At 39.8% G+C, this 288,358-nt stretch overlaps 3 protein-coding genes across 4 annotated transcripts; 1 reads left to right on the top strand and 2 right to left on the bottom strand.

Annotated features, from left to right (window-relative positions):
- Positions 1-57,369: 57,369 nt before the first annotated feature.
- Positions 57,370-71,436, bottom strand: LOC127640788 (STING ER exit protein). The gene is made up of 7 exons (XM_052123492.1): positions 71,206-71,436; positions 63,546-63,663; positions 63,408-63,449; positions 62,894-63,038; positions 61,852-61,941; positions 61,668-61,760; positions 57,370-58,607 (listed from the first exon to the last, which is right to left on the bottom strand). Exons 1-7 carry the CDS (start codon positions 71,327-71,329, stop codon positions 58,545-58,547), a joined length of 675 nt encoding a protein of 224 aa, XP_051979452.1. The 5' UTR covers positions 71,330-71,436; the 3' UTR covers positions 57,370-58,544.
- A 3,132-nt stretch (positions 71,437-74,568) lies between these two features.
- LOC127640548 (relaxin receptor 2-like) lies at positions 74,569-163,000 on the top strand. Its single transcript, XM_052123173.1, has 18 exons — positions 74,569-74,665; positions 84,711-84,839; positions 85,086-85,157; positions 118,003-118,108; positions 118,472-118,543; positions 130,350-130,421; positions 132,289-132,360; positions 132,726-132,797; positions 133,025-133,099; positions 133,344-133,415; positions 139,482-139,553; positions 141,300-141,371; positions 141,632-141,703; positions 148,534-148,605; positions 155,333-155,562; positions 158,823-159,233; positions 159,999-160,211; positions 162,253-163,000. The coding sequence occupies exons 1-18, from the start codon at positions 74,608-74,610 to the stop codon at positions 162,390-162,392; spliced, it is 2,082 nt and encodes a 693-aa protein (XP_051979133.1). The 5' UTR covers positions 74,569-74,607; the 3' UTR covers positions 162,393-163,000.
- A 2,791-nt stretch (positions 163,001-165,791) lies between these two features.
- Positions 165,792-250,073, bottom strand: LOC127640443 (stAR-related lipid transfer protein 13-like). 2 transcript variants are annotated; one of them, XM_052123028.1, is made up of 14 exons: positions 249,831-250,073; positions 204,337-204,408; positions 191,109-191,190; positions 182,335-182,398; positions 180,737-182,016; positions 176,962-177,135; positions 174,284-174,443; positions 173,960-174,158; positions 173,639-173,849; positions 173,302-173,413; positions 172,915-173,136; positions 168,257-168,474; positions 167,834-168,010; positions 165,792-167,176 (listed from the first exon to the last, which is right to left on the bottom strand). In XM_052123028.1, the coding sequence occupies exons 1-14, from the start codon at positions 249,970-249,972 to the stop codon at positions 167,059-167,061; spliced, it is 3,231 nt and encodes a 1,076-aa protein (XP_051978988.1). In that variant the 5' UTR covers positions 249,973-250,073; the 3' UTR covers positions 165,792-167,058. The 2 variants fall into 2 exon arrangements, with proteins under 2 accessions (XP_051978988.1, XP_051978996.1); XM_052123036.1 differs by lacking the exon at positions 249,831-250,073 and adding an exon at positions 237,224-237,472.
- Between the last annotated feature and the right edge of the window lie 38,285 nt (positions 250,074-288,358).

Genomic DNA, 288,358 nt, shown 5'->3' with positions numbered 1-288,358 from the left:
AATCATGATATCATCTTGGTAAAAGCTATAGTGGCATTTTGAAACATAAATTGTAATACTATATTTGAAAATATTAGTTTGTGGCACATGGTTAGTAATCATGATGTTTCTGACCAACTCTTCTGTTCTTTATCATTTCACATCAGCCATCACTTGTCTGTCTAATGAGAAGTCAAATAAAAAATGCCAGAATTGAACATTCATTTTTTATGAAAATACAACAACAACTACCGGTACACAGTAAAATAACAGTATAGCACTGCGAATACTGTGGGTTATAATGGTGAAATGCCCATAGCCTTTGTGCTTGTATAATTATGTATATTTTGGCAATGCATTAGGGCTACAAAAATTTAAAGAAAAACAAAATAAGCAATAATAAAAAAAACAGGTACAAAGGTTTTTATTCAGATTTAATAGAAGTATTAGTTTAATTAGTGTTGTTGTTTTGTTATCAGTAGTTGTGTTTTGTTTGAAGTCACCATTATGGTGATTAGTGTTCTCTTGAGCTGGCATCTTGGACCTTGGACCTTTATAATTATATAATGTTCTTCCAGCCAGTCAATTTATGTTTAAGTAAAACACAAGTTGTTGCACTGTGCTATTTGGTAGGTTGAGCTTTGGAAGGTCAGACTGAATGTCTGATTCTACCTTGTAAATGCCACTATATGTTGCAATAGTAATGCATTCCACAAAAAAAAACATAAAAGCAAAAACAGTTCAAGTTATTCTAACAAAATCATATCAGCAAACTGAGTTTTTGATGAATTTACAGCATAACTCGAGTTGTTATAAAGACACACAACAAAATCAACTCTCAGCATACAAAACGCAACAGTGATGACAATTAAAAAACATAATTTTACGTAAAAAAGTAAAAGCTGAACATTAAAAATGTCAAAATAAACCAGTAAATAGTAAAACTTCTAAGTAATTTCTTCATGTTGCAGTGCATGCTGGGAACATAGCTGTTAATTTCAACATCACAACTGTCGATAGTATGTAATTTGACAGCTATATGCTGCAAAATTACAGTTGTATACTGTAGCTGTAAAAACAGTATCTAGCTGTTCATTTCAGTAACAGCAAGACACCATTAATTTTATAGTAACATGTTGGCAACCCTGCTGAAAAGTCTTTAACAGTGAACATACACTCCTTCAGACTCAAAGTTACGGGAACATCCAAAAACTTTCACATAAAACTTTGAGCCACACAAAAATGGACATTGAAATAAATCCTTGATAGGCTTATGCATCAACATTAACAAATTCGGCTTTTACAATAAAGTATTAAGTGTTAAGAAATAAGTATTACTATTAAACTCAACTAATTTCCATTTTCTTTTTCTCTTTTCTTCTGTGACACTGCAAATGTGTTACTATTTACTATTTATGCTACTAATATACACATTTTGTTTAAAATCTCTTAAAAATTTTAAAGTTATAAAAAATTTGTAGTAAAGTTGTGTCTCAGAACAGTAATCCGTGGGCAATTATTTCAAAACCTGATCTCATGTTCATGTCCTACCACAATTTCTGCATGCTTTTATTAATCAGTTTATGTTTAAGCAAGTAGGCTACCAAGATAACAAATCAGTGATAAATTCTTATCTTACAATGTTGGTTTAGTGATACCTTTTGGTTTGCGTTTGCAGTGATGGTTCAGTGTTAGCTTGTTAGTTAAGTCAGTTGCAAACAATGCGTTGTTGTCTGATTTTAAGGTTCAGTCAGGTTTTGTGAAGCTATTTCTGCTCATTGAAACCTGAATGAATCATTAATGTGTTTCATCTACTTTTGACATAGAACAAGGGTAGGACAATCTGTCATTAACTAGTCAGACGAGTCGAGGGAGTTTGTATGCTTGCATGGTGAGATAACCTCAAGATACATAAACACTGGATTATCTGGAGATCATCAAGAGACCCCCATTAAACTGTATCTAATTTAATCCAAATGCAATGAATGCTAAGTCAGAGTTTGGAAAATGTTGTCTGTGCTCGGAGGCCATGTCTGTGTTTCCAAAGCATAAAACTCTTTATTTCTTTTCATTGATATTCTATTCAAAGACATTTTCTTACTAATATGGCTTGCAAACAACAACAAAAACAACATTAGCAGCATATGCAAAATAAAATGTAAAGAATATTCATTAAAGTTAAATGTTTCTGATATTTCACAATTCCAACAGTTGACAATTACCGATCAAGTAGTAAAGGATACAAATAATGTACGAAGACTAAACCACAAATGCCAGTTGAAACGCTTATGGTAAACAGGGTTGATACACCAACTCACTTGTCAGATGATTTTCAACCAATGCTGAAGTGACTTACAGTGTGATAAATGCAAAGACTGTCCTGTACAAGGGCATGGTTTTGATCTCAGAAACTCTGAGGTTCATGTGTGACATGAGATTAAACCTCCTCCCTTTGTGTTAATACACCAGATCCTGAACCATTAGAACAAGGTCTGAGCGGAGCCTGAGAGTAACTTTGAGGAGGGGAGTACCTGGGCAATCTGCTGGAGGACTGAAAACACTGGAGAAAATGTGATGTATCTAATCTTTTATGGTGATCAGTCAGTCTGGTGGAAAGCACATAGTCAAACTGTTTAGGTTGGTACAGTTTTTCACCCAAGATTTGTTGATTCTTCTCTTTTAGCCTCTCATTTAAGCCTCTGAGAAAATGTGTGGCCTTGGTGTTATTGAAACCAAGTGAATTATAAAGCATACATGAAAACAAACATGAGGTTGCCATTTGTGAGAAGATCCGCTTTCATGTTTTCACATGAAAGTATGCTTATATATTATTAGGGCTTTGATATATGGTCCAGCTACTTTGCCAGCTTTATTGTTAACACAACTACAATTTGCACATATCAAATATGTCAAGGTTTTCTTAAAAAGTATAATGTGCCAGACATTAAATATTGAAGTTAAGAACACATTAACCACATTAATGGTAAAAAAAAAATTGGAAGCATTAACCCAAATATTTTCTGAAGTTGTCTGAATACAAATTAATCTGTAAATTATTTTAAGGTATTAACTGGATGTATTATCAGGTTATACATTTAAAGTCACCGTGAAGTACCTTCACGAGTGCAGTTCTCTTTGGTGTTTTGACGCACTTCCTACTGAAACAGGAAGTGGGGGCAGGACATGCTGAATGACTCATCCAATAGGCTTTAGTTTACTACCACACATCCCTTTCTTTTCTGCTTTTCTACTGACTTTCTACAGAATGAGAACTGATCTAACTGACCATTTTATGCACAACCAGCCCACAAACATACTCAGCACATTGTGGTCTTTACTAACAATGAGGCTGGTGCCGTTGTGCAAGTCCAATGCAGATAAATGAGGTAAAAGTGAATAAAAGATCACAACGTTTCAATATTTTAAAATTGTATTACACTAAATATAAAGAAGAACACTTACTCATGCTGCACATCCCAAAATACCTCAGAAAAAGCCTATTTAGAAAGAGAGAGACAGAAATTATATTCAAATGTGAGCATACAAACATCTCACTGTGAGAAGATGTGCCAATATGGATCAGCTGAAACTTAATCTGAACTGCATGTATTGAATTACTAGAGATCAAAGAGACATCTTTAGTTACCCCAACAGCAAAATACTCACACACAGAAATGCACAAAATAGTCAATTCACTAGTCAATACACTAGCACTGTCTGTGCTGCTAAGCCTGCATTTATTGTACACTACACTTAGGATTGAATACTGAAAACTGGTACTCATTCAGAACCAGTTTCATTTTTCATTTTACCCCATTGCTATTCAGCGTCTCTGCAACAATACATTCAGCACAAAACATACAGCATAACCAATGTAGCCCAAGTCATCAGACATGAAATCGGAAACGATAGGTTGAACTTTAGCTTAAATCAGTCTTTGCTTAAGGAATTTGATACACTGCCCCCAGTGACTAAAGTGGAGGTGTTTTTGGGCATTTGGCCATGTATGAGCTTTATTTCACCAGTGTAATGTCCAAAGATGGGTGCCATAAGCGGGATCCAAACCCAGGTCTTCCACGCTGTTGATGCATGCGCTTCCAGTCACGCAACAAGGGAAGGTAAACATGCTGGAGCCTGCAAAAATGCCTAATAGGAGATGTCAGTGAGTACGCATAATGTGGCCGAACATAGGGTACTGGAATTCTTGGAAACAACATGCCGACTTCCCGTGTGATCATGCTGGAATCATATATACCAGGGTTTTTCAAAGTGTGGGGCACGCCTCCCCAGCGTGGTGCTAGAGCATGTCAGGGTGGTGGTAAATGTATTGAGTTTAACTATTATATTATAGTTAAAACATTATTTATACAGTTCTTAAAATAATATATATATATATATATATTTATCAAGAATCTTTGTGAAGATTCTCTGATATTTTTCAAGCCCGCCAATAAAGCAGACGTGACATATTAGTCTGTAATTACAATGGAGTGGTTTCTGAGACCACCAAATTCTAATTCAGGGTTCAAACCCAAAAGATGATGATATGATGAGCAGTATTTAAGTTTAGGATTTACATGGACAGGATCAGTTGATGCACCACGACTTTTATGTGTCGTTTGTCAAGATATTTTAACTAATGAGAGCATGCAACCTGCTAAACTCCGCAAACACTTGACACCAAGCTGAGGTAGAGGAAAAACATCCTGAGTTTTTCCAAAGAAAACTTCAAGCCTTTCAAGGTCAGAAAAAAGTTAAATGTAAAGGCCACTGAAGCTTCATATCACGTTGCGCTGCGTAATGCCAAGGCGGGCAAAGCACATAACATCGGAGAGACATTGATTCTGCCGGCAGCCAAAGATATGTGTTCCTTGATGTTAGGAGAGGCAGCGGCTTCTAAGCTTAATTCTATTCCACTCTCTGACTACACAGTGGGTTGGCTCATCTCTGACATGGCACATAATGTGAAGGAGCAAGTGTTAGACAGCATCAGGCACAGCCCGTGTTTTACCCTCCTTTTTGTCAATTCCACTGATGTGCCCAGCCGTGCACAGCTGTTAACATATGTGAGGTACGTGAAAAACATGGACATTCAAGAAGAGTTTCTATTCAGTAGTCCTTTGTCCGCCCACACACACACACTTCTCTCTGTTACAGATCTTCTGACTGTTTTGACTGAGATGGACAATTGTTGGAATTTCAAATTATGTTTTTTTTTTGCTAGGACCACCATTGTAAAATTTTGCTCCACCATTGTAAAATGCATATAATATAAAAAGTCATAATCAGTTAATAATTCTGCACTTTTCTTGTTAAACAATAAATTATAAAAACAATTGAACAATGTCAAATAATTGTCCGTCAATCTGTTCAGATGTCTTTGTGTGGGTGTTTTGGGGGCTGGGGTGGGTGTACGTTGTGTCACAAGGGAGGCACACTGTATTTGACTTTGAAAACCCCTGATTTAGGCCATTTCAATTATGTAAATAATAACAAAGGAATTAGAACGCTAATGGCCTTGGAGCACTTCCGGTATCATTACCGGATCCTTTAAATAAGGCTCTGAGTTAACATATTTTCTCAACCAAAATCAAACATTTGACTGAAGTGATTTTTCCAGATGTTCTGTTGATACTGAGCATTTACACGAGAGAGTATCGTAGTTTAAATGTTCACAATTATTTCCTAAGCAGGGAGATCAGGAACATTGGATCTCTCCTTTTTTAATCAATGAAGCCATTCAATGAAGTCGTTTTGGATGAAATTGTCTAAATGTAATAGTAAATGACTTGTAAAGCTTCATTCATTATATTGGGACTGATCTGTATTCACTTTTAGAGCTCAAACTCAGCCCCAACTAGCATAAATTTTGTTCACGTACCAGAGATAAGATGTGTGCTACAGCTGTTAGTTCTGCAAGTATCCAGCCGTCTCGCTTCATTGCAGTGGTTCATGCGTCCATTTTTGGTTGCTTTTTCTGAGATCTAAACACTTATTTTCCACCAGTTCCAGGCATCCAGAGAGTATCCAGCCACCGAACAACATGTTCCACATTTTAATTATGACATTTTATGACAATCGTGTTAATGTTAGAAATGTTAATCTGGTTAAAGTCACAATGAATGAAGCGCCTCCCGGTGTTGTTTTTAATGAGTTACAACTAGTAGGAAATGTTCACGGAACAAAAACATCACTTCCTTAAACTGACGAACAGTCCTTGAAATGGTCTATAAGCCAGTTCTTTTCAAACTACAGCATAAAAAATTCAACAGTACCTCCCAAACAAATGTCTCTTATTCAGTGAATCATAAACTTAATGAATGTGAAGTCATTCCACAGCAACAAGTAATTTTGCCATGTGAACTTTTGAGACTTAAATCAGAGTAATAGCCGTCTGGATGTTCATAATGTGTAGTTTAATATATATATATATATAAAAAATATGAACTGAATAAAATATCTGAATTAAAAAGTCAGTGATATCACCTTCTGGTAACAGACTGCTGAGGGCAATAGGCCCTAAATACAGCCAGAACTGTTTCCAAACATTCCATAAAAGTACTAAAATAAATGTAAATGCAATTGTTCATAAACCAGAATCGTTAATAGGAATTGGAATCTGAATTATTAAATTCCTTGCTATTCCTGTCCATAATTACACTTCTAAAAAATAATTATGATAATTCATGTTACATTCCTCTGAGGACTGTGTTCTCATTTTTTAGTATATTTATATGTTTTGTATTTGAGAAATTAATGCCCTGTGTGGGTCTGAGGGAGAGAGAGAGAGAGAGAGAGAGAGAGAGAGAGAGAGAGAGAGAGAGAGAGAGAGAATGGGGTCTTGAAGAAATTAAAGGGCAAAGAGCTGCAGGACAAAACATGTCAGACTACATCTTAATATGTCAAACATATGTTGTACACACACATGCAGCCACACACACACACACACACACACACACACACACACACACACACACACACACATGTTGTGTTTCCATGTTTTATGGGGACTTTCCATAGACATAATGGTTTTTATACTGTACAAACTTTATATTCTATCCCCTAAACCTAACCCTACCCCTAAACCTAACCCTCACAGAAAACTTTCTGCATTTTTACATTTTCAAAAAACATCATTTAGTATGATTTATAAGCTGTTTTCCTCATGGGGACCGACAAAATGTCCCCACAAGGTCAAACATTTCTTGTTTTACTATCCTTATGGGGACATTTGGTCCCCACAAAGTGATAAATACACGCACACACACACACACACACACACACACACACACACACACACATGCATAGGTGCACCTTTTGAGCTTCAGCAAGGTTTTAAAATCATTTAAATTCCACTGAAAACACACACTCAAATGCACGTTACAATTTTTCCACATATACATACATATATATATTATATTGACTAAAAGAGTGCACAAAGGGAGAAAGGAATGTGTTAAAAAAGCAGTAATAGTGGTGGCAGGTTGTGCTCTCCTGTGTATGCTCTAATACTGCACCATTTTTGCATGTTTCACATATTTTAACACTGAAAATTGATCACTGGGAATAACAATACAATGTACAGAACTGCCCTGCATAGGCAAAATGCAGTAACTACACATTTTGTAAAGATTACATCATAAACAAAATCAGATCTGTTAGGCTATGATCTGTTCTGTGACATACGGGTTTGGATCAACTATGCTCAGATTCAAAGAAAACAGTAAAATATTTTATAATCCACATTTGGTTGGGCAATCAAAAAAAAAAATTGCCATTTGTTTCTCAGTTTAACTAATAATGTTTTTAATAATAGGTTTTATTAAAATATATATTTTCTGATTTATTATTAAATAAATTACTTTTATTTGAAAGACCCCAAAGTCAATTTTTTAAATCACAACTTTGAGCTTTGACTTTTACTTTGAAATACATTTTGGTTAAATAAATCTGTTAAATAAACATAAAATTTACTGCATAGTTTGAACCCTGTTGTTATTTTTTTTAACATTAATACATTCATAGTGTACTAAGGTTGAAGGCTCCCTGTATAATTTACAGTATTAGCTGAAAATGAATTTCCTACAGCAAAATTAACATTATAACTGATATTTACCCAAATGAATCTGAATCAATTCAAATGGGGAAATGTATATCAATACCCAGCCCTAGTTAGCGTGGTTACTGTGTTTTGACTCTGTGATGCACAAATACTGTATTTAAAAAAAAACTTTGAATATGTCATATCAAATAGTATGCAGTTGTACTGAAGTTACCTCATGATATTCATACAGATCACAAAAATAACAGAAACCAGCTGAAAGAATACAATTATTATTATTATTATTATTATTATTATTTTAAGTTTTAGGTCACATAGTAAAGTTTTGATTTAAATTTTTGTTTGTGAAAGAACATGTAAATGAAAATTATATATAAAAAAAACTATAGCTAACTTTTATAGCTAGAGTTTACAAAAGACAGGAGAGGAATGATTCTCTAGCTAAGGTCCTCACAATGATGACAACGTAGCTGTGGAAATAAGATTCTGAAATAATGTGTTTTGCCGCGACCCTGTACACAGGATAAGCGGTTGACGATGGATGGATGGATGGATGGATGGAATAATGTGTTTTGAGTTTTGAGAGATAAATACTTTGGAAATTAAATTAGTTTTAAATTATAATCTGGATACTTTTGTGAGAAACTAGCAAACAATAAACCAAAAAATGTACATCATTTATTTACAGATGAAGGACTCACTAAACAGCCCTCTGTGTTTTTGTGCACAGGACTTTGTAGATGAGTGCATATTGTCCCTTTAAGAGCACAACTAGGTCGGCGGTCGCTGTGGCGTCGGCTGTGTGTGCAAGGCTAGTGATCTGATTGGTTGTGATGTGTGGGAGAGCTGATCTGATTGGCAGTGATGAGGTCTGTTTCACTGGGCTTGGCTCATGTGGGCCAGGTGTCAGAAAGCATCGTTTCCACGCCAGTGCATTACAATGAGACTGGAACAAAAGGGCTGATGGCACAACCTAAAGAGAGAAGGGAGTCTGGGGCGTTCGAGGCAGAGAATGGAGTTTAACTCCAGACTTTCCTGACATAATGCAAAAGTGCAGATTAACCTCCACTTTTAAAAAGAGGAGCAGAACCACAGGAGTTCAAACCTCACCATCGGAACTAGCCAAAAGAGCCAGCAGAAATGTCAGGAATTACTTATACACCTCACATTAAAATGCATATTCTTTGCATTACACACACACTCATGGACAAACAGCAGGGCCAAAAACCCATATAAATACATAAAACACCCACTTGTTTCAAACATCACACTCACTGCTCTCTCTTTTTTCTCATCATGAGTTCACATTGAATTGCACTTTGATCACAACCATCACTCAGTATTATGATATCTTGAGCTCACTGTTCACTCTAAAAACATTAAAAACATTTACATAAAGCACTAAGATACCAGATAAATCTTAACCATGAGAACCATTTCAGCCCATTTTCATATTGAAACATTCTTGCACTGCCACCTAATGGTTCATTCCCATGCTGAAGGGCACGTCACCCCTCTGTTAGCAGGGTTGCAAGGGTTACAATTTGTATTCCACTACAAATTACAGAATACATGCTGTAAAATGTCATTTGTAAGGTATTCTGTTAGATTACTCAAGGTTAGTAATGTAACCTAAATACTTTGGATTACTTCAGCACTGGTAGATTTCTTCACTTATTTTGACTATAAACAAGTTAATTACAAGTGAAAAAAAATCTGCCAGTACATTAAAATACAAAAGCCTATATGTCTTATGCAGCGTTGCTTCTAGAACAAGATAAAGCAAAGGCTTTTTAGATATTTTTTACAGAAAAACAATACAAAAATTATCTTCAAGAAAAGGATTTTTGCACTAATATCAAATGTCTTACTAGAGAGAAAAAAATTATGATCTAAAGCCTAGTCCACACTAATATGTTTTCGTTTGAAAACGCATCATTTTCTCTCCGTTTTGGCCTTCCGTCCACTCTGAGACGCCGTTTTTTTTTTTTTTTTGCCGAAAACTGAGCATTTTGAAAACGCACTCCAAAGTGGATAAATTTGAAAATGTCGTTTTCATGTTGTAGTGTGGACTGTGAAAACGATGACGCATTTTTAGTCATGTGATCCATCCAACCAAAATAATCAAGATGGTGGCCTGTGTTATAGTGGCGCTGTTGTGCCTGATACTCACTTTGATATCGTTGTTAAAAAATAAATGTCACTGTGTACAACCTTCACATTGCATTCCTTCAAAGGCGAAGGGAAGTTTACTCGGAAATGGTGTCTGACAACGGAACACGAGGACAATTGCGTTTCAGACTGTACATGCAGCAGGGATTTTCTGCATGTGCAGTAACATGGTTTAAGCATTTTCATATGTTTCAGTGTGGACGAGCAACTTTTGGAAAACGCTTCAAAGCGTTAGTGTGGACGGAGAGCGTTTTGAAATGAAAATGCCATTTTCAAATGTATCTGTATTAATGTAGACGTAACCTAACATGGATTTTCTTGATAGAAAAAATATGATCGTGCCTGGTAACAGGTGCATGTAAAATGGTTAGAAATAGCATTTTAGCTTAGCATTAAGCAAAATGTTCAATGACAATTTACACAAGGTTTATTTCTATTTCTGCTGCTCCAACGTACTTCTCTGTCTGCACATATGAATGTAACACTTCTTAAGAAAGTGTTTCATCGCTGTTTAAATGCTCTTTGGATCACATAATTTATATGTATAAATGTTTTCTATCTGAAAGGACTAAATATTAAATGAAACAAATGACAAAAAAATGCAAAGTAATCTCTTATACAAAATACATTTTGAATGTAACTATACTCTGATTATCAAAAATGTAAATTGTAACTGTAGTGGGAAACATTTACTCATATTTTGTATTTTAAATATGTAATCCTGTTACGTGCATTCCTATACTTTCCATTTCTGTCTATAACAGATGGGAAAGCAATCCTTGAGATATCTTTTAGATATCTAAAGGAGTGGGAGAGTCAGCTCAGTGTGTAAGTGTGTGTGTGTGTGTGTGTGTGTGTGTGTGTGTGTGTGTGTGTGTGTGTGTGTGTGTGTGTGTGTGTGTGTGTGTGTGTGAGAGCGTGTATTTATCACTTTGTGGGGACCAAATGTCCCCATAAGGATAGTAAAACCCGAAATTTTTGACCTTGTGGGGACATTTTGTCGGTCCCCATGAGGAAAACAGCTTATAAATCATACTAAATTATGTTTTATTGAAAATGTAAAAATGCAGAAAGTTTTCTGTGATGATTAGGTTTAGGGGTTGTGTTAGGTTTAGAGGATATAATCTATAGTTTGTACAGTATAAAAACCATTATGTCTATGGAAAGTCCTCATAATGATAGGTAGACCAACAGTGTGTGTGTGTGTGTGTGTGTGTGTGTGTGTGTGTGTGTGTGTGTGTGTGTGTGTGTGTGTGTGTGTGTGTGTGTGTGTGTTCAGTGTCCAGTGAGATAGCTTGAGAGAAATAAAAATTGAGAAGGAGAAGTTTATTATTGCATATAGTGTTGCGGAAGATCAATATGTGGGCGGGTGGGTGTGCTTTTATAAAGCAAGGGGATGGTACAATTATCTGTTTCTGTTGAATGAGCACACCTCCACAGCATAGCGGTTGAAGGAGCGAGATAAGTGGGTGGCTCAGTGAATGTCAGATTCTCCTTTTTTCTGGAATTTTGTAAATCGCATTGAATATTTTCTCAGGTCAATTCGTAGTTCTTAACTTGCACAGCAGTAACACAAACACAATTACAAAGGCAAACACTGACATCAGTAACAGAAACAAACAATAACACAAACACTGACAAATATGCCAACCTAAAATCAACAAAAGTACTGTTAATAGATGGTTGATTCTCACAAAACCTGTCAAGAAAATAACCAAATCAATCAAATAATAATAAATATAATAAATATAATTTGTCATTAAGAAAATAAAGTCTACATTTAGGATCATTAAGATATTTTGCATTGTGACATTTTCAGTACACTTAAGCACATTTTACCCCTCAATTCTCATCACTGTGACACATCTGATGTTTTACTTTTAATATACCCATTGTTTTAAATGATGATTCATTTCACTCATTAACGTAACACTGTATTACAGTAAAATCTGCAGTTGTACTTTTTTATTTTTTTTAATCAGCATACTGTAATTGAAGGGCAATACTAAGAGATTAATATGATTATGTACGTTACAATAAAGTAATAATAACAATTTAAATAATAGCGGAATATACTGTATATATATTTAAAAAAAAATTACATTGCAGTAAAATGTGCATAACTGTCAAGAAAATAATGTCACCAAAGTGAACAAAAAAAAATACATAAATATAGCCCTAAAAATAGGCTTCATTTTATATTTACAAAATAGAATTTCTTATTAGTTTCTTGCTTTTTTAAATAGGAATAGGAGTAAAATAGGACCAGGATATTTTCTTGACAGATTACATGAGTATACCAATAAACAACAATATTAACAGCAACAAACACTGATACAACACTAACGGTACCACTAACACAAATACTGACTTAAAACTAAAACTACCACTGTAACATAAATATCACCCAAACCCCCACTATGTTTTCCCCTTAACCTATCATTGTTCAATAATATCAGCGTAATGTGTTCAGATCAATTACTGGAAATTTGACACCCAATCCTGCATTGATTTGCTCATATCTGTATTGATTTTCTCTGTTCTACTCAATTCTCAACTCAAAAGCAAGGGAACAGAAACTCAATGCATGTGATCAACATATAGTGAGCTGGTAGACTTCCCATCTCCCAGAACAGCACTCATAATGAATTGAAACATTCACAGAAAGTTACTGAATAAAACACCTAAATATGTGTGTTTCTTCTTTGAAACAGTTTTATTTTTTCATTTTCTCATCTTTTCTCAGGAGAACTTATATTTGAAATATAAAACGAACAGCCTAATAACTAGATCATCCACACATACACACACACACACGCACGCACGCACGCACACGCACGCACACACACACACACACACACACACACATATTGGTGCGGCTATCATTTTGAGGACTCTCCATAGACATAATGATTTTTATAATGTACAAACTATATATTCTATCCCCTAAACCTAACACAACCCCTAAATCTCACAAAAAACTTTCTGCATTTTTACATTTTCAATAAAATATTGTTTAGTATGTTTTTTAAGTGATTTGAATTATGGGGACACTAGAAATGTCCTCATAAACCATTTTTATAGCATAATACCCTTGTGATTGCCACAAGAGTATTATGTCGAAGTCAAAGTAAACCACTTAAACCTGCACACACACACACACACACACACAAACACACACACACACACACACACACACACACACGCACACACTATCCAACATATGCTAGGGACCAGTTCTCAAAAACTGGGCTGTTTGATAATGAACCTACTACACCTCAGATAGACAATAAATTCATAAGCATTCATCAAAACCAGTGCCATTCAGGAATACGTGGAGAAAACCATATATTGTCTTTTATTTTAGCCTGACATTAATCTTTATGAAAATGGTTTCATTTTTTGGCAACTACGAAACATCACTGGGTGAGTAAATGAAAAAACCAACCCTTATGCCAGTGGCTGTTTTCCTTTATAAGAAGCATGCAAACAGTCATGAAACAACCAGCTTTTCCAGCATGCAGAGATGAGAATGAAAAGTTTATTATTCACGGATGCTTAACCACCAAATATTAACAGACACTGCAACAACAGTATTGGGCTGTCTTTGTTACTGTTTTGTTACAAATAATAATACAAAAAGAGCCTTGAGAATACAAAAATTTTACTTGAGATGTTTTGATATTTTGCACTTTCATTAATATTTACATTTCTGCCTTGTTTTTTTTTTATGTGTATCCACCCTGAGGTAAAACAACTCTAATGACCTCTCAGTGCATCTCTCATCAGATCATTACCACAACAATGTGTGTGCGCTGATTTGGACAGTGGCCTTATTGTTGAATCCGGAGGATATAACAGGGGAGGGGAAAACCAATGATTATTCAATTAAATGCGGTGTGTGTGTGTGTGTGTGTGTGTGTGTGTGTGTGTGTGTGTGTGTGTGTGTGTGTGTGTTTGTATGTGTTTGTGGAATGGGAACCAGTAGCAGAGTGGGTATGTGTGTGTAAATAATCATATCATGGTTGAATGCCTGTTCACTCATTGTGCAGCCAATGATGAACTCATTAACAAGGGTTTTAATTATTCACCAAAACAAGGTGCCCTTTCACACACACTCATAAGCAACAGTAGTAGACAGACGGTGGCATCCTGTGGCGCCACAGTTCTCTGCAGGCACTGCAATGTTTATTCTGCCCACCATCTTCTGTCTGAATTGATCAAATCACCGCAAGCAAAACAAGAATGCACGCCATCATACACATAAACACACATATGCAGGCAAACCGAATAAAGTCCTAAGTAAATGAATATCTAACTAGATCACTTGGGTGAATTTCTTGGTGAAACTTATTGATAACCCTCTGATGCATGAACATTTCAATCATAAAGTAATTATGTATACTGTGTATATATATATATATATATATATATATATATATATATATATATATACACACACACACTGATCAGCAACAACATTAAAACTACCTGTCTATTGTTGTGTAGGTCCCCCTCGTGCCACCAAAACAGTGCCAACCTGCATCTCAGAATAGCATTCTGAGATGATATTCTTCTCACCACACATTTTACAGAGCTGTTAACATGTATCTCAGTTCAAACAAGTCTGGCCATTCTCTGTTGACCTCTCTCATCAACATATGTATAGTCTACATATATATATATATATATATGTAGACTACCATTCAAAAGTTTAGGGTTGAATAAGTTTAATATATTTTAACTTCAAAGTGTCCACACTTTGCCTAGATTTTGCAGAAATGTACTCTTGACATTTTCTCAACCAATTTCTTGAGGTCTCACCCTGAGATGCTTTTTAAACAGTATTGAAGAAGTTCCCATTTATATGCTGGGCACTTAGTGGCTACTTTTCTTAGTTATTTGGTCCAAGTCATCCATTTCAAAAACTGTTAGTTTTGTAATTAAATTAATTAATATTTTGGCACAATTATATTTTTGTCTACAAAATTAATTTAAAACATTTAAGCATACGTCTTCTAATAAAAAAAATAAATAAATTAAGATCATGAGAAACATTTCAGGCAAGTGAGAAGAATTTTCTTCTTTATTTTTTTTTTTACTTCTAAACAAGAATATTATCATTATCAATTGTTTATCTTTCAAAACAATGACTTTTTCCCATGGAACACAACAGATGATGTTATAAATAATGACAAACTGAATAGTTAAAATGTTTTTTGAAGATCTGTCTTCAATCGTGAATACTATGCACCAAAGGGTTAAGTGAGTTGAGATGGCCTTCTCTATAAATAGTACAGCAAAAATTATTTTTGTATAACTAAATGAACATGAAGGCAGCTGAACAACTTAGTCCGTTCACTCCCATCTGGAGTGTGTTCAAGATGGACTGGAGCAAATTTATCTGTGAGAGGAAAAAAATGAAATGAGCTTTGCTGAACGCTCTACTGCACATCATGACACTAAAGAGGATGAAATCATGATATATTGCAGACATCAGCCGACAGATGTTTGAGTACAATAGTGCATAGAGAGCAAATGGTCAGGAATTATTCTTGGAGTGATGGGTTTTACTGAGCTCATTTGATATAAAAGCTGTACAAGTTAAATGTCTGAGGATCTTCCAAAGAGTTAAGTGAAGCTTTGTGCTGCCCGCTGCATTTTTTGCTACAACGCAATACGAATGACTGAAATATAGACATACTGTATGCATAGCAGATATCAGCAGCTTTTGCAACCCATGTCTGAACCTGTGTGAATGACTGTTAATGCTGAATGACAGTTCAGTTGATGAATAGATTCAGCCAGATATAATGGGAGCACCTGTGAGTGATGAATGGGTATATGGTATCGAATAGTGCCAAATGAATGTGGAATTAAAAACACAATGGGTGGGTTACACCAATAAGGATTAAGGTTAAATTAAGGTTTATTTAATAATTCTGTAGCACCCAACTTTAAGCCTTGTTTAAATAATCAAGGTTATGTTTAAAACATCATTTTGATTCTGGTTTAAATCTTAAAGTAAACCTGGATCAACTTTCATTCTGTTGCTTTGTTTTTTAAACTCATATTTCAATCTCAGTTAGGGGTTGTTGTATTATACATGCAGAAGAATATGCCATATGATTTGAATCTAGGGTTTACCCAGTCTTAATCCTGGAATTCCACAACATCATAAATTGAAAGACTTCATGCCAGTGTGTCTCATATCTGGCCAACAAAGAGACTTGTCTATATCCCATATGACTTGAAAACTTCTCTGCAAAGATGCCCTAAGTTCAAAGGTCAAAGCAAAAAAATTCTGTCCTCCGATATAAACCAGTTTGCTACACTCAGACTCATCAGATCACGTGACATCGTGATCATTGTTCAGCAAACAGCATCTTAAAAAGGACATTCCTTAATCCAGAAACATCTCACTCAGTCATAGTACTTTGCTGAATCAATCCTATAAAATATACAAGACAGCATGGACCCACATACAAGACCTAGTCTTGCTAGGTAATTCTGACAATTGCTTTGAACTGTGGTGACTTGTATAACTGACAAATTAATGATTATATCCTGATATACCTTTTTAAAATTTGTGTAATGTTTTATCTATGTTGTATAACCAATTAATTAACCAGTATGATTTGTAACCAGGGATTTTCATGTTTTGTTACCTACATGTATAATATCCATGAAAAAATGTCATGCTTTGTCACATAAAGGAAGCTGATGACAACGAATATCATGTCTCTTGTACCATGTGCAAGATATAAAGTTAATGATTAAACATGCACTATTTTGAGCTGGAATTTTGTAAAATAATTGGAAACAAAGGACCATAAAATCAACTGTCAGAAAAGACAGCCCAGTTGACCATGTGACTTTGAAAAGTCACTTCTGATTGACACCTTTGAGGATGTGGCCAATTTCAGTAAAAAAAATTCCAAACAGGAAGAACACACTCTCTTCTCTTTCTTGTCATCTTCCTTCTCTGCTTGTCACTCCTGCACTTCTGACTGCTCAGACTTCACTCTGACTCTTCCCTCATGGTCTTCTCTGGATCTCATTGAAACCTGATCCATGCCTAGTGTCGCTTCTCCGACACAACGTGTCGTTCCCTCCCTCGGGGAACGGAGGTTACATACGTAACCAAACATTCCCCTTCTGTCGCTCTCTCCACGTTGTGTCAGAGAAGCGACACTAGGGGACCCATTCCAATCTTGCCATGTGCTGAACCGTGTACATGAACTGCCGATACAGAGGCGGGCAGGGATTCATCCAGTGCCACGCATCGTCTGTACCCGGCTGCACGTACCCTTCCCCAGTGCCCCATACGAACATCGGAATCCTTCTAGTTACCCTAGGAGGGGAACAAGGCGATGTTTGCCAACATGGGCCTCTTTTCTCTCTATGTTTCTCGCATAGAGCAATCACGGCCGGGGCCCTTACACGCATATAGGGAAGGGGGGCTTACCCAGACCCTGCGGAAACCACACCTGCCCTTTTTCTTGGGGAGGAAAAGTGGTAGACATGTCACAGGGCCATCTTAGGGCTCGTGTGGAAAGTAGCGGTGGTAGATCCCAGCCTCGAAGGGGGGAGTTGCTACAGCACGGCGACCGGGGCAGCTGTAACTGCCTAAGGGAGACACGGGGGTCCGCTCGTAAGGGGACAGAACCGTGTGGAACACACACAGGGGGCGTCCGCGCAGGAGACCTTCTATTCTACCTGTGGAGCACCTATACAAGTACAGGGTAGCCATCAGGATACCCGCAGTGGCTTGGGTCGGCGAGTTCCTCCGCTGAACCGCGGACCCGGAGGGCTGGGGAGGAAACGACCAGGGGCCCGACTCGGAGTGGGGCACCCTGGGAAGAAGGCGCACTACTTTACCTTGACATCAGGAAAAGGGCGCTGGGCGCAGCGATCCACCCGGCCGGTCGGTCTCACGTGTTACCGAGTTCTCACGGGCTCGGACCTGAGAAAACACGAGACGCAACCGACTCAACGCGGAGGTTGTAAAACCTCACGAAGGTGTTGGGTGTTGCCCAACCCGCGGCTCTACAGATGTCTGCTAGGGAGGTGCCCTTGGCCAGTGCCCACGAGGACGCAACACCCCTTGTTGAGTGAGCTCGGACCCATAAGGGTAGGGGCACGGCCTGGGTGTGATAAGCCAGTGTGATGGTGTCGACAACCCAGTGGGCGAGCCTCTGTTTGGAGATGGCATTCCCTTTCTGCCGTCCCCCAAAGCAGACAAAGAGCTGCTCAGAGCGTCTGGTGCTCTGTGTGTGGTCCAGGTAAATGTGCAGGGCACGCACTGGACACGGCAACGAAAGGGCTGGGTCTGCCTCCTCCCGGGGCAGCGCTTGCAGGTTCACTACCTGATCTCGGAATGGTGTGGTAGGAACCTTGGGCACATAGCCCGGTCGCGGTCTTAGGATCACAGACGTATCTGCGGACCGAACTCCAGGCAAGTGTCGCTGACAGAGAACGCTTGCAGGTCCCCGACCCTCTTGATAGAGGCGAGCGCGATCAGCAGGGCCGTCTTAAGAGAGAGGGCCCTGAGTACAATTGATTCAAGCGGCTCGAAGGGGGGTCTCTGGAGTCCTGCCAAGACTACCGAGAGATCCCAGGCCTGGCCAGGAGGGATTTAACCTCCGGGCGCCTTTCAGGAACCTGAGGATCAGGTACGTGCTTGCCCAAAGACTTGCCGTCTACAGGATCTTGGTGGGCGGCAATGGCGGCAACATACACCTTGAGGGTGGATGGGGACAGCCTCCTGTCCAGCCTCTCCTGTAGGAATAGGAGCACAGACTTGATAGCGCACCTCTGCGGGTCTTCAGTTCGGGAAGAACACCAATCTGCGAACAAGCGCCACTTTAGGGCGTAAAGGTGCCTGGTAGAAGGGGCTCTGGCTTGGTTGATTGTATTCACAATGGTCTCCGGTAAGCCGGCTAGCTCTTCCGCGTCCCATCCAAGGAACAGACGTGGGGGTTCCAGAGGTCTGGGCGCGGGTGCCAGAGCGTGCCCCGTCCCTGAGAGAGGAGGTCCTTTCTCAGGGGAATTCGCCAGGGAGGAGCTGTCGCGAGGAGCCTGAGTTCCGAGAACCAAGTCCGAGTGGGCCAGTAGGGGGCCACTAACATGACTTGCTCCTCGTCCTCCCTGACCTTGCACAGCACCAGTGCAAGAAGGCTCACTGGGGGAAATGCGTACTTGCGCAACCCCGGGGGCCAGCTGTGTGCCAGCGCGTCTGTCCCGAGGGGAGCCTCTGTTAGGGCGTACCAGAGCGGGCAGTGGGAGGTTTCCTGGGCGGCGAACAGGTCTACCTGGGCCTTGCCGAACCGTTCCCAAATCAGCTGGACCGACTGGGGGTGAAGCCTCCACTCTCCGCCGGGCAGGCGTTGTCGTGATAGCGCGTCCGCTATGACGTTGAGCTTGCCGGGGATGTGAGTGGCACGCAGCGACTTGAGTCGCTGCTGGCTCCATAGGAGGAGACGGCAGGCGAGTTGTGACATGTGGCGGGAGCGTACGCCGCCTTGGCGATTTATGTATGCCACCACCGTGGTGCTGTCCGATCTCACGAGGACATGTTTGTCCCAAACTAACGGGAGGAACTTCCTGAGAGCAAAAAGGATGGTCAACAACTCTAGGCAATTGATGTGCCAACGCAGCGGGGCCCCTTTCCAACGGCCCGCTGCTGCGTGCCCACTGCGCACGGCACCCCACCCGGACCGGGAGGCGTCGGTTGTGACCAGAACGCGTCGGGACACCTGCTGCAGGGGCACTCCTGCCCGTAGAAAGCAGAGGTCTGTCCAGGGTTGGAGTGTTTTGAGGCAGGCGGGGGTGATCCTTACCCGATGTGTGCCGTGGTGCCATGCTTGTCTCGGGACTCGAGTCTGGAGCCAGTGCTGGAGTGTCTCATATGCATCAACCCCAGCGGCGCGACCACTGCAGAGGATGCCATATGCCCCAGGAGCCTCTGGAAAAGTTTTAGAGGGACCACTGTGCCTGGCTTGAAGGAAGCGAGGCAGTCCAGCACCGACTGAGCACGCTCGCTCGTGAGACGTGCTGTCATTGAGACTGAGTCTAACTCCAACCCGAGAAAAGAGATGCTCTGAACCGGAGTGAGCTTGCTCTTTTCCCAGTTGACCTGAAGCCCCAAACGGCTGAGGTGCCGGAGCACCTGGTCTCTGTGGGTGCCGGCTACTCGTAGCGGGGCAAGGGCCGCCTCTGCGACCTTCGTGAAGACGTGAGGGGACAGAGACAGTGGAAGTACGCGTCCTTCAGGTCTACCACTGCGAACCAATCTAGATGCTGAATGCCAGCCAGAATATTTCTCTGCGTGAGCATTTTGAACGGGAGTTTTAACAAGGCCCGATTGAAAACTCGCCGGTCCGGGATTGGTCGAAAGCCGCCGCCTTTCTTGGGGACAATGAAGTAAGGGCTGTAGAAACCCTTCACCATTTCGGTTGGAGGGACGGGCTCTACCGCGACCTTGGCTAAGAGGGGTGGGAGCCGGGCAAACTGAATTGCGTAACCGAGTCGAATGGTCCGGCGCAGCCAGCGTGATGCATTGGGGAGCGAAAGCCACGCTTCCCAGCTCTGCGCTAGGGGCACCAAAGGGACGAGTATTTTGGATGTACCCGGCGGGGCCTCGCAGCGGGGTGGAACAGGTAATGCAGCCCGTCATTGACCCCAGATCGTTTTCATCGCCCGCGGCACCTGCCTCAATCCCGTGGGAAGGAGGCGAGGCGCGGGGGGCAGCTGAAGTGGCTCTCTCTCACTACAAGAGAAAGCCTACGACCGCAATGCTGTCATGGCTATGTTCTCGTACTGAAAACATAGACCATTCATAAAAATGCTGCCTGCGTGTTTCGCAACCCAGGTACGCCAGGCGGTTTTTTATGACCGTCAGAGGTGGGGAGAAATCACCGCCTCCAAAAACTACACAGGGGCGGAAAGGCATCTTCAGAAAGACGCGTCCTGAAAAGGACGTTCAACGCCGCTGTGTTTGCTCTTTTAGAGGAATTTACTCTTTTAAGGAAAATAACTCTTTTAATATGGAGTGGTGGTGGCGTAGTAGGCTAAAGCACAGGGCTGTTAATCAGAAGGTCTCTGGTTCGAACCCCACAGCCACCATCATTGTGTCCTTGAGCAAGACACTTAACTCCAGGTTGCTCCGGGGGGATTGTCCCTGTAATAATTGCACTGTAAGTCGCTTTGGATAAAAGCGTCTGCCAAATGCATAAATGTAAATGTAAATATACACAGTGTGTATGTGTGTCTGCGCTGTCGAAGCGCTCAGGGGCAACAATGCACGCCATGCAAAGTGAAGGAGAAAGCCGCTGTTGTGCGCCGTCAAGATCCAACAGCATGCAGCTCGTCAGAGGAAACAGGAACGTTTTATAGTGGTGTGTAAACTCGCAGCAACTGCAGACAGACCATCGGCTCCGAAGAAATTTTCTGAATGAACTCCCGTATTTGCCCTGCTTAAATACCCGTATGTCCGGGGGCGGGGTATGCAAATACTGACTGCCAACTTCTCATTGGCCCTTTTCAATAGGTCAGAGGTGAATATCGGCGCTCAAGAGAGACCCCTAGTGTCGCTTCTCCGACACAACATGGAGAGAGCGACAGAAGGGGAACCAAGCAACACAAAGAATGCAAGGAAACACCACTACACACAAGTACATCTCCAGTATTGTGCTCAAAGTGCTGGTGTATTAGTTAAATACTTTGGGTAATCCGATAGCAAATCGATGTAGACTCAAAGAAGGATAAATTGTTCTTAAGGTATTGTCAACAGACTCCATAAATACATTTCACTGTATTGATGATTTATTTCACATTCTGTCACTCTTTTCACCAACCTGTCTCATGTATATACACTCACCTAAAGGATTATTAGGAACACCATACTATTACTGTGTTTGACCCCCTTTCGCCTTCAGAACTGCCTTAATTCTATGTGGCATTGATTCAACAAGGTGCTGAAAGCATTCTTTAGAAATGTTGGCCCATATTGATAGGATAGCATCTTGCAGTTGATGGAGATTTGTGGGATGCACATCCAGGGCACGAAGCTCCCGTTCCACCACATCCCAAAGATGCTCTATTGGGTTGAGATCTGGTGACTGTGGGGGCCATTTTAGTACAGTGAACTCATTGTCATGTTCAAGAAACCAATTTGAAATGATTCGAGCTTTGTGACATGGTGCATTATCCTGCTGGAAGTAGCCATCAGAGGATGGGTACATGGTGGCCATAAAGGGATGGACATGGTCAGAAACAATGCTCAGGTAGGCCGTGGCATTTAAACGATGCCCAACTGGCACTAAGGGGCCTAAAGTGTGCCAAGAAAACATCCCCCACACCATTACACCACCACCACCAGCCTGCACAGTGGTAACAAGGCATGATGGATTTATGTTCTCATTATGTTTACGCCAAATTCTGACTCTACCATCTGAATGTCTCAACAGAAATTGAGACTCATCAGACCAGGCAACATTTTTCCAGTCTTCAACTGTCCAATTTTGGTGAGCTCTTGCAAATTGTAGCTCTTTTTCCTATTTGTAGTGGAGATGAGTGGTACCTGGTGGGGTCTTCTGCTGTTGTAGCCCATCTGCCTCAAGGTTGTGCGTGTTGTGGCTTCACAAATGCTTTGCTGCATACCTCGGTTGTAACGAGTGGTTATTTCAGGCAAAGTTGCTCTTCTATCAGCTTGAATCAGTCGGCCCATTCTCCTCTGACCTCTAGCATCAACAAGGCATTTTCGCCCACAGGACTGCCGCATACTGGATGTTTTTCCCTTTTCACACCATTCTTTGTAAACCCTAGAAATGGTTGTGAGTGAAATTCCCAGTAACTGAGCAGATTGTGAAATACTCAGACCGGCCCGTCTGGCACCAACAACCATGCCATGCTCAAAATTGCTTAAATCACCTTTCTTTCCCATTCTGACATTCAGTTTGGAGTTCAGGAGATTGTCTTGACCAGGACCACACCCCTAAATGCATTGAAGTAACTGCCATGTGATTGGTTTATTAGATAATTGCATTAATGAGAAATTGAACAGGTGTTCCTAATAATCCTTTAGGTGAGTGTATGTGTTAGATTAGATTCATGTTTAGAATAGCAATGAAGTTTGGCAGTGTTCAAAGACAACGTGACTGTGGAATATCTTGATAAATAATCTCATACCTGTTTCTAAAAGATTTAGCTTCAAAGCTGTACCTAAATATGTGTGATATTATTTTCAATAAGCCATGAGAATAATATCAATGAACTTATTAAATTTATAAACTTATTAAAGCTAATTCCTTACAGTAGAAATTGTGAGCGGATACTACGAGACATTGTATTACGATTTTAATGGTGGTGAATAATCTAGTTATTTGTCATTTATTTAATTAATAATGGTTTTCGAACTTGACTAATACCATTATACATTTCATTACCTAATAATGTAGAATAAGGACAGTTTCATTTAGTTCATGGCTCACTAAATTCCCTTACATATATTGGTGTTAGAAGACGGGCACATCAACGGTTCCCATCTAAATTCATCAGTACCAAATATCCTTCAGGTTCAAAATAATGGACCAACAATAAAATGTGTGGTGGGGTGAGTGAAAACATACATACAATGAGGCATCAGGCCAGAAGGAGGAATTTATTTTCAATAAAAATGAACAAACTATATTATATAACACTCAAAACAGGTGAAGATTTTAATCACATGTAAAAATTTAAATAACTAATTTGTTAAAATGTGCTTAAAATGAAGTGGTCAAACACAACTCAAATTAAAATAAAACCTGGATCAACAAGCCCCGGAATACCTCCAATTAAAATCGTATTAATACAATGCACGCAATGTCTTTTTTAAATTAAATTAAATTAATTTAATTAATATTTTTTTGTATTTAATTCCTGGAATTCTCTGTGTGTTTGCAATTGGAAATGTTAAAACTGCTAAACTCAAAAAAGTTATTACATTTTTTAAGTGTGGTTTAACAAAGAGCCAATGGGGGAAACCTAATTCATTAAGAAATAATATGTGAAACATTTTAGTGGAACCTTTTTTGGTTATTAATTACTTTACAAAGTTCTTTGCTAGGTGTATTGGAAGGAAAGCATTAGTTTGTAATTCTTCTAGCATTTATAGGTGCTGACAGAAAAAGAGGGACAGAGGGGAGAGAAACAAATAAGACAGTTGCAAAACACAGAGATTATAAAGAGAAAATATCTATTCAAAAATATCCAATGGTTGCATGTTTCCCATGAAAATTTGGAGTAAACTGATATTGAACACCAGACCAATTCTGTGATTGGTTGGGGTGGGCCAAGAGTGGGCAAAGCTCATTGGGTGCGACCACCCTGCCCCTTGCCCCATGTCCCAGATTGAATTCTAATGGATGGTATTGTTGTCTAAAATGTGGAGGTCAAAATAGATGGGCTGGGGCAGAGTACCCAGGCATGTCTAGTGTCATGACTACTCACCCCATGAAAGAAGACTGGAGGAACACAGAATGGGGCAACTTCATCTGAATGCTACTTGCTCCCTAACTCAAGTTCCTGATCTTATAGCGACAGTGAAAGAGAGTCTATAGATGGCACCCCATAGATTAGTCAAGACATTTCAACAAACACTAAAACAGATGTTGGGGATTGCCTAAAGGTGGCCCATGCCCCATGTCAGGACATTGTAATGTCTATTTTTGGAACTCAAGTCAGTGAATTAAATACTTTATAAATGAGAAAACTACTACCTCTTTATTTGGAACAAGACAAACAATGTATAAGTAACTAAATAAATAAAAATCAACTTGTTTTTAAATTCAACCTTACCAAAATGCAAAATTTAACAGTGTGCCAGTGTAGTTTACTGAGTTCCCCTTCTGTCGATCTCTCCACTTTGTGTCGGAGAAGCGACACTAGGGGTCTCTCTTGAGCGCCTAAATATGCCTCTGACTTATGGAAAAAGGCCAATGAGGAGTTGGCAGATAGTATTTGCATACCCTGCTCCCGGACATACGGGTATTTAAGCGGGGCAAATACGGGAGTTCATTCAGAAAATTTCTTCTGAGCCGATGGTCGCGCATGCAGTCTGCTGCGAGTCAAACACCAAGTTCCTGTTATTCCTCTGACGCTCTGCATGCTGTTGGATTCGACGGTGCACAACATCCTTCTTTGCACGGCTGTGCATTGTTGCCCCTAGGCGCTTCGCAAAGCGGCGTTGAATGTCCTTTTCAGGACGCGTCTTTTTCAAGATGCCTTTCCGCCCCGTGTTGTTCCTGGATGTGGTAGAGTGCTCTCCGCTTCAGACAGCCACAGGCGTTGTCTCGTGTGTCTGGGCAGCGATCACACCGAGGCTGCGTTTGTGGATGGTTCATGCTCTCACTGCGATGGTTCATGCTCTCACCTCCATCAAGAGTTTCGGGGACTTGCAAGCATTCTCTGTCAGCGACACTTGCCTGGAGTTCGGTCCTAAGACTGCGACCGGGCTATGTGCCCAAGGTTCCTACTACCCCCTTCAGAGATCAGGTAGTGAACTTGCAAGCGCTGCCCCAGGAGGAGGCAGACCCAGCCCTTACGTTGCTGTGTCCGGTACGTGCTTTGCGTATCTATTTGGAACTCGTTAACACGCTGACGAACTGGCCGGGTGAATCGCTTGCACCTATTGCCCTTTCCCTCAGATGAGGTAAAATAGTGCGCCTTCTTTCCCAGGAGATCCCACCTCTCGGATCCCTGGTTGATTCCTCCCTAGCCCTCATGAAGATCTCAGAAAAATCCTGAATTAACTCCGTTATTTGCCCAGCTTAAATACCCGTATGTCCGTGGGCAGGTTATGCAAATACTGTCTGCCAACTCCTCATTGGCCTTTTTTCATAAGTCAGAAGCATCTTTCGGCGCTCAAGAGAGACCCCTAGTGTCGCTTCTCCGACACAACGTCTCGTTCGCTCCATCGGGGAACAGAGGTTACATACGTAACCTAGACGTTTTGTGACTATTCCAACAAACTTTATGTTGATTTAAGTGAAAAGGTTTTTTTTCTTGGGTATTTCTGTTGATCTGTTTAAATTATCTTTATTAAGAGAATGGGAAGAACATGCATATGCAGTTGTTTAAAAATAATATTTTTGTATCTAATAAAAAGAGGAGTGACGTCATTCCACTTATGTGTTGGTTCACCAATCGGATCTCACTCTAGTTCAGAACAGCTTTGGACTTGAGTGACGCAGGTATGTTGTAACTGAGCTCTGTGATTAAGTATTAAAATATAAGAGATTGGGTTTGTTTTCTTGTTAATACTTGTACATGATGTGTTGTAAGAGGGGATTGAGTCACTGAAAGTATTTTATTGTCATTAGCTTTAGTTATATTCTAATTTTGCATTAATGAGCTCTTAATGAGTTCGGTTATATTCCCGCCCGCGGGCCATTTTATATGCGGGTTTCTTTGTTAATGGGTTTCAAAAGATAACATAAAATTGTGGATAACATTCATAAAACATCATGCAGTTGACTTTTGTATGGGTATTTGTTGTTTTGTGCCAAATGTATGTATTTGTAACCGTATGTATATTTGAGATGTCGAGTTTATGCAGTTAAAAGTTTTAATGTGGGTAGGGGTTCATTTTTCTCTTCTCACACTCCTCACAGAATGATTGCAGAACTGAGGGTGTGTGTGTGTGTGTGTGTGTGTGTGTGTAATTCCTGTCCTCTGTTACATAAACTGCAGGTATGTAATATACAGCAACCAAGATGTTACCACTATACGATCACATGATATAAGAAGAATTTGAATCAGAATGTAATAATTTTATTTTCAGCAAATTATATTTTATTTTATATTAAACATTTCATTATATTGAGATTATTTTATTGAATATTGACTTTCTGGAATGTATGCATTTGTGTTTGACATGTCAAGAAAATTGAGAAGTCATTTTTAAAGAATTAATTTGTTGATGTTAGTTCAGAACAGCTTTGGACTTGAGTGAGGCAGAAAGATTGCAGAACTGAGGGTGTGTGTGTGTGTGAGCAAACTTAAGATCTTCTCAAAGCAATGCGACAAAGAAAATAAAACATAAGTAAAAAAATGTTCAACACAATTAAATATCCCTTCTTGCAATAAATAAATAAAAAATGTTAATACAATTTACATTTACATTTATTCATTTGGCAGACGCTTTTATCCAAAGCGACTTACAAAAGAGGAAAACATAAGCGAATCATCAACAGTGGTACGAAAAGTGCCATACTACAAAGTTTCACTATCATCAGAATAGTATACAAAACAGATTTAAGTGCAACAAGAATAGTGAATAATTTGTTATTTTTTTAGTGACTGGTTAAGTGCTTTTGGAAAAGATGTGTTTTTAGCCGTTTTTTGAAGATAGAGAGTGAGTCAGCTTCACGTATTGAGTTGGGAAGGTCATTCCACCAGCGTGGTATGATGAAACTGAAAGTCCGGGAAAGTGTTTTGGTGAAATAAATGACCGAAATGAATGCAGAATACATCTTTTAGCTTGCTTAATATTCTTTTGTGTGCTTCATTTTAAGGTGCTAAATCAGATTGCTTTTATTTTGAGTGATTATTGTAGTGCGATACAGTTTGCAGATTAAATTTTTTTGCTCTGTGCTAGCTTTTGTAAACCCACACAAAGATGTCGCCCCTGTTTTAATAGCACAGTCCTCTTCATTTTCTTGACCTGTTTGGGAGTCATCACATTCTGTCACAGGCAGAAATTGCGGGGGGTTGTCCCCCCGCAATTTCTGAGGGTTGTCCCCCCCTAAAATATCATTAAAATATGTGTATTGTAAATAATATAATGATATATTCTTAAAATAATTGTTTAAGAAATAAAATTATACAAATGCAAACGGGGCAACAACAAAAAACCCCTTGGTGTCCCCTTCAAAAATTGCTCTTGAGAATTGTTATGTTTATTGTCCCCCCCAACATTTTGATGAAATTTTCGCCCCTGCATTCTGTGAAGATTTCTTTCTCAATTTGGGGTTTTCCTGGGTCAAAAATGTTAGCATGAGTGATCCTGCTCTGTGCTCTCCTGTCTCTGGGGCACAAATATCGGAAAGACTCCTGGACTCGCTCGCACTTTGGAGCTCCAGAGACAGCAAATGCCACAGTCAATTGAAACATTTGCATGTCAGATGAGAAAAATATTTTGTGCTTTTGAAGTGCCAATAGCAAGATGAAGGTCAATAAGTGTTCTTGGGTGGCAGAAAATTTTTCAATGCTGGAAAATCCATACTTATATGTTTTTTCTTTTCTTTTTGGAGCTTGACACTGATCACCTTTCTACATCAGTTAAATAGTAAACAGCAGGGTTATGCGGTTTACTTTTAAATTTTGTTTAAATTTTGTATTCCAAAACAGATTATAAAATTGGGGTGTGCAACGACGCCTTTATCTGTTTTTGTATCTGTTTATATGAAAAACAAAATTCTGTATCTGTCTCTGTATTTCAGATAAAACCGGGTGTGAGTGCATCAAAACTAAATGAAACGCCCACTTTTAAGTGTTACTCTTACATTTCATACAAATATTTTTATATTATTCGGATGAATCCGTTATTCTTTTGAAGTCATTATTCGTGCCTTTCTGAATAAGGTTTTCAGCTTTGGGCACATCACAATTACAGAATATTATATTTACTATGCTATTCTAAATACTTTGTATTTCTTTGTTTTTCATGCTATTACAAAGAATGGGGACTGAAACTTTCAAGCTTCAAATTGGATGCAAAAGCTCCCCTTTTTCACCACGTTCCAAAGAAATCATAATGGTTTCGAATGACAGAAGGGTGAATAAATTATGACAGAATTTTCATTTGTAGGTGGACTATCCCTTTAAGTGTTTTTTTTTTTCACTCAGACTTTAAAAAGCCATATCGGTTATTGATGGAACTCTGTGCATGGGTGGACAACACAAGAGTCGGTTAAGCAGGCTAACTGCCGCAATCCCTGAACTAATGGCATTGCACTGCATTATTTATAAAGCAGTGTAGTGTGCCAAACTGAGTGAGAAAATAAAGGACAAAATGGACACTCAATTCTTCAGAGCCTTGGTGAAGGAAATGTGAGCAGGAGATCAGAACCTTCTGCTGCATAGGAATATGTGCTGGCTTAAAGGCTGAATGTTGGAGAACATTTGAATATGTGTGAACACAGAGCCAACCTTTTAAGGCAGCCTACTGAGTAAACCACATAACTATTTCTCACTTTTCTGAATGAATGCATGGAAGTGGCCTACAATGTATGATATTATGTTTCACCATAATCAGTTTATTTAGCAAATGTCAGGCAAGAACGAGACCATTGCTGACATGTATAAAGCTGCTGAAAGTGGCCCTTCAGAATCAGATCCAGACAGTAGATATAGCAACAAAACACGGGATGCTGTAAACCAGGAGGTGGTACACAGACCACTCCATCCCCTGGTGGAGGGCCGGAAGAAGAATAATTTGTTCCCTTTTTCTACTATTTCGCCGCATGCCCAAGGGGCACCTGCACATTCATTTGTCATTGTCACAACAGCCGTACATCGAACACTCGCAGCAGGGGTGCTGCGGACACAAGTCCTCTTCCATCGCAGACCGATCCTATAGTGGGTATGCGGAGCGAGGTAAGTGATCTAACATCTCTCTCAACACAGCCACTGGGTTCGGGACACGAGGTCTCTTTAAGTGGAAGCTCCTGCTCCTGCTCCGCCCTGCTGTGAGGCCCCATCCGCATGTTTGTCAAAGACGATTGACCCCTTGGTACCACTTGCATGGAGTCTGGAGGCGTGGTTAGCGCTCTCCAACCCTTTGTGCTGGCTCGTCATGTAGATCCGACTCAGCTATGCAATTCCGTTCACCAGGCGCCTGCCCAGGTACAATGGTGTCCTCAGTTTTACCTCAGTAGCAGGCAAGGACGCCACTGTTCTGTCTGCAGAAATTACAGTCCCTCTAGAGAAGGGCCCGATAGAGCCTGTCCCTCCAGCCGAGATGAAGAAGGGGTTTAACAGCCCCTGCTTCATCATACCGAAAAAAGGCTGTGGGTTGCAGCCAATCTTTGATCTGCAAGCTTTGAATCGGGCCCTGCATAAGATCCCATTCAAAATGTTGATGCAGAAGCGCATTTTGACATGCATCCGACATCAAGATTGGTTTGCGGCAGTAGACCTGAAGGACGTGTACTTTAATGTATCGACTTTACCTCAACACAGACTGTTCCTTCGGTTCCTTCGGTTTGCTTTTGAGGGTCGGGCATACCAGTACAGTTCCTCCCCTTTGGTCTGTCCCTTTTGTGAAAGTCGCAGAGGCAGCCCTTTCCCCATTAAGGGAAGTTGGCATCCGCATCCTCAATTACCTCGACGACTGGCTGATTCTAGCTCACTCTCAAGATTTATTGTGTGTGCACAGGGACCACCTCTCGGGTTGATGCATATGAGACCGCTTCAGCACTGTCTTCACACTCGAGTCCCTAGATGGGCATGGTGCCATGGTACACTTCGCGTGACTATCACGCCAATCTGTCGCCACACGTTCAGCCCTTGGACGGACCTTGCATTTCTATGGGCAGGTGTTCCCCTAGAACAAGTATCCAGGCTTGTCGTTGTCACAACAGACGCATCCAAGTCAGGGTGGGACGCCATTTGCCATGGTCACACAACCTTGGGCTCCTGGACAGGACATCGACTGTGTTGGCATATCAACTGCCTCGAGTTGCTGGTGGTATTGCTGGCTCTGTGGAGATTTTGGCCGTTGATCCAAGGCAAACACATGTTAGTCTGAATGGACAACATGGCGATGGTAGCATACTGCATATAAATCGCCAAGGCAGTTTACGCTCACGTCGCATGTCGCAACGCACCCGCCATCTCCTCCTTTGGAGTCAGCATTGACTGAAGTCCTTGAGGGCCACTCACATCCCAGGCGAACTCAATCATGCAGTGGATGTGCTGTCGTGACAGGTGACGCTCAGAGGAGAGTGGAGACTCCACCCCCAGGGCTGTCCAGCTGATTTGGAGTCGATTCGGCGAACATGTTAACTTCCCAGAAATCCTCCCACTGCCCGCTATGATACTCTCTGACTGAGGCCCCGCTCGACACAGATGCGTTGGCACACAGCTGGCCCCGGGGCCTGCGCAAATATGCATTTTCTGCAGTGAGCCTGCATGCACAGACTCTGTGCAAAGTCAGGGAGTGCGAAGAACAAGTCGTGTTGGTGGCACCATACTAGCCCACACAGACTTTGTTCTTAGAGCTCACGCTCCTCGCTACAGCCCCTCCCTGGCAAATTCTCCTGAGGAAGGGCATGTTTCTCATGGACGGGCATGATTTGGCATCCACACCAAGACCTCTGGAACCTCCATGTCTGGCCCTTGGACAGGATGCGGTAGACCTAAGTGGGCTACCACTGGCAATGGTAGACACTATCACACAGGCCAAAGCTCCCTCTACGAAGCATGCTTTGAAGTGCCGTCTGTTCGCAAATTGGTGTTCTTCCCGAGGTGAAGACCTCTGAGCAGTCAGATCGGTGCTTTCTTTCCTGCACGAGAGTTTGGTGGGACGGCTGTACCCCTCTACCTTAAAAGTGTATATGGCCGCCATAGTGGCACACCACAATATGGTAGACGGTAAGTCCTTGGGGAAGCATAACCTGATCATCAGGTTTCTTAGAAGTGCTAGGAGGTTGAATCCTCCTAGGCCACACCTCATTCCCTCGTGGAACCTCTCTGTAGGCCCAGCAAGACTACAGAGAGCCCCGTTTAAGCCCCTGGAGCCAGCTGAACTAAAAGCCCTCTCACTGAAATCAGCCCTCCTGACTGCGCTCACCTCAACCAAAAATGAGTGACTATGTGACTTATGTGGGGCGTTAGGAAGGTTACAATGTCGAGTGAGTGACAGATAGGGAACGTCTTGGTAAATGTTGTAACCTCCGTTCCCCGATGGAGGGCACGAGACATTGTGTCCCTCCTGCCACAACACTGAACTACCCATTGAAATGGCCGGGACTCTGTCTCGTCTCATCAGCACAAACCTGAATGAGTGGATGCAAGCCATCTCCTTTTATACCCGTATGTCCGGTGGAGTGGCATGCAATTTTCACTCGCCAATTCTCATTCATTCATTCTTCTGTTTATTTGACAGGGACAGCGCACAATTTAAACAATTGTACCAGAGTTAGCTAACAGCTAATTTGCATCTGTTGTCCCTGGACAGGTAGACAAAACCATAACATAAGACACAAAGCAACCACTAAACAACAAATACACTACATACATTTACAAAATACATATTATCCCTCAATTCAAATTTGATAAAAAACGGTTTGATGTATACACCAAATACATTATACAGAAAATACAATACAATCATTAATGGTGACACTCTTGCGCTGATTTTAGCCAAACTTTAAGGCTGGCTTTAAATACTGTGAAACCTGAGTTTCTAATGTTTGTGGGTATTGAATTCCACTTTCCCACTACTTTAACAGAGAATGCGGATTGACCAAAGGTTGTCTTTCTAAAATGCGGTACCAAATCACCCCTAGTTGATGCTCTAGTTCTACTGGCACTGCCACTGCCAGAGAATACTATGCATCCTCTAAGAGGAGGAGGTGCAAGATCATGAATAACTTTAAACATTAGACATGCATCCGAATAAAATAAGAAATTATCAAAATTTAGAAGATTATATTTTTTCAGGATGTTACAATGATGATAATCCTTAGGTTTTTTGTCTAGTTCTTTTAAAATTTGTTTGTAAAGTGAATAAATAGGCCTGAGCGTAGTCACTCCTGCCTGTGACCAGGTTGTTATACAGTAAGAGAAATGGGGAAAAATCATTGTGTGTACAAAAAGTTTTGCTGCAGACAATGACAAATTATGTCTGATACTCTTAAAAATGTTTAGATTAAATTTAACAGTCTTGATGACCTTACTAACTTGTTTTTTGAAGGTCAAATTTGTGTCAATTATGATGCCTAAATATTTAACATGTGTCACAGATGTAATGACTTCACCGTTAATTAAAATATCAGGATTAACTGAATTAATATTCCTCGCTGTAAAATACATGCAAACTGTTTTACTTAGATTAAGTGTCAAACATGAATTTGCCAGCCAATCCGACACCTTACTCATCGAAGCTGTCAGTTTGGCTGCAGCGTGTTCTTTAGATCTTGCGTGGGTAAAAATCACAGTGTCATCAGCATACATTTGGATGTTAACATCTGGACATGCTTCTGGGAGATTATTTATATATATACAAAATAAAAGAGGTCCTAAAATAGACCCTTGAGGGACCCCTGAAATACAGTTTGCAAATGAGGAACACTTATCACCCACTCTTGTACACTGTTTTCTGTTTTTCAAATAGGATTCCATCCAGGTCATGGTATTAATGGATAAATTAAATTTAGAAAGTTTCGATAGTAAAACGTTGTGATTAACGGTATCAAATGCCTTCTTAAAATCTAAAAACACAGCTCGTGACGACACCGCCTTTATCAATTAGACTTTTGATTTGTTCCACAAAAAAACAATTTGCTGTTTCTGTCGAGTGATGCTTTCGGAAGCCAAACTGCATCGGGTGTAAAGTAAATTCACCTTCATTTAGATGAGAGACTAGCTGATCACAAACAACCTTTTCTGTAATTTTACAAATGATTGGAAGTATACTAATGGGTCTATAATTTTATTTGATTGTTCTATTTCAAATATTTTTTAAAATTGGGGTCACTACTGCAGCCTAAGAATTTTGCATCAAAATCAAAAACATCCTTAGACTTGGACCCTTTCAAACAATCAAGTGTTTTCATTACTGTGTATTCTGAGACATTTCTGATTGTGAAAACAGGGAAGTCATCATTTGCCGATTCAAGTACTTTTGGTCTTAGACCAAAATTCTTGGCCATACACTGTACTGAATCTACAAAGAATGAATTAAAGATCGTAGCTATTTTTCCTTTATCTTCTATCAATTTTGATTGTTCGTTTATTACCCAATTTTGAAATAATTTACGCTCCTTCTTTATAATGTTATTAATATTTTCCCAAATTAATTCACTATTTCCCTTAGAGTCATTGATTAATTTAATAAAGTAATCAGCTTTAGCCTGCCTTAGTTCTTTTACCACTTTATTTCGCAATTCTTGGAATTTTCTCCTGTCATGTGGTAGTCCGGATTTATGAGTTGCCTTCAGTGCTAAGTCTCTTTGCTTCATTAACTTCCAAAGATTCTCATTTAACCATGGCAGATTATATTTTTTACGTGAATGTAAGACTTTTTTGAAAAACTCATTTTTAGTCTCACTAACGCTGGCCATCATAATATTAGATGCCTTTTCTGTATCATCAGACTGCAGAACATCATTCCAGTCTAGGTGTTTTAATTTATCCTCAAATGGACCGACTAAGGTTTTTGGTATAACATTAAAATAACTTTTTCCCTCTTGTCTGTATAAGAATCTTTGTTTTGTCAATTTTCTAACGATTAAGGTCAGATTATGATCTGACATGCCAGTTATCAAATTGAAATATTTTGTAATTCTCTCAGGCTTATTACTAAAAATAAGATCTATTTGTGTTTGTGATGATTGAGTAACCCTAGTTGGGCCTTGAATCATTTGGGCGAGATTAAACTGATCTGATATACTTTTTAGTTTTTTCCTGCTTACTTTCTCAGCCCAGTTTATATTAAAATCACCTAATACTATTAGTTCTGTCTTAGTACCAATTTCCTTTAATAAGGATTTTAATTTGTCATAAAAAATATTATTAGAATTTGGGGGTCGGTATATACCTGTAATAGTAAAAGACATATGAGGGGACAATACAATAGAGACAGTAATGCTTTCAAGTTCTTGTGAGGAATTAAGATGTACTTCTACACTTTTTAAGTGATTTCGAACATACAAAAGAACTCCTCCTCCTCTACCTAATTTTCTGTCTTTCCTAAAAACTTGATACCCAGATATAGCAAAAACAGTCCTTGGTGATGATTCAGTTAACCACGACTCTGAAATAAAAAGAAAGTCTAAATTGGAGTCTATCAGCAAACCTTCAAGTTGCTCAGTTTTTGACACAATTCTTCTAATATTCAAATGTCCGCCAAGCAGTCCTTTAGGTTTGAGTCGTTTGTCCCACAAGGCTTTAGTCTGATTTACTGGTTGAAAGAGTTCAAACTTCCTTTTAACCGCCATTCTATTTAAATGTTCTTTATGTGTACAGTCACTCGGATTAAATATTGTGTTTTGCAGGGATGCGTGTGAACTTACAGATAAATTGTTGCTTCCTTGATGTAATTCAGCAACGTTTGCAAACTCGGGTATATCCGACAACAGCGGCTTTCCTTCGATGTTGCAAACAGGTCCCGGATTAGAATGGACATCACCTGCCAGTAGAAGCGTAATCATCATGTAGCCGATCAGCCTGTGGTATGGACGGTAAGATCTCAATGTTGAACGCGCCCGAGCAAGAGTTGGTATATTGGCCTCTCCGTTGTTCAGTATTTTGGAATATACTGCTTGATGACTCCATTGAATGAACGTAAGACTTGTCAACTTGCAACAAGTTGACTGACGGTGCCCGGCAGTCAACTTGCTGCCGGGCACCGTCAGTTTGGCAGGACCAGCAGCAACGCAACGAGATCAGCAAGAGAGCAAATGCGTAAGTGAACAAACAGCCTCTGTACGCCACGTCGCCAATATATTTCCTTAATCTGGCACCAGGTATGGGGCTAGTTTTGTAACAAAAAAAGTTCTTATTAAAGTAAGTCTTGTACTTGTATTTGACTTTAGCTGTGCAAACAGCTGCAGCACCTGCCTTGTTGCTCGTCCGAGATGCCATTTTCTCTATTCGTATTAGAGCCGATACCGATCCACTTCATTGGCCTTTTCTCAAATATCAGAGGTGATTGGGGCTCCCAAGTTCGACTCCTAGTGTCACTACATCAACACAATGTCTCGTTCCCTCCATCAGGGAACAGAGGTTACATCAGTAACCAAGATGTTTTGTGTGGACAACTGGCACTGAGAGGGGTTTCACAGTTCTTGAAGAATCATATATATATATACATATACACTCAGCATCGGCACTTACCTCACCAAAATTCTCACAAAATCCTCAGTCTTCTAAAAGTGCACAGGGTAAGTGTAATGTGATGCAAATGTCCTTTATCCTAATGTCTGAGAGACAGGGATAAAAAAGAGAGAGGGGGAAAGAAAGATAACTTTACACTTCTGATGGTTTGAAAGACCATTAAAGCTCTGCTCTGCTCTGCTCTGCTCTGATCATCATCATTTGTGTCCTCATACTGCAAAGACAATGTTATCTTCTTTTCATGGTTCACAAAAACACACAGACCCAGCCTCCATCATCCATATTTAGAATCTCTCCTTTATTGTATTTCAGAAGAATTGATTTGCTGTGTCAGCAGAGACTCACATTTCATTTTCTCAAATGGGTAAAATATGATCAAAGGGAGAGGGAATATAATACGTGCATAGAAGGTAATCTACTGAGCAGACAACAAAATCAACTGCAGTCAGACTGTGATTAAAACTGAGTTCTGGAGAAGTCAAAAAGTGACGAGAAGATTGAAAAGTTGATTACTTTTCATTTAGTAGTCGCTTTCTATCTTAAGTCATTTACAATTCCCCAATTGTAAGGACAGGCTCCAGGGGCAACACTGGGTTAAGTGTGTTGCTATAATGCACAATGGTGTCATCCAAACCTGGGATCAATCTTGTGAACTTTGTGTTTCCAGTTCAGATCCTTAATATCAATGGTAAAACCACAACCCAGACAGCAGAAAACTTTTTAGAAGTCTCCCTGAAACAAGGAAAGCATTGATTTATTGAATGATTATACAATCAAGTATTTTGTTAAGATGAATGTGTGAATCATATAAACATTAATTAAGGATTCGCAAAGTAAATACAGGTATAACATATGTTTCAAAGCTCAAGTAAATAGTCTCAGTCTGAAGAGTTGATCATCTCAAATATCTGATCTGCAAAGAAGCTGAAAATGTCATTCCAGGTTTCAAAATTGAGTTTATCTTTTTTATTTACATTGTAACGAATTAATTCTATTGAACTCCTATTGAATGGAGAGAGGGAGAGAGAGAGAGAGGGAGAGAAAGAGAGAGATAGAGAGATGGAAAAAAGGACTGAGCGATGGAAAATTATCCTTATTAAACTGAGACAGATGAGAAATGTGATCTAACAGGCCTTCAGTGGGTGTTCAGAATGCACACTACACCAAAAGGACGAGATGTTTAAAAAATAATTTAAAAAGTTTAATAACAAAAAAAACGCAACTGGTCCATTACATTTCTTTTGATTGTCTTTTGAAAACAACATTTTTGTCGTACTGTAACTGACCTTAGCGCATTCACGTTGTAGATCAGTGGCAGATTTAGGCATGGGTGACATGGGCAGTCGCCCAGGGCTGCATCTTGCGGGGGCCATATATATATATATATATACACACACACACACACACACACACACTCACACACTACCGGTCAAAAGTTTTGAAACACTTGACTGAAATGTTTCTCATGATCTTAAAAAGCTTTTGATATGAAGGCGTACGCTTAAATGTTTGGAATTTGTTTTGTAGACAAAAATATAATTGTGCCAACATTTACATTTATTTCATTATAAAACTAAAATTTAATAAAAAAAAAAAGTTTTTGAAATTGAGGACTTGGACCAAATAATAAAGAAAAGCAGCCAATAAGTGCACAATATAGATGGGAACTCCTTCATAACTGTTTAAAAAGCATCCCAGTGTGAGACCTAAAAATCTAGGCAAAATGTGGCCACTTTGAAGGTACTAAAATCTTACACAGTTTTGATTTATTTTGGATTTTGTTTTGTCACAACATAATTCCCATTATTCCATTTATGTTATTCCATAGTTTTGATGACTTTACTATTATTCTAAAATGTGAAGAAGAAGAAAATACAATAAATATTGAGGCATTGTGTGTTTATATATATATATATATGTGTGTGTATATATACCACAGCCATATATGTGTGTGTGTGTGTGTGTGTGTGTGTGTGTGTGTGTGTGTGTGTGTGTGTGTGTGTGTGTGTGTGTGTGTGTGTGTGTGTGTGCACGTGTATTAAATCTCAGTATGGGTATTGTGTGTCAATGGACAGCAAAAACACAAGTTCAATCCAAGTACATGTGTGTGCGTGGGTGTTTACTTGAAAGAGAGAGAACAAAATAGAGAAAGAGGATGATGATAATGAGAAGAGATGTATTTCCAGAAAAGGGGAGAGGGGAGTGGAGTTTAAGAGATGAGTGTGGGGAGATGAAAGGTCACCATCACTGCAAATGTCAGACCAAGAACAAATATTTTAGAGGAGAGATTCAGATGGACAGACACCGAAACAGAGACTATGATGCATCCATGGTATATTTCAATGTCGCTGGTGCCAGTTTCAGCAATGATGTTTAGCGATTTGATGGAACAGGACACTGTATAGGTCATTACCTGTAATCTGAATACGGTGGCATTTATCTGAGCGAGATCAGTTTGAATACAAAATCTTGATTGTCTTCCCTTTTTATGAATATAGGGCAGCAGCAATCAGATGATTTTCTTTCTCTCTCATTTGACTCATGTAATCAAGTCCAGTTAAGAGAGAGACTGAAACTGAGAAATGAAAGAAGCAATGGTTATGACTTTCATCTATCACACACACAAGCTTTGAGAGATGTACACTGTCTAATTTTAGAAGCTTCACTTCAGAAGAGAGACAGCGAGAGTGGAGACCATGAAACAATCTTGATTGCTTCCACAATTGTAGTGTGTTCCCTCTCATACTTTAGATCAATTTACTGTCCCATATTCTCTCTCATTCTGTGTCACCTCAATTAATGTCATCTGCTTTAATCTCTGCCATAACATAGAAACAAACATGCATTTAGACTGCTCAACACACAAAACACTCTCTTCTTTTGGAATATTCTAAAATAGATTAAACTTAATCACAACGGTCCGTGCACCCTCGGATAATTCGTTTTTCATCTAGCATTAAATTATAAAAATTGGGAAAACACTTTTGTGGCAGGGCGAAGGGCGGGGCAGGGTCGTGATCTTACACACCCGGTCCTGTATTAGGCTAATCAAGCCTCTGAGGTATAAAGGTCGACTGCAGAGAATCGTGCGGGAGAGAGAGATCGTTAACGGACATGTCCGTCATATGTGTTTGTCTTTGTTTGAGTTTAAAATTAAACTATTATTTGTATTGTCAAGCCGGTTCTCACCTCCTCCTTTCCATTGATCCCTTTACAACTTTATTTTGTATCTTTACGCTTCATATAAGAACTAGAAAAACATGATTTCTCGTTTTCATTCAAGCACTTACAATAAGTGTACAATCTAATTATTTGATTTAAACAAGTGGATGAACGTGACACCCATTTCTACTGACTGGTTAAATCTGCAATGTCATCTGCTCTTCCTCATTCCTCATATTTTTTTTTACAGTCAATGCGGTGCTTGCAATGCGGTTTGAGGTGTGCACATTGAAATGGCTACAGTCATTAAGGACCTTATTTTGCGAGACATGTATTTCTGTATACCTTTTTAAAAGTTAAATATCTGTGGGGTGTAAATTTGTGTCCATGTATAGTATGCTATGTGTTAAACAGAACAGAACAGAATGAACCTTACATTTTGAATGGCTAAATAGTTTAAATTGTATTTTTAGGATACAGCAACTAACCATGAACTGATTGAATAAAATTACACACTTATCTATTATGCAGTTGTCTCTTTTTAACATCTGTACTATATGATCTGCAAACAGCTAAGATGTTAGCCAACCTTCACTATATGCGTTAAACCATTACGCAATAAAATATTATTTATGGACAGTGAATGTTTAAAACTTAATGAATTAAGTAAAACAATTGTTTTACATAATCTACTTAAGGCTCTTCTAGCCACAACTTGATTATGGTTTTTAATATTATTACCCCATTATAATAGCCTTATTAATATTAGGCCTATACTCAATTTGAGTTCCTTGGATTGCTTGATGTAGCCTACCAGCACTGTGATTCTCTAAGACCAGGTTGAATTAACAGGCATCACTTTTGGTGTACGCCTATTTCATTTACCTTTTTGATACAAAAAAGTTTAATAAAACAGATGATGAATTTCTCAATAATATGATCAATAATATAATTACAATAGGAATTCATGCTTTGAGTGTGAGGGGGCCGTTTTCAGGGTCAGATAAATATGTCTAATGAATCAAGCAAAATGCAAATGTGTGTTACTGAAAGTAAATTAGGAACAGGGTGCGTTTGGTTGTATTTTGTTTCATCAATTCAATGGAATGGCAAGCAGGCCTCAGATGGGCAGTAAGTGAAGAAATGCGTGTGACACGTGCCCCGACAATGCTGAATAAAGATTGGAAAACAAAAGGTGTAACTAAAAATGTAAAAAAAAAAAATATGGAAAGACAGAATTCAATATATTATAATATAAAAAAGTAATAGTATTTACTTACTGCACATACAGGGTGAAGTCCAGACAGCAGGATACTCATGTATTACAGGACTCAGGTGATGATATTGTCATGCTGCAATTTTTCTGATAAATTACAATTTTACAATCTATTTTGCAGGAGATAAATGTGTTGCAAGCTCAATCTAGCTTTATAGTTGTTAGTTTACATACATAATTTCCATATCTAAATGCTATAACCTACATTTAATGTTTTAGTAATAACGAACAACTGATCCTATTGACAGATTAAATGTATTGTTTTGTGTAGGAAATAATGATGTATTAGCAGACACACAATAAACTGTACCGTACAAAAAGAACTATATGCAATACAAATAAGCATATTTATTTGGACATACACTATAAAAGTTGCACACAAAAGTTAAATGTTCTCTGTACAGCAATTATACAACAGTATGTATTATTAAAAGTGCTGTACAAATACATTTTATTCATATTGAATTAATGTCCACACTGTTTTCCAAATAACCTTTTAACCTTAAGGGAAGACATGCACATTCTGCAATGACACCCAAAAGAAAGTGAATTGCAGGTACAAGAATAGTATATTCTGAATATCTTAGAATAGTTCATTTCAAACATGATAAAACATCTCACTACTGTACATTATGGTAATAATTATGGTATTTCACTGTATAAATGTATCCATTTAGCATCACAACATGAAAACAGTTGAATATCACTAGTCACAAACAGTTTAGGGAAAATACAGTTCCTTTTTATACTCAGTAATAATGCCATTTTAAAACACTTGAAGCATTCACAAAAAAATTATAATATGCTAAATAGAAATTAACAAACTCTCAAAATGTCTAATGAACTTTCAGCCCATGTACACACACCTGTTAGCACAATAATGCTATCGTTTATGTAATATCGCTCCGGTTCTGGACGTCTATCGTAACGGTGGACAATATAAGTATCCCCCGTTGTTGACTTCTTGCCAATAAAGAGAAAAGAGCACACAAACAAATAATGCCAAGCTTTTTTCTAACAGGTGTTTCTAAGTCAATCCTTCTGTAGGCAGCCGCTGGAGGAAGCAGCATCTGGGACTCGAGCGCATTTCTTTGCAAGTGGTGTCTGATCATAACATTGAAAACTTTAGTTTTGCTTGAGTAATAAGGTAACCCTTAATTGCACACGATGTCCGGGAAATTTTTTAAGACATCTTCCATCATTAAAAAGGCAAGAATCTAACCGCATGACACGCAAGCATTGACCGGTGTTAAAATTAGTGGTGTCGACTCCAAAAGAGTCGATTCCTCGACTCTGACTCGTCCTAGAAAGGGAGGCGTCTCTGATACAGGTATCGATTATTTTGTTCGACTCAGGACGTAGTGATTAGCTCAACATAATGAATTGCCGTTTTTAAGAATCAATCACATCCTCTACAAACACCTGTTGGGTGTACACCTCATTCATCATGTGTGTTTGAGTGAGAGATAATGTGCGTGTGTGCAAAAAATAGAGAGGGTGTGACAGATTTTAAAACTTTCAGAAGTTTGTGTAGTATTAAATCTGTGCAAGGGACAGTGGTTGAAGAGGTTGATTCTCCCAATTTGTCTAGTTTCTATTTGACAATTATATTATTTCCGACATAGCCTGTTTCTTGTTATTTTCCCTCTTATAATTGGATATGAGCAGCTTTATAATGGCGTCGTTACCAGTCATTTTAAGGTAAAGTTATGCAGTGTCTCTAATTATAATAGCAGGAGTTTATGTCTTCATATCACACATTTTAAAAACTATTAAGAGAAAATAAAAACTGAATTTAGTGTGCGATTAAAATCTGCAATCTTCACAGAGCCATTGCCAGAACATATGGAATAGGAAACACTACTTTCAGGTAAACTAGTGATATTTTATCAAAGCAATAACCACAGCAATATATCTTAATTAAATCCACTGCTATTTAAACAATTATGATCGAGACTTTTGAGTTTAAAAAGCTACCGTTTTAAAAATTTCAACATAGGCCTCCGTTTCACAAAAAAGCGATTTCACGCACCATATTGTTCTATTTAAAACAATGGTCCGAATTATTATTATTTTTATTTATTGTTTTAGGTCTCCATAACATCCATATTCATATTGAAGTGAATCAGGCAAGAAAATGTGTGCGATATGTTTTTCCATCGGCATGGAAGCCATAGACTAAGCTTCTCTTGTAACAGTTTTACATTTTGATAATTTGTCAAAAATGCTTTTGATTACTCTGTGCGCTTTGCATTTTTGCACAACTGATTGCAACCACTTTAGCATACAGGGACATGTTGCACCAGCTATGAGGCCTACGTAATTTACAACTTAGCCTAGTTGTGGCACTAAGTCACAATTTGCGCACTACTAAATATTTGAGCGTTGCTCCATTAAACTTACGTAACCCTACGTATAAATTAAATATTTCCAGGAGTAACGGTTGGAATAAAAAAGCAGAATAATATATTTTACTCCTGTTTTGCGTGACGGGCTTCAGTTATTTCGAAATACAGTATGATGTTGACATTAACACTCGTTTACATAAATAAACTTACTTTTAACTGATCTTCAGCATGAAACCGTTTAATCGGTGCAGTTCTCAGGATGCGTCGCCCGGTGTCAAGTTTCAACAAATTCAAAACATATATAGGATATTAGAATGAATACATCTCTACATGTTTACAGCCTGTTGTATTAGTATTTATTTATCACCCCTTATTATTTTAAATACAGTTCCTATATAGGCCTATTGTTATTTACACAGGGCAAATATACTATCAAATGTACTTTTATTGTGTATCATGTTTTAATGGGGACATAATTTATTACAACTTACAACTGTTATGTGAGCAGACAAGGTTTGGATATCAACCGTAACAAGATCAGATTTAAGTTCACGGTTTTAAAACTTCTGTGTACAAATTCAAGTTTCAAGGTTATGTATATTGGTCACATAACCATACGACATGGAATGACATTCTTGGTAGGACTTTTCTCCCCACAGTTTATGATCAAATTATATGGATGGATGGATGGATGGATAGCTAGCTAGCTTATTGATATAATTATTGTGGGTCACTTATCAATATATGCCATAACATAATGTTGCAACATAAAATTTGTATTTATGCTTTGTTCTTGAGGCACGTTTATTATTTTGGCAGGGTTATGGTTAGTTTGTGATGCACTTGATTCTAAAGAACACAACAGATTTGTGTTAAGTATTTTGGTACAAATATCATTCCACAGAAGAAACTGTGAGTGGACATTTTAGTGTGTTCATATGAAAACTAATTTGTAATTTCAGTTTGCTTTACAAAATTCAAACATGTATTAACCTGACATGATCTTGTCAGAATAAATTCATACTCATGTGATGTAAACGTCATTATCTCTTTCAGACTGGATGTGAGAGCTGCAGTGGCTGGCACCACTGGCAATATGTTATCCAGGCAAATATGGAGGCTGTTTCATTTGTCCAGTGTGCCAAGGCCATGTTTTAATAAACTATTTTCTGGGGCACTCGCTTATCTTGTGTTTAATTTCATATAATGATTTTGAAGCTTTCATTATCTTATCAAGAAGAGCCATGCTCATTGTGACTGCTTCCTCAAATGATTAGGCTTTGGTAACATTGTTTCATGTGACCAATATTTGCATAACTTATAATACAGAAGGCCAGAATTGTACATTGAGCAGGCTAAACTTGAAAATAAGAAATTAGAAGAACACCTGTGAATGAGACTTGAGTATTGATCTGGATCATGTATTTAATCATTTATTTAATGCTTTATTGCTTGCTATTCACTATAAATTATTTACATATCATGCAGTGTTTTAAATGATTGCCAGCAAACATTCAGTTATTCAGTAAAGTGCAGTGCTTAAATTACTATCACAGCTAGACTACTGAAGCCATTCTTTCTGTGACCACATGTAGACAGCATTGTCTGTAAGTGTTTCTGCTAATTGCTGTATTTATTGTTTATATAGCTATGTGTAATTAAAAATTTAAACAATTTAAAAAACAAAACTCATATGGGAGCAGTGGTGTTAGAGAATCAAATAGATGTATATTATTTTAATACATTGAATATTCACCCACAAGCCTATGTGTGGAGTAGTTTACCTATTTGTCTAACTGAGGAAAAGGACCGCAAATTAAGGACAGAATCAGTATATTAAACACAAGTCAGAACAGGGTAAAGTATCTCATCACCATGGATCACTAAAAGTTTGAAGCTACCATCAAACAACACACACACACACACACACACACACACACACACACACACACACACACACACACACATATACTGATGAAGACATTTTTAAATGAAATGACTTGAAGAGGTTGTGTATAATGTCCACAGTGCAACACATGGTCAAAGAATAGACATAGGGTCTATTTCATATTCATATGTGGTAGGCCTACACAGCTATTAGTCCTATAGTCATAGCCTGTTTACATAATGAACAAGAAATATAGTGACACAGAATAATCACACCAAGGTAGGTTACGAAAATGTTATAAAATCGCAGATACTTCTGCAGGTTTATTTTAATCGTTGTTGTTGTTAATGATAACAACTAATAGAAATAGGAAATTATAGATATAAAAAAAACAACACCCGATAACTGTACATGCTCATTCAAGACAAAGTATCCAGATGCGATTTTGGGACTTCAGCGAGACTTCTGCTTGTGTGCTTAGCACAACGTTCCCTCTCCTTTTCAGTGGTGTAATAATGCTGCCACCTAGTGGTCAGTCAAATCCATAACACCTCTGATATTCAGTGAACAAAACGTCTCGTTTATGTACATAACCTCCATTCCTTGAGACAAAGGGAACGAGACATTGTGTTCTGCTAATGCATATGGGGAACATAGTCCCATCCCGCCACACTACACAACACAGCCTTCCCAGAGAGGAAACATGATGCTGCAGTCTCGTGGATTGGTGACTGACATGAGAATGCCACAAGTGAAGGACCATCATGGTCAGCCATGAGGGGAACACTCACATCGTATATTTGTATACAACTGTACGGTACAGGAAACAACATGTTTTGCCCCTTTTTAACCTAATATTCGGTAGAGTGCCGAGGTTACCAGTTGACCTCATGTTCCAAAGTGTCGCTTATGTCAAAACACTAGTCAGCAACCTCCAGTCTGCCATGGTGTTAGCTCAAAAGAATTATTCTGTGGAACAACAACACCAGTCCAGTCAGTACAACAAAAGAGACAAGGGTTTGCCTCTTGCCACTGGTGACCAAATTCTTATGACTAACAAGAGTTGTAGAGGGAAGCGAAAACTTGCCAATAAATGGGAGCTAGTTGTGTACACTTTTGTTGCCTCAAAGACTTCCGTGCACATCTATAAGATCTGTGACTGGGTTGGTAATGAGCGAATAGTACATTGAAGTCTTCTACAACTGAACTTTCTCCCTTTGCCTGGGACTGTGTATGATTTTTCATGTGTTATGGGAATTTTCTGTAATTCTAGGGGGGTGAGTTTAACAGGTATGGAAAGTATATTTATCATATATTTCATATGTAGAATTACACAAAATGTTCAAATGTAGACTGATGTGCCTGTCTGTATACTGTATGTGTGCATCTTCACCTTTAATTTTCTGACTGCAATGTGTCAATCTGAATAATTTCCTACCTTGGCTCCTCCTCTTCCCTTTTGGCATTGTGTCTGTATGGGAGAGGTAGGTTCATACTAATCTCTAATTAATCTATTTTCATCTTTGCTTAAAAAATCAATTATACATATATACAGCACCACCAGCAGCCTCATGAACCTTGTCATGCAGTTCAGAAAGGTTTGTAACCATCCAGACCTGTTTGAGCGTCAGGAGATACGCTCGTCTTTCCACATGTCCCTGAAGCCCTTCATCATGTCCAAGTTTCTGTTTCGACACGGCCTTCTCTACACTTCAGACGAAATGACCATGTAGTTGGACGAAATGAAAATGTAGTTTATTTTTGGTCTTTACTGGTTTTCATGTGGTAAATACATTTTGTAATATCTGAAGTGCTTTAGAATCTATAGAGAATAGAGCAGTCAGGTTCTGGAAGTAAAAATCCCATTCATTTTATATTTCTTTACAGATACATTTATTTTTAACTTACAAGCTTAAACCTTTAAATAAATACCTACAATGTAACAATGAAAAGATATTCAAAGCACCTTCCTTGTGTATTTCAATTTTTTGTCATGGTCATCTGGTCACCCAACACACGCACACACCCACACACAGTACAAATCAGTTCTGTTTGTTTATGTGTGTGATTTTGAGGTTTTGGTTATGTTTGCTTCTTTGTGAATGAGAAAGGGATAGTTTGTGTTTGATTTATTTGTTGAATTTTTTTTTTACCACATCATATTGCTTCTGAAGACATGGATTAAACTACTGGAGTCGTATGGATTACTTTGATGCTGCCTTTATGTGACCTTCAAATGTATGGCCACCATTAACTTTCAATAAATGGGACAACAAAACTGAGATATTCTTTTAAAAATCTTTGTTAGTGTTCTGCAGAAGAAAGAAAGTCATATACATCTTGGATAGCATGAGGGTGAGTAAAATTTTTGGATGAACAATCCCTTTAATATCTATCTTGATGGAGGAGAACTTGTCAGTGACGTATAAAGGAATCAGCAGGAAATGAACAAATTCTTGAGTCTGATCTGCTCTAAAACATATTAATTGCCTGCAAAACCACAGATATTCCTGTCTAAGACCATTGTTGTATCTGTCAGTGCTGAAAATTATTATAATGCTTAAAATCTCTACATTACTGTTATGGACCAGTCTACTACTGTTACCTCTGTTTTGCTTTTCCCTTAGAGGACCACCTGTGCCCTGGACTCTGAGCAGGTGAGGGGAGGAAAGGAACTGATAGGAGCTTCTGGAACAAATACAGTGTGCTGTAGACCCAGAGCTGTCCTTGAATTAATAATATTCTTGTTCTTCTGTCTGTTTCCCACAATATACAAAATACCCAACTGCTGTTTCTTTTCTACCATAATTCTAATCACGTTTGTATGTGGGTTGTCTGTGTGTAGAGAGTCTCATGGAATATTCTGTGATTAGACTGTTGCAAAATGAAACCGTTATCTCCAATAGATTTGCATCTCATCTTCAGGTGTCTCATGGATATAAAGCATGTGTTCAGAACTAATCACTGAAGTACAGCTAGTTCCTCAATTGGAAACGTGTTAAATATATTTTTGTACTTTTTTTTTATCATGATCGCCACTAGAGGGCGTGTAGAGCTCATAACTTCTGTTATGATAAACCACAGATTGGTTCAAACATCAAAGAATATCATAAAATCTGAAAGCATAATATTCAGCTTTGCATTAACTCTCTCAGAGGTGTGCTTCACTGTGTGCTTGAAATGTCCTGCTGCTGCAGGACTTCAAACATCAACGATTTCAGGTACACCATCAACCGTTTTTCATCCTTACATGCAAATATAATGCAATTTTCCACTTACTGGAACGCACAAACATCAGTCAATCTTGTTGCCAACAAAGTCAACAAAGTGTCTTAATAATTGTCGTATAAGGTTGGAAGTGATTGAAGCCAAATGCGTTTGTTATTACCGTATATGGCATGTCACTTTCAATGTGCTGAAAAGAGAATTTCAGAGCTGCAACAGAAAGGAGAATTTTCAGTCTTTAAGGACTACAATTTCAGTCTGTACCTCACACAAAGCAACAATGTGGCTTCACAAGACTTGGACAATAGCACACAAGTTGGTATGGACTGCTTTTTGGTACTTTTTTATGTTCTTTTTTTGCAAATGGACAGCTATGGTCACTATAAACTGTTGCTGTATGGAAAGAGTAGCACAGACATTCTTAAAACCTTCTCCATTGGTGTTTCATGGAGATAAAAATATGTTTTTTGGCTGAACTACACAAACCTTGAAAGGAACTCATTTTACCCTGCCCGTTATGTCCGTGTCACATCCTTCAGATCTGACTGTGCTTACTTTCACACACATTCACACATGCAAGCACCTGAACACAGATTGCTGTCAGAAATGTCTGAGGGAACATGCTTATTGAAATCAGCATGGACATATGGCAGGTAGAAGCAGAAAAAAGAACCCCATTAACTACTGGTAATTCATCTTACTCTTCTCTTGTTTAAGTGTATCAACATTCTGAAAATAATAATAATAACAATAAAAAACTTTTTTTTTTTAATTAAGCATGGTATTAAAGCAATGCAGTGATATGTATACAAGAGCATACGAATACATCTTACCCATCCTTTCAACCCACACAGTTTTGATCCCAAAGAATCACTTCTCACCCTGTCAGCACTCACACAGTCTCGCAGCAATATACTTTCACCTGCACTAACACCTAACTCCACCACACAACACATGCATCATTTTCAGTGTGAACTTGGGGACTTCACTAAAAACTTTTAAAAACCTAGGAAATTCAGGAAGTTCATCAACCCACATACGTTTGTAAATCTAATGCCCTCACACATACTCACACTTTGATGTCTCATCGGCTTTCAGAACATAGGGACTATAACAACTCATATCAAGATAATTTTTAATTAAAAGCTAACTGTGCAAAGACAATATGACACTATGAGTGAAGGAGTTATGAGACCGCAGGAGTGAGTGTGTATTAATCACTTATGTAAATGCCTCAGGATTGTGAAGTTATCTCAAACTCCTGCAGTCTCTGTCTGGGATCCGTGCTCTGCAGTGTGATGCGGAGCTCATCAAAGTGTTTGAGTGTGACTTGAGGAGCCATATGTTGGACTCATTAAACAAATGAGGGGCAGAAAATGAGATGCCAGGCCTTCAAAATCTGCAACAGTCTGTCCAACATTTTATCAAAGTGACCAGAAACAGAGTTGCAAACAAATACACATAAAGCTTCTGGTATTTTCGTGCAGTTTCAATTTTTTTACTGGATTTTTCTAGGCACCTTATGAGCTGATTACAATTATCACACATGAACCTTTACCCAGAAATGCTCACCAGTAGTACCCTCCAACAGGTGGGGTATTTTATAGTCATATTGCATGCCCCACTGTGTTACTGCTTAGAAATGTTTATATATTTATTGCTGACTTCAGGAGGACAAGCATGCAAATACTCTCAAATTGAGAGCTTTACACAGAGATTATAAAAATGAAAGTAAAGCAAAGCATAGTTAAAAAAATCCATGAGCAATTACATCCAGGGGGAGAGCCAGAGGGGTGTCCGGGGTGGCACTGGTCACCCCAGACACCAGCTTGGCCACTCCGGATGCCATTCCAAAATGTAATATGCTACTGGCAGTTTGATGCTGATTGATTTGTCATTTCACCTCTTGTTGAAAGAAGCATTTATTTTGAAATTCGGCGGCGTAATGGGCACATTTTTCAAATCAAGGACGAGAGAGAGAGAGAATATAAACTTTGGTTGCAGTTTGACAGGCTCTTTTTATGACTGCCGAATAGATCATATTTTAAGTAAGTTTGAAGTAAGTTTTATAAGGTTTAGCATCGGGTTTAGGTTTCCTGAACCACATTTACGAAAGTTGAGTCACTGTGTAAGTTAACTTTAGACCTTTGACTCTATTAACAGACAGTTAATCAGATTTTTAGCCAATTTAGATAACATATATTATGTTTACATCTGTGCTAGTAATACACTTACATGCATATACAGTGCGGTCTCGTAAGTTACAGTACTGTATACAATTGTGTAGCTAAAGTGGGGTAACTAGTACAGCTGTCAGTGTTCAGCAAGTTAACATTTAGCAATTTGTAATCCATCAAATCCATTAGATTTTCATACTTGAACTCAAAGCAAATTATTGTTATTATCAATCTGTTAACATTACTCAAAAGATTACAACTATTTCTGATAGCCTGTTTGCTATCTTAAAGGTGTAAGAAATTATAGCTTGCGAAGTTAATTACTGCAGAGTAGGGCTAGCCATGATCTTACTAGTAACTTAGGCTGGTAGTTGATTTTAAGGTACAGTTTTGATAATGGGGATTTGTAACTTAGATTAAGATTGGACTAAAATGTGGGTAATTTGATGCTTAGATGTAACCATAGACTGCCTTACTTTTGCATAGGTTTAATTAAACATTAAAAGAAAGTGAGAGATACCAGACTTCTTTTTTAAGAAGCAAAAACAGACAGATCAGGTGCTCCCTAGCTGAGGCTAGCCAGTGTCAATGTGGTCAGACATCACAAGGACCCAGTCTACCACCACCAGGTCAGAGCATCTACCAGGCAGTCAGTAAGATGCTCAGTTCAGAATTCAAGTTTAGCTTCAGCTTGTAATAGATTATTTTGTCAGATTCATTAATTAATCAGATCAATTAAATAATCACTTTAAAATGCTGGTTGATGATTTATGTGTGTTCTTGTTTTGATGGCTGTGGCATTTTTAGTGTGATTATACACTAATGGTTCTTGTGTTATTTTAAAGTAATAGATGTATCGAGGGATGACAAAGAGACCTCTGGCTCTGAGCAAGACAGTGAGTCAGAGCTGTCAGGAGATGTAATCGAGCCCCTCCCAACTGCATCAAGCACCAGATATGGTGTTCCAAATGGACCCAATAGTAGGCCAGGTATATTCTTTAAACTACACATTTGAGTTAGCAGCTTTTATTATCTAACATTGTGGCTCCCTTAATTATACATTTCCATAGAGATATGTCACATTATTTAACATGTATTTCAGACATTTCAAGATCCAGTGAAGAGGGTCCTGTACAGCCATGTTTGAAAACATTTCCCAGAACTCATCACGGTACTAAGAAAATGGCTTTAAACATCACCTGGTATAAGATTATATATTCATGAAAACAGAGTGACCCAAGTCTCTCCAGTATGTAAGTACAGTGTGTGTGTGTGTTTGTGTGTGTGTGTGTGTGTGAGTGTATGTGTATGTGTGTGAGAGAGAGAAATACATTTAGTTGCAGTTCCGAGGCAGAGACACTGATTCATTGTATGTTAAATAATTCTAGTGAAGTAATGTTTTTGGACCACACTCTCTGCCACAAGAACTCTGGGTTGAGTGAATTATCACTTCTACTAGTGATGGGTCATTCATGAACAATTAGTTCATTTTAAATCAATCTTTGATATGACTAGGAAGAACGAGTTGTCTCAGAGAGTGATTTGTTCATTTTGTCTCAGCCACGTATGTGCAAAATCTTTACTCGTGTTTCGTTCATTTGGCGCAGGGACAGCTCTGTACAGGAAACAGAACTGATTAGTTCACCTCCTGATTCGGTCTTCGAAGTAGTTCACTGACAGTTGCAAAATATCTGTATTGCAAACAGAAGTTACTAAATACTTCTTAATGCTCCCAACAAGCAGTTTGAGCGGTGGCACGAGGCGGCGGTACTTCTGATTCTCGATGAGAAGAAATTTGGGCACTGTCTTGCGGCACTTTTCCACTGCACGTTATGGATCAACTCGACTCGACTCTACTCGCTTTTATTTTTCTGAGCTTGCTTTTCCACTGCTGTTTAGTGCCACCTCAACATGGGTGATCATCATAGTTGCGCTGCCTCTACTGCCATAACATCATCTTAAACGCTACACAAAACAATAAACAATAACACGACCGCTAGATGTTAGCTACTAGCTCAGTGTGCTGCATAAAGCAGTTTTTGCATGGTGATTTTACACAAGTGTAACAGTTAAATTGGCCTGGTTGTTTTAAAAGCAAGCTTTCCAGTAGCTGGTCAACTGAATAAAGTGAAGATTTCAAGCAGAATATAGAGTTAACATAACAAAACATACCATCCTCCACCGGTTTGTATCGAGGCACAGATCTGAGGAAGGGTACATAAAAATGTATGCAGCATTGAAGGTCCTAATGAGCACAGTGGCCTCCATCATCCATAAATGGAAGAAGTTTGGAACCACCAGGACTCTTGCTAGAGCTGGCCACCCGGCCAAACTGAGAAATTGGTGAGAAGGGCCTTAGTCAGGGAGGTGACAAGAACCCGATGGTCACAATGACAGAACTCCAGCATTTCTCTGTGGAGAGAAGAGAACCTTCCAGAAAAACAACCATCTTGCCAGCACTCCACCAATCAGGCCTGTATGGTAGAGTGGCCAGATGGAAGCAACTCCTCAGTAAAAGGCACATGACAGCCCTCCTGGAGTTTGCCAAAATGCACCTGAAGGACTCTCAGACCATGAGAAACAAAATTCTCTGGTCTGATGAAACAAAGATTGAACTCTTTGGCCTGAATGGCAAGTGTCATGTCTGGAGGAAACCAGGCACTGCTCATCACCTGGCCAATACCATCCCTACAGTGAAGCTTGGTGGTGGCAGCATCATGCTGTGGGGATGTTTTTCAGCAGCAGGAACTGGGAGACAAGTCAGGATCGAGGGAAAGATGAATGCAGCAATGTACAGAGACATCCTTGATGAAAACCTGCTCCAAAGTGCTCTGGTCCTCAGACTGGGGAAAAGGTTTATCTTCCAACAACCCTAAGCACACAGCCAAGATAACAAAGGAGTGGCTAAGGGACAACTCTGTGAATGTCTTTGAGTGGCCAAGCCAGAGCACAGACTTGAACCCGATTGAACATCTCTGTCCTGCAATTAAGAATGGGAGAAACTGCCCAAAAATAGGTGTGCCAAGCTTGCAGCAAAATACACAAAAAGACTTGAGGCTCTAATTAGTGCCAAAGGTGCCTCAACAAAGTATTGAACAAAGGCTGTGAATACTTATGTACATGTGATTTTGTTTTTTCATTTTTTATTTTTAATAAATTTGCAAAGATTTCAAACAAACTTCTTTCACATTGTCATTATGGGGTATTGTTTGTAGAATTTTGAGGAAAATAATACATTTTATCAATTTTGCAATAAGGCTGTAACATAACAAAATGTGGAAAAAGTGAAGCGCTGTGAATACTTTCCTGATGCACTTAACACTCTTTATAACTGAAGAGTAACACAGTATCTTTGAGTGGTTGCAAAAGTTCAGATGGGAATTTGTTTGTACATTTGAGATTGAACAAACATCTTCCTCTGCACTTTTTATTTGGAGTTTGCTGTCATTGATGTGGATGCTTCTTTGAGGGACATGTAAATATTTGCATGTACTGTATGGCAAGATGCTACCAGATACCTTGGTTGTTAAATACTGGATGCAGCAAACTCTTTCATGGTGGTGAAGGGAGATAGAAGATGGAATGTCTGGTGGATAAAAACTCTCCAGTGTAAGTAATATCACAGATAATTTTATGTCAGTTATCAGCTTAAAATAGATGTTTGATATCAGTGTTGCATGTGGAATAGTAGGTTAGAAATACAATGTAAAGAACAGGGGGATGTGAAAGGCAGAGGGGCACATCATTGTTCTATCACTTGGGCATTTTAACATTTTCATATTGCTGAAAAGTTTTTGAATAGTTTACCCAAAAAGGAAAATTATATCTTTAACTCACCATAGTGCAAACCAAAGTTAAAGTATTTGAAATAAATAGTTCAATATATTCCAAGTTTATGTAGTGATATGATCACTTTGATGAACAGAACATAATTTAAATAGTTAATTACTATCAAATTAAAGCAGTAAAGCACTGGAAACACCACTGACTCTCATTGCATCCTGTGAACAAACTTGGAATATATTTTAAGTAGCATTGATTACTTTTACTGTGATTTATTTTTTGAGCTTTTTTTTAAAAGTCACAATCCACTTACATCATGGCCAATAAACACTATGATTTCAAACATTTCCACAGAAGAAAAAGATATACAGGTTTGGACATATTTTTCATTTTTGGGTGAGCTATTTCTAAAAGACTTGTGTGACCACTTTAATGACAAGTTAATGTGAATGATTAATGTTCCATTTCAATCAATTATTTTTCAGTTATGTGATGAAATTGACCGATTCCATTCATCTGTCTATTGTGCATGAGACTGCACCAAGAAAAATCCTTTTGGCTAAAATATAAATTAAGCAAGAGAGGAGATGCTTGCAAAAGATCTTCCAGGTATTTACTGTGGCATTAAATATTGTCAAACAAATGTTTTTCTTTCATCTGAATGATTTCATACTGTAAGTTCTGTCATAGCAAATTTAGTAAAGCTTGGAAAGTTGTTTTTGTAGATGTGTTTTTAATACTGTTTTAACATTTTGTTTTCCTCTAACAGTGTGTGGCTGATACATCATATGAAAATGGCTTTCATAAGGGTGGTTCAAGTCCTGATCAAATGGATGGTGTGCAGAGGAATAAGAATAAAGGAGGGGTAACTGCGGCCTTCAGTGCATACTTTCTTTTTTAACATGACTTTTTTCACACTATATGAAAAATATGCTCACTTCCTGCAACGATATGAGTAAAGAATCATTCAAAGTCGTCCTGTGTTCCAGAAGAGACTATTACAAATTGTCATATTTTACTCATCGTCATGATGTTTCAAATGGTATGACTTTCTTTTCTTATGCAGAGTTAGAAAAACAGATATTTTTAATGAATATCACAGCCTGCACTTTCAATTCAATGGCAGTGGATATAGCCTCAATTCAAACCTTAGAGGACCGAAAAGATGTCATAAAAGTAGTCCATGAGACTTGTGCATCTAATTTCAATGTGAAATGTGAAATTATTTAATGTTTCATGTTTTTAAATAAATGTGATTAAACATCAAGTTGGCAGTCCTTCTATCCAATTTGATTGTGCATGGCATCTTGTATTTAGGCAGAGAGATGAAGACAGATCTACAACGCAAAAATCTGCCGTGTAGAAGTTTTATTTAAGTAGCGCTTTTCCCAAGCTCAAGGTCGCTTTACAATAAGCTACACAATATATAGAACAAAGTAGGCCTACACACACAACAAAGGAAAAAAAAATTATAATCTAAGAGGATTATTCATAATAATCATTCATATTATCATTCATTATTATTATTATTCATAAAGAAAAGAGACGCTGAGACTTTTGAAAGTGGATTAATAGGAGATATTATGAAGACTAAGATGTAGTGAGTTCCATAGTTTAGGAACCACAACACAGAATGACCAACCACCTACGGTAGATAATCAAAATCTCGGCACTGACAAAGTCCAAGTTCACAGGATCAAAGGGACAGAGTGGGGAGATAAGGATGCAGTAGATATGAAACCTGCAAGACCATTTAATGCCTTAAATGTTAGGAGTAATTTGAATTTTATTTGGGATGTAACAGACAGCCAGTGAAGATCATGCAGAAGAAATGTGATCTGGGCAGAGTGCTTAGTGAAGGTGAGAACTCTTGCTGCTGCATTATGAACATATTGTAATCTTGCAACGTCTTTTTTTTTTTTTGATAAACCAAGAGGGCATTGAAATAATCAAGACGTGAGGTGAAAAAGCATGTACCAAGGTAAACATACTGATACTCAGTCTGAATGGGAGAAAAACCGAAGCGATGTTCTAACATGAAGCTGTCATTGCAGCAAATGGAGATCCAACCCACTTTTAATGTTCATGGTTTTTAAATATAATATTCAACAAGTACTTATGGATTTGTGTGGTTGTCACATTTGGATCTTGTAATCTATATGGAGCATAATTCTAGCTAATGTTATTATATTATTGTAACACTGAATAAATACGGAGAAAGAGAATGCATGTATGAATTAACTCGTGCTAATGAACAAACAGCATTTCAGTTTTTGGTCATTTGATATTGAAAAAAGGCACAAACATCATCATCCAGTCAAATGTCAGTAGCAGAGGAGTCCTCCATTGGTCCATTAAAGATGGTCCGGTATAATGCCTGAACTGCATGAGGGGTGATTAACTGCACCTGTGCAGTTACAATGCCAAACTGGGGTTTGTGCAGGTGTGACAAAATGCTTGTGTACTGTTCAATTATCCTGAATCTTTTCATTAATCACGTACTTCTGCACATGACTGAGAAACACTGGCCCAACACAAGTCTCTTTGCTGGTGCCCAACATCACTCTTCTGAGGTCTCCACATGATCACATTCTAATGACACATTGATTTGCTTGATCAGACTTTCCCACAAAACTGGACATGACTGCATGTGTATATGAGCAAGACACATGCTGGTTGAAAAAAAGGATGCCCACAAACACTGTTGCAAACATGGACAGTTGCATGCAATCAATGGGCCTCATTCATGAAACATGAGCATAGCAAGTTTTGTGTAATTAGACAACAACTTTGTGTCCATTTAAATAGAAGTGAAATGAAAAAAGGAATGAAAATTTTTACAAAAAATTGAATGAGTGAAATTAACCTTAATAAATAACAAATTAGTTAAAAGGTTTGTTGTTTCCAAATACCTCAATGCTTGCATTTATTCCAATAAAGTATATTTTATTCCCAACTCTGCTTCGTGCTTTTTATATAGCTTTTTTCTAGCTGAAAAGGTCATGGTACGATGCAGCATGTTTGATTTTCTAAACAAAATGAATGCCTTCTAACATGATTGTTTCGAACGTTTCATCATTTGATATGAGCTCTGTAATTTAGACTTCGTAATTCAGTATAGGCATCGAATAATCATGTTTAGTTGATAACATAAGGTTAATGCTAATGCTGTTAAACCCATAAATAGACACATCGCAAGCAAGTGTGAACAAAATACTTATGCAAAATAGTAAAAACAAAACAAACAACAAAAAAGCAAAAGCATACACACTGTTGCAGCTTGCAAATCTTTTAGTTTACAACATTTCGGTCCAAGAACAGAACCAGAGAAGGTTAATGGTGGTGGACATCCTCCTGCCAGTGAGAAGTGATTTTTTTTTTTAACTAAAACTTCATGTCAAACCGTTTTTATTGATTAAAAAAAAAGAGCCTCTGATAACAGCAAAAACATGCGAAGACAAGAGGTTTCTCACTTTCCTTGAGATGCTATATGTGTGCATTGTATGCATTATGATGTGAAAGCATTTCATTACTGTTCCACATAGATGTTAAAAGCATTTACTAGCAACTAGCAACATTTACAAGTACCTTCCTTATAAGGTGATTTCATGGCCATGGATTATGATAATTTATAAATGTTTGGAATTCACTAACATACACACATATAACTAACAAATCTGGGGTGTACACAGCATTTGTGAATCCAGAAGAAAAGCTTTCAGTAAGGTCCATTTTATGGGTAAATTTAACAATTTACTGTTTTAGCCTACAAAATATAATGCACGCAAACGCAATATTTGATTTTTAATGGGAATAAAAACGAGGCTGTGAAGGATATACTTACCATATCTTCAATGGCACAAATAGTATAAAGCTGTATAAAGCTCCTAGATCGATCACTTCTGATTTTCCACAACTCTTTGTATACTAAATGTTCATGGACAAATATTTTATAAATTTTGTCTGCGGAACGATCCAAAAAAACATTCAACTGCAGTACAGCCCATTGAAGAGACTGTAAGTCTCTCCTCAGAGCCTCATTGTAATTCCCATTAAAAAATCAAAGATAGCGCTAGCGTGAATAAGGTCCAAAATCTCAACAACTCACTGTGAGGAGAGAGAGAACCAAGGGCATCTGCATCTATGCCATAACGCAAAAACTTCTGATAGAAGAAAAAATGCCATTCAGCTGACTTTAATTTAATGAAGTATAGTATGAAAAACAGTTTTTTTCAAGAAAATTTCAATTTCAAGACAATGTAATTTATTTATTTTTTTTATTCCACCCATTCACACAAGCTATTGTGCAAATATACACACATTCTCTCTGAAGCACAACATACTCATACTCCCATACACACAATCTTCATTTGAACTGGTTGTCAATGAGAGTTCCCTTCATCTTGGCTTTCTTAGCTTCAAGTTCCGCCTGTAAACAGAGATGCAGTGTACCGATCACAATCAAAATCAGACATAATATAAACATTGTTTAATTCCTGTTTAGTCTCTGATCCCACATCCTTTTAACTGTTCATTTACATACTTCTGTTTCATTGTATTAAACTGTCATTCATTACTCACTTTTTACAAAAGAGTCTTATTCATTTACAAACCACATTAGCAGTGTGCATGTTTTGCTTTGCTGCCATGTCCTGTGTGTGCTCAGGTTTGTTGTCTTGGTGTGTGCAAATGCTAAAACTAACTCCTTAAAAACAAACTCAGCATTTCCAGCAGCTTTACAATTGCATAGATATGCAGAATTCTCTTTCTTCTTACTCAGCTGACGTTTTAGTGCTTTACTGTACATGGTTGAGCTGTCTAACATTAGGCCCTGTTTACACCTGGTATTAAAGCCAAAGTGTGTTACTTTTTCTCCTACTACAGCATAACACACACAGAGACAACTATAAGTAGACAATTCTAGGTACATTTTCACATAAAATGAGAACACTTTGTCTTTGTGGAGCTATGAAAATTACCAATTTTATATCCCCAATACAAAAACACTGACTCAACTAATGGTGTGAGTTGGGGGCAGGACTGTCTGTTTGTTCGATATACTGCAGATGGAGGGCATCTTCAAAAGGATGTTTATTTTTGCAATTCCGCTCAGTGGCGCTAATGGCATAGAAATTACACAGTTCATCTTAAACATCCATCTTGGGTAATCTGATCCCAAGTAGACAGTACTAAATACCAGTGAAGTCTAATGCATCTAGGAATCAAATTGTGATCCGATCGTTCTAACCTCATGCAGAGATGGTCATGGATGCATGTACACACTAGTACCACCACATCCTCACACGGTTCTACACCAGCACTGTAGAGAGCATCCTGACTGGCTGCATTACTGCCTGGAACGGCAACAGTACCACCCTCAACCGCAAAGTCCTATAAAGGGTGGCGCGAACAGCCAGGCACATTTTTCGGAGATGAGCTTCCCTCAGTCCAGGATATCTACAGCAGGCAGTGTGTGAAAAAAGCTTGGAGAATCATCAGAGATTCCAGCCACCCTAATCATGGGCTGCTCTCACTGCTACCTTCAGGCTGGCACTATCGCAGCATCAGGACCAGCACCAGCCGACTTCATGACAGCTTCTTCCCCCAAGCAATCAGACTTCTGATCACTCATGATACATTTATCAGCACTTTATTAGCCTGAGACTGGACTTACATTTTAGTCTTCTTTTAATAATACACTGGCAACTGACTATCAACTGATGGCTGAATGTCAACACAACACTTCATATACATTTCCACTGATTACATTGGGGGGTTGAGATCTGGGCTCTTCGCTGGCCATAGCAGAACACTGACATTCCTGTCTTGTAGGAAATGATGCATTGAACGAGCAGTATGGCTGGTGGCATTGTCATGCTGGAAGGTCATGTCAGGATGAGCCTGCAGGAAGGGTACCACATGATGGAGGAGGATGTCTTATCTGTAATGCACAGCGTTGAGATTGCCTGTAATGACAAGAAGTTCAGTCCGACGATGCGGTGACAAACCGCCCCAGACCATGACAGACCCTCCACCACCAAATCGATCCCGCTCCAGAGTACAGGCCTCAGTTTAACGCTCATTCCTTTGACGACAAACGTGAGTCCGTCCATCACCCCTGGTGAGACAAAACTGACTCGTCAGTGAAGATCACTTTTTTGCCAGTCCTGTCTGGTCCAGCTAAAGTGGGTTTGTGCCCATAAGCAACATTGTTGCCGGTGATTTCTGGTAAGGACCTGCCTTACAACAAGCCTACAAGCCCTCAGTCCAGCATCTCTCAGCCTATTTCAGACAGTCAGAGCACTGATGGAGGGATTGTGCGTTCCTGATGTATCTCGGGCAGTTGTTGTTGCCATACTGTACCTGTCCGGCAGGTGTGATATTCGGATGTACCAATCCTGTGCAGGTGTTGTTACACATTGTCTGCCACAGCAAGGACAATCAGCTGTCATTCCTATCTCCCTGTAGCGCTGTCTTAGGCGTCTCACAGTAAGGACGTTGCGATTTATTGCCCTATCTGCAGTCCTCATGCCTCCATGCAGCATGCCTAAAGCACGTTGACGCAGATGAGCAGGGAACCTGGGCATCTTTCTTTTGGTGTTTTTCAGAGTCAGTAGAAAGGTCTCTTTAGTGACCTAAGTTTTTATAACTGTGACCTTAATTGCCTACCATCTGTAATCTGTCAGTGTCTTAATGACCGTTTCACAGGTGCATGTTCATTAATGGTTTATGGTTCATTGAACAAGCATGGAAAACATTGTTTAAGCCCTTTACAATAAAGATCTGTAATGTTATTTGGATTATTTTTTAATTATCTTTAAAATACAGTGTCCTGAAAAAGGGTGATCAGATCACTAAACATTTTAGACCCCATTTAGACCTGTATTTAGCACTGACCACATGTGATCCATCACCCAAAACATCTTCATACCAGGTGGAAATGGGGTCAATGAGATCCAATCACAAGTGGTCACAGGAGACACATGTTAATACCAGGTGTGAACGGCAATCTGTCTTGGCTGACAACTTCTGATCAGATCACCCAAAACGGGGGTTAATACCAGGAGAAAACAAGGCCCAAATCTATGTACCAGTCCTGGCTGATTCTTGTGTATGTGTGTGCAAATTGTCCTAAATGTGTGTGTGTGTGTGTGTGTGTGTGTATGTGTGTATACAGTGACTCCACACACGGTTCTTCACTCTTCTTTGATAAATTAATCCAATACAAGTTTTCAGCTGCTTAACTAGCCCACTTCAATGAGCTGCCAAAGTAAATAAGATTAGGTGTGTGTGTGTGTGTGTGTGTGTGTGTGTGTGTGTGTGTGTGTGTATGTGTGATAGAGGGATCTCTGTTATCTTTAATTCTAGGGTGTATTTTCTCATTACAGTCATCTTTGCAGTTTATTTAAGTTTCAATCCGCCTCAAGCATGAATGCACATCTCCCTTCCTTTCATCTCACTGTGGGTGTGTGTGTGTGTGTGTTCTTACTAGTTCCTGTAGTCTCCTCTTGCTCATTCCTTTCCTCTCCAGCTGCTTCTCAATCACTTTGGCATTCTGGGCATAGGAGTCTGCCACCTCCCGCTATAGGATAAACCAATCACAATCAACAAAAGCTCTTCAACAACGATAGATGATGCAAGTACTGATGAGCAGCTGATGAGCATAAACTCACCGCTTCAATCTCCTCCTCTTCTTCATCGATCGTTGAGACAGTAACAGAGCTGAACTTGCCCATGTCTTTGGTGCGCTTTGTCATCATAACCTACAACACACATACATGCCTATTACATACATGCCTATTAACCAGTGTCAGAAATTATCTTTTCCATTAAGGGGCAAAATCTCCTTGGATTTGATTTTCAGGTGAATTTTTTGTACCTTTATGAGGCTGTATTTTCTTCTAACCATATAAAAATGATACAGTTTGTTAGCCTATTATTTCAAAGACTTCAATTTAATCAATTCATAAATTCTCAATCTGAATAATTAGATCAAAATCAGCATCAACTTGCAACACTTCTTCAAATAAGCCTAGAATAATAAAGTATTACGAACTATATATCACAAATAAAATACAGAGGAATAAATTACAGGGTATGGCTGCACCATTAATCAAATAAATTATCAAGATTACAATTCCTACTGCCACAATTAACTAATCGTGAAAAGAATAAATTATAGCAGTCCATGTAGGTCTACTCATGCTGCGTCAAAATGTTCTATTTAACATGCGTTTTTGCATTGGTTGGGCACTGAAAACAATCACATACAGGTGTGTCCCTCACTATCTATAACTGAAACAAAATTTTAATAACAAGCTTGTTTTAAATGCTATTAAGAATGCCAATGTGATGTTGACCGTTTAGGCAAGTAGTCTTGATATACTGATGTTTAAAACAGCAATAATGTAATTCAAGAACACGACATTCAACAGAAAACGGCATGTAATTGATCCACCCAAAATAAATATTTTCATGTCAATGCTATTAATCGTGATTACAACATCAAGGGAAATAAACATGAATTATTAATGTCATAATCGTGCAGCTCTACAACAGACATATTTTGCAAATAATTTAGTGGGCATTTTTGTCAATTTTGGTGTCTTTTCTTTCCCTGAGCCCCCATTCATTTCTTACCCTGCTGTTGACATTATATGTTGCAATTTTCACTTACATTTTCAACCAAAACAAGCATATAGATATTTGTCTTACCCTGACTTTCTTAGGCGGCTCTTGTTTCTGACTGTACACACTTGTGTTCCCAATTCCCTGTCCAAACTTAACCAAAGCTCCATCCACAATGAACGTTGCTGGAGTGCTCTTCATCTGATGCTGATAGAACAAGAGCACACCACACCTACACAAATCACACACATAACAGTGTTAAAAAACTTCAGCTTATAAATAAAACATGTTTGCTACAGTTTTCCCAAACCTGGGCCACTCTCAATGCTGACGCAAGAAAATAGTCAAATAAAGATGACAAGCTCCACATAATTAACACATTCTAAAATTAGAGAACCCCCCTTCTCTAAGCCTTGACGTCAACCTCCTGGGCCACAGCATGGCAGAGTTATCATGGCGATAGAGGAAGCTCAGCACTGTGGCCCAACAGGACAAATGACTGGTTCATATGTGAATTCACATTTATGGAAATTTTTCATTTATAATTTTAAAAAGGCCAAGGTTTTCATGACTGTTTCAAAAATTTGTTGTGCTCACTTACTTTCCACATTTTTTTCGAAACTGCCTTTCAATGCCCTCTGACCTGCACATACAGCAAGAGACATGCAGCAGATATGAATCTTCAACAACACTACAATAACAAACTCCAACACAAACCTTTATAGAGACACGCACACACCTTTTTAAGTACACAGTCTCATCTTCCTCCACGTTGCAGAACTTGTGGGCATGTTTTGCTGCATCAATCACTCGAGCGCTGTCCCGTGGTCTCATAGGTAATTTCTCTATCTGACACTCTAAAAGGAACACAGGAGTTTAATTATCTCTCTCTCTCTCTCTCTCTCTCTCTCTCTCTCTCTCACTTTCCTTTTCCTTCATACAGAACACACACAATGCAGACCCAATATACAAGACAAAAAGCAGAAAGGTGATATCCTATCGACAAGCCTGATCTCAATGACCTTTTTCCATAGCTAATAACAACAGCCAAGGCATTCAGGTGTCTGCAATGATAAGCCCTCTATATACTTCCAGAGAAGTTCTTCTTCTTTTTTCTTCAGGGGTAAAAAGAAGTTCTAAAAAGCCGAGCAACTGTATACTGTTTCCGAACATTCAGACACCAGCCACACTGATGTGGGACAGCGTTTAGAAGTAAATTTAAATATGAGAATGCTCAGTAAAACCTTAAAATGTGTTATCAATGACTTTATGCCTCATTCTATGAGTAGAATTCATATGAGGCTAGTTAAAGAAGTTGATTTAACCAATTGATGATGATTTAAAGTAATATACAGTGCATCCGGAAAGTATTCACAGCGCTTAACTTTTTCCACATTTTGTTATGTTACAGCCTTATTCCAAAATGGATTAAATTAATCATTTTCCTCAGAATTCTACAAATAATACCCCATAATGACAACATGAAAGAAGGTTTTTTGAAATCTTTGTAAATGTATACAAAGATTATAAAAAAATAAAAATAAATTATACAAAAATCACATGTACATAAGTATTCACAGCCTTTGCTCAATACTTTATTGAAGCACCTTTGGCACCAATTACAGTCTAATGTATTTTTGTGTATGATGCTACAAGCTTGGCACAACTATTTTTGGGCAGTTTCTCCCATTCTTCTTTGCAGGACCTCTCAAGCTCCATCAGGTTGGATGGGGAGCGTTGGTGCACAGCCATTTTCAGATCTCTCCAGAGATGTTCACTCGGGTTCAAGTCTGGGCTCTGGCTGGGCCACTCAAAGACATTCACAGAGTTCACAGAGAACCACATTCACAGAGAAAGATGAACCCAGTCTGAGGTCCAGAGTGCTCTGGAGCAGGTTTTCATCAAGGACGTCTCCGTACATTGAAAGATCGAGGATCTTTCCCTCGATTCTGACTAGTCTCCCAGTTCCTGCCACTGAAAAAAATCCCCACAGCATGATGCTGCCACCACCATGCTTCACTGTAGGGATGGTATTGGCCAGGTGATGAGCAGTGTCTGATTTCCTCCAGACATGAAGCTTGCCATTCAGGCCAAAGAGTTCATATTTAGTTTCTCATGGTCTGAGAGTCCTTCAGGTGCCTTTTGGCAAACTCCAGGCTGTCATGTGCCTTTTACTGAGGAGTGGCTTCCGTCTTGCCCCTCTACCATACAGGCCTGATTGGAGTGCTGGAGAGATGGTTGTTCTTCTGGAAGGTTCTCTTCTCTCCACAGAGAAATGCTGGAGCTTTGTCAGAGTGAACATTGGGTTCTTGGTCACCTCACTGACTAAGGCCCTTCTCCCCCGATCACTCAGTTTGGCCAGGCGGCCAGCTCTAGGAAGAGTCCTGGTGGTTCCAAACTGCTTCCATTTAAAGATGATGGAGGCCACTGTGCTCATTGGGACCTTCGATGCTGCAGAAATGTTTCTGTACCCTTCCCCAGATCTGTGCCTCGATACAATCCTGTCTCGGAGGTCTACAGACAATTCCTTGGACTTAATGGCTTGGTTTGTGCTCTGACATGCACTGTTAACTGTGGGACCTTATATAGACAGGTGTGTGCCTTTCCAAATCATGTCCAATCAACTAAATTTACCACAGGTGGACTCCAATCAAGTTGTTGAAAGACCTTAAGGATGATCAGTGGAAACAGGATGCACCTGAGCTCAATTTTGAGTGTCATGGCAAAGGCTGTGAATACTTATGTACATGTGATTTTATTTTTAATTTTTAATACATTTTCAAAGATTTCCAACAAACTTCTTTCACATTGTCATTATGGGGTATGATTTGTAGAATTTTTAGGAAAATAATGAATTTAATCAATTTTGGAATAACTTAACAAAATGTGGAAAAAGTGAAGCGCTGTGAATACTTTCCGGATGCACTGTATACGCAGAATAATTTTTTTAATTTGTCTTGTTTAAATTCTAAAATATTGACACTAATGTGGTAACATGCTACACACGGCCAAAATATGCACAGATTACACTTGAGATTTATGATGACACTTATTCTATTGCAAAGATGAATGTATAAAAGTGTTAATGTGCAGAATAAAGACAATAGAATGATAATTGAGGCATTTCTTACTTTAGACAGATGTGTGAATGGCTTTTGCTGCAGATGGCACATGAGTGAATAGACACTTGAATGTATTGGAGTAGATTTTAGAGGTGCGAATCTTCACTGGCCTCACGATTCGATTACGATTCAAACGGTAACGATTAGATTATTAAACGATTCTCAATTCTTTTTTCAGTTTCTTCAAAATGTATTTTTTACTCTATTTTTCCCTTAACAGCGGTTTAAAAAAATCATCACAATACATAAATTGGCCTTTTACATTCAGTATGAGCTGTGAACAAAACATGGAACATCCACAAGATTAAATAAATGGTTCTATAGTTTAAAAGAGTATCTCAGTTTTTCAGTTTCTTTCTTTAGAACCTTATAAAAAATCTCTTAAAAGCACACAAAAAAGTGGTTCTCCATCAAAACACACTGAATACTCTTACTTTAACTGATTATATTATTTGTGTTTAAGCATTGTAAATCATTTAATAGTATTTAATTATTATTTAAAATTAATCTATGCCATGCTATTCATTTTAATTTTTAACCACAACTGGAAGTTGCTGGTCCAGGATGAGCTTCTCCTCTCCTCACCTGTACAGGTGATAGTAAAGAAGTTTAAATAGCGCAGTTGTTGCTTCAGAAATGTATCAAGCATCTCGCACGCACTGTTCCATTTGTTTGCTCTGTGAGTAGAAGATCACACGGCACTGTTGCAAAAGCTACAGGCTATTTCAAACCTTTATCATCAGGTGTGCGCACTGTCCTGACAAGCGAGTGACTGGCAATAAAGCAAAAGCCAATGAAATGGAGAGCACGCAAGAGTAGAGAAAGGCATCAGGAAAAAAAAAAAATGAAATGAAAACCTCATCACAACTCCCAAACCGCTGCCTTGCCATGTGTTTTCTGCCGTTGTGTGCAAATTAATGCAATAATGGGTGCAAGCTCATCTTTCATGTTGTTTGTTGGAATGTTATCACAAATAAACTCTCCCTTTGCTATGTGCGTGAAAACATTTCGGGATCGTAGTTTCATTCTGGCACAAATGGTCATGTGTTTGATACAGCTGGTCTGCAAACAGTCGTGTTTGTGCACTTGACTTTAGTGTATGCACTTAACTCTCGTCTTTGTTTCTACATTTGTCTTTGGTGAGTGCCATGGCTCTGCTGTGATTTAAACTGAACTCAGAATCGATTCAGAATCATGAGTAAGAATCGCTAAGCATCGCTGAAACAATTATTTCCCCCACCCCTAGAAGTTTAAAGAAACACTTTGAAATGATAAAGCTTTATGACGTTTATTTCAGGAACATTAAAATTATAATCACACTCACTTAATTTCCACAAAGGGAAAACACATATATAACACCAACAAAAAAAACCCCCTCTTATTATATTTCAAGTGTGTGTAATTTCTCATAATCACATGCGTGCGGTGGTAGATACATTTTTGAGAACTCGTAGAAGCCTAAAACTATGCTGGAAAAGGCAGAAGTGCATTGAGTTGTATAAACTAGTGCAGGGGTTCTCAACCTTTTGCAAGCTGGGCCCCCCCAAAGCTGGTTCATTGCAGTTGGGGCTCCAGTGCCCCCCCGCCCCATGCTTTATTGTTGTTATTATTATTATTATTATAATAATTGGCAGTAGCACCAGACTTCTAATGTGAGCTTGCAGGCATTATTATTATTATTATGAGTAGTAGTAGGCCTATCATCATTACTAGGCTATTGCTATATAATTATATGAGGTTACATGCTTTATTGTTGTTATTATTATTATTGTTATTATCATCATCAGTAGGCCTATTATCATTACTAGGCTATTGCTATAATTGGGAATTGGCACCAGACCTCTGATATTAATTTATGCTTTATTATTGTTATTATTACTAGGCCTAATAGTAGGCATCATCTGCATTTTTAACAGAAGCTTGCTGGTAGGTGATGTTAATGTGAGACCTGAGCCTGCTTTGCCTTGCAAAGATCCTCAATTCTTGGCTCAATGTTTGAGAAACATAGCCTCAAATCATCCTCGATTTGTGCACGATTGCGGTATTTCGTTTTGATTGCAGTCATTTTTGAGAATCCTGCCTCACACAAATATGTCGACGTGAAAGGAAGGAGAATCTTCAAGGCGACGTCATAGAGTTCAGGGTATTCCTGCATCAATGCTGCCCAGAATGACGAAAGAGGGCAGGAGCTAAAGAGTTCCTTCAGTCTACTGTCACTCTTCAGCTCAATAAGCTGTTCCTGCATATCAATTGATAGCTCGTTTGCTGTGCACACAAACGGATCTCGAACCCATGCAAAAGAGCGATAATCCTCTTTAAAGTACGTCGCAAATTGTTTTGTCATTGCTGACAGGTGCTCAGACGCTGATTGAAAAAGGGAGGAGAAATCGTGTGACGTGCCTGCATCAGTGATAAAGTCTGCAAGGCTGGGGAACATGGCGCAGTTCCCTCAACTGATGCGGCCATGCCAGAGGTCTAGTTTTTGTGTGAAGGCGTGCACTTTGTCTGCAAGGAGGAAAATATGAGTTTCGCGGCCTTGCAAAGACAGGTTGAAATCAAACAAATGAGCGCCGTTTTCTAAAGTCTATGAGCGCAGCACACACAAATAAACTAAATTGACATACTGCAGTTAAATTTCAAAATGTGGTGTTTTTATATTTATAACATTTGAATACAGTTCAGCAACATACATCACACCGACCTGACGACCAAGAGAGCTGACAATTGACCATCACTTAATTTACCATCACCTCACGATTGAAAATGTGACACTGATTTCATATGACAGTTCAACAAACAAGTTAATAATATTAAGTCACTTATATTTTAGACGAAATAATGACTGTTTTGGTCTATTTTAGCAGCGAAAATAGATCCGATGAATCCAAACAAAGATCACAGCATAGCCATAGCGCATCTCACAGCAATACTCAATCGTGTTTTGAATGATTCAGTGTTGTGAACGAATCGGTTGAGTCAAAGATTCAATGACCCATTCACAAACGTCTGTCTCATTCTTGATGAATCGGCCGTTTGAACGAATCGTTTGAATGAACGACTCAATGACTCGCTTAATGAAACCGCTTATGCTTATCACCTGCATTTGCGCTCACTATCGACAAACCAATCAAATTTGTTCAAAACTTTTTTTTTTAAATCAGTCCAAACACATTTAGATTTTTATTCAGGAGTTATGTATATACAAAACTATAACTTTTTATGACAGTAGTTTAGTGACAAAAAAAAAGTGCCCAAAAAAATTGTTTTTCCAGTTTTTTTTCCCTTCCATCGTGGCCTACTCGCGCCCCCCTGGGAGAGGGGGGGTGCGCCCCACCGGTTGAGAACCACTGAACTAGTGCATCAGCAAGATATTAAGCTCCAGGTCTAAATTAGTAGTTTTTCTAATTGGCACACTTTATACAATGTCATTTACAGTCCACTTATTAAAGGGACAAACCTGTGATTAAAGGAATAGTTCACTCAAAAATAATTTACTCATCCTCATGCCATTCCAGATGTGTATGATGTTCGTTCTTCTGCTGAACACAAAGATTTTTAGAAGAATATTTCAATTCTGCATGACCTTTCAATGCAAGTGAATGGGTACCAACATTTTCCAAAAAGCACATAAAAGTAGCATATAAGGGTAATCCATACAACTCCAGTGGTTAAATCCATATCTTCAGAAGAAATATGATAGATGTGGGTGAGAAACAGATCAATAATAAGAGTCTTTTTACTAAAAATTTCCACATTCAAACAGCCGTCCTAAGCGCTCTTCTCTCCTAAGTGTTTTTGCCGATTTGCATTCTTCATGCACATCACCACTTACTGTGCAGGGAGGACATTTTATAGTAAAAGAGGACTTAAAAATGTATCTGTTTCTCATCCACACCAATCACTTTTTGAAGACATGGATTTAAGTTGTGCTGCCTTTATTTACTTTTTGAGCTTCACGGTTTTGGACCATGTTGACTTGCATTGTATGGACTTTCAGAGCTGAAGTATTCTTCTAAAAATGTTCGTAGTGTTATATACTATTTCACTGCGCTGCACTGTCTCTTACTGTGCCTATTGTCCTGTTCCTTTTAGTAATTTATTGTACTGTCCCGTACTTTTTGCACATGTTTGCACGTGCACTTTATGTAGAAATGTGATTTAGTCTGTGTAGTCTCATGTGGTTCTGTGTTTGTTCTATGTTGTTTTATGTAGCACAATGGTCCTGGAGGAACGTTGTCTCATTTTGCTGTGTACTGTACTAAATGTTTATGGTTGATCAACAATAAAAACCACTTGATTTGACTATATAAGTAAAGAACATATGTGTATGAGCAAACTTTAGGTAGACTGGGCTTGTCTTAATGTGTGGGAGTGCATAACTACCTGCATCATTGTTTGTGTAGTTAATAGTCTAGATTTTGTAACAGAAAAGATGAATTAACCTCTTCAAAATAATTTAATTTGTAAAAGGTGACACTGGAACGCCAAACTTGTCCTGGTGCAAGTATGTTTATGGCCACACTATAAATGTGTTCAGTGTCAGAGGGGTTGCTTCACTACAGTAGAGAACACTATACAGTATGTGACGAATGCATCCGACTGACATTTGGACTGATATTCGAACACACTTTATGGACACTGACATTCCTGTGCTTTAAGGGGGTTAAACGGTGTGACTCTCATATCACGTCCACAGGGCAAAGTAAAGGACAAGACATTTTCAAGCGCCAGACGGGACACGTATCCTTTAAAATTCACAGCCTTGGTGTATGAAGATCCGTCCCCTCCTCTAAAAGCTTTTCCCTGTTCACACCTTCAAGATGTGTCGCTCCGTCTTCCCGGTGCCAAAACATGTGTGAGGTCGGGTACACCGTGAGGTTAGGACAAGTCTTAACCCCGGGCCAAACCTGAGAACCATACCTAAACACAAACCACCAATTTAGGGGTTGTTCCAACCGAAGGCGTTCCAGCGATAAACGCAGCGCAAAGAATTCAACATAACGCGTTTTTAAAGCTGAAGTCCTTCTAGATTTTAATTGATAAACCACGCATACGGACTGCGAACGGCCACTATTTTACATCGCAAGCGATCTACGCGAAAAAACTAGATTCCCATTCCCATTATAACAAACCAACCTGTATACGTTGCAAGTGTTGTTGTCTGTTTGAACACACGATGATTTCTAAAACTTCCGTTAGTCTGATTGTTTTGGAATGCACACTGATATCTTTGGACGGTATGTGATCGATTACTGAAACAATGTTGCTGCTACTCACCCAGAACCAGGACCATCTGTCCGCACAAACAGTAATACACGTGCAGAGGTTTCTCTCCGTCATCATACTCTTCCCTGTCACGGGTGTCCGAGCACACCACACTCCGAGACACAACTTTGGGCATATTTAGACTTCGTTTTCTTTCTCTTTTTTTTTTTTAAACGGAGGATGATACTGGTTTCACACTTGTTTACGTTCCAGCTGTCGCCCAGTGATGACGTATGTATATGTGACGTAAATGGTGCCTTTGGCGCGGCCTATCTCGTTCCGTTAGATGGCGCTGTGGAAAATAGAAAAATGCACAATATACATTATGCAGACCAAAAGGCTTTAGACTAATTATGAGTAACGATGGCACAACAGAAAACACTAATACATTTTTGAATAGGGTATATATATAATAGATCGAGGCGAAGGCGTTTTCTCATAGTGAGTTATTAAGTGAAACAGTTAATTATTTTTCATTGGTGACCTTGAGATAAACTTCAGGCTCTGAATACAATGGCATTGTTTTGTAGAAGCCCTGACATTTTAGAAGCCTTACCCATTTATCAGTGCAGCTTTTTAATGCAGTACTTTTATTTTATACTACATTTCTATTGTAAGGAGTAATTCTTGCAACCTTAAACTTGTTCACATTGTCAGAAGAATTTGGCCTCTAGCCTGAAAGAGAGAGTGACAGAGAGAGATTTAAACGAGAGGGGAAAGGCCAACGCGGATCGGCAATGAGAGAGAGAGGAGAGAGAGATGAAAAAAACCCCACTTACTTGACAGTTCTCCGATACACGCCGTAGCTTGTTCCTCGGCCACTCCTCCACCCTCTAACGGACGACAGAGAGAGAGTTCCATGATCGCAGATCTGGGATCATAGAGGGATCTCCACTTGGTTCCACTTGGTGTTGATCTAGACCAGTGTTTCCCAACCTTTTTTTTGCCACGGCACACTTTTTACGACTAAAACAAATTCCATGGCACACCACTATCCCACATAGGCTAACCTTCGTCAATATTTTTTCCTTTTCAAGAACTTGTCCATGTTTTCTGTCAGTCTTAGTAGCGTGTTTACTTGTAATGTTTGAATTTCGGCTATGCAAAAAAAAAAGTCAATCACTGGTCCTCTGGTATGGAAGCATATCTATAGTCTTCCTTCAGTCAGAGCATTATTTTTCATCCAAAAGAAAACAATAATAGTCTAATAGTGAGTTTTGATAACATCCTTACCTTCTCCTTTATTAAAACTTGCATGGCTACAAATCTACTGACTTCAGTATAAGAATTATAAACACAAAGCAGATCTATGGTATCATTTCCCTACAGTAGCCCATTTAAATTGCTGAGCATGGCTTTTTATCAGAAAATTCCACAATAATAGACAAATAATAATAATTTTGAGTTTCAATAATGTTCTTTCGTCTTTGTAAAGCGCATTTCACATGAGTCGAGGTGTAACACTCTGTTCAATGCCAGGGTCAAGTCACTTCATAAATTTCGATGTATTCTCCAGCGCTGACGCAAGTCATGTAAAAGACCCTTAATGCATATAAATATCACTCACTTTTGCACATTAATCATTGCTCTTCACAATCACAAAAGTGACCTATTATGGTTTCATAATGGCGAATTTCTCAGAACGGTGATGAGTTTGGATCCCTGATATTATTTTTTTCATGCATTTCTTTATTTTGTGTAATTTGACAATCTTTCACGGCACACTCGTACAGTAGTTGAGTGTGACAGGGCGGAGGGCGGGGCCGGGTCGTGATTATACACACCCAGTCCCTTGTCAGACTAATTAAGAAACGCGGCGAGGTCTGAGACCGCCGACAGCGAGTGGGGAGGGGCTTGCTGCCGACCGCTTGGAGCGGGAGAACCGCTGCCAGGGCCGGGGAGACCCCTTCTGTTCCCCGAGAATGCGGCGGGGCATTCCGTCCGCCAGGGGCTGGAGGACTGCCTCCGATCCGCCCAGAGAGGCGTGGCTGTCGTCCGTTAGAGGGTGGAGGAGTGGCCGAGGAACAAGTTACGGCATATCGGAGAACTGGCGATTAAGTGCTTTGTTTTCATCTCTCTCCTCTCTCTCTCACTGCCTATCCGTGTTGGCCTTTTCCCTCTCATTCAAATTTATTAAATTTTTTTTGGGGGTACTACACTGTTACAGGAAGTACCCCCCCATTTTTTTATATTTCTGTTTCCCTCCCCTTGTCCCCTCCCTCATCCAGGTAGACGGGAATGACCTGCAGGCAGAAAGGGCTTAGGGCACGCCCTCCCCCAGGGAAAGGGGGGGGGGGGTGCCGGGGGCTCCTCTGCCTGAGAGAACGAGAGAGGAATGGGACAGGGCGGAGGGCGGGGCCGGGTCATGATTATACACACCCGGCTAATTAAGCCTCTGAGAGGGATAAAGTCAGAATGCGGCCGGTGGTGCGATGAGAGAGAGATTGTTTACGGACATGTCCGTCATGTGTGTGTGTTTGTCTTTTGTATAATATAATCATTAAAATATTGTTTATATTGCCAGGCTGGTTCTCGCCTCCTTTCCATTGAACTGCGTTACATTGAGAAACACTGATCTAGACATATCATTACCATACAACACACACACACACACACACACACACACACACACACACACACACACACACACACACACACACAAATACTGTATAGTATAAGACTCTTAGTGTTTCATTACACATGCATTTGTACAAACATACATTCTCATATATTTAAGTAATATCACACAAGCAAGAGTGCGATATGGCCCTACATCAGCCAATGACAGATTCAATTTATGTCACCAACTGGCTCATACTACACACAAAAATGATCTTTTTCCACCACCTGCTGGCTAACATATGTAATTTCAAAAATTAAGACAGTAACTCCTAACAGATCTGCACTGCTCTTACACCTTAGTTTAGAATGGCAAGAACACAAGCAGAGTGATACACACACAGCGTCCGATTGCTGATGCTGTCAGACCATCAGTGCTCATGGAACGTCTTTCATCCAATCAGATTTTAGGATCGGAACTAACTGTATATATATATATATATATATATATATATATATATATATATATATATATATAAAATATTGTTGAGGAGAATGCCTTACTGAGTGTTTCACAGGTAAGGGGAACAGGATGCCTTAATAGACAGAACTCATGCTTTTCCTCACGCAAGCACACGTGTGTGTGTATTAGAAATCTTGCTGTGCTGGTTTGTTCAAGTAGTGTCGGTGTAATTGATATTGTGTTTAAGGTTGATCAAAGATTTCTCTCTCTCTCTCTCTCTCTCTCTCTCTCTCTCTCTCTCTCTCTCTCTCTCTCTCTCTCTCTCTGGCACTCAGATCAGGGACTAGCAGCCTTTGAGATACACTCACTTGTCCGTCAGAGCACCTTGCATCATGCTTTCTCCTCTACTACTTCTCTCCTCTCTCTCCTTTTCACTTGCTTTTCTGTCAGGTAAGGCTCACTTTTGTTTTTACCCCCATTCTTAATCTCTTCTTGCACTTCAACTCACACGCTTTCTCATTGTTAACACAGTTAAATGCATGACTATCTGCGATCTCTGAAGATTCTTGTTGTCTCCTTTTTTCTTGTTGCCGTTCTTATAATCTGCATGCTATATCTTTCATTCTGTCATTCTGTCTTTCTTTCTCTTCATGGCATGTGTGTTGTGATCCTATGTTGCAAATAACTCAGCTAAAGAATGTGTAAATAAATACCTGTGCAGATGAACGGGAGAGTGAATGAATGTTCTGTTAAATGAGGCAATCTGTTGGTCAATAGGCATACGAGAGTCACTATTTGCACTTTTGCACAAGCTTTTTTCTCTTTGAGTGTGGTTTTATATATGTAATTGGATGTGGTAATGTAAATTTGAATGTGGTAATGACAATTTTCTAAGGTAAATGGGCTTCAGACAGCTGGATTTGGATGTGACTTTTTAATTATTTAATCAGAGATTTTATATTAATGACTGTCAGCCGTTTATTTCCGTAATGGAGGTAAGATCTTGGGGAAACGCAGGTGAAATATGGATTGAATGCCAGTCCTCTGTTTAACTGGCACTTTTATGAGTGGGGGGACAGTCTGCAGTAATGACTTGTTCAGTTTATAGTTTAGTGTTTTATTATGTGATGCATGCATCTTTCCAGTGTAAGTTTTCTATGTAAATTTCATTATGTGATTCACCTGATCAGAAAATGTGGATCAAAATGTGGATCTAAAAGTAGCTCCTGAGACTTGAGGTGCAAAATGTGTGTGTGAAAGAGAGAGAGGTGTGTGTTGAATTATTGAGAAGTCAGAAGATTGATGGATGTAGGTACACATGCAGGTACTCTACCACACACAGTGCAAAATTCCCAAAGGTGTACAAAAGCATTCTTATTCACCCGTTAAGAGATTCACTTACAGCAATAAAGAAAAAAAAATTACTCTTACTCTGTGACTCACATTTTTACTTTCTTATCCTAAGTAATATACTGATGTACTCGCACTCAGTGATGTGACCTGTGGTATCTTGCATCCAATCCAGAATTTATTGTTCCCTCGATGATTGAAAGCTGTTTGCAGCCAAAGCCTTCATAGCAGCCTTATCTATAATATTCTCAACACTATTGCAGTTGGGAACGGATCTTTCTGCTGGAATGCTGTTTTGTTTGTGCTACAAAAAATTATTCTGTTGAAAAGTCTCATATGTCTATGCTATGTTTTTCTAGTAGCTTTCTGGATCATCATCAGGGGATTTTTTGATACCCCAATGACATACAGTTGGTGTTTTTTTAAAAATGATGGATTTCTTCTTTGTTTCCAAGCTTGACTGATTGTCTTGTTAAGCTGTTCTCATAGATGATTTGAGTACATTGGTTAAAGGATTAATTCACCTAAAAATTCTGTCATAATTTACTCGCCCTCATGCTGTTTCTAACTTGTAGGACTTTCTTTCTCCTATGGAACACAAGAATATACATTTTTAAGATTGTTAATGCTGCTCTTGTGGACGCTGATTTTCTTCTGTGTTCCATGGAAAAAGAGAGAATACTGGGGGTGAGTAAATGAGCCCGTATACATGCACAACAATACACTGATTACTCCCAGAAATCTGCTTTAAATAATCTGACAAAGAAATAAGTCTGCATTTACATAACATTTAAAAAAATGGTGTTAATAGGCAAAAATCTTTCCATGTCGATCGGTTTATTCTTATGCCGTTTGTGAGTTTACACCGATAAAGGAAAGCTGTTTAATGCATTTACATGACCAAACAGGTTGTGCACTTATTATGCATAATCGGTGTAAGAACATGCATGTAAACACACTTAATGATGACCGAATTGTTATATTTGGTTTAACTGTCCTTTTAATCGGTTCTAAACTACCAGCAAATGTTTAGCTTTTTCCTGTTTTTTTTTATGACCTTCCAAAATCATTGATGGTTCCCATTGGAAGACAAATCTTGTTTGATTTGGTCATATTTTATTTCATAAACTTGTGTCTTGAAGAGCATATTATATTTGTTTAATTAGAAAGGGTCCTCAAACACATTTTCTCATTAATATGAGTCAAATTCCCTCTTAACAGAACTAATTAGCCTTGAAGGTTTGATGAATTATTTTCAAGGATAACAGAAAATGAAGTTGTTGTCTGTGAGCCAAAGCATAACATAATGTGGCAGTTCAGCATAAAAATAATCCTGTAAACACAATTGAATGTCAAATGAAAATGATGAGGAAGAATTTTTACATTGTGTAATTTGCCAAGGCCAATTCTTAGCTTCAACCCAGATGAGGTAGATATGCTGAATTAAGCAGTTCATGAAATAAAGAAACATCAATGACTAGAAGATCTTTTGTTCAAAAACGTGTGAAAATATAAAGCTGATTTATGTATTTATCACTGACAAAAGGAGAAGCCACCACTAACATATCTTAGGTTCGTATGCTGGCTCAAAGTTTAGTATAGACATTTTAAATAAATTAGCTATAACATAAAAAGATGACCTCACATACCAAGAAAAATACATTTTCCCTAATAGAATGTATAGGATTACATGTAATTAAAAATATATTTCTCTCACCATCATCATGCTACATCATACAACACACTTACAACAATTAGAATCAGAGCGGTAAATAATTATCTATGTATAACTGTAATGTGCATGTGTGTGTGTGTGTGTGTGTGTGTGTGTGATTTTATTCATTTAGTCATGTAAAGCATGCATAAAGCATGCAGACAATCTGGATGCTGAGGGTGTGTAGCAGCATCAGAAATGTACATTTTTATTTAAAGGGTGTTTTTTCCCCTCTGGAATTGAGGTTCAGGTTGTTGTTGTTTTTTTTAACCTATTTTGAGGGTATTTTTCTATATAAAACACACAGCTTGTCATTTTGTCAAACACCTGTAATATAAACCAAAATCAAATTCCAAGGCAGCTGTAAATAATGCACTAGATATCATAAAACAATAAACACTCTGCCAGAATACATATTAAATATTGGCTAGTAACTTAAATTGGATTTGACAGCGCTATACTGTTTACCATCATTACCAACAGATTTTGATGTAGCCTAATCGCTGTTTCATGTTTTGGAGTTGATAAGGAGTAACCAAAAACACTTTTATTTGAAACACAGTCATCAACACTTACCCGTGAGATACTAAACCCATAATCAGTTGCCAGTTAGCCTAATATAATATTTAAATAAATCAAATTTCAGAATGTCAATGAATGTCTGGTGTGCTCTAAGTAGTTGCAATTAATTATATTTATCATCATATGGGCTGCATAAATGTGTGTGTGTGTGTGTGTGTGTTTGTTTTAGGTTACAAACTGGTAATTATATTAAAGGTATTATGCTATTAATGTGGTTAATGAGGACATTTCAAATCACTTAAAAAAACATACTAAGTTTTTTTTTTTTTTAAATGTAAAAATGCAGAAAGTTTTTTTGTGAGAGTTAGGTTCAGGGGTAGGTTAGGGTTAGGGGATATAGTCTATAGTTCGTACACTCTAAAAATCATTATGTGTATGGAGAGTCTTCATAAAGATAGCCACACCAGCACGTGTGTGTGTGTGTGTGTGTGTGTGTGTGTGTGTGTGTGTGTGTGTGTGTGTGTGTGTGTGTGTGTGTGTGTGTGTGTGTGTGTGTGTGTGTGTGAGTGAGTGTGTGTGTGAGTGAGTGCGTATTTATCTCTTTGTGGGACCAAATGTCCCCATAAGGATAGAAAAACCCAAAATCTTTGACATAATTGTCCCCATGAGGGAAACAGCTTATAAATCATACTAAATTATGTTTTTTGAAAATGTAAAAATGCAGAAAGTTTTCTGTGAGGGTTAGGGGATAGAATATAAAGTTTGTACAGTATAAAAACCATTATGGCTATGGAAAGTCCCCATAAAACATGGAAACCCAACGTGTGTGTGTGTGTGTGTGTGTGTGTGTGTGTGTGTGTGCGTGTTTTTGTGATTTACGAGGACAATTTTGTAAGTTACAAATTAGTAATTACAAGGGTATTATGCTATAAATGTGATTTATGAGGACATTTGTAGTGTCCCCATAATTCAAATCGCTTAAAAATCATACTAAACAATTTTTTATTGAAAATGTAAAAATGCAGAAGGTTTTCTGTGAGGGTTAGGTTTAGGGGTTGTGTTAGGTTTAGAGGATAGAATCTATAGTTTGTACAGTATAAAAGTCATTATGTCTATGGAAAGTCCTAATAATGATAGGTAGACCAACATGTGTGTGTGTGTGTGTGTGTGTGTGTGTGTGTGTGTGTGTGTGTGTGTGTGAGAGAGAGAGAGAGAGTCATGAATAAGAAAAAACACACCTTTCAGATTCTGAGCTACACAGCAAGTGAGATTTATCTCTTTTTATCTCAATCACTGGATCTGTCTTCTTTATTTTTCATTCTTTGTGTAAAGTGATACTGAAGATCTGTGGATGTCCAGTGTTTTTGTGCATGTGAGAGAGATTTATTAAAGGAAGTAGAGAGGTACTTGAGCAACCACAATCTGGGTTGATGTTCTGGGGAGGTGAGGTAATTGGGTTGTGTGCAAACTTATCATGTACGTGACTGACTTACCTGCCAATAATGATGGCAGAGCTCTGAGTATATCGGGAAGACATACAAGAGGATTATTCAAGTGTTCATCTGTGAGATTGAATATAGAAGAGTGATAGAGAGACAGAGAGGATTCAGCTGCCTCTTCGATTTGATGAGGGTGTGTTGATGTATCTGTGGTACATGACAGCGGCTCCCTGGGGACTCATGTAGACCAACCTGCTTCCTTACACTACTTTATATTCATCTTTATATTCATCCTGCAAGCAGAGAGAGAGAGAGAGAGAGAGAGAGAGAGAGAGAGAGAGAGAGAGAGAGAGGCCATTGATTATAGCATGCGGTAGATGAAAAGCAGAATGAAGAATGCTGGATGCACAGTGACATTTACATTTACATTTACATTTATTCATTTGGCAGACGCTTTTATCCAAAGCGACTTACAAAAGAGGAAGAACATCAGGGAATCATCTTAGGGAGACAGTGGTACAAAAAGTGCCATATTACAAAGTTTCACTATCATCAGAATAGTACACCAAACAGATTTAAGTGCAACAAGAAATGTAATTTTTTTTTTTTTTTTTTTTTTTAGTGACCGGTTAAGTGCTTTTGGAAAAGATGTGTTTTTAGCCGCTTTTTGAAGATAGAGAGTGAGTTAGCTTCCCGGATTGAGTTGGGAAGGTCATTCCACCACCGTGGTATGATGAAACTGAAAGTCCGGGAAAGTGTTTTGGTGCCTCTTTGTTTTGGTACGACAAGGCGACGTTCCTTATCCGACCGCAGGCTTCTGGTGGGAACGTAGCTCTGCATAAATGTTTTTAGGTATGCTGGAGCAGACCCAGTGACTGTTTTATATGCCAGCATCAGGGCCTTGAATTGAATACATGCATGAACCGGCAGCCAGTGGAGAGAGACAAAGAGTGTTGTAACTTGTGCTCTCTTAGGCTAATTAAAGACCAGACGTGCTGCTGCATTCTGGATCATTTGCAGGGGTCTAATAGCACATGCAGGAAGGCCTGCAATGAGAGCGTTACAGTAGTCCAGTCTAGTTATGACAAGGGACTGAACGAGCAGTTGTGTGGCATGTACAGAGAGGAAGGGTCTTATCTTCCTGATATTGTAGAGTGTAAATCTACATGATCTTGCAGTTTTTGAAATGTGGTCTGTGAAATTTAGCCCATCATCAATGGTTACCCCTAGATTTCTGACCGTTTTGGAAGGCGCAACTGTAGTTGGACCCAGCTGCACGGTGATGTTGTGTTCAACAGCCGGGTTGGCTGGAAAGACAAGGAGTTCGGTCTTGGCAGGGTTGAGTTGAAGGTGGTGTTCCTTCATCCAGGCTGAGATGTCTGCCAGACAGGCAGCAATTCGAGCGGTCACTGTGGTGTCGTTGGGCTGGAAAGACAAGTAGAGTTAGCGTGTCATCAGCGTAGCAGTGGTAAGAGAAACCACGTGACTGAATGATGGGTCCCAGTGATGTTGTGTATATGGAGAAGAGAAGTGGCCCAAGCACTGATCCCTGAGGTACCCCAGTAAGTAACTGGTGTGGCTTGGATACTTCCCTCTCGATGCTACCTCAAAGGACCTTTCTGAGAGATAAGAGTTGAACCAGTCAAGCACAGTTCCAGTGATACCCAGTTTAGAGAGGGTGGAGAGTAGGATCTGATGGTTGACTGTGTCAAAGGCTGCAGAAAGGTCCAGCAGAATCAGAACGGATGATCTGGATTCAGCTTTAGCCTGTCTCAGCGACTCGATGACAGACAGCAGGGCAGTCTCAGTGGAGTGTCCACTTTTGAAGCCTGACTGATTGTCATCCAGCAGCTTGTTCTGTGAGAGATAGGCGGAGATCTGATTGAAAACTGCCCTTTCAAGTGTTTTTGCCATGAATGGGATGAGAGAGACTGGTCTGTAGTGTTCTATCTGTGTGGGGTTAAGTGCAGGTTTTTTCAGCAGTGGGGTTACTCGAGCCTGCTTAAATGTAGTGGGAAAAGTGCCTGCGAGAAGGGATGTGTTAATTATGTGTGTAAGTGCCGGTAGGATGGACGGAGAGATGGCCTGGAGAAGGTGTGATGGAATGGGGTCAAGGGAACAGGTTGTGGGGTGGTTGGAGAGGAGGAGTTTAGAGACCTCAGTGTCAGTTAAAGGAGAGAACATAGGGAAAGAAGGGTTGCATACAGGAGCCAGGTGTTTGACAGGGTGTGGTGCTGTGAATGTATTGCGGATGGCTGTAACCTTATCAGTAAAAAATGTGGCGAATATATCTGCTGTCAGCGATGTGTCAGGTGGTGCAGGGGGAGGGCAGAGAAGTGTGTTAAATGTTCTAAACAAGCTACGAGTGTCTGTGGTGCTGTTGATCTTGGTCTGGTAATATGAAGTTTTTGCAGTTTTAACGTTAATTAAAAAGTTGCAAGCAGAAGCTGATATTTACCTAGATCAGCTGGATCTTTAGATTTCCTCCATCTCCTCTCAGCTGCCCTGAGATCAATCCGATGTTCACGAAGGACGTCAGACAGCCAGGGGCTGGGTGGTGTAGTCCGTGCTGGTCTAGAGGAGAGAGGACAGATGTTGTCTAGACAGGTTGTTAAAGTAGAGCTAAGTGTGTCTGTGGCAGTGTTTACATCAAGCATGGAAAATACATTTATTGTGGGAAGAGAGGCAGAGACATCAGTGGAAAGGCGAGAGGGTGAGAGGGAACGGAGGTTACGGCGAAAGGAAACCAAAGGTGGGGTCGGTTTTACAATGGATGGGAGAATCATGTTGAATTGAACAAAGTAGTGATCAGAGACATGTAAAGGTGTAACAAGAATATTAGAGGTGGTACAGTTACGTGTAAAAATGAGGTCCAGCTGGTTGCCCGACCTGTGAGTTGCTGTGGTGTGTAGTCTTTCCAAGTCAAATGAGGCCAGAAGAGTATTCAGTTCAATGGCCTGGGGTTTGTCTTGGTGTATGTTGAAATCACCAAGAACCAAGAACCTCCTCTGGCAAGGAGGACAGCAGGACATCCAATTCCTCAAGAAAGCTTGTCAGCTGACCTGGGGGGCGATAGATGACAACAACATGTAATTACATGACATATGGTTTAAGTTAAAGAGTGAAAGCTAAATGAAAATGCAACTGTCCATCAAGTCAAAAGATATGATTGTAACATAGGATCTACTGAGTGAATGAATAGGCAAGTTAGTAAACACACACTACAGGGTTTATAATACCCGGAGAAAGCTATCTGCTCGGCAGGCGTAGGATCCCCTGAAGTAACGATTTGAAATCTGCAATCTTTGCTCATATATGCTCAGTTCTGCTCAGTTCAAAAGGTATTTTGAGCCAATCACCTGAGCTGTAAATGCCATGCGAATAATCATAGAAAACACGGCAAAGTTACGTCAACTGCCCATGCCAACTAGCTAAACCATGAACCATTGCTATATACAGATTATAGTGATGGGGGCATGATCGTGTGTCTGTCTGCAGGGAGAGCAGTAAGGCTCGTCACCTGGGTTGTCATTATCTTTAACACCTGTTTCTTGTTGTAGTGATGGTGGAGGGAGACATAAAAAGATGCACGAGGCATGAGAGAGAGAGAAAGAGGACACTCTGTACCTGTGTGTGTGCTCGATAGAAGCATTTATTCGTTTGTGTGTGACTACGAGGCCACTGAGTGCCTTTTTTTATGTTTTATGAATGATGCTGAAGAGTAATAAAAAGATGCTTCAGTTTTTAAAATACTGGAAAATTAAAAAAAGACAATAAAATCCCTGACTTTAGGCCATTTTATTCACCATATGACAATGCTTTAGATGTTTTATTTTGGCTATGTTTTTTTTTTTTTTGGAAAAGTTCAGCATAATGTCCCTCTACATGTAATAATAATTCCCTAAAAAAAATTTCCCTGGGTCATTATGTAACAAATTATAAGATGCCATTATAAACTTATTATAATGTGGTAAATAATTATTTAATTATAATTAATGATTTCATATATGACAACATCCCGATGTGATGTGTCGGTTAAGTTGCACACATTATTTAATTGGAACTGTACCTGGAGTGCCTTTGCTGTCTAATCTCCCATTTGCTTTAATGGAAATGCATCCTCTGTCCAGATTCCAAAACATAGGAAAATATGTCTGTCTGGGTATATTGTGCAGACTGCTTGGCTTTGTATCAGCAGAAACAAGCCTTTTTGCTTTGAAAGCTTTGAAAGTCTAGTGCAAGAGCGTTGTGATTTTATTTTCAATATATATAATCTTGGCTGGTAGAATTGCTATAGTTTTACAATAATGTTACATTTCTTTGAGGGTATAAGATAATCTGGACCAATGTCTTTGTAAGCAAAGTAACTGAGATTTGAATGAAAAGATTGCAAAGATAATGATCATAAAATGAAAAATGTCATTCAAGAAATCTTACTGACTTATAATCACATGATGGTTCCAAGGTGTTACATCTCAACAGCATTATACACTATGATGTTGTCATGAGGCTAAGAGGTCACGCGAGTGGTGGTAGGGTTACCACAAACCAACCAAAATCTTCCATCAGTCACGTGACCTACCAGCATCATGATCTCTGACTTCCAGAATTGCACCAACAGCGACTAACGGAGAGTTTACTTGTGTTCTGCAAATTTCAGGGACTGTAAACTAAAAATATCAAAGAACTGCTGGGGCTGGATTGGAATTTGATGTTAGCTTTTTCTAATCCCTGTTTTGTGATTATAATTAACTTTTGTTAATTTGTTGATTTTAACTTTTAAAATGTATGTTTGCCTCATGTTTTGCATACATTTTTTTTCAAATCCACATTTCTGTTCAACAGCCTTGATTTCAAATTAAAAACAAGTGTCTGCATTCTAATTTGTGAAATATGATTGGTGGTTTTGGGGAGATTTTGCTGGTTGACTGGTTTATTCAGGACTGTTTGAAATGTGCCTCTTGGCATTTACACCAATTTTTAATTTTTGTATTTATTAATGTGGCATTTAGGACTATATTACTACTGCAAGAACATACACAGACAGAGTTAAGCATGTGGACATGCTGCTACACAGTTATACATTGTATATACATTCTCTATGTGGCAGATCCAGGCAGGTGAAGCTGGGGAGGAGGATTGTTTCAGAGAAAAAAATCACGCAGTGTGCTGCTGTGAAATGGCTTATCTGCAAATCTGAGCAATTGAAATGTTAGACAAAAAAGTACCTAAGTTGATTGGCTACCCGATTACATTTCAAAGGAGCCGATTGACTTAATATGTTATACGTGAGCTAGCCAATTGGCTTACAGTTAACAAGTTCAAAGAATCTATCAAAGTTTCATGCCTGAACTTCAGACATTTATGCCGCTTCACAATGCGGGTTGACTGAAATTAACTATTAAATTATAACTTAAACACAATTCTTGAAGTTACCTTATTTCTGTGCATGTGTGTGTTTTGAGTGTAGATTCTTTAGGTTCAGACATGTGTCCATTGGGTCAGTTTCCGTGTGGGAATCTGTCGGTGTGTTTGCCTCAACCACAGCACTGCAATGGGCAGCAGGACTGTCCTAATGGAGCAGATGAGGAGAACTGTGGTAAGGAAGTGCGCACATGCACAAAATCACATAGAAACACACACACATGCATTCTCACTCTCTCACATACACAAACCCAACTGATCATGTACATGCAAAAAAGCATACATATAAATAAACACAAACAAATCACACATTTACACAGTGATATTCCCTTGTGTAAATGTGATGTTGCTACAAGTATGAATATTCCAAATATTTATAAATAAGATGACCAGAACATGTGTGTATGTGTGTGTGTTGTAGTGGATAACAGTGGTTGGCCCCATCTGTTTGATGCCTTCATGAAAACAAGAGTACAGGAGTCAAAAGAATGCAGTAAGTATTCTTATTTGTCTTTCCTTTTATTAGGCCTATACTCTCAGTTAAGACAAGTAGCAAGTCTCCTCTGTGTTGCTTTAAATGTATTTCTGAATTTGCTACACACTTTCACAACGAAATCGTATGGATTCGTATGACTTTTCTAAATTTGGCTAATTCATATGATGTCGTACAACTGCACTGCACACAACAGCTTCTTATCATGTTTACACACTCTACTGATCTGTTAGGTTTAGATAAGGGGTTTGGGTAAGGCCATAATATTAATAAACATGTACTTAAAACCTCGTGCTCGGAACTCGCACTCACTTACGTATTAGACGTCCGGGCATTTGCACGTGATGAAATCATACGAATTCATATGAACAAAACGTATGAAATCATACGAAATAGCCAACTCTTAAAATATGTATGAATGTTCATGAGATAGGGTTGTTCTGAAATGTTCACAGCATCAACATTTATATAGAGAACATAAATGATCATTCAATGCTGTTTCTGTTTTCTTGAATCCTGAAGCACAATGTTTCTCAGCTTGTCCTGTAAAAATATGAGCCCGAATTGTGAGTGAGGTTTTCTATTCACTGTTATTGTTTGTTTTCTAAGCCTTGTATATGTGCCTGTGCTAGTTTTACATTTGTATGCAAATATAATTTTATTATGAATCTTTAAACAAAAGCAAGTAAGCCCATAGGTTATCAGTAATACCAAAAAGCTCTCAGTTGGATGGAACAGATCATCGAATATTATCGCTGGGATTTATCATTAAATGTGTTATTAATTGATGCTATCAAGTGTTATCATTGGCTGTTGTGAGTAGGTGACATCTCTGGGTGTTATCAGTGGATGTAATCATCAGGTGTGATCATAGGATGTTATCAGTGGGTGCCATTATTCAGTGGGTGTTATTACTAAGTTTTATCAGTGGATGACACATGAACCAGACCAGAATCCAGGTTGGCTGCTTGATTTTCCATTTTGATTTTGATTTTTTCATATTTTAGTGAAATGCTTTAAAAGACTATATGAATATTGAATTCCATGGAGTGTATGAGGACCATTTGACCATTAGATCTAAACTTTCTACTTTATTGTTTTTATTCCCACTACACTTCTAGAAATTTCTTTATAAAATAACATTATATATTATTACATACATTATATAACAAAGAAATGTGATCCCTCTTACAGTCCAGCTTGAAGAACTCATTGCGAAAGAGATGTTTACTTCCCTCTTTCATCTTAGACTGCCAGAATGAAGGACACGGGCAGTGTATTTATTTTGGTGAATATACTGGTCACGGTTCATTGTCTCACTTCTGAAGATCAATTTGTTTAAAAAAAAAAAAAAAAATGTCAAACAACAAACTCTTTTACACTCTGCAACTAATCAATCCGTCACAGTTCTGATTTTATTATCAAAAATCTTTAAGAAAATTACAAAGACTCGCCAAAAGAGTTTTTTTTTTTTCCTGGATGAAAGGATGGGAGGAAAAGAAGGTGACACATATCTCACACAATATTAATGAATGCTTTCTTTTTTAATCTCTTCCACGCTGACTTTGAATCACATATGTTACACTGCAGTGGTGGTGTGCTGTGAACAATTTTAATATACAATATACCAGTTTTGTTTTGTATAAGTGACATCACTTATTTCCATTCTGATACCAAGTACTTTCAAGGCAAATATATTTATGAAATAGATTTTTGTACAAATACCAATTTAGCTATATAATGAAAGATTCTTTGTGATTTCTAAGATTAAAATGGCTAATTTAGAATTATATTTGAAAGCAATCAGTATAACAGTAAATTAACTGCATATGATCAGACTTCTGTTTTTTGTTTAGTTTTTTTAATTAACAAGATCAGTCATTTAGGTGCTCTCAGTAACTTTTTGTGTGTGTCATCTTGGACTTACAGTGACACCTAGTGGTGTGGATGCAGCATAATTAAAAATCAATAGTTTTCATTTGCAGGTGCCATTGTAGAAACACACTATTCACTAATTAACTATTTCATCATGAATTTAATCGAAGCATTAAAGTATCCAATTACGTCTAGGTTACATATGTAACCTCCGTTCCCCGATGGAGGGAACGAGACGTTGTGTCAGAGAAGCGACACTAGGGGTCTCTCTTGAGCGCCGATATATACCTCTGTTCTATGAAAAAAGGCCATTGAGAAGTTGGCAGACGGTATTTGCATATCCCACTCCTGGACATACGGGCATTTAAGCGGGCGAATACGGGAGTTCATTCAGGATTTTTCTGAGGAGCTGGAAATGGTCCGGCCACAACATTGGCTCGGCTCAGCGACGTGGCGGGGAAGACACAATGTCTCGGTCCCTCCATCGGGGAACGGAGGTTACATACATAACCTAGATGTTCCCCTTCTGTCGCTCTCTCCACGTTGTGTCAGAGAAGCGACACTAGGGGTCCAACTTTAAACGTTCCATGTGCTGAGCCGTGTACGTGAACTGCTGATACAGGAGCGGGCAGGTATTCTTACGTGCAAAGGCGACCAGCTGTATCAGGCTGCACGTACCCTTCTCCAATGCCCCATTAAAGCCATCAGAATCCTTCTGGTTACCCTGGAAAGGGGAACAAGGTGATGCTTGCCAACCTGGGAACGGGCCAAGCCTGGCTGGGCCTCTTTTCTCTCTATGTTTCTCGCATAGAGCAACTACAGCCGGAGCCCTTACATGCATTAAGGGAAGGGGGTCTTACCCCGTTTCCTATTCTTTCAGGGGGAGAAGACCCTGCGGAGACCACACCTATATACGGAGACCCATATGGGAAAGTTGGCGCGGTGGTAGATCCAGCCTCGTAGAGGGGGGAAGCTTACAGCATGGCGACCGAGGCAGCTGGAACTGCCTAAGGGAGACACGGGAGTCCGCTCGTGAGGGGACAGTACCGCGGAATTACACACAGGGGGAGTCCGAACAGGAGGCCTTAACCTGTGGAGCACCTATTCCAGTACAGGGTCGGCGCGTTCCTCCGCTGAACTGCGGACCCACAAGGGCTAGGAAGGAATCAACCAGGGACCCGACCTTTATGATGGGGTCTCCTGGGAAAAAAGGCGCACAATTTTACCTCGGTTGAGGGAAAGGGCGCTAGGCACAAGCAATTCACCCGGCCAGATCGTCAGCGTGTTACCGAGTTCTACGGGCTCGGACCTGAGAAAACACAGGACGATACTGACTCAACTCGGAGATTGCAGAATCTTGCGAAAGTGTTAGGTGTTGCCCACCCCGTTGCTCTGCAGATGTCTGCTAGGGAGGTGCCCCTGGCCAGTGCCCATGAGGATGCAACACTTCTGGTTGAGTGAGCTCGGACCCACAAGGGGGGGGGCACGGCCTGGGTGTGATAAGCCAGTAAAATGGCGTCGACAACCCAGTGGGCGAGCCTCTGTTTGGAAACAGCGTTCCCTTTCTGCTGTCCCCCCGAAGCAGACAAGCGGAGCTGTTCTGCGTGCGGTCCAGATAGATATGCAAAGCACGTACCAGACACAGCAACGAAAGGGCAGGGTCTGCCTCCGAGTCGAATGGCCACGCCTCTAAACTCCATGCTAGGGGTACCAAGGGGACGAGTATTTTGGACATATCCGGCGGGGCTTCGCAGCGGTGCGGAACAGGTAATACGGCGTCGGGAGGAAGTGAAACGTCCCGAGGCTCTGATGCTGAGAACAGACTCGAAGCACTTACCTTGCTCCGCGCACCCAGCAGGGGGCGGTTTCGTGACTGAGGAGGAGGTCTGATGTTGGTGTCCTCTGGACTCGTCTGAACCGGCCGGCCGGGGAACAGTCGTGGGGCTGAAGGCGGACTGTGGCCGCGTCCAGCATGCCAGGACTGTTGAGACCTGGAAGCAAAGTGCCGTGAGAACGGCATATGCGGGCCAGGTGACCCAGAGACAAAAGGAAATAGCTCTATTATTGAGAATGTAATGAATTTAACAAAAGATTCTCCTCCCGGCCCTCCACCGGGGAACGGAGCGGTCTTACCAGCTCCGGAGCTACCGTCTCGGTCTCTGGGTCGGTCATCTCAGGAGCACCTGGGAGCCTTCCGGGTCCTCGAGGGTGTCCGTGAGATGAGGGGCGTCCAACTTCTTAGGGGGGCTCGACGCTGGGGTTGAGAGCTGGGCCCACTCTCTTTTGTTAGTTGAGGCGGAGCACCACTTTCTTTCTTTCTTGACAGCCGCAGGAGGACGCCCTCGGCTAGCAGACAGGGCATGGCCACTGGCGGCAGGTTTGCGGCAGGGCAAGATGTGTTAAATAGCCTCCGTCTGTTTCTTCACCACTGAGGACTGCTGGGCGGATTCGTCAAGTGGTGTCGCCGAATGGACGGAGCTGGGAGACAGGGGTGTTTTGAGAAAGCGTGCTTTGTCTGCCTCCTGTACTGCGACCAGGTCCTGTCCATGCGTTGCATTTCTGGACCACGGGGGGTGGCCATCGCCTGTTCGAGTGCGGTTCCTGCGGCGCGTCAAGATCAGGACTACCCAAGTGCAGATTTTGAAGTGCCTTGGCCCGGTGGACTTGCAGGAGGGGGCCATGGCATGCAGGGTGGAGCAGTCTGGGACCGTTCTACGACCGAGGGTAGCGAGAGTGGAGGAGCAAGGAAGCTGGGCTTGCTCAGCTCGTCATGCACGTCCGAGAAGGAACCGGGGGCACGGCTGTGAGCGGCGCACATGCCTGCGGAACCAATTAAGCCCGGGGAAGCATAGCGGACCTCCGTGCGTCAGGCTCAGACTGGGCAGCAGACCTGAAGGTGGCGGTCCAGGCGAGTTATCCGCGTCAAACGCCGCTGTTACGCTCCCCGATGCAGCGGTGATGTCATCATCCAATGCTGGGGAGCTCGAGGGACCGGACGGTAGGCCGTTAAGCGGCTCACTAATCCCGAGCTCGGGGGAAGCAGGCAAGCGTGCCAGGGAGGCGGGAGGTCTCGTCTTTCATTGCCCGCGGCGCCTGCCTCAATCCCGTAGGAAGGAGGAGAGGCGCGGGGGGTGGCTGAAGTGGCTTGCTCTCACTACAAGAGAAAGCAGAGATCGCAACGCTGCCACGGTTATGTTCTCACACTGAAACCATAACCCATTGGAGAGAATGCTCATCCCAAGCTCAGACGGAAACAAGCAAGCGTGCCAGGGAGGCGGGGGGTTTCGAGGGGGTTCACCCGACAAAACGGAGCCCGTCATTGTCCCCAGATCGTCTTCATCACCCGCGGCGCCTGCCTCAATCCCGTAGGAAGGAGGCGAGGCATGGGGGGCGGCTGAAGTGGCTTTCTCTCACTACAAAAAGCCTAGTGAGCGCAATGCTGTCATGGCTATGTTCTCGTACTGAAAACATAGACCATTCATAAAAACGCTGCCTGCGTGTGATCGCAACCCAAGTATGCGAGGCAGTTTTTATGACCGTCAGAGGTGGGGAGAAATCAACCGCATCCAGAAACTACACAGGGGCGGAAAAATCGTCTTTAAAAAGACGCGTCCTCAGAAGGACGTTCAACGCCGCTGTGTTTTGCTCTTTTTAGAGTGAAATTACTCTTTTAGAATAACTCCTTCAAGTTGTCTGCGCTGTTGAAGTGCCCAGGGGCAACAAAATGCACAGCCGTGCAAGGAAGGAGAAAGCCGCTGTGATGCACCGTAAGATCCAACAGCATGCAGAGTGTCAGAGGATTAAACAGGAACTGACTCGCAGCAGACTGCATGCATGACCATCGGCTCCGAAGAAATTTTCTGAATGAACTCCCGTATTCGCCCCGCTTAAATGCCCGTATGGGGCGGGATATGCAAATACCGTCTGCCAACTTCTCATTGGCCTTTTTTCATAGAACAGAGGTATATATCGGCGCTCAAGAGAGACCCCTAGTGTTGATTCTCTGACACAACGTGGAGAGAGCGACAGAAGGGGAACAAGTTGTTTACCTTTTCCTGTGGCACTACTGTTAGTGCGTTGCGCAGGCAGCTTCATATAAATAGGTTCTGGTTCCATGGATGAACGTGATTCAGAAGTTGCACTTCCCCAATAAGATTACATTTTTACTCCACCGATGGGTAGGTTTAGGGTTGGAGTTTGATTGAAATTAATATAATATGTATTCCTGATGACTGAATTACATTAATTACTTCTTAAAAATTAAAAGCTCTGTGGACATTTCACTTTTAAAAAGGAGCTCACAGGTGCCCATACCTCCACTTCTGGCTTCTGCCAATGGGGGTTGGGGTTTGAATTTAAGTAAGCACAGCCCAATTTCAGCTGAACGACTTTTGACCTATCATGAGATGTGATCAGTCTGGCATGGCATTCAGATAGAGAAAAAGCATTTATTTGTTTGTAGCACAAAACTGGAAAGATCAGTCATGACAACTCTTGGAAAGATTTAGCATGTTAATGTGGATATGACATCTTGATAGGATATTGGCAGACTCGATCTGCGCTGCTACGGCAGAGCCAGTACAGAGTGCTACTATCACTAGAACATACACAGATATGCTGAGTTAAGCATGTATGACATGCTGCTTCACAATTAGACATAAATACAATCCCCATGTGGCAGATCTAGACAGGTGGAGCTGGGTAGGTGGGGGGTTTCAGGGAAAATGTTTGCAGAATGCTGCAGTAAAACTGGCTTACTTGCAAACTGTGCAAATTGAAATGTTAGGCAAAAAAAGACAAGTTGATTTGCTACCCGATACATGTCAAAGGTCCTATCAGTTTACACCATGTGAGCTGAATGGCTTGACAAATCACATGTAAATGAGCCGACCAGTTCAAAGAACCTGTCAAATTGTTTCATGCCTAAAAAATGTTTCATGCTTTTTCAAATAATGTTAACCACAGACCTTTTCCTCATTTATGAAAAAAGCCATTCCTAAAACCTTTTAGAAATTTTCATAGAAATCCATGGCTTAAAAATAACTTTTCTGGGTTTTATGACTGTATACAGAATTGTTGTACAGTAGAGCAAATCTGTCATGTCTCTGGATCGCTGGAGCTGTTGGGCAAGTTGGATCTGGTATAGGCAGTTGTTCTAACTGTAATGTGTCATGTAGCACTTAACAGGGTTTTCTCCATGTTATGTGTGTCTCCCTAGAGCGTTAGACTTAATGGATAGTGATAGGCTGCTACTGCTTTTTGGAGAAGGCTGCCCTACGTGGGCTGGAAGGGAACACCCAGGGGTTTAAAACTGCTCAGAACACAATTGTAAATGTAGTGGAGGTGAAAGCAGTATGAGGGGGGATGTCCCATTCTCTGTAATAGCTGGCTGGTTTTTGAAGAGTTTGGTCATTGTGGTATATTGTAGGTCAGGGCTACAAAGAGAAATTATTAAAAGAGGGGTCCAAATCTTTTTTATCTTTGTTATATACAGCTACATTAGGGTACATTGTTGCTAAAGGCTCCCTGGTATAAACACTAAATAGCAACAAAAACTAACACAGCACTTTCCTAATCGCCTGTTTGTCGCTATGGACAGCAAAATTGTCCTGATCCATGAGATCATTGCATGTAATGTCTAAAGTTTGATTTTTAGGTTATTTTAACTAGATTTAATATATTTTTTTAAATGTTCCAAATTAATGTAGCTAATGAAAATCCCAGAAATTATCACCTTTATTTTGAGACAAAATGCTTACTTTCTATTTTCAGTTTTGTTCAAGCTAATTTAATAAAACGTTTTTCAATAACTGTCCAATAAGTGAAAGGATAATATTTGAGGTAAAAAGCCCCTCTGTTGCAGGGGGATAATGCCCCCATAATTTGTTATTTTTTTTAAATAGGTGCAAATAGATCAGAGCCACTGAAGACGCAGTGGACAATTTTTCCCAATGTGTCCCAAAACACAAAAATGTGTGTATGTTTTTGCAAATCATTTCACTTCAGACTGCTTTGTGAATGAGTGTCAATATAATCAGGATTTTCAAAAAATGTTGTTCCAACTTTTCGTGTTCCAGCTTTATATCCTGAAGATGTAAGTAACGCACTTTATATTTTGTGAATGTTTGCAAATCGCCTTTCCGAATGTGCTTGTTTGCTGATTCCCCGGCTAATGCAGATAAAGTTACCATTTTCTCTGATTGTATTCATGGAGACCAAACTATGTTGGAGGCGGTGAGCAGCAGTTCATTTGTATTTAAAGAGACAACATGAAAACAGCATGTTTTTGATTCCACCTAACAAGATGCATTTACAACATGGTATAAAAAAATTATCCGTGGGGTATTTTGAGCTGAAACTTCACAGACACATTCTGGGGACACCTGATACTTATATTACATCTTGTAAAAAGGGGCATAATAGATCTCCTTCAATGTCAAAGTGTTTCATGGATAAAAACTAATAAGTTAAATATTAATTGCATTATTACATCAACAATTTTCACATTCTAGTGAATGTTTAGGTTGTGCCCTTTGGGATCACCTTGAATTACAGCTGACAAAATCATTAGGCAAAGTAAAAGTCAGTTTTGTTGTCATTTTTCTTTGACTGGTAGAATGAAAAACAAAATGTAGTTTCACAGGAACATTCACCATTTAGTTAATACTATATTCAGCAACATTACAGACATTAATTACACTGAGAAGATGCTTTTCGAATGTACATAATACAGTAAGTGGTTGCACAAAATAGATTTTTACATTGAGATGAGTTGACAATAATATAAATGTATTGATTAAAGTGAGTAAATCCAGTCCAATTGAATCATTCAGTATAGGGTACAACAGGGCTAAAGGCACCCTTTAAGGAAATGTATCTTTGCTTTGGTCAAAAAATGTATCAAGGTCAAAAATATTTATTTATTTGTAATGACTATTGATAGAGCAACATAATTTGTGTAGGAAAAAAAAAGAAATCTCAAAAGAAATTTGTTAATTTCAGGAATTTTCATTAGCTACATAAATTTGCAACATTTAAAAAAAAGATTACAAATGAGATAAAATTACCTCAAAATCAACCTGTAGGCACCACACGCAAAGATCTCATGGATCAGGAACATTTTGTAGTGCATAGCGACAAACAGGTGTTTGTAATGTGGTGGTTTTTGTTTCTATTTAGAGTTTTGGGAAAAATCAAATCAATGGAGCCTTTTACCCCGCAGAGCATTTAGCCCCGTTTTAACCTACAATAAATGAAAAAGCATGCATTAGGTATTTTTTTTAGGGTAATTTAAATACATACATAAGTGTAGTTCAGTATTCTCTTCTCAAGATAGTTTTCTATCTTGATGTAAATCTTTCCCAATTTCTTCTTTAGACACTGCTACGATTATAGCATCAGTTCTTCTGTACTAAACACTTATGCAGTAAATTGGTTACAAGGTTCACCATAAGGAACACTGTTCTCCATGATAGAGACAAACATACTGTAACTACAACACTTATCATTTACCAACAACTATTTATGCTCCACATAAGCCTCCATACCTTGCCCGTTTCCACATAACTGAAACATTCAGTTGCAAAAGCTTATAGATACTTATAACTAAATTATAAGCTTATAACTAATCATTTTAATAAATCATAATGCTTATAACTATTTATTTTCTAATTTACTTTACATAATTTACTTAAGTTCATTCAAAAACAAAGAGAGAATATTGAAAAACAACATATTATTTAGTTTAAAAAAAGAAAAGAAAAAAATGACCTACTGCAGTGAATAAAAAGAGCATTGTGCATCTTATTGTAATAATTGTCACAGTTTTGAGATTGATGTAGATTATTGTTTATTGTTTATTGAGCTGACTAGTGCGATAAATTATGCAATACAGATGCAATATGTATGGCAACATGAGTCTTTATGGGAAAGTCATGTAGGCTTCTGCATGTGTGAGCAATCAGAAAGGGTTGTTAAGACTTCTGACTGCCAGTGGAAAGAATCTGTTTTAAGTCTGTGTCGATGCTTCTTATCCTCCATCCTGAGGGATGTGGAGTGAACATACAATCTGACAGGTGAGTGGGGTCCATCCTTGAAGCCTGTGGCATTCCTTCTACATACATTTCATGGTCTAGACATCCTGATGGCAGAAAGGTGGGCCCCAGTGATGTACACATTTTTTTACTATCGGTTTCAGGGCCGTCCTGTCAGCAGCAGAACAGCTTTCAAATCAGACTGTGATAGAGTTTGTCAGAACAATCGTTATGATGTATCTGTAGAAACTGACACAGCCCTGCGGAGCACCATTGTTATGGTTAGACGACATATTCTTTAGTGGATTTTGACAACCTAAAGGCTGTTGCTCAGCAGGACCCAGTTGCCGAGCAATGTGTTTAGTCAAAGAGAAGACTGTTTGTTGAGTAGGGTGTGTATGGAGCTAAATTCATGACTAAAGTTGTTGAAGCATAAAAGCACGTCAAACTGATCTAATCGAAAAAATAAATGCATTGTATTATCAAAAATGCTTGCATTTTGGGAGGCTGAAATTTAACTTGGTTGTATTTTTACGCATTGAATATTTCATTTGGAAACATTTCATAACTAATTTCATTGTTAAAATTAAAAAAAAAAATATTCATCTTCCAAAGTTCATTCAAAATATTCAGTTCATTTAAAAATACCATCTAGATTTTTCAACATGTAAAATTCAGCCTGTTCTATTTCGCGTAACAATTTGTTTTCTCAAATTCAGTGGTTCAAATTCGGTTGGAAATTCAACCTTCCACATCCGGGAACTGCAGGAAAAGCAGCAGTGTACCGATGCACACACTCAACCTGGTGCTATTCGTTCTCACCAGTAAGTGGTGCAAAGCGATTGGGTGTTGACTACTGAAGACCAAAGCTACAGTTAGAGAGAACCGCCGTGTACATTTTGATAGTTTGTTTTTCAAAATGAAAAGAAATAAGCAAAAATTATATAATTAAATTATATAAAATAATATATTACAATAAAATAATAAATGGATGAATAAAAAATTAATTAGCCTAAAACAATCAACAATAGGCCTACCTTTGTGCATGAGTTGGTACAACTCATCTGAGTTGTCTGCTCCGTGTTTTCCGTTTCACCCGTCACCGATCCCGTTCCATGTCACGTTTTCCCTGTTGTCCGCCCTGAGTCTCACTGTCCGTGTGTAAAACTACAATTCCCACAATTCCTGGCCTCTCTCACTGCCTGCACTCTTCATTGTTCTCACCTGTGTCTCGTTTAGTCTTCATTGTGTTTGTGTATTTAACCCCGTTTGTTTCTCCTTTCCCCTGTCGGTCTTTGATGTATGTGGACGCCTGTTACCCGTGCTTTCTGTCTTGGTTTAGTCCCCGGTACCCCCTCTGTAAGCCTTCCGTGTTTGGTTAACCCTTTGTATACCTCCGTGTTTTGTTTTACCTTTTCCCCTCATGGATGTTTCCTTTGTTCGTGTTTTTTTTTGTGTTGCCTTTTTATTTAATAAAGTCATCGCTGCTTTTAGATCCCCACTCCTCGTCTGCCTTCGTCTGATTTGTGACAGAATGACCGACCCATAATGGATCTAGCAGTGGTTTTCACCACACTGGCCCAGGCAAACCTGACCGTTCGCGACTACTCACGTCTCTTCTCCACGGTCACCATCCACACCGGGTTCGACGACGCTTCCCTGAAGACTATCTACCGGGTCGGGTTACCATCATCCCAGCTGAGGGAAGCGCCGGAACCCGGAGACCACACGTGGAGGGAGTACGTGAGTCTCGCTCTGAAGAAACTCGCGGCCGACGAACCACCCCTTGTGATTCCGGCTTTCGAGCCTGAGCCCATGCCTGCCCTGATTGATGAGCCAGCGCTGCCAACTTCGTCCGCCCGGAGAAGGAGGAGACGAAAAGCTTCCGCTCTCCAGCTCACGCCGGCCACGATCAGCGAGCCAGCACCCACGCCTGCCACGGTCAGCGAGCCAGCGCCCACGCCTGCCACGGTCAGCGAGCCAGCGCCCACGCCTGCCACGGTCAGCGAGCCAGCGCCCGCGCCTGCCACGGTCAGCGAGCCAGCGCCCGCGCCTGCCACGGTCAGCGAGCCAGCGCCCGCGCCTGCCACGGTCAGCGAGCCAGCACCCGCGCCTGCCACGGTCAGCGAGCCAGCGCCCACGCCTGCCACTGTCAGTAAGCCAGCATTGCCAGCGCCTGTAGCCTCGACCGTCCCTGAGCCAGCGCCTGTAGCCTCGACCGTCCCTGAGCCAGCGCCTGTAGCCTCGACCGTCCAAGAGCCAGCGCCAGCAGCCATGACCGTCCAAGAGCCAGCGCCAGCAGCCATGACCGTCCCAGGGCCAACGCCAGCAGCCATGACCGTCCAAGGGCCAGCGCCAGCAGCCAGGACCGTCCCAGGGCCAACGCCAGTAGCCATGATCGTCCAAGGGCCAGCGCCAGTAGCCAGGACCGTCCAAGAGCCAGCGCCTCTCGAGCCTCCTAGGGCACTCTTCATTGTTCTCACCTGTGTCTCGTTTAGTCTTCATTGTATTTGTATATTTAACCCTGTTGGTTTCTCCTTTCCCCTGTCGGTCTTTGATGTATGTGGACGCCTGTTACCTTTTCCCCTCGTGGATGTTTCCTTTGTTCGTGTTTTTTTTCGTGTTGCCTTTTTATTTAATAAAGTCATCGCTGCTTTTAGATCCCCACTCCTCATCTGCCTTCGTCTGATTTGTGACATTTATAACTAATACTTCTTGTTCTTGCTAAATCAGATTGAATTAATGAAGTGTGTTGCTGAACGGACTCAGATATTGTACACAATTAGTTAAAGTGTTATTGCGAACCTACACCTAAAGTGTGTCAAATATTTCATGTACATTTAAAAAAAAAATTCAGCCCTCTAAAATAATTATTAATTTCTTAACAGGTGCTATTGGGGCTAAAATGTTAATATAACATTAGATCATGACAGTGATAAAAACATAAAGTCAAGAAAGTAAATCAAGGCTTATGTTTTAAGGTGAAAACATTTCTTATTATACTTTGTCTTTTTATAAAGTCCCATTTACGCCCCTGTTAATTTTTGTAAAAACAATGTCTAATGGCAGAGGCCAATTATGTAGGACATTTAAACTTTGATGAGGTGGTGAAGCATTTGGACTTGAAGGGAACCATTTTGTATATTATCTTGTCTTTGAAATACTTCAGGGGGCTGATCAAAATACGAACATGATAGAATCTGCCAGAAACATTTTACAGACTTTATTTTTTAGGTGTTTGTAAAGCAGCCTAATCTGTTTTGATACAAACAGACCCTTATAATGTTTTACTCATTTGTAAGTTGCTTTAGATAAAATGCATATAAATCTAAACAAAGTTGCATGCATCAAACCAAATGACTGTCAACTGAATTATCTTTTTATTATAATAATATATTATGTGATGCAAATTAATAAGTTGATTTCATATAAATTATAATAATTGTATTTATTTTCTATCTTTGATCACATTTATATTTCACTATTATTGTCATATTCCCTGTTGTCTTTTGTTTTTGTGCTTTTATGTTGAAATTCTTGTTTAGTTCCTGTTAGTTTTGTAGTCTTTTGTAGTTCCTTGATTGGTTCTCCCAGATTATTTCTCATTCCCTGATTGTTTCCCCATGTGTTCCTCATTCCCTTGTTTGTTCCTTTGTGTATTTAAGCCCTTGTTTCCCCCAGTTCATTTGTCAGTTCTTGCATGTTTTGTTATGCTCTGTGCTAGGTTCCCTGTGTTTTTCTTTACTCTGAGTTTTGTTGTTTATTTTAATAAAGCTGCACTTAGATCCTCATTCTTTGCCTGCCTCGTTACAATTATGCATTTATTTATGTTATATTTGAGTTTTTAAATTTAAGCATCTCTTATTTCATTCTAGTTATTCTTTATACTGACAATATAACAATTTATTATTGCCATGCAGTAGATAAAAAAAAAAGAGTGTGATGCAATAAATTCTTAGTTTCAAACTATATTTATAAGTTCATTGAAAAGTTGGACAAGAAAAACACATAATTATAGGGGATAACAGGAACAATAGTTACGTGCTTTAAAAAAATGGCAGACGCAGACGTCGCGTTCATTAAGATGAGTGAGTGAAGGAAGTAATTGGGGCAGACGCTGACACGCTGTTTGCAAAATTGAACACAAATCACTCCACTGCTTAGATACTTCACTGACACATGTGGTCTGCATCATGTCTACGTCTTTTCTGCGTCTTGAATTTAATTGAGTAAATAGTAGAACCTTTATAAAATCAAGACATTGAGTGACATGTCCATTGAGACGAGTACATGATGCAAAGTCGTATTTTAGAGCCTAAAGGGTGTGAGGTGTGATAGCTGACATCACATCACAGATGAGACGTAGCTTTGTCCATAGCTTTCACATGCCCATTCTCTGACGAGAGGGTAGACGACGAGAGTGTCACGCTTCTTCTCTAACGTCAAGGTAAGTGATGATTGACATGATTGGCTGCTTAGTTAGCAAAGTGTTGTCAGCTTTCACACCCCATAAAAGGGATGCCATAGGATATTGGGTGCACGAGCACCGCTTGCGTGCCGCCTCCGTGCCACTAGCAAAACCGCCTGCGATTTGCCGCTTTCCACGACTTCCGCATACTTCTCATTGAAAATAAACTAGATTCTCGTAGAAGCGAGTTTTGACACGTCCAGTGTAGAAAGCTTCAAGCGTCATGTCACATAATGCACCCAGTGTAGACAGCAACATTGATTATGCCAGACAGTTGACCAGAATTCCGAAACAAGGACAGGCTTCGCTAAAAGAGGATGCAGTGAACCTATTAGTGCTCAAATGTGGCTGTAGTTTGTGTGTTGGATGTTAAGTAGCCTACTTCGATAGAGACAAAATGTGATCAATTATCTGCTGAGTGTAACAGGGGTGCATTTCCCGTACAATGAGGTAACTCTGCTTAACGACAATAGTATGATGCATCATTAGAGAAACAAACTAGCTAGTCACAACTGTTTCCTGAAACCCTAGTAACTATGTCGCACATCCATCGTTTGAACCACGATGGTTCAACAATGTAGAGCTGTCGTTAATTTTGTTACTCAGTGGGTGGAGTAACAACTTCTGCATCGAATGGATATCTGTTGTGGTATAAATAGGACCCAAACGCAGGAGTAAAAATATAACAATGTTTTATAAGCAAAAAAATATGAAGTAGCAAAAACAATGGAACAGTCCAGAGATGAGATGGGAGAAGATGAAGGTGGAGGACTCAACGAGGAAAGAGTAGAGGTAATATATTTTCCCAGGTGTAAGGTGGCAGTGACTGGAGTAGAGGGAAACAGTGGTGAGTGATCCAGAGAATGGAGGTGATGGTAATGGCTAGAACACAGGAAAAATAGGTAAAAATCCAGACTAGAAAAATAGAGAGAAAAACGTGAGAAACCGAGCAAAAAAGCACACAACAAGAGAACGATCCGATGCTGAACTCACACAAAAGGGCTGCTTATAAGGGAAATAGCAGGTAGCAAGATAATCAAGCATCGGCTGGTAATGAGCATTGCTGGGCAATGCTGCCGCGTGATTAACTCCGCACCAGCAACAACACAGAAACAAACTGGAAGAATGAATCCTCCCATGACAGTACCTCCACATCTCGGCGCACTCAGGACAGGTGACCTATTGCTGATGGAAGCTGTCAATGAGAGAATGATCAAGTATGTCACAGGCCGGGACACAACTCCTCTCCTCTGGAATCTAACCTTACCAAACCACCAGGTACAGGAAACCACGCCCCCTCCATCTAGAATCCAGAATACGCCTGATCGAATAAGTGGGTTCCCCGTCTACGAGATGCGGTGGTGGGGGAACAGGAGGGCCAGGAAAATTAATGGGAGAATGAATAACCAGTTTAAATTTGGAAACATGGAAAGTGGGGTGAATCATTTTGTACGCTGGGGGTAATTTGAGATGAAAAGTTACTGAGCTAATGATTTTGGTAACAGTAAAAGGGCCAATAAATTTGGGAGTGAGTTGGCTCTTATCCAAGTATGACGACACTTCTGGATGAACGCATGTGTGGAGGGGACCGCAACTTCGGGTTCCAGTGTTGAAAACAAAGGTGGCTGGTAGCCTAAATCCATGGGAGGCCATGGATTCGAAAGACGTGATCAACGACAGCAAACGCTGTCTCTCTAGCTGAGGGTAATTTGGGTAGAGGGATGAAATGCACTGCGGTCAAGATGACCATGAACCTCTGCAAGGGGGGCTTTAACAAAATCAAGGGCTATGTGGGACCAGGGTCTCAAAGATACTGACAGCAGTTGAAGGAGTCCAGCTGGAGAGGTACAGGAAGACTTGGAAACAGCACAGACACAGCAGGAACCAACAAATTGGCAAATATCACGGGCCATGGATGGCCACCAAAACCTCTGCTTGACTAGAGCCAGGGTACGCCTGACTCCAGGATGGCAGGATAACTTGGATGAATGACCCCAATGGATAATGTCTGGGTGTTAACCCTTGTAAAGCCGTGCAGACTTTCAAATCGATCTCCCAAGAAACTGCCGCTACCTCCATTTCAGAGGGTGTCCGGTTTGATGTTCTTGGAACCTGGACGCTAAGAGATGGTATAGTCAAAATGACCCACCTAACCTGCCTGGATATCAAACTTTTAGCAGAAGGGATGTATTCAAGGTTTTTATGATTGGTCCAGAAAATGAAAGGCACCCCAGATCCCTCTAAGTAATGGCACTATTCTTCCAAGGCTACCTTGATAGTCAGCAGCTCATGATTGCCAGAATCATAATTTTGTTCAGTGGGAGAAAGACGATGGGAGTAAAAGGCACACTGGTGCATTTTGTCATCAGAGGGACTTTGTTGGGAGAGTACCGCACCTACCCCCACATCCGACTCATCCACCTCTACCACAAAATGAAGATAAGGATCGGGTTGATTAGAATTGGGGCAAAAACAAAGCAGCCTTTTGAGTTTGGTGAAGGCTAATTCAGCCTCCTGTGACCACCGAAACTCAGTTTTGGCAGAGGTGAGACAAGTCAGAACCACGGCTGGTTGGCTTATAAATACAATTGTTATGTAATTACTTATTTTTAAACACAATTCACAATTGTATTTAATCAAACTACACAATGATGACTCATAGACATTCTGTTAATGTCTGATCTTCTGTAAAGCTGCTTTGAAACAATGCGTGTTGTGAAAGGCACTATACAATAAAAATTATTTGACTTTCTATAATTGTTGTTAATTTATTTGGGCATATTGGCTATATACAATTACACTGTGAGTTGGGAAATTATGTTTTAAACATATGAAAGTGTAATATATTGAACTATGTAAATTAATTAATTTTACACTTACATAGAGCTTTTCTGACACTATACACAATGCGCTGCAGATATGCTGCATATACTGTATGTACAGTACAGATAACTTTTTACATAAGTGAAAACCATTAACATGCATATTGTATTTTACATATTTAGTCATATGTGAAATTTCTCTTTGGAAAATGTTGTAACAAAGATATTTGCTTGTAAATATCCAAACGTCATAAATAAGCTTTCGGAGGGCACCTTGAAGGGGATGGTGAAGTCTTTGAAAACAATAGGGCATAGGGGAGATAACTCTGAATAGAACACACCCCAGCTGCGACAAAATCAATGACGTCGACACCACAAACTAACAAGGAACTATGCCTCTAACCACAGGTTGATAGTACATAAATCACGTTTCCCAAAAGCATAATTATCTAAAAAGTTCATAAAAATGTTCGTAAATTAACGCTCTTAAACCACTCTTAAGTCCATTAAGTGCAACTTAAATATATCTTTCTTGCATCTTTAACAGTTTATCAAAGACAATGGGACATTTAATAAATGTTGTTATTTTGATAATTGGAAAGCCAATGTAAACTATTTCAGAGGATAGAAAAGTGTTGAAAAAACAGAACGCTATGAAATCCGTCTCCGCAGTCTGAGCATGCAACGTGATAGGTCTAAATTTACAAGACATGTAATACAATACAACATAATATTAGCCTTCATTTGGGGCTTTTCCACTGTACAGTACAACTCAACTGGACTAAACTCCAGACTTTTGGGGGTTTTCCATTGTGGATAGTACCTGGTACTTTTTTAGTACCATCTCGGTCGAGGTTCCAAATGAGCCGAGCCGCTACTAAATGTGACGTCAAAACCCTGCAGATCACTGAACCAGCGTCACTGGATTTGTGACACGGGACATAAACCCACTAGTTTTAAAGTTATCGATAGCTATGGCAATATAATTTGTTCACGCGAATTTCGAATTGTAAAAAGAATTGTAAGGTGCAACATTATCGGGAGACCCAGCATTGGCTATTAAGATTCTCTTAGCTCTGTAGGATTACTCCAGAGCACTCGTAAATCTACGAGCATTTTCAAGTATTATTTGATTGTTATGATGGCTTTGGAAAACAGGAGGCAAAACTAAAATTAATCGTAAGATGTATTTTACGATCTAGGCTTATGATGCTTTTGTGAAATGAGGCCCAGAGATGTGCAGTGCACTGACATCTGCAATTAAAAACTTGTGATTAGAAATTTGAACCCATTCACAAGTGTGCAAAAGTTTGTGTCAATCTTGGAAAATCCACAAATGTAGCATATTGACAGCATTGCAACAAAAAACCTTTTGTCTGATATCTACTGTGCACTGACCTGCGGTCTGGGTAGGCAAACTAGGCACTGCCTACCCTGCCAAAATTCAAAAATAAAATGTTTATTAAATAATAAACTTGTATTTATATTTTTACTTTTTATTCTTGTGATTTATATATGCAATATGTGTGTTATTCCAATTGTTTAGACGTTATGATGACAAATGTAGCAGTTACGCATAATCAACTAAAAACAAATGGTAGAATAAGCAGTGCTGGCAGCTCGGCTCAAGATGGCGACGTGAGCGGTTGTGGTATTTTGAGCTGAGACAGAAACATAGGGTCCACTTAATTTAATACGATTTAAATCGTATGGTTGCCTAGTATTGCTAGTTATGCTTTTGTAAAGACACTTTTGGAGAATTTTAACAACATTGTTGTGTATAAACGGTACTCTCTCGGCCGCTTGGTAGACGGACATTTCGAAAAGATCAAAGATGGAACTTTCTTTGGAGATGGAGATTGAATCTGCGAAAGAAAAAGATATTGATGACGTCCATTCTTATAGTTGTAAAGTGGTTGAGGGAGGTACCTGTAATACAAATCCTAATACGCCAGTGAAACGTCCAACTAAGAAAGCTAAGAATGATGGAGGAAATGAACTTTCTTTGACTGAGATGCAAGAGAACATCATTCGCGTTCTGACGGCGAAAATCGACGAACGATCCGATCAAATTGACATGGCAGTCAAGCAAAACACTCTACAAATTGAAGGACTCAAAAAATCACTCGATAACTGTTACCTAGACATTGCTGATTTAAAGAAGGAAAGTGCATGCCTTAAAAAACAGAGCGTGGAATCTCAAAAGAAGATTCATGAAATGGAGCAGAAGCTAAACGACGCTGAGCGATATAACAGACGATGGAACTTGCGTCTCTATGGACCCCCTGAGAGACCAGAAGAAGACGTTAAAGCGGTTGTGAAAGAAATATGCAAAGAGATCCTTCCAGAAGCTGAATGCACCTTTGTGACAGGTGCCATTGATGTAGTTCACAGGATTGGCAAACATCCAGAGATGAAGAGCAACGTCACACCGCGGCCAGTGATCATCAGGTTTCTTTCACGGACGGCAAGAGACTTGGTATGGAGAAATGCCAAAGCAAATGAATATCTGCAAAGAAAGCATCTTCGTTTTAAAGAGGATCTGACCGCTGCAGACAAAGAAGCACGCACAAAATTATGGCCTCTTGTTGAAAAAGCACGCAAAGAGGGAAAGAGAGCGTACTTTGTAGGTAACAAGGCTTACATAGATAAGAAAGAAGTTCGAGTTAGCTAATGTCTCAGAAACTGACATGTTGAGTAGCTAGGCTACTTGGAGCAACTAACTTTCTTACTTTTGAGTAGCCCACATGTAGGCTGTATAGGTAACAAGTTATGTTAGAAATGGTATACTTATACAATTACATTTAAAATTGTGTTTTGTGTTCATATGCAATTATAAGTACAATATTTGTATTTATAGGTTATTAATTTATTTTATTTTTTTCTTCAAGGCATATTGCAGAGCATATGGAAGATATTTATGCAACAAACAATAGCTTTAAAAGACCCTAGTTCAATAATTCGATTTAAAAAAAAAAAAAAAAAAAAAAAAAGTGTAAACGATGTCTATATCAGTTTTTTCAAATAATGCCATAGGTTTACGAGATATTTTGAAAAGGAAATCCTTATTTTTATATTGTAAAGGAAAGGGTGTTGATTTTTATTTTGTGCAAGAAACGCATGCTTGTAAGGAAGATGAAAAGTTCTGGAGAAGTCAATGGGGAAATGACATATGGTTCTCACATTTCAGCAATAGATCTGCAGGGGTCGCTATACTGAAAGGAAACTTCAGAGGTCAGGTTCTTAGCCATGAAATAGATAGTTTGGGAAGAATGGTAATATTGCATGTTAACATTGATCAAACTCATTACTCTCTTGTGAATTCATATGCCACCAATAATAAACAGCTTAATGAAACATTTTTCAAAAATATAGAAATTAAATTGAAACAAGTTATAACTAAATTTCCCTTAGCAAAAATAATATGGGGAGGTGATTTCAATAGTGTATTTGATGAGGATTTGGATAGATGGCCATCAAGAAGCAATGGAACTCATTGTGAAATCAGAAATGTATGTACCCGTGTTGGTTTAGTTGATATCTGGCGACTCAAAAATCCAGACAAAAGAATCTACACATGGAGCAACAAAGATTATTCCAAACAATCACGCATTGATTTTTTCTAATATCAAATGAACTGGAGCAGTGTGTCCAGATGGTTTCTATAGAGCCGTCAGTTTTGACTGACCATAAGGGTGTATCGCTCTTGATAAATACTCATGGTCCAGATAAATCTAAATTAAAAAGGGGTTATTGGAAATTGAATAAAAAGTTATTAGATAATCACAAATTTAAATTGATGGTATCAGAGTTAATTGATAAGCACTGGTCTCAGGCTAAAATAACAAATGTTTATGAAGAACATTGGGAAATAATGAAATACAAAATTAGGAACCTAGCTATTTCAATGGGGAAATCGATTGCTTCAGTTAAAAGACAAAAAGAACATATTGTTATTAAAGAAATAATGCGCCTATCAAGTAAAGAAAATTTGAACATGCAGGAACTAATAGATTTATCATCATTACAAGTACAACTGGATAACATTTATCAAGAAAAAGCAGAGGGTGCATTTATCAGATCTAGATATAAATGGTTGGAAAAGGGGGAAAGAAATACTAAGTACTTTTTTAATCTGGAAAAAAGAAATGGTGAATTGACCTCTATAAACAAATTGTTAATTAATAATACAGCTACAGAAGATGAAAAAAAGATATCACAGTTTGTTACTCAGTTTTACAAAGGTCTGTACTCTCCCAACTCTGTGTCTTCTGATCTGAGTGACTTTCTAGATAATGTTTTAGATAATGCCAAAGTTATTGAGGATGATTTTAAATTGTTTTGTGATGGTGATTTAAGGCTAGAGGAAGTTAAAGAGTGTATTGGCAGCCTTAAAGATAATCGTTCTCCAGGTAATGATGGACTTGTCAGTGAATTTTATAAAGTGTTTCGAGATAAGTTAGCTCCTTTTTTGCTGGCCGTATTTATAGAATCTATTGAAAAGGGAGAACTGCCTTCCTCTTTAAAACAAGGTGTTATTACATTAATTCGAAGCCAAACAAAAATATTCTTTATTTAGAGAATTGGAGACCCATTAGTCTATTAAATAATGATGCCAAATTATTTGCTTTAATCTTTGCCAAAAGATTGAAAAAAGGATTAGGAAATATTATTGACGAGGAACAGACTGGATTTATTCAAGGAAGGCACATTAGTAATAATATTAGATTGATACTTGATATGGTAGATTACAGTGATTATGTTTTAGATGATAGTTTTATTTTATTTATTGATTTTCACAAGGCATTTGATACCATAGAACATAATTTTTTATTTAAAGCAATTGATTTTTTTGGGTTTGGCAATTATTTTCAAAGGGCTATCAAAACTCTATATAAAGGATGTACTAGTTCTGTAAAATTAGCAAGGGGACTTCTGGCAGATTTGAAATAGGTAGAGGATCAGACAAGGGTGTCCAATCTCCCCATTTTTGTTTTTGTTAGCAACGCAAATAATGGCCCTTCACGTTAAAAAAGGACATTTTCAAGGAATTACAGCATTAGGGAAAACATTTAAGTTGTGTCAGTTTGCAGACGACACTGCTTTATTTTTGAAGGATAGAAATGAAATCATCAAAGCAGTAAAATGCATAAAAGAGTTTTCAGATGTATCAGGGCTAGGAATGAATATGAATAAGTCTGTTCTGTTTCCTCTTAAAGAATGTAGTTTAACTAATTTATGTAATATTCCAATTGCAAATCAAGTTACATATCTGGGAGTTGTTATATGTAAAGATGAGAATTTACGTAATAATTTAAACTTCAACCCAATTATTAACAAAACTAGTAAGAGGTTTAATGCATGGCTACAAAGGGATCTATCAATTCTGGGGCGGGTACTTTTGTCAAAAGCTGAAGGAATCTCCAGATCAGTCTATGTTTCGTTATCATTGGATATTCCCACTAAAGTTACCAAACAACTAGATAAAATGCTTTTTGATTTTATTTGGAAAAACAAGCCACATTATTTGAGAAAAGAAATTTTATGCAATCCTAAAGATCATGGAGGTTTAGAGGTTTTGAGTTATGATGCTTTGAACAATGTATTTAAAATAAATTGGCTTATTCAGTATTTAAAAAATAAGGCATGCATTTGGAATTCCTTTCCCAATTATCTGTTTAAACAATTGGGCGACCTCTCATTTTTACTGAAGTGTAACTTTTCGATTGACAAAATACCATTTAAGCTTGCAAAATTTCATAAACAAGCTCTCATGGCATGGACACTGGCCTACAAACATAACTTTTCACCTAGGAGATATTACATTTGGAACAACAAAGACATCCTTTACAAAAATAAATCTATTTTTTTTGATTACTGGTTTGAAAACAATATTATATTAGTTAGCCAGCTTTTGAATAATGATGGAAATTTATTAACATATAGAGAATATTTGAATAAATTTAAAATACCAGTTAGACCTAAAGACTTTGCAGTTGTAATGGATGCGATTCCCAGGAAAGTATTGATCCTTCTTAAAAATGCACCACAAGAGGAAGATCTAAATTTTACAGACATTATGGGTAAAATATTTCTGGGTAATACAGACATTTTACAAAATAAAGTCTCAAATAACTATGTTAGGAATATACTTAATAATATTGTTTACCCTCCAGCTCGTTTTTCTGGTCATCTGTGTTTGGAGATGTAAATTGGTGTAATGCTTGGTGAACAGTGGATAAATTCTACATTAATAACAAAGTAAAAGAAGTCTCTTTTAAAATAATGCATAGAATATATCCAGTAAAACATGTATTGGAACGTTTTAAATTAGATATTGATTACTCTTGTAGTTTCTGTAAAGGTGAAAAGGAAACAATTTTTCATTTATTTTTCCATTGTATACATACAAAAATATTTTGGATTGATGTGGAGCATTTAATTAAGGAAAAATTGACCATTGACTTACAGCTGAGTGGATTTGACATTATGATACACTTTAGTGATCATGGGATTGAGAAAGATAAGGCATACTTTATACAATTGTTAATACTGATGGGGAAGTTTCACATTCATAAAATGAAATGGTCTGACTCCAAACCTAACTTTTCTTGCTTTAAAAATGATTTTAAGCTTTATTGTTCTCTTTTGTGTAAGTGCACAAGTAAAAAGGCAATTAGAGCTTATAGCATTGTAAGCAGGATATATAATGTAACACCCCTTTTCTGTTTGTAATACTTTTTTCTTGTCCTCTGGCATTGTTCTTTTTTTTTATTTTACTTTATTTACTTGGTTTTTTTGTTTCATTTTGAAGGATTATGTCTCATTGTATTGTTCTGGTTCGTGGCATTAATAAAAAAAAAAAAAAAAGCAGTGCTTTTACGGTCCATTCATTGCAGACGACAAGCGGAAAACCCATGTTGCGCATGCGCACTTCGATCCTGTATTCTTTAACACGTACGGCAAAAAGCACAAATCTGCTGTGCCTTTTGACGTAAATATGTTATGCTCGTAATCATCTCCGTTACGTATCAGACATGGACCAATTAAAATCAAGATAGTCCTGGACATTTGCGTAGCTAACGTCATTACATCACAGCTAGCGTAGCCTACATGCCTAATCCCCGCCAAATTCAAAATCAAAATCAAAATGACAGCACCGGCTGTAATCACGGAATTAAGAAATTTTTCCAAGCTCGATTTTAATTCCAAATATGAGTTAATTGCAAGAGGGAGGTCTACGCCAGCCTTAGATGGACTAGTACAGCAAAAGGGCCCAAAAATTATCCGATCATTTCAAACTGATTGGTATGTAAGAAAAGATTGGCTATGTGGCTGTGCGCTTGTGTGTGTGTGTGTGTGTGTGTGTGTGCGTGAGAGAGAGAGCGAGAGAGAGAGAGAGAGTACACTATATACATCCTGATTTGTACATATCTTGATATGTCGCGCTTGTGCGTAACGTTCACTGTTTACGCGCTTTTGTGTGTGTGTGTGTGCGTGAGAGAGAGAGAGAGAGAGAGAGAGTACACTATATATATGAGGTGTGATTCTCATATATATACATCCTGATTTGTACATTTCTTGATATGCTGCGCTTGTGCGTAACGTTCACTGTTATTACGTATTAGCTTAAACAATAAATCAGGTAATCTGGCTTTCATAACTCAGTGCCTAGCCTCTTTAAGACATCACCGCACGTCACTGCTACTGTGCTATCGCAAAATCAAGGACACGTCTTCTGGGTGGTGGTAAAGTTCCCTCTGCGCTGTATCACGCAGCTGCGCTCAAGCGCAATCCATAATTTAATGAACTGTACGCGAAAACAAGAGCAGGACAAATTGAGAGGCGATCAAATAAAATACAATATATGATTCTGTTTGCCCAACAAGTCATGCCTTTACCTAGATGTGAGACTTGAAGAGAACAAGTTTCAACACGTTTCTTGTAGAAACACCATGCCATGTGTCCTCTAAAAGACTATTCATTGTCGTAGTGACAGATAATGTATAATTAATATTATAATAATATAATATAATAATGAATATAATGTATAATAAATGTTAATAAAAATATTTATTAAAATGGTTGTATTTATTCTTGTACTGTTACTACAAAGCAGGAAATAGGAAAATGCATATTCTTTGGTGTGTTAGAATTGATCTGAACATGAATATTAATAGTAATACAAGTATGACATTATTATTTCAAAACATGGTATGGATATGGGATTGATTATTTTGCACTCTCTATATTTTAGTTTCTGTACTTGTAAAACTCTAAACAATTAAGAATGTTGGAGGGTGAATTTAATTTGGTCAATGCTAAGTGTTAGACTCAGTCTCAGATGGCATTAAATCGGCAAGAGATTTCAGACAATCCATTCTGATTGGCTGGCAGATCTTATGAGGTCTACAGGTTTTGATCACTTTATCAAAAACAATGTGTTGTTAAGAAGTTATCATACTACAACAATGAGCACCTCTGTGGAAGATCTATAGGCGAAAACGTCTAGGTTACGTATGTAACCTCCGGTCCCTGATGGAGGGAACGAGACATTGTGTCGAAGAAGTGACACTAGGGGTCTCTCTTGAGCGCCGAATATGCCTCTGATCTATGAAAAAATGCCAATGAGAAGTAGGCAGACAGTATTTGCATACCCTGCCCCCGGACATACAGGAATAAAAGTGGGGAAATACGTCGAGTTCATTCAGGATTTTTTTGAGGGGCCGGAAATGGTCCAGCCACCATAGTGGCTCGGCTCAGCAACGTGGCCGGGAGGACACAACGTCTCGTTCCCTCCATCAGGGAACGGAGGTTACATATGTAACCTAGACGTTCCCCGTCTGTCGTTCACTTCGACGTTGTGTCGAAGAAGCGACATTAGGGGTCCAATTTAAATCACGACATGCGCCGAGCCGTGTACGTGTACTGCTGACACAGGAGTGGGCAGGTATTTCATGTGCAAAGGTGACCAGCTGTGTCAGACTGCACGTACCCTTCCCCAATGCCCCATAAAGGTCGTCGGAATCCTTCTGGTTACCCTAACAGGGGAACAAGGTGACGCTTGCCAACCTGGGAACGGGCCGAGCCTCGCCGGGCCTCTTTTCTCTAAATTTTTCTTGCATAGAGCCAACAAACGGCTGGGGCCCTTACACTCATCGTGGGAAGGGGGTCCTACCCAGTTTCCTAAAGACCCTGCAGAGACCACACCTGCCAAGAAAGTGGGAGGTAAAGTGGCAAAATACATCACATGGGCCATTCAAGTCGCATGTTGTAAAATGTCACGGTGGTAGATCCAGCCTCAAGGAGGGGGGAGTTGCTACAACACAGTGACTGGAGGGCAGCAGGAATACACACAGGAGTTGTCTGTGCAGGAGTCCCAGCCTGTGGAGCACCTATTCCAGTACAGGATAGATTTGAGTACCCGCAGTGGATTGGGTCGGCAAATTCCTCTGCTGAATTGTGGACCCACAGGGCTAGGGAGAAGTCATCTAGGGATCCGAATGAACGGGATCTCCTGGGACAGAAAGCGCACAGTTTTACTTCGGCCGAGGGAAAGGGCGCTAGGTGCAAGTGGTCCACCCGGTCAGTCCATCAGCGTGTACTGAGTTCTATCGTCTCGGACCTGAGACAACACGGGAATATACTGACTCAACCCTGAGATTGTAAAATCTCGCAAAGGTATTAGGTGTCACCCAGCCCGCTGCTCTACATATGTCTGCCAGGGAGGTGCCTCTGGCCAGTGCCCATGAGGACGCAACACTCCTTGTTGAGTGTGCTCGGACCCGCAAGGGGGGTGGCCTGGGTGTGATAGGCCAATGAAATTGCATCCACTACCCAGTGGGAAAGCCTCTGCTTGGAGACAGCGTTCCCTTTCCGCTGTCCACCAAAGCAGACAAAGTGCTGCTCAGAACGTCTAAAGCTCTGCGTGTGGTCCAAGTAGGTACTCCTCCCAGAGCAGCGCTTGCAGGTTCACTACCTGCTCTCTGAAGGGCGTGATAGGAACCTTGGGCACGTAGCCCGGTCGTGGTCTTAGGATCACATGTGATCACAGGCAAGTGTCGCTCACAGAGAACGCTTACAGGTCCCCGACCCTCTTGATGGAGGCGAGTGAGATCAGCAGGGTAGTCTTTAGAGAGATGGCCCTGAGTCCAACTGATTCTAGTGGCTCGAAGGGGGGGTCTCTGAAGGCCCGAGAGGACCACTGAGAGATCATGCCGAGAAAAGAGATGCTCTGAACCGGGGAGAGCTTGCTCTTTTCCCAGTTGACCTGAAGCCCCAAACAGCTGAGCTGCCTGAGCACCTGGTCTCTATGAGCGCATAGTAACTCTCGAGAGTGGGCCAGAATGAGCCAGTCGTCGAGGTAATTGAGTATGCAGAAGCCGGCTTCTCGGAGCGGGGCAAGGGCTGCCTCTGCTACTTTCATGAAGACGCGAGGGTACAGAGACATGCCGAAGGGGAGGACTTTGTACTGATATGCCTGGCCATCGATCGAGAACCATAGGAAAGGTCAGTGTCGTGGTACAATTGAGACATGGAAGTACGCGTCCTTCAGGTCTACCACTGCAAACCAATCTAGATGCCGGATGCAAGTTAAGATGTGTTTTTGCGTGAGAATTTTGAACGGGAGTTTGTGCAAAGCCCAGTTGAAAACTCGCAAGTCCAAGATCGGTCGTAAGCCGCCGCCTTTCTTGGGTACGATGAAGGGCTGTAGAAACCAACCCTTCTTCATCTCGGTTGGAGGGACAGGCTCTATCGCGTCTTTGAGTAAGAGAGTAGCGATTTCCGCGTGCAGGGATTTGGCATGCTCGCCGTGTACTGCGGTAAAGCCGGCGCCCGTGAAAGGGGGTGGAGGCCTGGCAAACTGAATTGCGTAACCGAGTCGGATGATCTTGGCCAGCCAGCGTGACGGGTTGGGAAGTGAAAGCCACGCATCCAAGCTCCGTGCTAGGGGCACCAAGGGGATGATTATTTTTGACGTACCCGGCGGGGCTTCACAGCAGGGTGGAGCAGGTAGTACGGCGCAGGTAGTACGGCGTCGGGAGGCGAGGACGCGTCCCAATGCTCTGGTACTGAGAAAGGACTCAAAGCACTTACCTTGCTCCGCACTGCCAGCAGGGGGCGGGTTAGTGACTGAGGAGGAGGTCCAGTAGAGGCGTCCTCTGGACTCATCAGAACCGGCCGGCCAGAAAACAGTCGTGGGGCTGAGGGTGGAGGGTCCACGTCCAGCGTGCCGGGACTGTTGAGGTGTGGCGGCAGAGTGCCGTGAGAACGGCATTTGTGGGCCAGATGACCCAGAGACAAAGGAAATATCTCTTTTACTGAGAATGTGGGTACCGCAGGGTCAGCTCATCATGCACTTCCGGGAAAAACGGGACCGGGGAGGATGCGGCTGTGAGCAGCGCGGAGGCCCCAGGAACCAGTTATCCAACCGCGATGGATGTGGGGAGGACAGAGGGTTCCAGTCCAGCCCCTCGCTGGCGGAGGCCCGGGCAAGGATACCGTACATCTGCGCATCAGCCTCAGCCTGGGCGTGCTGGCCCGAAAGCGGCAGCCCAGGGTAGTCATCCGCGTCAGATGCCGCGCTCTCTGATGCAGCGGCGAGCTCATACACCTCGAGCACCAGAGGATAGGCAGGCTGGCTGTGAGGCGAGCCGCTGTTGCCTCGAGCATGGACGGGAGTCAACGAGTGTGCCAGGAGGGGGCGTACCCAGCGGAGCTGCCTCCGCTGCCATCCCAGATCGCCTCCATCGCCAGCCGCATCGTCCTCAATCCCGTGGGAAGAAGGAGCAATGCGAGCCACAAAGCAAGCCGCAACCGTAACGTTGCCATGGTCATGCTCTCGCAGTGAGAACATGAACCATCCACCAACACTGCCGCGGTATGATTGCAGCCCAGACACATGAGACAACGCCTGAGGCCGTCTGAATCGGAGAGCACTCTATCGCATCCAGGAACTACACAGGGGCGGTAAGGCATTTTAAAAATACGTGCCCTGAAATGGACATTCAACGCCGCTGTGCAAAGCTCTTTTAGAGGAAAACACTCTTTTATAGAGAAAATCACTCTTTTAAATAAACTCTTTTAAGTTTTTTGCACTGTTGAAGCACCCAGGGGCAAACTGCACTGCCGTGCAGAGAAGGAGAAAAGCCGCTGAAGTCCGCCGTAGATCCAACAGAGGGCAAAGCTCAGAGGAACAGGAACAGGTGTGTGACTCGCAGCTGACTGCACACACGACCATCAGCTCAGAAGAAAATTTCCTGAATGAACTCGACGTATTTCCCTGCTTTTATACCCGTATGTCCGGGGGCGGGGTATGCAAATACTGTCTGCCTACTTCTCATTTGCCTTTTTTCGTAGACCAGAGGCATATTCGGTGCTCAAGAGAACTACTCTACTTTTCATTAGATTTGCCAAAGCTTCATACGCCTTCTCCAGATCCACAAAACACTTGTAGACTGGATTGGCATTCTCCCAGGCTCCCTCCAGAATCCTTGCGAGATTAAAGATCTGGTCCGTCATTCCACGGCCAGGACGGAACCCACATTGTTCCTCTTCAATCCGAGGTTCGACAATCAGCCGAACCCTCCTCTCCAGCACCTTGGAGTAAAATTTACCAGGGAGGCTGAGAAGTGTGATACCCCTGTGGTTGGCACACGCTCTCTGGTCCCCCTTATTGAAGAGGGGAACCACCACCCCGTTCTGCTACTCCTTGGACACTGTACCAGACTTCCACACAATGTTGAAGAGGCGTGTCATCCATGACACCCCCTCCACATCCAAAGCTTTCAGCATTTCTGGTGTTGTTTGACTACCTCAGTGACCTCTAATTCATTTATTTATTGACATTATAATTATTATGGTTTTCTTGGCAGTTAAACATGTCTGTGAAGACATCTGCCAGTTGATGAGAACATGCATCAACATGTAATGTTGATATGAACTTTTAGGGCCTTCAGATTCAGCCCCAATCAAACACCCAACACTCCTAAATAACAAATCCACAGGAAATATACTCATCCTGATTGTCAGTCTTGGGTTAGATGAGACTCATTGAAGTTTGAAAATTATGGCTTTATTAAACTCACTAAGGGATAAAGTTGTAGATAGTTTCAGACGTACACCATGTTAAACTCACTTGGGGTTGAAAGGTGAAACTACCGTCTATGTCAAACTTTAAAAGCCATCATGGACAAAACAATAATCTATCTGTATAGAATTCTGTAGTTTTTGTCATGTGAGAAAGTCCATATTGAAAATATGCAACATTGAAAACATGTTGTTAGTGTCTTATGATGAGGTCTGAAGTGTAATTAATTATTTTTTTACTTGAAATATTAGAATGGTACAGCTGGGATAAAGGCACACCTTAAGGAATATTAGACTTTTCTATTCACAAAATGTATCAAGGTCAGAAAAAAGAAGGAAAAATATAACTTTTTATGAATTATGGGGGAGCAACATCAATTGTGTGAATAGAAATAATGACAGAAGATTGATTTGACAAAATGATTATATATTTTTTAAAATGTGTTGAGGGTGCCTTATACCCCAAAATTTGTCAAGTAATGCAATTAATTTAGAGACTGCACAATGCATTTTTGTGTAACAAATTAAGATATCACTTACTCAATATAAATCCTTCAGATAAATGTAAATATATAAAATATGTATTTTTGTATTATTATTATTTAATCACCCTTTAACAAACTGCCTCAATATAAACCTTTAGACATTATGATCTCATGGATCAGAATAAATTGCAGTGCATAGTGACAACCAGGTATTTAGGAAAGTGCTTTGGTGATTTCTGTTGCTTTTTAGTGTTTTGGGAGAAAAGAAAATCAAACAAGCCTTTTACCCCCAGGGGGCCTTCAGCTCTGTTGTACCCTACATTTATTTGTTTTTATTTGTATTATTTATTCATTTATTTTGTCCTGTTCTCCAAAGAAAATTGGTTGAGTATAAAAAAGGGGGGTCTGATGTGAGTCTTCTCTTTAGATGAACTGGCATCCAGTTCCTCTGACTTAGTCACATGATTCTCAAAACAACAAACAATCCCTCCAATAACATCATTAGACAGAACACAACATTTCTCCCAAGGTTGAGAACCTCACTGGGACACAGGCCTTATCAGCTAGAATAAAATAGAACAATACATCCAAACGCAACAGAAAAGTTAGGCAGAAATATACTTTTAGTGATGAATGCTAAAAATGTTATTTGTTTCAGTAATTAATGACCGAAAACTTAAACCCAATAAAACTCTTACTTAAACTGCATATATGATCAATGAAACAGTTACAACTCACATGTATATTTGTTCTCTGGGAGCCAGGCTAAATGAGTAAGCACTTTTACTGCATTCCTGTCATGGGTCAGACCCCCAGTCACACCTCAGAGGTCAAATAAACAAATTACCTGCAACATACATCATTATAACATACAGTAACTGGGATAAATGCACATGGCAAAAACACTGTTAATGAATGTATTCAACTCATCAATAGGCTGAAGAGACAGTGATAAATCCACTCCTACACCATGCTGTGATGCACTTATGTTTTATTTTTTACTGGAACACATTTTTATAAATGAATGTGATGTGTGAAAGATTTTAAGGCTATGAAAGGACCCGTTCCAGAGTACAGTGCCTTTTTTCTTCTGTCCTAATGCCGATTTCTCCAGCTTTAAAAACAGCACACATCAGTATCAGAATTTAATTAGAGCAAGCTAAATGGGAAAAGTATTTAACAAGGAAATAAAAACTTTAAATGGTCATGGTTGTGATGCCATGCAGTTTTTAAATGGATTGAACAAGGCATGAATAGAACTGGGGCATTGATTTTATACACCAATGAAAAAAAGTGGTTTGAAAGGGTTTGGAACAACAAAAGCACGTTTTGTCATGTTAATGATGGGAGTTTATCTATTTCAGAAAACATGAAGTAATCTATCTCTCCGTTTGTTTCCTGCTCTCTGTCTTTATTAAATGATTTCTGAAGTGTAAAATCAATACGCTTCAGCACAGAGCCGATTGATGAAACACTATAGCCTATCTCAGAAAAGCAGATATAAACACAATAAAACACACAGAACACATTTGCTTAGCTACCTAAATGTAGACCTTTATAAGTATGCATTACTATTCTTATCTAAATAAGTAATTTTCTAGCTGACCATATTTAAAATGAATATTGAAATACTAACTTCGTAAACAGTGCCTTGCGCTGTTTATAGTAAAGCTTTTGCTGGGGTGTGCTGAGTGACTCCATCTATGTCTCCTAAGCAAACCAATTTGCCCAGTTGCTAGGGAGAGTAGAGGCACATGGGGTAACCTCCTCGTGGTCACTATAATGTGGTTCTTGCTCTCAGTGGGGTGCATGGTGAGTTGTGCATGGATGCCACGGAGAATAGTATGAAGCCTCCACATGCTATGTCTCCACGGTAACAAGCTTAACAAGCCATAGGATAAGATGCATGGATTGACAGTCTCAGAGGCGGAGGCAACTGAGATTCGCTATGCCAATACGAGGACTTAGAGCACATTGGGAATTGGGCATTCCAAATTGGGGAGAAAAGGGGAGAGAAAAAAAAGGAGTTTTTGCTGTGGAATTTTAATGGCATTTTTGTGTGTGTGATTTCAGTGTTAGATGTCTATCCAGATGCGTGTCATTGTGAGGGTCGGAAGGTGAACTGTAATGGCAAAAGTCTCCTCCATGTCCCTGTTGTGTCCTCTAATGTAACAGCACTGTAAGTATTTGACGGGAACAGAGAGCAATAGATGTTTAACTACATTAAAGAAATAGTTCACCCAAAAATGAAAGTGCATCATTTACTCACCCTAATGTTGTTCTAAACCCATATGAATTGCTTAATCTTTTGTTCTATACAATGAAAGTAAACAGTGGCTAAGGCTGTCATTCTTCCTAACATCTTTTGTTATGTTACACGGAAGAAAGTCACACAGGTTTGGAACAAATGAGGGTGAGTAAATGAAGATAGACATTTTTGATTTGGGTGAAATGTCCCTATAAACATGAAAATAGAAAAAGCCACAAATCATTTTATTTGTTATAAATTTGAATCATTATTTTCCTCCCACTCTCCCCTCAGAGAGCTGAACAGTAACAGGATTGAATCTCTCTCTCGTGATCTGTTCATTCGCTATCGACACCTGGAGAGACTGTGAGTGACACCGCATTCTTTCATCTCTCCTTCTGTTCTTCAAATCCCTCTCTCTCTCTCTCTGCCATCACTTCTAAGCTTGTAGAATGTCTGAATGTCCTTGCCTTAAGCTGAAAGTCATGATTTATAAATGATGATTAGCTTTGCAATTATTTATTTGTACTTTTCTCTAAAATACCACTAAGTTGTGTGTGTGTGTGTAGGGGGAGGTGTTTCAACTTCGGGCACTTTAATGTCCCAGTCAGAGTTAGATTTTGTTAAAACTACATTTCTTTATGTTATTATTTATGAAGTTCACATTAAAACTGTCTTGGAAACTTTTTTAACATGCCTTCGTTTATTTTTGCTGCTTTTCAAATGCCTTTATAGAAGTATAGGGGTCAATGATGTGCCGCTCACTTTTTTGTCTGGATCTATTAAGTTATTCAAAAATGCATTAAAAAGACAATTCATGAATTAATGTTTTTATTGAATACTATACTTCTTTTTCTCAATTAAGTGATTAGAATATTTTGTATGGTTCTTACAGTAAAAAAAAAAGTTCTGAAATTATTAATAGAAAAAAAGGCAGACATTTTGGAAGAAAGAATTGTTGGCATAAGTAGTTTGGCAAGGCCTTTTATTATTTTGTCTAAAAAAATGAAGCATTTTTGTTTAAAAGTTTGAAGAATTTTTGTAATTGAAAATCTTATGTATGGAAAATATGCTTGGAAGAAAAATATAGCACACAAGCTTTAGTTGTGATTTTTTCAAGTTCTGCAAAAAGTGTGATATACTATTTATTTGTGTGTTTTAGGATAAATAAAATGCTAGTTATGACATTGGTCAAAGCAATACAAAGGAGTTTATTCCAAGAATGTTTATAATGTCAATTGCAGCACAGAATGTTAATTAAACAATATATAATACAGAAATTACAAAAATAACGTCATGGTTACTGTTGTTACCTCCGTTCCCCGATGGAAGGAACGAGATGTTGTGTCGATTGTAGTGACACAAGAGGTCTCTTCTAAGAGCCTCTGAACTTGAACTTGAGAAAAGGCCAATGTCAAGTTGGCAGACAGAATTTGCATGCCCCGCCCCCGGACATAAGAGTATAAAGGGAGCGGGCGAGCGAATGCCAGACAGGTTTTCACTGAGGAGCCAAGGATACGGTTACAGCGATTACAGTGGTAGGGATAGTGACGTGGCAAGGGGAACACAACGTCTCGTTTCTTCCATCGGGGAAGTGAGGTTACAACAGTAACCATTATGTTTCCCTTCTGACACTCACTAGAGGTTGTGTTGATTGTAGTGACACAAGGGGTCCCACTTAAAAACGGCATGCACTAACCCATGTTACGTGGCTGCCGAGCCAGGTGCAAGCAGGCTGTTGCGTGCTAGAAGCAGCTGAGTCGGCTGCATGTAACCGTCCCCAATGCCCCCAATAAAAGGTGTCATATACCGCTCTTAGGTTCCCCGTACCTGTACGGAAACAGGCGACGTGACTTGCATGGGGCTATCTTAACGCTATAGATGCGTCGGGGAAGGAGTGCTTTCCCATTCCTATTCTTTCAGGGGGGAAAGGCCCTGTGGAGACCATGACCTGACCAGACTGGGGGGAAGTAACTTGTGGCTAATACACACGGAGGTTGTCAAGCCACCCGTGGACATGGTGCAGTGGTAGATCCTGCCTGACAAGGGACGAGTTATTACAGACACGGCGACCGGGGGGGCAGTGCTTTTGCCAGTGCCCACGAGGATGCCACAATTCTCGTAGAGTGTGCTCAAACCCCGGGGGCACAACCTGGTTTTGATAGGCTAGGGGATATCATCAACAACCCAATGAGCTAACCTCTGTTTGGAGACGGCGTTCCCTTTCCATCATCTGCCAAAGCAGACAAAGAGCTGCTCAGAGCATTTAGAGCACCTGCATGCGATCCAAATGGGTACGCAAAGCACGTACCGGACACAGCAACGAAGAGGCTGGGTCTGCCTCCTCCCGGGGCAGCTTCGCTTGCAGGTTCACGACCTAAACCCTGAAGGGGGGTCGTAGAAACCTTGGGCACGTAGCCCGGTCCTGGTCTTAGGATGTCCACTGCGTTATGGTGGGCTGCGATAGCAGCGACACACACCTTCAAGGTGGAGGGGGACAGCCTCCCCCTCTCCTGCAGGAATGAAGCACTGACCCACTCCTCTTTCCCATCCATCTTTTATTTCTCTTAACAAAAAACTGTAATGTTCTTCTCATCCACCCTCTCCCATTTTCTGCTAAGTGCACTGGAGGTTTTAAAGCCTGCTTCCTTTATAGAGCCTGAGACAGGATGACATTTTTATTGTCCATTAGAGTTCAACAATGTATCGCTCAGTATAGCGGTACGATATAGAAAGAAAGAGAAACAGTGAAGCCCTCAAGACTTCACATCTATTAATCATAAGAAATGACAGACATTGCTTAGAAAACTTTGTAGTAAAGTTCTGTATCATAAGGTAATGATTTAAAGTAAATAAAATTAAAGGCTTATGAAAACCTTAAATGTTTCTGCTCCCACAGCAACCACAAAAGATAACTGTATGTTTTTTCTTTGACCTGCGTTCTGTTTCAGTCTGTTCTTTGACTGTGTAAGCATGAACACCTTTGATTTTTTGATGCTACACTGAAAAATAGGCTAACCTAAAATATTTGTGGTAGAGTGTGACGAAGATGCCTTTTCGAACCTGACGAAGATGCCTTTTCTGAACTTCGTCGGGCCACAGATTTATCTCTCCATGCGACCAAGCAGACAGCCCATGCTATTGGTCGGTCTATGTCCGCTTTAGTCAGCACGGAGAGGCATTTATGGCTTAACCTTTCGGGCATCAGGGATAAGGACAGAGTTTTCTTACTCGATGCCCCGGTTTCGCCTTCTTGTCTCTTTGGAGACGCCATGAATACGGTTATCTCCAGGATTCCAGGAGGCGAAAAGCCATGAGGATGCCTTTGGGCAGTTTTTTCCTCGCCGCACTCAGGGGGCGGGGCAGTCGGCCACCCAGTCCCGCCCCGACTCTGCTAGGAGGGAGGCTCAGAAATAGAGTGAGGTGAGTCGTGCTCCCCCTCGTAAGGACTGGGGACAAGCTTGACGCCCTCAGCAGACCCCCAAGCAGGACCTCAGGGTCGTGATTGCTAAAAGAAAGAAACCCTGACGGTCTTGTACCCAGCCTTGTGGGGGTAGTCCCTCTCGGGATGGGGCGCGTGTACCATCCACTTCGGCCCTTCCGATACCCTCACGAAACCTCTTCACTCTCGCCGCCTTTGGTGTTTCGGGTGACAGAGGCTTCCAACAAAGAGTTGGGTGTACCGATGCTTCCTGCCTTAATCCAGGACGCGGAAACACTCAACATCCCCTCAACAGGAAGTGTCGAAATTGATACCCATCTCAGAGAACCTGGCAGCGTGGAAACGTCTGCCAGGTATTTCTATGTGGGTTCTGAAGACAGTAGAAAGAGGCTACAGAATTCAATTTTCTTGCCGCACTATGCGTTTCAACAGTGTGGTTCCCATTACCGTGAAACCGGAGCAGGCACGTCTACTGTGGAAAGAGCTGCAAAATCTCTACAACAAATCTGGGTGAGATTTTACAGGGCAGAAGTGGACCTCTTCGCCTCTCTAGAGACAGCGCGATGTCCCCTCTACTACTCTCTGAGTCACCCAGTCCCCCTGGGTCTGGACGCGATGGCGCATACATGGCCCAGAATAATTCTGTATGCATTTCACCCGGTTTCTCTGCTCCCGGGAGTCTTGGCCAGAGTTCGCCAGCAAGGGTCTTGCTTCTTACTGATAGCGCCGCGTTGGCTAAACAGGGTATGGTTCTCGGAACTAATATCTCTCCTCGATGGCTCGCCTTGGCGATTCCGGACAGGAGGGACCTTCTGTCTCAGGCACCGGGGACAATATTTCATCCCGGCCCACATTGTGGAAACTTCATGTTTGGCCCCTGAAGGGTAGCAACTGAGGGACACAGGGCTTTCACCTGAGGTTATAGAGACGATTCTAAGTGCTAGGGCTCCCTCCACTAGAAGAATCTATGCCAATAAGTGGGGTGTCTTTGAAAGATGGTGCAGTTCACATGGTGCAGATCCAGTTAACTGCCAGATTGTTTGAGTTCTGGACTTTCTGCAGGAAAAACTGTCAGCAGGCCTATGCCCCGCTACTCTCAGGGTTTATGTGGCTGCCATTTCGGCTTGCCACGCCTTGATGGACAGGGTGCCTTTGGGGAGGTATCCTCTACTCGCTCGCTTCATTCGTGGAGCCATGCGACTGAGGCCTCCTGTTAGGACCAGGACTCATTCTTGGGACTTGGCAATAGTCCTGGAGGGTCTGGTTGAGACCCCCTTTGAACCTCTAGAGTCAGCATCTGACAGACTTCTGACTCTCAAGATGGTCTTTCTTATGGCGATCACCTCTCTAAAGAGGATTGGGATCTACATGCTCTGTCTGTTTTGCCGGCCTGTTTAGAATTTGCCCCAGGTATAGCTAAAGCAATTTTGCACCCTCCTTGGCTAGAGGGTTTCCTCTGCAGAAAGTTTGTGATGTGGCAGGCTGGTCCTCTCCACACACATTCATCAGATTTTATAGTTTGGATGTTCATGCTACTCCGGGCTCTTATGTCCTTGAGTTGACATCTCAAGCTCTTGTCTGAGACGTCTCGCGTTCTTGTGAGCACACTTCACAACCGTAGGGGTCCCGACAGCCTCAGTGCGGGGGCGTGGGTATTCTCGTTCCCAAAGCGCTTTTCTCAGTGCAGCATCCTAGTGAAGCTTTTTGTAAAGGGAACGTCTCGGGTTACGTATTGTAACCCTTGTTCCCTGAAAAAAGCAGAACGAGATGCTGCGCTTCTTTGCTGCACTGGGATGCCCCAGGACTGCTCTTCAGATAAAATATCTGACGACACGCTGGTGGCGCGTCCATTTATAGCCCGGCCACAGGTGCATCGAATGATTACACCAACTGAGGCTACAAATTCCGGTCAATGTTCATTGACGTGTTACACACACGTTTCAGCTGGTCACAAACACGTAGGATTGTTCCCAAATCGCTTTTCTCAGCGCAGCATCTCGTTCTGCTTTTTTCAGGGAACAAGGGTTACAATACGTAACCAGAGACATTTTTGCACCTGACCTGCAGTCCTCCGCTGGTGTTCACATTAATAGTTCTATGAATAACAGTGTATGCTTATGAGTGATATATTGAGCTCATTTAGAATTATTTTCTATTTAGCTTATTTATAATAAGCCTTCTGATAATTACGTTTCATTTTCATGAAACACCCCATCTGAATTAAATGTATAAATTCTAACGAGTTCCCTTTACAATTCATTTGATTGAGTAAACACATGTCCTCAATTTTATTGAGTAATGGTGTCTCCAAAACGTATGTACTTAAGTTCAGTTATCTTGGTTCATATAGAATAAACGTAATAATATAAGTTGAGGTAACTATTGTTGTTTCTAATGTTCTTAATATTTTTAATTGAATATATTCAATTTTATATCAAACAATACCACCACTCAAATAAAGATCATAACTGATTTTAGGTCAGTCATTAAATAAACTTAATTCTCCAAAGAAATGCATATAAAGTTTACATGCAATTTATCTGCACATACTCATAGAAAATTATAGTGAACAGGATCAAACTTGACGAAATGGGACACTGAGCACACTCATGGTGACATCACACGAAACCACTATTAACAACAAAACAACATAAATAATACATAAAAAGAGCTACAACCTCTAGAAATTATTAAGTACAACTATACATGTATAAATGACCCCATAACTTCCCTTTGACCAATGAAACATGATTATATAATTCATCTGCAAAGCATTCTGGGTATTCCCTATAACCTCAGTTTTGTTATTAACACTTAAAATCTTAAGTCTATGGATTTTGTAAGATAAATAAGTTCAATTAACTTAAATATATGAGTTATGAGTCCAAAATCTGACATTTCAAGTAATACTTAATTATCCCAACTTGATATTTCCAGTTATGACAATTTAAGGGTTTACAGTGTAAATTATCTATAAAGAAAGCCTTTCTCATTTTACTGAGCTATGCTCTGCTACAGACTTGCACTGCAGCTTTGATCATTATCATTAAGCTCTAAATTAACCAATTAGAGTATAATGTCAAATTGAATTCATGTGTTTACAGCGTTAACTTTGACAGCCCTTGATAAACCATCTTTAAAAATATTGATTGATCAGATATTAGCTATTACTTTAGATAACCACAGCGCTCTCTCTCTCTCTCTCTCTCTCTCTCTCTCTCTCTCTCTCTCTCTCTCTCTCTCTCTCTCTCTCTCTCTCTCTCTCTCTCTCTCGCTCTCTCTTTTCGCGTTTGCGCATGTGTGAGCGTCTGTTGAGCGAGAGTGGAGGGTGATTCGGAGCGTGGCTGAAGTTTCTTCTGAATTTTTACGGTCTGTTGGTTTCTTTCTCTTCTGCTATATCTTGCTGAAATTGGTATCGTGTGTGTTTGTAGGGGGGGAGTGTAGGATAGGGGAGGCTTAGCCAGTCTTAAACTGGCGGCCATGGATAGTTCGGGAGGAGCGGGTTTTGCCCAGCTCACCCGGCGGCATGGTATTAAAGTGCCGGTTGGAACTGAGAGCTCAGTGGAAGAGGTTAGTATAGCGATCGGAAAAATTGTTGGATATAACAGTATACGGTCTGCTTCTAGGATGAACGGTGCTGTTGTCCTTTTTTTGGATAAGATTGAAAAAGTAAATGAGGTCGTTGAGAAAGGGATAACGCTGAATGACAGTTTTGTGAAAGTTTTTCCTCTGGTTAATCCAGCGAAGAAAGTGATATTATCGAATGTGCCCCCTTTCATTAAGGACGAAATTTTAGAGAGGGAACTTTCAAGACATGGTCAGATTGTCTCAACCATAAGAAAGATTCCTTTAGGTTGTAAGTCTCCGTTATTGAAGCATGTTGTCTCTTTTAGGAGACAAGTATATATAGTGCTGAAGAGCGATATAGAGGATTTGAATATTGTTCTGAAGTTTAGGATTGACGGTTTTGACTACGTTATTTGTGTGACAACTGAGAGTTTGAAGTGTTTTGGATGTGTTAAGGAAGGCCACTTAATGCGTTCATGCACTGAGAAAGAAACGCAGGAAAATAGCACTGTGGGAGGAGATTCGGAGGAAAAGAATTTGGGGAACAATAAAATAGAACAGGTGCTTGTAGCTGGCGAGAAAGGGAAAAATGTTGACGAGGTAGAGGTGAATGGAAATGTAGAGGAGAATATGAATGAAACGCAGGGAAGTGATGAAGTAAATCTGATTGAGCTACATGCAGATCTTTTTCGAGATGATGAGACAATTTTCAAAGTTCCAATAGTTAAGAGAAAAACAGATCAATGGGAAGTTGTGCCTAAATCTAAGAAGAAAATGCAGGATGGTGTTGCAACTGACGATGGAGTTAGTGGGGAGTCCTGTAGTGCAGATGAGGTTTCAGAATCAGACAGTGAAAGAGAAACTGTCGATTCTCTCTTTAATTCAAATCTGGAAAACTTTAGTGGCTACAGTTCGGAGCGAATAAGACATTTTCTACAATCCACTAAGGGGAAGCGAAATGTTGAAGTCATTGACCATTTTTCTGATCAGACGATGTTTATTGAGTCAGCCAGAATGGCGATGAGGCGAAGAGGGGAAAATTGTCTGTCAAATCCAGATGTGTATCGGCTGAAGAAAATTGTGCAAAAATTGAGTTCTCAAATATTGCAAAATGAAAGTGATCAAATGGTGGAGTAATATTAATGTGTATGTGTTGTGCCTTTTGGTTTGCTCTCTTCTAATGAGTCTCATCCATTAATTAAAATCTCATCCATTAATTTAAATGGAGCAAGAGACGCTGTTAAAAGAGCACAATTATATGTTTTGAAAATTAAAGGTATAGATATTGCATTTGTACAGGAAACTCATAGCACGCAAGAAAATGCTGTAGAATGGCAAAAAGAATGGGATGGCCAGATTTTTTTAAGTCATAACAGTGTTTTTAGTGCAGGAGTTGGAATTTTATTTTCCAAAAAATTCTTGCCAGAGTCCTATAATGTAGAAGAGATAGTGAAAGGAAGGTTATTAAAAGTTACAGCAAAATATGACAAGATTATTTTGGAATTGATTAATGTTTATGTCCCAGTCAATGCATCTGAGAGAATGATTTTTCTAGACACACTTGCTAATACAATTCAGCAATGTCAAGAGTGTTATTTGGTACTTGGTGGAGATTTTACTTGTACTGCCGATGACATCGATAGAAATCATTTAGAGCCTCACAGCTTCAAGAAGGCGATTGTTGCAACTTATTGAATCAAATGAACTTTGTGATGTCTGGAGGAACTTGCATGATGATATAAGACAATACACTTGGACACATGTAAGAGAAAATCACATTGCTTTGGCAAGGTTGGATAGATTTTATTGTTATAAGTTTCAGTCTCAATGCTATAAAAGTTGTCACATATGTCCAGTAGGTTTTTCAGATCATTCTATGGTGATTACTTCTGTGTTTATTAATTCTATAAAAATTACAAGCACTTATTGGCATTTTAATTGTGCATTTATTGAAGATTCTAATTTTAATAAATGTCTTCGGTATCTTTGGGAAAATGGAGATTGCAAAAAGAAAATTTTATTTCATTGCAACAATGGTGGGATGCTGGAAAACTTCAAATCGAACAGTTTTGTAATCAGTATGCTTTCAATGTGTCAAAGGACATCATAAAATCTATAAAAAAAATTAGAATCTGAGGTTTTGGAGCTTCAATATTTATGTGGGGCCGTAGGCAATCCAGATAATTTTAAGGCATTGAAAAAATAAAAAAACAATGTTGGCTGATCTGCTTGGAGTTAGAGCACAGGGGGCGCTGGTGAGATCAAGGTTTCAGAATATAGCTGAAATGGATGCCCCATCCAGATTTTTTTTTAGCTTGGAAAGAAAGAATGGCCAAAGTCGGTTAATGCACTGTTTAAGATCTGAGGATGGAAAAGAACTTAGGAAAACTGCTGATATACGCAGAAGAGCAACTAAGTTCTATGAAGAGCTTTATACCAGAGAGTATAAAGAAGATAAGTTAATGGCACAACAATTTTATAAAGATCTTCCTCGGGTGCCTAAAAACGCTTTTGAAGAACTAGTGAAACCTTTGTCAAAGGAGGAGTTATATGTTTCCTTACAAAGCTTAAAAAATGGCAAGGCACCAGGAATTGATGGTTTGCCTGTTGATTTTTTTAAGGCCTATTGGGAGTTTTTGGGAGAAGATTTGATTGAAGTTTTGAATGACAGCTTAAATGGAGGAAAGCTGCCACAGAGCTGTAGAAGGGCAGTTTTAACCATGCTCCCAAAAAAAGGTGACTTAAAAGAAATTAAAAATTGGAGACCGGTGGCATTGTTGTGTGCTGATTATAAAATCTTATCAAAGACCTTGGCTAACCGGCTAAAAGAAGTGATGGGAATGATAGTACACACAGATCAGTCATATTGTATACCTGAAAGATCGATTGTGGACAACATTTCACTAATTAGAGATGTTTTAGAGGTTTCTAGGCTTTTTGGCCTGAAGTGCGGTCTGGTCTCACTCGACCAGGAAAAAGCTTTTGACCGGGTGGAACTTTGTTACTTATGGGATACTTTTAAAGCTTTTGGCTTTCCTCCTGGTTTCATAGAAATGATAAAGTCCTTTATGATGACATTGAAAGCATATTGAAGATCAATGGTGGCTTGAGTGCTCCGTTTAAGGTAGGAAGAGGAATCAGACAAGGATGTTCAATGTCCGGTATGTTGTATTCAATTGCTTTGGAACCTATGTTAAGTCAAATAAGGGAGGGTATTTGTGGTTTCAAATATGATAGTGCTTTAACTGTAAAAATGTCAGCATATGCCGATGATGTAGTAGTTTTGGTTAACGATCAACAAGACATTAACAGACTAACAGGAATTGTTGAAAATATTGGTAAAATTTCCTCTTCAAAAGTTAACTGGTCAAAGAGTTCAGCATTTTTAATGGGTGATTGGAGGGCTGAAATCCCGATTTTGCCTGGTGGGATGGTATGGGCAAATAGAGGTTTTAAGTATTTGGGGGTATTTTTGGGTGATGAGACCACAATGCAAAAGAATTGGGAAAATGTTTTTGAAAGAGTTCAAGGAAGACTGGGGAGGTGGAAATGGCTTTTGAGAAAAATGTCATTTAGAGGGAGAATTCTTGTCATTAACAATTTAGTGGCATCTATGTTATGGCATTGCCTGGCAGTATTAGAACCCCAAGTGGGCTTGTTAGAGAAGATTCAAACCTCTCTTGTTAATTTCTTCTGGGACAAATTGCATTGGCTTCCAAAGAGTGTTGTGTACCTTCCTGTAGAGGAGGGAGGACAAGGATTAATTCACCTTGCAAGCCGGAAAGCCGCTTTTAGACTGCAGTTTGTTAAAAAACTATTGTATCAAAAAATGTCTTGGACAAATATAGCTTTTAAGCTTCTAAGTGTGGTCGGAAAGTTTGGACTAAAGAGAGAACGATTTTGGACAAATTCTTCAAAAATGGGTTTGAAAGAAATATCCTGTTTTTATGAAGGTGTTCGAAAATCATGGAGTTTGATGAAAATAAAAAGGTCCACTGATGGAAAATCTTTGCATTGGTTAATGCTAGAACCATTGATTAATGGATCTCGTTTGAATTTGTCCTGTGAAATAGTACCATGGTTTGAACAAAGATTGAAGAATGAGAAGATTGTAAAAATGAAGGACTTGGTGGAAGTGACTGGATGGAATTTAAGTAATTCTGCTGCATTGACTCAAAGACTTGGACTTCGGTCCGAAAGAATAGTTGGACAGATGTTGGAAAAATGTCGAGACTCATTATCTGAAGAAGAATGGATGCTTCTCTATGACTTTTCAACATTAAAAAGTGAGTCAAATGCTGAGGACTTATTTCCAGTAATAAGGATTTCTCCAGACTTGCCAGATACAGATACTAATTGTCCTCAAACAATGTCAAAAGGTTGGAAGGACCAAAATATTATGTTTATTGGTGGAAAAAGTTTTTATAAAATGTGTGTAAAAGTGCTGAATAAGGAACAATTGATGCATCGTTCTGACAATCCTTGGCGATGTCACTTAAGTGTGGACTCTAGTTTTAAGCCGATGTGGGGTACGTTATACAAGCCACCATTGACAAAGTTTACTGGAGATCTGCAATGGAGAATTATGCATGGCATTATTGCCGTTAATGCTTTTATTTCCGTTCTTAATCCGCTTGTAAAAGAAAACTGTGTTTTTTGTGAACAGAGGGAAACAACATTTCATTGTTTTGCACATTGTGGGAGGTTGAAGCCTCTGTTTGAATTGTTGAAAGGGATTTTTAATGATTTTGGTGAAATATTTAATATAAATGTGTTTATTTATGGTTTTAGGGATTCAAAAACAAAGAGAAAAATGGGGCGTTTGCTCAATTATATTATTGGTCAAGCAAAAATGTCTATTTATGCAAGTAGAAAACAGAAAATTGAACATGGAAATGAATGTAATGTAGTGAGTGTGTTTAAAGGGCTTGTAAAAGCGAGAATTAAGCATGATTTTTCCTTTTACTTACATATGAAAAATTTATGGGATTTTGAAAAGATCTGGACTTATGGAGATGTACTTTGTAAAGTTGAAAACAATGCTTTAATATTTTCCGATGAATTGAGGTGAACTAATGTGTAAAAGTTTCTGTGAATGATTACTGTATAGTAAAGTTTTTCTAAAAATCAAAAAAAAAATCTCTTCTCTCTCTTTCTCCCAAGACACTTGGAAAGTAACAGTATAGAAATCATCTCCAAGAGGGCATTTTCAGGACTTTTCTCTTTGCGTAAACTGTGAGTAAGACTTTATAATGTGTGAATGAAAGGTTCACTGTCAGTGTATTTGGCATTCATCTGAATCACTCATCATGTATAACTTCTCATCAATCCTTCCTTGATTTCTTCGTGAATACAGCACCTGCAAAACTGCTAATATAAATAAATCTATAATATATTATCTCTGACTGCATAATTATTAGCTTACCATCTGATGAAGCTTTCATCATCCACCCTTTAATCCATGTAAGAAGCACAAGATAGACGTAACAATCAGGATGCTGGATTAGGGTTGATAAAGGAAGAAAAGCTCCTTGATCAAAGAATGAATTTGAATGCATCCTAATGCTGTTCTTATGTTATTTATGCTTTGGTGTGTACCTGTGGATACTTAGGTATACTGTATATCAATGAGACTGTGAGTGTGTGTCTGCTTCTGTATACATACAACTGTTGATCAAACCAACATTGTACTAACATTAATCAGCCAACTGGGGTAAAATGGGACTTGGAGAGAAAGAGATAGATGGAGGGATTACTGGAGGTGGGAGAACAGCCCTGTTAGTCAGGTGGTTGGTACACAGACAGCAGATGGGCTCTATAGTCACACAACTTAAAACCACTTGAACATTAAGCTGCCATTTAAGGGATAGTTTTCCCAAAACTGAAAATGCTGTCATCATTTATTCATCTTCCATGTTGTTCCAACCCTGAATGACTTTGTTTCCTCTGTGGAACTCAAAAGACATCTTTTTTTCACACCACAAAAATGCATGGTGACTGAGGCTGTCATTCTGCCTACATTATTTTCTTTTGTGTTCCATGAAAGAAATAAAGTAATTTGGGTTTTTAACAACAGGAGGGTGAGTAGATTATGCCATACTTGTAAGTTTTGGGTGAACTATCAATTTAATGATTGTGATGAGGAGGAGGGCGTGGCCAGCCCGTGATGGTGCACACGCCGGTTTGAGAGAGAGATGCACTCTGCCGCATTGCATGTGTGTCTGTGTTTGTTTGTTTAAGTTAATTTATATCATTAAAGTTTATGTTGACTGTTCAGCCGGTTTCCGCCGCCTCCTTGCCCATCCTTTATCTGTTACAGTGGTGCCGAAACCTGGGAGGGAGGAGGGATGTGCTGTTGCGGAGTCCTCGCCACTGCCATCCACGGCCATCTGCCTGGGGACGGAGGGGTCGATGCCAGTCGGCGAGAGCCGGAGGAACCACGGCCGTCTGCTGAGTAGGGGAGGAGCGGTTCTGTCCGCCAGGGGCCGGAGGACTCGCTACCATATGTCGGGGGAGGAGCGAGCTGGCATCTGCCAGAGGGAGGAGGAGTGGTTGAGGACCGGGCGACAGCACGTCCGGGAGCCAGCGAGCAATTTCTTCTCTCTCTCTCTCCTCTCTATCTCGCTGTGTTTCCGCTTGCCCTTTCCCTCTCCCCATGCCTCCCCTCGTCTCTCCCCCAGGTTCACAGGAGGCAGGGTGGACCACCAGCTGACAGAATGGCCAGAAGGGCAGCATCTCCCCCCCTGAGATGTGAGGGAGAGTTAGTCAGACTGGTGGCACCGCGGCATGAATCAGGCAGGGGAGGATTTTGACGAGGAGGAGGCCGTGGCCAGGCTGTGATAGGCTGGCGCTGAATCAGCTGATCAGCAGGAGAGAGAGATAAAGAGGAGCTGGAGATGCCGGTTCGAGAGAGAGAGAGACGCACGTTGCTGCATTGCATGCGTGTCTGTGTTTGTTTATGTTTGTTTTAAGTTCATTTATTTCATTAAAGTTTATGTTGACTGTTCAGCTGGTTCCCTCCTCCTTGCCCATTGTTTATCTGTTACAATGATGCATTCTCTTGCTCTTTGTTTTTCTCTCTGTCTCTCTCTTGTTTCTGCAGTTTTTTGAGTCAGAATAAGATTTCGTCTCTCAAAGCAGGAATATTTAGTGACCTCAGCAGTCTGGAGTGGCTGTAAGTAGAAAAAATATACTCACAAACACATTCACACTCACTTGGTGATGAAATAGGATGATTTTCCATTGGGAGTTGTCAGGTCTCTCACCTTTTCTGTTTCTGTCTCTTTCTCCCTCTCTCTGTCTGTGTATTTGCTTTTTTTCTCTTTTTCAATCAAATATACTTGATGGATTGTTTTGTTCTCTGTGAGAATGGCTCTCATTCCAAAAAACATAGCTTCAGCATGTTCTCCTCATAAGCACTGGAGCTGCTGAGCACACATACATATATATATATATACATTGAATATATAGTGATTTGTTGTCCAGGTAGTCATTGTTTGATGTGTATTTGTTTGTCTTCCTGTGTATGTGTGTGTGTAGGATTCTGGATGAGAATCAAATATCATCTATGCGACAGAAGTATTTTGAAGGCCTGAGATCTTTATTTTTCCTGTAAGTGTATGATCTTTGAAATCACATTGATATTTGAAATAGAAGAATAGAAGAATAAATACAAGTTTTGGTATAGGGCTATGTGAGAAGGAAACAGATATAAAAGAATAAGTATGCCAAACAAAGTATTCAGCCGACTACTACTGTATATTTGAAATTGTTTCAATAGACTTATCTTAAAGCTTAACACAATTAAAACACAATGTGCATGTTTATGTCTTTTGCAGATCTTTGTTGAACAACTCTGTTGAACAGTTTCCTAAAACCTCTATATGCCTTGAGATGCCTCACCTCAACTGGCTGTGAGTTATAAACATAAAATATAAAGTATAAACATATAAAAAAGACACCGACATGTCCACTGAGTGTAGTACCAGTGCCAGCAGTACCTTAAGATGTGTTGGTTAAAAGTAATTGCAAAATGTTTTGAAAATGTCAATATGTTTTTAAATATTAAGAATCTGGATATATAATTATTGCTAATTTATATACATCACCTACTGCAGAACTACAAAGACAGTTGGAGGAGTATGTTTATTTTCACAGGGAAATGGAGGGGAATAGAATTTCATCTCTCTGGGCATTAAGTTTTAAAAACTGCTCCTCTCTCACCGTCTTGTGAGTATATCACACACACACACACACACACACACACACACACACACACACACACACACACACACCGTTAAACTGAATCATTTAAGGCCTGGACAGCTTAAAGACATAAGGAATTAATTAATAAAAATAATGACATAATGTTTTAGATATACATGTTGCTATGCATCATGGAGGCTGTGATGTTAGGGCTTTGATTTGATCTGTCAGTGACATTTGACTACATACAGTTTAAAAACCTTGTAGTTTTGTAATGTTTTAGCAATAAACAATTAATAAACATAAAATAAAGACAAAAGTTATTAATAAAATACTATAAAAAAAATAAGAAAAATGCCGGAATGGATAAAACGGTTGCAAATTTTTAAACTATGCTCTCTAAATCTACAACATAATGTCTAGGTTACTGTTGTAACCTCCGTCCCTGATGGAGGGAACGAGACACTGTGTTGAATGAAGTGACACTAGGGAACTTTCTTGAAGGCCTCAGTTACCTCTGAACTTGAGAAGGTCAATGAGATTTTGGCATACAGAATTTGCATGTCCCTCCCTCAGACATACGGGTATAAATGAAGGGAATCTGTTCATTCAGGTTTTGCACTGAGGAACCGAGAATAAGGTTCGGCCGTTACAGTGGCTGGGTTCAGCGTCGTGGCCGGGGGAACACAACGTCTCGTTCCCTCGATCAGGGAATGGAGGTTACAACAGTAACCTAGACGTTCCCCGTATGTTGCTCACTCGACGTTGTGTCGAATTAAGTGACACTAGGGGTCCCTATTCAGTCACGCCATGCACTGAACCGTGTACGTGAGCTGCTGACAGAAGTGCGGGCAGGCAGTTGCGTGCCAAAGCAACAGGTTGTGTCAGACTGCCCGTACCCTTCCCCAACGGCCCATAAAAATCGTCATCAACTTTTTAGGTTCCCGGCATCCTGAAGGGGGGGAACAAAGCGACGTGCCAAGAATGGGAGCAGGCCTCACCAGCCGCGCCTTTTCTCTCTCTATGTTTCTAGCATAGAGTTAAAGCGGCTGGGGCCATTTTAACGCTATGACACGCATCGGGGAAGGCGTTCTTTTCCAACTCTTATTCTTTCAGGGGTAAAAGACCCTGTGGAGGCCACCACCTGCCCAGGCTAGGGGGAGGTAAAATGTGGCAAAATATGTAACATGGGTTTTCAGGCCACATGTGGAAATGGCACGGTGGTAGATCCTACCTGCTGCGAGGGAGGAGTTGCTACAGACACGGTGACCGGGGGGTTAGCTGGTACTGCCCAAGGGAATTCCTCCGCTGAATTAGCTCACCAGAGGGCTAGGGAGGAAAGACATCCAGGCAGTGCGAGTTTAGTGGACTCTCTTGGACGAAAGAGTGCACGTGATCACCTCAGAGGAGGGGAAAGGCGCTATGTGCAAGCAGAACACCCGTTCAGATGTTCCGTGCCCCCGAGTTCTACATGCTCGGACCTGAGAGAACACAGGACGAGACTGACTCAACCCTGAGATTGTAAAATCTTGAAAAGGTATTGGGTGTTATCGGCTATATAAGCCTCCAGCCTCTCCTGCAGAAATGAGAGCACTGACCCGACTGCGCATCTCTGTGGGTCTTCACATCGGGAAGAACACCAATTTGTGAACAAGCGCCACTTCAGGGCGTAAAGTTGGCTGGTAGAGGGAGCTCTGGCTTGGTTGATCATGTCTACAACAGCAGGTGGTAGGCCTCTTAGATCTTCCGCATCCCATCCAGGAGCCAGGGAGGAGGTTCCAGAGGTCTGGCCGCAGATGCTAGAGGGTGCCCTGTCCCTGAGAAAGAAGGTCCGTCCTCAGGGGAATTTGCCAGGGAGGGGCTGTCGCAAAGAGCGTGAGATCCGAGAACCAAGTCAGTGTGGGCCAATAGGGGGCCACTAGAGTGCAATAGAGTGCCCATTGCACACCGCGCGCCGACACAGTTTGGAGGTGTCTGTGGTGACCAGAATGCGTCAGGCACCTGCTGTAGGGGGATTCCTGTCCGCAGAAAACAGAGGTCTGTCCTGGGGTCAAAAGTCTGGCGGCAGGTGGGGGATATGACCACACGATATGTGCCGCGGCACCATGTCCATCTCGGGACTTGAGTCTGAGGATGCCATATGCCCCAGGAGCCTCTGGAATTGTTTTAGAGGAACCGCTGTGCCTGGCTTGAATAAGATGAGGCATTTCAGAACCGCTCTGTTGGTGAGGCGTGCTGTCATTGAGACTGATTCTAACTCCATGCCGAGAAAAGAGATGCTCTGAACTGGGGCGAGCTTGCTCTTTTCCCAGTTGACCTGAAGCCCTAGATGGCTGAGGTGCCTGAGCACCTTGTACCTGTGGACGCACAGTGACTCTTGAGAGTGGGCTAGGATGAGCCAATCGTCGAGGTAATTGAGTATGCGGATGCCCACTTCCCTTAGCGGGGCACGGGCTGCCTCTGCGACCTTCGTGAAGATGCGAGGGGACAGGGACATGCTGAAGGGGAGGACCTTGTACTAATACGACTAGCCGACGAATACAAACCATAGGAAGGGTCGGTGTCGAGGCAAGATAGAGAAGTACGCATCTTTCAGGTCTATCACTGTGAACCAAACCTGATGCCGGATGCATGTTAGGATGTGTCTTTGTGTGAACATCCTAGAAACCCTTCTTCATCTCGGCTGCTCTTTGATTAAAAGGGTTGTGATCTCCGCACGTAGGGTGTTGGCATCTTCACCATGCACCGAGGTAAAGCAGACGCTGCCGAAAGGGGGCGGGGGCCTGGCAAACTGGATTGCGTAGCCGAGTCGGATGGTCCTGGCCAGCCAGCGCAACGGGTTGGGAAGTGAAAGCCATGTGTCCAAGCTCCGTGCGAGGGGAAGATCATTTTTGACATACCTTGTGAGGCTTCGCAGTGGTGGCGGAGCAGGTAGTGTCGAGTCAGGAGGCAAAAGTGTGTCCTGAGGCTTTGGTACTGACAGAAAATTCGAAGCACTTACCTTGCTCCACACTTCCGTCAGGGGGCGGGTTAGTGACTGAGGTGGAGGTCCTGTCCTCTAGGCATTCTCTAGACTCATCAGAGCCGGCAGCAGTCGTGGGTCCGGAGGCGAGGGGTCCACGTCCAGGGTACCTGGACTACCTGAGTGTGACACCGGGTTGCCGTGAGAATGGCATTTGCAGCCAGATGACCCAGGGAATAAGGGAATTCTCTTTTATCGAGAATGTGTGTTCCGCAGCCCGAAGGGGGTGCGGCAAAGGAAATAAGGATTGTCCTCCAGGCCCTCCTCCAGGGGATGGAGTGGTCTGTTTACCAGCTCAGGAGCAAACGTCTCGGTCCCTGGGTTGTCCGTCTCAGGAGCGTTTGGGAGCCTTCTGGGTCCTCGAAGACGTCAGAGATGGGGGGCATTCGATTCCTGTGGGGCGCGCGACGCTGGGGTTGAGAGCTGGGCCCAGGTTGAGGTGGAGCTGCCTGGTTTTTGGAAGCCACAGGGGGATGCCCTCGGCGAGCAGATGGAGCATGGCCCGCGCTGGAACGGCGGCGGGGCATGATGTGGGAAATTGCTTCCATCTGTTTCTTCACCGCCGAAAACTGCTGGGCAAAGTCGTTGACGGTGCCGCTGAATAGGCCGAGCTGGGAGATGGGGGCGTTGAGAAAGCGGGCTTTGTCTACCTCCTGCATCTCGACCAGGTTCAGCCACATGTGACTTTCCTGGACTACGAGGGTAGACATCGCCTGCCTGAGTGTCCGCGCTGTGACCTTCGTGGCCCGGAGGGCGAAGTTGGTCGCAGAGCACGGTTCCTGAAACGTTGGGGTCAGGACTACCCAAGTGCATATCTTTAAATGTCTTGGCCTGGTGAACTTTCAGGAGGGCCATGGCATGCAGAGTGGAGGCAGGCCTATCCGGTGGCGCTGTAGGCTTTGGCAGTCAGTGACGACGTCATCCTACAGGCCTTGGAGGGGAGCACCAGGCGATCCCGCCAGGTACTGGCGTTTTCTGGACTTAGGTGGATCGCAACTACTCTGTCCATCTGGGGGGACCTCCGAGTACCCATTGGCCACTCCGCCGTCGAGGGTAGTGAGAGCGGATGAGTAAGGAGGTCGGTTCCGGGCAGTGAAAAGTTCTCGCAGTGAGAACATGAACCGTCCACAAATGCTGCCTCAGAGTGATCGTGGCCCAGACACACAAGGCAGCGTCTATGACCATCAGGAGCAGAGAGAAATTGACCGCATCCAGAAAATACACAGGGGCATCTTTAAAGGGCATCTTTAAAAAAACGTGTCTTAAAAAGGACATTCAACACCTGCTGTGTGTGCTCTTTTAGAGAAATAAACTCTTTTAGGGAAATACTCTCTTTTAAAAGTTCTGTCGAAGCGCCCAGGGGCAAAGCTGCACTGCCATGTAGAGAAGGAGAAAGCTGCTGATATGCACCGTAGATCCAACAGCAAACACTCTACAGAGGTGAGTGGAACAGAAGTGATCTCAGCTCGCTGATTGCACAACTGCTTGGCTCCGAAGAAGAAATATGAATGAACAGATGCACGATTCCCTCCTATTATACCCGAATCTCCAGGGGAGGGACATGCAAATTCTGTCTGCCAAATTCTCTTTGGCCTTTTCTCAAGTTCAGAAGTAATCAAGGCCTTCAAGATAGTCCCCTAGTGTCTCTTCATTCGACACAACATTGAGTGAGTGACAGACTGGGAACAAAACATAAAACAAGTCTCCCTATTTATTTTCATCTTGCACAAAGACACAAAATAACATTTTCATTTTAACATTTACTCTCCCAGGTGAGTCTCATGCAAAGCATGCTTGGATCTAGAAATCCTCTGCCCAGTTTTAGTTTTAGGATTAATTGAAGCTGACAAGACACTTTTCGTAGTTGAATCAACTCATGTTCATTTAAATTCCCTTTGTTACATTATTATATATATATATATATATATATATATATATATATATATATATATATATATATATATAATATTTTTTTATTTTTTTAGTAATATGAACATGGGATGATTGAGTAAAAATTAAGAGAGTGAAAGTAAATTTTTGTGACCAGTTATTGCTAAGTTTATATTTTTAATATAAGTGTATATTTCATTTCAGATTTAAAAAAATAAATTAAAATAATTCTTCCAATAGATTGGTTAACAGGGTTGAATGGCTGAGCTTGACGAATGCAGTCAACATATTTGGAAAATGTATTCGTTTTCCTGCGGCATGCTGCAGAAAGCATCTAAATAATGTTACTTCTTGAGTGTGTCAAATGTAAAGAATGTTAACATTGTTTTCAATAGGGGGAAATCATTCAAACTGTGGGACACAGTCAAAAATAAATAGTTTGGCAATTACATTTAAATAATAAAATCCATTCAATATAATTAAAACTAGATTTACTACAATGCATTGAATGTCAATTTAACAGATTATGTCAAAACTTTGACATTGTTTTATGATTAAATTGGTAGTTGGATTCATAATAAGTTAATTTAATGTGAGAGGGTAAAAATAAAGTGTATCTAACATATCTAACAGGTCTCACTACAAAAACTACTACTACTAATAAAAACACATTGGTGGAAAGTGCCATATTTTAATGAAAGTTTAATCACACTAAAGTTTAGTCTGACAGTCTGATCTCTTTCAAATTGACGTAACATGAGATGTGTTACTGAATCTTACATTTGCTGTGTGTATATTATATACTCTGATCACTGATCCAGTTCAGTTCACTCTATTCCACAATTCAAAAGGCTGTTTCAGTTATCAGTACAGTCCACATTTTTTCAAATATATAAATATATTTCATCTCTCTGATCTGTCCAGAGCTTTTCAGGCTTAATATGTGACTTGCAGTGTATCTCTATGTACTCAAGTGTTAAGGGGAGGCTTTGAGGTAGTTATTGGTAGCATGGAGCTGATGCATAGTGCTTAAATGTGATCTTCATGCGGTCTGGAGATCCAGAGATAGAGAGAGGGCTGAATTACATATAGATTTATATTACTTCAATGTGAAGGATTTGGTGAATTGGGTTATATATTTGAAATGGTGTCATTTTATGTTTGTTTGTCTGGTTAAGAGCATTGAGGAGAAACCACATCACCACCATTGAAGATGGAACATTTGCAGATATGCATAAATTGATAGATCTGTGAGTAAACGCGCACACGCACACACACACAAATAAGCATTCCTTCTTTTTCTTTTTTACTATGCAGGACATTAGAGTACAAGAGTCTTTAGATTGTATTATTCATTATCATTTTCATTGCTCATTTCTTATAAACGTGTGTGTGTGTGTGTGTGTGTGTGTGTGTGTGTGTGTGTGTGTGTGTGTGCCAAAGAGATTGTGAGCTTCTAAGCAATTGTTCACTTAAACACCTGAACTAAAAAAGGAAGTTCTATTTACACTCATGTTGTTCCAAATCCACATTACTTTCTTTTGTTACAAAAAGATTTTTCAAATTTTTACACAGTTATTTTCCATACATAAACATGGAAAACCAGGCCCAAACAGGAATGAGATATAAAAGCTAAGGTGGAGGCTAATTTTCAGTGAATAAAGTCTTACATTTTAATCTATTCCTCAAGCTAACATATGGCTTCAAAAGACTTGGAATCGGCTTGGTCGACTAAAACAGGTCCACAGTTCTATTACACATGCCTACCTACCGTCTGTCTAGGGTCCATACACTACAGCTATTCCCATTCGTAACTGAGTGTGTCCGTTTAACTTGGTCGTCTGTATGTGTGTGTGTGTGTGTGTGTGTGTGTGTGTGTGTGTGTGTGTGTGTGTGTGTGTGTGTGAGCATGTAGTCTCCATAAGGATGGTAAAACCCAAAATTTGTGACGTTGTGGGGACAATTTGTCGGTCCCCATGAGGAAAACAGCTTATAAATCCTACTAAATTATGTTTTTTGAAAATATAAAAATGCAGAAAGTTTTCTGTGAGGGTTAGGTTTAGGGATAGAATATAAAGTTTGTACAGAATAAAAACCTCCTGTCTATGGAAAGTCCCCATAAAACATGGAAACCCAATGTGTGTGTGTGTGACACTGAGGGAAAGTGAGCTTACCTCGCTCCAGGACACCTGACCAGCTCTGTTGTGTGCTGGGGGTCGTGTTTTCCAAGAGATACTGGACCGGCTCAGTCTTTGTTAATCTTGGTTGTTCAGAGAAAAGGATTTCAAAAAGGTACACAGTCCAAAACACGAAAACAATGACGTGACATGAAGTTAAACATCCACTTGGCGTGTTCAACCATCAAACATGTCCGAACTTCCCGCGTCTCTTCCCAAGGTTGGCTTCCTTTCTCTCGGGCATTCTCTCTCTCTATGCGAACACTCTCTTGGTCAGGCCTTCATCGATGGGGGAGAGCCAGGTACCTCTGACACAACCCCTTTTACCTGTATCTGGGCAGTAAGCTTCACACTGTCCCCCAGTGTATGGGATGTGTAAAATGGAAGTGTGGTGTCTGAACTGTTGTGTACCTTATCTGCAACAATAGCACATACATTGTACAAAATACTTTTATGTTAATATTATAATGCTAGACAGCCCCTGGTCGTTATAATGTATGCTTTTGTTATATGGAAACGAGCAGTGTGAGCTGTCTTCAGAACATCTCCTTTTCGAGTTCCTCTAAAAAAGGAAAGTCATAGAGGTTTGGAACAAACTATTTCTTTAAGCAAATCTCAACTGCAATATGACACATATAAGGAGGAGAGAAAGGCCTATAGAGAGACACCTGCAGTGTGTCAATACTCTCAGCATAATGAGCATACATTTCGGAACAGAGCTAGTAAAGCTGCTTCTATTTGAAGATATTTTTTATAATTTATTTCATTACTGATTATGGTGAAAAATGAGCTGCTGAATTTGGTGTGATTTGTTTACAGAGATGTGTCTGTGAACCAGATTAAAGACCTGCCTCCATCTCTGTTCCAGAGCCTGCAGAACCTTAAACAGCTGTGAGACTGACTTTATATTGATGTCGCAAATTGTGTTTGCTAAACATCTGCTCTTGTTCCAAGCTCCAAGTTTTTACAAACTCCTTCAGTAGATCTGTTGTACCTCATTGTTTTTCACTTGTCTTTGTTCTGATCTGCCCAGTGACTCATTGATTGCTTGAAAGTCTCTTAAGATGATGTGACAAGATGTATTAATCATTGAAACTATTCTTGACTTTATCAATAGCTATTTTGCTGTGTGTGTCTGTGTGTTGTTTCAGAAATATCTCCAACAATCCTCTCACACACATATACAGCAATCAATTTGACAGTTTGGTGAATCTACAGTCACTGTGAGTAAACAACACATTTCTTTCTTTATTTTTACACAAGATTAGTAACATTATTGATAAAAGCCCACAGAGATTATGTGTATTAGGACATACCTTGTATTTATTCATGTTTTTAAAATGTATGCAGTAATCTAGAAAATATATACCACCAAATTTGAAAGACCTTCTCGTCCTGTACCCGACTGCCAGTCTTAGAATGGGATCGACCTCAGACTGTTAATTAGGGAATTATTGTCAAGATACTGCCAAGATCTAAAGTCAGTTTGATTGGGCTCTTTAGAACAGGAAGTAATTTGTGGTTACACACATACATTGTATTTTTAAAATGGTGATGTTTCTGTTTGTCAGGGTAAAGTGTGGAGAATGGGTGGAATTTAAGCTAACATGTGTCTGTTTTGTGGAAATGATGCAGGTTTCTTTCAAAACTATCTATCTAACTATCTACTATCCCACAAACAAACCTTAATGATAACCTTACACCTAACCCTAAAACAAATTTACTAGAGATTGTGAGGTTCTGTCAGTGAATGCCCCTTATGTTTTCCATATTATGTCTTAGAGTGAAGCTCACGGTGTCCGCTTTACACTTCTGGTTCGCGCACTACACAAGCAGGACACATTTCTGGGTGAACATCCTATGTTCCTGGAAATACATTTTTGTCAACCTATTACAACTATTATTATTTCTCAAATGTGGCTCTTTCATAGATCAGGACTTACTGGAGTTCTAAGTTATCCTTAATTTTTCAACTTTGTCTATAATATTTCTCCTAAAATTCCTTGGGTGTGTAAAAACATAAAAGCAAATGAAAAACAAATTGTTGATATACAGCAAGAGTATAAAGCTATACAATTAATGTAGATAGCATAGCCCAGATAATTTTGCCTTGGAAGAATTTGATGAGAATATGGCATTGTTGGGATCTCTTCTGAAACTTTACATGTGAAAAATTACAAGGGTCTTGAAAAATCTGAGAAGCAGGAGTTTAAGCAAAAGGTGCCATTTGGTGTACATGTAATATCATTGCTGTATCGGAGCAATAGCTATACTTTTGTATATCTATGGATAATCCTATCCCTAAATCTAACACTGACCATACCCCTAAAAGTAAAGGTCAATGATTGGTTCATATGAAAGGCTATTGATCCAGGAACAGCTTTTTTTTTTATGATGCAAACCGTGTAACCTCTGTTCCCTGAGATTCAATTCACTCATCATTGCTGTACTATGGGGAGTCCTTCTTAGATAACCTCATTGAAACCTTTATTCAATCATGGCAGTCCTGTGATTGGCAATGGTGTCTGAGCCCTGCCCCTTTGGGTGCAGTTGGCCTATATAAGTGGGTGCTCAGTAACCATTTCTTTAGAATTTTCTAAAGGGGACTAGGAGATAGTCACTTGTATTATGAATGAAGTAGTAGTGCGGCCAGCTTCGCAATGTCTCATTCTCTTCATCTCAGGGAACTGAGGTTACATGTGTAGCCGGAGATGATCCCTTTCAAGTCAGTTCACTCGACATTGCTGTAAGCACTATGAAGAACAATATTCCATCATGCCGCACTACATGACATTACACTCCCAGAGTTATAACACTAAATAGACATATTTAGGAGTCACAGGCCACAGGCCGATGACTTATAAGTCATATTAAAGTGTATATGAATTGTCCCATGTGGCAGATGCCAGATGGAAACTAATGTAGAATGGGATCTGTATGAACCATATAGAAATACACAGTATGGATTATCAAACCTGTCACAATTAGCTTGGGAAAGTAAGTTTTATTTCTTATGGGAGTGCTTATGACTTAAAAATCCAGTACTGGAGAGGTCTCATGTGTAACAGACCTAATAGTATGATGGCGGACGCTGCCACCATAAAACCCAGTTTTCTCTGAAATTACTTTAGTGACAGTGTTTTCCCCAGTTTGAACTGAGGCAGACACCGAAGAATGGTCTTTACGTGCTCATTCGCGAGGTGCGTGTGCATGCTCACGGAGTTGTGAAGAATCCTTAAAAAGGAGATTTGCTGGCTGGGGAAAAGTTTGCTTTTCGCCCAGTTGACATTCAGACCCTATTTTTCAGATGGCAAAGCAGCAAAGCAGAAGTCTCTGTGTGTTCACTCAGTAGTGCCTCTGATTGGGCTAGTAATATCCAATCATCAAGGTAATAAAAAAAACACACACACACACACACCATTAATTTTCAATGGGACGAGCGGCGCATCGATACATTTCGTGAACGTGTAGGGAGACAGACCCGTCCTTCAGATCTATTGACACAAACCAATCCTGAGGATGAATGTGCAATAAGATCAGTTACTGTGTTAACATTTTAACCCTCTGGGGTCTGAGGGTATTTTGGGCCCTGGAGAAGTTTTGACATGCCTTGACATTTGTGCTTTTTTCAGTTGCTTAAAAACAAATTAATGGCTAAAGTCTGATTACACTGTATTCAGCACAAACTGGGCTACAATAATATGTGAGCAACATGCATGTACAGGTTTGTATGTTTGAGAAAATAATGTTTATGCATGGTTTTTGATCGCTGAAATAAGGTCATATAATATAACAGATAAACATTTGTCCACAAGACTTTTGAGAACTGGATCTTGTAGCCTAGAGTTTTTGCTACAAAATGATGTGAAAACCATCCTGATAACTCATTCATACAAAACAATATAGTAATGTAACTTTTGTAAGACACTTTTAGTGTTGATAGGTAATATGCTAGGAGGCATGAACTATCTTGAATATGGATGTATTTCACACCTGAGGATACAAAGACCCCTCCCCTGGGCCTATCAATGATGGATAGAGAATGAATGTGAGGAGACTTAATGATCAAAATCAAGTTTTAAGTTAAAAGAAGTTATCTGACTATACATTTTTTTTACATTAAGACTTTACTTAATTTACCATTTAAAAGAAGTCTCTTCTGCTCACCAAGACTGGATTATTTGATCCAAAATACAGTAAAAACATTGATATTGTGAACTCTTTTTACAATTTAAAAGAACAGTTTTCTATTTGAATATATTGTCAAATGTAATTTGTGATCAAAGCTAAATTTTCAGCATCATTACTGCAGTCTTCAGTGTCACATGATCCTTCAGAAATCATTATAAGATGGTGATTTTCTAATATGGGCATATTTAAAGTGTATTTTACTCATTTAACCTGAACACATATTTGCAAGCACAAGCTTTGTTGATGATAATGAGGCATTTTAAACACTAGATAAAATATAATCTAAACATTCATATTATTTTTATATCATATTACATATCATATTTATATCATACATCATTCAATTTAAATGCCTGCTTTAGCCTAAACAGCATTTAAATTTAATTAAAACTTGCTTATTAGGACATGTTTAAAATGTCAATACTCTGAATCCTGTCTGGCAAGTCTGGAAACAGTCCCACTAGTGAAATATGAACATATTTATATAAAATAGGATGTCAACTAATGAAAACTAATTGACTTACTCATCTGAAATTGTATCCTTGGCTGGATCAAATCTCTCTTCAAAATACAAACGTTCATCAGAGTCCTGCTCTTCTTCTGAGGAAAATGTTAAATCTTCAATAATATCCTGGAGCTTTCTCGTCTGTGTATTGTTGCAAGCGCGCAGAAAAATGAATGAAATGTGTTTAAATCAAACCTCACATTTGCCAGTGTATCATGGCAAACATGCAGAAAAATTAATGAAAAGTGTTTACAACCTCATAGTCGGGGGCGTGTACATTTGCTTTGATCGTCTCAGCACATTAGCGTATGAATGGCGCGCTCTGCTGGTGGGTGGGATCACATTACAGATAATGAGATGGACCGGTAAAAACTGTACATCGCTTTATTTCAAACAGATTGCATTGCAGGAAAATATTTGTTTTAAATTTGAATTATTTTATTTAAAAGTACACATTTTAAGCTTTCTTTAGACATATGTTTCATGTTTGTGTGAAAAGTATTCGTGGGGTTTAAGTTCATTTTAGTGACGTGTTTCTGAAATATGCTCGTGAACACAGACTGCTGAAAGCTCACCCTTTTTATTTTATTTATTTTACAAAAGCACAAGATTTTGTTGTTATTGTGAGTGTACACAAATAAAAGTAGACCCTTTATAGTCTCTAATGATGTCTTACACTTATCTGTATACTCAAAAATGATGGAGTATTTTAAGTTGTTTCTGCTGTAATGACGAAAATATCCAGCAGGACGCGCCGGCGCGTCTGTCGACCCCAGAGGGATAAATGGGCGCTTCACGAGCACGCGATTCAAGTGTCTCTTATCTAGAATGGCCCGAAGGCTGCTGTCTTTCTTCGGAACGAGAAAATATTTGTCTTCGTTTGAGTAATACACACAGAAGTAAAATTTTTAACAATGTCACGTTCCTGATAATCAGTGGGGAGAAACATATTGTGCCTTGAATTGAGCCTTCCTCAGCTCTGGGCCATGAATAACAGCAAGCTCTGGGCTCCTCTTAACGGGGCTGGGCATGTTAGTAACGTTATTGCTGCACCGTGGGGTTTTTTTGTTGGAGTGTTTTTCATGCTGACACAACTGGTGCTTACGCTTGGGCCACAGTATACGTGGCTTCACTGATGGCTCAGTAGTAGCTTTCGGCTGTGCTGGGGCAGCGGGAGATGGACTCTTTTCTGGGTGCGGACCGGAATTAGATTGGGAGTGTGCCAGGAAAGGGGAAGTGCAACTTCTCTTTGGCAGAATGTGTTTCATGGCTTGAGACTGCTTTTGCGCCATGATGAAGCACCCCGAAAAGAAGATCATCGGATCATCGAGGAGGTTGGCTTTCTTTGCGTCACGCATCTCCATGAAGTTGCTCATCGATTTGCCGATGGCCTGATCTGTAGCTTTTGTGGCCCGCAGTACCATATCTGTAGCGGTGCAAAGCTCTTTGAACAGCTCTGCATTGTTCATTCATTTGTTTAAGGAGCTTGGCTTGAAAAACCAGGAGCAACAACATGCTGTGGAGTGCTGAACCAGCTTGGCCCACTGCTGTATAAGCTTTTCCGGCCAGTGTGGATGTCAGTTTGGAGGGGTGGGCCGGGCGGAATTTCCATCCCATGGCAGTATTATGGCAGAGGTGAGCTATAACCACCTGTTCCACTGGGGGAAGCTTTGATTAGCTTTTTCATTGATGTGGTCCACTTTAGTAAGGACAACAGCACCTCCAACTTGAATGTGCGAAGAGTATGGCACATATCAGGTCTTTGTGAGCTCTGCATAGACCTCAGGGAAGAATGGTGTGCTCCTCCAGACCACGTTTTGTTGATGCCTGCCAGTTTGCAAAAACCATTCATCCAGGTGAGACTTTTCTGGCTCTTCTGGTGGAGACCACTCAAGACCGAGCTCTTTAACTGCTCTCCTGAGAATGCAAAGAACCTCCTTGTCCGTGGCGTGTGCATGTCCTTAACACTCGCTGGGGGACATCAACAACATCCTCTGTGAAACACTCACCTGAAGCTGCGAGTGACACAGCATTATCCCCATTGTCAGATCAGCCAAATGTAATGAGGCCAATATAGGTCCGGAGTTCATCATGTGCATATTACACAGGCGATGACGTTAGCTCGGAAGTTCGGGGGGCTCACAGGGCTTGTGCTGGCATGAGATCCTCCTCTAATTCTTCCAGCTCAACCTCACAGGCACCTTCTCATGTGGTCCTTTGGGACTTAACACATAAGAGGCAGGTGGGAGGGCACGAGAGGCTGGATCTTCCCTCATAACGAGGTCGATCCTAGAGGGCAATGTCTCGAGATTCATGCCCTCACAGTGAGGGCAGTCTGTCTCAATGAGTGCTGCTTGTGCTTGGGCGTGGCGCAGGTAGTGAACAAAGCTCTTGTGCTCATCAGATGGCAGGATGTGCCATTCGCATAAGAAACACTTGCAGAAGGACATCTTTAAAAAGATGTGTATCATGCAAGCAGCTCTTTAGTTTATTGTATATATAAAAGGATACAGTAACTCCAGACAGAGCACTGTGTGAAGCAGGTAGAAGTTTTGCTGAAGCGAAGATCCCATTTTCAGAGAGCGTCTTCGATGGCGATGTGGAGAACTCATCACCGGAACACACACAGGAGTGGAAAGCCTCTTGGTGCAGGCACTGAGCACTGGCGATGAGTCATAATGTTCGTGTTTTGCTTAGAATTTCCATCCGCTGTAAGTGTATATCGACGGTGAAGCAGCAGGGTTCCAAGATGAAGACAAAGTTCATAGATCTTGAAGAATTAAAATTCTGAAGAAATGGTGACTGAGCACCCGCTTATATTGGCCAACTGCGCACCCAAACTGGCAGTGCTCAAACACCATTGCCAATCACAGGAGTGATGTGATTGAATAAGGGTTTCAACAAGGTAATCTAAGAAGGACTCCCCATAGTGCTTACAGCAATGTCGAGGGAACTGAATTGAAATGTAACTACTAACCTCCACCAGAGAGACAACTGAGTAGAGGTCATAAAATCCAAAATGCAAATGTTCATAAAGCTTCAATTATTGACTTCAGACATATCTCAGAGTAACGGTGAGCATATTGTTGCAGTCCACAGATTTACCAGAGCAGTTCAGAGAAAACTATGTTCAATTGCAGTATCCACAAATATTTTTGTTCATAGGTCTGCCAATGTGTATGCTGTTTTTTTTTTTAATATATTTTACTTGGCTAATAAGGTTGGTAATTATTCAGCTGGATTTACATGACTCTACTTTTATGGCTTTTAAAACTTTCAAGTGCCCTAGATGAAAAACACATGATGAGGGTAAAATCTAACTAAAAATTGATCTTGCTCTTTCTACTCTGTGTGCAGGAGTATGGAAGAGGTGGAGATTCCCAACATCAGCATCAGGATTTTCCGGCCCTTGACCAACCTCACTCACATGTGAGCATGCTAAAATTTTGTAATGATGATTGTGGAGGGGAAGGTGTGTTTGAGCACCCATCTGGAGAGAAATCTGTAAGTAGAGATGAATTGCAACTAATTTCCGTTTCGGTGTTCGCAGTGAGAGACGAGGGAGATAAAAGATGACCCCATCCACAGAGAGAGAGGAGAGATCAGGAGTTACACACCTGAGATTGTGTTTCTATTTTTTAGAGTGTTGTGCTGAAAAGCTGGACTGTCTTACCTTTTATGCTGCAAAGCAGACTTTTGGTTTTGAGTGTGAAGCTGAAAAGTGATTTCTATTATTATCATGTGGCCTGTGGAAACTGACTCCCGCTTCCTCCTTGTCCATCGCATAACGAACTTTGTCACACTGGTGTTCAACTCTCTCTCCTCTCTCTGTGGATTGGGTCGTCTTTTATCTCCCCTGTCTCTCACTGCAAACACAGAAACTGTAATTAGTAGCAATTCATCTCAGGTGGAACTCCTTACCGCTTTCTCTCTTTCCAGATGGGTGCTCAACCACGCCCTAACCTCCACAATGATCTTGACAGACTAATATATGCTGCTGAAAAGACCATCTTAGTTGATGACCAGAATATTTTGTATTTGCATGGTAATCCACAGCATGGGATACTGGTGTTCTGGTCTCTTGACTAGCTTAACCAGCAAAACTTCCTAGGACAACCCACATTATAAAGAACAAGCTGGTCGACCAGCTTCACCAGCTACATTTTGCTGGTGAATGACATAACTATGCTGGTCTACCAGCTAGACCAGCATCAAACCAGCACTAACCAGCATAAACCAGCCTGGACATTTATGTTAAACTAAGCTGGTCTTTTCAATGGAATTCTGTCACCTGTCAATTTACTGTGTAGTTAAAAACTACCCTGATCTGAACTGTCATTTTTGCACAATTGTTAATGTGATACTGCAGATGGTAAAACAAGCTGACACATAAATGTTTTAGTACAATTTCCCAAGGCAGACTGAAGATGGGTACATTGAGTTATATTTGGAAAAAAAAATATTTTTTTCTTTTATTTTATATGTTGTATTTTCCTGTACTCTGTGGAATGTTATCAGTATGTTCTACACCTTCAAATCCACTCTTAAATTCTTTGTCTTAAACCATAGTCCCTCATGAGTCCAAGACAAACACAAAAAAAACATCCAGTAAGTCAAAGAGCCTGCCCTATGAGAGAGTTGGAGGCAAAGAGAGGCATAAAGGTCATTATTGTGGAACGTAGGGTGGATGAATGCTGCCAGTTGGAGGATGAATAATTAGTGCATTTGAAAAGTCAAACCAGGTAAATAGAGCTCAACCTGAACTCCTGTTTCTTCACAGGATACAAAATTATAGTGCCTCTCCCTGCTTGAGAGTTATCTTTATCCTTTCTCCCATCATATTTAATATCTCAGGAACAGATGTGCTCGCCTCCAGGGAAATGAAAATAAAATAAAAAAAGCAGTATATGAGTATAGGCCTTCAGAGAAATTTTTAAATGTAATGCCTTCAATTCTGTATGTGAAATGAGTTCCTTTCACACTGCCAAGAACAAAAGAACTGCTGTGTGCAGAGGAGATTTGCGGAAGTGAAGTTTTCAGAAGGTTGAAACTCTGGCCGATCCTTTCTGCACTTTGATGGTCATGATTCATTGTTGTCTGCCCTGTGTTTTGCCTCTGTCATCTGTTCCCCATGGACTACACTTCCTATCATCCCCTGCTCTGATCCCTCCAGCTGTTCCCCATTGTTCCTCACCTGTGTTTAATTTTCTCATTAGTCTTTGTGTATATAATGCCCTGATTTCTGTTCAGTTTTGGTCAGTTGTTGAATGTGTTTAGACCTACCGTGTTTTGCCCGTGCCCTTCGTGGATGGTTTCCTCCTGTTTATGTTATTGTTTCCCATCGTGGATGTTTCATTTGCTCCTGTGTCTGCCCGTTATTTGTATTTGTTTATCATTTCATTAAAAATCCTTAGCCTCAGCTCTCTTGACTTCCTTCAATTGTTACAGAACACATTGGATCCATTGACCACAATTGGATCCATTGACCACAAATGGATCTAGTGGCATACTTCGCCCAACTAAGCCAGGCGTTCTCCTATTTCTTCTCCACCGTCGCCGTCCACACTGGTTTTGATAACACAACCTTAAAGACCATGTCCCGGACTTCTGCACTACCAATACGCCAGTGGGGGAAATTGTCGGAGACAGGAGATTGCACATGGAAGGAGTATGCGAGGCTGGTTGTAGAGACACTCGCAGCAAAATAACCACCTCTCTCAATCTCTGTTTTGGCTTCTGAGTCTTCCAAGCCTGAGTCTGCTCCGCACCCTGTCACAGCCACACCAAAGTCAGCTCCATGCCATGTCATGCCTCAGCCTGCTCCATGCAATGTCTCACCTCAGCCTGCCACGACCAACGAGCTAGAAGCCTCCACTATCCCAGAACCAGCGTTGCCAGCCTCGGCCGTCTCAGAGCCAGCCTCGTCCGTCCCAGAGCCAGCGTTGCCAGCCTCTGCCGTCCGGAAGAGGAGGAAAAGAAGAAAGGCTTCTGTTCTCCAGTCTCTGCTTGTACAGTCTTCCACAGCTCTGCCCTCAGTGCCTTCCACGGCTCCATCTGCAGTGCCTTCCACGGCTCCACCCTCCACGGCTCCATCTTCAGAGCCCTCCACGGCTCCATCTCCAGAGTCTTCCACGGCTCCACCTTCCACGGCTCTGTCCCCAGAGACTATTCCTCCAGCGGCTCCCCCTTTCATGGCTCCGTCCCCAGAGACTCTTCCTCCAGCAACTCCACCCGCTCCCCCAGAGACTCTTCCTCCAGCGGCACCGCCCGCTCCCCCAGAGACTCTTCCTCCAGCGGCTCCGCCCGCTCACTCAGAGACTCTTCCTCCAGCGGCTCCGCCAGCTCACTCAGAGACTCTTCCTCCAGCGGCTCCGCCCGCTCCCCCAGAGACTCTTCCTCCAGCGGCTCCGCCCGCTCCCCCAGAGACTCCGCCTCCAGTGGTTCTGCCATCTGATCCAGTCCCTGTCCTGTGGCTGCCTCCCTGGCCTCCTGATCCTGTCTCAGCCCTGTTGCTGACAACCAGGCATCAAGATCCAGTGCTGACTCTGAGGTGGTTTTCTGGGTCTCCTAGTCGTCCGCCTGATCTGCTCTTGTCTTCCGGGTCTCCTGGCAGCCCGTCTGATCTCCTCTGGTCTTCTGTGTCTCCTGGCCGTCCACCTGATCAGCTCTGCTCTCCTGGCCATCCGCCTGACCTGCTCTGGTCACCTTGGTCTCCTGGTCTCCTGGCCATCCGCCTGACATGCTCTGGTCTCCCTGGTCCTGTGGCTGTCCACCTGATCTGGTCTTGTCTCCTTGGTCTCCTGGCCATCTGCCGGATCTGCTCAGGTTTCTTTGGTCTTCTGGCAGTCTACCGGACCTGCTCCGGTCTCCTGGCCATCTGTCAGACCTGCTCTGGTCTCCTGGCCATCTGTCAGACCTGCTCTGGTCTCCTGGCCATCTGCATTACCTGCTCTGGTCTCCTGGCCATCCGCATGACCTGCTCTGGTCTCCTGGCCATCCGCCTGACCTGCTCTGGTCTCCCTTGTCTCATGGCTGTCCACCTGATCTGCTCTGGTCTCCTGGGCCTCCTGGCCATCTGCTCCAGTCTCCCTGGTCTCTGGCTCCATCTGGACCCTGCCTCCCTGTCTTTGTCCTGTTCCCCTCATCCCCTTGCCTCTAGTGCCCCCTTGAACTGCCTGTTTTCCCTTTTTTCCCCACACCCCATGGACAATTGTTTGTTTTTTGTCTCATCTAGAATCCGCTCCTTAGAGGGGGGTTATGTCACGATTCACTATTGTCTGCCCTGTGTTTTGTCTCTGTCATCTGTTCCCCATGACTACACTTCCCATCATCCCCTGCTCTGATCACCTCCAGCTGTTCCCCATTGTTCCTCACCTGTGTTTCTTTCTTATTAGACTCATTTAGAATGCCCTGATTTCTGTTCAGTCTTGGTCAGTTGTTGAATGTGTTTAGACCTACCGTGTTTTGCCCGTGCCCTTCAGATGTTTTCTCATGTTTATGTTATTGTTTCCCATCATGGATGTTTGATTTGTTCCTGTGTCTACCCGTTGTTTGTATTTGTTTATAATTTTATTAAAATCCTTAGCTGCTTCTAGATCCAGCTCTCTTCAATCGTTACAGTTACATTGCATATATCAGCTGCACTAAAGATTCACTTTTGATCAAACACAGGCTCGTTCTCTAGCAGATTGTGACCGTAATAGGCAGGCACATCTACATTTTACAAACTCGTTAAAGAGGTTGATCTGGCAGAAGTAAATGTGAATGGAACAGGAGAAATGCAGTTTGTGTGTGGGGGATAGTGAAGGGCTCACTTTTTTAAGACCGCTTGACCAGTATTTTTCAGCTGTTGGGTCACAAGTCTGTTCTGATTGCGGACAGCAGTGGGTTGAGGATACCAGAGAAAAAACAATGCTAAATACCAAAAATAGAATGCAACCAACCATTTCATTGTGCATAGTTAGGAAACTAAGTCAATAGGCTTATCAACTTTTAAAAGGGAAGAGAAAATTCTTATATCTTTTGCTGTTGAGGCCAAAGGTTGAGCCTCCAGTCAGACTCACAAATTGGTGCAAATTCATATTTAATTGGTGGAAGCTAGGGATGTACATGGTACAATTTTTAACATTTGATTAACAGCGAGGTTTCTCAAACGGTGTCAGAGTCAGGACGTGGGAATAAATAATGTTTATTGCAATGGAATTTCCTCAAACATTACTCTAAATATCAGCAAAAATATAGTGCACAGTGAGCTATGTGCTTAAATAGCACAATACACTGATTTTCAAGTGATATAATCTCTTGAAACCTCATCAAACAAAAAGAATCTTAGAATTTTAAGCTTGTATTTTGGTGTTTCTGACTGGGCAGGTTCACATTTCCATAAGGCAGCACAGCTTCTTCGAAGTGCTTTGATTTTGAAATGGTTTATAATCAAATGGCATTGAACTTGTCTAATTATTGTATGTAAATGTGCACAACATAGCAAAAGGGAAAGTGCAACAGTCATAGACATCCATCTAGTGCATGTTGTCAGTTGAAAAACAGCTCAGATGCATTAAAAGCATGTTTGAACAGCCCCTAACACACCCTATACTTGATTGACACCTAAGCCCAGCAGGAAAACCAGAACTCAGGTCGGGTTGAAGAACTTTATTGCACATGTAGAATAACCGAATAGTGAATTTTGGTATTCGAATAGTGGCAAATCAAATGGTTAACCAAACTATCTGTGAACATCCCTAATAGAAGCTAGTAAAATTCAGTAGATGCCAACATGGGCAGATTGTGAAACATGCTGTCATCCTTGAAATCCATGGAAAAAGCTATGCAAGATAAGAAAACATGATCCAGAAAAATTAACAATGGGTTGAAATGATAAATATGATTTTTTTGCCAACCAAAATATGTTTTGTAGAGAGAATTATTGGATGCTGAGAGCATGAAACCATCAAAATTCAAGAGACATTGAGAAACCAGACTATACCGTTAAAATGCACACAAACTATAAAAACAAGTCTGTTGACTTTTTGTCTGTTGGGCCTGAAGTGTCTTCATGGATAGTTGTGTACCAACAGTATGTTGCTGTGGTGGGTCTGTCTGGCAGGCAACATCCCTCATTACAGTTATCTGTACAGATGTGCTGGCCTGTGCAACAAAACATTCAAATTTTAGTCCAATATCTCTTATCTGTAGTAACTTAAACAGTTTTTTGCGCAAAGTGCAAACAAGCATATTCAGAAAGCCAAATTGCAAACATTAAAAAAGACTTGCAAATCTGAAGTTGGGTCATGGAGAGTTGGTATCGATCCATCCTTGATCCTTAGCTTGGAAGCAAATACAGCCTTGTGTTGACCCTCTTTGATTAAGCAGATTGAAATGGTTTGCACTAACATATAGGGATTATCCTATTGTTGTGGGCACATTGCCATCAAATATAAAAGTAATCCACTGGGTCTTTATTTGCTCAGATTCTTGGAGTACATGAAGACTTTTGTGTTCATTCTTGCAGCCAACAACAGAACATTTGTCATGTGTACCTCATAGCTGGGACATTCTTGAGTTAGCACAAGCGGCTCTAGCGAAGAGATAAATATGGCGGACTGTACGCTGCTCACTCAGGATTTAAATCTAAGCTACTCGGGAGGATCTCTTCACCAGCCATGGGTGGTACCTTTCCCCTTTTGATGTCATAAGGGGCTGCAAACCTGAACAGCTTGTTAGGAGACGCTGATTTGTATTGATGGGGAAAGGAAAGAAATGAGGGGATGGTCTTTTACCATATTTTGTGATTGTCTGCACACACTGGGGACACATAATTATGTTCAAACAAATTGAAAAAGTGGATTTTGCTTTAACAAATTCTACCTAATAATGTTTAGAATTAAATATATAAATAAATTGTTTGATTTTAATAACATTTTGTTTACTTGATAACAACTGTGATTCTGTGTTGGAACATAAAGTATTATAATGTCCAATGGACAATATGGGTATTGAAGTAAAATAATTACTGCATTAGCAGTATGTTATAAGTTTTCTTAAAAAAATATAATGTAATAAATGTTGTTCATTTGTTTTTTAATATGTATATTATTAATGTGTAAAATAACATTATTCTTTGCTCTTCTGTCATTTATGTCTGGGATCATTTCAGTTATTTTAAGCGTTTTGAATTCTGTGGATATTCTCCCAACGTGCGGAGCTGCAAGCCAAACACAGATGGAATCTCATCCTTTGAGAATCTGCTAGCAAACATCATCCTACGCGTGTTTGTCTGGGTTGTTGCCTTAATCATTTGCTTCGGAAACATCTTCGTCATCTTTCTGCGGTCCTGCATCACCTCAGAGAATCAACATCACACAATGGCCATCAAATCTTTATGCTGTGAGTCCATCATACATCAAACATTAGTGTGACAGAACCATTATACTGCTCCTGCTTAACCCCATTGAAGCTCAAATGCATCAATCATTGGCCATTTCATTTATTTAGAAAACCGAGACACAGAAACTTAAAAAACGTAATTCACTTGAACAACTGAGCATGAGTCATTATAGAGCTACCACAGTCAAGTGTTAATGCGATATAGGAAAAACATATAGGGCAGAACTCAATCAGGATGATTAGATTGAGAAAAGTGGGCTTACCAGAATGGAGCAAGACCTAAAGGCATTGAGAAGGACTGTTCCCCTTTAACACCGCCAGTGTCATGTAGTATTCAATGCCCTTATGAATTCCTGTTTTCCTTGGACAGTGAAGTGATGAAAAGCATTGTCTAATTGGCATTTTATTGTCTTAAGCAAGAAAACACATTAATATTGTATTAGCTATTTAAAACATATCACATGATATAACCAAAGCAACAAATGGTCAAATTAACAGCTTCTTTTTGTGGTTTCAGGTTGCATGCTAACCGATTATAATGCCATGCTAACATTCCATAATTCATTCCCTATAGTTAGCAAATTAATAAATGATCCTACTAAGCTAACATATAAAGCAAACGTTCTTGACGTAATAATATCAAAACTTTGCATTTTCTGCTGTATGGTAAATAGACATGGTAATACTGACTGTATTTAGGTGAATAGCTACAACATAAATTTGTAACAGACGCTTCTGATCAGTCATTACAAACAACCACACAAGAGGGTCATGATTTTATGTGGGGGACTGAATATTGAATGACACTGGCATCCATTTTTGAGGAGGCTTTTTGAACAGGACATGGAGGGTGAAGGTCAAATTCGCCCCTTTTCCACACTAGAATGGATCCAAACCTGCAAGCTTTCTAAAACAATACCCAAATGCATAAGTTACAGTATTTTAATTACCATTATCCAATAGCCAGTTGTCTCGGAAAAGGAGAAGTCTAAGATCGGAAAAGCTATATCATTTGGATGAAAGCTTCCGAAGACCATTTTTTCCCCACTTTTCAATCTTGCATGATAAGACCGTGTATTAAGATAGTAATTAAATAAAATTTTCTAAAGTGAAATAAAGTTTATAAATAATGACAGAGTTGTTTGTTTTCTCAAATGAAGGAATGTGAGTGCAGTATCTAATTTCGGAAGTTCAGAGATGTCAAGCAATCAGGTTTAAAGGGTCATAGTTCCCACTAATTGCAGCATCTACACACACACACGTGCCATTATACAGATAATTATACACATCAACACACAGCCCTGGAACTCAATCAATTATACATCTATGCACTATCACAAGCTTTTATTAAACATCAAAACACGCCTCTTGGGCAGATAAATAATTACAACAGATCATTATAGATATACACTCAAAGAGAGCCTGGTGACTTCTACGCAACCTCACCAACACATGACGCCCACAGCAGCAACACAACCAATTCCTAGACACACAAACACACACACTTTTTTTTTTTCGATCATAGCGGGGACTTTCCATTACCAGTTACTGACCGCACACTATCAGAAATAAACATCCTCCTTAGAGCTGGAAAAATTACAAACAAAAAACTAAACAAACAAACAACAACAAAACATTTTTTATTTAGCATCCAATATAATGTTAGTTGATGATAAACAACAGAGACAATTTATCAGAGATGGACCACTTTTATTAAAATTATTGGGGAAAATTGGATTGGCCAAAGCATATAGAAAATTAAGTCCCGACTTACTGGTAAAAGAGCCAATCACCTTTTAGATTCAGACATCACCTGTAAGTCAATTCAAGAACAGGCATGTGCATTAGCTTAACCAGCCTGAAAAATAGCTTCCCAGTCTATGCGGGAATGTTTGAAATATGGCCACCGAGTGGACTGACTTACCTTGAAATGGATTTTGGAAACAAATAACAAAATCGTTTTTTGAAAATGTCCTAATTCAATAAAACTATTATTACAAATTTGGAGCAAAACTTTTCCAAATCGTATACATTTTAGGGCATAAGTTTGTAAGCACCCATTGTCTGATAAGTTTACGAAAAGTTTAAGAAAAAATATCATCCTCTTGGTGCTTAAAGTAGTGTGTTGCCTACTTGAGAATCAATGAATGTGTGCGCATTTTGTAATAGTTGTGCATGAGTCCCTCAGTTGTCCTAAGTGTCAAAAGCTGAATCTCAAAATCCACTATTGGGAAGAATACAAATTTGCAGAAGATAATGTGAAACCAAAGAATGGGCAGTATCTGGAGGATTTTTCTTAACAACAGTGGGCAGCTTCAATGCTCTGGACAAAGCAAGGTCTCATACACAACTATCACAAAAGACACAAATAGTAATTGATCACTGAGGAAGCAACACTCCATATTAAGAACCAAGGGGATGTAAACTATGCATTTGTGTAAATTCAGGTATTATTCTGTCCTGTGGAATATATGTAAATAACTATGTTAAATGGCTTCATAAGAGCATTACTTAATAAAATAAAATAAAAAAAATTAAAATTAAATGTTTTTATTTAAATGATAAACATCTTATAAATTCTGCAAGAGATGTGCAAACTTATGCAATCAACTGTACATGATGTCTTTCAACTTCAAAAATAGATTAGAATGAGAATAATGCCTTGGATTATTTCATAGGAATATATAGGTATACAGTATATCTCCCCAACAGGTTAAAACATGTACTTACTCCTAATATCCCACAAAGATGACATTGAAGAAATCAATGTATTTTGTGTAAAAGAAAATACCCAGCTTTGAACAGAAAAAAAGTGATGAGAAATCAATCAAATGTTAATGATACTTACAAAAGTAATATACCTACTGTTCCTCTTTGCTTAACATGTTCCGAATTTTACTGTCAGACATTTTTAAAACCTAGGAGAGGATGTTTTCATGGCTAAAACCCAAACATTTGGTATTCCTTAAAAGGCCAGGATGTCATCTGTAGGATACACTATCTTTACAACTTTATAACTGTGGCATATACGGTCTCATCTAAGGAGGACAAAAATTAATTGATGGGTCTCAGAAAGACAGCAGAAAGAAATGAAATATGACTGGCTGATCGATTATGGATGGATAGATGGATTGATGGGCATATGGACGTAAGATGATGGATGGGTGAATGGATTGAAGGTGGATGTATAAATGAATGGATGGCTGGACAGACTGAAAATAGAGTACTATGAATTAAGATCTTTATTTTATCTCTGATAGGTGCAGACTGCCTGATGGGCGTGTACCTTCTTTTCATCGGTGCATTTGACATCAAGTACTGCGGCGAGTACAACCGGCATGCTCAAATATGGATGGAGAGCATGTCCTGCCAGCTGATTGGCTCTCTGGCCATGCTGTCCACAGAGGTATCCGTCATGATGTTGACCTACATGACTCTTGAGAAATACCTGTGTATCGTCTTCCCATTCCAGCATTACCGGGCCGGACGCAAACAGACACTCTGCTCCCTGACCTTCATCTGGCTGCTGGGATTTGTCATCGCTGTAATTCCATTCTGGGATAAACACACATTTGGGAATTTTTATGGCCGGAACGGAGTGTGTTTCCCTCTTCACTCCGACCAGACAGAGAAACTTGGTGCCAGATGCTATTCTACAGCCATCTTTCTTGGTGAGAGCAGAGGGCACTGGAGTGTGTGAATGTTCCAGTATTTGTGTGTGTGCATTTGAGAGCAAAGTTAAATTAGCCAGTGTGTGAGTGTGTGTGTGTGTGTGTGTGTGTGAGAGAGAGAGAGAGAGAGAGAGAGAGAGAGAGAGAGAGAGAGGGTGGGGTGTGTTTGTGTCATTGTCTGGAGGTAACTCAGTTTTGAATGGGACTTTACAGGATTATCTAACAATTTTATTGCATTTCCCCTGAGATTCAACAGTGCTTTGTATCAAAAAGCCTTTTTATTTATTAAAGTAAACTTTGTCAGAGAAAGATGCTGCCAATGTGCAACAGCCACCATTCAGTCACTAATCTCTGCTGAATACTGAAACAGCCTAAAATGAAAAAGGGAATGAAAGGAAACAACGAAAGTACAATGAAAGTAGATGGACAAAAATCTTTATAAAAGAATAGAAAAGAACAAAAGAAGTCTTCTGAGGCCATTTGAGTGAAGAACAGACAAAAATTAAAGCCATAATTTACTGTTAATCTAATATAGTTATAATGATAACAATATGTGAAATGTAATAAACCTTCCAGAGGTGAAATATCTTATTAATTCTAGTGATGAAAAAATTTAACAAATGCTGCTTTTGGGAATTAAACAGCTTATTTACAGTAGTTGCTTCAGCCCACACTTGAGTCAATGAAGTTCCATCAACACATATAAATTCTTCAACACTGTTAGCTTGATGTCCGTTTTTTATGATTTATGTGTGTGTGTTTCAGGTCTAAATCTGCTGGCCTTTGTGGTGATTGTATTCTCCTATTCCAGTATGTTTTATTCTGTCCAGAAGACAGCAAAGACGGCACGTCAAACCGTACTTGATAGAGAAGTCTCCATTGCGAAGCGATTTTTCTTCATTGTGTTCACTAATGCAATGTGCTGGATCCCCATCTTCCTCTTGAAGATCCTCTCACTGCTAAGAGTACAGATCGCAGGTTAGAAAATACATGTGTGATCATACATTACAGGCTATTGTCTATTCCAGAGCAAACACATTGCAGGCTATTATAAATGTGTGTGCCTTAATTTATAATTGCTGTGGCTCCAATTGTAGCTGTGGACATTATCTAATGAGCTAAATGAGCCAGATCATTAATATTGCTCAGAGGTGAAATAAGAGTCATGCATTTCAAATCACATTTAAGGGGATATATCCCGGCCTGCATTAAAGTCAATAAAACTGCAATTCCCTTGGTGTGTCCGTGTAATGCTCCATGTCTAGTGGTGGTGTAGTGGGCTAAAGCACATAACTGGTAATCAGAAGGTCACTGGTTCGATCCCCACAGCCACCACCATTGTGTCCTTGAGCAAGGCACTTAACTCCAGGTTGCTCCGAGGGGATTGTCCCTGTAATAAGTGCACTGTAAGTCGCTTTGGATAAAAGCATCTGCCAAATGCATAAATGTAAATGTAAATGTCTACGTAAAATAACACTACATATGTGTACATTGGGTTTCAATGGATGAACCAGCATTAGGATTACAGAGCTTTATAATATGATCTTATTTTTGCTTCTGTAGATATTTATAGTTAAACAATCTGACAGTTTGCCAGCAAGTTTTCACCAGCCTTTTGAATTTGACACATGACACAAAAGCAGGGCTCAATTATAAGGATTTGTATTCCTGCTGACCTAATCAATCCTGTTGTTTTTATATAGGTTAGATAGGCTAGATATGCCAGCCAACATGTTCACTGGGCACACAACAACAAAGTCTTATTTATTTTATTATAATTTTGTTATATTATATAATATTTATTTCTTTATTTTTTACTTATGTTAAAATATCGTATCGTATTTGGCAGTGTTATATATATATATCGCAAAATTAGAATGTAACTCAATGGCACACTTTTGCTGGAAATTATGGCATATGGCGTAAAACGTTACTGATTGGTTTACAGCTTTCAAGACTCTCCCAATTCAACATGTTAACCAAACCTATTTTAGACAGCTAAATAATAATCTGGTTAAATGACTTTGGAGACAAGTTTAAATCAGCAGAATTTTGTAAAACAATGATTTGTATGTTTAATGTGTCATTGTAAATGTATTCAATGGAAAGGAGGAGGCGAGAACCAGCTTGACGATATAAATAATAGTTTTAATGAAAAACTTAAAAGACAACATAAACACACACATGACAGACATGTCCGTTAACGATCTCTCTCTCCCGCACGATCCTCTGCAGTCGACCTTTATACCTCAGAGGCTTGATTAGCCTAATACGGGACCGGGTGTGTAGGATCACGACCCGGCCTCGCCCTCCACCCTGCCACAGTCATGTTAATGCTTTAGTCCAAGTCAAATCATACCAGTCTGATTTTTGCAAAGTCAGACTACCAGATCTAGAAAATACGATTGTAGCTCGGCTTTGTCCAGCATGTATACACCTCAATCGGACCTCAATTGGCCTTGACGTTGTGTGTGTGTGCGCTCCAAAGACAGTAGCTCGAACACAGAAAAACCAACTGTAGCTCATGTATAACTGCACATGTAAATGTACTGAAAGTAATGCATAAAAACACATATACAAGGTCAACAATTTAAAGATGTAGTGACAACACAGCATGGCTCGATAGGGCAAGTGATAGTTCAATCCACTGTGACTGGGTTGGTTTTCTATCCATATTGTTGAGCCAGGCCAAGTAAGCATTTTTATATATATATATATATATATATATATCCTGATGGCATTTACATACAATAATCAGTTAGAAACCTGATACACCTTGTTGACAACTGACACACAACATTCAGGTCATGCAGCAGCCAGTTTGAGCCAAGAGCCCCATCTTGATTAGTAGATGGCTGAGGTGCCCTGACCACAGGGGAGGATTAGACATTGAACTGCCACAAGCACTGATGATGTCTTATCAACCAGAAGAGTTTGTAGTTCTTTTTGGACAAAGTGGTTTAATCTGCCCTCTCTCTCTCTTTCTTTCTCTCTCTCTCTCTCTCTGTCTCTCTTCAAGGTACCATTATTCTGTGGGTGGTTATATTTATCCTCCCTATAAACAGCGCACTGAACCCAATCCTGTACACCATCACAACTAGCGCCTTTCAACAGAGACTCAAACAGTGTCTGAAATATCGTTGTCAACAGACAAACTGATATACACACACTCTATGCATATGCATACATGCACACAAATTGAGATTAATCAGAATAAAAAGTTAACAGATGATGGAATAATGACTAGAATCACACTCAAGTCATACACACAGCTACAAGATGCTCTCATACTAAGTAGGCTTATATCAGCATGCAGGGTGAAGTGCAAAATGAGGGCATTTTAGACACACTCACGGTTATTAACCAGCAGGCCTACGTATATAATATTTGATTATGTAATTAATACTGTATGTACAATCATGTCTTACTGTATATGAAAACAAACTGTGTACACACAAACCTGAGAAACTTCAAGCGCAATCTACACCCGGAGCAGCGTGTCTGGACAGAGTTGAATCCAAACTCTGTGGCTGTCTGAGCAGCGAGCAGCGAACGTTTTGGGATGGACCCCGTGGGAAGAGGATTGGACTACTTCAGACAGATTTAAATGTGTTTTGTTTGGTTGCGTGGATGTGCTTGGAACAGAGGCAGAGATGGCAGCTGCATAAAAGTGTGAGCTGATCATTTATAAAACACTACATTCATTTATTTGCTTTCATTTGTCAGATGTCTACAATGAATGTACAATATAAATAACTGAATTGAATAAAGAGTAATTATTTCAGTATTTTTCATTGTATGTACAGTATTTGATGTGCTTGGCAGAATCAAATGTAGCACTAATCCTTTTGTATTTTTCATTGCTTTGGCAGATTTTATGTCTTTCTAAAAGCTCAGGACAAACTTCATTACAAGAGAGCAGCTCTCCTAAATAAAAGTGGTTTGTTGATCACACTGGACCCCACAGGCTTTATAAAAAAAACATTCCCAATCCCTGATATGATTACCTTACAGTTTAAAGTTTTCTACTGCTGTTTTACAGCAGCAGTAGAGTAGCATTATGGTGGCTTAACATGTAGGCTTTTTATTGCACAAACTAGGGTTGGGGAATTTCAAAGTCCCACAGACTGCCTCTTTCTTTCCTTCTTTCTTTCAACCTTCAAAATCCAAAGCTTTTTAAAACTTTCACACAAGACTTTGTTAAGCCAAAATTCAAAGTTTGTCTTAGAACATTATTTTCAAGCTTTATTAATGCAGCTGTGTAATAGTATTAGCTTTCAGCTACAACCATATTGATTGAGTAGAGTCAGTGACAGGTCATGCTACATTTGATACAGCTACAAAAACCTGTTTATGTCTCATCGATTCAGGAAATTCCTGATTTAACAAATAAAACACTACAGATCTTTTTTTTCACAACAGGTCTGAGATGTGGCCTCAGTGATATTATCTATGGGCCAGCCATGCTATCAGACTATCTATTTATCTAATCAATACAACAGATGAGACAGAGTCAAGACAGAATAGATAAAAGGAGATAGTGTGTGAGGGAGAAAGAGAAGCAGAGAGAGAGAATATTGCAGTAAATTAAAAACTTGCACAATGCATTAATGCAACCTGCCATAAAAGGTGCAAAAAACAATTTTTCAAAGAGTTAGATTAATCTACATTCTTTGGTACATTGTAATATGTAGCAGGAGATACTGAAAGAGGAGGAAGCACAAAAGAACAAGGTCATAAATTGCTCAATGGCCAACACATTTGAGCCAATCTGTATGGAGAAACAGTTAACCACTTTTCTTTCTAGGCAAGTGGCAGGACATTACACTACATTATGTTTTTTTTTAGAAGATGCTTTTTAATGCAAAGTGACAAGAGAAGGCTACATTTAGGTTACAAGGCAACCTGGGGTGCCTTGCTCAAGGACACAATAGTGATCACTTACTTTATGAATTGCCCCAGGCATAAAACACATACGATTAAACAAAATACAGCAGCCCCAAAATGTGTTTAGAAATAAATTATATCTATCTATCTATCTATCTATCTATATTAGTAAAACTTTCTGGTTGTAAAACATTAGTGTAACATATCACCCTGAGACTTGTTGTCATTGCAAAAATGGAAAATTAAGTTAGCTCTAAGATTATTTGTTTTCGCTTGATTCATATTTTGTATTTTATTCAAATGACATACAGACATCTCTGAAGATCATGTGTGAAATTTTAAACTGACCAACAGCACTGAGCCTTTATATTTTAAATATATATAGACTGTTGCCAAGCAAGCACAGTGCTAATCCATCCCATAATTGAAATATTAAAATTTAGCCACAGAAATAACCTGCATGCAAGAACTGGTGACTTTTCACAATAAAGAGACAACATTGTAGCAGTTTAAAAAACAAGAATATGACAAATAATAACCCCCACGCAAAACAATTAGTGCTCCAGCAGCTTTGCTGTTTGAACCCCTAAAATGCCTCAATGATCAGCTGAAACAAGCAAGTTAAGGCCAATCCATTGTCTAACTTGTTTTCTGACCTATTCAAAAACATTTCAGTCTTAAACAACACTAAAAGGTGCTTTGAATCTGTTTGCCTTTAGGCCATCAGCACGGCATAATTGGCCAATTTTAGACACTTTATAATTAACAAGGCAAAAAAGGAGCATTTATCTCCCCTGAGAGATGACAGCTCACAAGGAGCTTTCCACTGAGAGAGGGCAGACTGTCAGCCAACAGACTGGGACTCAGAATCGGTAATTATTCTTTGTCAATCAAGCAAATTTGGATTGAATACAGCAAAGCAGCTTTTTCATCACCTCATCTAAAACACATTTACTGAACCTGTGACCTTAAGTGACCTCACAAGTAATGCCAAATAAAGCCTTTTTCAGCTGAATAAAAAGTACACTGCATCTACATTCACTTGACACAATCAATTCGGGATGGACTTCAAAGACACTTAATTATGAATCTTACAGTTCAGTAAATATCCTTTAGCTTTAAATATTTCCCACCAACATCAACTCATTTTACTCAATACACATAGATAACTAATATTGACATTATAGTCATGATGTATATATAGCCAGAGAGGAACTGGTCCCCCAGCTGGGCCTGGTTTCTCCAAAGGTTTTTTTTTTTCTCCACTAACTAACTTCTTACGGAGTTTTGGGTTCCTTGCCATAGTCGCCTTTGTTTTGCTTTTCTGGGGGCCTAAAGACTAATCATTTTTAAAGCATGATTTACAATCACGTTATTCTTTTAAACTGCATAATAAATAACTTTTACACATTACAGCATCATATTCTTTTAAGAGAAAAAAATCTGTAAAGCTGGTTTGAAACTGTGTGTTTTGTAAAGCACTTAAAAAATAAAAATGACTTTACCTTGTGTCATACAACCCCTTGCGCCATCAGGACATCTATGTGGTTTTAATGGATAACTGTACACAGCAAGATACCTCTTAGTTGAACTACTACATTCTGATTTCACCACAGAAAGACCTTGGGTTTTACAAAGGCTATGACACAAACTTTATTCTGAAAAGCCCCTTTATTCTCATTGCATGAATGTTTAAGTTGGCACAATACACATTGGAGTACTGTATGATTTATAAAAAACAAATGAAACAATCAAATCAATCAACATTGTTAAAGAAAACAAATTTGGTAGCTTGTTTCTGGCACCTGTGTTTAACACAGATTTATTGCTTATAAAGACTTTCTGGAATAATACAATAAACATAACTTTGGAGTCACAGCACATTAAGCTATTCCACATTAGGAAATTAACATGTATACATTCTTTTACAATACTATAAGTATTGTTATATTTTTTAAATAAATAAAATATTGGTCTTACATAATGCCCTGGTGAACAGCACTGATTTAACGATGATCATATAATAAGATGAACACACAAACACGCTTCTCTTTGTTCAAAACACTTAGAGCTTGAATGTAAAATGATACCTGACAGTTTTGATGAACAATCAGAAAGAGAATCATCTCATTAAATCACACAAATGTTATTCGTGCAAAAGTGAAAAGTAAAGCTGTACTAACAAAGTCTTTTGAATATCATACCCATGGATTCCATGCAGATGTTTAGTTACTAACACTTCACAAATGAAGTTTGCCACATGCAAACGATTGCTACATATAAATAATAAAACAGAGTAGTAAAAGGGATGAAATGGTTTGAGGTCACAAAAAAAAAAAACTATGTAGAAAACGTCACTCGTGGTGGACCTTGACGTCACTCGTGGTGGACCGATGACGTAAAGAATATCAAAATGTTTGGTGATTGGCTGCCTCTCTTAGCCAGCTAACTGGTCATCTGTGCCACATGAGCATTTATTTACAAGTCAAAAAGCAAAGAACTCTTTATACGTTTAACCTAAAAACTAATTAGGTGTCTGACAGACCACACTGGATTAGACAAAAATGTTTAGGCACAACAGATCTGTACTAAGACACACTGCTTAATCACTGATAATAAATATTTAAACAAAACTCAGACCAACTGAATAAGTTTATACGCAGTATTACCAATATGAATATGAGTTTGAGCTTTTTCCACATTGATCCTCCATGGCTTTCAAAAACTCAATGTGTCCTTTGCATCCACCTACTATTCAACATAGTACTCTGCTCATTGTCATTACTTTTCCACCCTGTTTCTCAAACTTACACAGCCATTCTGTTCTTCCATATGAACTCTCATACATTCTCATTCTCTCTCCCTCTCTCTCTCTCATACAAGTCAATGAGTCAAACTGGTCAGAGATGTATCCCAGGTGGGTCCTGTTTCAGAGTTTTCAGAGCTTGGTCTCAGGTCCATGTGGTGACAGAACAGGGAAAGAACTCCGTATTCTGGCAATCTCCATTGCACAAAGATGCCCGAATACTTTATTATACCAATCAGGAGAGCGCCCCCTGTGGTACAGAAATAAAAATGTTAATAATCATTAATGTTCAGATTAATGATAGAAGGGTCCCACTTTATATTAGTTGTCTAACCCATACTTAATAATTTGATACAAAGTATTATTTTGTGCATACATGTTGCATGTTGCATGCATTTACATTCAAGGTACCTGCATTTAATTGCATGTGTAGTTACACTGTTAACCTTATACCTAAGCCTAACCCAACCCTAAGGCCTAACTCTAACCCCTAACCATAACGCCACTCCTTATCCTACTTATACCTCAACCTCAGTAGCAGCAAATGTGAATCAATTGAGAATTTAGCAGAACAACATGTAGTTTCACAGTAAATATGTTGTATTGTATGTATTTTCATGTTAGTACATAGTAGTAAAACACACCTAATATATAGTGTCACAGATAGAAGTGTAATTAATGTGTCCACACATGTGCCAGCAGTTTTTATTCAGTGTACTGTACTTTGGAGAATGGAACTGGACATTTGCATTGAATATTTGCATGAGGATCGGTTTTTAAGTATTCATTTCAATGACTTATAAAGGCCTGGAAATCACACTTTCAAAATTTCCATAAATTTCCAAGGTTTCCAAGACTGTGGGAACTCTAGATGTATCAAATCATCCATTGAAGCTGTGCATCTTACCGCAGATCAGCCCTGCAGTAGTGTGTAAGCCGGGACCGCCCCATTCTGCACGGCTCAATAAGGATGCGGGATGTCAGTAGCACCGGCCGTAACCCGGCTTCCAGCTGCACGTTATCATGGTCAACAGATGAGGACACAAGAACACACACCCCCTTTGGAAGATCACTACACCATCGTCTGAAACACAATAAATCCTAAACTTAAATAACAAAACAAACACAATTAGCAGAAAACGCACACACATTTACTGAACAAACATTTCACAGATTAGTAACCAAAGTGTAAAATTTCTACATCCATACAGCAGCCATTATCAAGACTGTATTCCTCACAACAGGCCACACCTATGGATGTGGCAAATTAAATATGGTTGAACATATTACATCGCAAATTGTGGTGTGCATGTATTTTGCTTCTATGTACCGAAGCACTATGAAGTTTCTGCGAGGATGGGGAGCCATGCTGTCCGTGATGTAATGGAGGACTTCTGTGTTGTTCTCCAAAGTTTCGAGGACTCGACTGTGCAGAAGATCTTCATCCCACAGGTGGCGCTCTCGCAGAATCCGCTGCAGCACCACAGCAGGCGAGGCTTCTATCTCGACTGAAACACGCCATAGACGCATCGGGTGTCCGTCCCCTACCTGCAAACAACAAATAATTGCACAGTTAGGATTACACCAAAATTGCTAACTAGAATTAAGCTATATTACTTATTGCAAAATCACAGCCATGCTGATAATACTATAAGTACAACATCACACTTGCTAGCTTGTCTTTACTTTTATAAAGCAGTTCCATAAACCAGAAACTATTACTGATAAATGTATACATTTTATTTTGACAATATGCAGTCAGTTATTTTGTCTGTTAGTGTTCTGTTCTGCTAAGGAAAAAAAATCCAAACAAAGCCAAAGTTCTGGCCAAATTCCCCCATTGGACTTTATCAATCATGGACTGGTTGATGTATGGGTTAGGATGGGTTTTGTGGTTTGGTTAGTATAGGAATGCTTCCCTGTGATATTTTGTGTGTGTGTGTGTGTGTGTGTGTCTAATGTCACTTGTTATTTTCCCACTGCTTCTCTATTTATCCATCCATCCATTCATCCATCCATCCATCTATCCGAGTTCTATGACAATTAATGTCAGAAAAGCACTATATATGTGTAACATTAATTCCATTATTCAGATAAAAAAAGTAAAGTGTGCCAGGGCTGTTATCCTAAACATCAACGATGCAACGATGACTGTCCTAAAAGTTTAGAGGGCTGGAACTTACTGTTGAATAATGATGAATACAATGATGGCTTTAAAAGTTTGGAAAGAACTATGTGTTGCTGTGGCTACAGTTAGTAGAAAACAGACGCTGATGAGTTAATCACCAGATGTGCACTGGTAAAGAGGCATATCTGTGCAGATCTCAAGAGGACCACAGTGGAACACCATAAAGAGCTCAGTTAATACCATCCTCACATCCAATTTAAGTGACACAAAGCGGAGGTCTACTAGCTCAGCAGAAATGACCAGTCCTCTGTGGGTATGCTAATGGCAGATGGCCTAAGCTTGTTTTGCCAACAGATCCCATGGTGCTTGGGCATCTGCTGTTTGCAGGTTAATGTAAGGAGAGGGCTGCCACATGCATTGAAATCTCACTGGCCTGAGTGTAAGTGAGACAAGAGCCAAGAAGGGTACATGTGTCTACTGGGGAAGTGGATTCTTCAGCCTGCCTGACTGATGTGGGATTTAGTAGTGCCTGGGTAACCTGAAAACTGTTTGGGACAAAGACATTGTAGGGACAAAGACATTGTAGGGAAAAAGGTGTGTACTGAGCTAATTACATTTAATGGCTTTACAGTTCTTTTACAGTATATTTAATGACTTTAAGGTTCTCTAGATACAGTCTGTAGGGAGGCCCCGCTCACTCATTGGGGAAAGCAAAGCCTTGTCACAATAGTTACTTATTCATTCCTATGAGAAACATTCATTAGAGAATCTCATAATATTCTTTAGATTTGGCTATTTTAACAATGAAAAACATGCCATAAAGTTGTTGTATAGTTTTTGCACTACAGACAATGGCAAAAAACCCATAAAACACAAAAACAATTTTTTTTTTTAAATCACCAACTAACAAATAAAGAAGCTTAAAGAAAACCACTGGGGATGCAAACCTGACTTTAGTTTTATTGCTTTGTAACACTTTTATTTTTTATCTTGTAATATGATTATTAATGTGTTTTATTCACACTTTAATGACATTTAAAAATGTATTGTACACATAAAAAAGCCCAAATTGTTGAAATATTTGATATGGCTAAATGCAATTTCAATGGAAGTCTTTTAATAATTTTTAAGTATAAAATCTACAATAGCAGCAGACAAGGCACGTAGGCTTAAACTTTGGTAAGGTTCAAATAGTAGGCATATGATAGCTGTATAAAAAAAATAAAATAAAAAAAAAAATAAAGAAGAGGGTTTCATTAATACTGGAGATTATTTAGTTTTACACAAACATACAACATACATTAGTTTTTACACAAAAAGTATATTGTAATTTGCAACATAACAACAATTAATGCAGTTTTCAAAATCATTTCTTTGTAACGAGTACTTTGTTTGGCAGCAAAGACAGGGCTATTGGAGATGTGTTTTACAAGGTACAGTGTACTGAACATTTTACAGCAACTTCACCTTGTTAATAAAACACTTTGCCAAACTGAACATTAAGAACAATATCCCCCAAAAAGTTTGATTCTTTAAAGAATGAAATGGAATATAAGCAGCAATTCACTTCGATCGTGTCTTGTTCTCTGGTGCAAACTTACCATTTGTCTCTGCTGGAACCGCTGTTGTGACGATATGATGATAGATATAGTCTTGAATCCGGTCTGATGTTTCCAAAATACAAAAATAAAACCACACACAGGCCTATCCAGCATATAGCCGAATGCAGCCACAGCACACTTCATTAGGCTTCTATACTTATTGGTTGAAGGGCAATTTTTGAAATTTTATTTTTTTTGAGGGGCTTTGTCTGAAGTGCAAAAAACGACAAAGCTTTTTGTCACGTTTTCCGTTGTTAAAATGAATTTCTATCGACTTTCAAAAGCACATATTGTACTTCCCGTATTAAAGGTGAAATTATATATTTTTTTTCCTCATTAAAAAAGCTGTTCTCCTTAAAAATGAATTGAAATTTTGCCATATATGTAGGAAATCATGAGCACTCACATTAAAATGAAGACTCCAGTCACATTGGCCATGTTAGATTCACATGACTAGCCAAATATTACTTGCTTAATCTCAGTAACATCCTGTTATTTGACACTTTCACTCATTGGTTCACATAATCATGGCTGACTGTGAATTGTGAATTTTTACATTGGCATCAGTATCTGAAAAATATTACGTATGAATGATTCTGCATCCATGCCACTAGGTGTCTTTGTAACCCTAAGAAGACATGAACAAGAACTTACTTGGTGCCTCTGTAAAGTAATATTCTGGGTTCTATACAAATTAAGCTCAAACAACAGCATATGTTGTATAATGTTGATTACAAAAATATGAAACCCTGTAGTTACTGGAGTTACTGTACAATGGAAGTTGAAATGAGAGCCAATTTAAAAAAAAAATGTAATCTTAAACTTTAAACTTTTTCAAAAGTATTGACACAAGACAAATAATATGCACGTAAAGGTAAACATAATTTTAGTGTGACAAAATCACTTACTAAAACCTTTTCTGTATAAAGTTATAGCCAATTTTAAATCTGATCTAATGATGATGTAATGTCAACAAATTCTAAAACCCTAAAATGAAGAAAAAAAACAATTCATGAGTTTAACAGAGGAATTAATGCAATTGCTTTTATAAAATTATAAGCTTCACATTTCTGCCTTTAAAACCTCAAAAAATGGCCACATTCACCTTCATTGTAAATGCATCACTATAACCTTGATTTTTTTCTTTTTTTTAACACTTAAATGCATAACTCGGGACTTTAGAGACCCAGGACCTCTTTCCACCCCTTTTACCTCATCCGTTCCCACATAAGCACTGTGCACACACCTCTTTAGTATTTCTCAATCTATCTCTTATACGTATGAATGTGTAAGGCAATTTAAAACCTTTTAAGACATTTTAATTAAAATTACAAACAAATTTTGCTATAAAATAAAGATGTATAAAACATGTATCAAAGGTTTTAAGGGGAACATTGCATTAAACACATCATCAAAGTAATCAGTTAAATTGTTTGAGTGGCGATTAGAGCTAAAAGAAATTGGTCAAAACACAGTATATCCTTCTCATGATAAAAGGAAGTGTATTTTTATGTTTATATATTTGCTCTGAAATGGCTTAAAGTTTTTTTTTAAAGCAACTATACTTGTACCAAATGACTATTGCAAAGTAGATTAAAAATATTTAATGCAACAGCAAAAAATATGTTGAAATCTACTTAAAAAATATCAAGGCATGTTTTTCACTTACTGTTTTACACAAATGAACCCATGGAAGAATAATATACTCACATTTCTTTTATGTGCCAACATATAGTAATAAAACACAACTGTTTTACCTACAAGCATGTTATAGGGCAACTAAAACATTTAAATACATGTATAATGCCAAGTAGTGAAGGGAAACAATTTTGAGTTATGATGCAAACAAATTACTAATACGTGTTTTGCTCCAAATAATTGAAAGAACTGAATTGCAGGAATTAATCAGATTTAATCAGACTCTGTTGCCATTTAATGAGACACAACCAAAGAAATAGATCACTCCAGATCTACTACTTCTGAAGTGTTGAATGACTGACAGCATTCAAATCAGTATAAAAAAATGTCTCTTTTACCATTCTGTTTGGTTTAGTGGCAGTGTTTTAATTAATTAATCTTTGATAAATTATCAGAATCGATCAAAGCCATTAGCGGAAACATCTTTCCTTTCACCTTCTCAATTCAAAAGCACTTTTATTCAAGTTTTTGACACAACTTACAGCAGTCCTGCTATTTCATCTATGTCTTACAGCCTCTGTAAAATACAGTAATCCTATTTGATTATTTGTATACCCCTACCTTTTTATAAGAAGTTTCAGTGTTATCGGGTCCGTGGGCATGGTGCCAGCCCTTACTCCGCTCAGACATCTCTCTGAGAAGACACTGAATGTTGTCTTCCAAATACGCCTGATAATCCACAGGCTCACCTAGGGCGTTGACCCCGAGCCCATGCAGAGGTAGCGGCTGTGCGTCAGCTGCCACATAAGAATTCCTCGACTGCAGCATCATTTCATGAGGGATCTGTACAAAGAATCAGAGGGACAGAAAAATTGTCAAAAATTTCAGCCACGGCTAAGACATATAAGATATGCTAGATAAATTCACATTTCCCAGTCAATGTTACTTAGTATACACGTGTACACATAGGTATGTAAGCAAAATATTTAGAAATTAAAATGTGTCCACCTGGAAAAGCTTCTTGCATTCTGTGATCATATGACAAAGGCATTGTGTGGCAGCCATGTTCTCACTCAGGTCCTTGTGGTCTGGCTTGGCAACACCCTTCCTGCTCATGAGCCTGGAACCAAAGCGAAAATAAGAAAGAAAAAAAGTCACAACTGCTGGCATTTGCACAAACAATAATCCTAAAAAATACTAATCTTAAAGACCCTCAAGGTATTCTGTGAGTGATCGTTGGGTTTTATTATACTGGATGCTCACTATGGACTATTTCTTGTATATTTATAAAAACTTGACTTCATAACGCATGATTGAAAACATATCCACACTTATGTTTACACACCTTGGTGAAGCCCCATCTTTCTTAGAGGCATTCAGATGCAGTATGGAGGGGGCGAGACAGACAGCCAGACTCTCTGCAGTCATCTGGTTCTCCTGTGCACATGCAATGTCACTGAGAAAATACAGCAGAGTCTGCAGGACCTCTCTGTTCTCATCAGGTAGCAAGATCACTGCTGCCTGCACTGCCTGTAAATGCTTTTCTGCTGGAATGACTACAAACATACACGAGGAGACATCTGTAGAGCTGACTGAAATAATGGTGTGTTTGGAACATTAAAAGATGTACAATTTCCAAAACTCTCTGTGTGTGTGTGTAACTCACACTGGTATATATCCAAGAAGGTGTCTGTAAGTTTGGAGGTGAGCACAGGTTCAGGCAGATCCCTAAAGTACTGTTTAATCAGGTCAGCCACATCGTAAGCTGATTGGCTCTGGTATGTCACATGATCAGGGGAATTTTCATTGAGCTGTCGTAGGGTCTGGATGCGGGATTTAACCCCAGATTTCCGGAATATTCCGACCTGAAAGAGAGAAGTAGATGTAAGAAGTAGTAGAAGTGTGTGTAAAGTGTATGTTTGTGGGTTTCTTCCAACAAGGAGAGAAAAACCTGAAATAAACAAGCATGTGTGTGTTTATACATATGGACCTTCTCTAGACACTGGCTGCGTAGGTATCTCATTGCCTGCTGGATGCTCTGTGGGAGGGGCTGACCAGTTCGCTGGACATTTACAATTGGTGGAACTCCAAACACGTGTTTATCTTTGTAATCTGGAACTTTGGAGCGCTTCATAAACTTCGGAACAACCCTGATCAGTCAGAGAGTAAAATTAAACTTTATTTTGTGCAATCACATTCATTCTAGTTATCCAATAACAACTGACCAGGCAGAGGAGAATTGTAAAGCATCCATTCATTCACTCACTCTCTTATGTTGAAGTACAAGTGCTCGCAAGCAAGCTCATAAGCACAATTACAAGTGTGATATTGCTTTTATACAACAGTTGATTCTATAAACAAGTTAAAGGTGATGTAAGTGATTTTTTTTTTTTATAAAATGACATGCAGAAGATGTCCTTATTACCAGTCAGATTAAAATAGGTGCCATGAAATATCACTCCTGTCTCTTTAACAGCCCTTGGCTCAGTAGCGAAAAAGATGTCAGCGGGCCGCTGTCAGATACTTTTAGCCAACCAGAAGACTTCCTGACTGTCAATCATTGTGTGCTATCTAGGGCAGCCCCTATAAGTGCCAGTATGGTGTCCTGCTCCTGCGAAACACTCATGGTCAGATGGCAAAACTCTTCATGGGAACCCTCAACCTCCATCTGCTCAAATACAATGGTCTCCAAGTGTGACTACGTGTGCACGTGCACGTGTGTCTTTGGAGTGCGAGTTTTGGAAAGAGGGTGTGTGGCTAATTTAATGGCTAGTCTGGTGGAAGTTCAAGAGTGGCTTAAATCATTTACAGCATCTTTATTATTGAGTAATAGACATTTAAGACAATCTGGCCAGTTATTTTGCCTATGTAATGAAAATAAGTTCCAAATGAAGTCAAAGCTAGATCATTTCTTGCACATACTGACAGCCTGTCAAAAAAACAGCGAACACAGCCAAACTAAGAGATAGAAAAAGTGAAGAATCCCAGTGCTGTTATGCTACATTTACTCTAGGAACACCTGCTTGTCCAGTCAGACTAGAAGACCGGAATTGACTGTTGTACAATTATGAATACAAGTCAGTATATTCATATGCATTTATTAATGTATAAAGGAGGTGGAAAATGAACTAATTATGTGAACAAAGCCTTAATAAGATCTGCAAAGTCACATCTTTGATAGATGTACACAAATCACAACAGCAGGTAAAATGGTCACTCACATTAGAAGTGAGAGAGAAAAAATGGAATTGCTCAACATGTATAAACCCAATGAGAATGAGATCCAATCGCTGCCAATGACATTGATATTGATACAGGCCTTTGACTGGGGGATGTGTGTGGAGGGGGAATACAGAAGTAAGAGAACAGATAATGCCCCCTAAGTGCCTGCAGCACAATTCAATGAATCATCCATTAGATTTAGGAGACAAGACAGGTTCTGATAGACCTATAAGCTCCTCATCTGAAATCCTTTCCCACAGCTGGAGTTTAAAATGGACAAAAGCAAAAATTATAAACCAACTTGTACTCTTTCCTTCTATGCCAAATAAAAACAACAGGGGAGTGGATAGTGTGTGTGTGTGTGTGTGTGTGTGTGTGTGTGTGTGTGTGTGTGTGTGTGTGTGTGTGTGTGTGTGTGTGTGTGCACATGTGCCTGCTTTATGTGTACATAAAAAGACTGTAATTTTAGCTCTGTTTGGCAGAGGTAGATATGGAATATTGCTCATTTTCATAAGCAATACAGCAGCAGCAGGGGAATAGACAGAGAGAGAAACAGAAAGATGCTGTCATTAACTGCATCTGTAAGCACAGTTTTTCTAAACTGATAGTGCCATTAAAAAACACTTTTGGCAGAAATTAGATTTCCCACATCTGACATAAAAGAATATTAATACCAGGCCTGACCTTATGAGTCAGCCTGCAGACCACATTAGCCTGAACATGCATTAATGTGTAATCTTAAGCCCGTTTTACACTGCACATGCAAGCAGAACTGCAGCATAACTGCAACAACTGACTTCTATTGTGCTTACAAACTGACAGTATTTCTGCTGCATAACAGAGCTGAAGTTTTGTAAATTCAAAAAGTGATTTCTGGGTTACTATATTAAGAATTTCTTTCAATAATGGTCATAAAATATAAAATGGCTATTGAGAGTAGGCATTGCGAACCATTACAAATTTTATACAAATCTAATTTACATGAGGACAGGAATCATATTTACATCCAAATGGTAAATATGGAATGGAACCAAACCAACATCCAAAGTGTAGACTATATGTTGCTTTAATCATCTGGATTCAGTCAGACTTACAGCATAGGAAGTGTTGCTTGGGTACCTGTCACTATGTGTGTAACTTTCACCAAGTATGACAGATGTCATTTTCAAACAATGGACTAGAAGTTCACTCCATAATTTAATGTTGCTTCATAAAAGCCTATATTGCAAAATATTGTTTATAATCATGTTGATAAATAAGTTTATAGTGCATTTTCAACCCGCATAAATTCATATGCACCAAAATAAATACAGGATGCACAGCTTATTGCTTAGTTTATGCATGCGGTGAGAAACTGGCCATAGGCGTTTCTCACCGCATGGTGAGAAACGCCTGGCCATAGACACAAGTGTCTGACTGCATGTGTGTATGAACGAGAGGTCTTACCAGTTCCAGCCGTGTTTGCTATTGTCTGTGTGTTTCTCCAGGATGGCAGTGAGTCGTAAGAGACTGAACTTCTGAAGCAGGTTGAGCTGGGCAGCCGACTGCCTGTTGATCTCTAAAGAAGCAGAGGTCAAGCTCGGTCGATGAGAGTTCTGGAAACTGTGCCAATGCAACTTTCTGACCATACAGAATAAGATGGGGTTGGAAGAAATATGAGAGTGAGAAAAGCAAGAAAAATTCAAGGATGAATAGATGGATATGCAGCTGCCCCAAAGGGTATTTGGACACTTAAGACAAAATTAAAGTATAACTGTCTTTGCATTATAAAACTACATTTTAAACAATGTGGCATTTATTTTAAAGAAATATAGCACAAACACCCTTTTCAAGGAATCATATTGCAAAAAGAACTTTGTAAGGTTTTAAATTATAAAACAATACATTAATTGTTAAAAGATTTTAGACTCTTTCGGGTTGTCAAACATGTCCATAGTTAATGTGTTGAGCTACATCTGTGGTTAATAACCTGTGGATAGAGCCCATTGTACATAGGTGCCACAGTTTGTTCCTGAAAGGCAGCAGTTACCCTAAACCAGTGGCGATTTCTCAGGGCCAGCAAAGCCTTCTCTGCTGGCCTAACATGCCAAATAAATTAATATTTTTCATCCTTTCATTCTCAATCACCTTTTTGCCTATGTATTTTTAATCGCTTTCCACTCTTAATTAATCTACAAACACAGAAAATCAGAATTTATTCCTTGATACTTACAAGCAAAGCGTGACAACTGTTTCACAAATCGCATGCCCGAAGCAACGCATGAGTTTGAGCTCCACCCCGTCAGGCCTTCAGAATCCCTCAACAGTGCAAATGAATGAGCAACTAAAGTCAGATTGTCAGATTCATCAGCCAATCAGATTGATTTATTTGTTCTTGGTGGGTGTGATATTTAGGAAATTAGATAGATTTTTCCAGGTATTATAGACCTCCTTGTTAGATTCATATGAAAAATTATGATTTTGTGGCTGATTGAAGGGAATTTTATCATGTTTTTGCCTTTTTTGTATTTAGGCATAAATGATGAGCACCCTGAAATGTATCTACAGCAGGGACGCTGATAGAATAAACCTTTTCCCTGGTATTTGAATGTCTGTTTGGGAGATGTTCATTTCACAAAACAGTCATGCTGCAGTAAAAATTTGGCTTGCTTGAGCATTAAGTGTGATACTAGATAGCTGTGACATAATATATGATGCCCAAATGCATATGGCATATTATTCATTGTGAAACTGTGTTTTCTTAATGGCATGAATCACACTGAAGGCTTAGACTTTAAATGCACCCCCACCCTAATCCAAACAATATGGATCCTAACCTACTCTGTAAGGCAGAGTAGCCTGCCAGGAACAATGGACTTTTCCATTCGCAGAGGACAACTCCGTGAACTTGAGTAGCTGACATTAAACAGCCACTAAAAATTACATCGAGACCAGTTGGTAAATAGAAATTCAAAAACGTTATTTCTGAGAAAAGGTCATAATTTTGCATTATTGTTTGTGGATGTTGCTTGGTTTGATATATAAAATGAAATGCTATGACATTCAGACATTTTTAAGTGTGACTTAAGTGTCCAAAACATTTCTAAATGCTTTTTGGAGCCACTGTAATTCTAAAAGCAAGTATGTTTACTACCTTATAAGAAAGGCATGTAAATTTCACATTTTGTGACAAAAAGCCTCATAGGAATGATCGGTGTGTTCAACTGAGAGTAAAAGGACCCCAGGGATCCACACTCTTCATAATGGACGCGCTGGATTAAGTGTTTGCATGATGTGGGATTATAATTTTAATATGGAAGAAACTTACATTTCAACTTCCAAACTCAGAAGAGCCCTGAGAACACCTTAAAACTCAAACACAGAGTTGTCAAAGTCACCTGTCTCTTCGTTAGGTTGAGCTTATAAAGAGACAAATTGAGTGGCCTGTAACTCACTCTCTCTCTCTCTGTGTGTCACATTATTTCATATCAGAAGAAACATCGTTTGGATAAGTGCCAACTACACTCACGAGTGGAGACAAGCTAGAATTTCCTCTTTCTCTCAGGGTGCCAACACATTAAAGAGAGCTCCGATTGAGAGTTTGATGGATAGGAATGCTTAGGATTTGTTTTGAGAAAGAGCTATGGCTGTATAAAATCAAGTGGGATCAATACAGCAGATATGGAAGAACAACTATATCCATCTTTTAGTGATTCTCATTGGTTATCATAACCGTTAATGCTAAAAAGTTGAAATGTCACCAACATTTGTTTGCATTTGGTTGCATGACAATGCTTTCACAAACCCTTCCATTTCCCTTTTAAATCCATGCATTCCCCATTGAATCAATGGGTTTGCAACATGTGTCTGTCTCGCCAGAACGATAAGAGAATGATCCCCAACGGAGTGATGGTGAACCAACACACGGAGTGCTTTGTCGGTTCCATTTATTCTTTCAGGATTCTATCAGATGTGAGGTATTTTAACTAATTTCTTTTATCTTTTATCGCTCTGGCGAGACAGACACGCATTGCTATCTCTGCTCGATATTTCGGTGGCAGCATGGATGTTGCTCTTTTCAGTCAGCTGTTTGATCTACACATGATGGTTTTGCTGTTCAATCAAACATTTCGAGCAGAGATAGCAATGCGTGTCTGTCTCGCCAGAGTGATAAAAGATAAAAGAAATTAGCTAAAATATCTCACATCTGATAGAATCCTGGGCTCACCAGCCCATGCATGATCTCCTCTGCCGTGAGCAGTTCGTGTCGATTGGGGAGTGGAGAGAGTGAAAGGCAGAGGCTACTCCTCCATTGCCTTATTCATGTGCATTCTCCCAGAACGACACAGAAAAAGACAATAGGGACCAAAGGGGCCAATTTGTTCCTTACTTTCTAATGACCAAATGTCTCATACAGCGTTTTTTAATGCCGACAGCTCAAGACGTGCATGGTAACTCTTTCGCACGCTTTGTTCATCAGATAGTGGCTGCTGAGCTAGGCCTCGAGGCATATCCAATGAGACTCACGCTTTCGCTCAGGGGATTGGAAAAAAAACACATTAAAATTGCTCTGAAATTTACCCTGTATAAACGATGTCCTTTTGTGTTCGCCACTCAAAAGGAAGGATTAATAATCCTTGCTTCGACATGAGTCGCTGGAACAAACACAGGCTTAAACAAAATCATGCACTGAAGAACAGAAAATCTGACTCAGGTGCACGAAAGCGAGCACCTTTATGAAGTTCATTACATAGCTCCGCTTAAGCACCATCAGCCAAAATATTGGCATGTTTGTATAAGGGCTTCAGACAACGTGACACTCAGAGAGTGTCCCCTATGCGATTATGCAGCTTGAGTTCCTATGAAAGGGAACTCTAGTGTATAGGCACCCTACACACACACACACACACACACACGTGTGTTGGTCTACCTATCATTGAGGACTTTCCATAGACAATGATTTTTATACTGTACAAACTATAGATTCTATCCCCTAAACCTAACACAACCCCTAAACCTAACCCTCACAAAAAACTTTCTGCATTTTTACATTTTCCTTTAAACATAGTTTAATACGTTTTTTAAGCTATTTCAATTATGGGGACACTAGAAATGTCCTCATAAAGCACATTTATAGCATAATACCCTTGTAATTACCAGTTTATAACCTAAAAAAATTGTCCTCGTAAACCACATAAACATGCCCAAACACAAAGACACTCACACTCTCACTTTAACTCACCTGCTGGGTCTTGTAAGAGATGCACCCACCCCAGAGTCCCTCCTTTCTCTCATTCCCCCTTCTCCCTCATTCAAAGAGTTTCCTGCGCTGTCATAATCACTTGCTGTTGTCCCAACATCCGACATGGATCGCTCATCGAAGTTCAGGCTGCTAGGTAATGTTATGTCTTCCGTGGACTCAGTGCCTACATTTGATCGGTCAGGTTTCTGAAGGTCGAGAGAGCGTGACCATTCGTCAATACTGTGCTGTAGCCCATGTACATGCTTTAAAATGTCGTCAAGATGCTGAAAGGTTTTCTCTTTTGAAGGGTCAAATTTGTCACGTGGACTTCCCGGCGCATCTGGAATGTTGTCGTAAATGCTTTCAATTGAGCTGATTGAATTCCTCCTCTGTCCAAAACCAGACCTGAGAAAGTCTTGTGAGCCACTGCGACTGATGCTTCCATCCAATGAAAAGTCTCCATCTCCAGACCAGTCATTATGGTCTGGATTTTGATAAACAGAGACTGGACAGAGACTCTCAACTGACAAAGATTTGGGGAAAGTTCCAGGCTTGTGATCAAAGGGGAGAACCACATGATCATCTTTCCTTAGATGGCTGATGTGACTTGTTAACTCTTGCTTCTCCCAAGTTAACTGGTAGTCCTCCAGGTAAAGGCATTCTATGTGAGGCTTGTGCAGAGAAGCTTTCTGGCTCACATTACTGCGGCATATTGTATGTGACTTCCACGCCTTATATTTGCCGATTATGCACTTGCTTGAGGTTTGTCCAGGCAAACTTGCATCCGATGTGCACTGCAGATCTGAGGGTGGATGGTGTTGAGTAACCGTTGAATTGCTTGTTGGAGTCTCTTTCTCATGATCCCTCTTCTTTATTGACTCTCTCCTCCATAAGAACGATCTAGAAGGCCACTTTGCCTTATCTCTTACAGACTGTGATGAAGACGAGGATTCATCATTCTCATCTTGGCTAGTTGAGACACAAATTGATGATGAGCCCTCACCCACTGCGACATTACAATATGTCGCAACCTCTGGAGAATTTGTTTCCAAGCTCAAGCTGCTAGCGCTGATGTCAGAGGTCAGCGAGGTGACTTCTAGGAGACTGATGTTACTCAGAACACTATCACTACTCCCTGAATTTCTTAAGGTTGAAGCCCTGTTCCCAGGTGTGACAGGGGTGGGTGAGAGTGTGCGGAGACGGGACCAGGTTTTACTCTCACGCTGAAACGCCCAACGGGAGCTAAGAGCACATGCGTCATCCTCCTCAGAGTCCTCACCCTGATGACAGCAAATCACAAACACACACACTTCGATAATGCTACATTTTTTCTATTCATGAGGTAATTAAGGTATTGCCTTTGATGTATATAAGACAGGTCAAGGAAACAGCATCTAAACCAAGAGGTGCAGAATAATATAATGCTAAAAATAGCATCCACATAAGGCCATATTTCAAAGTGTCTTAATTATCTTCTTAATTTTGAGGGCTTCTATCCAGCGACAGTCAGAAATAATGAAATACAGAAAACAGCAGCTGGCAGCAGAGCAATATATCACACGTTAAAATAGAAGTGGACAGAATGTTTGTGTGTTTACCTGTTTACACTGGAAATGAATCTCTAAACTCATCGCAGCACATTTGTTCAGGGTTGTTAACCTCCTAAACACACAGAAACAGACAGAGAACACCATGTTAAATTAACTTTGACAACAAATGTAAAATACATGCAAAACAATACTGCACACAGCAGTAAATGCAGGCAAAGAAATGCAGCTGTTGGTTAATGGGGTGTTGTGGCGTAGTGGTTAAATGAACAGTAAATATTCTATGAACTGAGAAGTTGTAGGGTCCAACCTGGCGAGGTCACAAGAATACAGTGATCACCACAAGATCTTAGAGTTCCCCCACCTACCAAAATCCCAATGCAAATATTGTGTCCTTTATCAAAGTCCCAATAGAAATGGAGCACAAATAAGAACAGCGATTGTTAATAACAGTTGTCAAGGCTTGGAACAATATTTTTTGTTATTTCCTAGTGACAATTTATCCGTCTTAAAGTTTAGCACGTTCAGTGAGTGGGTGTGCGTCTATGTGGGTGTGTGTGTGTTTCTTGTTGATCTAGATCAGGTGAAACTCCCAGCTGAATTGCACTTATGTCACAATTGACAGAATGATGGATCTATCAGCCCATGTTTCAAGAATGGTTTGAACTTGACTCCACTTCTCTCTCCATCTGTGCTTGATCAGCTCCAGAGGCGTTTCCAGCATTGAAGTCAGTCAGTAGCAGATGTCTTGAGGTTTAGCCTACTGTGGGTGAAAGCCAGCCAGATGATGATCTTTAGACTTTAAGGACAAAAACAAATGCGAATTCTTACCCACTGACTTCTTTCGGAAATTTTAGAAGCCTCATTTGCTTCATTTTTGCTGTCTTTCCTGCTAACTGCTGTTAACTCGCCACTAAGTAAAGTAAGTTGATGTCAGCTCCTCCCCTACCTGCTGCATATTCAACAGAGAGGAAGAAACGGAGTCGCCCATAGGCTACCGACAGCAAAGGAACTTATTCTATAGGCTAGATTATGCCTATGTCTATTTTTACAGGCTGTATGCAGTATGTGCAAAGCCAAAGCACAATGAAATAAGGCAACTTATGATTTCGGAGGTTTACATAGGCTATTGTCCGGTTTCATATTTGTCAGTCAACTTTTCAAAATACATTCGGGGCTACACTCAAAACATTCGGGGCTGAAGCCCCGGCAAAATCGGCTGCCACCGCCTCTGATCAGCTCTAACATGACAGTACTTTTGTTAGGAGGTAGAGAGGCATTAATCACCAGTTCAGTATCTGATCATCGGCCTGTTTAAAGATGTGAGTGGCCTCATAAAACCGAGAGAGAGAGATGCCTTCATGAGCATTCTGATCTCTCATTGAATTAGTCCACTCAATGTCTGTTTTATTTTTATTCAAGCTCTCATGCATGTACGTAAGTAGCATGAATGATTCTCCGGTGTGTGCAAGTGCGTCTTTCACTCCTCATGATTTATGCATAATGAATGTGAATCGAGGAGAGGCTCTCTGATTTCATTGCTGTATACACAAGAGTGGCTCGTCCATATAGGCAGAACAATTTAAGCCATTTAAGCCCCACTGAAATATTCATCCATTTGAAAACCTAGATCCATACTATACATAACCCATAATGTGTTCAAAATGCTGAAATATGTATTGAAAAGCAGGCCTTGAATATTTGTTTTTTTAAAGTCAGAAATAATTTATCTGAAAACTGTTACACTTTGTATGATAGAGATGCATGCATTTGGGGTAAAGAAACTGCTGCCTTCCAAAAACACCACAGCGCACCTTATTTTTTAAATGAAAATCTGTGGTCAAACATTGTTCTGCAACGAGCCCTCATTGGGGCCAGGAATGAGTCTGCCCATAATGAAGCACCAAACCAAAGGTTATTTAGTGTGCGCCAGCAGTCTTGCAGATTGCGAACACTTGGTCCTAACAAGCCAGATATAAAAAATAATATAAAATAATATAAAAACAAAAAACATTTTTAAAAAAGAAGACAAGTACAGGTGATAAGACATTGTATTTATTGTATGATGAAAAATCGTATGTCAAACAGCCTTAGTTCTAGGGCTGCACAATATTGAGGAAAAATGCGATACGATATTGCCATGATGATGTCATAGAAGCATGCCAATAACCAAGTCAAATTTGATTTTAGAAACCAGCATCATTATCTGCTAACACTTAATACTCACTTATGTGAGGGTGGCTCAGCGGTTAAGGCTCTGGGTTACTGACCGAAATGTCGGGGGTTCAAGATAACACTGTTGGGCCCTTGAGCAAGGCCCTTTACCCTATCTGCTCCAGGGGCGCTGTTTCATGGCTGACTCTGCGCTCTGACCCCAGCATAGTTGGGATATGCGAAAACAACTGCATTTCATTGGCTCTGTACCTGTACTCTGCACAATGACAATAAACCAATGCAGATTTGAAGCACCAAAAAGCACCAGCTACAGCAATAAATGTTTTGTTCATGCTCTTTAATGCTGTGTGTGACAGATTGCAGTAGAAATTCAAACAGAGCAGGGCAGAATGCTCTCGCTCTCCAACATCAAGTGTTGTGTTTAAACTCTAATGTGCAATGTTTTTATAGAACTGAAACTACAAACATGTAAACACTTTAACAAATATATTATCAGCTCAGCTGGATACACAGCTTTTGTGTTTTTGTACATTGGTAAAACATATGAAACGGCTTACTGTTGTGCATAAAATAGCAAACTGATAGTCCAAGAGACATGAAATTAGTTACATTTAATAAAATTAACAGATAATCCTGTACATAATCAATTACACCATTAATTGAATTTAAGAATCAGCAAGAATTCAGCAAAAATCAGCAAGAATCTAGCATCATAAGCATTGCTATATGGAAAGCAATTTACATATTGATATAATCACTGCATATACCTCCCTTAAAGGTGTTATCACAATCACAATATTGCAAAATGTTGGAAAATATTTTAAAACAAAAAAGGCAAGATACATCAGATTAAGGAGAACATTATGAAATGTTGATTGTTGCAGAGTGCTATCTGGGCCTGCATTTTATTTTACTCATATAATAACATTTGTACTTATACAGTAGTACTACAAAAATTGTACACAGACCAAAAAGTAATAAAACTGCAGACGACGTGGTAGAGAGAGTACAGTAAACTAGGATTAGCCTACTACTCAGAGGTCAGTGCAGCAGTGATAAAGAAAATGACTGCCACTGCTTATGGGCTGGTGAGTTTACATGAGAATTTGCACTTTTAATGAACACTTATATGCTTGTACTTAGTGTTTATTATTCCTATCAAAACACTAAATAAGTGTCTATAGAAAAATTTTATTTTATATATTTTATTAAACGAACAAATAATATTGTCTCTTCGTTATAATTAGACAACAATATATTTAATCATGTCTGGAAACTTGACAAATATGTTTTCAATATTTTTAGGATATATCAAATTTAAGGAAACATTTGATTATCTACAAACATTTTGCAGATTTCTTTGGAAACTAATTATAAACTCATAGTTCTTCAAATAAATATATATGCATTTATGTAATACATACAAGTTATTCAGCAATCTAAAATGACTTCTTATTCTAGTATTACAGCCATCCTCTGTCAGTTGAAATGCCTGATGGTAAATGGTCTGCACTTATATAGCGCCTTTTTAACCTTAATGGTATTTCAAAGCGCTTTACACTGTGACTCATTCACCCATTCACACACACATTCATACACCAATGGCGGCAGAGCTGCCATGTAAGGTGCTACACCCTGCCATTGGGAGCAACTTCAGGTTCAGTGTCTTGCCCAAGGACACTTCGGCATGTGGAGTCGTGTGGGCCAGGATTTGAACCACCAACCCTGCGATTAGTGGCTCTACCAACTGAGCCACAGCTGCCCACTGATCAATTACAATTTTCGGTTAGCCCCCATTTCATCAAAAATTAATGACATTTAGCATGTTTCCTCAGAATGTATTTAAACTGTAACTAGAGGTTGCTGATCCATGAAATATCTGCTTCTGTGTGAGTGCAGATGTCAGTTTCTCTTATCTTCACCACAGGTAATGGAAAAGCGGCACAGATAGTGGGATTATTATTTGAAAAAGATCTATCAAGCATCTCATATGCACTGGTCCATCTGTTTACTCTGCTAGTATAAGTATCACCTGCTTGAAACTTGTCTGACCAGGCATCAGGTGTACGCACTTATGCCAACAAGCTAATAATTAGAAAATAAAAACATCACTCAGTCTCCCGAACTACTGTCTCATTATTATTTTTAGCTGAGTTCATCTTTCATGCTGTTTCTAGACATTATATAAATAATATCTTCCATTACTATGCCTAAGTGCATGAGTTTGTGAATTCATTAGTTTCATTAGAAGCCGAATGGCGTGTGGGTGATACACACAATCTACAATTGCAATATTAACATATTCAATTGTATTCGGGGAAGAAGCAAAAACTATGTATAATGAAGCAGAGTGCCCAACTCAGAATCTCACATATGTTCATATAGTGAACTCGGCAGACATTTTGTGGCATCATCCTCCCTATGTCTTGAACCCCTAATAAAAGCAAATCTGAGCAAAATCAATAGGGTTTTAGCCCTTTGGGCTTGATACAATATGGTTCCTTCAACTTCTTGGACCCCTAATAATAATAATAAGAAGAAAATCGGAACAAATACAATAGGGTTCCAGAACCTTTGGTGCTTGGATCCCTACATATATTTTGATGTATTATTTTTCATATAGCAAAGAGACAATACAACAAATCAGGACAAATCTAGAACAGGATTCCTTACTTTCACACTGAAATTTTATGAGACACAACTGGCTGTCAAAAACATACCGAATTACACACAAAATAGAAGATAAACATAAGCTACATACAAGTATTTTCTCAGGAATGTATGGAGTCTAAATGCACAATTTACATAAATGCAATAGTAAGATACAACAAAATGACAACAGACAAATCATACTGTTCATTTGTTCCTCTTGCTATAGTTTACTTCCATGTTGTTTCTTTATCATATAGGAATGTCAAATGTAAATCAAGTCAATCACTGAAACATCAGTGACACCTTGAGTAAAAATAGCATGTAAAATATGTATAAGCATATAGGATACTGATAATTCTCCATTGTTGCACATAAAATCAACATGACATAGTATTTATTTGTGTAAATATAGCATTAATTCTTGTGTAATATACAAAGATATAGATTTCCTGTTATAGCAAACTTCAAATACACTAATCAGAATGAGATTTATTTCCAAGAATGCTTACACACACACACACACACACACACACGAGTTTGTCATGGTGACAGACTGGCAGACAAAAGTTCGGAATAATGTTCAGATTTTGCACTTATGGAAAGAAATTGGTACTTTTATTCACCAAAGTGGCATTCACCTGATAACAATGTATAGCCAGGACATTAATAACATGAAAATTAAACAAATATAACAATTTGAAACAAATGTTCAGAACTTCTTAAACTACTTCAAAGAATTCTCATAAAAAATCCTCCACATGCAGCAAAGACATCTTTGCATATCCATGGCATTCTAACTGTCAGTTTGTCCAGATACTCATGTGACATTTCACCCCACACTTCCTGTAGTGTCACTTCCGGTCTTGTCAGGCACTTCTCACTCACCTTAGAGTTTAGCTGGTCCCACAAATCTCAATGGGATTAAGATCCATAACACTCTTGTCCAATTATCTGTTGTCCAATGTCTGTGTTTCTTTGCCCACTCAAACCTTTTCTTTTTGTCTTTCTGTTTCAAAAGTGCCTTTCCCCGTCTGTCACTCTCTCGGCGTTGTGTCGAAGACGATACGACGTCAACGTCGTTCACTAGGGGAGCACCGAATATGCCTCTGATCTTTGAAAAAAGGCCAATGGGAATTAGGCAGACAGTATTTGCATACTCCGCCCCGGAAATACGGGTATAAAAGCTGGCAAAAACGTCAAGTTCATTCAGAAATTTTCTTTGGAGCGATGGTCGTGTTGCAGTCAGCTGCGAGTCACGCACCTGTTCCTGTTTCTTCTGATGCTTGTCTGCTGTTGGATTTACGGCACACTTCAGCGGCTTTCTCCATTCTCTGCACGGCAGTGCAGTTTGCCCCTGCTCTGCCCCACTGCGAACTACCTGTTCCGCCCCGCCGGGAAGCTCAAAGATGCCATAGAGCCTGTCCCTCCAACCGAGATGAAGAAGGGTTTCGACAGCCCTTACTTCATCGTACCCAAGAAAGGTGGCGGCTTACGACCGATCTTGGACTTGCGAGTTTTCAACCGGGCCATGCACAAACTCCCGTTCAAAATGCTCACGCAAAAACACGTGAGCTGGGAGGGGTTCACTCCCAACCGCCTGGGGCTCCCTGGCCTGAGAGAACGAGGGAGGAATGTGACAGGGCGGATGGCGGGGCCGGGTCATGATTTTACACACCCAGTCCCTTATCAGGAAAATTAAGCCTCCAAGAGGGATAAAGGCCAACTGTGGATAGTGGTGCGATAGAGAGAATGTTTACGGGCAGCTGTCCGTCCTATGTGTGTGTGTTTGTGTCTTTTGGTTTATTTCTTTATTAAACTATTATTTATATTGTCAAGCCAGTTCTCGAAGCCTCCTTTCCATTGTTCCTTTTACAGGCACATACATCATTTGGCACCAGTGGCCATAGGATTTCTAGTGAGCATAAAGATTTTTCTGCACGACAGACTAAAACTAATCCTACAAAATAAAAAAATACACACATACACAAAAGGGGGTGTGTTTGATGTGGCATTTGAGACACAGATAAAAAGGATGTGTGTTTGTGGGTATGTTTCAGCACATCAATATATTAAAATAATTACTCTTGATGAATAATAACCAGTACAAAGGCATTAAGGATAAAAAGCACCAACAATAGGCTAGCCAGATCCTCAAAAGAAACACATACAACCACACACACATTCAACACTAAACTTTTTCATTGTAAAAATCCTTAGACAGCAAATTTGTCAATGTGATGGTCAATCCTTGGGGGAACATCAATTCTGAAATTTCTTCAGAACGGTGACCAAAAAAAAAACCTTGTTTTTCTTTTGCTGGATTTCACAAGAAGTCCAGTGATCTAAATAAAAGTAAAAGAAAAACATGGGTTTTATATAGCTGAAATAGGAAATCTCAACCAATTTATATGGGATTGTGATTCTTCATTTGCAGTTTGTTTATGGTCACTATTATGGAAAAGATGGCTTTTCATCTCATTTTTAACAGAGACAGTAGTAAGGGAACAGGAAATTAATGGGTAGAAAGAATGGACAAAACATGGGTTTGTAACACTCCTGCAGGAGCACACAGTCTGAATATAGCCGCGACTGATAAGCAACAGCTTTAATCTAAATATGTTTTACAGTTATACAAGTGAGTATGGTCAACTGCCACAGTAATATAATTTTTTTTTTAGCTAGCGTTCTAGAAAACACTTGATGTACAGGATGAATGAAGCTCTTACTGGATTCCAATAAACAGCTGACTGACATCATGAAAGCATTTTTGCAGATGTATATTTGGTAGTCAATTTCATCTAAAAGCTACTTGCCATCATGACCACAGACTGACGTATTTGCTCAGGCAGGGAGGCAGACTCTGCACGGAGCCACTTCACAGAGAGAAAGAGAGAGAGAGAGAGAGAGTGTGTGAGTGAGTGAGTGAGTGAGAGTGAGAGAGACAGGGATATTTAAGTGCACTAGTAACCTGCTGCAGCTGAAAGATGAACAGATGAGCTCATCAGCTCACTAACGGAAGAGGGTCAGAATGTATTCAAAGAATTTGAGTAGTAATTCTGCAGTTGTAGTAAAAGTCAACAGCTTAGCCAAGAAAAGGCTAAATATACTGCATATATAATTTAAAAGATGAAGTGTGTAATTTATGTGCCTAAAAACCTAAAGAAGAGCAAAAACAACAACACTTTTCAAAATTGTTTCCTTAACCAATAATCTCTGGGTGATATACAAGACAGAACTACACAGAAACCAGCTTCATTTTCAACACAGCTTTAAATGTAAATATCTATGTACATATTTCCATGCAAATGATTTAGAGTTCCAATATTTCAGTCTCATCTTTGTGTGAGTTTCAATTTTCTTAATATATAGGGCTGGCCTGATGTTTGTTCTCTATAAGTACCTACCAGCCAAGCGGTATATACGGTGTATAACTAGCCACGCTGGGACAGATGGCATATTCCCTCTCTATCTCTCTCTCCATCTTTCTCTGATTCTATTGCCCTAAGACCAGTGCAACAGTTGCACCCTGGGAAATGTAATTTTCTGTTTATTTGCTATCTTTTAGAAAAGGCTATTCACTCCATGACTTGTGCAGGTATGACCGGTCACTTAATCACTTATGCCACATGGAAGAGTGAACAGAAAAAAACACAAATTCTGAACAAAGATATTCAGAATAAAAAGGAAACGCAAAACAATGAAGCCTGCTAACACAAACGACCTGTCTACATGGTGAATACTGATGAGTATTGAGAGACAAAATAAAATTAGATATGCCCGTCCACGACACACGATTCAAACATTAAATGTATTTTATAAACCACTGATCGTAACCTATTCAGGCAATTACTGTAAATTATAAAATTGTACCATGATAAATGCAGTGGGTACAGTGAGAATGAAACTCATGTCCTCAGACAAGAAAACCATGTTGTATAGTATGGAATATGTGAAAAAGCTTTAATTAATACTCCAGTGAATAAGCAATGTTTTCTCACCTGCATAGTGCCTTGAGTGAGTCCTGATCCAAAAACTCGTGGTCTCTCCTCACAGTGGAGATCTCGATGGGAAACAGAGAGGCTGAGCACAGAGAGAGACACACCACTTAATTAATCCATTCAACAACTTAATGAGGCCAATTAAAACCTACTGAGACTAATGTAGCATTTAAGCCAGTGGTCAGAAAATTAGAGGGAAAGAAAGAGAGGAAGAATGACTCACACAAAAACTAGTATATATATTTTTAACCCACACATGCAAATACAGATCTTTTTTTTTTTTAGGTGTACGATATAGTATATTTATATACTATTTTGGAAATATATTTTAATGCTTAAAGTTATTTTTATTAAATGCAAATATGTATCTCTACATGCACGTTGTCAAATGAACAATTAGTGAAATGGCTGATTAGTATGAATGGTTCTTGTTTCTGACATGACAAAGACTGTCAAAATGATGAGTCTTTTCAGTCACCATTTTGATTCATTATAAGACTCATTTGTTTTTTAATCAGACTATGCAGTTTGTTTGTTTTTTGAGTGCACTTAACAAACAGTTATTTCACAGTATGTGTTCTTCATGGTAAATGGTCTTCACTTATATAGCGCATTTTTAACATTAACGGTATTCAAAGAGCTTTACACTGTGACTCATTCACCCATTCTCGCACACATTAACACACCAATGACAGCAGAGCTGCCATGTAAGGCACTAGCCTGCCATTGGGAGCAACTTGGGGTTCAGTGTCTTGCCCAAGGACACTTCGGCATGTGTAGTCATGTGGGCAGAGAATCGATTGGTGGCCAACCCGCTCTACCACCTGAGCCACAGCCGCCCCATCTTCATCTCATCATCATATTCAAAGTCAAAACTTGTGTAAAACGTAATTTCTTTTCTTGTGGTGTTGGAGATTGATTAGTGAACAACAGTCCAGGAATTTTGTGCCACACCTGTCAATGGTGGTTTTATAAATGTAAAAATAGAGGCATAAAAATGAAGTGACGGGATGATGGTATATAATTCCAGAGTGTTTATTCCACAAGAGTGTAAAAATGGTGGTGTCCCAGTGATGTGCAAAGATATTTACATTGAGAGACAAATAATCCAAGAAAATATATATATATATATACACACAAAAATCCCAAAAAAGAAAAGAAAAATGTTTGCAAAACTAAACTGTACAAAATAATGTACAATATTTACAATCATGTTGTTTTGGCCATGCCAGACAAATTACCCAAAACACAAGTATCACACTCCAACTAACTCAATGAGCAACCAACAGCTCTGAGGAGCTCCCTTAAAAAGGCCAAGCCCCTCCTACTTGGACTAAACCATTTTAGAAATGAAATCTAATAAAGAAAATAAAGACAAATAAATGCAATATGACAGTAACAAAAAGGTAAATTGTTCATAATACAACATACATATTTTAAATAAAAATAATACATTAATTATTAATCCTTAACAAAGTTTAACACAAGAAATACAGAGTACACCGATCTCCCCCTCATATATTAGACAATGAACTGTGCCTTCTATCAGCGGGAATGAGAACATAAATTGGTGGCATTCACTGCGATCAGGTTTTGACTGTTTGGAATGGAGATGTTCCAGTACGCAAGTATAACTGTTTATATATGCAAGTGGATATATGGAAATAAACATTTAACTTGAATACTTGCCTTGTTAATTTCCTTAACATAATACACAACAAAATACATGAATCAACCATAACAAAATATAGAAATCATTAAACCATTTAACAAATACTGACATGATGGGGACAGGAACAATATTAAACAATACACACGAGCAGTAGTACGAACATATCTGCATTAACTGGTGTTATTTTGCGCAAAACAGAAGATGTATGATTGCCGTTACAACAGGAAGTGCATGTATGTATGTTGATGTATGCTCGCAGTCTGGTGTCATAATAAGAGTCCTTTCATAATAAACGTCTCTAGTCACAGGGTCTCACTGTGACATTTCCCCCTCCCTCTCCAGACACCACCTGTGGTCCCCCTCAAGAGAAAGTCCACAGTGCAATTTTGCGACCCTGACATGTACAGTATCTCAAAGTCAAACAGCTGTATGGCCAGAAACCACCTGTTAATCAGAGCATTAGTGTCTCTCATCTAGCCTAATCAGGCCAGTGCTCAGTGGTCAGTTTCTAAGCGGAATATCCGCCCAAGTAAAAAGTACCTTAAAGAGTCCAAGGCCTACTTAACAGCCAGGCACTCCTCCTCTATGATAGAATAGTTGATCTCTCAGGGAAGGAGCTTCCTACTGATATATACAACTGGCTTAAGCTGTCCTTGTTCCTCTTGTAGCAGTACTGCACCAATGCCCTGCTGTTTAGCAACAATCTATACTGTAAATAGTTTAAGTCAGGACTCTGGAGAACTGGCTCCTGACATAAATTATTCTTTAAGTCTTGAAAGGCTTTTTCACAAACCTCTGTCAAGTTTACCTTGCTAGGCTGGCTTTTTTTAGTCAAATTTGTTAGAGCTACTGCCCAGGCTGAGAAATTGGAAATAAACTGAAGATACCAGCCAACGAGTCCCAGGAAATATCTGACCCACTTTTTAGGAACAGGTTGCTCGGTGCTCTTGATGGCCTCCACCTTACCAACCTGCAGTCAGATCACACAGTGACCCAACACAAATCCAAGATATTGGGTTTCTGACTTCTGGCACACTTGTCAGGCCTGATGGTCAGTCTTGCAGTTTTAATAGGAGTCAACACCTCCTTAAGATGCTGAAGGTACTCTTGCCAGCTCTGGCTGAAGATAACGATGTCGTCCAGGTAAGCTGCAGCGCACTGCTCCGTATCACGATCTGATCCATCATCCTCTGAAATGTTGCAGGGGCCCCATGACTCCCAAACAGATATGGAACTGGAAATGGCCAAAAGAGGTTTTGAAGGCAGTATACTCCTTGCATTCTGGTTTCAGTGGCATCTGCCAGTATCCCTTACAGAGATCCAGCATGCTGAGGTACTTCGCCCTTCCAGTACATCCACTCGTGGTATAGGATAAGGATCAAATTTGATGCTGTTCAACTTACGGAAGTCCAAGTAGAACCTTAGGGTACCATTCTTTTCCGGTACCAGCACTATGGGGCTGCTCCACTCACTCGTGGACGGCTCAATCACTCCCAGCTGTTGCGTGGTTTCTAATTCCTCTTTCATGACAGGTAGTAGTCTCTCTGGCACTCAATACACTGGCTGGCGGATGGGTACTGAGTCTTTGAGGACAATGAAGTGGTTGACCAGTTCTGTTCTTGCAGGTGCATCAATGAAGAGCTGATCAGGTAAGCATTGTAGTAGCTGCTCTCTCTGCTCCTCAACCTGGTGCTCTAAACTCAGTTTACTGTCACTAAGACACATGGGTAAGTACTGCTCCTCTACTTCTCCCTCCATGGCTCTCACCAGGATGGCAACATCGGTGTCCTTGTCTGGTTCCACTGAAGGTACAAGTGAATGCCATTTCTTCAGCATGTTAACATGGAATGTCTGTAGAGGTAGGCTTCAAGAGGGAATTGTGATCTCGTAAGTCACTGGACCTACTTTTCATTAAACTTGGTATGGGCCTTGCCACTTTGCTAACAGTTTATTCTCTGATGTTGGCAGTAGTAACAGGACCTCTTCAATGGGCTTAAAGCTTTGTGCTCTAGCTACTTTATCACACCACTTCTTCTGTTGTGCTTGGGACTGTAGTAGATTCTCTCCTGCTAGTGTAGTGGTCTGTTGCAGTTTCTCCCTCATCTTGATCACATAGGTACGCTCTTTTTGTTCGGCTTTTATGTAGCCTCCCAGCTCTCTCCTCAGGACATCTAGGGGTCATCTAACCTGGTGGACATGTAGCAGCTCAAACGGCGAGAATCCCGTCGAAGCCTGGGGTACCTCCCGTAAGCAATCAGGAGGAATGGCAGCCATTTATCCTAGTCTCGGCCTGTGTCTGAAACAAACTTCTTCAGCATGTTCTTAAGAGTCTGATTGAATCTTTCAATAAGTCCATCAACCCAAGGGCTGATAAACTTGGTGTAGTGTCCAACTAATACAATTATCATAAAACACACTGCTCGTGTGTATTGTTTAATATTGTTCCTGTCCCCATCATGTCATTATTTGTTCATTTGGTTTAATGTTTTATATATTTCATTATGGTTGATTCGTGTATTTCAGGTGGTGGCCAAATACATTGGTATCCTTGGTAAATATTAGCAAAGGAGACTATGAAAAAAAAATCTGCATTGTTCATCCTTTTGATCTTTCATTCAAATTCAAATTCACAAAAATCTAACTTTTAATTGAAGAAAACAATTGAAAGGGGGGAAATACATTGCATCCGGAAAGTATTCACAGCTCTCCACATTTTGTTATGTTACAGCCTTATTCCAATATTGATTAAATGAATTATTTTCCTCAAAATTCAATACCCCATAAAGACAACGTGAAAGAAGTTTGTTTGAAATCTTTGAAAATGTATTACAAATAAAAACCGAAAAAAAAAAAATCACAAGTACATACGTAAGTATTCACAGCTTTTGCCATGAAATTCAAAATTGAGCTCATGTGCATCCCGTTTCCACTGATCATCCTTGAGATGTTTCTACAACTTGATTAGAGTCCTCCTGTGGTAAATTCAGTTGATTGGATATGATTTGGAAAGGCACACACACACCTGTCTATATAAGGTCCCACAGTTAACATTACATGTCAGAGCACAAACCAAGTCATGAAGTCCAAGGAATTGTCTGTAGATCTTCGAGACAGGATTGTATCGAGGCACAGATCTGGGGAAGGGTACAGAAAAAGTTCTGCAGCGTTGAAGGTCCCAATGAGCACAGTGGCCTCCATCATCCATAAATGGAAGTTTGGAACCACCAGGACTCCAGCCAAACTGAGCGATCAGGGGAGAAGGGCCTTAGTCAGGGAGGTGACCAAGAACCCCATGGTCGCTCTGACAGAGCTCCAGGGTTTCTCTGTGGAGAGAGGAGAACCTTCCAGAAGAACAACCATCTCTGAAGCACTCCACCAATCAATTTATGGTAGAGTGGCCAGACGGAAGGCACTCCTCCGTAAAAGGCACATGACAGCCCACCTGGAGTTTGCCAAAAGGCACCTGAAGGACTCTCAGACAACGAGAAACAAAATTCGCTGGTCTGATGAAACAAAGATTGAACTCTTTGGCCTGAATGGCAAGCGTCATGTCGGGAGGAAACCAGGCACTGCTCATCACCTGGCCAATACCATCCCTACAGTGAAGCATGGTGGTGGCAGCATCATGCTGTGGGGATATTTTTCAACAGCAGGAACTGGGAGACTAGTCAGGATCGAGGGAAAGATGAATGCAATCCTTGATGAAAACCTGCTCCAGAGCGCTCTGGACCTCAGACTGGGACGAAGACTACGACCCCAAGCACACAGCCAAGATAACAAAGGAGTGGCTATGGGATAACTCTGTGAATGTCCTTGAGTGGCCCAGCCAGAGCCCAGACTTGAACCCGATTGAATATCTCTGGAGAGATCTGAAAATGGCTGTGCACTGACGCTCCCCATCCAACCTGATGGAGCTTGAGAGGTCCTGCAAAGTAGAATGGGAGAAACTGCCCAAAAATAGGTGTGCCAAGTTTGTAGAATCATACTTAAAGACTTGAGGCTGTAATTGGTGCCAAAGGTGCTTCAACATAGTATTGAGCAAAGGCTGTGAATACTTTTTAATAACTTTGTAAAGATTTCAAACAAACTTCACGTTGTCATTATGGGGTATTGTTTGTAGAATTTTGAGGAAAATAATGAATGTAATAAATTTTGGAATAAGGCTGCAACATAACAAAAAGTGTAAAAAGTAAAGTGCTGTGAATACTTTCCGGTTGCACTGTAAAATAAAAGATGTGGAAATTCTTATGAGTAAAATATATCTGAAGTATATACACCTGGGTGACTAGTAACATGAAATTGTTCAGCCATGACATTACTGACTGGGCCAGTGCCCAGGGGCCCTTGACTACCAGGGTCTACCAAGGTCCCTTGACTGCCTGGGGGTGCCCTGGGTTTAGTTTGGTGATCCCAGTTTGAAGGCATTTCAACGGCATTAAACCACGCGAGGAAACAGGAAGATCCCGCATGTGCATGACATCTCCAGCGCATGCAATACAAGATCTTGTACGTGAGGACATGCCTGACAGCACGCGCAAGACAATTCCCCAAAGTCTCCCGCTCTATCTAATCTTATCTCAAATCACTTTATTTTATTGTCACACTACCATGTACAAAAGTGCAACAGTAGTTGAAAGTCTTGTGTGCAGTTCCAAGCAACATATAGAGACATATACCAATTACAATAACCAACATATTTACACAACACAATTTACATATCAAATGTACACATACTCAGCCTGGAAAAGGACGTCTGTCTATATTGTCTCCACGCAGAGGATGGTTGAAGTGGCCAAAAAATCTCCAAGGAATTGCAGAAATTAGTTCAGGGTCATTAGGATCAGAAAGTCTCCAAAATATATATCAGACATCTCCTACATCACCACAAGTTGTTTGGGAGGGTTTCAAGAAAAGAAAAAAAAACCCCGCTGGGCTATAACTCTGACAACAAACAGATTTACTCTTTAAAATATAGAAATGCACACACTGTAAAGTGATGGTGCTTGTTTCTTAAAATTGGAATCAGTGATGTTCTCTGAAATGAGCTGAAAACATACCAGACAAACAGTACTATTTAAGACAGAACAGAGAGAGAGAACAAAACAGTGCGAGTGTGGCGTGTGTATACCCAGATATTGTTTGTGTGTGTGTGTGTGTGTGTGTGTAGGTGTGAGCGTGTATTTATCACTTTGTGGGGACCAAATGTCCCCATAAGAATAGTAAAACCCGAAATTTTTGACCTTGTGGGGACATTTTGTCGGTCCCCATGAGGAAAACAACTTATAAATCATACTAAATGATGTTTTTTGAAAATGTAAAAATGCAGAATGTTTTCTGTGAGGGTTAGGTTTAGGGGTAGGGTTAGGTTTAGGGGATAGAATATAAAGTTTGTACAGTATAAAAACCATTATGTCTATGGAAAGTCCTCATAAAACATGGAAACACAACTGTGTGTGTGTGTGTGTGTGTGTGTGTGTGTGTGTGTGTGTGTGTGTGCGCTTCAACATTGCTGAGGTGTCCCATTTCCCGCTTTTGTTTGAACCTCCTTCCCTTCTGAGTAAACACAGGTCCAACAAAATGAGAGTATAGTGTAAGAACATTCCCAAAGAGCATTCAGCTCTGGCATGAACAAAGCAAAACTAAAATCTACCTGATGCCAAACAAATTCAAATTGAAGTCAAGCTAGGCATTTCTACTAAAGCATGGCACTTCCAGTGCCAGAGTGAACTTTACAGCAGACATTTATTTTGTTTATCAGAGGAAAAGAAGCTCCAATTGTTCCTCATGCTGCTGTCTCTTTCCCTTGAAAAGTCTTGAAACTGCAAGTGTCTTTATCACAATGGTTCAAGGAACATAATTTTTTGTCTTTGAGGTTTTTGTCTTTTACAGAGGCAAAATCACATTTTCGTTCTCTGTTTGAAGGAAATTCAGATAGAGAATTCCAGACATGAATGAACAATCATTCATGTCAAATAGAGCATCCAGTCCTCTCTAGCACATATAAAGACAACATCTTTTATTTCCCAACACACACAAGCATGCATGTACACAAGGAACATAGAATAACCTTTTTTCTCTTTAAAATACTGTACACAGACATAAAGCTTGACTCAAACATTTGTAGTTTGGCAGCATCTGTCTGTTGATGGTACAATTTAAACCACTGTTGTCCTCATCTATTTTCCCAATCAATTCATTTATTGCCATATGGTTACATTACAATAGTAATATTATGAATGGACCCGTTTCCATTTGTAAATGGATAGCAAAGTCTCATTCAAGGCAAGTCAGTCCACTCAGTGGCCATCTCTGGAATGCTCTTGGGCAGGCTGGGTAGCAATTTTCAAAGTAAACATGTGGCATAAAGTACAGCTTCTATCTACTTGAATTGGGAAAGAACAGTTGGTCTAGATTATGATCATACTACATTAATAAAATCAGCAGTACAATATGACAACAATGGTATCGAAAAATTGTGCTTCTTTCGCTCAGATCACCAAAAAAAACTAGACAGAATTTTAGCCTAACTTCAGAATTGTCTTCTTTTGACCACGGTAAAGTGAATGGTGACTGAGACTAAGCATTCTGCTTTTCATCTCCTTTTTATTACACTGAGGAAAAAGACATATTGGTTTGAAACAACATGAGGGTTTGTAAATAATTACAGAATCTTTATTTTTGGGTTATCTATCCCTTGAAGCTAGTTTGAGACAACTGTTGCAAAGATAAAAGTGCCACCCACCAGAATCCCTTCTGAGTTTCTAATAGAGCGTCAGGGGAAGATGCAGAGTTAAAAGTGGGAAACCTCTAGCTGATATATTGAAGGACATCAATACACAACAGAGATCACAGAATGCCTCAGTCTGACCTGTACTCATAACAGCAATTCTACCATCGTTCATTGGATCAAAGTTTTTCTTTTTTCTGTTAAACCCTTTTTACTGGTCTTTTAAAGTTACTTTTATGCATATGCCTAGAAGATGAATGAGTTCGCTGACGATGCACACAGAAGGTGACCGCATCTGCGAGTCGAGAAAATTTGGCAGAGGTTAAGAACATCAGAGTCTCTAGTTTGAGAAATAGATGCCTCACAAGTCCTCAGCTGACAGCTTCATTTAATTCTACCCACTCAACACCAGTTTCATGTACAACAGTAAAGATAAGACTCTGGGGTGCAGGCCTTATGGGAAGAATTGCATATAAAAAGCTACTTTTGAAACAGAAAAACAAAAAGAAAAGGTTATAGTGGGCAAAGAAACACAGACATTGGACAACAGATAATTGGAAAAGAGTGTTATGGATCTTAACCACACTTAGATTTGTAGGACCAGCTAAACCCTAAGGTGAGGGAGAAGTGCCTGACAAGACAGTCACATCTATGGCAAGTGCTACAGGATGTGTGGGATGAAATGTCACTTGAGTATCTGGACAAACTTACAATTAGAATGCCAAGGATCTGCAAAGCTGTCATTGCTGCACATGGAGGAATTTTTTGAAGAGAATTCTTTGAAATAGTTTAAGTTCAGTTTTTTTTTTTTCAAATTCTACTAGTAATGTTTCACGTTAATAATGTCCTGAATATATACTGTGATCAGTTGAATGCCATTTTGGTGAATAAAAGTAACATTTTCTTTCCATAACAGCTAAATTTGTACATTATTGCAAACTTTTGTCCGCAAGTGTATGGCTATAAAAATTCTGAAAATACAGGACCTACAGCGATAACTCAAAATGTTTCAGCAGTCACCGCATCATTAATTCAGCACATATTTGTTTCTGTCACAGCCAACACAGGTCAAGAACCAATGACAGAGGAGGAGGGAACTGACAATTTAATCTGTGTGACATGCAGGAGGAAAATACTCAACTCTGTCAAAAGAAGCAGCGCAGATGGCAGGTGTTTGTCAGGTTGTTTGAACAAGACAAGAAAATTGTATTTTGTTGCATCCTGCTTTGCAATTTTCATCAGCCGCAGGGTTTGAAAAGCAACACTAACACAGAGTTGTAATTTTCTTTTGTTTTAAAATGCTCCCAGCATTTGAAAGCATCATTTAAAAAATTTGACATGGAATTTCATTATTGTGTTGTAATTCAAAGCATATGGAACAGCAGACCTGCCCAGAGATGCCAGCATGTCGCCTACATTTGCCTGGCTCACTAATGAACAGAGAACCATGATTTCAACATATCTCTCACTTCCATTATTAAGGGATGATGTAAATAACATTTTCAAGTCATTTTGGTGCTCATTTCTTATTCATAGGCCTGAAAAGCCTAATGAGGCAGGCTTAAAAAAAAAAAAAAAAAAATCTTGTTTCATCTGCATTCGGGTGCATATTTAGCACTGCAAGTGAAATTTAAATAGGCTAATATTAGAATTTATCTGATGATTTGTCATCATCTGGGACACAGGTGCTTCACACAACAGCATTAGTGATAGAATTCCACAGCCGCTGGAGCTCTAAAAGACCGTTTATATAATATTTTCTTGGAACTCAAGTCTTGAACAAGAACAGAACATTATCAATAGATTCACAATAGATTTGCCAAAGAAATAGTCAAGTCATTTTTATTTGCATAGTGCCTTTCACAACACACATCATTGCAAAGCAGCTTTGCAGAACATCAGTCATTAACAGAAGATAAAACTGTAATATCTATAATGTCTTAGTCATAATTGTGTAATATAATAAAATATATTAGTGTTCTTGTGAAACCAAATAATTTAAACTCAAGACAGGAAAAAGTCAGGATTAAAAATGATGATACAGTTTACGTTCACAGATTAAAGTGATAGTTCACCCAAAAATGAAAATGTCATTATATACATTATATATTCATGTCGTTCCAGAGACAGACCCGTATGACTCTTCCATAAAACACAAAAGGCAAAATATTTAAGAATATCATGGATGCTCTTTTCCATTTAATGCAAGTGAATAGGGACGGGTGCCGTCAAGCTCCAAAATGACACCTTTAGACATGTCACATTTGACCTCAATGTTTTTTGATCACAAGACACAAGCGAGCCAATGACATTTGATGTCATTGACATTAATCCTGATGTTCCACATATTTGATTTTAGAGCTAGAGTGGAGGGCAAGATTTCAGTCAGAAGACTTCGTACACAGCGCATGGGTTGTGTGGACAACTTTTAGATACTTTTCTGGTGATTTTGTCATGTTGGAGCCTGATAGCACCCATCTCACTTCTTTTATTTAGAAATGAGTAGCTAGGACAATCTTCAAAAATTCACCATTGTGTTCCACATAATAAAGACAAATGCTGTGTTACAAATTGCAAACTTGTGAACTATTCTTCACCATTTTGTTGTGTGAGTAGTGTGTTCATACTTAAAATGCAGTGAGAAGAGTTCCACAGGTACCCAGATTATGTATTTCTGCAACCTGAATAACGGAGTGTGGAATGTTGGACACTTCATGCACTTAGCGGTTGTGGCTTGCCCCATTTAGAGGAAGGGGCAGGGTTTCCTGGCTACAATGCTGGATTGCCAAAACAATTGTATTATTCATTAATCAATGATGAATGTGGCAACCAAAGAGACTTCTCATGGAGGAGTGGAGACAGCACCATGCAAATGTAATTTGAATGTTTTACAAATCACGACACGCTGTGTGAGTATGTACATTAATCTAGAATCCAAAGTATACATCGGTCAAACGTGAACGTTCAGTGTTCAGGACGCATGACGCAATTCTCGTCTTTGAATGCACAGAATGCGCATGTACCAGGAATTATGTGCACTAATTTGTGGGTCCAAAAGATGGCAATACTCACATTTGATGATGTAATCACTGGTAAACAACAGACAAAGGACTTAACTCATTTAAAATTAATCTAAAATGCTTCACGAAATGTTTAATTAGAATGGTAATGTTTGTTCTCTGGTTTGAAGGTTTACAACCTATCACATTACAACCTAAAATGTTGAACAGACCAATCAACTGACAAAGAAATGAGAATAAAAGTGATTGAGTTGGAAAATTGAGTTGTCCTTGTGTCCTTTGGATGTTGAACTGGAGGAGGACTTGACAGTTGTAAACCACGCGGAGCGGCCTGGCCCTGAGGATAAACGGCTTCAGATCCAGAAAGAAGCTGTTGACGTGAAGGAAGTCAAGATGGCGGAAGATGTTCTGGGGAAGTCGGTCCAGCAGCTCAAAAAGGAGAGGACCACTGCAAAAAGCAGCTTCACCAGACAAGCCAACTTCATTTCAAGAGGTGCAAGCAGCATGCTTCAGGTGGAGTTAAACGAGGAATTTACTAAGCTTTCAGACTGTTTCAGAAAGATGCTCGATGCCAGTGATGATTACAGGATTGGATTATGGAGAGTGTAATCACTGTGAATAAACAACAGACAAAGGTAAAAACATCAATAGTGGATGTGTACATCAAGAGCGCTTGTGTGAGGAGGTATGAATATGCTTGTAATTGTACAACTCGAGCCTGAAGGAATATAAAGACAACTGTATAGGTCTTAACTCCAGAAGAGAAATAGTCCAGTGTCTTGTACAGTCGTATAGTACATGCTGCAACCACATGTATATGTGCGCACTGTTAAATGGAGTACATTTTGAAAGGCTCACATTCGACTGTATGCTGAGCATTCACATTAAAATCAACGTATACTTTGGGATTAAATGTTGAACTTATGTTGGCTAATGTGCTAAACACATCAAGCGCATTTGAAACGTCACTTCTGTCAGCTGAAATCTGTGAATGTTTCTGTGTTGTAAAAAAACATTAATGCTCCATTTGAGATGACACTACACTTTAAAAATGTATACACTATATATTTTAATTTATACGCATAGTGTAAGGAAATTCACAGTGTATAGTGCATCATACAGAATAGTCAAAAGAGGGGTTGGCATGACATGAAGTTGAGTAAATGATGACAGATTTTTTTGGGCTGATTATTCCTTTACTTAAAATTTTTAAATAGATTGCCTTGATAGAAATTATCAAGGCAATTTTATGCAGGGTCTTGTAGGCCATCTGTATTCAACAAATGGTTCCAGTCTCTGTTGCCAGTAAAACAGAGCCTGTGTGAGCTTTCCAGATTAGTTTAACTTAGGGTGTGTGAAATGGCCCAAATCAAACTCTGGGGAGATGAACAGGCTATAAATATCTACAGCACCTGTTATGGTTGTTGCAGAACTCTGCTGTGGACAACTCAGTAGTTCAGAATGGCTTAAAACTCACAAGCCAAAAAGGATCTGAACCAAAAGCCATCTGGTCTCATGTCTATTTCCCCTATCACTAAGCCTCAAGCATACACAACAATAACATTTAAGCTTTCAGCAGTGGACAATAAAAGAGACAGAGCGAGAGAAAGAAAGAGAAAGAGAGAGAGAGAGAGAGAGAGAGAGAGAGAGAGAGGTATCTCTGCACCTTTCTACAATGAGAAGACAGGGAACCTCAGAAACACCAGAAGAAAATTGGAAAATAACACTGGCATACACAATGCTGAGGAGGAATAGTGTGAATAAAACAGACAGAAAATTATATGGATATGTAGGGATGATGATAAATACCTTCATACAGCTGAGCATACTGTGGAAACCCCGCTGCTCTCAGCCAATCACAGGCCTCATTCGCCTCTAGCTCTGAGAGAGAGAGAGAGAGAGAGAGAGAGAGAGAGAGAGAGAGATTCATTTCATTCAATCAATGAAATGAATATGATCAAGGAATATATAATTTTTCAGTTAGGTTGATTTACAAATATGAAGGGCACATTTTGATTACGCAATGAACATTAAGCCCTTTATTCCTCAAAGAAATTATGTAGCTAATCATTACTAAGGTTCTAAGTTGATTAAAAAAGATGACATTAAAATACTGTATATCAATTAGACTTGATTTGATTACTCATATCACCATGAATAAGACCGGTTTAAAATCTTTGAGAAATGCTGTATTCTGTGGTCACATGATCATGTCAGTCTGAAAAAACCTTGCTTGCATGGCAATGTGAGACTGAACTGGCATACTTGGCTGGTTTTGTGTAAAACATAAAAGATAAGAGTAGTGCAGATGGGATGATGTAAATTCAGCCAGTCATAATAGCTAAATAAACCCAAAGAGGGTGATCAAGTCCTTGGAGCAAAGGGGTGTTATATAATTCTGAAAGGGTTAATATTAAAATGCAGACTGGCTGATTGTACATTATCCCACTTATTACAAAGCTACTAACTGAAGTAAATAAATGGGCATGAGATACTGATTTGAGTTGAAGTTGTTACATTAGGTATAATACATAGTATAATACATCTTATATTATATACAGTATGTGAACAAAGAAACCTTGAAGAGAAGATACATTAAACCAGTAAAATGTAGAAGATTTTTTAATTTGTCAATGCTAACAAATCAAATATACACTTTAGCCGGCATTATGCAGAAATATTTAACCACAGAATGCTGTGAGTGACCAATCAAAATCAAGAATTCCAGAGAGCAGAGTAGAGGCAGGCTGCGATATGCAAAGAAACTGGTACTTTTATTCACCAAAGTTGCATTCAACTGATCACAATGTACAGTCAGGACATTAATAATGTGAAAAATTACTATTACAAATTGAAGAAAATGTTCAGAACTTCTTAAACTACTTCAAAGAGTTCTCATCAAAAATTCTCCACGTGCAGCAATGTCAGCTTTGCAGATCCTTGGCAATCTAGCAGTCAGTTTGTCCAGATACTCAGGTGACATTTCATCCCACACTTCCTGTAGCACTGTCCATAAATGTGTCATGTCGGGCACTTCTCACTCACCTTTCAGTCTAGCTGATCCCACAAAAGCTCAATGGGGTTAAGATCCATAACACTCTTTTCCAATAATCTGTTGTCCAATATCTGTGATTCTTTTGCCCACTTTAACCTTTTTTTGGTGTGCAATGCTTCCCATAAGGCCTGCACCCCTGAGTCTTATCTTTACTGTTGTACATGAAACTGGTGCTGAGTGGGTAGAATTCAATGAAGCTGTCAGCTGAGGACATGTGAGGCATCTATTTCTCAAACTAGATACTCTGATGAACTTATCCTCTTGTTTAGTTGTACATCTGGTCTTCCACATCTCTTTTTTGCCACGCGCCACACTGAGAGTGAACCACATTATAGCGATCACGAAGGTTACCCCGTGTGAATCTACCCTCCCTAGCAACCGGGCAATTTGGTTGCTTAAGAGACCTGGATGGAGTCACTCAGCACGCCCTGGATTCGAACTTGCGAACTCCAGGGGTGGCACCCTGCATCTTTACCACTGAACCACCCTGGCCCATTTTTGACCTAATATTGACCAGAAGACATGCCAGTCTATTACATACTGTGGGAACTCAAACACAAACACAATATTAAGCTTCATTCAATGAACCAAATAGCTTTCAACTGTGTTTGATATAATGGCAAGTGATTTTCTAGAACCAAATTAGCAATTTAGCATGATTACTCAAGGATAAGGTGTTGGATTGATGGCTGCTGGAAACGGGTCCTGTCTAGATTTGATAAAAAATAACTTTTTTCAAATAGAGATGGTGCTGTTTTTTACATTAGCAATGTCCTGACTACACTTTTTGATCAGTTGAATGCCACTTTGGTGAATGAAAAGTCCCAATTTCCTTCCGAAACAGCAAAATCTGTAAATTTTTCCAAACCTTTATTTTTTTATATATGGCTGATATATACACAGATCAGTCACAACATTAAAACTACCTGCCAAATATTGTGTACATCCCCATTGTACCGCCAAAAGAGCACCAACCCATATCTCAGAATAGCATTCGGAGATGATATTCTTCTCACCACAATTGTACAGAGCAGTTATCAGAGTTACCATAGACTTTGTCAGTTCGAACCCGTCTGGCCAATCTCTGTTGATCCCTCTCATCAACAAGGAATTTCAGTCCACAGAACTGCCGCTCTAATGCTATTCTGAGATGCGGGTTGGTGCCGTTTTGATGGCACAATATTAGGCCTTATTATTACAAATGCAACTGTTAAACAAAGGTAGAACAATGGTACATTTGATGAAGGAATTAAAACTTCCATGAATTATGTAAAAAATATTTATCTGTTCTATCCTACTCCTGTTCATGTTTGCCCTCAGACATTCTAAAGGCCACTTAAATCATTATGCCAGTGTCCTGCTTAACTTAAATCATTCTTGTTCAAATAAAATTTCCATACAAATGCATGCAGTTACAGTCTCCAGTTACATTTAACACTTTTTGCTAGGCTAGTGAAAATGTTGAGTGTGTAGTGACCTTGGAAAATATTACCCACAGTGGCCGGTGAGGAAAAAGTTCATTTAAAATCCTGGATGCTTTTCCTGATTAAGTGGCCAAATCTTGGCCAGAATAAGCTGCAATGTGAACCAGATCTTATGCCGTTTATTCAAGAGTCTGGCAATGTGAGAGTATAAATGCTTTTTCATCATTGGGCTGAAAGATTCTCATTGCAGAACTCTGCCTTTCCATTCAAATCAGGGTTTGTTTGCACTTGTGATAGCTTATGTTCTATTGCGGTGCAGCGAAATCTGGATTAGAATGGACTGACTGAACAAGTGACCAATCGTGAGTTGCCAAGTCTGTAAAGCCGATTCACCAGCATGAGTACGGTTGACTACGGGTAGTAATCCATACTAAAAAAAATCTGTGCCGTGAACAGTTGGTAATCGTACCATACCAAACCATGCTGGAGTGGAAAATTGACTGGAACTGTTAATCACCATGCTCAGAACCATTTGACCTGATGGTGGAAAATAACTTTATGTTTTCCTCAATATTTTCCTTTAAATGTGAGCTATTCGTCTGAGATCTCATTGTAAAATCTATTTGTGTAATCACGAAACTAAACCAAAGCACTACTTTCAGCCATCTAGATGCACTTCCCAATTGCCATATCACAATGTAACTACCCTCTAAACCACTGTTTACCATTATTTAGATATTGGTAATTGACCGATTCAATTGCCAGATCCATCAACCAAACATATGACAAACTGAAGGGTTTGGCCCACAGAAAATTAATCCTGACATCATAGAATCTCATCCACATCCATCAGGACAAATTCCAACAAATCTGAAGTGTAATGAAACAAATCTTATTGTCACACAAGCTATCTCGTTAAAAAAGATTACTTAAACCTGTCAGATGACGCATTGAACTGATAAATTAAAATACATAAGAAAGAGAGATTCTGGAATTTTTTTATAAAAATTATTCCCCTCATTTTGGATTTTATTCATGTCATTAGCATTCCAGTTAAGATCTCTTATTTGCTCTGTGCAGGCAAAAGAGACATTTAGCACTTTGTGTGTAATAGGAGGCATTGAAAGCTCTTTGATTTTGTTGATGTGAGACTGAAACAACAAATCAGGGTTTAGTACATACACAGGATTGATAAAACCATAAAATATTCTCTAAATATTTAGTTACGGTACAGGCATTTTTCAGTAAGTCTGAGGAATGAACAAATCCTCATTTGGAAAATGAGGGCAAAAGTTATAAAATATTTTATTTGGATGGCATAAAAAAGGGCTTTTGCTTTATTGAAGCATCACGCAATACGAAAATGGCAGATCAGTATAGGCATTTGATGAAACCACACTTAACCTGTGAATGTGTAATCTGAATAGCAGATAATTGTTTTCTTTGTGCAGTATGAATGACAATATGACAAGGATTTTTTGTTTTCTCAATCAATCAATCAATCAATCACTCTCTCAAATTCAATTCAAATTAGCTTCATTGTACACTGTATACAGTCATGCCAATGTTGCCAAAGCATTGAGAAATAAACACATTACAAACATAAAAACAACAACAAACAACATGCATATACAATAAATGAACAATAATTTAAAAAAAAAATCTCTCTCTCTCTCTCTCTCTCTCCTTTTTGGGGTAGACCTAACCTGTTAAAGAGATTGTACCTCCAGGTCCCTCCGCTCTACTGTAGAATGTAATGAATGGTACTTTAGATTTTGAACCCCAAAAAAGCACATCCATCCATCCATCCATCCATCCATCCATCCATCCATATAAAGGCCTTCTGAAGTGTAGCATTTTTGTAAGAAAAATATCCATATTTATAACTTTATAAACTACAATCACTGGCTTCCGGTAACGGCCATCCGCGCATTCACGAGAGAGTACAGTTAAGGCATATGACGTAGGCGTATTGTAAGCTCCTGTGAGAAGTGACGAATGCGAAAGTGCAGAGGATTACTGGAAGCCAGTGATTAAAGTTTATAAAGTTCTAAATATGAATATTTATCTTACAAAAGAATTGCTAGAAACGCATTGCGTATCATCATACTCTAGATTCAATTCTATATGGAGTTGATGTTGATACTATAGAAATTCTACAGCAATTGGCTTCACTAATAAACTTCCAGAACTGTCTCACATATTCAGTAAGGCAAAAAGTCTAAAAGAACTTGATGTAATAAGAGAAAATATAAATACAGTCTTCTCTAGCATTCTTGATAGTGTCACCCCCCTTCAATGAAAGAAAATTCAAGAAAAAAGCCCTGCACCATAGTACTAGGATCAAACTCATGCACTCAAGAGAGCAACTCGGAAAATGGAGCACAAGTGGAAGTATACAAAATGAGAGGTATTTCGCAGGCATTAAAAGCTGCCAGGTCAGCATATTGAGCAAACTCATAGAATAATCCTAGATGTTTATTCAGTACTGTGGCAAAATTGGTTAGGAATAAAGCCTCAACTAAACCAGATATTCAGTTACAGCACAATAGTAATGACTTCATGAATTTCTTTACTGATAAAATAATCAGAAATAAAACTGGAACTATGCAATCATCTGTCACAGCACCTCAGAATACAGTATCTCGTAATTTTCCTCTCGAGCAACATTCATAGTTCAAGAAGAGCTAACAAAATAGATGATTTCAAATCTACCACTTATGTCAAAAATACTAGAAAAGGTAGTGCCCTCCCAACTATGTTCATTTCTTAAATGGTATATATGAACAATTTCAGTCAGGATTCTTCCACCTCAGAAAAATTGCAAAGTTATGACACATGCTCTCTGTTGCTAATGTTGAAAAACAAATTAGGCTAATGCATTCATGACCTCAAAACTAGATTCATGAAATGCATTACTGGGAGGACGTCCAGCAAGTTCAATAAATAAACTTCAATTGGTTCAAAATGCAGCTGCCAGTGCTGACTAAAACCAAGAAATATGATCATATTAGTCCCATTTTGTCATTGTTACTTTGGCTACCTGTTAAATTTCGTGATAATTTTAAAATTCTGTTAACTACATACAAAGCTTTGAAGGGTCTAGCTCCACAGTACTTAATTGACCTTCTGACATGTTATATTCCATCACGTTTATTACGATCACCAAATTCTGGCTTGTTAATTGTTCCTAGAATACCAAAATCCACAAAAGAAGGTAGATCCATTTCCTATTTGGCTCCTACTGGGTTCGGGACACAGACAGTGGACACTCAGTTTAAGTCTAGACTAAAGACTCATCTATTTAGCCAGGCATACACATAATTTATTCATCAACTCACAATTAGGCTGCTTTAGTTAGGTCTGCTGGAACCAAAAACATCTATCATGATCTATAACTCTGCATAAAATTGAATGACATCTATGCTGATATTATTCTGTTTGTTTCCAGATTCATATACCAAGGTTACCAGAGCCGGACAAAGGGCCTTTAGGGCAGCTCCGTTCGTGCTTGGTGTCGTACTCCACTGCTACGTGTCTCTGAGTGATAATGACTAAATGCAGCTGGTGCTAGCCAGACATCACTTCAGTCTTTTACAATGGACTTCAGAGGATGAACTGATGCCATCTCCAACTGTAAGACATCGGATACTTCATATACAACTGCCTGAACTCACAGAAATGTCCTGCTGGTTGAACTGCAATGCACCTCATTGATCTATGCCTGCATCACCTCTGTCTATTGATGGACTACATCACTGTAAAAAATGTCCGTAGTTTTAACGGTATTATACCGTAAAAATGCTATGGTACAAAACCATTAAATAGTTAATGGGTAGATTCCTTAAAATATACGGTAAAAACTGATAATATACTAAACAAAACAATACATGTAATTTCACGGTAAAATACTGTAAAAATTACAGTTGTTAGAAGTTAAAAGTATGGTTTTACCGTAAAATTAATGGTATTATTCACTTTTTTTTTTTAAATGTAAATTTAACGGTAAAAACCATTAAAATTAAAACGGTAAAAACCATTCAAATTTTTTATGAAAAGTACATCTTTACGGTGAAAATTATTTGTTTAACAAAGTAGGCTACTACATTTTATTTTACAGTAAAAAACATATCAAAATATGGAGAATTGCAGTAAAATGAAGGCAGCACACATTATTTTTCCTTTACAAGAATTTCTTATATATATATAAAATAAAACTGTATGACTTCTTTTACTTCCTGTGCAGTGTATTGTGTACTATGCAGAATATTTAGGAAAAAGTTAAGCTCTGTGGACACATTTTTGGTATAATGATGATTACCACAAACAAATACAAATATTGGACTCATCACTCTTACAAAACAAAATATGACGCAGTCAACAAACCCTAAGACATCTGTATAAAACGTTTGTAAAATCAATTAAAACAACTTTACAGCTTAGTATTCCAGTTTTAAACAAATAATCTTGCTTTTTTTAAGATGTGGAACACATTTGTTGTGTGAAACAAAATATGTTGAAAGGTAAACATTTGAAAGTTTAAGCTTGAATGTCAAGCTTTTTTGTATCTGCACGAACAAACTCCACACGTATTTAAAAGATGACAGTTGAGCATCGTCCAATCAAAATACATCGCGCACTTTGGCTCCAGTAGGCAAAGAGTTCGGTTGGTTATTCAACTTTCAGGCGCGACTCACTTTACCGTTTCACATTCCTGCATTGTGGCACACTTTGGTAAGCAATATTTTAGCCATGTTTATCATTACCAGGTTTGAAAAATGAGTTGCATTCATGCATGCACTATATTTTCACAATGTAGTTACATGTTCAGATAAGTCCTATCTGAAATATGAACCCACCATTTAGGAGTTTACTCGCGTAGTTGAAATGTTTAACTGTCTTTTCTGTGGAATATCGGTTCAAACCTTAAGGGAACATGTTTTACACTGCAAACTTCACAGTAACGAACCACGCTGTGTGTTCAAGTGCATCGCTGTGGATTGCAGCGAAAGTTTTCGTACATATGGAGCATTTAAGGCTCATTTTTACCGTAGACACGACAAGACAGATAAACATCTTGCCACCAGAAATGTCCTCACAGTGTTTACTTGTTATATATCTATGTGCCAATGCCAGTGTCGCGATGTCAAAGAACTAACGACTCACTTAAAGGAACATATCGAAGAAGGACGGGTTGTGAACTCTCCGGTATCTGGATGCAAAAATACTTTCACTGTAAAATCGTCATTTACTTCCCACATGTCCAGGAAACACAGACAATGTTCTGAGGGTAATATAAGTGACCTTTTTCAGACAGTTTCTCAGTCCTCTGTTAATGATCCTGAAGTTGCAAGCCCTATCGAGAGATGTAGTGAGACTGATGAAGTCACCTTTCAGAAAATTTCAATGATCATTTTCTCAGAAACATATGTCTTTTCTACTTGAAATTACATGGACAGTTTCTTCTGCCAGCTTCAACAATACAAAATATTGTTGAAGAGATGCAGAGCATACATGAACTGGGACAGACATACACTTTGAATAAACTGAATGTACTTCTGAAACATGAGTTATCATTAACAGATGAGGACATTGGTAGAATATGTGATGCTGTGAAAGAATCAGACTTATTCACCATTTGTCATCAAGGACCAATGCGAACCACTTATTCAAGAACTCATGCTTTCAAAAAGATGTTTAAATACACAGAACCTGTAAAGGTGAACTTAGGAAGAGATGAAACAAGGTCAGAAAGGTTTGCCTACTATGTTCCTTTGAAAGATACTCTGAAATGTCTATTAGAGTCTGACCTATGGCAGAATTGTGTTCCACAGCATACACATTTGCCATGTACAGATGTACTTTGTGATGTCAGTGATGGTCATGCATATAAAAACAACAAATTCTTAATTGAAAACCCAACATGTCTTAAACTAAATTTGTACCAAGATGCATTTGAGGTGGTGAACCCATTAGGCTCAACAAAATGCAGGCACAAAGTACTAGCTGTGTAGCTTTCACTGGATAATTTGCCTCCTCATATAAGATCAAATACAGATCACATGTCACTTGTAATGTTGTGTCGAGAAAAAGATTTCAAACACTTTGGCCAAGACAAAGTTTTCTCAGAGCTAATTGCAGACTTGAAAGACTTGGAGAAAATGGAATAACTGTGGCAGATAAAACAGTTAAAGGAACAGTTTTGTGTATTGCTGGTGACAATTTGGGGTCCCACAGTATTGGTGGATTCACTGAGAATTTTAGTGTTTCTGAATATTTCTGCAGGTATTGCCGAATAAAAAGAAGTGATTTTCAGGCGGATCCAAATGCATGTGGTCCTGAACGCACTGCTGCAAGTTACAATTCTGCAGTACACGTTTTACAGTCTGAGGAACGACAAAACGTTGAAGGTATAACATTCAATTCAGTTTTTAATTCTTTGAATTACTTCAACGTTTGCTTGCCTGGTCTACCACCTTGTTTAGGCCATGACATTTTTGAGGGTATCCTTTCCTATGATTTGGCCCTTTACCTGAAATACTTCATTAAGCAGAAGAAATGGTTCACCTATTCAGTTCTGAATAGATGCATTAAGCAATTCAAATACAGTGCCTCTGATGCCTTGAGTAAGCCATGTGAGGTCAGCTCCAATGGTGTTAAGCTTTCTGGACAGGCAATTCAGAACTGGAATTTTCTAAGACTTCTCCCTTTGATTGTGTGTGACAAGTTGAAGGATCCACTGGATGATGTTTGGCAGTTGACCCTGCAGCTGAAAGACATTGTTGAGATGATTTGTGCACAGAAAGTTTCATTACCACAGGTAGCTTATCTTGATGTGCTCATCCAGGAATACCTTGCTAGTAGAATATCTCTATTTCCCGGACATAGACTTAAACCCAAACACCATTACTTGCGACATTACCCTGCACTGACTTTAAAGTTTGGCCCTTTGATCAGATTGTGGACAATGCGCTTTGAAAGTAAGCACAGCTACTTTAAAAGATGTGCTAGGAACTTAAATAATTTCAAAAACCTCTGCTTCACTCTCTCTGAAAGACATCAAATGTTCCAAGCTTATCTGTCAGAAGGGTCAATGTGCCATCTAACTTTACAAGTAAAAGATAGCACAGCATTTTACCCAGAGCTGTATGGTGATTCTGTAAAAAATGCAGTAAGGCAGTTTGGTTTCACAGAGAACAATACCAAAGTATCAGCAGAAGTAATGTACAGAGGTACATTATACAAAAAAGGCCGGTTCCTTGTGACAGAGAATGTAGACTCAATGGAGTTTGGAGAACTTGCACTTATTCTGATAAAAGATGAAGTTGTTCATTTTCTGCTGAGAAAATTTGGAGCAGAGTTCATTCCTGAGTACCATTTGTATGAATTGAAAAAACAGAGCGATATAATGCAATGTGTGAGCATCAGTGACCTGGCAGATTTCTATCCTTTACCATCATATATGATCAATGAGAAACTGGTGATTCCATTGAAGCATAGTGTGTTGTCACACTGAATGAGATTGTGGACCATGACCGTTTTTTTCATACAGGTGGTTTAATCATGTTAATTCTTCTTGTTGTTTTAGTTCAGAAATGGATGAATCAGGGCTGAACACTCCAAATATTAGCAGTGCTATTACTGCTGCATTACCAGACCTCCCGGTAACAACTAAAAAATCTCTTGAGGATACCTTAAAATCGCTTGGAGTGGAAACACCAGAAGATTTAAAATTTCTTGAGGAATCCGATCTGGTTACTGTACTGAGGCCCATTCAAGCCAGAAAATTTATTTTGGCTTTGAAGGAGACTGGTAAGTCCATGCATTTGTTTCAATTACTCGTAAAGGAATACCGGTAGTTCACCCCTAAAAGAAAATTCTCTTTTCATTTGCTCATCCTTATGCCATGCCAATGTATGATTTTTATTTTCTGCAGAACAAAAAAATGAAGAGTTTTAGAATATCTCATCTGTATTGTCACCAACACTTTGAAGTAAAAAAAAAAAAAAAAACATCGACACTGATCAGTAAAGTTATCCACGACTCCACTGTTTACATTTTTTTTTTTTTATTTAAGTGATCCAACTTGTTTTGGATGAACAGACCAAAAGTTAGCTAAGTTTTCACTACATATATTCAATTTCAAAATGTGGAAGTTGAAGTAAATATTTATAGTAAAGGACTGATATTGATCTGTTTCTCACCCAAAGCAATCATATTACTTAAAAAAAAAAAAAAAAAAAAATGTAACCCACTGGAGTCATGCATATTTATTTTATGCTGCCTAAATGTGCATTTTGGACCGGCACAGTTTGGAACCAATTTACATGCATTGTACTAAAAGAGGTCAGATCTTCTAAAAACCTTCATTTATGTTTAAGGCTGAGCAAATAATGAAATAATTGTTATTTTTTGCTGAACTATTTTTTTAATGGTAATATATCAAATATTAAATATGTCATCACATTTTAATTATACAATTTTATTTTTTATTTTATTTTCACAGTGTGGTAAAAATGAGTCCAAACAGTTAAAAGAATAATTCAGCTAAAAATTACAAAGTTTGTCTGTAATTTACCCATTCTCTTGTAATTCCAAACAAGTACCTGGTTTGGAATGACATGAGGATAAGTATATGATGACTGTACATGTTCCAACTAAGTATATACTAGAATATACTTCTTTATTTAATTTAATTGACAGTGCAAAGTTCAGAAGCCCGGATACAACCATCTCCAGCATCAGTTTGTCCATCTCCAGCACCTTCCCTGTCCCAGAGTTCTGCCTGTTCATCCCCCAGCACCTGCTCATCTCCTACTGTGAACTGGATTGACAACTTCGAAATCCCATGGAAGAAGTTTCCTGATGAGTTAATACAGGCACTTGAGAGACGGAAAAGGCCAAGTCCTCGCTTGCGCAGGGAAATGGTGAGGATCGTTGTTACAGAAGCGATGAAAGTTTGTGCCTGTCCAAGTAAGAAGAATTTAACAGAAATTGCTAAAAGGATTATCGCAAAGTATCCAAAGTCTTTGCAAGATGTAATCGAAGAGACTGTGATTGGTCCTGGATACTACTCCTTGGTGAAGCAATTTCAGGCCCGAGTTGAAAATGCGAGAAGGTCCAGCACACCGAAAATAAAAAAACGTGTTCACAATTCAGATGAATGCGACACTGAGGAAATCCCAGCAGAAAAAAGAGCTGCAGTTCAAGATACATATGGATGCATTAAATGGGATGTTAAATTTATGCCCCTTAGTGAAACGGCTGAAAGTCAGCAGTTGAAGAAAGAGCAGATGAAGAGTCTCTCACAAAAAACTGACTGGAATCAAGAAGAGGTGAAAGTTCTCATTAAGTCTACTTACTACAGTCAACGAAAAGATATCAACAAAGGAACTGACATCGAAACCCTAACTGAAGAGTGGCCATTTTTGTTCCAGGAGAGTGGCATGGAAGTCCACTTTCAAGACACCTTCCTTGGTAGCATTGACAGAAAGGGAAAAAGGCTGTTGGACTTCATGAGGAAAGTTTGTGCAATCAAGAACATGCATGTATTACAGGCAGTCACAAAACTACAAGTTATGAGAGGACAGAGGAATGGGTGCTCAGAAGATGTGAAAGACATGATTCTTCTCCTCCTGTCCTATTTTGATGAGAAAGAAGAGCTCCTCTTTCATTATGTGGAAGAAATATGCCTTGCCAAGGATGTAGAGTTAGAAATCCTACCTGTGAAACTCTGCATTGTTGTGTGTGGTAAGTACAAGTTTTGTGTTACAGCACTGCAAAGCTTAATAAATGTGTGTATATGTGTATAGTTCATTTGATTTTTTTCACCACAGGACTCTCATGCTATGCTGCTGTTCGATTCATGCTGAGTGTGGACCACAAGATTGTGAATGATGACATCCCTAATTTCATCTCCGCTATCTGTCTGATGTTTAGTAGTTACTACTGTTTCAACATTCACTACCCTTCAGAACTGGCCTCAGTGCTCGAGTTCTTGCAGAGGTATGTAAATAACCTTTTATTTGGCATGGTACATTTACTATGTCGGTTCATTTATAGAGTGTTCACAGAATTACTGATTCTTTTCCAAGGTGTTTTTTCATCATAAATCCTGAGAAGGGCACAAAAGTTGTGGAGAAGAAGAACAAGAAGCGACTTCTAGTGAACCCAAGAGTGTGCACGTTAATCTCAGACCTTTCTGATCATGAGTGGCGTGAGACAATGTAAAGGTGGACTGGTTTTGTACAGTAGGTTACTTTTGAGTTCATATTGCAATAACAGGGAAATGTCTTGGAAAAGTTACTTGTTATAATCACAAGACAGCAAGTTAAGCGGTCTACAAAATCTCTGTATTAAATTACATTTTTGATATTGTTTTTTACATGGTGACATGCTTTTTTTAAATTATTTATGTTGTGCCTGGTTTCATTCTACATTTTATTGAATAGTTCTTCAAGGATTAGTTCACCCAAAAAATTGACTCACCCACAAGCCATCTAAGAAGTGTGTTATTCTGTCTTCATTGAAACAGAAACAAAGAATTTGAGAAAAAATGTCTCTGATTATAGGTCCATATAATGCATTCTGAAACCAAACAATGTGTCTTTGTAAGAAATGTACCAATATTTAAAACATGATTAGCTATAATTTGCAGATTCCGCAAATGGTGTAATGCCCTTGTATTGGAGCCTATCAAGGTCGCAAACTGAAATAAAGTAGTTTTAAATATTGGACAGTTTCTTACAAAAACCTATAGCTTGGTTTCAAAATACACCAATTTATCTAATGGAGTCACATGGATTACTTTGATGCTGCCTTTATCTGCTGTTTGGACTCAAAGTTCTGGCACCTCTCTCTTGCATTTTATGGACTTACAGACCTGAGACATTTGTCTAAAATAATTTTTTGTGTTCCGATAAAGACTGAAAGACACACATCTTGGGTGGACTGGGGTGAAAATTATCAATTAAATTATAAGTAAATTCTGATTTTCAGGTGACTTATCACTTCATTGTGCTCTTACGTGAAGGTATTTCCTCATTTTTAGGGGAATATTTCTTTAGGCTCTTGCAGTGAGCCTCTCTTTTAACAGATTTTACTTGACCTTTATTTATTTAAAAAAAAAAAAAAAAGAACAGTTCATCCAAAAATTAAAGTTAGTTGAAAAAAGAAAGTCAGTCACATCTCGGATGGCCTGAGGGTGAATACATTATCAGAAAATATTCATTTTTAGGGTGAACTTTTCCTTTAACTTTACAACCTCTGTTTGAAGTGGCACTGGATTTGTAGGAGTAGCATTTTAATTTCTGTCTAAACTGTCAGGACGGACTGGTGCATTTGTCTGTGGTTTAAACCAATGCCTACTTCTGTTGAAAAAAGAAAAAGAAAATTCAGTACTACAACATACTGTATGTCTGTAAATTCTGGTCGGTCTTAATTAAAAATTACATTAGACCACATTGATGTGTTATTGTTTCATGGTTTAGGCTTTGATTTAGGTTAGCAAGTTATTTGCCAATTAAAGTAACCATAATCTTAATAAACAAAACATTAAATGCCTCTCAATGTTTAAAGCATTATTAGAATTATTAAAGAGTACAATTTACATTTTAAAATATACATGTCCACTGCACAAGATATAGCTTATTTCTTGAAGCCACTGCTCCCTGCTGTGATAGGATGATGCTTTTAGAAATTACAGTGCTTATTTACAATTTTTTAAGTAAAATGCATGTAACTGGTTAACAGTATTCAACATATTTAATGTTTTGTTTTTGTTTTTTCCCCTGTAGTTAAAATAGTAGTTTCCTTTGTAGGACTCATGTTATAATTATTACGTTTTTAACTATTATTAGTGTAAACCTTTTAATTAGACATGTTTGAACTGTAAAATAGACAGTTATAAACCGTAATTATTACAGCATAAACCTTTTAATTAGACATTTATGAACTGTAAAATAGACAGTTATAAACCGTAATTATTACAGTATAAACCTTTTAATTAGACATTTATGAACTGTAAAATAGACAGTTATGAACCATAATTATTACAGTATACACCTTTTAATTAGACATTTATGAACTGTAAAATAGACAGTTATAAACCATAATTATTACAGTATAAACCTTTTAATTAGACATTTATGAACTGTAAAATAGACAGTTATGAACCATAATTATTACAGTATAAACCTTTTAATTGGACAGTTCTGAACTGTAAAACATACAGATAGGAACTGTAATTATTACAGTGTAAAACTTTTAATTAGACAGTCATGAACCGTAAAATACAAGGTATACTAAGTACAATCCCGTACAACATAAAATGTTGCTACCGTATTTTTTACGGTAAAGTTCTGGCAACCACAGCTGCCGGTTTTTTACCGTAAATTGTACGGAATATTTTTTTACAGTGCTATACATTACACTTTTTAATGTACTATCATTTAATTGCCAAAAAAGTCTTTATCAGTCAACTAACAAAGGACAATTCATCTATGTGAACTTCTGCAGTTAATCCAGGAAGGACTTTAATCTTAGTTTATTTATATATATATATATAAAAAACAATTTAAACACTGGACCTTGGCACTTACTTAGTTTACCAATCTTAAACTAAGACCTGCACTGCACATAAATAATTAATATTACCATTATATTCATGCTGGTTAGCTAGAGGGGAACTGGCCCCCACAGTGAGCCTGGATTCTCCCAAGGTTATTTTTATCCATTAACCATAATTTTATGGAGTTTTTTGTTCCATGCCACAGTCGCCTTCAGCTTGTTCACAGGGGTTCTAAATACAATTATGATTTAATTATTATACACCATTTACAATATTATTGTAAATACATATTTAATCAACTACACAATGATGACCAAGACTTTATAGACATTATGGTTTAATTTTTTGTTAATGCATGATTTTCTGTAAAGCTGCTTTGAAACGATATTATTGATTATATAAGCAGGTCACGTTAGCATAAAATTTCACAGTGTGGACCCCCCTCATTTATGCAACTGGCCAATAAGATCCATAAATATGATGACTAGCCAATGACATGGCAGCATAAGGTATTTTTCAATAGAATAACCCTGTCAATCAATTGATGCTGTGGTATCAACTTGACATAACTATGAAAAAGCAACAACCTAAAGGTCTTAAATGTATCTGTATGCATGAGCCACTTTGAGACAACTTGCAAGCTTTGACAGTAACATAGTCTTTGTATTCATAGGCAGGCTTTGCTTTCATGCTGTCAGAGCCGTTTGGGCAGTGAAACTCCACCCTAAATGAACTCCTACTGAACTCATACAATGACTGCTGGAATGAAAGACTCTAGCCTTAACATACAAGTCACACTAGCTGGGTTTCCATCCAACTATTTTTATGCACATTTTGAAATTGTGCATAAAAATAAGAAACATGAATGGAAACATTACATTACGTTTACGCATTTGGCAGACGCTTTTATCCAAAGCGACTTACAGTGCACTTATTACAGGGACAATCCCCCCGGAGCAACCTGGAGTTAAGTGCCTTGCTCAAGGACGCAATGGTGGTGGCTGTGGGAATCGAACCAGCGACCTTCTGATTAACAGTTATGTGCTTTAGCCCACTATGCCACCACCACTCCAGAAACGCTTGATATACTTCAAATGTAATGCACTAGGAGGAGGTGGATTTTCTAGAGTTTTGCATTAGTTTAAATGTGCATTAAGGTGATGGAAACAGTTTATTCACAAAACGAAAGGTCTGACCTTGGCACACAATACTTTGAAAATAGCACTTGTCACTCTGAAGTGTTTAACCCATAAAGTGGGTCCTCACAATCCGCCAGAACAGTTACAGTATGAGAGTGTGCACTTCAAGTTATGTGGAGACTGGCAGCGTGTGGGCATCACAGCTATTTCAGCCCCATTATATAAGATTCTGACCACTATTCTGCTACGTCTCCTGGCAGCATTTAACAAAACTTTGTACAATTGCTCCAATCCTGCAAATTAAACTCTCCCCAAAGCAAAGAGGCCATTCAAATGCTCCATCATGACAAGTAGGGCTCCCTCAAGTAATACGCTCTACGTAGTGGATGGAAACGCACAACAAGTTTTTACATGTGATTAAAAATGCAAAACATTTCAAATGGAAACCCAGCTAGTAACAGTAAATAAACTGCTAGGGTGGTCAAGTCTCTGAACTCTTGATTGTTGGATTTTGCAAATTAATTAAATATAAGACATTTTTAAAAATTTATTTAGCACTTTGAAAGATATTTACAGCTGAGACATCTATGGATGCACTTCTACCAGCATTGTATAATGAAACATTTTCAAATACATTTGTGACCTGCACCATCATATTGGAGTCATATTGGAGTCATTTCTGAGTCATTTTTGTTTTATGTAATAAGAAAGAAACTCTAACCCTTCTAACAATATAATTATTATGTTTCTATACCAAACTGTTGTTGAGATATAATAATTTAAATGTTGGCTGACATAATACATTAAATAATTCCCTTCTTCCTTAAGGGCATAATACTCAAAATGTGCCTTTGGGGCAAAGTGAATAAATTCTGGAACAGGTCGCATAATATTTTTAGTTAATAAGAAAAAAAAATTTGCACGCATTGTGTGCAGATTACTGACAATAAAATCTATTCAATCTGTTGTGGGGGAAAAAAACACTTGTTGTTCTTTAACAAAAGTATGAAAATCTAAAAGGTAAAAAGTCTCTTGTTTTCCTACATACCAAGAGACTGCATACCAACAGATACCAATATTATTCTGGTCGCATTCAGAAGCAAACAAAACTGTTTTTACAATTCAGATGCCAGCAGAACGCTCATATCTTCTATCTGAAAATGTAGATCTATAAGCTAAATCTGGCATATATGTAGACGCCAACACACTCTCACAGCGAAATCATCAGGATTCGTAAAACTTTTCTAAATTTTACTAATTCGTATAATATCGTGTGACTGCACTCGTTTGAATTCCTATGAATTTCACTACAGCCAATGACGTTGCTGGACATAATTATTTGCTTCTGTTACACACAACATCTTCCTATCGTGTTTACACACTACTGATTGGTTAATTTTAGATAACGGGTTTGGGTAAGGGCATAATATTAGTATGTCCTTAATGCCTAGTGCTCGGAACTCACGCTTACTTCCGCATTAGACATACAGGAATTTGCACGAGATAAAGTCGATTTTATGCGAACAACATTGTGTGAGACAATACGAAATAGCCAACTCATAAATGATGTACGAATTTTCATGAGATCGGGTTGGTAGGTGCATATCAATTTCAATGGTCACATACACACTTTTCATTTTTATGATCAGATCGGCTTCCTTGCCCCGTTCAACATTCTAGAATTCCCCGACTCCCAGCAGTGCTCCACGATTTTCATCCTAGATGCCCACATTTCTGCTGCCTCTACATCACATACTAAAAGACATCAAACACATTGCCTGACAATCCATTTTAATGCTGCTTAAAACTTTCTTCAACAGTGCTATGTGGCAATAGTATCAATTCATCATCTTTACTGTCGGTTTTATACCCTGTCCATCACCAATAACTACTGCTACTATTGTTAGTAGCAATTAAATGGGGAAGCTTAACATTGGGGGAATGGTACAAATTGGCATGAAACATTAATAGATTTCTGTAGTTGCTTCTCATCTCAGGAAAGGTGGAAACCCCCTAACTGAAATGTTTCTTTTTCCCTCTCTTTCTCCAATACCCCTCCCTTGCTTTTCCTTTTCAACGCCCCTCCCTTTATCTCTGTCTAATGGATCCTTTAGGAAGTCTAAAGGATTCTGTCATTTAAATAGAGAAAGGAGGGGATAATAAAGTGGAGGTTCTTAAAGGAATGTTCCAGGTTCAATTCAAGTTAAGCTAAATCAACTGCATTTGTGGCGTAATGTTTATGACCTCAAAAATGTATTTGGTCTTATTCCTCCTTTTCTTTTAAAAAAGCAAAAATCATGATAATAGTGAGGCACTTTCAATGGAAGTACATGTGCCTAATATTTGGAGGGTTTCAACTCAGAAATGTGAAGCTTATAACTTTATAAAAACACTTGCATTAATTCTTCTTTTGAGCTGTAAAGTTGGATATAACTTTACACAGAAAAGGTTGGCACATTTTATCACACTAAAATCATGTTTAAATGCATATCCTCTATTTCATGTGGCTATCATTTTGAAAATGTGAGTATTTTAAAGTTCAAAAATTGGCCCCCATTCACTTCCATTGTAAGTGCCTCACTGTAACCTCGATTTTTGCTCTTTTTACAGAAAGGGAGAAATGAGTCGAAATACATTTTTGTGGTTATCAACATTATGCCACAAATTATATCGATTGAGCTGAACTTGAAATTGAAACCAGAACATTAATTTAAGGTGTATGTGTGTTTAACATTCCTAATATTACAATATTTTACATCACAATACTAAACAATATTCTTAATGCCAAGAATCAATATTTTAGTTAAATATTTAACAAACTTTTTGGGGGAAAATAGGATTCTCAACCACCAGTTGAAGTCAATGCACACTATTCATATTTGTCCCAAAAAAAAAAAGTACGTCCATAACGTTTAATTTTTAAGAATCTCTGTCTGTACAGCTAGACTTCAAGAGTTTAAATGATAAACATGCTGTGATATTCAGATAATTTTTTGTGAATTAAGTACTGTGCTCTAAATTATTTCTGTATCTTTACAATGCAGTAAGTTTAGTACTCATTGTGCAAAGCACCACTTCTCCAGACATCTCCATTTACACTTGGTAGTAATATGCTGCTGAAATACATCTCTAATGACCACTTATGTTCTGTATTATGATGGAAGGGTTTGCATGCATACATCAGGCTGCATACATCAATCACATTGTCAGTGCGTTACTGTATGATAAAGTGCAAAAAAGGAAACTTTTTTGTAATTTTAAATCAAGTACATATGTGACATTTCAAGCAGAATTCTTAAATGCTCTAACAGCAAGTTGATATCAGGAATACTGAAGAAGTTTCGTTAAGTCTTGTTCATGTACAGTACATAGGGCGGTTATGTCCTTTTAAATCTCTAAGTAACAGGCAAAGTCTTGTTGTGTCGCAGTGGTTTATAGAGGTTGTTCTTAATACAAGTTGTAAAAGGGCTTTTGAGACTGGGATACATTTCTGGTTTTGAAAATGATCATTGTTTTCTACAGGAAAACTCTCCCAGATCAATGAATAAAGAACCAGCTTTTATTCTCAATAACTCTAATTTTAAATCACCACCCCATTCTACTGCTCCACCACTGACCTACAACTATAAATGTACACTTGATTTCTGGTCATTTTAATGTTAAAGGGCAATTTAATCAAAAAATGAAAATTATTTTATCATTTACTCACCCTCATGCCATCCCAGATGTGTAATGCTTTATTTCTTAAGCAGAACACAAAGATTGTTTGAAGAATATCATAGCTCTGTATGTCCATACAATGCAAGTGAATGGTGATCAGACCTTTGCAGCTCCAAAAATCACATAAAAGGAAACAGAAGTAATCCAACTCCAGTGTTTAAATCCATATCTTCAAAAGTGATGTAATAGGTTTGGGTGAGAACTTTAACTTACACTTTCAGATGTGAAAGTAAAACTAAACATGCACCATATGTGACTTTCAGATAAAAAAGTGAAAGTGGAGATTTAAAGTAAAAGAAGAATTTAAATGTTGTTCCGTTTCTAACCCAAACCTATTATGGTACTTCTGAAGATATGGATTTAACCACTGGAGTCTTATTGATTAATTCTACATTTCTTTTATGTGATTTTTGGAGTTACAAAAGGGCTGATCCCCATTCACTTGCATTGTATGGTCCAATATACAGAGCTGAGATATTCATTGTTTGTGTTCTGCTGAAGACAGAACGTCATACACATCTGGAATGACATGAGGGTGAGTAAATTATGAGATAATTTTAATTTTTGGGTGAATTATCCCTTTAAAAAAGAATATCAGTGTAGTTAGTAATACTTAACTGAGCAATCAAGTCAAGTCAAGTGGTTTTTATTGTCGTTTCAACCATATACAGTTAGTACAATACACAGCAAAACGAGACAACGTTCCTCCAGGACCATGGTGCTACATAAAAACAACAAAGGACCAACATAGGACCACATGAGACAACACAACGAAATAAAATACCTATATAAACTACCTATATATACCTATATAAAGTGCACGTGCAAACATGTACAAAAAGTACAGGACAGTACAACAAATTACTGACAATGAACAGGACAATAGACAGTGCAGCGCCGACCAGTACTCAGTAGTGCAAAAAGATGACAGTTTCTAAAATGTAAACATAACATACTATGAGATAATGTTCTATGCACATAGCAGTTATTGAGGTAGCAGACAGTTATAAAGTGACAGTAATTAAAGTGCAACTCAGGACACGTGTGTGTCAAACCAGTCTCTGAGTATTGAGAAGTCTGATGGCTTGGGGAAGAAGCTGTTACACAGTCTGGCCGTGAGGGCCCGAATGCTTCGGTACCTCTTGCCAGACGGGAGGAGGGTAAAGAGTTTGTGTGAGGGGTGTGTGGGGTCGTCCACAATGCTGGTTGCTTTATGGATACAGTGTTTTTTGTAAATGTCTTTGATGGAGGGAAGAGAGACCCCAATGATCTTCTCAGCTGTCCTCACTATCCTCTGCAGGGCTTTGCGGTCCGAAACGGTGCAAGTCCCAAACCAGGCAGTGATGCAGCTGCTCAGGATGCTCTCAATAATCCCTCTATAGAATGTAGTGAGGATGGGGGGTGGGAGATGTGCTTTCCTCAGCCTACGAAGAAAGTAGTGACGCTGCTGGGCTTTCTTGGTGATAGAGCTGGTGTTGAGGGACCAGGTGAGGTTCTCCGCCAAGTGAACACCAAGGAATTTGGTGCTTTTGACGATCTCCACAGAGGAGCCGTCGATGTTCAGCGGAGTGTGTTCACCTTGTGCTCTCCTAAAGTCAACAACCATCTCTTTTGTTTTGTCGACATTCAGGGACAGGTTGTTGGCTCTACACCAGTTTGTCAGCCGCTGCACCTCCTCTCTGTATGCTGACTCGTTGTTCTTGCTGATGAGTGATGTAATAATCACTGAGAGACAGTGCTTTATCATCAGCCATTACAACCCCTATAGAGAAATTTGTGTCAAGCAATTCTCCAAATTCATCCAAACGGTTCTAATACAGAAACTATTAAAGCCGCAGCTTCACTAGGGCATTATTAAACATTTGTGCTGCATCCTCATGAGTGTGAAGAAGTTGCTGGGATATCCCACATGATTCTGCCTTCAACTTAGATCAGGGCACTCTGTGTTAATAAGTAACCAAACCGTGAGCATTGCCTGATGTTTTATACAACAAAGATGTGATTATAACTCTCTTCCTTACATTTCGCTTCAGACTGAATACTCCGTTTGATCTCCTTATAAATAGTTTAAGCACCAATTTAATCATTAGCTTACACTGTCAAAAAAGTCATTCTGTGGATTTGTAGATTTCATGAAATGTAATATGTAAACTAACTAAATTATTATTTTTTTTTTATTTTTTTTTTTTTACAGTTTTTTGCATTAAAATTATTTAAAAATGGCTGGAATAATATCTACAAAATTTTGTTGTGAAAGATTTAGCAATTCTTTTTGAATAATTAAAAAAAAGAGAGAATATTGAATGAATCTAACGTAATGCAAATGAGCCATTTTCAATTAACAAGCATCTCCTCTTAAACGCACGCTTTAAGCAGCTCGCGAGAACGAGGCACACGCATGCATGCACTGGAGTTTCCCCGCTGCAGACAAGTCATATTTGATTGCCCAATATTTTTCGATTTGCTTAGTTCTCTTATTAATATCAATAAAGGACAACGATTAATGTCAAAAGGGCAGCTGTAAAACTTTTCACCTCTGCAGTTGAAAAGTTTTTGCTCACGAGGCCTGTACTGGAGTTTCCCGCTGACAACCTGGACGGTGCTCTTTTTTTCACTTAATTCCAAAGGTAAGGAGGATTATTTAATTTATATATGAAAAACTGTTGTAAATTGTTCAAGTTGTCTAATTGATGTAATATGAACGTCATTTAAAAAATATTTATTGATGGTAGTGCAACGTTAATAGTGCTCTTGAAAAATAAGGCAACTAACTAACTCAATATGTTTAAAGATTACCATTTTAACTGTAATGGGGAATGAGCAGCATTATGTTTAATAATGGCTGTAGTGTCGCTTTGCATGAAGCACAGCACATGACGTGCAGGGGATAAAAAATAAAAAAGAGCAAGGCACTTAACTCCAGGTTGCTCTGGGGGGATTGTCCCTGTAATAAGTGCACTGTAAGTCGCTTTGTATAAAAGCATCTGCCAAATGCATAAATATATAATATTATCAGATTTCAATTATTTTAATTAATCCACTCATTAAAAATAATAATACCAACTTATTTTTTGGTTAAATCAAAATAATTCCATTAAGCAGTATTCATTAGCATAGCGTTTTTTTTTTTTTGTCCAAGGAAACCAATATTTTTTGTTTAAATTTTACTTCATTTTTGTGTGTGCTATTTGCACACAAATTGGTTGATTTGTGAGGAGCTAATTTGAGTAATTCTAACTCAATTCTTAAAGTGTTGTTGAATTTAATTAATAACTTTGCTTGTAATCTGTTGCCACAATTTTATTGAGTAGATATAGTGTATTCATTTTTACAGTGTAAGGTTTCAGACACACTGGTTATTTGCAAGCACACTTAAATTGTTTAAGCACCTGATACACTAAAGGTATTATGCAAATCAGGTAACCATGCAAAAATAAAAAGTCTATGCTAAAATAAATTGTTGACACAATTCTTGATCTTGCAGAGCAGTTCTGAGTACTAGGTTGTGGAGAATGCAGCAGACTACATCACTCTGCTGTACAATCTAGTACAAGGCATTTAGCACCTGATTAACAGAATTGTGTGTGGTTAGTGAAAAAGACAGAATTCACCACTGACAGTGTGCAAAACTAGTCACAAAATCTTTGTGAATTTGTCACTGACTGACCTACATGTATAACATCTATACAACCCAATGACATGTCTGTCACAGCTCTGAGCTAAATAAAGCTTTTCCGAGAACAATGAGAGAGGAAGTGTTCTGTGTGTCTCAGCATTCCTTTCACAGCTCACTCTTTGAAGCTGTACAGCATTCATATGGGTGAAGAAATAAGTGTCTCTGTGTGTTGTACCACAGCTCTGTAAAATGTCCCTTTAGACATAAAGGTAGGCTAAAACATGAAGTTAGCAACGCCCCAAAGACATTATTATTTAGGTTAGGAATTAAGGAGATCTCCCAGTTCACTTAAAAGAACTTTCTCCAAACAAAGGGGGAGCCATTATTTATAAACATTAAAAACACATCAAATGGGCTTTAGGCTTTGAAAAGCATGCATGACATTCCCTATGCCCACACTGGGATTTAAAAAAAGAAAAGTATGAAATGAGTAAGCATGTACTGTTGCACAAACTTTCAATCATGTGTTGACTGTCTTTTACTGGTATTAATGTTTTAATGACTCCTTTTATGAATGTAATTGTAATCAACTGCACTTATGCACTCAGAAGATGGATTACCTCAAGCACAATTGCATAATATATTAAGACTTGCTGTATTCTGTGAATTTATCTTAAATTTATTTTTCTTACCCCATTGCCAAATTGTATTTTCTTGTTTTAAGCAAAAATCAAACCAGATTTATTGAAAAAAAATAATAATAATAATACAAAGGGGTATGAAATGTATTTTTAAAATCAAGATTCTCTGAAAGTCTTAGTGTATTTTGCATTACATTTTGCTCCAAGCAAATTTATCTTGTTCCAAGGATGTTAAGATATTGTTTAGAAAATTAAGACAAACAGTGTAAGACAGTTTAGACTGACCCTATACAGCCTGAACAGTACTGTCAGATTTAAGAACAAACCTGACCTGAACCCGAAATCGATCACACTTTATAACTTCTCCTAACCAGTATTGTTGCAATAGGCTGTATTTTATGCATGCATCGCAGGAAGCACAAGTAACAGTATTGTAATAGTAAACAAACAAGGCAAGCCGGCCCCTCAGTACACCATAGCAGAATGAAAAAAACATTGGCTTACCATTTATCAAGTGCAGAAACTTTGCTTGATGCAGAACAATGTGAAATAATAAGAAACAATTCAGACTTTCGATATAATGCGTTAATTTTGTGCGATTAATAATAATAAAAAATCAACACAATTAATCATACCCCCTGATGCAAACTTAATATCCGTATTTCCATATTAATTCTGTGTAAAATACAGATTTTCCTACATACAAAAAAATTCAAGCTTGAAGTACATCTGTTTTCACAAGCCGAGTCAATAGGTGGCAGTGCGCCTCAAACCTCACAAGCAGCGCAGCCACAGAATGAAAACAGCTTGATGAGGAGGAGGCAGAACAGGTGGGCAAAGTACCACAGAATACAGAAACACTGAGATGTGATTTTCAATGTTACCTCTACCTTTATCTTGACACAGCATCTTAAAAATGCACCGTTTGATACAGCTTGTATGAGAACAAATCAAACAATATGAGTTCTTAAGACACTTTGTATTATCTAATCAATGCTTTATTATCTGCCACAATAATGCAATTTATTTCAGACTTAAAGAAACAGTGTCACGTGGTGACACAAAGACATACGTCCGGCATTTTTACGTAGGAAAACAATGGAAAAACGGAGCAAAATCTCATTAGATGCGAATGGCACCTTACTCCACTGTTCGCACATGTCTGTGAAACAAGTTAGTTAGGCCTTCTTATACCCAAACCCGACCCAAAGCTGAAGTAATACTTGAAAAACCACCCCAACCCGATCCGAAATAGGGCTGAAAAGTTCCGTCGGCGTTATCAACAATGTGGACAATTTTTTATTGTTTTAATGTTCATTGTCGAATAGTCATTCGATCTCATTTAACGTAACATCAGATCACATAAAATTCTAATGATGGCGTGCAAGAGAAGCACTGCAGTTCGTGCCTGACTGAGTAGAGGAAGAAAACACCTCACAGTCCAGTTGAACACTAAACTTTCCAAACAGCTTCAGGTGATGTAGATCGCAAAGTATGAGGGAATTATAATGCAAAAATACAACATAAGTAAATACAGAAGCACTCTCGTGGTGGAAAAAGTGGAGCTGGAGCAAAACTTGCGTGTCGAGCATCTTTAAAGGAAACACTCCGGCATTACATCTTTAATGCAGTTATATTTAATGCGTTATAGTTTTATTAAAGTTCAAATAAAATGGAAGCATATCGTTTAAATAACTACAAACTCAGAAACTGGCTTTTCTCTGTGTGGTCAGTGCCTCTTCTATAAGTTTCGAGAATGTCTGATATATAGGGATGAGATTTAAACTGCATCCGGCTGAGGCAAACTGTGGCGTGGGGACACTCATCCATCAAGCGCGCACGCTTAATGCAGCTAGATTATAACGTGAAGGCTCGTGACTTATTGAATCATATATGTGCCACTTAACGTGAAGGAAATTGGCAATAGTCAGCTTTATTAATAAGAAAGAATTTTTTTTTTTTTTTTTGTGAATTAACGATGGATTGAAGTGAACAAAAAGGTGAGCGAGGTCTTCACACGATTAGACAGAGCAACAAAATACGTTTTTGATTTGTTTTAGTTTTGGCTTGTTTTCCAATATAAATATCTATAACTCCTTTAAAACAACGTACATTTTCTTTAGCAGCTATACTGCAGAATAAAAAACTGTTATCTAAGAATGTTGAATATAATATTTCAAATATTTTAAAATATCAAAAAATCCTTTAAAAAAGATGCATTCACCTGAGAAGCAGCATATAAGAGATTTATACTTGCTTTTAGTGAATAGATTTTGAATATAAGTATATTTTGTCTTTACTGCACTTGCAGAAGTATAACCAAGTGAAAAAATACACTTGTATACAAAATACACTTACTGTATATTTAAGATGCATTCTCTTAAAGCAAGTCTAAATATCTTATATGTTGCTTCTCAAGTAAATATATCTTGTTTTAAGGATTTTTAGACAATTTTAAAAGAAAAACAAGACAAAACACTTGATAATAGGATTTTTTGCAGTGAATATCTTTACTGAATTAAACTTAATAAAAAAAATGTTTCCCTTTAAATCAGTGAATGTCATTTAAAATATATTTTAAAAAGATGATTTTGTCCTCTTTATTGTTAGTAAGCATATTTAATACAGCCTTTTATGTCGGGGCACAAGCTGAATAATCGGTTAAGAGCTAATGATTAATTGTTGCAATAATTGCCGAATAGTCGAGTAATCGTTTGACTAATCGATTATCAAATGAATCATTAGTTGCAGCCCTAATACGAAACCCGCGGGTTTCTCGAGTCCCGTCGGGCCATTTCTCACCGATTCCGTAATTTATTGCAATGGCACATCTTGGCAGCAAATCAATGTGAAGCTAACCAAAATAATAATGGTCGACCAATATATCACAGAGGCTGATAAATCGGACAATATTCTGCCTTTTTTAATTATCGGACGATACATTTTCCCATTTGCCGATTTGTTTCTTGAGGGCGTCTTTTAATTGTCTACTGCTCTTTGTTCCAAGAACTCGACTTAAAACTAAAGGAGATCGAGCTTTTTCAGCCGCTGGCCCTAGACTGTGGAATGCTCTTCCCCCTGATATTAGAACTGCACCGTCAGTTGATGTTTTTAAAATTCGTATTTGTATTCTGTTTGTTTTAATTCTTGACTTTGTCATTGCATATTGTATGTTTTTCCTTGTTTTTGGATGTACAGCCCTTTGGTCTACGTTGTAGTTGAAGGGGCTATATAAATAAATGAGACTTGAGACTTGAGACTTGAGGGCACTGAAAAATCGCCTGCTTGCATGTGAAGTTACTGAGACATGTAAATGATCAGTCACGGTTTGTTTTGTTGTTATGTGCCATCTTGTTACTACAATAATAGAGTGGTGTGCAACACAGTGTCATTTAAAAGGTCCCCATATCAGAGCCGCGACAGATCAGCGTTTAAGCTCATATCGTTAAAGTGCTTTTCTGTTTCATTCTCCCTCTCTCTTCTCAAAAGTTACCTGTAACTTTTAACTGTCTTTTCTAATGATAAAAAGGCAAATATCAATAAAAATAATATCATATACAGTCTGCAAATATGCGCGTATCTCGTTTAAACAGATGTTATAAACAAACCTCACAAAACTTGAGCAGATCCAGCATCTTGTGAGTGCTCATTTATCTATCTCCAAAGCACGTATTTTATCAACTTCACCACAGCAGTCCCTATAACTTTTAACTTTCTTTTCTAATGATAATATCAATAAAAATGTATTACATACTGTTAGCAAATATGAAGATATCTTGTTTAAACAGATGCAATTCATGAACCTCACAAAAATACAGTGCTTTCTTAACATCGAGCGCTCATCTAATAACTTCCTCTGAAGTGTGTATTCTATCAGAAAGTTCCTCTGATTCACTCAGTGACAATCCAAGCAGGTGACCTAGACAATTTAAACTGTCAGAAGATTCCTGCTCGCGCTGGATCCACACAAGCACATGAGTGCAACTTCAAAGTAAAAGTTTGTATTTAAAAGTAAAAGCATTTTTTGAATTACTATGAACTGTAAATTAAGCTTACCAAACAACATTGGTGGCAAAATCTATTGGTGGGCAACTAGCTTAAGACACACACAACACTGGACACACATAATTGCCAAAGAACCTAGAGAAAACCCTTATTTAAACAAATTTCAAGTTTCAAATTCACGACAGAATATATGTATGGGCTCACTCTAAAAAATATATACTTTGAATGCAGAACAACACTTATTTTAATATGACATTAGCTGTAGCATTAGTATTACATTCTAAATAAGAACTAAATGTTTATATATTCAGACAGAGAACAGGTACAAAATTTACAGTGGCATTTTAAAATCTTCAAATGCATACAATGGAGATCTGGAATAGGCCAAAATAACTTGAATTAAGTTCACTAAAATTGAAATAAACACTTAACACTCTATACTTAATAAGTTACCCACTCAATCACATTCCCACAGCACCAAACTGCACACAGAGCGGCACTGAGCAGGTGAGAGTGATTTGTAGTAAGCCTGAGTAATCCCTGCTGCATGAACAAAACAAACCATAATTAGACAGAGGCATTTAAATCAGTTAAAACACTGAAGCAGTGGAAAGAATAATCGGAGCAAGGCAAAGTATTAAATCTCATTTGGAATGCACTATAAATGCCCATAACGTAACAAGTGCTGTTTCTCAACAAGAGTGCTACATTCTAGCATCAAAAGTGTGTGTGGATGTCTTTAGCTGCCTTGGGGGTAGTGACATTTGTTAAACTGAAATTAGTGTGAACCTGCTGTGTGCAGTGAAGGAGCCTTATTTCACACTATCTCTGTGTGTGTGTGTGTGTGTGTGTGTGTGTGTGTGTGTGTGTGTGTGTGTGTGTGTGTGTGTAGCGTGTATTTATCACTTTGTGGGGACCAAATGTCCCCATAAGGATAGTAAAACCTGAAATTTTTGACCTTGTGGGGACATTTTGTCGGTCCCCATGAGGAAAACAGCTTATAAATCATACTAAATTATGTTTATTAAAAATGTAAAAATGCAGAATGTTTTCTGTGAGGGTTAGGTTTAGGGGTAGGGTTAGGTTTAGGGGATAGAATATAAAGTTTGTACAGTATAAAAACCATTATGTCTATGGAAAGTCCCCATAAAACATGGAAACACAACATGTGTGTGTGTGTGTGTGTGTTTCTTGTTCAAAGGTTGCTGCTTGAACTTAACATATGAGCAGATGGTTTAAAATTATGTTTTGTTTCTGTGTGCGAGTGTGTGTAAGAGTCACAGACAGCTAAAATGAGTGAGATAAAAAAAATTAAGAAATGAGTGACAAAAAACAAGAAGGAATGAATCCATTCACTTGCATTGGATTGATCTACAGAGCGGAGTTCTTTTTCTTTCTAAAAATCATAATTTATGATCTGAAGAAGAAAGTCATACACACCTGGGATGACATGACAGTAAGTAAACAATGAGATAATTGCCACCCATCATTATAAGGAACATAAATTCAGTGAAGTAGGTCCAAACCTTTGACACTTCGTACATTTGCATTTGTACCAGCACTTCTTTCTTGCTCCGCCGATCTACTCGTCTTCTCGCTTTGTATATTTAAATGCTGAATCAGGCCCTTAAATGTTGCCATTGTCTTTGCAATTAGCGAACATCTTGGTTTCTGTCAGCTATGCAAAAGAAACAACACTTAACTTTCCAGCAACTTTTCAAGCACAGAAGTCAAACTCCACCTATGATTTAATCCCTATCAATACTCTATACCTCTTCAGTGTTCCTGAAGTGGGTTTGGTTGAAAGACAGCTATATTTCTCCAAACAGCATTCAGGACATGGCCTTAACTGGGCCACTTCAGAACTCTATCTTTAGCAAACCCTTGTGAAATCAATGGATTTTTGCCATTCTCTTATGCAGCATACATTTAGATGCCCTAAGCCACAATTTCATGTAAAATAGTTTAAAATCTTTTGTGTTTGAGTACATTTCTGAAAATTCTATGACGTCTTTGTATTTCTGAAGAATCCAAGAGAAAGGTCATCGTACACTTTCCAAAGCCACAGTGTGTTCCTGATGAAATGTTGCACATTTCTAAAGTCTTTGTATTACTAAAGAGTCACTGTGTTCTTCTAAAGAGTCTCTGTATTTTTCTGAAGGCTTTCTAAAGAGGCTCTCTCTGTTTCTGAAGAATTTCCACAGAGTATCGTTGTGGTCCTGATGAACATAAGTGTATTTGTGAACAAGCTGCAATGGACTTCTGTGGATGAATCTCTGAAGAGGATTTATTTATTTCTGGATACTTTCAGTACATGTACAGCACATACAGTACATGCCTGGCTCATCTCAATTTATACATATCAAGGGCATTGGTGTTTCGTATTGAACATCCCAATGTGTGATCACATTGTTAAGTCAGTCACAAGTCAACATTACAATTCAGATAAATGGCTAATTTACACACATTTTCACCCGTGTGAAAGCCTGATGTCTCATGTCAGTCTTTAATGTGTGACTGGTTTCAGAGTTTGACCAACATGATCATAAATGAAAGAAGAGTTCGTTTTGAATGTATCTGAACCCAGTGTGCTGAATTTCGGACAAGCACAACCATTCTCCAAATGTTCTTTATCCATGTTGTGCCTCTGATGTCACATCCCATATACTAAGAAAGTGAAAGCAAACTGTTTTGGTCTCAGAACTGTTATAGTTAGGTTTAGGATGTGGGTTAGGAGTATATAAATGTTTCTGAAATAATTATAATGTTTTTGAAAATCGGACACGTTGTGCCCTTCCCAGGACATCCATTAAAAAAGTTAAATGAAAGAATGGTCTCTGTACAGTTATGGTTAAGTTAATTCCATGTCTATACTGTGTCACATCACACCGCAAATTCATGAGGCTGTCTACACTGGATGCCCCATCCAACATTTCTGACCTCTTTCACTTACACAAGCCCCTTAGGTTTCTTAGGTCATCTGATCAGACTTTGGGCATTTTCACACATGGCCCATTAAGAACATTTGTTTCGGAACCTGGTGCGTTTTCTCCATTAGCTCGGTTTGTTTAGGCATGTATGAAGATGGCAATTGCACTCAGATCCACAGCAAAACAATCGGTACAAAACCTCCTGGACGAGGTGGTCTCGGTCTGATAGTAAACTAACTCTGGAGCAGTTTCTTGTGGTGAGAATGCAATCCAACCCAACGGACCAACAAATCAAAAAGTATCCCTATGAAAGCCATGAACATACTTGATGGCTCTTTGGAGAAAACATCTGTAGGTCATCACATCACTGTAATTCAGCATCAAAATGTGGATATAGCCTTTTGGCAATTATATTATATAACTACAAATTAAAATATATATAATTTTTTTATTCCTATGGAAATTTTAGTATGATCTTTTCTCTCTTCTGGATAGCACTCGGCAGAACACAAGAAATGGACAATCAGCTGTGAACTCCAAGCGCATGCAGTGTTTAAAAAAATAGAATGTGGTGTCCGTAAACTGTCACAATCTAAACTGGATGTAACGGTCGCATCGAGGCAGTGAAGACAGCATTATTGATTCAAATGGGAGCAAAATACTTTTCAAGCGATTCATTAATTTTTATTTTTAGCTTCGGCCACTGGGAGAAGTTCAGATAGTCGGAAAACATACATCGATCCCAGCAAACAAAACATTCGGCATGCTGTCACCAATTGTTTTTGTTAGATCAATCTGGTTTGACAAGATGTCTTACTCATGATCTAGAAGGAAGTAGTTCCAAACAAGAATCCATTAGATAGGAGAATCTGCTGTATGAATAAATAGCATCTGTCGAGTGTGTGTAAATGTTTGTGTGGAAGGAAATGTTTCTGTGCTTTAGCTGTGTGTCTGTTTGGCTGAATACGGTTCATTGTTCTTAATGGTTCCTTGGCTTCCACCCACAATCCCACAGTACACCTCCACTTACCCCAATTACACTTCTCTTCATCTACCAAGCCTGCTTTCGACATCTCTTTTTCCACTCTTACATTTCTCCCCTCCTTCTCCCCCAACAAACAAACAAATATATTATTAACATTCCTCACTGATTGACATCATGTCCAGGGTTCAAAGGTCAAATTCTCTCCGAGTCATAAGCAGAGCAGTGTTTCAGTACCAGCTCATTCAGTAGCTGCCCATAAAATACATCAGTTGTACGCACACACACACACACACACACACACACACACACACACACACACACACACACACACACACACACACACACACACTTAAATGGTTGAATTAGCTGTATATATCTGGGGATTTTAATGCAATGTAAATTATCTTAAAATCTACATGATCTAATGCCCATCAATAGTTCTATAAATTGTTAAATGTTTAAGAAAAATATCTGATACAAACAATTTCATCATTCAAGTCAGGTCAACTTCGCTATCACCTTTTCAGGCTCTACAGTTGGTTGCCAGCTACCAATTACACTCTTTTGGAGACCAGTCACATGCACTGAAGTATAAAGCAAGGTTAAAACTCACCATGAACCTTTCGATAATGTGGAGACATCTCCATCTTAATCACTTAAACTCCAGAGGTCCAACATTACAACTTTCAAATTCAGGAAACACAGACAAATGCCTGTAACAGCCCTTCATACACCTAATGCCTGTTAAAGACCAACGTAATCTCATTTGTTTCCAAACAATCCAACCACAAAAGGAGTTTTTATCCAAAAAGGGCAATATCGAACAGTCATGTTTAGCCAAATCGCCTGTGAACAGTGGAGTAGGATCTGATTTAGAGTTGTGGTGTGTCCTGGGGTGGTGGGGGGTTATCCCTTCCTGCCCCCCCTCCCCTCCCCTCCCACACAAACACTTACACCATCTGGTTCCTGAGACCAAATGTTCTACCCTCCGAAACTCCTCCTCCACGTACCAAACTTCTGAGTCTGTGTGTGCCCCAACATGCTAAACGAGCTCCAACACATGAATCCAGAAAGGCCAGTCATTAGCCTTATTAGAGTTGTGCGTGTGATCAAGCACTAGGGGAGAGGCACTTGGCTATGAATAATAAACATAAGATCAACAGTTCGCTTTGAAGCTGAATGATAGCAGTCCAGTTTTTACAATCAAAATCTATACCTAGGTATAGGACATAGTAGGCTTTTAGACAGATAAAAATAATACTGTTGGTTCAGGGGTGTCCCCTGAGAGAAAATGTACAAATTATAAAAAAGGTCCATTCAGACTTTTACATTTTCCTTAAAGTGAGAATCTACAAACAACAAACAAACAATTTACATAACAACAGTGAAGCATTAAAATACTGTTTGCATAATAAGTATAAATAGGGTTTCCTTGCATCCATGCCATGATGATATCTCTGATTAATTTTCACAAAATTAAAACAAAAATCTGTTTGTAAAATCAGGCTCGTAACATGCTGATTAATTAAGCTAAATCTAGATGGGACAAAAAAGTATTAGTCAGAGGTGCAATTACTTAAAAAAAAAAAATTACTGAAGTAGAAGTAAAAGCGCTTACACAAATAATTACTGCAGTAAGAGTAAGAAAGTTTCCAATTAAGAATACTCAAGTAGTGAGTAACTTGTTACTTTCACATATGATATAATGGACGTGAATTACCATAATACCTCCCCCGGTGGAGGGCCGAGAGGTAAATCTTTTGTTCCCTTCTTTTCTGTTCGCCGCACCCCCCAAGTCTCGATATTACTTCGACACAGACCCTTCCTATGGTTCACGTTTGGGCGTATCAGTGCAAGGTCCTTTCCTTCGGCTTGTCCCTGTCCCCCCGCATCTTCATGAAGGTTGTGGAGGCTGCCTTTGCCCCACTAAGGGAAGTAGGCATACTGTACTACCTCGATGACTGGCTGATTCTTGTACACTCTCGAGTGTTAATGTGTGCACACAGGGACTTGATGCTCATGCACCTCAGCCGTTTAGGGCATCGGGTTAACTGAGAAAAGAGCAAGCTCTCCCCAGTTCAGAGCATCTCTTTTCTCGGCATGGAGTTAAGACTCTGTGTCAATGATAGCGTGCCTCACGAACGAGTGTGCGCAGTCAGTGCTGAACTGCCTGAACTTAACCAGGTGGCAAATGTCGTTCCCATTGAAGTACTTTCAGAGGCTCCTGGAGCATATGGCATCCGCAGCGATGGTCAAGCCGCTCGGGTTGATGCATATGAGACCCCTACAGCACTGGCTCCGGAGCGAAGTCCCGAGGCATGCATGGCGCTGCGGCACACATCGCATGGCTCTAACGCCAGCGGCTTGCCACCTTTTCAGCCCTTGGACCACCCTTGCATTCTTGCGGGCAAGAGTCCCCATAGAGCAAGTGTCCAAGCGCATCGTGGTTATGACGGACACCTCCAAGACCTGCTGGGTCACCGTGTGCAACGGGTACGCAGCTGCGGGCTCCTGGACAGGACCTCACCTGCGATGGCACAATCAACTGCCTCAAGTAGCTGGTGGTACTGCTCGCCATGCGGAGGCTACGGCCATTGATTCAGGGCAAGCACGTGTTGGTCCGGACAGACAACACCTCGACTGTGGCATACATAAACCGCCAAGGCAGTTTACGCTCCCGTCTCATGTCACAACTGACTCCAGAGGAGTCAGCGGCAGCTTAGGTCGCTGAGCGCCACTCACACACGCCCAGAGGGCGACCTCAACAACACCACAGATGCTCTGTCATGGCAGGTAATGCTCAGAGAGTGGAGACTACATCCTCAGGCAGGCCAGCTGATTTGGAGTCACTTCGGCCTGTTTGCCTCCCAAGAAACCTCCCACTGCATGCTCTGGTACGTGTGATGTCCCACACACCACAACTTAACTCAGCGTGCTGTCTTAAGTTGGAGCTGCAATTTTAATCTTGAAATAACCACTTGTCTTGGTGTTAAATGAAGGCACTACATGATTAAACTATTATTTAGTTTCTATTACTATCTGTGCGGAGCAAGGAAAGTGTTTCACTTATTTAGAAGAGCACGCTGCTGCAGCAGTGATGGACTTGGCTTGAGAGACAGTCTGTGAAACCGCCACGCAGCTGTGTGAACTTCCGTTGTCATAAAAGTCCCATTCAATAATCTCTCAATAAATTATACATTCATTAAAATTAAACCCAGTAATGTAACAACAGGGACACTACCCATTGTAATGATGTAAAAGTTGCTTAATTTTAGTTTTCTGCAGTGTGTTTAAGCGAAAGATGGCAGTATCTGTAGCGGTGTCTCCACTACTGTTGTTAAAATAACCGCACATGCAACTCGTACATACAGTAAATCAGGCTTTATGCGGCACCTCATGTCTTTAGTGGGGAGAGGCAACAGGCGCGGAGTGGGAATAAAGCAAGCGTGTTCAACATATACACGTATGCTTACACAATCACTTAGCCAAGTGTCAGATACCTAGCACAAAGATTCAGAGCTCTGTCCGGATTTAATTGTCCTTCGGTCCGGATGCGGACCAGAGTCCACCTATTGAGTACCCCTGTTTTAGAAGTTCAGTGAAGTTTGTGTAAAGTCCCCTCCGAAACTATTGGAATGGCAATGCCAATTCATTTGTTTTTGCTATAAACCAAATATACTTGGGATTGAGCTCAAAAGATGGATATGAGATGAGAGTTAGGTTTTCAGCTTTTATTTCCTGATATGTATATCTAGATGTGTTAAACATAAAACATAGAACCATTTGTATCAGACCACCCAATATTTAGGCAAGTAAAAGTATAGGAACAGATAAGTTTGAAGTAAGCCATGCAAGCCCAAGCCATGACACTACCTCCACTATGTTTCACAGTTGTGCTTGTATGTTTTGGATCATGAGCAAATCCTTTCTTCCTCCACACTTTGGCCTTTCCATTACTTTGGTAGAGGTTAATCTTGGTCTCATCGGTCCATAAAACTTTGCTCCAGAACATTTGTGACTCATCTCTGTACTTTTTTGCAAATTCCAATCTGGCTTTCAGATTCTCAATGCTGGTTTGCATCTTGAGGTATGGCCTCTATATTTCTGCTCTCGAAGTCTTCTTCGAATGGTGGATTGTGATACCTTCACCCCTGCCCTGTGGTGGTTGTTGGTGATGCCACTGAATGTTGTTTTTGTGTTTTTCTTCACAGCTCTCACGACGTTTCTATCATCTAATGTTGTTGTTTTCCTAGGCCAATCCATTCGGTGTTTGTTGCTCAGTACACCAGTGGTTTCCTTCTTTTTCAGGACATTCCAAATTGCTATGCTATGCTCAATGTTTTTGCAATGTCTCTGATTGATTTTCCCTCTTTTCTCAGCTTCAAAATGGTTTTCTTTCCCCCCATAGTCAGCTCTCTGATCTTCATGTTGGCTTATCCTTTTTAACAACAAATGCAGTCGTCACAGGTGAAACTTAAGGCTAAACCCAAGAATTGATGTTCAGAGCAATTTATTAAAAAACCGTTATTAGTCACGTTGAAATATTTGTGCTCGCCTAAATGTTGGGTGGTCTCAGGTGTTGACTGACCATCGGGAGAATCGGGACTTTTCCCGAAGGGCCGGCTGCGAAACGGGATAAGCTAAAATGAAATCATTGAAATCATCATGAAAGCTGAATATTTGGTTAACCACAAGAGTTCACAAACAGTTAATGTGTTATTTGTTGGGAGTTGGGACTAGGGAATAAAGAACATTTAATGCCACTGATGCGGCAAACACTCAAAGCAGGGAATAAATCGCACAATGAGCTATGAGCTGAAATAGCACAATAGGCCAACATAGACCTTCAAATTATAAAATCACATTAAAGTCGAAAAGAATCTCTGTCACTGCCTGCAACATATAGCCTAGGCCTATAAATAATCAATGGAAAATGCGTATTTCTGCTCAGGCAGGTTCACTTTCATGAGGCAGGAACACTACTGATTAAAAAATATTTCAGGATGTTTTGATTTAACTTGTGAAATTATTGTCTGCACAAAACATTGGCTCACTGTTTAACAAGCACATTCCAATCTGGAATCAATTGTAACAGTCATTAAATCCTCTTTGCAAATTGAACTTCATCAGAATGTTGATATGTGACACCAAAAAAGCTTGATGCAGTGCAACAAATGGTGAAACAGAATACAGGTTTCATTAGATGCATTTATAACTATTAATGTTATTTTTAACTTAATGCCGTATCTAAAAAACAACACGTCTTGAGTTGTGGTGCAGCGCAATGATCAAGACGTCTGTCCAATGCGTGTTTAGATAGAAAAACTATTTAAAAACAGCACATGCACGTGTGAACAGCCCGTAACATGCAATATAGCTTACTTGAAAAACTAATCCTAACCTGACCCAAAACCTGTAGGTTTGTCAGGTACCGTCAGACTCAGATCAGGTTGAAGAATTCTACACTTGCAGAATAACCAAATAGTGATTTTGATATATGAATAGGCTACTGTGCACCTCCCTAATAATAATGCATGATTTTTAATAGGTTCATAATTAAAAAGTACATATAATTGCGGTGTTAGTCATTGCTACCAAAATTTCTTCCATCTATTTGAAAAATCCAACCAAATCTGACAAGCATCCAGTAGCGCATAAAGGTGAACATTATAACTTCATGGAGGGCCTCCACAGTGTACCGGCCCATGGGCCTCTCAGGTCTTAATTCATCCTTATGCATGGGATGTGGTCACGTGGTTTTTGCGATCCGATCACAAAACTTTTTGTACCCCGTTTACACCTGTATTTAGCTCACCAGTTGTGATCAGATCACCCAAAAGGCATCTTAAAGTGATGAAAATTCTCTCATCATTTAATCACCCTTATGCCATCCCAGATGTGTATGAATTTCTTCTGCAGATAACAAATTAAGATTTTTAGAAGAATATCTCAGCTCTTTAGGTCCATAAAATGCAACTGAATGGTTGCCAGAACTTTGAATCTCCAAAAATCACATAAAGGAAACATAAAAGTAATCAATAAGACTCCAGTGGTTATACCATATCTTTTGACATGATATGATAGATGTGGGTGAGAAACAGATCCATATTCAAGACCTTTTTTTACTATAAATCTCTTATTATTTTGCAATTCACATTCTTTGTGCAAACTGGTTGCACCACCTACTGATCAGGGAGGAGTTTATAGTAAGAAAGTACTTAAATGTTGATGTATAATCTCTCATGTAAACTCTATTCTGCCTTATCCTTACTATCCCCACTTTTTTTTCCAAGGAAAAAAAATCATATGTGCTGTTTATCTTATTTCTCATATATTGACAACCAGGATTTTTTTTTAATTTGTAACTTTCATAGCTATCTTTCTGTTTATTTGTTCTTTTGGGTTTTTTTTTTAAGAAAGGCTTGAAGGGAGAGAAATAAATGACTCTACTATATCATTTCAGATTGGATCAAAGCTCAGACATTCTGTAGGATCATTTCCTGCTCGCCTGGATTTGCTGTAATTCCTCGGGTCCTGTGGGAGAGAGGAGAGAGGAGAGAGGAAAGGAGTGGTGGAGAAGAGTGAAAGAGTGACAGTTCAGGAAACAAGGGATAAGACAAGAAATCACAAAGGAAAATGTCACTGCACAAAGAGGGTGTAGCTCTGTCATACGCACATCACTTCCTCTTCGATCAAGGACCTCTTTGATGTCTATCAGTAAAGAGACATGCAACAAACGCAACACACAATCACAGCTGATCGAGGAAGACACAACATCTAAGATGTAAAAAAAAATAAATAAAACGGAGCAAGAAAAAGTGAAACCACGAGAGACAGGCAGAGGATAATAATGACAGATAAAGTAAGACAGACAGACAGACAATGTAATTTAAAATTGGAAATTAATGACAGTGAGTGACTTGGCTGTTACCTCACATTCCCAAAGACTGATGGATACTTAAGTACTCAGAAGTCAATCATAGTACACAAAAGGCAACATCAACTCACTGACTGTGACAAACTGAGCTCAGAACTGCAATGACTATCTCTCACTCTCTCAAACATACTGACACAAACACACGCTATCACTTCACAAACATATGCGAACTTACACACACGAACTAAACATTGTCAACTCACACACGAACATACAACTACACACAGCATTTCCATTTCAAACACATACAAACAGCATGCTTACCTAACACATGCACACATACAAACAACAGGCAAGCGGCTGGAAAACCGCATAAGTCAAGAGTGTCACCTTTTAAATAACACTTACATTTTTTTTAAAAAAACAATATGTTAGAACATGTTGCAAACCAAAAATATATACTGTGGGTAAAATTATTTTCTGTTAACTTCATACCTTTCTGTAAACATTTCCGATTAAATGAAGAGCATCCAATCAATCAAACATACACAAACACTTCCCTTGGAATCTATAATGTATCAATCTAAACAACAACAGTTTTTTTAATTTACATTTTTTTTATTTCATACCAGTTTTGAAGGAAAGTATGATATATTGATATATTATCAGAAAAAATGTATCAAGCAACATAACTAAAAATATATATATATATTTTTATCCTTTTGACAATATTCAATACATATCTCAATGTCTTATTTTTCAGAAATGCCTTATTTTTTGTTCTAGAGGAAACATAATTTCAACAAAAAAGCTATTGTTGCCAAGTTAATTCAAAATTATTCAAGTAAATTGATTAGGGGGAAAAAAAATTACCAAGGTGTTTTCCACAGTTTTTCACTACTTGAACATGGGGAGGAATGATTCTTAATCATTTTCATTTGCACAAATATAACAATACAGAATAATGAACAGCAACATTTACATAGATATCATTTAAAAATGAACATCCCATATTGAGACATCCATAATGTTGAATAATTTTTTTGAAATGGATGTTATCACTTTTGTATCGTCAGTAAAATCGCTGCAAATACATTCTGAATATTACATTTATCGCTCATTTACATGGGCACAGAGTAATGTATATACTTTTTTATGTTGTCCAGGATTGAAAAGGAAACTATTAACACTTCTAAAAATCAACACATTCCATCACTGAAATTTTAAGAAAAATACTGTAGACCATTTCATTGAACACACACTTATCAAAATGACTATAATCACCCAAGATTAGTAGGCAACACAAGGCATCACACACACAGCATGTGGCTTGTCTGGACAACAGCCTATTTGGTCTAGAGTTTTAAGAACAGCTGTTACTTAAATATTTATCTTACACACACACACAAGCACAAACGCACTCATCTTCTGAAGAGGTTTCTGCAATATTAGTGGTTACTGCATTTAATTTTCTGAAACAGAATGTGAGAACATGTCTGTCAACTTCCTCTTTCAGAATCTTGCAGGCAGTTTGCAGTTTACTGTTTGTTTGCTTTGTACTTTCAAGCCCTTTTTTATATCAGTCTCTCGTGTCATGCGATGCTGCTCTCACGAGAGTTCTTGCAGCTGGGAGTGAAAAAAGTTGTTTTATCGGTCGCATTTTACAGCTGTCTGGATATGGATGGCAAACGTGTTTGGCAACGGGAGAAGAAATCAATTTCATCAAAGATTGTTAGTCTGAGGTGGACCAGAGAAGATGAGTTTCATTTTTATTTAGGCTAGCCAGACCACCATTTACGGACCGATGTGTCAATGTGACTGATCCAACAGATCAAGATCCAACTAAGATCTCACCCACATAAGCTAACGTCACGGCCATCCTTTATGCTTTTTCCCATGTCATAGAGGAAGAACGCAAGGGTTTGCAATTGTGATGCTCTGTCATGCAAACAAGTTGAGAACATTTACTTTTGCTGCACTGCACTCTGTAGGCACCCACTGTCCAATGAGAATTGAGGCGGGTCCAGTTGTACTTTGGGACATCCAATTAGCTGTATTTCCGCTGTACTTTCAGTCACCAGTTTCATTCCCATGTCTGAAACTGATGACTCATTTCCACTTTACTTTCAGCAGACATATTGATCTCTTCCAATAACTTTAAAGTACTAAGAAAATGTAAGCGCTTTGATATAGTGTCAGAAAAGTGCTATATAAATGTAAAATTAATTAATTAATTTATCTAAAACATGAAACATGACAGCATGATAGTTGCGAATACATCAAGCATGACAAACTTTGGACTTTGCATCTGTCATGTATTACTTTGGGCTCTATTTTTGCTACGTGCAATGATTATCTGCCATGTCTTATCCAATTGTCATGCCAGCGCAAAACGCAAGTGAATGTGAGTGGGATTGTTTGATCTATCTGTGGGTGTATGCGTGCAAACTGTGGGTGTAAAGTATATTAATGAAGTGGGGCAAAGAGCAATTTGCAAATTTCCTCAGAAATAGGTCATTGAAATAAGTTGATCATTAGTTTAAATTGAAACCTAAAGCGAACCTAAATCTATATAAGACAAAATAATAACAGAGAAAGACAAAGAGGTTGCTTAATATATTATTGTATTAATTCTGGAAAGACGACAAGTTATGTTGTTATATGGGGTGATTTATTTTATCTCAGTATTGTAAATGAATGTGTATAGGTTGAGCATTGTTCATTAAAAGGTCTGTATATCTGCTTTTGTCAACAAGTTTGCCAATTTGTTCCCCTCACAAACATAGTTATCTTGTCAAAATCCCCTTGTGTCCATAATTAAAGGTGCACTAGTATAGCTAAGGGGTAGCGTCCGTGCAACACATTGATTTTCAATGTGATAATGCACAGTGAATATAGGATTTTTAAGGGTAAAATAGTCCTATAGTCCTTGTCTGTGGTCACTGTGTTTAGCAGCATGCTGTTTCGCGATAAATGTATGAAATTTCCAAAATTACATATAGGATGAAACTAGAGACTTTAATCTTTTGACTCAAACCTTAATGAGGTTTCTTACCAGATGTAGTTTTGTTGGCATTTATCCCAAAGACAAACTGTGATCAGTTCCATGTTGTTTTGTCACATGACTTGGTGCATCAAATATTTAACCCTTTACTGACAGCCCAGATTCTTATGAACTGAGATCAGCCGGTTTAAATTCTCTAACTGCAGTACCCATTTACTTTTCACAATTTTTCTGAGTGTGCACTTGTCTTTCAAGAGTTTATCGTAAAATGCAGAGCAGTCTAGTCTAAAAGTAAGACTTATGAAAAGCATTGCCTTCATGACTGTTACACTGATTCGAGATTTATCCGGTGTCCATGCTGTGTTCATTAATGAGAACACACACACTCCTCTTATGCAGATGTCCCAGGCAGGTATAAAACAAACTCCATATACGTGGCACCAAATTTGATGGCCTTGCTCTCCAGCTCATGAAAAACATCGGCCCATTTCTCAGACATGGATGACTTTTTCATGTTCCACTCAGTGATGTGATGTGTGACAATGTTTTTTGTGCTAGAGTGTGGTTTTGTCAATCAAAATGAGAGCAGGGATTCTGGAGTAGAAGAGTTAAAGGCTGCTCTGAATGACTTTTCACTCTGGGATGTCTCTCAATAGGGCCCAGTAAAGTTTTTTGGTGTTCTCCAATGAGCGGCTCCAATTTTGGGGGTTATTCACCAATGCTGAATAAAAGTTTCTGACTGCACAATAGAAATCATCTGCTCGCATGTTACCAGATGCAACCAGGGCATCCAACTGATTTTCAATGTCAGAGGGTATGAATGATTCCTCCAGCCTGGCCTACAAGATTGTTCTCAGGTCATGAATTTGCAAAGCTATGGCCGTGCTCAACAGAATGATAAGCAAAAAGTCCTTCACTTGCATGCACCTTGTCAGATTCAGATTCACAAAAAACAATTGCTAAATAATTGCTAACACTTGGTGTGGCACACTAATCTTTTGCAGTCTCCACATGCTTTTGAACATGCGGTGTGGCCTCCATGATTAATGGAAAAGCGAGCTCCACAAATCTCACACCTCACTTTACTAGAGTCTATCTATGACACCTTTTTTAGAAATGTAATCTCTTTTTGAAGATCCTTATTAAATGAACATGCATGCTTCCTTGATATTATTTCAGCCGCAATTTCATCTGTGTGTTCTTCAAACTGACTCTTCAATCACTTCAATAACTGGATGTCTATTGATAGAGGATTGAGATTGAATAGTTTAATCAAATCATGTACTCCAAATAACAAGGTGTGATTTTATTGGGTTTACAAGCTGTATCCTTGGCTACTTTTAATTAGAATACTCACGCGACTGAGAAAGCCGCATAGACGTTAGAGACATTTTAGAGATTTTTCAGAATAAGTCGGGACACTAGAAAAAGTGCTTGAAAACAGGACAGTCCCAGGGAAAACGGTACGTCTGGCCACCCTAGTAAAAAAGCATTTGTCTGAAACACTGTGGCAGAAATTTGCATGTACATTTTGTCTGTCCAATTGAGTCACAACCAAAGTTTTTTTTTTTTTTTTTTTTTTAAAGGAATAATTCACCGTAAAATGAAAATTCTCTCATAATTGAAAGATCCTTATGCCATACTAGATGTTTATAAAGTTCTGGCCACCATTCAGAGCTGAAATATTCTTCTAAAAATTTTTGTTTGTGTTCAGCGGAAGAAAGTCATACACATCTGCATGAAGCCCCTGTGTTGGATATTATCATTTAAAATTGTATTAGGCTAATAAATGTGTTGGATAACATAATTCCTACAGCTAGTTTTCATTTTGTAAAGTGTAAAAATAAAAGCACACATCTGGCACTAGGTATTTTTCAATTAGGAATGCGAGTTTAGCTCACAAAACTGGATTTTCAAGCTTGCTTCCTCTAAGCTGACATTCTGCAGAGGTTGCTACCGTACATAAATCAACACAACTTCCCATTAATGGTCCTATTCTCTGAAGAGTACTGCACATTCCCCTGTGATGATTATTACTTTAGACTGAAACTGATAGACCAGACACATGCTCAAACCATAAAGTTACAACAACACATATGATATGATCACTGCCTGCATTTAACCACATAGTCATCTGAAACACTTGTTTTTTCATTTGTTTGTTTCTTCATGTAAAATACACCCTGGTGAAGGATTTACCATTACATGATTTTAACACAAGATGATAACATACTCATCACATGCTCATCACAAGCTCACCAAAAACATAATCACCAGTCAGCTTCTGAAACTACTTTGTTCCTCAATCAAATAAAAATAAAAATAAAAACAATTATTTTAAAATTACAAACACATACCCATCCCTGGGGCAAATAATTAAAGATGATGAAAAATTCAGAAACCCAAAAGAGGAATATTTCTAAACACAGGCACTCTACTTTCAAAATGGGGTAATTACAGCAATTGACAAGATAACCATAATCTCTCTGGAAATGGAATTTTGGCTTTATGTTTATAACAAGATCCGCAGACTGTTGACTCCTGAATAATAATAATAATAATAATAAATGTAGGGATTGTTATGAGACCAGAGATGAAGACACATATGCCAGTAATGTTAATTGAAGGTAATTTTGTCTAGACAGCTCACGGTTTCTTTTCTTTTTTTAGATGAAGCCAGTGAATGAATAAAAGCTTAAAGTGATCTTTCACTGCCTCACTCACACATAATTCTCTACAGAGCTGAACAGATCTGTTATTTCAGTTGGATTTAAATACGTGGCACCGCATGTACACGCGTGTGAAATTCCCATAGTTTCAGCCAAAATACCATAGGCTAGTTTACAACAGGTATTGTTTAAAAAAAAAATCTGATAACTTAGTATTAGCCACCACTGTCTTCAAAAACAACAAGAAATTAATTTACAATGTGACAGAAAGACATTCAAACTTGTTTAAACATTCAAACTTTGGGGGAGGAAATTTCCAAACGTTTTTACTACAATTTTAAAGTGGTAACATTAACTTTTGCAACTGTGCTATTTTAAGCGGAAACCATGGTTACCATGGTAAAGTTTGATGGTTCAGCAATGCTTGAAGGAAAACTCAAGGGTCCGTTTCTGTAACCCACCCACTTATACATGCACACATAGCCTACTAATTATCAATATATTTTATAATGTATCAAACTTTTTTTTTTTGTTTGTTTGTTTTACAAAGATGTTTTACTAATACTTGTAGAAAGAACTTCCGAACAACCTTGTACATTGACTCGCTGTTGCCTAACCCTCTTAAATCGTCACAATCTCCCCAAAACAAACGAGTATATGCATAACTTACCAGCTATCTGACCCTGTTTCGCCTTCTTCCGTAGTAAAGTTAAGGCTCTGTATGTAGATTCTCTGAACCGTGAAGTTAGAGATCTCGTATGTTGGCCATTACCGCTTTTATCCATTTCCAAACTCCTTTTCCAAATTCTCATCTGACTTTTAACTACAGACTTCCCCTCCCAGATATTGTTGATGAATTAGAAGTCTTAATCCAGAGGCAGAGCAGTCCTCATTCATGTTTCATTATTAGTCGAAAGCGCTACCGTTTTATTTATTTAAAAAACTCTAATTAAAGAAGACTTTCCGTAGACGCTACCCCAAACGTTAACCTTTCAAACCGCTAAGAGCCATGGGATATGAAGTCTCAGTGGATGTGCGTCTTTTGACTCTTGTAGTTCCTGACGCCAACAGTAGCGGTTCTCAAACTTTTTGACTCCAAGGCCCCCCATTGTCAGAGAATTATTCGAAGGCCCCCCGTGTAGGCAATTGGATATTTATTTTTTTTTTTTCATTTTAAGTAAGTTTAATTATAATAATGTACCTTATTTTAGAAAATATTAAGAGATCTTGGAGCTCCCCTGGAAGAGATCCCCTGGAAGTGTACTGAAGCCCCCTAGTGGGTCCCGACCCCCTGGTTGAGAACCACTGGCCTGAGGACTTTTTTTATTTTATTTTCACTGTCCAGCAGTTGTTTTTAATGGTTTATATAAAAATAAGGTAAAAAATTATATAATTATAAAAATAAGATGCATTATTATTGGTGTTGTTGTTTTTATTATTATATGCATATTTAAAATACATTTAATTACATTATTAATACATTATTTTAATAATTTAAATAATATAAAATGCATAAACAAATTAAATAAGACAAGTTTGTCTCTTAACAACATTAATCTACAATTCAGTATGCTTCATGTTTCAGGTTTCAACAGAGTAAAAACCTTTCCATTACTTCATTTTTTCAGAAGAAGAATAGACCAATGTTTACATAATTCATCTGGTCAGAATGTATTTTCAGTTTTTAATTTGCACACACAGACACACCCAAATGTTTGTAACAAAGCTATCCTTTCTCTCATTAACTTACAGTAAGGCATCATATGTAAATTTCAGCAGCTGGAAAGACTTCTTCAAACAGTGTTGTGTATTCTATTCAGTGTGACCCTACACTGGAGCTTTCAGCCGTAAGTGTGAATCTAATTACTGACCTAACCAATGGGTTGGCTTTATACCTAATGATCCTGATGCTGCTGCCATTGTGGACAGATACCTCTCTGACTTTGTATATTCACACTCTCATTTAGATCAAAGTCAATATCTCACATTCATGGTGTATTTCATCTAAAAGCCAATCAGAATGACTGCTGGGAAGCACATTTCCAACGGTTGTTCACATGCAACAATGAAAAGATTCAGCAATCAAACGATGTGAAGATCATTAAGAAGAAAATACACTAATAGTAATAAACTATTAATTATCACCCATGTTGGACCAAGATGGTATGCCTGTGTAGTGTATGTGTAGCTAATTGTCACCAACCACAACGACACAAGTTAGCTTTTTTGTTGAGTTTGTTCCAGTCTATTAAGTGACATAAGGGCTGCAGTAAAACAGATAGCGTATAGCCAAATAATTATTTGCACTAAGTGTAGAACTGGCCACAAATCCTGACTATATGCACGGCAATAGGCCGATAAAAGATGTAAAAACGAGGAAAAATAATATAATAATGTTTTAAAAAAGGACGAAAACACATAGGCCTAGACATAAATTTGACTCACAATCGCTCAAGAACTGGATTAACTAAATTGTTAGGGTCGGCCCTGGTTTGTTCATTTGAACAGTTTATAGGAACCTTTAGGCTTTGTAAGTAAACACCAAAATTCATAAAACTCTAATTAGAGTAAAAAATCTCCATGGGGTGCCAGCAGTAACTGAACACTGTGCCTAAATATAAGCTCTCCAAGGGACCGGAGTAATATTTTGGTTAATCCACTAATATTTTAAATAATAATAATATAAAAAAGCTTTGTTGTTCCTGAGGGGTGAATTTTAATGATCAGAAAATAATGTATGCAGATAATTACATGAAACATGGTGAAAATCTATATTTTAAAACATGTTTTTATTCATAAGCACTCCTAGAGCCTGGCCTCTAAAATGCCTCATATAAAGAACCCCTGAGACTCTGTCTGTTGTGAATAATTACACATATCATATCGACTGTGCTGTCTGAGATGTGTTAAAAATAGTATGATCTACTTTCTTTGTCACATGATCCCTAACCGGAAACTATCCTGACTTACATGAGTCGCACAATATAGTAGAGGTCAGTGAGTTGTAGAACAGAACATATTAAAGACTGAGAGTTGTCAAAGTAGCTCTAGAGTTTAATAGAACCAATATAATGTTATTTTGCAAAAAACTCTATGTTATACGTTCTACCGATGGCCAGTCCACTCCTGCTCCAAGGTACTTCAAAGAATACCAAGGTACCATGTACAACATGATTATACCATGGTACATTTTGTAACTTATTTAGTTTGTGTTAATTTTAGTTAGTGTTTATAGAAAAATGTTAAGGTTAAGAAGAGCTGTTTGATCTCTCAAATAGCCCCCATGTTTACCAAAGAATCAATCAGAATATGTAAGTTTAAACAAGCTAAACTCATTTTAAGGGGTTGACAAGGTAGATATAGCTCTTTAAATATATATAGTTTTTTTTTTTACAGTGCACTGAGAGCTGTCAATCGAAGCATGACTCTAAATGCTGGTGTATTTAAATCTATGCTTTGTGTTTTATGTAGCTGAAAGCTCTCTCTCTCTCTCTCTCTCTCTCTCTCTCTCTCTCTCTCTCTCTCTCTCTCTCTCTCTCTCTCATCTTACCTTAGCCTGGCAGAAGAGTGCTCTTAAGCAATTGACAAATTGACACTCTGCATATCACTGTAGGCTAGCACTAAATGCTAACACACAGCGGGAAAAGAAAAGAAGCCCAACTATATCTGCTACCAGAACAGAGAGACAATAAGGGGAATAGCACACCAATAGCAGCTTTATTCACTTTAACAAACTTTAAAGAACAATCATAGAGTATCTTAATGAGTTTATAAATAATATACTTTTAGCAGCAGCCATTCCAAACACAATTCAAAATATATTTAAAAACAAAAACACACAGTTATCTTTTTTGTTTAACAGTATAGAAGTGTTGCTAAAGCAAAGGTTGGGTATCTCCATGCTGAAAGAATTACCTAAATGATTATACAATCACTGCTGGTGTTTTAGCACCTAGATCACAATACAAAATAAACACAATTTATTGGCTGAATGTGCACATACTTACAGTGGGGTCTAAATGTCGGAGACCATACTGAAAATATTAGGGGGAAACCAAAGCTTGTGACGTAAAACAAAGAAGACATATTTAAGATTTTCCACTATTTCTAGGTTAAATGTAAGCAGATATGTGAAATAGATCATGAAATCTACTTTGGATGATCACGTTTTACACAAACCTGTGGAGTCCACACATGCTGTCATTAAAGAAAAAGAGAGACAAACCAAATTCTAGGAAATTCAGGTTTTTAATTTTATTTGTATGTAATAATCTGATAATAAAATTTGCAATTAAACACTTTTGGATCCCACTGTACTGAAAACAGTAGGTTGACCTTTCCTTTAGCTTAAATCGGTCTGTGCCTACTGAAATTAAAAACACTTCCTTTAGTGGCCAAAGCAATGATTGTTGTTGGGTATCATTTTCCAGGTAAAATGTCCATGGAGGGGCTCTAAAAGTGAATTGTGAAGCTAATTATTTTTGCAGTTCAGGCTATAACACAGTGACAAGGAATGCTTATTTTATATCTAAACCTAACCTAACTTGCAATGCAGTCTAAATGCAATCACGCAATCATGAAACATGTGATCACCTACATAATGGCCCCAAAAAATATATTCACTTTTGGGCACGTGTGTGTCATACTTACACATTTCACTGCAAGTAAAGTATAACAAAATATCAAAACCAGTGTCTACAAACAAATTATGCCAGTGATTTTCTTAGATGTAACTTCAATTTTCTGAGCCATTTTATCAAATACTCCCATAAAGCCATAAAAACAAAGTGTTTTCCTAAAAACTAAGGAGTATATTACACCTCAACCCTGCTTCTGACTGTTATCAGACCCCTGCAGCAAGACCCACCATCCTCAGGCATACAGACATAAATCTGTTTGTATCTCATACAGTTATCTTAACTCATTCCCACTGTTGTTATATATCAAAGACACAGAAAACAAAAACTAACACTGTTTTCACCCTCCCACTCCTGCATGACAGAGATCACACACATATGTACAGTACTGTACACACATACATTGATTGTTATCGGAATCGACATACTTCTTTTCGCAGTCCTACACATACAGATATTTGTGATGAGGAATGTGTCCCTGAGTCACATGAGCGCCCCTGTCAGCAGAGTAATCTCTAGTTGAATGACAGTGTTACTGTCCTGTGACTCTGTCAGCCTGGGTTCTTGTCTGACAGGACCATGACATTATCGTTGCATGTCTGTCTTGTTTCATGTTCCGAGCTAGGGCTGCAGCTGATTATTTTGATAATCGACTAATCTAATGATTAATCGACTGGCATCTCTGGCTCCTCTTTATCTCTCACTTTCGCTGATAAGGTGACTCGACACAGGCCGTGCACACTCACGGCCCAGCCACGCCCTCTTCGTCATCACCCTAAGTGTATTTTTCACTTGTTCATACTTCTGCCAGTGCAGTAAAGAATATATACAAGATATATTCTCTAAAAGCAAGTCTAAATATCTTATATGAGGATTCTCAGGTAAATGTATCTTGTTATATTTGTATCTAGATATTTTAAAATGTTTAAATATTAAATATTGTATTCAACATTCTCCAATAACAATTGTTTCTTCTGCAGTATAGCTCCTAAAGTAAATTAATTTTTTTACAGGATTTATAGATATTGTTTTGGAAAACAAGCCAAAAAAGACTAATCAAAGACGTATTTTGTTCCAGCTTATAATGGGCAACTTCTCTTCTCCATATACACAACATCACTGGGACCCATCATTCAGTCACATGGTTTCTCTTACCACTGCTACGATGATGACATGCAACTCTACTTGTCTTTCCAGCCCAACGACACCACAGTGACAGCTCGAATCGCTGCCTGCCTGGCAGACATCTCGGCTTGGATGAAGGAACACCACCTGCAATGGATTTAACCACTAGAATTATATAGATTACTATCATGCTACATTTAGGTGCTTTTTGGAGCTTCAAACTTTTGGACCCTGTTGACTTGCATTGTATGGACCTATAGAGCAGAGATATTCCATGGAAAATCTTTGTTTGTGTTCCACAGAAGAAAGAAAGTCATTAATCTGGGATGGCATGAGGGTGAGTATATGATGAGAGAATTTCCATTTTTTGGGTAAACTGTTTACCTTTAAATAATTAAAGAGCATTTTGAATCATGAGTGTGAAATCAACACACAGATCCACTGCTAGAGAAAATATACATATTTGGACTCCAAAGCAAAACCTTTCACATGTGACAACTAGCCCCAATCTCTCCTACACTTCTCTGGAAAACGTTATAGCAAACTATTTGAACATAAGCACACAGCACAGGTATGAATTACTAGTCACACTCACAACACCACACTCATGATGGAGTCCCCGTAAAAGCTTTTCTACCAAATGGAAAAGATATAGACAACACTGAAACCAAAAACCTTTTAAGTCTCCAACAACACCGAGATATAAAGCTATCTTTAATCCTCTCTTTTCAGAGACCATATTTTGATTACAAAGAGTTGTTGTAACAAAGGTATCTATAAGAGGTGCTTTTACCAGGACATGTTTGTGATATATTCTTGGGGTCTCTAATAGAGGCATTCAGGGTTTGAAACAGGAATGTTCACTCATCTCCTAAAAATGTCATTTAAACTCAGTGGCTAACAGGATTCCATGCATCAGTATCTACTATACATGACATATTATCATTCAGGTTACAACTGCCTGTTCCTCAAATATTAACACTGTGCCATTCATCTCTGATGTTGTCTCCTATGTGTACTGGCAATGACGAAGACGTGAAGATGAAGAACCCAAGTGCAGTTTTATTTACAAACACGAAATCCAAAAAACCCTAACTATAAATATGGACATGACATGACTTGATACATTCAACACTTGACAATGAACAATGGCAAATATGAGGCTTCAATACATGACATGGGAGAACAAGACAAACAATTCAACCAATGAAAAGACAGAACTGATCACAAGATAATTAAAAAATAAACCAATGAATACAAGACACATGAACATGGAGGGTCTCATGACTAGGGACACATGACATGAAACAGGAAATAAACTTCAAAATAAAAGACATGAAATACATGAACCAACAAAATACACATGACACTATGTAATTCTTAATATATATATATATATATATACACACACACACACACACACATTTAAAGAAGTTGCTCAAGTAATCACAAGCAGCAAAAACATGGCTTTTGGTGATGATAACAACAATTCTTTATCTTATACAAATAATAGGACATATAACATAGAATGGTGTAGTGACATATAACATACATGTGCAAGTGGTAATGGATGTGCAAGTTAGGGGTATGTACAGTTATTTAATTAAATCTAAGTGAAATCCTCAGGAAGTTTAATTATTCATGTGGAAAATGGCCTGAGGTTAAATACTGTTCTTGTGCCTGGATATCCTGGCACTCAGTGCTCTATAGAGGTGCAACAGTTCAAAGAGGGAGTGGGCAGGGTGTGTGGGGTCCAGAGTGATTCTACCTGTATGTTTCCTCACTCTGGAGACATACAGGTCTTGGAGGGTGGGAAGGGGGGTGCCAGTAATCCTCTCAGCATTCCTGACTGTCCGTTATAGTTTGGTGGCTGAACCAAACCAGACAGATATAGATGTACACAGACTCAATGATGGCCGAGTAGAACTGTGTCAGCAGCTCCTGTGGCATGTTGAACTTCCTTAGCTGGCAAAGGAAGTACAACCTCTGCTGAGCCTTCTTCAAAATGGAGTCTATGTGGATGACAAATGGTAGAGCCCAGGAACTTGAATGACTCCACTGCTGCCATAGTGCTGTGAAGAGACCTTGGCTTTTCAAACCTGCAGTAAGACACATTCAGTTCATCAGCCATTAGTTGATTCTACAGAGCGAGGGGGAGGTATCATATACTTGGTAATGCTTTTCAGGCCTTTCCACACAGATGCAGGATCCTTGGCTGAAAACTGTTTTTCAGCTTTTCAGAGTAGCTTCTTTTAGCCACTCTGATTTCCTTAGTCAATATGTTCCTGGCCGGGTTGTACAATATTTTATCCCCACTTCTGTAAGTATCCTTTTTGGCATGACGAAGATGTCTAGGTTGTCCTGTAAACCATGGTTTATAGTTATTGAATGATAAAATATAAAAATGTCCTAGTAGGGATGCACATATCCTCAGAGAAACTGATATATGATGTCAAAGTATCTGTGAGCTCATCCAGGTCTGTGGCCGCAGCCTCAAAAACACTCCAATCTGTGCAGTCAAAGCAGGTTTTTAGTTCCAGCTCTGCTTCATTGGTCCACCTATTACAGTCCATACTACAGACTGAGCTGATTTTATTTTCTGCTTGCAGGTCAGAAGAAGATGAACCAGACAGTGATCAGAGAGTCCTAAAGCTGCATGTGGGACAAAGCGATATGCATCCTTTACAGTGGTGTAGCAGTGGTCCAATATATTTAAAATCAAATCAAATCAAATCACTTTATTGTCACACTACCATGTACACAAGTGCAACAGTAGGTGAAATTCTTGTGTGCAGTTCCGAGCAACATAGCAGTCATGACAGTGATGAGACATATACCAATTACAATAAACAACATACTTACACAACACAATTTACATATCAAATGTACACATACTTACACAACACGATAATTATATACAATACACACAATATAGAATACACAATATACAATACAATAAGTAAGGAGTATATGAAATATATATATATATATATATATATATATATATATATATATATATATATATATATATAGATATATATATATATACATGAAGTAGTATATTGAGGAGAATATGTTGATTGTTGAATATGTCCAGTGTGAGATTATAGCTGAATAAAGTGCAGTGCTAATTATTGATCCTGATAGATCAAGTGTTCAACAGTCTGATTGCTTGGGGGAAAAAGCTATCATGTAGTCGGCTGGTGCAGGTCCTGATGCTGCGATACCGCCTGCCTGATGGTAGCAGTGAGAACAGACCATGACTCGGGTGGCTGGAGTCTCTGATGATCCTCCGAGCTTTTTTCACACACCACCTGGTATATATGTCCTGGAGGGAGGGAAGCTCACCTCCGATGATGTTCCTGGCAGTTCGCACCACCCTTTCAGGGCTTTGCAATTGTGCGCGGTGCTATTGCCGTACCAGGCGGTGATGCAGCCAGTCAGGATGCTCTCTAGAGTACTGGTGTAGAACCGTGTGAGGATGAGGTGGTTCATTTAAAACTTCCTCAGCCGTCTCAGGAAGAAGAGGCGCTGGTGAGCCTTCTTCACAACGGCCTCAGTGTGGACGGACCATGTGAGTTCCTCAGTAATGTGGACACCGAGGAACACGAAGCTACTGACTCTCTCCACCGGTGCTCCATTGATGGTGATGGGGCTTTGTTCTCAGTCTTTCTTCCTGAAGTCCACAACAAGCTCCTTGGTTTTACTGACGTTGAGGGAGAGGTTGTGCTCTTGACACCAGCGTGTCAGAGTGTGCACCTCCTCTCTGTAGGCTCTTTCATCATTGTCAGTGATCAGACCTACCACCGTCGTATCATCAGCAAACTTAATGATGCATTGGAGCTATGTGTTGCCACACAGTCATGTGTGTACAGGGAATACAGGAGTGGGCTGAGAACACAGCCCTGCGGGGCTCCAGTGTTGAGGGTCAGTGATGAGGAGGTGTTGCTGCCCATTCTAACCACCTGACGTCTGCCTGACAGGAAATCCAGGATCCAGCTGCACAGCGAGCTGTTTAAGCCCAGAGCCCGGAGTTTCTCATCAAGCTTGGAGGGCACTATGGTGTTGAATGCTGAGCTGTAGTCTACAAACAGCATTCTCACATATGTGTTCCTTTTTTCCAGATGGGAGAGAGCAGTGTGTAGTGTAGATGCAATGGCATCATCAGTGGAGCAGTTGTTGCGGTAGGCAAACTGCAATGGGTCCAAAGAGGGGGGCAGAACAGAGCAGATGTGATCTCTGATTAACCTCTCGAAGCATTTGCTGATGATGGGGGTCAGAGCAACAGGACGCCAGTCATTTAAGCAAGTGATTATAGCTTGCTTTGGAACAGGCACAATGGTTGATGTTTTGAAGCATGTGGGGACTACAGACAGGGAGAGGGACAGATTGAAAATGTCCGTAAAAACACCAGCCAGTTGATTCGCGCACGCTCTGATGACGCGGCCCGGAATGCCGTCTGGACCCGCGGCTTTACGGATGTTCACCCATCGGAATGATCGGGTTACATCCACAACAGAGACGGAGAGTGAATCAACCTCTGTAGCGTCAGCCGCGAGTGCTCTCTCCGCGAGGGCGGTGGTGTTGTCCTCGAAACGAGCATAAAATGTATTAAGTTCATCCGGGAGAGATGCAGCGGTGTTCATGGCGAAGACTTTATTCCGTTTGTAGTCCATGATTGTGTTAATTCCCTGCCACATACTTCTGGAGTCAGTGGTGTTGAACTGACCTTCAAGTTTGTGCCTGTACTGGCGTTTGGCTGTACTGAATTAAAAGCGGAGGTCCGCGCAGTGAGTGCCGCGTGAACATCGGCGTTAACCCATGGTTTCTGGTTGGGGTATATCCGTATAGTTTTGGTCGGAACAACGTCCTCTACACACTTCCTGATGAAACACGTTACGCTGTCAGCATAAACCTCGATGTCGTCATCAGAGGCGGAACGGAACATCTTGTGATCAAAACAGTCTTGTAGCGCAGAGTCTGATTGGTCCGACCAGCACTGGATCATTCTGAGGGTGAACGCCGGCTCGTTTTCCTCTTTTCCTTCTGCGTTTCCGCGGCCGAGCAGCCCAGACAAAGGGTGAACGCCGGCGTGTTTGTAAACAGCGGGTCGGCATTAAGGAATTTGAAGTCCGGTTTTCGATGTGTAATTGTAGAACCAATGTCCAAAAGCATTTGTCTGTCGTGAACAATAAGGCAGACAACATCCAAGACAAAAAAACAAAGAACTGTAAACAAAACAAACAATAAACCGCAGTGTTGTAACGGAGCTCGCAACGCAGCAGCCATACTCAGCGCCATCTTGAGCAAAAAAAGTCTCTATTTCTGTCTCTGGTGGAGCATGTGATGTGTTGTTTGTATTTTGGCAGTTCACGGTCGAGGTTAGCTTTATATAAATCTCCCAGAATAATAATAAGTGAGTCCAGGTGTTGTTGCTCTGTGTCTCTGATGTGATCAGCCAGTTGTTGCAACGTTACGTTCACGCACGCTTGTGGCGGGATATAAGCACTCACCAGAATGAACGAATAAAATTATATGGCATGAAAGATGGGCTGTTCTTGGCTAGGAAGAATTTGTATTGCAAGAAAACTTACATAATAAGTCAAACATATTTAGCACTAGTAAAAAATCTATGTGTTTCAAGGATCTAAACTTGTAAACTCCAGACCACATACACTAAAATTGCCAAAAGTAATTAAATAAATAAAAAGAAGAAAAAAAGGCATTGGGAAATGCTTAAATTTTTTTTTTTATTATTTCACTATTAGCAAATACGTTTTATAACCCTGTAAAGGTACCTCTGAAAATTATTTCACTGCTTTTTCCCAGTTGCTTTTTTCTTTCTTTACTTTTCTTTTTTCAGTTTGAAAAAATAATGAATATAACATGGAAAAGATAGGAACATTTGCAGTTAGGTTAACTTCCTTCTCGTTTAAAAAAATAAATGTTGCTTAGAAAAAGAGTTAATGCCAGACTTTCAATACAAAGTTGAAGTCACATGCTCTCAGAATTTGCAGGGGCCCTCTTTTCAATGTTTTTCACAAAAAAGTTATTGACTCACTCATTGGTCTCCCCATACTCTAAAATGTTTGTATATATAAAAAAAAACATTGTAGGGTTAAATACCAGAGATGGGACCAAGTCACACATGTGCAAGTCTCAAGTAAGTCTCAAGTCTTAACCTTCAAGTCTCAAGTAAGTCCCAAGTATTTTTTTCTTGGGAAAGTCAAGTCAAGTCAAGTCACAGGCTATGTCAAGTCAAGTCCAAGTCAAGTCACCTTATTATTGTAATTTTACCTGCAGAATCTGATCATAATAAAGTGAAAAGACAAGATATAAGTAACTGTCAGTAAATTACAATACTCATGTTCAGTAAAATACATCATGGAATCAAACAAAATTGTAACTTCATAAAATTATTTATTTTTCACTTCTGCCAACAGTGTTTGAAATGTTTTAAATTTTCAACATTGAGTCCATAAAACAAATAACAGCTTAACATCCAACAGACTCCTCTCTGAACACCTCCCTCTCTCTCTCTCAAACACAGTTATGTACATTAAACTTTGTTACATTTCTCCTCTCTCTCTCTCACACACACACTCACTCTCACACACCCACTCTCTCTCTCACACACACTCTCTCTCTCACACACACTCTCTCTCTCACACACACTCTCTCTCCCACACACTCTCTCTCACACACTCTCTCCCACACTCCCACACCCACTCTCACACACACTCTCTCTCACACACACACTCTCTCTCTCACACACACACTCTCTCTCACACACACACTCTCTCTCACACACACACTCTCTCTCACACAAACACTCTCTCTCACACACTCTCTCTCTCACACACTCCCACACCCACACTCCCACACACTCTCCCTCCCACACTCCCACACCCACACTCACTCACTCACTCACTCTCGCGCTCACACACACACACACACACACACACACACACACACACACACACACACACACACACACACACACACACACACACACACACACACACACACACACACACACATGTTGTGTTTCCATGTTTTATGGGGACTTTCCATAGACATAATGGTTTTTATACTGTACAAACTTTATATTCTATCCCCTAAACCTAACCCTACCCCTAAACCTAACCCTCACAGAAAACTTTCTGCATTTTTACATTTTCAAAAAACATAATTTAGTATGATTTATAAGCTGTTTTCCTCATGGGGACCGACAAAATGTCCCCACAAGGTCAAACATTTCGGGTTTTACTATCCTTATGGGGACATTTGGTCCCCACAAAGTGATAAATACACGCTCACACACACACACACACACACACACACACACACACACACACACACACACACACACACACACACTCACTCTCGCGCTCTCACACTCCCACACCTACACTCACTCACTCACTCACTCACTCACACAGAGTATATCCATAAGCCTATTTTTGCAATGTCTGTGAGTGGGAAGCGTTGAGGTACCAGCACGCGTGAACGTCATGGCAACGTACAAAACAAAGTACCTCGCGCGGGAAACACTTAACGTAAATGCGCGTAACTAACGTAAATCAAGCAGGCTAGTATGCAGCATAAGCCACAAAGTGTTGGCGAAATAAAAAATTAATGGACAGATTTTATTTTTCCAGAAAACTTCTTGCACAAAATAAATTCAAGCACTTTCAAGGACCTGTATCTATGTATGTTTATTTTCAAGAACTTTCCAGGGCCTTGAATTTTATTTTTCAGATTCACAAACTTTCAAGGATTTCAAGGACCCGTGGGAACCCTGCTATTATTACATTAGCTAACTACCAACTAACCAGATAAAATTAACAAATTGACAAGCACTTACTGGGCAGAATGGCTCTTCAAATGGCGGATCGAAATTGGAGGTTGTCGTCTGGCTGTCCGCGATCTTAACGTTGCATGTCTTGCAAAGTGCTGTTCGTTTTTTGCCATCTTGATAATAATTTTTGAAGCCGAAAGCGATGACCCTCGGTAACGTTACCCCTCCGGCTGACATGTTGATGTGTTATCTGATCTAAGTGGGCGTGGTGTGCGTAAGGTACGAGAGGGCATGGCTGATGATAGCCTATAGTGTCGTAATCCAGTCATGACAAAACTATTCTCAGCCTGCGCTCCAGCTGGATCAACTTAATGTTTTTAAATAATTTATATATTTTATATTCAAACTGAAAACATGATGTGATTAACACTCAAGTCATTCAAGTCTTCGTGTCTCAAGTCTTTAACTTCCAAGTCCGAGTCAAGTCTCAAGTATTTTATTTTTTGTCAAGTCAAGTCACAAGTCATAAAAATAGCGACTCGAGTCGACTCGAGTCCAAGTCACCAAGTCACAAGTCCCCATGTCTGTTAAATACCAATTCCACCTTCCTGCTTTACTCCCAAAAACCTGAAAAATGCTATTTAAAGACAGAATGGTAAAATGTGTTGTGTACTCTGGGTAGTGTTGTAGTACTCGAGATCGGTCTTGGTCTCGAGACCACTTTTTGAAGGTCTTATCTCGGAATCGACTGCATTTCTCCTGTCTCGGTCTCAGACAAGAGGACTCGGGATGTTATTTCAAGATCGGTCAAGACCACAACTGGATATCACTAAATTGCCTGTGCATTGTCTGATTTATTTGTTAAAATTATTACTGTGATTGGATGTAAAACTTCCTGATTCAAATGCAAGTAATAACTTGATTTCTAATTTGAAATTTTTGTTAATGTTATGCCTCCTACACACTACACGACTTTCAAAGACATCGGATTGTGGTACTGTTCATACTACACAACTATCTGTCTTGTCATAGAAGTCGTAGCATTTTCAAATTACATGAGGAATCAGAGACAGGGGTGAACACATTACAAAACATTTCACTATTGACGAATCCCCGACGACTCTGTCTGGACTCCAAATTATGTTTCAGAACAGAGTACATGCGAGAAGTGATACGAGATACAAAAACAAATGTAAGATCATATGTTATGCATTTCAGAATATTATGCGTATGTTTTTAATCGCCTAAAGGCATCATATATTTTATTGGTAACAATATGACAAAGTACCTCCTACTGAAAAATCTACCTATTTGCTTACCTGACTGTCCAAATGAATTTGCAATTTCCCTTCAACTCTTCTCTTTCTCCACTCGGTTGTGGTACAGTTCAGAGGAAACGTCTCGGGTTACATGTGTAACCCTTGTTCCCTGAAAAAAGTGGAACGAGATGCTGCGCTTTGCGAAGCGCTTTTGGGAACAATCCTGCATTGTGACCAGCTGTGAATATGTGTGTAACACATCAATGAACATTGACCGGAATTTATAGCCTCGGCTGGTGAGATCATTAGATGCACCTGTGGCCAGGCTATAAATAGATGCGTCACCAGCGTGTCGTCAGATATCTTTTTCTGAAGAGCAGTCCTGGGACGTCCCAGTGTGGCAAAGAAGCGCAGCATGTCGTTCCGCTTTTATCAGGGAACAAGGGTTACACATGTAACCCGAGACGTTCCCTTTACAAAAAGCTTCACTATGATGCTGCGCTTTGCTAAGCCCTTTTGGGAACGCAATACCCACGCCAACGCACTGGGGCTGTCCGGACCCCTATGGTTGTGAAGTGTGCTCACAAGAACGCGAGAGGTCTCAGACATGAGATATCGACTCAAGGACGTAAGAGTCCTAAGTAGCAAAAACATCTAACCCATAAAGTTTGATGAACGTGTGCGGAGAGGACCAGCCTGCCGCATCACAAACTTGTTCAGGCATGAGCCTGCCATAAAAAAATATGAATGTGCGTGGAGAGGACCAGCCTGCCACGTCACAAAATTGTTCAGGCATGAGTTTGAGATGTCCGTAAAAGCCTGGAGTAGCATGAACATCCAAACTATAAAATCTTATGAATGTGTGCGGAGAGGACCAGCCTGCCGCATCACAAACCTGCTGCAGAGGGACCCCTCTAGCCAAGGCTTTAGAGGAGGCGACCCCTCTGGTGGAGTGAGCCCTGACACTTACTGGCAAAGCTTGACCACGCACCTCATAGGCCAGGGCAATAGCATCCCTCACCCAATGTGACATAGTCTGCTTGGTAGCGGCCGCCCCCCTTTTGTGGCCCCCATAGCAGACAAATAATTGCCCTGACTTACGCCACTGGCTAGTGCGGTGGACATAAGTCTGATGGGCACGGACTGGGCAGAGTCTGTGAAGTCTTTCCAGAGTGACAGGATGTAGTGTCGAAAAAGGCACCTTAGGAAGGTAGTCAGGATGAGGACGCAGAATAGCTTTGGCCATACCTGGGGCAAATTCTAAACAGGCCGACAAAACAGACAGAGCCTGTAGATCCCCAATCCTCTTAAGAGAGGTAATCACCATAAGAAAGACCATCTTGAGAGTCAGAAGTCTGTCAGACGCTGACTCTAGAAGTTCAAAGGGGGTCTCAACCAGACCCTCCAGGACTATTGCTAAGTCCCATGAAGGAGTTCTGGTCCTAACAGGAGGCCTCAGTCGCATGGCTCCACGAATGAAGCGAGCGAGTAGAGGATGCCACCCCAAAGGCACCCTGTCCATCAAGGCATGGAAAGCCGAAATGGCGGCCACATAAACCCTGAGAGTAGTGGGGCATATGCCTGCTGACAGTTTTTCCTGCAGAAAGTCCAGAACTGAAACAATTTGGCAGTTAACTGGATCTGCACCATGTGAACTGCACCACTTTTCGAAGACACCCCATTTATTGGTGTAGATTCTTCTGGTAGAGGGAGTCCTAGCACTAAGAATGGTCTCGATAACCTCAGGTGACAGCCCTGTGTCCCTCAGTTGGTACCCTTCAGGGGCCAAACATAACGTTTCCACAATTCGGGTCAGGGATGAAATATCGTCCCCTGCGCCTGAGACAGAAGGTCCCTCCTGTCCGGAATCGCCCAAGGCAAGCCATCGAGGAGAGATATTAGCTCCGAGAACCATACCCTGTTCGGCCAGCGCGGCGCTATAAGTAAGAGGCAAGACCCTTGCTGGCGAACTGTGGCCAAGACTCCCGGGAGCAGAGAAAATGGGGAAACGCATACAGACGCATTCAGGGTCATGTATGCGCCATCATGTCCAGACCCAGGGGGGCTGGGTGACTCAGGGAGAAGTAGAGGAGACATTGCGCTGATCATAGAGGCAAAGAGATCCTCTTCTACCCTGTAAAATCTCACCCAGAGTTGTTCCACTACTTAGGGGTGGAGTTTCCACTCACCCATCTGTATTTTCTGTCTGGACAGTAAATCTGCTCCCACATACAGGCATCCAGGGATATAAACTGCCCTGAGTGACAGGGGCTTGCACTGGGCCCCAAGGAGAATCCGACGGGCCAGAAATGTAGCTGACATTAACGTGGACCTCCTTGATGGTTTATGTAAGAATTGGTGCAGGAGTGGTGGTGGCGTAGTGGCTAAAGCACAGGGCTGTTAATCTGGGCTGTTAATCAGAAGGTCGTTGGTTCAAACCCCACGGCCACCACCATTGTGCCCTTGAGCAAGGCACTTAACTCCAGGTTGTTCCGGGGGGATTGTCCCTGTAATAATTGCACTGTAAGTCGCTTTGGATAAAAGCGTCTGCCAAATGCATAAATGTAAATGTAAATGTAAGAGACTTCTGCTGTATTGCCCACCCACACCAAGACATGGTAGCCTCTGGAGGAAGTATTTCAGGGCCAGAAATACCGGCATCAACTCGAGACAGTTACTGTGACAACAGAGCTGACGACCCCTAGGTCGCAATGCGCGCACTTGCCCTGCCCCAACACGAGAGCAGCATGCTCTTCCCCCAAACAAACAAAACAAAATTGATGTGTGTCCCTGACAGTCATAGAACGTTGACAAGGAAACACGCATCGTTTGCTTTGCTTCTCCGACATTTTTCCACCTTTTTCTTTTCTATTATATATATATATATATATATATATAGAAAGAGGGAAAGGAGAAAAGGTTCACTGCGCACTGCCTAACAAATTCTAAATCCTAGCAGAGGAAAGAAAGTTTCTGACAGGCTTGTGAGACACACAGCACAGTATGCTCTGAAGAAAACAGATCTGACGACACGCTGGTGACGCGTCTATTTATAGCCTGGCCACAGGTGCATCTAATGATCTCACCAGTCGAGGCTATAAATTACGGTCAATGTTCATTGACATGTTACACACATATTCACAGCTGGTCACAATGCAGGATTGTTCCCAAAAGCGCTTAGCAAAGCGCAGCATCACAGTGAAGCTTTTTGTAAAGGGAACATCAAATAGGCACTGGTGCTCCTGTCAATGTTCCACACATTTTTCCTCCATTTCTTCGGTCCAATGAGACTTTATTGATACCACTGTTCTGCTGCAGGTACATCAGGACTCCTCCCACTGAAACTGCCAGTGCCAGTTTATTGCTCTGTCATTGGCTGTAGGTCAACGCTGCAGTTGTATTCAGTCAAAACATATTTCACATTGCGTGATTTGGAATCGCAGACAGGTCCAGATATTTAACATTCTAGATATCTCACTGATATCGTCAACGTTTCTGCACTTCTCTCAAATTGGATCTTTGATAATTCATACATCGTGTTCTTCCTACGATTTGCCTACGTTTTTGTGCTTTTGTCGGCGATCTCCACAAAACTGTTGGTGAGTGAAAATCGGTCTTAAAATCTTGTAGTGTACACTCGGCATTAACGGCTGTCACCCCTCTCCGCCCCATCACACGCACTCTAATAAAGTGAACGCGGGAGACAAGAGAAGAAACTGTGACTCTCTGAGAGATGTCAGACAAACCAGTGTTTCCCAACCACTGTGCCCACTAGTGTGCCATGAAAGATTGCCAAGTGTGCCATGGAAAATGATTGAATTCCTCAAAATAAATAAATACTGTTTTTTTTCTTCAGTATTTTAGTGAAGGCATAGAGAGGGTAGAAGAGTTTTAAAGTTGCCAATTCAGTATAATTTCCATTACAAAGTATTTTATGCAACCAGTTTAAATATTTTCTCCATCATAACATTATTGTTCTAACAAACTCTAGTCTGCTGTCAAACGCAGCACATGCACACAAAATGATGCTTCATCATCACACTTGTAGTAAAAACATTCAGTCAGTGAACCGAATGAATTAATAGAATACAACAGGTGTATTGTTTTACTCAGACTAAACGCTGATTATTTGTGCACAGCATAGAGCTAAAGATGTTATGAGCAGATGTGGCTTACATCTCGAGTTTCTTTCATGAAACATAAAAAGAATATGAGAAAATGTTACATACGATTACTAAAAGCAAGTCCAAAAAACCCTGTGATACGATGTGTAGATTCTGAGGTACTGTAATCTTCATGAAGTGAACTGCTGAATGGAGGCAGGGCGGCTGCTCCCGGGTCATAGTGCCTGCTGGATTTAACCTCTGTCAGAATTAATTATGTGTTTTGTTTTGCTTGTTTTTAGATTTTGACCCAGTGCAACTTATAGTCAGGTGTGACTCTATTTCAGGAAAATACAGTAGATAAATTAATAATAAAAAATTTATTTTCTGTGCCGTTGCAAGAATTAATTTGCAAGAACAAATCTACAAATTGGAAAAGACTAAATGGTTTATCAACATCCAATTAGTGCTATTGGCATCTAAGACCTCATTATACAGCATCCCTTTATTACTTGCGTTTTTTGCATAGCCGAATTTCAAACATTGTTCACGCTACTAAGACAGACATCATGGACAATTTCTTGAAAAGGAAAACTATCAACGATGGTTGTTGTATAGTTGTGTGCCATGGGATTTTTTTAATCATAAAAAGTGTGCCACGGCCTAAACCACAAAGAATTAATCTGCAAAAAAGCATCCAAAAGAAAACACAGCAGTATGTAAATTCTGAATTGCAATATTAACAAGACAGCTGGGACCACGTCAAACTTTTATCTGCACATAGTAAGAAAGCATAAAGAAAGAAAAGTGTAAGATGCTAGCAAAGCTAGCTAGCTAGCTAATGTTAGCAATCTGCATCTTGCTGCATTCCATTCAACTTGGAAAGTTACAATATTGTTTAAGAAAAGACAGAAAAAAGTGAAGACTAGTGTATTGAATAATTGTTTAATATATTCTGTAAATAATTATGGTTTCTAAGGGGAAAAGTCTTCCAGAAAACCTGATGTGATGCTGACACAAACATTTTATTGTGTTGAATAAAGATGGTTAAGTTGATTTCAGCTCCTTAGTGTTTGTATGTATTTGTTAGCTCATAGAAAACAGGCAAAAGGAAAATTCACACACATAAATTTCACCTCTGCAATGCCTTTTGATTCTTTTATCAAGATATTTCTCATGGCACACACACACACACCCCTATGGCAAATTAAAGAGGTGAATGAAGAGGAATTTTCATTTGTTTTCTGCTGGTGTTTTTATGGGAATGTGGATCTTTTAGATCAATTTGAGGAGTGCCTATGGTTTGCATGTTCCACATTGTATCGTAAGTGTGTCATGCAGTGTGGGACTCGCACTGGTCTCGACTTGGTCTCAACTCCTCAAAGTCTTGTCTCGATACACTGTGCTCTTGGTCTTGATTTGGTCTCGGTTTAGGTGGTTTGACTACAACACTGGTTCTGGGACACCCCTCACATTGTTCATAGCAAGTGTCAAAAAAAACATTTGATACCTTTATAAATGTTCAGCAAAGGCAGAATTTCATTTTGCTTTCACATTGTATGGCAAAAAAGCTTAATATCTTAATAAATCTTTAGTCTTTTCACATTGTATCTTTCTCACAGTTCTCAAATCAGTATGCATGGATTAGTGCAGGTGTGCATAAAAGTACAGGACATTCAAGGTGTCAAGGGGTATACAAATCATTGAAACAAAAATATATAATATATCATAATTGTGGAATAGACAATATGTATTGTACTGATAGGGATGCACCAATAAAAAATGTGTTTGTCAATTTAATATCTGATTATATAGAGCAATCTGCCGATACCGATGGTAGATCTGCTTTTTTATTCTACCTGGTTTCAAAGCATTGATATTTAAGTACCCATCCTGGAAAGAAATTTTAATTACAACTTTATTCTCTACATCTTTACATGTCTTCCATGTTTCAGAGTACCAGGTCTCAGTTATAAACAAAATATTGAAACAAAAAGCTAATTATTAATACACATAATTTTTTTACACATAATAATAGATTTTTGGCTGAAGCAGACTCCACCTTATTTTTAACAAACATATCATATTCCTTGCTATGTCGAGCTTTAAGGTGAGTAATCAGATTAACTTTAACAGTAGTTCCACTTCATAAAATTCTAACTGAAAAACTTACAAATTGCAACTCTGTTGTGATTGTCACCCAAGTCAAAATAATTTCACACAAGAGGCATTTTTCTTTCATGCACATTTGGAGATGCATTTTTCCAACCTCTTTTGAAAGAACATAATTTGCCCTAATTATTGGCTGTTTTAAAACAATTATCCGATGTCCGATAGTGCAGATAATTACTTTTATTGGCCAATACTAATATTTGGCCTATATATATATATATATATATATATATATATATATATATATATATATATATATACACACACACACACACACACTCACCTAAAGGATTATTAGGAACACCTGTTCAATTTCTCATTAATGCAATTATCTAATCAACCAATCACATGGCAGTTGCTTCAATGCATTTAGGGGTGTGGTCCTGGTCAAGACAATCTCCTGAACTCCAAACTGAATGTCAGAATGGGAAAGAAAGGTGATTTAAGCAATTTTGAGCGTGGCATGGTTGTTGGTGCCAGACGGGCCGGTCTGAGTATTTCACAATCTGCTCAGTTACTGGAATTTTCACGCACAAGCATTTCTAGGGTTTACAAAGAATGGTGTGAAAAGGGAAAAACATCCAGTATGTGGCAGTCCTGTGGGCGAAAATGCCTTGTTGATGCTAGAGGTCAGAGGAGAATGGGCCGACTGATTCAAGCTGATAGAAGAGCAACTTTGACTGCAATAACCACTCGTTACAACCGAGGTATGCAGCAAAGCATTTGTGAAGCCACAACATGCACAACCTTGAGGCGGATGGGCTACAACAGCAGAAGACCCCACCGGGTACCACTCATCTCCACTACAAATAGGAAAGAGAGGCTACAATTTGCAAGAGCTCACCAAAATTGGACAGTTGAAGACTGGGAATATGTTGCCTGGTCTGATTAGTCTCGATTTCTGTTGAGACACTCAGATGGTAGAGTCAGAATTTGGCGTAAACAGAATGAGAACATGTACCCGTCCTCTGATGGCTACTTCCAGCAGGATAATGCACCGTGTCACAAAGCTCGAATCATTTCAAATTGGTTTCTTGAACATGACAATGAGTTCACTGTACTAAAATGGCCCCCACAGTCAACAGATCTCAACCCAATAGAGCATCTTTGGGATGTGGTGGAACGGGAGCTTCGTGCCCTGGATGTGCATCCCACAAATCTCCATCAACTGCAAGATGCTATCCTATCAATATGGGCCAACATTTCTAAAGAATGCTTTCAGCACCTTGTTGAATCAATGCCACGTAGAATTAAGGCAGTTCTGAAGGCGAAAGGGGTCAAACACAGTATTAGTATGGTGTTCCTAATAATCCTTCAGGTGAGTGTATATATATATATATATATATATATATATATATATATATATATATATATATATATATATATATATATATATATCTTCAGCATCTCTAATAATTGATACCCATCAAACAATTAAGCCATTGGCTTATAACCACATGGATACAATTTTAAGATAAACTTTTTCAGAGGTAGATATCTGTTGGGTGTTGGTGATGAGAATAAGCACTGACAGCAGAATTACTGGAAATAGCAGAGGGGGCAGGTGGATTTTGATTAACTGTTGTGATGGAGCCACAAAATAAGGATACAGAAGAAAGACCTTGCAAGTCCCAGTGGTGAAAAAGATCTATTGCTCACCTGGGCCACACTGCAATTCCAACCTCCTCAAACCGTTTAGATTTTAGAAATGAAGACAGAAAGAGAGGGGCAGAAAGGTCTGGAGTCTGAAAAATCTTTAATGATCACATTGGAGATTTGGAGCAGCTTCTGTGAGGTTTCAAATCCTTTCATAGTTAAAGGTGAACTTTCTCATCTGCCCCTGTGCAACCCTATTATTACTGTTTTATTAATGTAATAAAATGAGGTACTTTCTCTCTCACCAGGGTTATTTTAGTTTTGAATTCTGAATTTCGTTTCTATTTTTATTTCAGTTTGTCCTTTCAAGTTAACAGTTCCCTTCCGACTTCAGTCCACTTGACATTGCGTTACTAACGCATATGGGGAGTGCCTTCATACACGACCTATTTGAAACCTCTCTACAATAACGCCAATATTCTAATATTGGCTATGGTGTTTGAGCCAGCCTGTTTTGGCGCGAAACTGACCGCTCGTTTCGGCGCTAACTGACCGCTATAAAACAGGTGCACAGACACCATTTCCTCAGAATTTCTTCCATCAAGACAGCGATTACCTCTTGTCTCGAAGCCCTCTACCTTTGCCGTCGATTCACAATAGTCAGCGGACGGAATCTTCACGGCAGCGAGAAGACTCTCCGCTCCCCTGCAGTGCTCCGCCGAACATCACTCCGCCTCGACGCTTGACACTTCGCTGGTGAACAGACCTCAGCATCCTGATTCTCCGCAGCGCGTCGGCAGGTGTAGAGTATCCTTTTAAAGCAAAATTGTACTTGTGTGTATAAATGTAAGTTATATAAGTTATATAAATATAAATCTATATTTATATTTATATATTTAGAAGAGCCACTTACGTGTTCACGTCTTTTTCAAGATGTTGTTCCGTAAGTGTTCCTTGTGCGAGAGACACATCCCGCTGTCAGACAAGCATGAGAGCTGCGTTTTCTGTCTGGGCTGCGCCCACGCAGACTCAGCTCTCATGGAGACAGACTGTCCTCACTGTGAGGACATGAGTCTCAAGTCGCTTCGCTCACGAATCGCCCTCGTTCTCAGAGACGATTCAGCCTCTCGCGCCCTCCCACCAGCCTCTTCTGTGATTCCCGAGGGTTCACACGAGGAGGCACGGCGGGGCCACGAGGCCGAGCAGGACGAACTTGAGGTGGATTTCGTGCCGGCACATGCCCCACGAGCCCCTCAATCTCCACAAAGCGCATATATCCCCATACGCTATGTGTGAGACGAGCTCCGACCCTCTGATGAGCGTGCGGCCTCGTCTCGTTTGGTGGATCTGACGCTGGGGATGATGACGATGTCATGTCTCTCGCCACATCAGGCAAATGATCAGTGGATAATGCTGCCGCCCCTCCCCCAGCGAGGGCGAGGAACGTGCACGCGCCACAGACCTTACAAGGGCAGTCGAAGAGCTTCACCCTGACTGGTCTCCCCCAGAGGAACCGTCTCGCCTCGATGAATGGTTCCAGCAGTGCGGGCGCCGTTAAACGGCAGCATCCCGCACATTTCTTCCCCGAAGTCCATAATGAAAACTATTCAAGTCCTGGCGCGCGACCTTATATGGCGCGCTCGCGCAGTGACGCCATCCTCTTTAATGTGGATAATTTCTTTGGGAAAGAAAACAGTTATATGCCCAATTACCCCCTGTGGAGGAGGCGGTAGCGGCACACCTCTGCCCAGCGAGTAACATGTACATCCTTCCAAACCGTGTCGACAAACGTCCGCACTGGCGGGAAAAGCGTACTCAGCAGCAGAACAAGCTGGATCAGCACTCCACACAATGGCGGCGCTCCAGGGCAGAAATGAGTGATAAAGAAAAAGCCACTCTTTTAGATGCTCGTGTCTCCAGCCGGACTTTTTGGCTCTATGAATAAGTTTGCTGAGCGTTATGTCGCGATTCAGCAGCAGTCACAGGCTATGAGACACTTTATGCCCACATGGAGTATATCACAGCCGGTTCGCCCTCGCTCTGTTTCGAGTCAGCGCGCGACTAAAAGCCTCACAGGCACCTGCGTATCATTACGCGCAGCAAAGCGCACCTGACGGACAATAGCATTTGAAGCGGAAAGCAGAGCCCGCGATTCCCTCCGGGTCTGCTCCAAAAAAGGCTTGATTGGAGAGACACAAAACACTGTTCCCCATCTCCCCAATTTTGTTGGTCGGGAAAGGGATATTGTTATTCAAAATGTTGTTTCTGTGTCTTGCACTCAAATAAATGCAAAAATAAAAATGCAATAAGTGCAAAAAAGAATACAGCATTCGTTGCAAATGCACGAGATGCTCACACATTCTCAATAAGGAGCCCCCTTTTCCTCTTCAAAGCACACACATTATGCGCAACCGCTTCCCTAGAGTGAGCGTCGCATCATATCATACAGTGAGCAAACCAAACTGCCCTCTGTCCCACTATGCGGATGCGTGGCTATCCCTAACGGGTATTTCAGAATGGGTGCAAAAACGATCGAACAAGGATATCCGATCCTTATTTGCACACCGGCCACCCCGTTTCAACGGCGTTCTGTCTTCCACGGTTTCGTCCGATGACGCGCCAGTGTTACGAGCCGAAATACACCTCTCATCGTGAAAAATGCGATCGAGATTGTGCCAAATTGTCAAGCACAAAATGGTTTTACAGCCGTTATTTTCTTGTTCCAAAGAAAGACGGCGGGCTTCGGCCAATCCTGCATCTGAGACATTTTAATCGCGCATTTGTAAACGCCTATTCAAAATGATTATTCAGAAAAGGATCTTATCGCATGTACGCCCACATGATTGGTTTGCGTTGATAGATCTGAAGGATGCATACGATCATATCCAAATTGTACGACATCACAGGATGTTTTTGAGATTCGCGTTCGAGGGAACAGCGTATCAATTCATAGTCCTGCCCTTCGGACAGTCTTTGGTTTTCGGTTGTCGCCCCTCTGAGACTGAGCGGCATGCATCCTAAACTACCTCGACAATTGGCTGTTACTGCCACAATCAGAGGTTTTTTTATGCCAGCACAGTTTTACTGCTTCAGCCATTTTACAGTGTCCATCTCAGTTAAAACTGGGGAGAACATTTCCACTGAAACTTGTTTCAGAAAGCACTGGGATTTGTGGCGGCGGCATCCGAATTCAGGAGACTTCACCCTCAAACTGTATTGACGATTTGGGAAATATCTGGCAAAGCAGAAATCTATCTATTTGCCTCAGTGGAGAATACTCACTGTCCCCTCTGGTACTCGAAGTCCCAAGGTGTCAGGCGAAAAGAGGTGACCACGGATGCTTCCAACACAGGTTGGGGGGCGGTGTGCAATGGACACCCAACTTTTGGCACCTGGACAGGTGTGAGGAGGGCGTGGCACATCAACCACTTAGAGCTATTGGCTGTAATTCTAGCCTTAAAGGCTTTCAGTCTGAAATAGTGAGCTGTCATGTCCTGGTTTGCTCAGTCAACATGACAGTTGTGGTATATACAAACAGCCAAGGCGGAATTCATTCACCGCCACTGTCAAGAATGACGCCTCACCCCCTCCTATGGAGCGAGCATCATCTCTCCCTGAGAGTGACATATGTCCCAGGCTGCCTGAATTACTGTGCACGTCTACTGTTACGCTAAGGGGCGATACCGGGCGAATGGAGACTTCATCCTCAAACTATACTGAGGATTTGGGAAATATTCAGCAAAGCAGAAATCAATCTATTTGCCTTAGTGGAGAATGCCCACTATCCCCTCTGTTCTTCGAAGTCCCAAGCCCCGCTGGGAAGGGATGCAATGGCACACAAATGGCCGGTGAAAAACAAATATGCATTTCCTCCAGTATACCTGATCCACTCTGCCATATGCAAAGTCTGAGAGGACAAGGAAACGTTCTATTAGTTGCACCGAAATGGCCAACCAGCCATGGTTTCTGGAAATGATGGAGATGCTGTACAGCTCACCATAGGAAATACCACTGAGGAGGGATCTCCTCTCTCAGGCTCACAATTTGGCATCCCCAGCCCCAGCTGTGGAACCTGCATGTGTGGCTCCTGAATGGAGCATACTAAATGCACCAGAACTGACGTGTTCAGTCATAAACACCATTTTACAAGCCAGAGCACCGTCCACTAGACGCCTCTATGCACTAAAATGGAAGGTGTTCGCTGATTGGTGTCTCTCATACAGCAAGGACCCGGTAAACTGCCCCATACATGAAATTGTAATATTTCTTCAAGAGCGATTAGACGCAGGACTCACCCCGTCCTGTGTATGTGGCAACTAGATCTGCGTATCACGCACATGAAACCGGCGCCTCTATAGGCAAGTATGATTTAATCATAAAGTTCCTTAAAGGAGCAAGACGATTAAACCCATCTCGGCAGGCTACAGTCCCGACATGGGATTTAACTTTAGTCCTAAATGCTCACGCAGGGCCCCCCCTTCGAGCCTTTGGACTCTGTTGATTTGCGTATGCTCTCTATTAAGACCACACTACTGCTGGCTCTGGACTCAGAAAAATGGGTCGTTGACCTACATGCATTATCAAGTCATGCATTACCTGGTCTTTTAAGAGCCACTGTCAAACCCAGGAAAGGCTATTTACCCAAGGTCCTGACCACACCCTTCAAAGCGCAGGTCGTTCATCTTCAGGCCTTCTCCCCTCCTCCAGTTAATTCAGATGAGGAAAAATCATTGCATTTGTTTTGCCCTGTGCGGGCGCTACATACATACGTTGAGCATACTTGCCAGTGCAGACTGTCTGATCAGATCTTTGTATGCTATGGAGGATGTGCAAAAGGGATGTCCTTCTCCAAGCAAAGACTTTCTTACCCTGGCTTATGAATCGCAGGTTCAGACTTCCAATTGGTGTTAAGCACACTCAAATAGAGGCATGGCCTCCTCATGGGCATGGACGAATGGTGTGTCCTTATAAGACATATGTTTTGCAGCAGGATGGTCCTCGCATCCTGCTGCAAAACACGTTCGCAAGGTTTTACAACCTAGAAGTAACATCTCTTCCTTCACAAGTCCTTGCTATTCATTGGCCATATATATATATATATATATATATATATATACTTATGCCCCCTTTTAAGTACGGGCTCCACATCATTTACACAACCGCCTGCATTCAGGCTGTTATAATGCCATAAATCACAAGCACTTCATTATAAATAAACTCCCTTCCCGGCCGGGTTCATAAGGAGTAATTCATACTATATGGCTATAACTCATATATTCATTATGAGTGCTCTCCTCCTGGCCATCATGAGGATCACTCACTGCGGCATACACATGTCGGTCGCCATCCCATAAGACTGCGCCGCCATGTTTCCTCTCTAGGAAGTTATGTTGTGTAGTGCGGCGTGATGGGATTCTGTTCCCCATATGCGTTAGTAACGCAATGTCAAGTGGACTGAAGATATAAAGAAACGTCTCGGTTACGTACGTAACCTCGGTTCCCTGAGATGAAGGGAACGAGACATTGCGAACGCTAGCTGCTCCACAAGACTCAGAGTTCTTGAGGCACGAGCAATGCGCTCCTTGTTCTCAGTCAGAAATTCTGAGGAAATGGTGTCTGTGCACCTGTTTATTAGCGGTCAGTTCGCGCCGAAATGAGCGGTCAGTTTCGTGCCAAAACAGGCTGGCTCAAACACCATAGCCAATATTAGAATATTGGCGTTATTGTAGAGAGATTTCAAATAGGTTGTGTATGAAGGCACTCCCCATATGCGTTGGTAACACAATGTCTTGTTCCCTTCGTCTCAGGGAACCGAGGTTACGTACGTAACCGAGACGTTTTCATTCTGTGATGTCAGTTTTCGTTTAGTTTTCTGCCAAAAGTTAATGCATAAATTGATTTCATTGTAATATTTTTAACAGCATTATATTTCTCAGGGCTGTCTTGTGAGGGGGATTTTGACAGATAAAAAAGAAACCAGAAACGAAGTGACTATTTGCACTTGGTGTAATAGCACTTGCCAAAGTTTTCCTTCACACCCCCACACTATATGATGGTTCTTCACAGAATGTCACAGTTTTACAAAAAAGGGCTATTTTTTGCAGCAGCTGCTCTTTTTAAATGCATTTCTCGTGGTGGGACTCACACATGAACCTTCCACATTATTAATAATAAAAATAACCTGTTCATAGAAACTCCAAAACAGAAGATAACTATGCTATCACCGGCGTAGCAGTACAAGGGGTGTGCTGAGCACTGTTGTGACCAGGTTGGATCTCTGTAAAGACAAAGCTTCATGTTTTGGGAGTGCAATTACCGGAGCGGCTGCTGCAGTCTGTCAGAATGAATGATCACTGTCCAGACTCCCTGAGGTCCAGCTCTAGGCTGCTGCAGAGGCACCCCCGAGGACTCTTTCTGGGAACTGGTGATCAGAAAGCACACCTTTTCAAAAGCAACAAGGGCATGATGGGATGCACCAGTGCTGGTGTCTTCACAAGAACAATCCGATTCTGAGGAGTCCAGGACCTGCACAAGAGAACCAACTCCACCAGTGTGCCAGACACCTAAGCTGTACAACACTGCCATGCTCGGTCTGATCCGGTAGTGAAGAGTGAGTGAGAGAGAAAGTGTGTTCTTATTGTTAAATAATGTTTTCATTTATTCAATTCAAAATTATTAACAGATTAATTAATTAATAAATTGTATTTAACTGAAATAAAAAACCAGGACTAGCAAACAAACTAAAATAATAATTATAAAAGATAAAAATAAAAACAAATTAAGGGCTACATTCAGAGGTGTAGCATCCATTATAATGGATTATACAACAGAGAGTTCCAGTCCTCGAACATGATTGGACGAGAGGACATTCCAAGTGTGCCTTGTGCCTACAGTTGAATCAGCACTCATACATGTGTGATATTGCTTTAAAATACATGACAGAAGACTATGTTCACTGGTGGCCAAACGTTTGGAATAATGTATAGATTTTGTAGTTTTGGAAGGAAATTGGGACATTAATTCAACAAAGTGGCATTCAACTGATAACAAAGTTTAGTCAGGACATTACTGATGTAAAAAAACAGCACCATCACTATTTGAAAAAAGCCCCATTTCCAGCAGCCATTACTCCAATGCCCTATCCTTGAGTAATCATGCTAAATTGCTCATTTGGTCCTAGAAAATCACTTGCCTTTATATAAAAACACAGTTGAAAGCTATTTGGTTCATTAAATGAAGCTTAACATTGTCTTTGTGTATGCCATGTACTGCCATGTCTTAAGGTCAATATTAGGTCAGAAACGGCAAAAAAAGAAACTGCTTTCTCTAGAAACTCGTCAGTCAATCATTGTTTTGATGAATGAAGGCTATACAATGATTGAAACTGCCAAAAAAAAACTGAAGATTTCATACAAAGGTGAACACTACAGTCTTCAAAGACAAAAGGCTCTAACAAGGACAGAAAGAGATGTGGAAGGCCAGATGTACAACTAAACAAGAGGATAAGTATAGACTCTAGTTTGAGAAATCGATGCCTCACATGTCCTCAGCTGACAGCTTCATTGAATTCTACCCACTCAACACCAGTTTCATGTACAACAGTATAGAGAAGACTCTGGGTTGCAAGCCTTATGGGAAGAATTGCAAAAAAAATTGTACTTCTGTAACAGAGAAACAAAAAGAAAAGGTTAGAGTGGGCAAAGAAACACATGCATTAGACAACAGATAATTGGTAAAGGGTGTTATGGATCTTAAACACATTGAGCTTTTGTGGGATCAGCTAAACTGTACGGTGAGTGAGAAGTGCCCGACAAGACAGCCACATCTATGGCAAGTGCTACAGGAAGCGTGGGGTGAAATGTCACCTGATTATCTGGATAAACTGAGAGCTAGAATGCAAAGCTGTCATTGCTGCACATGGAGAATATTTTGATGAGAACCCTTTGTAGTTTAAGTTCTGAACATTGTAATAGTAATTTTTCACATTATTAATGTCCTGACTATACATTGTGGTCAGTTGAATGACAGTTTGATGAATAAAAGTACCAATTTCTTTCCATAAGAGCAAAATCTGTGCATTATTCCAAACTTTTGGCCACCAATATATATTATACATTTTTGACTTCCCAACAGAGTGTGGTGAAACCAAGGAATTCTAGGATGAAAGTTCTACCTGTCAATCAACCACTGTGCTAAACAAGATTTTTAAACTAAGAAGAAATAACTTTAAGATCGTAAAATTTGAAAAGGTGAGTGCGTAATGTACTGTATATGTGCAAGTTCAACTTTTTCAGTGTGCTTGAAATCGACATGTGACAGATGAGAAGCACATACTTCTGAAGCTCAGTTAATACAGGTTCTCCACTAAAATAGCTGACAATTCTGCTCTCGTCATGTTTACAAGAATAATTAGCAGAAACATTACACCACTTTTTTGGTGCCTTCTTGTACTTTTACTTTTTTGCGGTTTATTATCGTGCAGTAAAACATTGACAATGATTTATGTGGCTATGCAGTCATGAAATCATAGACCTTCAACTCAAAATTCAAACACAAGTGGTTAAAAGAGATGCATATTACCATGCGGTAGCACCTGTCCACTTGTGAGAGGATTGCCCAAAATGCATCTTTAATATCAGGCAACAAACAGGACACACACACAGCAGGAGAGTGGTCAAAACTGATCCACTAAATTAAAATGGTTTTCTAAATGGTGTAAATTGCACAAAAAAAACATCTTCTTTATGAAGATCTTAATCTCTGTGACAAGGGCATCAAGCTCTTCATCTGTACATGTGCTGTACAAAGCTCTCACAGATAAGTTGTTTTCATTCATCCTCCTGAACAGTGTTGCACGAGACACACCAAGTAAATTTGCAATAGACTGGGTTGGAAGCCCGAGTTCTATTATTGAAATTCTTGGACGTCCATGTCCTGGTTCAAGCTCCACTGTTACAGATACCTCCTCCAAAGCCTCCATATCCCTCTGACGCTGTATAAGGTTGCTCAGATTTGTAAGAGCTACCATTACATCCTCTGTACTATTTCAGCCAGGGCACTAATAAATACTAGTTCCTGTCTGCAAATAAACTCTAGGTAGTCAGCGTTCAGTGGCTGTCTCTCCAAGACATGAACTAAACGATCATGAAGTCGCTGAAGAATATACTGCTTTAGATATTCCTAAATTATAAGAAGAAAAAGATGCATTTCAATGTACAGACAATATATTTACACGTTAAATAACAATGTTTCTAAATATCTGATGTTGTTTATCTTGATCGAACTACATTGCTTCAACGTAGTTGTTAACAGTAACTAGGCTACATGTTTTGAAATGTATTACTGTGATTTTTTTTTTTTTTTTGTGTGTATGTGAATTAGGTTTCATACATGTGAAATTGTCTACGCATGTGTGAATCATGTGTGCGTGAATTATTAATGAGATTGATTTGGCTTCATACTTCTTTGCTCTATAGCCTATGTGCAAATAGTATATTTATGCTATTTGAGTACATTAGTAATATGCTATATGTGAACATATGCTATTTGCACTCCTAATTATACACTACCATACAGTATCCACAGTTCCCTATCGAGAGGTCTCTCCTATTGCGTAAGTAGCTTACGCTATGGGAAAACTCCGTTTCTCGAGAAATATTGACGTCTTTATGTAAAACGCATTGCAGCTGCACAGCAGACAGTAATGAGCGAGGCAGCTCGGTCATTGGCTGTGCTGCGGCAACTGCTCGACCAATGACGGGGCGACTCTGAACGCGCGACCAATGGGGGCGCGCCTCGCGTTCGCGCGCTCAGAGCCCGCCGAAATTAGCATAGCCAGGCTATATAATGGGCAATATAATACGAGTTCCTTTAGATTTAATCTCCTTCAGCGAACACCTTCTCTTCGCTGGATCCTCCGGATTGTTGGAGTCTTTTGCCGTCGAAAAGCCTACAGCAGGACTGCTTAGAGGACGCCGGCGCCTTCAGCCGCCTTCGAAGCCTTCTGCTACGCCATCCGGCGCACATCGCATATCCTTTACTGCAAGCGCTCGCCCCCGCGACGCTTTTTAAAGTAAAAGAGCAATTTTTCAAGGCGTTGTTTCAAATGCCTTCAGCCTGCGCCTCGTGCAGAGGCCCTCTTCCTGATGGAGATCAGCACGTCATTTGCACTCGCTGCCTGGGACCGGACCACGCAGAAGCTGCACTCATTCAGGGCGGATGCCCCGAATGCGACTCCCTGGGCCTCGCCGAGCTGCGCGCTCGCTTTGCCGCTTTCGCCGCAAACGAGCCTGCTTCCACCGTGCTGCCACCTCTGTTCGAGCCGCGCAAGAAAAAGCGCCGCTCACAGAGGCTGCCGGAGCACGTAGACTTCGGTGATGTCACGCCGGCCCAGTCCCCGCGTGCTTCACCGCTACCAGAGATCTCCCCGCTGCCAGTCCATTTCACGAAAGCGGACCTGCACCCCTCCAGCAGAGCGGTGGGTCTCGTCTCGTTTGGCATGTCAGGGGACGATGATGAAAAGGATGACAGCTTTTCTATCAACGCTGCATCCGACGACTGGCCGGGCTAGTTCGACCCCGCGCCATCGACATCAGCGGACACGAGCGTGGGCACCAGCATGGACTCTGAGTCCGTATCCTGTCCAAGGCCGTGGAAGACCTCGGGCTCGACTGGTCTTCTCTAGAAGAACCCGCCCGCAGCCGGCTGGACGAGTGGTTCCTGCAGGGGCGCCGGCAGGCCCCCCGGCAGAGACCCTCTCCTTTCTTCCCCGAAGTCCACGACGAACTCACGAAGTCGTGGAAAGCCCCCACTCTGCTCGCCTAAAGCCTTCTTTTTCTTCCTCGCTCTCCTCAGTGGACGGCGCGAGAGAAAGAGGCTACGAGGCAACTCCGCCCCTCGAGGAGGCCGTGGCCAACCATCTGTGCCCACCCTCCACCGCTGGATGGAAGGCCAAAGCTTCTCATCCCTCGAAGCCCTGCAGATCCACGTCAGCTCTCGCCGGTCGCGCATACGCCGCCACCGGCTAAGCTGCATCAGCGCTTCACTCAATGGCGGTCTTACAAGTCTATCAGGCCAAACTTCTCCGCACCATGGACGAGTCTGGACCTGAACCTGAGGCTTTCAAGGACCTGCGCAGCGCCACGGACGTAGCTCTGCGAGCCACAAAGGCCACCGCCCAATCCATCGGCCGGGCCATGGCTAACTTGACTGTCCTTGAGCGCCATCAGTGGTTGACATTAACGGAGATGAAGGACGCGGATAAGGCGCCATTCCTTGACGCGCCTATCACTCCGAGCGGCCTGTTCGGACCGGCGGTGAAAGAATTCGCTGAGCGCTTCACTGAGGCCCGGAAGGATTCGCAGGCTATGCATCACTTCCTGCCCAAGCGCTCCAGCTCGTCTCAGAAACCGCATCAGCAGCAGCAGCAAGCCAGAGCGGCGCCTCCCGTCTCCCAGCCAAGGAGCAGACCTGAAAAGGACGCTCGACGCCGCTCACGTTCCGCTGGCCGAAGAAAGCCGCATGAGCAACGAGGTCCTCGGCCCAAGATAACACTGAACCCGGAGCCTCGTAAGTCTTCCTAGCAATAGGAAGAAAAAGTGAGAGTACGCATCTCGCAAAAGCCGGACTACTCTCTCTCAAACATGTAAAACATTACCCAGTCCCCTTACAGGCGGCTGGAAATGTCTATACAGCAGTCAATGGGCCAGTCAAAGAACTCGCTCACCTGCAATCAAATGCCGTTTTTACGGCGACACACAGAAATCACGAAAAAAGTCATTTTCTGCCTGTGTCACTAAGGGTTCACATCTCCACACTAAAGTGCGCATTCCCACATATCAATACTGTCCAAACAGTGCCAAATACCTCCCCAGTTCAGGCTGGACGTCCCAAAAATGTAGATCATGTGCCTATTGTCATGTATGCACCACTACACACAAGCACTGTTCCCACAGTTATAAACACTTCCCCAGTAAAAATGGGAAATACTATAAATGTAGCGCGCGTGCCTGCTGTACTGCACGGAACCCTACACACAAACACTGTATGCATAGCCAAGACATCCCCGCCGCGAGCGGAAGACTTTATGGAAGTGGTGCACATGCCTACTACAGTATGTGCACCCCCACCCATAAGCGCTGCCCATACAGTTCCAAACAGCTCTCTATCTAGACATGCTCTCTATCTAGACATGCCGAAATGGGTTTTGAACATAATAAAACATGGTTACTCACTTCAATTCGCTCGCAGACCGCCTCGCTTTTCAGCGGTGGTCGAGACGAAAGTGAGGAAAGATGTGTCACATGTTCTACGCACCGAGGTGCTCAAACTGATAGAGAAGGGCTATAGAAACTGTTCCTCCCTCTATGAGCGAAGCGGGTTTTTACAGCTGCTATTTTCTCGTCCCGAAAAAGGACGGTGGCCTCCGCCCCATCCTAGATCTCAGACATCTGAACAAAGCTTTAATGATTCGCTCGTTCAGAATGTTAACAACCAAACATATCCTCGTGCAAGTTTGCCCCGGGGATTGGTTTCTATCAGTTGATTTGAAAGACGCTTACTTTCACATTCCGATAGCGCCTCATCACAGGCCTTTTCTGAGATTCGCTCAGCCCTGACGCCCTGAGACAGCGGGGAGTGCGAATACTGAATTACCTCGAAGATTGGCTAATCATAGCACAATCAGAGGATCAGTTAACGACGCACAGATCTTGGATTATCAGCCATCTAGAATGCCTGGGTCTGAGAATCAATTTTGCAAAGAGCGTGCTATCCCCCAGCCAGAATATCTCTTTTCTGGGAATAGTGCTAGACTCAGTGCAGATGACAGCGCACCTCTCATCAGAGCGCGTGCTCTCTATTCGACGCCTTGCAACATCATTCAGAACGGTAGCGCCGCGCCCGTCAAACGATTTCAAAGAATGCTCGGTCTCATGGCCTCGGCATCAGCTGTACTCCAGCTAGGATTGTTGCACATGCGTCCTCTCCAGCGCTGGCTCAAGAGCCGTGTCCCCACTCACGCGTGGCGCTCGAGCCACTTTTTGATCAGAGCGAATCACGGCTGTATAAAAGCCCTGACGCCCTGGAAAGCCATCAACTGGTATCAAACTGGCGTGAGTTTGGGCGTGAATGCACGGAGAAAAATGATCACGACAGATGCCTCCAAAATAGGATGGGGGGCCCTTTACGAGGGCAGGCCTGTCTCCGGCTTTTGGTCAAACCCGGAAAAGCGCCTACACATAAACTGTCTGGAAATGAAAGCGGTCGCCTTGGCTCTCAGAGCCCTGCTTCCGTACCTGAAAAACGAACACGTCCTGGTCTGAACGGACAACATGACGGTAGTTTCGTATATAAATCGCCAGGGTGGACTCAAGTCGAGCTCCCTGCACTCTATGGCCAGGGAGCTCATCCTATAGTCACAGCACCACCTGCGCTCGCTAAGAGCAGCGCATGTGCCAGGCGCCCTGAACCAGGGGGCGGACATGCTGTCCAGAGACAAGGTTCTCCCAGGGGAATGGTCTCTCCACCCCCTGACGGTGCAGTGGTTATGGCAAACCCTTGGCGAGGCGGAGGTCAACCTCTTCGCCTCCAGGGAAAATGCGCACTGCCCCCTTTTCTTTTCAAAAAGCACGGACGCGTTCGCCAGGTCTGGCCGAGCCGCCCCTTGTATGCTTTCCCCCGATCGCGATGCTACCTCAGGTCATCAGTCGGATCAGGGAAGTGAAATGTGCAGTGCTCCTGGTAGCCCCACTCTGGAAAAACCAGACGTGGTTTCCAGAACTGATGCAGATGATGCAATCTGCCCCATGGCCGATTCCGTTGAGGCTAGACCTCCTCAGGCAGGCCAATGGGATGATTTTTCATCCCCGCCCTGCTCTGTGGGCCCTCCATGCATGGCCCCTCAACGGGTTCCCGAGAACCTCCCCAGTGGAGTTTTGAGAACCATCACTGAGGCGCGAGCGCCCTCTACTAGGCGCTTATATGCCCAAAAGTGGAAAGTGTTCAGCGACTGGTGTGATACCAAGAGCTTGAACCCCAAATCGTGCGAGATACCAAGTGTACTCACCTTTTTGCAAGAGCTGCTGGAGGCGGGCCGCACACCTTCCACGCTCAAAGTCTATGTGGCTGCCATAGCTGCGTCACACAATCCTGACAAAGGACATTCATTAGGGAAAAACGATTTAATCATTCGTTTCCTAAGAGGCGCTAGGAGGATGAACCCTCCTCACCCCCCCTCAGTGCCGATCTGGGACCTGGCCACGGTCCTGGACGCACTCAAGGGTGCCCCGTTCGAACCTCTCCGAACCGTGCACCTTAAACAGCTCTCGCTCAAAACCACGCTCTTGCTGGCACTCGCTTCAGTCAAGAGAGTGGGTGACCTGCACATGCTGTCATCAAGCGCTGCTTGCCTGGAATTTGGACCTAACGACTGCAGAGTTGTCCTTAGGCCAAAGCACGGGTATATTCCTAAAGTGCTCTCTACACCCTTCAGAGTACAGGTGATATCTCTGGCAGCGCTATCGTCCCCAGCAGACGAAAGCGACGCTAATTTACTCTGCCCGGTCAGGGCACTCAGAGTATATTTGGAACGTTCTGCCCTGTTCAGACAGACGGAACAACTATTCGTATGCTTTGGCGGCCGCACTAAAGGTCTTGCAGTTTCAAAGCAAAGAATATCGCGCTGGATAGTGGATGCTATAGCGCTGGATTATGAAGCCAAGGGCCTTCAATGCCCCTTAGGCGTAGGAGCTCACTCTACGAGGAGCATGGCCTCCTCGTGGGCGTGGTCGAGTGGGATACCCATTGAAGATATTTGTGCGGCGGCAGGCTGGGCCTCGCCTTCGACATTTATCAGGTTTTATAACCTACATGTCCCCTCATTACATTCCAACATTCTGACTATAGAATGGAATAGAATATGTATATGCTGGGCATTGTCTCCTCCCTTATAAGGTCCGTCTCTGACCGACTTAGAGGATTTTTATGCGTACCAGTACATAGAAAACTCAGTACATAAGATATGTGCTTGTGTTTGTACAATGAGCGCCCCACCTTGGGGCAAAGGCGCTCTGTGTTATCCCATTATGTAGCTCGCCGTTGGCCGGCTCGTGGAATATTCACTTTGCTTTAAGGCTCAGGCATCTGCCTCTGGCTTTATAGAGCGAAGTCAGCACGCACGGCGTTTTGCAGGGTGTTTCCATAGCGTAAGCTACTTATGCAATAGGAGAGACCTCTCGATAGGGAACGACTCGGTTACTAACGTAACCTCGGTTCTCTGAGAGGAGGGAACGAGTATTGCGTAAGCTGCCGTGCTTGTGCTTGGTCAGTTCGCTTCAGTCGATTGAACCTAAAGGAACTCGTATGACGGGGTGCCCATTATATAGCCTGGCTATGCTAATTTCGGCGGGCTCTGAGCGCGCGAACGCTTAGCCTGCTCCGGAGCAGGCTAACAACCAGGCTAAAATTAATCCAAGTGATTTATCGGCTAGTTCCACCCTAAATCCTACTAGATATTAATGTGTTTTAGTCACTTCATGGTCCTGCATTAAAATACTAGATATACTGTCATTCATCTAAGTATGCGTACTGTTATTTTAGTTATTATTGAAAACTGCTGTTCATTTCACTGTCAGAGGTTTGATGAATATTATTCGAGATTTAAAGCGTTTATTGTCATACACCCAGTGAGGAAAGCAGATTTTCCTGAGCAATTATTACTTTGCTGTCCACCAGTGGCGGCTGCTGGTCTTTCAAAGAGGGGAAGCTCATTTTCGGCCTACATTATAAACTTATTTACCCTATTTTTTGCACTAAATCAATCTTAGGTGTTGATCTGCCCTGCTGTTTAATTCTAATTTTTTCCTCATAAGGAAGACTTTCAAATGGCTTCGCCAAAATCAGGTCGACAATATTAGCACCGTCTGCCATCGTGCGCAGTTTCACCTGTACGACGCTAGCCTAGCCTACTGTATGAATGAACGAACGAACGAACGCTCTAAAACAAAATATATTAAACTTGGCAAAACTGAAACAAGGAATGTGGTGTATAATTGTGTGAAATGTATTATGCAAATTGACTAGCAATTTCGCCAAACAAATATAAAGAAATAGGTTGCAGCAGTTTCTCTTTCGACTACACTTGAGAAATCCGCGATGGGACTGAGCGCGAAATAGCTTCAGTGACTTCTTATAGTACAGATTTGCTGTCAATCAAAAGGAGACGCAGTCTTTCGACAGATCCTCCAATCATCACGCGGAAGCCCGGAGTCCGGGCCAGCCCACTCCTCATTCACCCCCAGAGACGCTGAGCTTCCGTGGGCGGGACATAATCGCAGCATTTATCCAATGACCGTCTATTTTCGGAGCACTGAAAAAAAACTGTTCAGAGCAGCCCCATTGAAGTCAATGGGCGCTCGGCTTCAACAGGGAAATGCACTGACGCTACGGGAATGTATGAGAAGTAAATCGAGTCAGCCGACCTGCTATAGGTAATGTAGCTGATTCTG

The sequence above is a fragment of the Xyrauchen texanus genome, chromosome 4, assembly GCF_025860055.1.
Source record: "Xyrauchen texanus isolate HMW12.3.18 chromosome 4, RBS_HiC_50CHRs, whole genome shotgun sequence".
NCBI classification, from domain to species: domain Eukaryota; kingdom Metazoa; phylum Chordata; class Actinopteri; order Cypriniformes; family Catostomidae; genus Xyrauchen; species Xyrauchen texanus.
Note: the sequence above shows the minus strand (reverse complement) of the source record. Positions and strands in the feature narration are given on the sequence as shown.

What these genes read in the sequence shown, in the direction of transcription:
- LOC127640788 (XM_052123492.1), bottom strand. Translation starts at nt 71,329, where the DNA reads ATGCCCAAAGTTGTGTCTCGGAGTGTGGTGTGCTCGGACACCCGTGAC. An exon ending in AAGAGGAGGAGATTGAAGCG is followed by an intron (nt 61,761 to 61,851) that starts GTGAGTTTATGC and finishes TTTATCCTATAG; the next exon opens with CGGGAGGTGGCAGACTCCTA. An exon ending in AGAGGAGACTACAGGAACTA is followed by an intron (nt 58,608 to 61,667) that starts GTAAGAACACAC and finishes CTCTGTTTACAG; the next exon opens with GCGGAACTTGAAGCTAAGAA.
- LOC127640548 (XM_052123173.1), top strand. Translation starts at nt 74,608, where the DNA reads ATGCTTTCTCCTCTACTACTTCTCTCCTCTCTCTCCTTTTCACTTGCT. An exon ending in CTGCAGAACCTTAAACAGCT is followed by an intron (nt 141,372 to 141,631) that starts GTGAGACTGACT and finishes GTGTTGTTTCAG; the next exon opens with AAATATCTCCAACAATCCTC. An exon ending in GCTAAGAGTACAGATCGCAG is followed by an intron (nt 160,212 to 162,252) that starts GTTAGAAAATAC and finishes TCTCTCTTCAAG; the next exon opens with GTACCATTATTCTGTGGGTG.
- LOC127640443 (XM_052123028.1), bottom strand. Translation starts at nt 249,972, where the DNA reads ATGAGAATTTGGAAAAGGAGTTTGGAAATGGATAAAAGCGGTAATGGC. An exon ending in AGCAAACACGGCTGGAACTG is followed by an intron (nt 174,444 to 176,961) that starts GTAAGACCTCTC and finishes CTGACTGATCAG; the next exon opens with GGTTGTTCCGAAGTTTATGA. An exon ending in AAAGATGGGGCTTCACCAAG is followed by an intron (nt 173,414 to 173,638) that starts GTGTGTAAACAT and finishes CTTTGGTTCCAG; the next exon opens with GCTCATGAGCAGGAAGGGTG.